Source organism: Rattus rattus, chromosome 17 (assembly GCF_011064425.1).
Source record: "Rattus rattus isolate New Zealand chromosome 17, Rrattus_CSIRO_v1, whole genome shotgun sequence".
NCBI lineage: Eukaryota > Metazoa > Chordata > Mammalia > Rodentia > Muridae > Rattus > Rattus rattus.
In genome coordinates, this window is record NC_046170.1 from 33,300,758 (window position 1) to 33,589,115 (window position 288,358).

Consider the following 288,358-nt stretch of genomic DNA (forward strand, 5'->3'; position numbering starts at 1 on the left):
GGATCCAAGACCAAGGACCAGCCATCCAGCCTCCTATCAGCTTTGCCTCAGGCTGAGGCCCCATCAAGCACTTGTGAGCACTGGAAAACAGCAGCTTCAGACAGCAGTCCCACTGGAGAACCTCAGAGGAGCTCTGAGGGTCAAGGAGAAGACCCCAGTGATGGAGACCCCAATGATGGGGACCCCAGTGATGGGGATCCCAATGATGGGGACCCCAGTGATGGGGACCCCAATGATGGGGATCCCAATGATGGGGACCCCAATGACGAGGACTGGCGCAGCCAACGGAAGCACGTGTTCGTGCTGAGTGAGGCGGGCAAGCCCATCTACTCACGGTATGGTAGCGTGGAGGCACTGTCGGCCACCATGGGTGTGATGACAGCCCTGGTGTCCTTCGTGCAGAGTGCAGGAGATGCCATCCGTGCCATCTATGCTGGTGAGTGAAGAGGACGGGTCAGAGTGGCAGGCTGCTGGTGGGGATATGGCTGGTTGTTAGAGGTCTGTATAACTAGCCATGGGTACACCTGCCTCCCCACCAGAAGTGAGTCAGTGGGTCAGGGTAACTGTCCGGAGGTCCATCTCTTTGGTTGGCAGCATGTGCTCTGGTCATTTGGGAGTGAAGAGGTGTACTGTGTGACCTGGCTGTCTTAATCCTTGTTCATCTCACCATCCCACGACCTGACTCCATGAAGTCTGTCTAGATTTCTTGTTACCTCCACAGCCAACATATCCTCACAAATGCCCCCATCACCCTAGTTTGTCCTCGCCCTAATTTTGGTGCTGGCAGAGTAAGAGCACAGGCTCAGTCAGGCCAGGCGCTGTGTGTATTGGAGAGTGTTTGGGAAAGGTGTGCTTTCCGACCCCTTGGCTCATTCCTGGTCTGTGTCCACCCTACCCACTCTTCCTTCCCCTAGAGGACCACAAGCTGGTGTTCCTGCAGCAGGGACCTCTCCTGCTGGTGGCTGTTTCCCGGACTCCACAGTCTGCAGCACAACTACGAGGTGAGCTGCTTGCAGTACATGCACAAATTGTGAGCACACTAACGCGTGCAAGCGTGGCCCGCATCTTCGCACATAAGCAGAACTATGACCTACGTCGCCTGCTGGCTGGCTCAGAGCGTACACTGGATCGGCTCCTGGACAGTGTGGAGCAAGACCCAGGCGCCCTGCTCCTGGGTGCCGTGCGCTGTGTGCCTCTGGCCCGTCCACTGCGGGATGCCCTGGGCACACTACTGCGGCGCTGTACAGCCCCAGGCCTGGCCTTGTCAGTGCTGGCTGTTGGCGGTCGACTGATAACAGCAGCCCAAGAGAGGAATGTGCTGGCCGAGTGCCGGCTGGACCCAGCGGATCTACAGTTGCTGCTTGACTGGGTGGGTGCACCAGCCTTCGCGGCAGGGGAGGCCTGGGCACCTGTGTGCCTGCCTCGCTTTAACCCAGATGGTTTCTTCTATGCCTATGTGGCTCGCCTGGATTCCATGCCCGTCTGCCTGCTGCTGCTTGGTACCAACCGTGAAGCCTTCCATGCCATGGCCGCCTGCCGGCGCTTAGTAGAAGATGGGATGCACAACCTTGGTGCCCTGCGCACTCTTGGGGAGGCTGCCAGCTTCTCCAATGGCCCGGCAGCCAATGCCCCTGCCTACAGTGTGCAGGCTGTGGGAGCGCCTGGCCTCCGACATTTTCTCTATAAGCCACTGGACATCCCTGAACAGCACCGGCAGCTGCCACAGTTTACCAGGTGGGCCCAGACCCCAAGTCAGTTGGAGACTTGTCTGACCAAGACGGTCAGCATCTTGTACACAGGGGTTAGGAGAGAGAGCCAGCCATGCTCTAGAAATGGGGAGCCGACGGTTCTCTGATGGCAGAGGCTTGAGCACCAACCTAAAGGAGTCCCTCTGTTGTAGTGGGAGAAAGGCTCTCTTTCCTAATTTAATGGAGGCAGCTTGGCTCACAACTACTAGAAACCCTCAAGTCTAATGGGAGAGGCTGAGCCCGTAACCTAATTATAGTCCCTAGCCTGAGAGGGGAGGCAGGCTCTGACTTACATGCCGCTGCCTCCCTCTATTGCAGTCCTGAGCTAGAGGCCCCGTACAGCAGAGAGGAGGAGCGACAGCGACTGTCCGACCTGTATCACCGCCTGCATGCTCGCCTCCATAGCACCTCCCGGCCCCTGCGCCTCATTTACCACGTGGCTGAGAAGGAGACGCTGCTGGCTTGGGTGAGTTGATGAGCTTGTCAGTAAATCAGTTCCCTCTGCAAGCCTGCTTTCCCTGTCATGATCCCTTCTAACTAGCACCCTCCACGCGCTCACCGGAATGCGCACAGGTTTTGCCTTTATCCACATCACTGACCCTATGGGCACATGTGTCTTTAATTACAGAAGAATTTCTCACTGTCTTCAGCTCAACCTTAGCCCTGCCATGCTGTCACCAGGACAGGGTGTTTGATTTTCAAGGATCCCATCTCCAGCTATCTCTGTGCTTGCCAGTTTCCTTTCGAGCAGTGTAGAGGCCCCAGGTCTCCTTAACCATTGCAGGCTGAGGACCACTCTGTGCCCTCTACCTACAGTGACTGCCCTGTGAGTCTGTTAAAGATCAGCTTCCGAGGGAGGCTGGTGGCCAGGCAGGCAGACCCATAGGAAGTGAGACCTCCCCCAATAGGTTTGTTAAGTACTAGGGTATATTAATATGGATCCAGCATTGTCCTAGGCTAGGGTGATTGTTTTAATTGTCAAGTAATCTTGGATCTGGAAGTGGCACAGCCGGTATAAAGAGTCACCACTAAGAGGCCTTTCACTCAGGCACTCATGTACCCTGGTCTCATTTGTTCTGGAATGGTTCCACAGACTTTGTTGACTTGTAGCCCTGGCACTTTCCAAGGACATCAATCCGTAAACTTGCTTGTAGAGTGCCCCGACTCAGCTCTCTAGTGCTCCAGCATGGTCACAGGAAGGGACCATGCCGTAAGTGCACTCTTTGACGGGTCTGTGGCGCCAGCTCGGCTCTCAGGGACAGTGGAGAGGGCCACACTTGTACGATAGTGTTTGTGGCTAGCACGCACCTGAGGCTCCCGTGGCCTATGTGGCTGTGGGTTTTAGAAGTGCACTCCCTCATTCATTTTATCCTGCTTCTACGACTTGAGCTGACAGCAGTTACCAGGTATTGGCTTGCTGATACCAGGCTTTTCTTACCATGCCGCCTTTTACGTTTATAGTTGTACTCTACATAAGAACAGACCTCTTCTTGGATTCCTTTAATTTAGAGGTTACATTTATTTATTACTTATTTGGTGTGTATGCATGCACATGTGTGTTGAGTGTAGCAGTCAATGGATAGCTTATAAGAACTCCTACTTTCCTGCTGGATCGTCAGGCTTGGCTGGCAAGCTCCCCTTGTCCACTGAGCCATCTCACTGGCCCAGAAGTCTCTATTTTATATAAATATGGCCTCTTGAGATTGTTCTTGATTTCAGTAATGTAAAATATTTTTCTAGAATTTTCTGCAGTTATTTTGGACTTAGCCAGTGAACTCCCTGATTTAGGCAGCTTGGGTCCTGTCTCCCATTGGCACATCGCAGTCACATACAAGTACAGCTTACTTGGCATTCTACATCCTTCCTGGACTCAGCCATTTTGCCAAGGAAAATGGAGTTCTAAGGAACTCCAGGGTTTTAGATCAAGTGGTTGGGAGAAGGCTTGCTGAAAAGATGGCTTCCCCGTGGAGAGGACATGGTGAGCTAGAGGAGGAACAGCCTGTGCACAGGGGAAAGACTGAGATGTGAGGCAAGGCTGAGCTGGCTGTACTGGAGGAACAGCAAAAGAAAGGCCAAAGCTGCTGGAGCAGAAAGGACCCTGGGCTGAGCGGTGGGAAGTGGCACAGAGAAGTTCCCCGAGACCTCAGGGCTGGGCCTCAGGTTGGTGTGAGGACCCCATTGACTCTTACACTCTTCAAGGCTGAGATAATGCCATGGGGCAAAGACAGCCATGGATGTAATGATTGCTCGGTCAATATTGAGTATTGCTGTTCCGTTATCTCTAATCTGCACATACACAAACAGAAGCACAGTCAGAATCACCCTGTGGAACGCTCTGAGCCGCTGGCCTCTCGTCTGCCCTCGATAGGATGAGTACCAGATGGCCCAGCAAGCATATCCAGTTGCTCATGTCTCCCAGGCTTCAGAAGCACACAGGGTTGGGTTTGGGAACTCAGACTCGCTCGTTCATGCCCAGCTCCAGCCCAGCTGACTCTCTCCTCCCTTCCCCAGGTCACCTCCAAGTTTGAGCTCTACACTTGCCTCAGCCCCCTGGTGACCAAGGCTGCTGCCATCTTAGTAGTGACGAAGCTCTTGCGCTGGGTAAGGAAGGAAGAGGACCGGCTTTTCATCCGTTACCCACCCAAATACTCCACACCCCCTTCCACCTCCGCGGACCAGGCCCCCAACAATGGCCTGTTCACAGGACTCTGAATGACTGCGGGAGTGACCACATTTGGCTTCTACATTCTGTGTCTACTCTGGAAATGTGGGTAGAGGCCTGTGTGGGGCTGGTCCCCATCTCCCTGGGCAGGTTGGCAGGATGTCAGGGTTTGCCCACAGATGGGAGAAGGGTGACAGCAGCCAGGGGCACAGGTTGCTCTTTGAACCCCCTCGTGCACCTCCACATCTAGGGAAGCGGGACTTTTCCTCTGTCCTCTGCCTCACCTCCCTAACTCGCCTGAATGCCTGTCACCAGCTGTCTCCGCCAAGCCTCTCTAAGCAGCACAGGTTGCTACCACATCCATCTTCCAAACAGACCTGAGGCTGGGCTGAGGCTGTCCTCAGGGTAGAGGTGGGTAACCCACAAGGGCTCTAGAATTTGGAATGCAGGGCTAGCCTGTGCTTGAAACCAGCCTATGGGTGTTTAAAAACAGACAAAACAAGACAAAAACTGTACAGAAAGGGCCTAAAGCTGAATCCCTCAAGACATCCCTCTGTCCTTCATGCCCCCCCCCCCCATCATTTTTCCTTCCCCTACTTTAAAGCAAACAAAAAACCTCCAATAGATCCAAGCCCCACCATGTTGGACTGTTTCTTACTCGCATAAGAAGGTGGCATCCAGCACCCAACTGTGTAAAACACCGCCTGACTTATCTATGGGCCAGGATGCAGCTTTGTGAAGATGCTCTTAGCCGCTAAAGCGATTACTCACGAAAGGATTTCACTTTCTTCTACACCTTTTAGTGGACATCTATAAACGGACAGGGGTTGGGAATGCGTTGTGCTGCTGCCCAGCACGAACACGTTTGTCAGGATATTGGCCGCTTGCAGTAACGACCTAAAGAAGAGCCCTTGAAGAGCTCGTGCTCACAACCCACCTCAACTGCTCACTACCTGTTCCAGCCTTTTTTAGAGACAGAGCCGTGTGGTTGCGCGCGCATGCGTGAAAACACAACCTAGCAGTTGCGTTTGCAGCTGTTCTGCGCTTGCTCCAAGCAGATCCCTGTGTCACCCTAACCCCTGGTTTCCTACAATGTCTGCAGTGGCTCGCGCTGCCGTTCCCTGCTGTTTCTTTTCCGAGGCACATGCGCAGATACCTCACGCTGGGAAATGGCTGCGGAACTGGAGCCTTTGAAGGCGGAGTGGCTGGGAGCTGAGAAAGCTGAAGACACCGGAGGTAGTGAGGGCGGACAGGGTAGATGGGACGGAGGCTTCGGCTCATGATAATAATTGAGAATTTTTTAGAAAAAAAAAGTTTTTAGCCTATTGAAACTTGTAACTTCCACAAAGTGGAAATAAAGAACATGCGTGTTCTCATCACCTAAGTTAACTTGCCAACTTTATTGACCATATTAAACATCTCAAGCCAGTAGTTCATCTCAGGACCCGTGACTAAGCAAGTCCGGAAGGGATAGTGCTGTTTTCCCAAAACTTCTCTGTTGCTACACAGCTGAGGGACGGAACTCCTCTCACTTCACAGTTAGCCTAGATCACTACATGGGCTTTTCAAGGCTCTCGAGCATGGTTTCCCCCACTTTTGTCAAATTTGGTTTGACTTCAATAATGACAGTTTCTCTTCCTCATTGGGGACAAGGGGATGAAGTCCAGCCTAGAAATTACTGGAAATTGCAGTTCCTTCAAGAGAAAATATCTCTCATGGTAAATTCACTATAAGAACATTCTTGTTTTATTTATCAATTTAAAAAAAAAAATTCTGAAGTAGAGAAAATAGTGTGACCATGCCCCAATGGGTGTTCAATCTGTGTCCTTGTATCTGTCATCACCTTCCCTTCATGCACACCCAGTCTGTCACTACATGACCAAACATGGGAGGTGGCTTCTTGCCAGACCTGTTCATTCGGATTCCAAAACAGTGAATGTGACTTTCAAGAGCAAGACCTGCAGTGTCCCCGGGCACCTGAAACACCTGCTTGGTGCTTGGGACTCAGCGACCTTTTTTTTTTTTTAATGGGTGAATATGAAATCATTTTAACAGAATTTGCCTTAAATTGAAGCCACATGTTGGGTGTCAGTTTTCAAAGAAGAAGAGAAATCAGACAAGCCACACTTTATTAGCACATGCTACAGGGCCACAGGGATTTAAACATTTATCATCAACCTTTCAGATTCTCAGAGTTTAATAAAGGACTTCGTCAGCACTGGAGGTAGTTAGAGGCATATCAGGTCCCGTTTCTTAGCCGTTGGCTGGCCATAGGGGATAACATGCAGCTCCACTGGCCTTCTGGTAGAGGCTTAGTCCTCAGCAGATGCTATCCCACATCTGCAGTCTCCATGCTAGCTAATGACAGGCTGCAGACTGCACAAGTGTGGACCGAGGGCAGCCAGTGGTGAGTTACTAACGGGCAGAGATAGAAGACACGATCCAAACCTGACCACACCTAGGTTTATCCATGCAGATTGTAGATTTAAAAAAGAAAAAGGTGGAGAAACATAAAATTCAATTGATAACATTGTTTATAGAAACTGTTCAAAGAAGGTAGGCCCCAGAAGTTTTATTTTTATTATGAAATAGTTGGGATTGAAACAAGAAAGGAGGGGGGTATACCCATCCAGGACAGCTCCTTGAAAAGTGTCTGAGGTAAGCACACTGATAATTGTGGAGAGGGGCCTTGGATTTGAGGGAGGCCTTTGTGATGTATTCTTTTATTTATCTCCTAGAAAACAGGTAGTAAAATGTAATCTACAACATGATAGGGCAAGTGAAAGCTGAGCGGCCCCTGGGGATTCTGTGTTAACGTGGGACCAGATGTTAAGTTGTGCAGGTACCGGGAGAGCCTCCATATAGGGAATTGCACTGGAGTACTAGGACTAGAGGGCCGTACTATCTGCAGCTTACAGATGACAAACACTCAAACACACAGAGTACCGATAGAATACCACAGCCTATTTCTATGACTTTTGTGTACATCTGAAATGATTTCAAAATAAAACGTTATATGGGGACTTATCCTCGGGCTCTTTTCTTTTGTAACATGGAAGGCTTTTTGTTACTGTTTGGTTTTAAGTTCACAGAGAATACTAGGTTCCAAATTTTTTTTAAATTAGAAATTAAAATTTCTTATAGCTTGGGGGCCTGAGAGATGGCTCAGTGGTTAAGAGCACTGGCTGCCCTTGCAGAGGATCAGGTTTGATACCCAGCACTCACTCACAGTGTCTCACAGATGCCTGTAAATCCTGTTCTGCGGGATCTGACCCCCTCCACAGGGACCAGGCATACATGGTGGACAGAAACACCTACAAGGCAGAACATTCAGACACTAAAAGATAAAGCTAATTTTTTTCTTGTTACTTACTCTGGGTCTTGTGACAAGCTGTAAAAGGGCAGAGAGAGGAAAACCATGACCAGATCCTTTGTAGAAGTCTCGAAGACCAGCTGGAGACCAGGGCTAGTCAGGGAACACGACACGTGGTCTGAATATTGGAGATTCTCCATGGCGATTGTTAACTATACTGGGTATAATTAAAGACAAGCAAATCTGGGTGATGTTCGCCGTCGTAGCACCAAGGCCATGAGAACTAGGGTTCATCATGGCCTCTTCATACCATGTTTGAAAGGTTTCATAAAATGTTAGAAAAACAAACATCTTTCTCTACTGGGAGCTTTTCTTTCTTGGCAAAATATTAAAATCATTTTAAATAATGGAAATGTCTCAGGAGGAGATGTACTAGCTTAGAGATGATTATATCATGGCAGTGAGATTCAGAAAAGGAAAAACTTCATTTCTTAAAAGAGTTTCAGAATGTTACTGGGTATGAATTTATTTAAATGACACATGAAATATTTTTTTTTCTAAAAGGTGAAGTCACTGAGCTTCTGATAGTGGTAAATTCTGTAGCTTAGCTAGTGAAGTCCTGGTCTAGTGTATATAAGGCTCTGAGTTTGATTTACTGCATCACAAAAAGCAATTAATCAATATAAAAGTGTGGTCTTCCCCCTTCCCCAGCTTGGGTCCATCAGAGCCTCACAGTATAATACATTGTACACATGTATGAAATTGCTACAGAATTAAAAAATCAATAAATGCGAAACAGTGGCCTTACTTGAAACCAGAAGGCTCTGGTTTCATTGTGTCTGTGACTGTGATAAACTACTCTGGTAAAAAGCAATATAGGAGAGGAGCAGTTTACTTGGCTAACAATTCCAAGTTACAGTCCGTCATTTTAGGGAAGTCAAGGCAGGAACTCACTCAAGCAGCTAGTCACAGGACACATGCCCAGCCAAGAGCAGAGAGGAACACGTGTAGCCATGCTGCCTGCTTACTCCCTGCTCTCAGCCAGCTGTTTTCTCTCTTCTCAGAACCCCCAAGTTGGGGAATAGTACCCATAATGCCTGGGTCACCCTCCATTAATTAACAATAAACATACCCCTTAACCCCAAGACACACCCATAGGCCAACCTGATCTAGACAATCTTCAATTGAAGGCTTCACTGAGACTTTCTTCTCCAATGATTCAAGGTTATGACAAGTTGATAGTTAAATACTAACCAGCAGGACAAGAAAGAGGGCTCATTGGTTACGAGCTTTTCCACATGGCCCAGATTTGATACCCAGTACCCACATAGTACCTCACAAAGTCCTCTGACTCTAGTTGGGGCCTCTGGTTCCTCTTCTGACCTCTGAGCACCAGATTTGTGCACAGACATACATGCAAGCATTTATCTGTACACATCCAAACAAAATACAAACTAACCAGCCTATGGGATCTTTGCAGATCTAACTACTTAGGATGAGGCCATACTGGCTCAGGATAATTCCGAGGTAAATAACCTTACAAGAGAAAGGAACTATGGGACACAGTGACACACAGAAGAGCATGTGATGGCAAACAGAAGGAAGACCTACTTCCTGTCAGCAGCTGAGAAATGGAAACAGCATAGCATTGTTTACAGCTGTGAAAAAGACAGTCCAAGGGCAACAGTAGGAGACTGCTCCTAAATTATGGTATATGTGTAGTGGAAAGACACACAGCCACCAAAAAGAATGAGCTGATCACCAGTAAACCTTGTTAGGTGAGAAGAAGACCTACCACATCCTATATGACATGACGTCCTGTGTGTGGAGAAAGGGTACGTCTCTGGATGTGAATCAAGAGTTTATATCACCGAATGACTTTAAGGACAGGGACTGAGGAACTTGGGGTGTGAGGGTAAGGGATTTTCTCTACGATGGAGAAGCACTTCTGCGTTCACTTTCTGGCTGCGGTCTGTGTTTTTGAGCAGTATTTCTTTTCCATCCGGGTTCTTAGGGAGAGGAGTAGGTCACTGAGGTTTGAGCTTTTATCATTGCTTTCAAGAATTTAGGGCACATTTTTCTAGGGTTGTTTGCTTGAATTTTTAAAGTAATATGGGGTCATGCAAAACATCTAGAGAAGTGTGCATCATGAAGAAAATGCATTTGCTTGAACTGGGAGTCAAATAAGATCAATCCATTGTAGTTCATTGGTGTGGGTTACAGCTCATTCTTTCTCTTTCTTATTTCTTCTGCACTGAAACTCATATTTGAAGATATTTACAATAGTAACTGAACTCAGTCGTAGAGTTTGTGTTTTTATATTTCAGTATTGGGTATAAAAAGGACACTTGATGTAACTATGTTTAAAATTATTCAGCCCCACGCTTACAAATGTAAACTCATAGGAGTTTGACATAAAGTTGAATGTTACATTCTCTCTTCTCACCCTGAGTTTGACTAAGGGGAGTTCAGGAAGGTCTTTTGTCCCCTTATAGCAAAGCTGATTCATCCAGGATACACCATGATCCTCAAAAATGAGAACAGGTTCCCCAGGCGCCCTGCTGTGGCTGGAGACCTGGCCCTCAGCCCAGCCTTGGCCATAGCTGAGGAGTGTCTAAAGAGAGCTCGCTGCTTTTCTAGCTGGTTCTGCGTCTTTCCCAGGTTTACCCATACTCCTGCTGGGTCCTGTAATTCTGGTTTTCATCTCTACAGGGCAGACCACCTCTCTGAATACGACGGAAGACTTGCTGGAGACAGTAAAAAAGCTACAGAAAGGTCAGGTGTCCCGTGTCTGACTCACAGCTTTTGAGTGAGGCAAACAGAATTAGACCCTAAAAGCCTCAACTCACAACTTTAGGAAATCATCCTGTCATTCTGATTCGATTCCTATTCTTTGAGCCAAAACAATGAGGTCACGGCTAAAAATTCAAAATCCTTAAGAGGACGGAAAATCTTTTTTCACTTATAGACAGATGCGCATGCGCACAAGCACAAACGCACGCACACACACACACACACACACACACACACACACACACACAAGCACACATACACACACATACCACATGCTCCATTCATCTTTCCATCCATCAGTCTATTTTTCTATCATGTATCTGTTTATTCATTTTCAAGACCCACAGGCAATCAGCAGCTATTTTTTGTTTTGTTTTGTTTTGTTTATTAGCGCTGCAGCTTGAATCCAGGACCACTGAGCTACTCCCCAACAAGAGCAGTTTTTAAATGGTCAAGTGCCATCCAGAGTCTTTTAAAATAAACAACATTCGCAGATGTATATTTCTTGTCCCTTTAAACCCCACAAATTGCGAAGGACAACACAGAGTATTTTGCCCTTGGCATTTTTGTTGCGAGGGAACCTGGGAGCCAGCTTATACTGAGTAGGACCCATTTTTTTAAGTGCTGGAGCAACTACTGAGTCTGAAGTAAGACTTCCCCACCCCACCAGACTATTCTCAGCTTCAATTGCTGTAGCCACTGATTTGCTTCAGATGAAATGGAACCTCTCCTCTCATATCACCTGCTCTAGTTCCCACACTTCATTACGGCTGTGGTCTGGACTAACACTTTGTATTTATATAAAAACTTTGTATTTTATAGTCCTGGAAACTGCAGGACTATAAATGAGAAGTGACCTACCCTGACCATCTGCAGTGAAATAAAGTCCCTGGGCTACAGGGGTTTCTGCCAGTTGCTATCAGCACCTCAGAGGACACTGACTCTTCTAGAAGTGTCTAGAAAGGGAATCCGTCATCTTAAAAAGCCCAGGGCTAAGCTAATGACCCTCCAGCTTGCTTTAGGTGTTACCAGTGAGACTCAGCAAATGTCAAGTAGCCTCATATCCCGATGCCTGTGACTCGCCTTTGATCTAGAACACGATGAGGCAGGAGGAAGGCTTCTCCCTAAAGAGCTGTAAAATGGGCTATGAACGAGGTCAGAAGTGACTAAGGAGACATTGAGAACTCGCAAGGTGGCACTTGCCACTGGAAAGCCTTGCTGCTTTCATGACAGCTAGAGACCAGAGAGGCAGGAATAACAGCCTGTTCTGCCTGCTTTGAAGACAGTGGGGCCCATGGAAGGGCACCACCAGGTTCCACCACACTCAAGTTGCAGCTGTAAGCATCCATTGTGGTCCTGTAGGACCTCCCCTCCAGGGCCGTCTGCTCCTCCCCGCCTAGCTTACCCATCCCCTGTGACTTTGCCTGTGGGCCTTACCCACTCCCACTGCAAGAGTTTCATACTTGTCCCCTCTCCTGGGAATAGCTCCCACTCCACACAGCCCTCCCCACAGTGTACAGGGTCTGTTTCTTTCCCTTCACATGGGGGCTTTCCATAGCTCAAAAAGCACTGATACCCATCTGTTCTTTACCACCCACCCTGTGTCATCTTTGTAACTGGCACTGCCACCAGATTGAGTCACAGTCATCTCCCTACCCAGAGTGCAAGCCCTGCAAGGACCTATAACAGATCCAAGCTCAGAGCAGGTACTCCATAATAGTCTGTGGGTGACTAGCGATAGAAACCCAGCCCCCATTGCAGTCCTCCCCCGCTCGCGGCCTGGGACAGACAAGCACCTGTCCTTTCTGGCTCAGTCTGCCTTCTGTCTTCAGAGGGAAGCCTGGAACCCCAGATTGAGGACCTGATCCATCGAATTAATGAGCTGCAGCAAGGTAAATTTGGGACCCTAGACTGGCCAGTCGATACCAGCAGCAAGGCAGCCCTCACACAATGCCTTCTTCCCCTCTTTGGTCCAGCAGAGAAGAGATCCAGTGAGGAGCTGGGAGAGGCTCAAGCACTCCAGGAAGCCATGCATCAGGAACTAGATTCCTGTGAGTGGGGACATGGGGTCCTCTTTTTAGCCCATACAATTCAGATTAGCCACTCTAGGATGCCATCTTTTAGTTCCTCTTTTTTTTTTTTTTTAATTTACCTGATATGGTATTGGCTTCTTCAATGGTTCATTCTTCCTTCCGACACGAATCTGTACTTTCTTCAGAGTGGTCACTCCTTTTACTCTGTTGGCACTTACGTGGAACACAGATGTGGGGTAGGGGAGAAAGGAACAAGATGGCCCCCATGGGACATGGTCATAAGTGCAGGAGGAAGCTACCTCACTTCTCCCCCGTCTTCTGTGTGATTCTGCCTATTGGATGAAGCCGCAGTGGGCATAAGGGATGTAGCTTCCAGGGCCTGAAAGTGTCATCGTGTCTTGCAGTGAATGAAGAGAAAGTCCACCTAGAGGAGGTCCTGTGCAAAAAGCAAGGTATTCATCATTCTCCTTATTCTTCCGAAGCCCACCCTCCCGAGCAGCCTCAGGATGCTTTGCTCCACTCCCCTCCCCAAACCCAGCTACTTGTGCGAAGGACACACCCAAGTCCTTCAGGTTCCCACCAATGTCCTAGGTGATGTGGAGGCCCTGGACTCTGCCTAACTTTGTTCCCTCGAGGTCTCTCCCTCATCAGCTGTCGTGTTTGCTTTCTCCACAGATGCTCTGTCAATTCTCCAGAAACATCCCCAAGAGAGAGAAAGTGAGACTACATGGTAAGAGTCCCTTCCACCTCCTCCCCAGCTTGAGGAGGAGAAAGCAAGGGCTAGTTTGAGAAGCCATGGATGCACTGTTGAGTTACCCAGGCCGATGTTCTGCATTCCTGAATGAAAGATACACACACAGCCTTTACATATACATATATATATATATATGTATATATATATGTGTATGTATGTATATGTAGAGGTATATATGTATATATAGAGGTGATTAAGGCATATATATATATATACATATATATATATGTATATATATGCCTTAATCACCTCTATGTCTGGGCCGCTTCCTAACCTCCATGTGGTTAATCCACCTCCTATTAATAATCCCAGGTTATTGATTATTAAATTCTATATTCTACCTGGCTGCTCTGGACCTGGAGGGCTGCCCAACTGGGCTATACTCTCCCTGCTCCTTCACATGCTGGCTATGCCTCCCTGTCCTCCACTTTTCTCAGGCATGGAGTCTCTCCCCTCCTTCTCTTGGGAGGGTTGATCTCTCTCTTCTCTTTGGGTCCCAAGCCTGGGAATCCCAAAAGTCCCACCTCTGTCTGCCCTGCCCAGCTTTTGGCTGTCAGCATTTTTATTTACCAATCAGAACCAATTGGAGTCCCTCAGCGTCTTACTTATGGACGTTCGGACTCTCTCCTGCAAACAATTTTGGGGACCCAAAATACAAGCAGCATTAGGCCAAACCCATTACAATACATACTCTTTGTTTCCCTTCTATAAAATAGGGCATGGAGACAGGATATTTTTGTGATCATTAAGTGGTGGTAATAGAATAAATTAGACAGGGTAACCTACTGCACCTTTATACATAGTTTTCTTGTGAAGACACATTTGTAAGGACAACGGTATGGACAGTGTTGTGGTCCCCCAGAGGGATATATGGATCACATGTAAAGAGAGAGAGAGAAGCATTCTCAGAGAGAGTAGGGCCTCAGGCAGAGTCCAGCTGCAAATGATCTGTCTCCTCCCAGGAAGCATACAGTCCAGTTGTCAGGAATCCGACCAAAGAAGCTGGGGTTATTTCTAAGTTGTGGTCTGGTGGGCAGCTAAGTTGTGGGAGTGGGGCCTGCATAGTGAAGAGAGGAGGCATTGACAGACCCATGAAGGAGAGCACTGGGCAGGACCTGAAGGGTGCATGGGACCTGGTGAGGACGAGATACCCCTGACCTGACTGTGTTGAGTGTGGGTCCTGGCCACACAACTTTTCACCTCTGGGTGTCTCCATAGCTTGGATGCTAAACAAATGGAAGAGAAGCTGGAGGATCTGGCAAGTCAACACAAGGACCTCTGGGAGTTCCATGTAAGCTCCTCCCCAGGCTGGGCTTCAGTGTCTGTGATTGGTCACTCTCTACCCCAGCTCAGGTCCGGTGCCCTGGGATAGACTGTGGCTCTTCTCTTCCTGTCCCCCTTGACCTTACAACTGGCCAGTTTTCACCACCCCTCACGCCCACACCCAGCACCTCTGCTGGCTGTTATCATAGCTTTTGTGGACTTCGTGTTTGCCTCAAAGAGGCCCACGGGACCCTCCAGAAAACCTTCATTCAGCTGCAGAAGGGAGCATCAGGCAGCATCCCAGACAGGACGAGGCAGTGGTGCACCAAAGGGTTCTACCTCAGGTTTCTTAGGGGTAGGGAAACACATACCCAGAGCACAGCCAAGAATGCAAAGGAGACAGGTCCAGTAACCCTGGGCTACCACTCTGACTTGTTGGCGTCTGACCACATATGTTGAGCACATGAGTGAGGACAATATGCATTCTTCAGAAGGGTTGGACTCCTGGAACATTTGAAGAACAACAAGTTTAGAGGGGAAGTTGGAAAAGTTGTGAAAAATGGATTCTGAGCAATAAGGAGACGTGGGAAACATCGGGTAGAGCGAACCACAGAAACTGCCGAGTTAAAACACAAGTCAATGACTGAATCTAGGAAAGGATTTTGTCAAAGGTCCAAAGTAGGGTGGGATGGAGGTGCAGTCAGGAGAGAGGAACAGAGAGACCCGCCTCCGTTCTCACAGGTCCTGCAGCAGCGACTGGCCCAGGAGATCAGCACAATGGAGCACAGGAAAGAGCAGCTGCTGATGGAGAGTGAGACTTGGGTAGTGATGGGTGGTAGGGCCCATGACTTCAGAGGCCCACCTTGATGTCCTGCCACCGCCTGCAGGGACTTTGCTGCAAGCCAGGCTGAAGGAGGTGGAGCAGAAGCTACAGGAGGCCAGGGAGGCCCAGGATAGCCCAGAGAATTGTGGGTAAGAGAAGGAGCATGCCCCTCAGCCTGGGTCTCAGATCTCAGGCTTCTCTGTCTCCACTTTTCCTCCCTGGTGCCCTGAGCCACTGCTTGCTCTCTTTTCTCTGCTTTTTCTCATAGTCTGAAGACAGAGCTGGAGGAATTTGGGGAGCAGTCCCAGAACATCCCAGAAGCTCAGAATGACAGAGGGGAGGTAGGCACCTGGTGAACAGAAGTAGAGACCAGAGAGAAATGAGGCTGGGGTGGGGATGGGGCTCAGAGGTCGCCTGAGTACAGGGATCAGAGGATTCCAAGCCGCTTGGACACACTGAGGGAGCCAGCAGGAGCCAGCAGACGCAGACAAGAGTGTGTAGGTGACAGTGTCCGAGGTTCTGGCCCTGCATCCTACTCCCACTAACCTTAGGCTGGCCAAGAGGAGCAGCATCATGTGGAGCCATCCGATGAGTTGCCAAGGACAGGAACGCCCTGCTAAGCCCGAGGACTCGCCAGTGCTCACATTCCCAAAGGACTACCAAGAAATAAAGATGATTCCAAGGCTCTCCTGAGTCTGTGCATATCGAGTCACTGGAAGTAAGAGGCCCCAGCCATGAGGTGGGGAGGTGTCCAGGGCATCTCTGGGTGGAGCATCCGCTGGACTTCACTCATCAGCCGAACCACAGACGTACATCAGATGCTCAACAGCCAGATGCCTGCTCCTGGCTGAGTGTCAGATGAGAAGGGTTCTGGCCATACCCAGGTGTGGAAAAGCATCCATCAGTAGAGACCCAGGCAGGCACTCCTGTGGTCCAGAGAAGTCCTAGCCTCCCCTGTAGGGTCCTTGACATTTCAGGCCTGCCCCCTCTCCTCTCTGGTGCTCACAGAGACCTTCCCTTGCCGTCCAGACCTCCAGGCCAACACTCTGTCAGAGCTAGGTTTCATCTGGAGTGCCCATGGCACTGGGTCTCCTGGCGGCTTTGGCGGCTACCACAGGACTGTTAATATATATTATAACTGAGGTAGAAAGAACGCAACTGTGAAAGATAGGACAGGACTCAGAGGAGGGCAGATGGGGAAGTGTTGAGAACACAGCCTGAGCAGCCACTGGACAGGATGAGGCCTGGAGAGTGGGCTTCCTTAGAAGCAGAGCAGGGATATATTAGTTATTTTTTGTTCCTGTGATAAGACACCATGACTAAGGCACTGTGGTGGTTTGAATATGGCCCATATCCCTAATAGTAGCACTATTAGGAGGTGTGGCCTTGTTGGGGTGGAGGAAGTGCATCACTGTGGGCGTGGGCTTTGAGACCCTCCTCCTGGTCACAAGGGAGATAGTTTTCTTTTTGCCTTTGGAACAAGACGTAGAACTCTCAGCTCCTCCGGCACCATGCCTACCTGGATACTGCCATGTTTCCTGCCATGATGATAATGGGTTGAACCTCAGCACCTGTAAGTCAGCCCCAATTAAATGCTGTCCTTTATAGGAGTTGCCTTGGTCACGGTGTCTCTTCACAGCAATGGAAACCCTAGCAAAACAGGCACCATATAGGAGAAACGGATTATTTGGGCTGACCGTTGCAGAGGTCTGGAATTGTAATGGCAGAGACAGAGCAGCGTCAGGTGGCTTGAGCAGGAAGCTGAGATATCATGTTTCCACTCACGTACAGGAAGCAAAGAATGAACCGGAAGTGTGGCCCAGGCCGTGCCCTTGCAAAGCTAACCATCAGTGATGTGCATCCTTCAGCAGGGCTGTAGTACCTACAAGTCCCATAACCTTCCCAAACTGTGCCACTAGCTAGGGACCAAGTGCCAAATAGAGGACCCGTTGGGGGAGGGGCATTCTCATTCAAGCCACCACAGAGGACAGTGTGTCCCTCTCAGAAACTGGTCACCTTGGTGGAAAGAACCCAGGGCTGGACTGTCTCCCTTGCATCCCCACCTCTGCGATGTACAAGCTCTCTGACTTCGAGTGAACCAATCCCCTCGGCCTCAGCTTCCTCCTCTGCAAAACACCTACTGTGTGGAGGACCCAGACCAGCAATTCTCACTGTTTGGGTCAGGATCCCTTTGGAGGTTGCAGGTCAGATATTACATTATGATTCATAACAACAAAATTATGGTTATGAAGTAGCAACAAAAATAGTTGTATGGTTGAGGGAGGGGTGTGGTTTCCACAACGTGAGGAACTGTATTTAAAGGGTCTCAGTACTAGGAAGGTTGAGAACCACTGAACCAGACTGAGAACACACGGGAAGTGCTTATAAAAATTCTCAGAGAACTGTAAGGATGGAGGAAGTGGTGACCACCATTCTTATGACATACAGAGCCAACACCTCAGTCTCCCTATACGACAACTGACCTGTGAATTAAACCAAATCCACAGGAGAACACAGATTTGCACTGTCAGCCCAAGTCATCCTGAGTTCATGCATCTCACCCTTACTCCTCCCCACCCCTCTAAGCCCCATCTCCTTGGTTAATATAAGGACCCATTTTTGTCTTTATAAAGACACAGGTTTATTCAGTTCATGGTCCTGGAAGTACAAGGTTGAGAAGCCATGTCTGGTGATGACTTTCTTTCTGAAAAGTCCCAAGTGATAAGATTTCAGGTAACTGGAGACACAAAGTATATCAGTGTGTCACTTCTGGTCTCTTCCTGTTCTTATAAACTATCAGAGTTTAAACATGAGAGCCCCACCCTAACAATCAGTGAATCTCAGTTATTTCCAAAGGCTGGGTCTCTGAGCACCTTAGTCCTATGAGGCGTCCATCCTCTTTCTCCTTCATGATGGTGATTAAATTTCATATAGTAAGTAAATGAAGCTTCTTTATTTGGTATCGCCTGCATCATCACGACACTGAGAACTGGGTCTAGGCCTGCAATATTTAAGCAGCAACACATACCCGGGTCATTCGTGTTAAAAGAATGCCATCCAGACTTTACTGAGATCTCCTTATATACCAGAAGCAAAAGCCATGGAAAAACAACAAAGCAGGCTGGGGAACCAGGAAAACAGGAGAACAGGAAAAATCTGTGTCATGGAAAGTCCCAGCCCCAAAACAGGGGCATAAACAGTTTCTTAATAACAACAAGCTGAAAGTCTCGGTGAGGGGGAAGGGTGCCATGGAAAGTCCTGGGCCCAAATCAGGGCCGAGAGCAGCTGCCAAGGCTGTAAACAACTTCTCGGTATAGCAGGCTGAAGGCTCAGTGAGGGGGAAGGGAAACGCCCTAAGACAGGGCCCAACAATCAATGGATTTGAACCTACAGTCGTGAGTGTGCCAGGTAAGCATGCCACTCCCGAGCCGTATCCCCAATAGGGACCAATTTTGCCTCATAAGAACTCGAGGAACTCTCCAACCATAACAGGATCAGTGAAGTATCCCAACTCTAACAGTCCAACCTGCTTTGACCACTCCCCACACTCTGGCACTTTGCTAGTTCCCAAGAAAATTAGAGAAAATGTTGCGCCCACAGGTTTTGCCACCGTAGACCTTAGCGTCTCAGCTGGAAGAAATGTGCTTAGTACTCTGAGGGTGTCAGTGGGGAAGTATCTTGTCAGTATCTTGTCATGAGGACACTTCCCTCATGACTCAGTTCTGTATGACCTTGTCAAGGAAAAAATGAACCCAAAACCCTCTGCCAACCCAGGAGACTTCCTCACAAAATGTGACCAAGAAGACAGTTTCCTCAATACATAGTTTTTAAGTCAGTGTGTGGGGCCACAGCCCAAGCAGCCCACTAAAGAGATCACAAAGACAGAAATGTCGCCCTTTGATGACCAGGCAGATCCAGTCTGTGAGCAGCGAGTAGTCTTCAAGCAAGGGCACGCACGGTTCATTTTATCTCACAGTCCATACCGAGTATCGATTTGATTTGCCCTACACAAGTAATAATTGCAGCTGGCAGTTTAGGGAGGGGGCACTTGCAGAAGTTCCTTCTACCCCACCTTAGGGACCAGGTCATATGGTCCTTAAAAGGGCCTTCCTGGCTCCTTAAGACAGCCAACAGCTCTTTACATTGGAAAAGATTTGAATGAAAAGACAGGGAGGATGTCCAGCCGGGTGTGGAAACCCACATCTATAATCCCAGTGCTGGGGAGGCAGATTTCTATCTAAGGAAGGCATAGGCTGCATAGCAGACTCTGTAGATGACTTTAAAAGGAAGGGCATGGGAGAATTAGGTATAGTATTTTCAGTTGTCATTTTGTCCTTACAACTGTGAGCAAGTCACTTCCTTCTAGCACCCCTCCCCTCCCGCTTCCTGTGTATAAAGAGACAAGATGTGCCTAGAGTGCTCACTATCATCAGGTACCCAATTTTAGGCCTGACCAAGGCTGTCTGGCCTCATTCCCCCTCCTCCTGCAGCTCAGCTGACTCGTTAACTCTGGCCTCATTCCCCCTCCTCCTGTGGGTGTGATGGGAAGCCCACATGTTCTTCATTGCACTGATCCCGAACCCAGCATACCCACAGCCGGGGCCCATAGTAACCCCAAATGACTGACACTAGAGTCAAAGGAATAAACTCCCTGCTTTTCTGGTGTCGTCTTCGAATTATCCACTCCAAAGTCTCCGGAGAAAGCAGAGGAGGGTAAAGCCCAGGACCATGTTAAGACCAATGTAAGTTTTTTTTTTTTTTTCCCAGAGCTGGGGACTGAACCCAGGGCCTTGCGCTTCCTAGGTAAGTGCTCTACCACTGAGCTAAATCCCCAACCCGACCAATGTAAGTCTTAACAGACCCTCCATCTTCTGTTCTCCCCCTGCTGCTTCTGTTCTCCAAACCTCCCACCACAACTTGTAACCTCTCTGGGACCTTACACTCCAGCAGAGAAATATCTTTAAAGGTATCCCATAAACATCTGCAAAGAGTCCCCATGCCCAGGAAGGGGTGGGAATGATGTTCACTCTGCAAAGAGCCCCTAAAACCAAACAAAGGAACCGTAGCGTTATCCATCCATAGAAAGTCTGAGCAAGATCCCAGCCACCCGGAGCACATTTGTGTTCGTGGGTGTCCTACAAGCCACCAGTGTTCTAATCGGGCCTCAGGCCGAGGTCAGCAGCAGCTCTGCCAGGACAGGGATGCCCAGCACCATCTTCAAAAGGTCTGATTCTGTCCCTTTAGGCTATCCCAGCTATGGCTGGATCTACTTTAAAAATTTCCAGTAGATGACGTGCACTTTGGCCTTGCAGCGCACTTACCCAGAAATGAGGAACAGTATCGATCAAGGTCAAGCTCCAGGAAAAGTGATTTCCAAACTCCTTGCATCAGCAGCACCCGGGGACTGGCTAGGAAATCAGGAAGCTGGCTCCTGTCCCAGACCTACTGAGAGGAGCACTCCAGGTGGGCACGGTGATCGATCTGAGTGCCACAAGCCCACCTGGTGGCGTTAAAGTCCACATTTGTGATCTGAACCGTGCCGGAAAAGAGAGCTTCTGGTTTTCCCTGTCCATTTGTATCCTTGTGGTACAGCCAGACATTTCTGACTCAAGCCAGGGGCCCTTTTATTGAAGCGTGCAATTCAAGAGAGAGTAGTCGTGTAGGTGTGCATGTAGCACCATCTCTTGGAAAGCTGAGGCAGGAGATTGAAAGACGGAGTCCGTGCTGAACTACATAGGGACAGGTTTCTGGTGAGAGGAAGAACTGGTTACTTGTCAGATGAGATCTTAGGCCAAGGGCCAGTACAGAACTGTTCTGAAACGCATTTCATAAACGTGTCTCACAAAACAAAGTGCGATCCAAGAAATCTTCACCTCAACTGAAAACCGGAGACTAAAAATGGTAGTTTCAGTAGAGTTATGTAAAATGCCAGTCTCCTTTGCCTCTTTTGAAAAGTCTTATTTAATGAGCACTGCATATATATATATATATATATATATATATATATATGTGTGTGTGTGTGTGTGTGTGTGTGTGTGTGTGTGTGTGTGTGTGTGTTTTACTTACTTATTCCATTTAGCACTGCTAATCTGTACATGTGTCCTTATGTGGAAACATCCCTGGAGGAGAGTTTCTCTTTCTCTCGGCAGCGATTGGCCACCTATGGGTGGGACCATGTGGAATTTCCCCTGTGCACATCAGTATGTCAGCTGGTGCTGTCAGCGTGCAGGTCTTGTTTATGCAAGCACACTGTGAAGGCTTTGCGGATGCATCTTGGTGAAATGCAGAGACTAGAGGGCTGTGGGGGTACCCAACCCCAACTGCTACATCTGCAATGCAGCCTTTCTCCCCATAAAGGACTTAAAAAGCACATGCGTTGGTGGGAATCGTAGGCGTATCTATGTTCAACCTAATCCCAGTTGTAAACGTATCCATCTGTCTAATAGGATTCCTTTTTTAGATAAGGTGCTCGCTATACATCCCCTGTCTTAGAACTTGCAGTGTGTACCACTCTGGCCTCGAGTTCATAGAGAGATAGTGGCTTCTGCATGATGTGTGTGGGGATTAAAGGATTGGGTGTTTCACCATGCCCCAGCAATATAGTCTCTATATGTGTAACTTAGATCAGTGTGGACAGATGTCAAAATGCTCGATGTGGGCTGGGTGATACCTAAATCACCCAGGTAGGGTGTTAATCTCCTTTCAAAATGGTAAGAAATAAACCCATATTTTTGGGTTAAGGTGCCTGAAACACAAACTTTAATCTTTGAATATCGCCTTTTAAATAAAGTCTTGGGTAAGCAGCTATTTTTTTAAGAATACAATTTATTTGATTTATTTCCCTCCTCCTCCTCCTTCCTCTTCTCCTCCTTCTCCTTCTCCTCTTCCTCCTCCTCTTCCTCCTCCTCTTCCTCCTCCTCCTCCTCCTCCTCCTCTTCCCTCCTCCTCCTCCTCCTCCTCCTCTTTCTTCTTCTTCTTCTTCTTCTTCTTCTTCTTCTTCTTCTTATTATTATTATTATTATTATTATTATTATTATTATTAGTGCTCTGCTGCCAAAGACAATTCACTTTAGGTATCCATATTTAGCAATAACATTCCTTTTAATGAATTATTTTAAAAATGAATTTCTAGAGTAATATTTAAAATAAAATGGGTGGGTTCAACATGTGGCTGACAAGGGCTGACGTGAAAGTCAGTATTTCCTGTACTGAGGAAGGCCGGATAGAAGCCATGGCCTTGGGTGGTCAGAGTCATGCAGAAGTGAGGATGAGTCTATGGGAACTGAGAACATGGGTCAGAACTGACCCTACCATGGGGTAAACGTGAGTAACCCATACAAGTCTTAAAGATGCGCTGTGCGTGATGAAAGCTTGGGCATTTCTGTGAAGGAGATACAATGCTTAAATGACATCAGACATTCATTTATCTGTGTATATGTGTGTGTTCCTTCCTGTGCACGTATGTAGGCAGGTGCATGGCTTGGGGAAGTCAGACGTCAACCTCGATGCTGTTTCTTAGATGTTGGTCTTTGAAACAAGATCTCATCCTGGGACCTGAGGCTCACCCATTAGGCTGGGCTAACTGACCAGCAGGCACCAGGGCTCCTCTTGGCTTTGACTTCCTAGCATTAAGATCACCAGCGTCTGCCATCCTACCTAACTTTTGACAGGTTATGGGTATTAAACCTGGGTGTTTGTGCTTGTGTAGCAAGCCTACTGCCCGATCCATCTCCCTAGCTTTCCTTTATAACCATATTTAACCATCTTTGTATATACTGTGTGTTGGTTTGAGTATGTATGGCCCCCGTAGATTCTTGTGTTTGAATGCTTGGCCCATAGGGAGTAGCACTATTAGGAAGTATGGCCTTGTTGGAGTAGGTATGGCCTTGGAAGTGTGTCAAGTGGGGGTGGGGTTTGAGGTCTCCTCTGCTCAAGCTACACCCAGTGTGCACACAGTCTCCTTCTGCCTGTGGATTAAGGAGTAGAACTCTCAGCTCCCCAACCCCATGTCTACCCGCATGCTGACATATTTTCCCCCATGACAGTAATGAACTAAACCTCTGAAGTGTAAACAATCCCCAGGTAAATGTTTTTCTTTATAAGAGTTGCTATGGTCATGGTGTCTCATCACAGCAATTAAACCCTAACTAAGACACGCTGATAGAATTCTAATATTCAGGATGAAGGTCCTGTATACTGCTGTGTGTCTCTGCTCGGGCATTTTAAGGGATACGGATTAACGCACTCTGAGTTGACAATTCACAAAATGGGCTCTCTTTTCCCATGAAGAAACTGAGACGTTAAGGTCTGAGAAGGCTAGATAGTTCCAGAAGTTCCACAGGTGAGATGCCATGAAGACCTAGATCTCTTGATCCCCATCGTTGTGTATTCTGAACCTCGTTTCCTTCCAGCTCTGAGTTCCCATTTCTTCATGAGTTATGAACTCGGCAGAAGCCACTACGGTACCTTCCGTCCAGGTGTGCATGCTCCATGCGGCTTCTGGTTGAAGTCACCAGCGGCTCGCATGCGAGAGAGTCCAAGGCCACTACTAGTGCCCCCCAACACTCCACAGAGACGATTCGCTGAGCCACCCACACATTCCTTCCACATATCCAGCAGGTACTAAGCTGGTCTAAAATCGTGCGATTCTCCTGGGGCGGCCCACATCCGGTGGGTGTGGCTCCTATCTTTGCAATATAAATGGACCCTTGTCATGGGACGTAGACCCCTGGCCTCGGCTGTTTGGAGCAGTTTAAGGAGAACTCCCACCTTTAAAACTGTCTATGAGGTGGACTGCTGCTGCCTTCATCGAAGCCCCTCCCGCCATTCTACTTCCTTCTCTTCCAGGGTTGTTTATCCCGATATGACATCCTTATGAAGGCCAATCTCAACTGCGAACTTGAGGGCAGGTTTTACAATTGTCATGGTAACGAGTCTCTGGGTGCATCTGTGGAGGATTATCTAGATTAATTAAAGTAGGAAGACTCTCCCCAAGTGTTTGCGGGTTCCCTGGTGGCATAAATAGACTGCCGCTGAGTACCGGTGAAGGGGTAGTAGGCTGTTCTGGGCAGTCTCTGCTTTCTTATATTCTAATACAACGTAGCCTCTAATTGGGGGAGGAGGGAATCCAGTCTTCCTCTGGCAATGAGCTTTTTTATGTTCATCTCGATACCGCCTGCCACAGTAGTGACAACTCCTCCTTCCCTCTTCTTTCTTCTTGATAAATGAGAAAACTGAATCCTGGGGAGATTTTATCATTTATCTAACACCAGTAACAGAGCAGAGAAACCCAGCTCGTTCCACCTGGGTCTAAAAGCCATGCAGCCCCTAGCATCCCACGGGAGTCTGCTGTAGAGGGTTAACCGATTTTAGTTGTTTATAAACCTCTAGGGGCTCTGGATGACTGCTTTGGATCAGAGCAAAATTGAGAAAGTTATCGGAACAGGCCAGTGCTAGCCACACTGTCAAACTAGCCAGGAGATGGAGTGTGGCTATTTCAATCTTTTTTTTTTTCTGGAGCTGAGGACCAAACCAGGGCCTTGCGCTTGCTAGGCAAGCGCTCTACCACTGAGCTAAATCCCCAACCCCTGGCTATTTCAATTTTTAAGATGGGCTGCTGTCTTTACCTTTGTGACATGAATGGCTTTTAAAACACCGAAGGCTGTTTTCCAGAAGGTCCCACAAACGACTGGGTTTCTGTCAGCCTTCCTACTTGGCTGGTTATTTTACAGATGTAGAGGTACATTAGAGTGAATTCCTGGGAGCTAGGCCTTTCAAGAGGTCTCCTGCCTGCCTTTCTGTCACCTTCTCTTGCTTTCCATCACAAAGACAGGAACTTACATTTTAATTAAAATTCACATTTTAGTTGGTCACGTGATCATCCCCCTCCTACGTGCTGAGTGAACTCCTCACACCCACCTTCTTCTCACCACCTTCCTCTTAGTGTCACCATCCTCCCTGACGGTCCTTGCCACTTGCCTGGCTTCTCTAAGTCTCTGCCTTCTCACTCTGACTCTAGTCTCATCAAATGTCCACTCATCAACCACAATGTGGTCAGAAATGATTAGCTTATACCACTTTATCACAGTGGTGATTTCCTGTGAACTACAAGGTTAAGCCCCAAGTCCTTGTTGCAGACAACCAGGCCTCCCCACTGGTCTTATGCAAGCATGCCTTTGTAGTACTGCCTCACACACACCCCACACCCCCACCCAACCCCCACTGCTCACCTGGATCCCTGCCCGTCCACCTCCAAACCCCCCCAAGGTGGAAACTGGTTTTTATTGGTGCTTACTTTGGATAAGGTACCCTGGACATCTTACAATTTCTTATTTGTTTGTTTGATTTGAGACAAGTTCTTTTCTCTGTACCCCTGCCAACCCAGGTGTGCGTTTCTTCTTGGGATATCCAGGCACCATTGAACACTGGGCTGGACTGGGAGGAATGAAGCTTAGCCGAGTGGGTTGGTGGGTAGGTGGGTAGGTTAGGCAGGATCTTGGTTGGTGTGAGTTTGAGGGATGGGGGTTGGGTGGCAGTGGGTGGCCTTCTTTGGAGAGAGCCTTCAGTGAAACCGTTCTATTTTGGGGGGATGAGCAAGGGCTATATAAACCCTGGAGAGTGGGTGGGGGTTTTCAGGGTGAGTGTACATTATTGGTTGGTGCTGGGTGCTGGGTGCTGCAAATGCTTCCTTTGCATGAAGTGGAATTCCAGGTGCTTGCCCGGCATGTCCTTGTCGGGAGAGAGGACATTTAACCTGTAACCTGGCCACCAGGCTACGTGACTACCTGAAGGGTGGTGGAGGTAGAGGTCCTGAGGCTACAATGGACCGGAACATGCAGGCCCAGAGAAAGGAGGGAAACGGTCCTACTCCTGCTGGTCTCAGGATGAGACTGCTGGGGTTTGGATGATTTTCCACCCCTATTTAGCCCTAGCTAGTCTGCCATGTGTTATTTAGTGCAAGCTGGCTTTGGATTTATAGCAGTCCCCCCCTACTTCGGTCCCTGGAGTGCTGAGATTAGGTGTACCCCTTCCTTCCTGGCCTCTTAAAATTTTTTAAATCGACACATAAAACTTATAAAATGGTGGAGTGTCATGCCACATAGTGTTTGGATGCCCAGATACACTGTAGGATGTTTACAAGTGTATCTGTCTGTGTCCCCAGTCAGTTCTTCACAGGGGGAAAAAAAAAACCCAAACCCTTTCAGTTCAGCAAATGCCCCTACCAGATTGTTCTGTGGTCAAGCCTGTGGAGCAATTTCATAATTAATGACTGGTATGGGAGAGTCCAGTTCATTGTATGTGGTGGCCTTGAGTTGTAGAAGAAGGGCAAACTTAGCAAGCTATAAAAAGCAAGCCAGCAAGCAGCATTCCCGCACAGCTTCTGCGTTAGCTCCCCCCACCCCCACCCCAAGTTCCTGCCTTGAGCACTTGCCCTGGTTTCTCTCCATAACAGAATGTGCCCTAGGAGTTGAAGAGGAAATAAACTCTTTCCTCCACAAGTTGCTTTAGGTCATGGTGGTTCATGCTACCAATAGAAACTCGAACTAACATGGTAATTTACTCTAAAATACACGGCCATTTGCCTTTTCTTTTTCCCCCATTTAAAATTTTAATGAAAGCATAATTATATTATTTCCCTTTTTCTCAACCCCCCTCATTCCCTGCCATATCTGTCTTCTCCCTCCCAAATTCAAGGCCTCTTCTTCTTCAATTGTTGTTACATACATGTAAATATACATATTTATATATATACACACACATATATATATATATATAATTTGTTTTAATGTGTAGATAACATGTAAAAAAAATTAGTTTCAGGTAAAAATGCCCTCTTACCCTTTCTACAATGACATCATCCATAACACTGATCCTTCAGAAAGCCATGTGCCTCAGAAAGTTGTTTCAAAGATCAGAGGGCTGTGAGCAGGAAGGTTAGTTTGGTATGTGGGTGGCAATGTTGTGTGACTTTCCCTGGGAGATATGGACAAACATCTCCTCATCCAGGATACAGCACTGTCAATAGACCAAAGATTGCACCTGGACCCACGCGCGTGAAGTAGTGCATTTACTAGGCTCACTTACAACAGCGGGGGTGCCTTAAGGCAGCTTCATCATTGAAAAGCCTGCCCTAGCAGGAGTGAAGCTGCTCCCTAGAGCTGCACAGCGCTCAGGTAGAGTCTCTCCTCACCCCTGCAGCTGTTACTGCTTCTGTGACCATGAGAGGGACTTTGTGACTCATTTCCTGAGGAAAGAGCTGTTCGCTAGGCTGGACGGAACTTTTGTGGCCATGAGAAGCTCACCTTCCAGACTGGTTTGGAGATAGGAATCACATAGACGGGGAGGTTTCTAGCCTGCAACATCACCCTGGATGTTGCTAAGCGCTGCTGTACCCAGGAGGTGGCAGCATTTGCCCAGAGACACACCAACTCCCTCTAAATAACTCAGGATGCGGCGCACTATGCCGAGGGAACAGCAGAGGGCGCCAAGGCTCCACTTTTGGGTGCGGAAGAGCTGGTTTCACTTTTTTTTTTTTTTCATTTTTTTATTGGATATTTTATGTATTTACTTTAAAATGTTTTCCCCTTTCCCAGTTCCCCCTGCCATCCCCCCCCTGCTTCTATGAGGATGCTTCCCCTTCCACCCACCCACTCCAGCCTCACCACCCTGGCATTTCCCCTGGGGAAAGGAGCCTTCACAGGACCAAGGGCTTCTCCTCCCATTGATGCCAATACCATCCTCTGCTACGTATGTGGCTGGAGTCATGGGTCCCTCCACGTGTACTCTTTGATTGTTGGTTTAGTTCCTGGGAGCTCTGGGGGTTCTGGTTGGTTGATATTGTTATTCTTCTTATGAGGTTACAAACCCCTTCAGCTCCTTCAGTCCTTCCTCTAACTCCTCCACTGGGGTCCTGTGCTCAGTCCGATGGTTACCTGCGAGCATCCTCATCTGTATCAGTAAGGCTCTGGCAGAGCCTCTGGTGGTTCTTTCTCGCAGGAACATTCTTGTGTTTGTGGCTTTCTACACCAGCCTTACTGTTCCACATGTGCCTGCTACAAAGTTGCTGAGAGGTGGGGGTGGGCAGCAGAGAAACAGATGCAGAGACAGGGAGAGAGACAGACACTGTACATATGTTTGCTTTTGCATCACAGCAGTTACACAGAGATAGCTTCCTCATTAAATACTTGTTTCTACCTCAAGTTGGTTTTACTTTGAGTTGTGTGCGGTCTATGCTTGCGTATGTGCACATAAGTGCAGATGCCTGTGGAGGGCAGAAGGGAACATTAGATACCTAAAACTGGAGCTATAGACATTTACAAACTTCCCGCCATGGCTGCTGGGACTCTAACTTGGGTCTTCTGAAGGAATAGCATACCCCCTTGTCAAGCAACACACCTCCCCAATCCTCCAATCCTGTTTCAGTGCCGGGGGTTTATTAGAAGCCGTGAGCACTGAGAGGAGAAGTCGAGCAGGAGTTGTCTCCACAGGAACTAAGAAACAGAGAACTAGGACCAATCCCATGTGGCCTGCCGCCATGGCCCCTGATACTGTATCAAATGAACTTGTATTGTCTCACATCAATGTATAAACTGACACCACAAGCAATGTATCTTCACTTCCTTACACTTTGATAAGTTGAGTTTTGATGTTTCCTCTTAGGCACTTTGGTTTGCTGCTTGGTTTGTTTTAAATAAGACTATACACAGGACAGACAAAACAGATTCAGTCCTAGAGCTGGGGCCCTGGTGGGTTTGCTTAGCAGGTGTGAGGCCCTGGGTTGGATCCCCAACATCATAAAACATCAAAAAAAATGAATCTCCCATTTGCCTGGTACCCAAGCCCGTATTTGTTCTATAACTCTGGCTTCCCTTACAACATGAGAGAATGTTCAGTTATCTGAAAGGAATTTAGAGTCGCTTGTAATTTGTTTTTCTTTTCTAAATAGAACGCCCTTGAGTCAAAAAAACCTTTCCCAAGTGCTGAACAAAAAATTTTATGCTAAAGGCAAGTTCTAGTAAAGTCGAATGAAATGTGGAATTCTGGCCCGATAAAATTCTCAGGAGCCTTGCATAGCACATTTTTTTTTGTTTAGTTTTTTTTTAAAATAACACTATATGAAAGGCTCAAATATTTACATTTTAAAACACGGTGAAATAAGTTGGCCACAGTTGTTGCTTACAGTGTTAACACATCCTCGGGTTGAGGTGAGATGGCAGGGAATGTAACTCTCTTCATCCAGGCAGGCTGTTGCTGGCGGCAAGGCCAGCGTAAATCAGCAAAATGAGGCTACCTAGTAAGTCAGCGTGAGTTCCACATGGCCTTAATAAAGGCATCGTGTTCTAAGCTGCAGATGCAATCCGTTGTTTCTGCCCCGCCCGTGGTCAGACCACTGTTAGTGCTAAGCTTTGGTTGCAGTCTTTTGGAAATTTGTTTTGGCAACTGGAAATGTGTCAGAAGAGCGGCAGGCTGAGACCCTGGGGCCTCCCGAGCTGATGGAACATAAGATTACAGCTGTTCCCTACAGTGTAGGCTGGCGAGAGGTGATTGCTGGAGGGCGAGCATCTTGCACCCCTACTCCAATACGCTGGGGAGCGTTTGATCAGATACAGACCTGTGCAGAAGGTAAACACAGGGGCAGAGCGGATCTCTCATATCAGGGTTTCTCGACCCGTGAGATCATGACCCCCATGAGAATCGCACATCAGATACCTGCGTATCAGGTATCTTCATTACGATCCGTAACAGTAGCAAAATCACAGTTACACATTAGCAACGGAATCATTTTACGGTTGGGGGGTCATCACAGCCCAGGGAACTGTATTAAAGGGTCAAGTATTAGTAAGGTTGAGGACCACCACCACCTTACATCCATAGCAGGAACCCATCATCAAATTGGCATCCTGACAGGAGAGTTGATGGAACCTTGGTCGGGGCTGATGACCTACATCAGCCTAACAGGGAAGCTTCTACACAACTGGCCTGCACTGAGCTGCATGCTGGGAATACAGTAATGGTCAAGATAGACACCGGCCTTGCTTTGCCACACATTCTGTCTAGTGAGGAGAACTGACAGTACAGCCTCCAGGTGGGAGACTTGTGGCACATGACAGAGGAACAGGGGCGGGGAGATGTCTCCGAAGGTAAAAGAACTGGCTCTCAAGCTTGTCTACCTGATCTGGATCCCCACGACCCACAGGCCGGAGGGGATACAGACACCTGTAAGTTGTCCTCTGAACTTCACAAGCGCATGTATTTTATTGCCCAGACAGACAGACTCATATGCTAAGACAGAGAAAGACAGATGCAGAGAAAAACACATAAATAACTGTGATAATAGTGTTAAAAACACAGGGAGGGGCCGTGAGAAAGCACTTTCACCGTGGTGAGGGGTGGGAGTGGGGGTCGAGGAGTTGGGGGGTGATGAGGGTGGAGGAGTGGGGGTTGAGAGGTGGGGGGCAAGAGAGCCAGAGACAATTCCCAGAGGAACGGTGTCCAATTTGAGACCCAAATGGTGTTAAGAAGGGAAAATTCCTCAGACCAATTAAATTTAGTGGAGCTTATTTGAACAAAACAAAACAGAGTAATTCACGAAATATGCGGCTCCTGGAACCAAAAGACAGCACTGAGAATTCCCACCAAACACGGTCTGACGGCCTTTATCTAAAGGGTCGAGTGCGACCCGGAGACCTGAACTGGCTTAATTAAGTAAGTGGTTTCAGAGCAGCTTGCAATTAACCAAAGTTTAGCTACTGTCATTAAAGTGTGCCTTGCTTTGGTCTGGTAAGGACAACGGAGGAGCCTTGTCCACTCCAATGGCTGCCTGTAAATTCTAACAGTAGTCAGTGGGAATTAGTAGGACTAGGAACACAGGGTGGGAAAGGATTTTCCTATGGGAACCATTTGCCTTCTCAAGCACAAAAGTACCTGAGAATGGTCATACATTTGTAAACTTTACAGCACTCACAGGAAAACCCTACCTAAGAGGCTAGGGATGCTGCTGGGAGCCATGATGGCGTTAGCTCAAGATCCCTAGCCTGGAATGCGCTCAGCCAGGTGTCTCTCCTCTTGAACTGTCTAATATCATCTAAGAAGTAGCTATCCTGTGTGTGGGGGGTCCGGGTGGCCTCAAGTTTCTGGTAGCTGGTGCAGGAATCCTTTGGCACCCCAGATACTTCCTACCCAGGTTCTCAGCCTTAAAATGGGGCAGGCAGAACTTCTTTATACTGTGGTCTCACTCTGGCAGTTCAAGAGGCCAAAGTAGGGGTGCTCGAAGACATTTGGAGAGCCTGGTTCTAGAAACAGTTTCCAGTGTTCAAGGCAAGTCTGACCCTAGCCCAGGACTGAACAATGATAAAATAAACTCCAACTTGCAGTGATAGGTGCCGTAACATCTTGTGGCCATTTCATTTAAATTACTACCTTTTTTTCTTTTTGGGGAAAACAAAACAAAACAACAACAAAAACCAAGCAAGCAAGCATGTGTGCACACACATCCATTATAGTCAAGTCAGAGTGACTTCAAGAAGTGAAGTTTTGAGGGCTAATAGGTTGAAAGGGCCATAGTATCTAAGAGAGAAGAAGTGGGAGAAAGTCACTATCTACTCAGAGATGATCTGAGAATCATGTGGTATCAGAGATTCAAGGAAGGAATCATGGGAGAAGGCCTATCAGGGAAGGCATGTCATGTCATTCTCAGAGCTGTACCACTGTGCCCGCCGGTGCACTTGGCTGTCTCAGAGGTGAGAACCAACCTTATAGACACGATCATGAAGGCCCTTGCACATTGTAGATTCGAGTTGAGCATGCAAATAGTCACGGCAAGCGGTTTAGATGGAGGGTTTGACTTTGTACATCTGGAGCAGCCTTTCCTAGATCCCCTAGGGAGTAAATGCAGACTTTCTCCATTCCCACAAACTTGGTCACCAGCATGATTGTTGTACTTACTGGGTCCTGGGTCCTAGCATCTCTGAATCCTGGTTCCTAGAGTGTTCCTTGGGAGTAAAGGGAAGATTCTGCTTGTAAACTGACTGTCTGCCAAGAGCGTATTTGGCTCCGTTGTAAGCACTGCAAGGATCGTTATGATGGATCTGAGTGCTCGACTCATGGCATGGACTTGAACATGTGAAGGTGGAAACTTTTTAAAGTTCTCATGCTGTCACTGCTGGTTTGGTGGCCTCTCTCCTATTTATCTCCAACAATTAGGCAAAGGATGTTTTACTTCTGAAGAAGGGAGAAAGGGAAGGAGGGAAGGAGGGAGGGAGGGAGGAAAAGAGGGAGGGAGGGAGACCACCATTTTGGAAAAGACAAGGATGGAGGTCATTCGGCTGGCCCAAGGTCATTTGATAGCCAAATGATGTAAGCGGTTGGGATGGGACAGCAAGTGCTTACTGTTTTGGTTGCTCTATGGTCAGGAACAAAACAGGGTTTGAAGAGGAAGGAGAGGAAGGTACAGACTCCCTCAAGCAAACCCTTCTTTCTGTCTTCTTCCTTTCCTCCTTTCTTTTTTTCTTTTTCTGAAGCTGGCAAGCCCCTAGCCTTATGCTCAGTCTCTTTAGAAAGTCAAGTCGAGGCACATCCCCTAGGCAAGGATACGTAAGCCAGCGCCTCCTGCTTCCTAAGAACACCCCTTTGTTTTAGGCTTCCCACCCCCACACTGCCCCAAAACTGAGGAAGCAACAGCAGAACACAGATCAAGAATTCAGCAGTTCTTAAAAGCTCTCAAGATGGGGAGTTTATGTCATCTGCTCAACCTTAATGCTAGCACAAGGTACTCTTTTGTTTAGCTTTGAGGAAAAGTGCCGGCTCTCAGAGGTGGGTAGGAGTAAGGACTTGTTGACTCAAAGCATTTCTGCTAGATTAGCCTAGACTCTGCCGAATGACATAGCCCTCAGCCTCAGGTTGCCTGTGTTTTGGTAAGATAGGAAGGGGATCCCCTCTGGGACAGACAGGCCTGGGGCTAATTATACCACAGGGTGAACTCATCACTAAATCTTTCACGAAACAAAGACAAATTACCTCATACCTTTTACAAGACCCTAAAAAATTAGGTGAGTGAATCTGCCGTCCAGCCAGCACATGAACCCAGACAGCAGATGGCACTCCTCCAAGACGACTCCTTCCTTGAAGCCGCTTTGCATAGACCAAGATGAAACGGGCAACTGTTATCATCTCCTAGCTTATGGGATCTTTCACAGACCACAGTCTTCTTTGATCTTCACTGCACTCAGTTTTGAGAGCAGCATTGTTCTTACCTGTATTCATGAACAAGGAGACCACGGCCTGGATGGAGCCCCACATGAGAGCCAAAATAGTTTGGGTTTAGGGGACAAACAGGTCTTAGTTCTAGATTCATGTCAGCCACTCCTTTGTGGTATAAGATCTCTTGGGTATTGAATGTGAAATTCCATCCCTTCATCTTATAGGGATGCTAATCCTCAACTAAGGGCCTCCTGACAGCGAAGGAGAACTCTCTCACACGTAAGTGCATGGATGCATCATGCCACCCCTAAAGTGCTGAGATTCCTTGCAGTCAACTCCTATCTGCTTAAGTTAATAGATGAAAGATCTAGGTTAGTCTTAACCGGGTCATGTTTTCTTCTCGATAAAATATTGACAATCAGAACAACGGCCCCAAATGATAATATGTCATCGACATAGCTGATGACGATTGAAGCCTGCCACAAGCACAGCCACGGTGGCGTTGATGTTAGTGATGCCGATGCTGCCGATGCTAACACCTAGACTCTCGGGACATGTGCAGCTAAAGCCCAACGCCCTGTCCCCGCATGCTAACTCGCAAGGGTTTTTCTATTGTGAGACAGGAAGGAGAACTAAGACCAAGGATGGTAAGCAATTCGAAATCCCAAGAGATGGGGTCTCTGTGATGTCAGGACAGACATTTTAAAGACAATGGAAGTGTGGGAGGGCTAAGCTAATGCCTTCCAAATGGCTGGGATGGGCTCTCCTAAGCTTTGAAGGGAAGGCTCTAGGAGAGGCTGGCTTTACTAATGCCTGCCCAGTGTGGCTGTGGGAGCTGTACCTGAGGTGTGAATGGAGGTCTTACCTTCAACTCCAGTTTGACAGGAATGGCTCTGCAGCTTGGGCAAGGAAGCCACATTGCATCTTTTGCCATCATAGCCTCTTTTTTCTTTTTTTGGAGAAGCATAAGGACTAGCTAGCTAGCTCAGCAGAAGAAAGAAGAACTCCCATGTGGTTTCACTACTCCACTTGCCCCTTTTGCTTTGGTGTTTAGGGTTTGTCTGTTTTACTGTTGCGGCCCTAGTTTAGGTTTCGAGACAGGGTCTTGCTATGTAGTCCCGAGTGGGCTGACACTTTTTCATAACCCAGGCTAGCTGTAGAAAATGGCAATCCATCGGCCTTAAATTTTTTTCTTCAAAGATTTGTGTGTGTGTGTGTGTGTGTGTGTGTGTGTGTGTGTGTGTGTGTGAATAAGTGTAGATATGTGTGTAGGTGTCCACAGAGGCCAGGCAGAGGTATCAGATACCCTGGGAGAAGTACTTGCATACATTTGTGAGCCTTCAGACGCGAGTCTTGACATCGGAACTTTGGTCCTCTGATAGAGCGGTGAGGTTTCTTAATGGCTGAGGCAGCCCTGCAGCTCTTTCCTTTTTCTTTTTTTTTTAAATCCTTGTTCTTTATCTATCCCTAGACCAAGGAGCAACTCCATTAAGACCTCACTTTAAAAAAATTATATTTTATAGAATATATATTATTATAAACATACATTTATATTTTAAATATATATCTCCATATCATCTATCTATCTATCCATCTATCTATCTACATATCTGTCTATATATGCTGTAGCTGTCTTCAGACACACCAGACGAGGGCATCAGATCTCATTACAGATGGTTGTGAGCCACCATGTGGTTGCTGGGATTTGAACTCAGGACCTCTGCAAGACCAGTCAGTGCTCTTAACCACTGAGCCACCTCCCCAGCTCCAAAACCTCACGTCTTTACAGACATGCAGAAGAGCGTATTCTTGGGGCTTTGACTAAGACCCCATTAGACAGTTAGCGGCCTTTAGTACCAGCCTCACTACTTTTTGGCAAGTCCAGTAGAGACACAGCTTTAGGAATCTGACAGCAAGAGAGGGGAAGGGATCTGGTTCCATGGTTACCATCTGAAAGTTTGAGTCTCACTTCCATCCCTGATGAGTTCTATGACCCAGGAGATGTCACACCTCTGACCATTATTTTTGTTTTTTTTCCATGATTTTGGAAATGACCAATATTTAAATGTTATGTTCTAAGAAGTTTTAGAGGATCTTGCCTATTGAATGAGAAAGGACCCAGTCTTGGAAGATCTGTATCTTTTCTTTTCTCCCGGAACCCCTTAATGTATGTTACAACTATGGCAGTCACGCCTCTGAGATGTCTTGCCTCAGGGTCCTTTTACATTTGGGTTACACCAGACTCATCCATTTCACCTTCAGTTCTCTTTCCTTCCACAGCAGGGACTTGCCTTCCATGAGTTGTTCCTTCAGAACAAGCTGATCTCCTGAGGGCCTTTTCCAACTGCAGTGTCTTTCTTTCTACTCCATCTAGCGTTTCCTTCGTTAACTCTAGCATCGGTTTGAGGAAAAGAGATGGCTGTCGACAGCTGCTGCCTCAGAAGCACGAACAAGACCCGACCCAAGGTTACCCAGATCCAGTTGGGGAAGACATGCACGGTTCAGTGTGTGTGCAGGGATGGCCTTAGTGTGAAATCCAAAGCTATGCTTTCCACATTAATTACCGGGCCCAGCGCTGTTCCCACCCCCAGCCCCCTGGGCGGCCTGTTCATTAGAATCCTATCCCGTTTTTCTCACCCAAATGGAAATAAAAACTTGGAACCAGAAGCTTTTCGCTGCCTCCGAGTAGCTGGGCCAAACAAGAGCAGTGGCCTGGAAACCAGAGAGTCTGGCCTCAAATTCTGCCTGTGCCGTGAACTTGACTTTGATTTGCTGAGAATCACCTGTCCAATCAAACCGTGCACATTCCTGTCTTCATCTAGAGAGTAAAGGAGTTGGGGCCCCGTGGCCTTCTGTGTTCTCACCCAGCACGGCATGTGGCTTCGTTCTACATAAATGGCATGCAAACCTTGCTTTGACTCCAAAGCAGTCCCACAGTTTGTCACCAACTCCCCTGTAGTAGCTGTCTGGGTCCTATATGGTTTGTATTAAGGACTTTGCCCCAGCAAATACCAGCAGGGCATGAGAACAGCTCACATCCATCTGGCTCTGTAAATGGGGCTGGATCTCAGCCATGAGTGGCATTGCCCACAATGATGTCACCCTCACTTTTTTGGGGGTGGGGATTGGGGTGGGGATACTCTCTCCAACTATTGGGAGAGCCCGTGGCCACTAGATCAGTGGCTTGGATTGTAGGGACTTGGCCGTTTTCTGTCTTTCTTTCTTCTATTCTATAATAAAAGAAATGTCATTGACACAAACCCTAATTCAAGTTATGTGAGGGATTTTATTTAAATCCACAAAGTCAATGAGAACCAGACCTGAGCCTGCAAATAAGGCCAGACACGGCAGCTTAGATTAGGGTACCAGGATCAGCCTCAGTTCTGAGGTTAAAGATTGTTCTTGCTTTTGTGGCTCTGTCAGACCCTTAACATCACTTAAGCCTAATTGATTCGGGAGAATTGAAGTCTGTGAATGTGTACACTGGCTGCTGTTTCTCTGAGAGTGTGTCACATTCCTTAAACTGGGGAGCCCAGAGAGTCCCTCAGAAAAGCCCCAAAGCACTGAAGTTTCAGGTATTGCCTGTACTCCCCCCCCCCTGCTCCCAAGGGATGGACTCTAATTAAGACCTGGGTCATTTCAGACCTGTTCAGGTTAAGCTTCATCGCCTTCAGGTAGAAGAGACTCAAAGATGGGGGCGTACCTCAACGATTTTACCGTCTTATTACTTTAGGCCAGACTTCCTAGCACTCTGGGCCTTGCTAAGTGTTTTCCCCCCACTCTGTAAAATGGGACAAAGTCCCCCAGGATGACCTCCTCCCTGCCCCCGCCTGCTCTACTGGGGTGCAACCCTGTGTTCTCCAGGTTGCCAGAGAATGTGTACGGATGGTTTTGACTTCGTCTGATTTCTCCATGTTCTTTGGCATCTTTGGCCTCTTCCCCATCTTCTCCCAGATAGTGTCTGACTAAGCCAGAATAGCTTGAACCCATGACTCTCCTGCCTCAGATGTCTGAGTCCTGGGGTTGCAGGTGTGTCGCCCCCATACCTGACGACTTTCTTCTTCGGCTTGATGTCTTGCTGTAGTCAATTCCTTCAGACCCCAGCAGGCTTTTTCTCCTCAGGCAGTGTCTCTTGACATTCCAGGTTAGATGCTATCTTCAAAGATCAAGTGTTTACATTTTTTTAAAATAAAAGAATAGGCAGAGTCTCTGCCCTCAGGATGTTCACAGACACATTTATGACTGTGTGTTTCTAGTTTTCCTCACCCATATGGTATCAGTATCAAAGTTAGTGAAAACCCATGAAAATATATCTGATTTCAGTCTACCAGTAGTAAAAAAGAAAAAAAGAGAAACTCCTGCCAATGAAGTCACAGGAAAAGAGGGGGTGTGGGGGAGGAGGGGAAGGAGAGGAGGGAGGGGAAGAGGGAGAGGGAGAGAGATATCAAGATAGCAAGAAGCTGCTGATAGTGGTGATGGTGGTGGTGATGGTGGTGATGGTGGTGATGATGGTAGTGGTGGTGGTGATGGTGGTGAAGGTGGTGATGGAGAGGAGAAAGGAGAAGAGGGAGAGGGAGGAGATATCAAGATAGCAAGAAGCTGCTGATGGTGGTGATGGTGGTGGTGGTGGTGGTGGTGGTGGTGATGGTGATGATGTGGTGGTGGTGGTGATGGTGGTGATGGTGGTGATGGAGAGGAGAAAGGGGAAGAGGGAGAGGGAGAGAGATATCAAGATAGCAAGAAGCTGCTGATGGTAGTGGTGATGGTGGTGATGATGATGGTGGTAGTGATGGTGATTGTGGTAGTGATGGTGGTGGTGATGGTGGTGGTGGTGATGATGATGGTGGTGGTGGTGGTGATGGTGGTGGTGGTGGTGGTGATGGTGGTGGTGGTGGTGCTGGTGGTGGTGGTGGTGGTGGTGATGATGGTGGTGGTGGTAGTGGTGGTGGTGGTAGTGGTGATGGTGGTGATGATGGGGGACAATCTCTAATATGAGCCAGTTCACTTTAGATATTTTACCACATTTAACCTCTGCAGATGCGGATAATGTATATGGTAGCAATGTAATTTGAAAGGGGGTGAGGGACTGTAACTCAAAGTGTCTAAGTAAGCCACAGTGTCAGCTGGAACTTTTGGGAAAGCAAGCACTGGGATGGCTTTAGTAGTTGAGTATTGCACGGGTGAAAGGCTTCTGAAAGGAGATTTCCTGCAGGGAAATCCTTCGGGCTGCAGTGTGGGTCGGGAGTGGGCAGGGCAAACCGAAGGCTGTGATTCAGATCTGATAAGGTATTGCCTGTTTCTCCAGGGACACTGGGGGAAAGAGCGATGTATTACAGATGCCCCATGCTCGGTTAAAACCGCCCCATTCCAGTGTTCCTGTGACGTTCAGAAGCCCAAGTTCTGAAGGCACCAAATCTGAAACAATTTGAAATCTCAGGTACCCAGACTCCTTGCCAATTTTGACTTAAGCTATTTCCACAGAACCATGACTTGAAAATGGGTCGCTGTGACCATTTCTGGACCTTAAGGAGCCTGGTACACATTTTCAAATAAATCCAAAGATAAAAAGCATCACAAAGATCAGAATGATATCAATAAAGATAGGGCTTTAAATCTCAGTGTCATTTATACGACAAGATGTAGGGTGACTTTCTGGTTCACCGTCCTGCATCCATTCCTCTGTATTTCCTGTCTCAGAACTGTCTTGGCAGGACTTACGGAGATCGTATAATACACAAAATAATTAAAAGTTATTAAAACTCCCAAATGATTGAGTCCACTGATTAAGCAACTGTGTAGACATCCAAGTCACTGAACAGGCTGCCACGGTTGCCAAGTGTTGTAACCTTGGGCTGGAAAGGCGAGGGATTTATACAAACAGGATCGCTTCTCAGGCTTCCTCTACCAGGACTTGGCTTGTGCCAAGTTCTGATTAACTATGACTTCATTCTAGACATCCTGGGACCTCAGCCTTTAAGCCACATCCACTTGAGTGCCTTCAAGGAGATGGCATGGGATCCAATACAGTATGGACCCTGGGGGCTATTTAAACAACTGCAAAGAGATAAAAAGAAACCCTGCAACACCCACCCCCTATATATATATATATATATATATATATATATATATATATATATATATATATATGTATGTATGTGTGTGTGTGTGTGTGTATATATATATATAAAATCTCACTCTGTGTGTGTGTGTGTGTGTGTGTATCTGTGTGTAAATAATCCAACCATGATTTAGTGTTGTTCCTATGTATTTGAATTTGGGGATGACCTCTTGGAATTGGATAACCTATCAGAGGCTTGCGTTGCTGTGGTCTGTTTGGAGAGGGGTCTCTTGTTGCTTAGGTTGGCCTCAAACACTACAAAGATGAAAATGATCCCCATCCCGACACGGGAATACAAACTCGCACCCCCCACACGGCCGGGTGCAGTACTGGAGATCGTACACAAGGCTCTGTACACGCTGGGCACGCACTCCAGTGGCAAAGCTAAATTCTTAGGCCTCTCTAAATTCCCGTTAAAGGCTGCAAAGAGAAGCTCAAGTGTTGATGCTGAAACAAGTTCAGGTTTTCCTTCAGGGATTCTGATGCTCAAGTGTTTAAGTCTTAATCTGGAAACGATGATTTCCATCAATCCACTTCCTGGTTCCCAAGTAGAGTTAATAAGGATCTCTCCGCTTGGAGAGCTGAATGATTGACCACTGATGGGGTAGAGATAAGAATGCTATTCACTTGTCTCAAGAGAATAAGAAGACTGGTGACAGGGACAGAAGCCTATCTGCTTTCTAGTACTAAACCTTGCAGTCCCAGAGCTTGCTAGCTTGTTAGGAGTTCTCTAGACCTTCAGAGTGACAGGTTGATGGTTCACCTGGAGGGAAGCTCCTCATGCATGAAGACGCTCAAGCAGTGGCAGGAAGTCCTCCATCAAGTGAGTCCTGAAAAGAGAAGGGACGAGTTCTTTGATGACTCCAGAAGTCAGCTTTGAATATAGATGGGTATAGCCAATGCCATAGGAGATAACTCCCTACAACTGGAGACTGTAACACATCTGCTGGCACCCTTCATCCTGCTTTTGGGTCTACACACATGCTTTCTGACTTGAAAATACAATTGCATCACTAAATTGTCGAAGGCTTCACTAATCCTCTTTGTTCTCAGTGACCTGACTGCTGTGCCTTTCTAATCTGATCTTCACATTCCCCTTTAGATTCTGTTCCTCTCAGCTCATCCCCTTATCCAATGGCATGATTTACATGTGGGTGTTACCTAAACTACCTATTACTGTAAAACAAACAAACTCGAGATTTGGCTTTCATATTAAGTATTTGTTGACTCATAGTCTTCCAGGTGTGGCTAGTTCTGGGACTCTAGCCTGGGACTTTCATGGATCAGGGTTGCAATTCCCTGACTCTATGGATGATCTGAGAACTATGTTTTAAGGTGACTCTCTTCTACAGCCCAGTTGCTGTTGGGAAGTATTAGTGAAATACTTGAGTATACGATGGTGACTGATCAGGCTGCCATGTGGGAACATCTGTGGAGGATCGGTTTGATTGTGGGCGGTACCATTCCCTAGGCTGGGCCCTGAAATGTATAAGAATGAAGAATGCTAGCAAGAGAACAAGCAAGGGGGGGTGTCCTTTGGTTTCTCTTGCTTCTTGCTTGTGAATATGATGTGATTAGTTGCTTGAGTTACTCCTTTGCCTTCTCCTCAATGATGGACTGTAACCTGAAATTGTAAGTCAGATAAACCCCTTCTTCCTCTCACTTGCTTTTTTTGTCAAGATATTTTTATTATAGAAACAGAAATCAAACTAGAAGGGTGACCTGAGCCATCCTAGGAAACCATACACTATCAATTTGGCAATATTTTGTAGGTGGCTCGAATTAGCCATCCCGTAGAGGGAAATACATAAAGGTATGGATGTCAGTAAGTAGAGATAGCAGGAGGGCCATTTTGGAGACCAGTTACCATGCCTGTAAGTTCAACATGATGTCTTGCATGATATTCTATTTGCCTTGACTAACTCTGTCTTTCCTCTACCTAGCCACCTCCTATCTACATTCCCAAAACTATCTTAGATTCTATCTTGGCTAGAACCAAAGAAACATTGGGAGAAAAGGGTTATTTCATCTTATAATTCCAAGTAACAGTAAATCACCAAGGTAAATCAGGGTCAGAACTCAAGCAAGGCAAGACTAAAGCTTTAGAAGCCAGGAAGAGGGCTGCTTACTGACTTGCTCCCTGTGTCTTGTTCTACCTGCTTTCTCATGCAACCCAGGGGCACCTGCCTCAGTGGTGGCACCATACACAGAGAAGTAGGCCCTTTCACATCGATCCTTCTTAGTCAAGGAAAGTTCTCACAGACTTGCTTACAGGCCAGTTTTATGAGGGCATTTTCTTAATCGAAGTTCCTTTTTCTAAGATGACTCTTGGTTTGTATCACATTGACAACACCAACCAACACAGATGCTGTCAGCTTTTCTTGGATCTTGGCTGAAAGCACATAATAGAACTGATTTCCTTCTCTCTTTTATCAAAGCACTTTGCACATGCTATTTTATAAGACTTTGCCCCTCATTATAAGTATTAACAGCAGCCTCTATCAAGAGATGTGGGAGAAGCAAGGGCTACTACGTCCCTTCCAGTGCTTCCAAGACTAAGTTAAACATTGGTAAATAGCAGGTACGAGTGGGACCCATCAATGAATTAACTTTATCTCCTTCCTTCTCATCATCGTTAGCTTTCTTTTGGGGGGTGGGTCAAAATTAATACTAATGTAAAGAAAAAGAAGAGGAGATGATGACCAAATGTTTTTTTATTTTTAGTGTTTTCATTAAAAAAAAAAAACCCTGCCATTACATATAACTTTTAATGGAAAACATCTTTCTGGGGGATGGAGGGATGGCTCAGAAGTTAAGAGCACTGGCTGCTCCTCCAGAGGGCCTGGATACTCATGGAAGCTCACAAACAACCTGTAACTCTATTCTAGGAGACCTAATGCCTTCTTCTGGTCTCAACATGCACCAGGTACACGTGTGCTACACAGACATACATGCTGGCAAAGCCCTTGCACACATAAAAGAAAAACAAATGAGTCTTAAGGAAGAAGGTCTTTCCAGGGGAAAATTAAGGTAAAATAAACATTAGCAATCAAAGAGAAAAAAAAAGATGTGGAGATTACGCTGCCCATACGTGTCCTTGGGCAAATGAGAAATACAGAAGTCTTATTTTTAAACACACTGTTTCATACTACAAGCTACATGAGTGTTAATTTACTCCTTTAAAGGGAGATAACACCTCGAGTGGAATTTGCTTCCATCCCCCGCCCCTTTTGGAGCGGCAATCTCAAAGTCTCTGATCTCATTGTCTTAAACTTCCACAGGAGAACAACAGCTTCTGTGCTGCTTTATACCAACCTGATACCAGCTAAAGTCGTTTGGGAAGAGCCTCCATAAGATCAGGCTGTAGGCAAGCCTGGAAGGCATTTCCTTACTTAGTGATTGACGCGGGAGGGCCCAGCCCACTGTGGGTGGGGCCATCCCTGGGTTGGTGGTCTTGAGTTCCATAAGAAAGCAGGCTGAGCAACGCATGAGGAGCAAGCCAGTAAGCAGCACTCCTCCATGGACTCCGCATCAGCTCCTGCCTCCAGGTTCCTGCCCTGTTCGAGTTCCTGTCCTGACTTCCTTCAATAACGAACCACGATGTGGAAAATGTCAGCCAAACAAACCCTGTCCTTCCTCCCCAACTTGGTTTTTGTTCATGGCGTTTCATCACAGCAATAGTAACCCTAAGACAACCATCGGATAAAGGTAATAAGGGAGGCAGGGTGTCAACTTCAAAATGGCTCCATGAAAGAGCCTTGAGCCTGTGGCATCTCCCAAGCATAGGCTTTGTTAAACACAGAGGGTCAAATTCAATGATGAAGCGGCATCCTTTGAAAACAGGAGGTGGGGGCTGGTGAGATGGCTCAGGTGGTAAAGACATTTGGTGCCAAGCCTGACAACCTGAGTTCAATACCCGGGACCCATACCATGAAAAGCGAGTACCGATTCATGCAAGTTCCTGTCTGGTTTACACACATGCATGATGGCACATGCATACCCCCACACAAAACCACTCCTACAGTAATGCAAATAAATAAGAAAAAATTTAAGGAGCGAAGAGAATTAGGAGGCCTCTTGCTTAAGTTCAGTGGTGAATATAATAATTTCTCCCATTTGGGTGAGGGTTTACTTAAGGATACTGTTTGTATCTCCTTGTGATCTCTGTCATCCCAAATTAGTTCAAGTAAGTCACATTGCCAACATATACAGCAAGACCAATGTGAATTTTTAGATGCTCCTTGGAGAGGTGGAGAGGAAAATTAGGCTGTCTATGTATTGTATATTAGAAAACCTTTTCCTTCCTTCCTTCCTTCCTCCATCTCCTCCCTCCCTCCCACCCTTTCTTCCTTCTTTTCTTTCTTTCTTCCTTTCTTTCTTTTCTTTTCTTCTCTTTCTCTCTCTCTCTCTCTCTCTCTCTCTCTCTCTCTCTCTCTCTCTCTTTCTCTCTCTCTCTCTCTTTTGTATACAACTTGCCACTAAGGTAGCCAGGGCATTTGCACAGGGACAGTGGCATATGCCTGGTGGTTTGAGTGTGTGACAAGAAGTTCCATTCACCCCAATCTTCACTCTGTCCCTTGTCACCCTGATGACTAAGACTCTGCACAGATGTTTTCAATCTTTGCTTGTTAAATCTACCCGAGGCTGATAAATAACTGGCTTTAGCCCCTTACACAACAGGCTGAAGTCATTCTTAGGTTTTTCATCGAGAGTGGAAATAATCGTAAAATAAAACAGGGCTTGGACTCAGCTACAATGTTGTTGGGACAGAACACAAAGGTTTCGGTCCTGCTGAATTTCAGAATATGGACTGTGCTGCTCTATCCCAAATCAATGGCCTCAAAAGAGTTTCTGCAACTGGGACACGGGCACAGATTTATGTGCATCTGTGTGCATTCAGGGTTGAGAGTCACAAAATCTAATGCTATCCAGGGCTCTAAGAGGATATGAGAATAAATCAAATTTGGGAAGAAGATGAGTGCAAAGCCTGAGTCTAGAGTTCCCCGGGCTTCCATTAAAGTCATCCTTCTGATTCACCGTGAAAATGTACTGGGCAATTAATATTCCTGGTTATATCTCTCTAATTAATTCTGGGAGTATAGATAATAAGTCTTCAGAAGTCTTTATAGCAATAGTGACCTTTGGGCCTTCCAGATCCTCAGCCACCGGAACGCTGGGCTCCAGTGTGCATTTTCAAGAACTGGAGTAGAACTAAAAACTGGTGGGAGGCAGCCGAACCCGCGAAGAGCTCGTGGGAGTGGATGTTGTATAAAACCATGTCCTAGCACCAGATTTGCTTTGCCTTAGACTAGCCTAACAAATTAACCTTGGAGGACATTCAATCTAGGGCCGCTGTTCTCTATCCAACGGCACCCCAAATCACCTTTGTGAGTTTAGAGAATCTAGAAGGTTCTCAGATAGTATAGAACACTCCCGTGCTAGGAGTTGGAGAGATGACTCAGTGGTCAAGAGCAGGGACTGGCTTTTGCAGAGGACCCTGTTTCCAGCACCATCATCAGGTGGCTCATGACTGCCTGTATCTCAGGCTCCAGAGGATCTGAAAACTTCTCCTGGCCTCTTTGGGCACTGGGCGTGCACATGTCCACCCATTCAAACACACATGTACACAGATAATTACAGATAAAGTAGAAACAGAAAAAGAGAATCTCTGTTCTAGTTATCACTAAGTACCGCTACCAACTCCCACTTGCTTCTGCTATACTAAATAAAGTATGTCTACAGCTGGTGTATCTTATACTTCTTAAACTTTCCTTATAAAATGTCTTCCTTGGACTGTGGCTTGTGTACCCTACAACATGCTCACTTAAAGTTTTCAGATATTATATTTGAGCTCTTCAAAGACATTGGAAAGACACATGTACATTTTATGAACCTATAGATTTCCTTTATCTGGATACTGCTGATGAACGGAACCGTCTGTTGTGACTGGATTCTTTCATTTTGAATGTTTTCAAAAGTCGTCTGTATCCTACGAAATGTCAATACTTCATGTTATTTTCGCTTTCGTTATGAATTGAACCATTGCAAATGGCATGTACTTAATGGATATAAAGTCATGCGATTGTTATTAACAGTTTTCTAGTGGATGCTTCAGGGACACACACACACACACACACACACACACACAATGTCAAAAAATACACATGATTACTTCTTTTCTTCCCTCCTTGTATTCCATTTATTTTATTCCTCTGACTTACTGGCTTGGACAGTCTATGTTATGTTGAATAGAAGTGGTGAGAGCGAGCCTCCTAGTACCCTGAACAGGAGGAGAAACCTTCAACTTTTCACCGGAGAGTATATGTTACAAGTGGAGTTACTGTGGCTTTCTGTATAGTGAGATATCTTTCTCATATACCTACTTTGTTGATTTCATTTTTCAGCACCACAGTTAAATGTGGAAGCTTGTAAAATGCTTTCTTGGAGAGATGGTATGGATTTGGGGGTTGTTTGGTTGTTTGTTCTGTGTGTGTGTTTTTTTCCCTTTTTATTCTGTGATTGCTACACTTATTGATGTGTGGTTATTGGACCATCCTTAAACTCCAAGAATAAACCATTGTAAATGAACCCTTTACATACTGTTTAATGTTTATTTTGTTGTTGTTGGTGGTGGTGTTTTTTGTTTGTTTGTTTGTTTGTGTGTGTGTGTGTGTGTGTGTGTGTGTGTGTGTGTGTGTGTGTGTGTGTGATTTCTATGTCTAAGTTAGCCAGGGATCTTGGCCTATAATCTTATTTTCTTGCGACATCCTTGAATGGTCTTGCTATCAAAGTAATGCCAGGCTTGTAAAATCAGATCAGAAGCATTCTCTCATACTATTTTTTTTCTTTTTTGGCAAAGAGTTTGAGAAGGACCAGTGTGAGTTTTTAAAATATTTGGCAGGATGCACCCATGAAAACGTTGAGTCCTTGGATTTTCTTTGAGAGATTTTTTTATTATTATTATTGATTTAAGGTACTTAGTCATAATCAGTCTGTTCAGATTTTCTGTGTCTCCATAATCCAGTCTTGGCAGGTCGTATGTGTTTAGGAATTTATCCTCACTTTAATGGTTGACTGATGCTGGTTAGCATGGAATCGTCATAACATTTCTGTCCTCTAGTATTTCCTCATATATATATATATATATATATATATATATATATATATGTGTGTGTGTGTGTGTGTGTGTGTGTGTGTGTGTGTGTGTGTTTTCATTGGCTTATATTCATTGTAAATAGTACTGGGTTATACTTTTATACACGTATATAAAACATATATCCAGCATATTTCTTGGGGATTTTTTTGTATAAATATGTAAATTATTTCCCTCTCTCCCCACCCTGTTTTCTTATTCCCTTTCTCTCTCCCACAACCCCACCTACTCCCCTAAATAATTCCGTGGCTCCTTTCATGCAATATATACATACATAACTCTGTGGATCTATATAAATTCTAGGAAGCACAGATAAGAGCAAACACGTAGTCTTTGCCTTTCCAAGACAAATTTGAGACTTAATTTGCTTAGTATGATTATCTCCGGTTGAATCTATGTCCTGCATACAACATACATTTATTCTCCGCTATAGCTGAAAGCCATCCCAGTGTTTATTTGTTTATTGTGTGGAACACATTTTCTGTATCAATTCTTCCTTTGATGAACACCTGGGTTGCTTCTGTAACTTGGCTATTGTGAATAGTGCTGTAATAAAGTATCTATGTGCAGGTGTTAACTCGTAGGAGGTCGGGTAAACAGCAAGGAGTGGTATAGCCGGGCCATATGCTAGAGTTGTGTTTAGTTTCTCAAAAGAAGCAGACTGAATTCTACTTTGTTTCCTTTACATTTCTACCAGCATTGCACGGCTTCCCTGCTGTCCACACATCTGCCAGAAGGCCAGAATTTCTTAGTACTTTTTTTTCTTAATGACTAATATTCTAACTGAGGCAATCTCAATGTAGTAAACAAAAATAATATTTTTAAAAAGGCTTGTTTTTTTGTGCATATAAATGTTTGTCTATATCAATGTATGTGCACCCTATGTAAACAGAGGCTGTGGAAGGCAGAAGAGGGAGTTTGAACCTCTGGAACTGGAGTTACAAGACACCGTGAGCCACGTGACCTGACTGCTGGGAATAGAACTCAGGTCCTCTTGCTCTTAACTGGGAAGCCTTCTCTGCAGCCCCCTACAATGTAGTTTTTGCTTTTCGCTGAAGGCTGTGGAGGATGAATATTTTTTTCATGTTGGCCATCTGTAGTTTACCTTTTGAGAACTGTGTATATTTTCATTGACATTTTTATCACTTGGGTTATGTGATTATTTCTTTAGTTTTTATAGTCTAAATTGATCCTCTATCAGATATACAGACAGCATAATTCCCCCTAATCTTAGAGCTTGTCTGTTAACTTGCTTGCTCCCTTTGCTGTGAAGCTTTTGAATTTCACAAGGTCTCGTTGTTTCCTGAGCAACTGAAGTCCTATTCAGGAAACGCTTCCCTGCACCTAGTTTTTTAAGTCTTTTCTCCTCTAATAGGTGGAGAGTTTCAGGTCGCCCATTAAGGTCTTTGATCCATTGAGAGTTGGCTTGTTACAGAATGAGCGGCAGCAATCTAATCTCACCCATCTGCTTGTGGACATCCAGTTTACCTTGCACCATTTGTTGAAAACTATGGCTTTCTCTTCTATGATTGGCATCTTTATCAGAATTCAGTTGTCATATTCTGTGAGTATACATTCTGGCCCTCTATTTTTGTCCATAGATCTATGCATGTTTTGTGACAGTGCCACACTGTTTTTCTTACTATGGCTCTAGAATATAACTTGAAATCAAGTAGGGCAGGTTTTTATTATTATTATTTTTTTATTTCATCCAAATGTTGCTTCGCTCCCCAGACTCCTCTCTCAGAGTTCTTTCCCTCTCCCCCTCCTCTTTGCCTCTGAGAGGGTCCCCACAAGGTAACAGCCACCCTGGGGCATCACATATCTACAGGATTAGGCACATCCTCACCCACTGAGGTCAGACAAGGCAGCCCTCTGCTACGTAAGTGCCTGTAGCCTCAGGCCAGCCTATGTATGCTTTGTGGATGGTTACTTAGTCTCTGGGAGCTCCCAGGGTTCCAGACAGTGTTGGGCTTCCTACAGGGTTGCTATAGCAATATTTTTAAGAATTATTCTTGCGTTGGATTACTGTATCTCTCTGGGGTCTCTGTGCTTCCTTATGGGTTTTAATATCTCTTCTATTTCTATGAATAATAGGATTGGAATTTTGATAGAGTGCATTGAACATGTATATTTATTTTGACGGTACATTCATGGTTACACTATTAATTCTTTCAGTGGACCAAGGACTTCCCATCTTCTACTGCTTTCTTGAATTTCCTGCATCAATCTGAGGAGGTGGTTTTCTTTATCAGCTTAATAAAAATCGAGAGATATGTCGCAGCTGAGGAATTTTCCCCATTCGATTGGCTTGTGGGCAAGTCTGCAGGGTATTTCCTTGATTAATGTGGGACAGCCAACCTACTATGGGCAGTGTCGCTTCTGCCCTCCCTAGTGGTTCTGGGTGTATAAAAATGCAGGCTGAGCAAGCCATGGAGAGCAGGCCAGTGAGGAGCACCCCTCATGGCCTCTGCTTCAGTTTCTGCCTCCAGGATCTCACCCTGATGTTTCTGGTCTGACTTCCCTTTCTGATGGACTGAAGTTGAGACAAACTCTTTCCTTTCCATGTTTTTTAGTCTTTTTAAAATTACTGCTATAGTATTAATTACATTTATAGCCTTAATCAAGGGTTTATATAAATAAAACACACATTATAATTGCAAAGTTATATGTGACAAGACAGAGGAGATTGCTTGATATAAATATGATAACTATACTATCTAATGTAATCAAAATATGTCATTCTCATTGTGGCATTTGGTAGAAATATTTATATGAATTTAATTAATTTTTAAAAAGTTTTTCATAGTTTCCCCTCCCTTCTTTCCTCCCAGTTCCTCCCCCCACCTTTTACCCCCATCCGCTCCTCCTCAGTTTCTCTTCAGAAAAGGGCAGGCCTCCCAGGGAGATCAACCAAACGGCCTATCAAGTTGCAAAAAGACTAAGTGCCTCCCCTCCTGTAAAGTCTGGGTGAGTCACCTCAGCAGGAGGAAAAGGGTCCCAGAGCAGGCAGAATCATGAGAGACATCCCGGCTCCCACTGTTAGGAGTCCTGCAGGCTGGACAACCATTACATACGTGCAGGGGGCTTAGGTCAGACCCAGGCAGGCTCTGTGACTGTTGGTTCAGTCTCTGAACTCCTATGAGCTCAGGTCAGCTGACTCTGTGGGTTTTCTTGTGGTGTTCTTGTTGGCCATGGCTTTTTAATCGCAGTAATAGAAAACCAACTTTCTAGAAGTTTTTATCGTAGAGGCTTCTCACTTCCTTGTCTGTTGAGAGACATTTATTTCAGAGGCAGCTATGCGTGGTGGGTCTTCCTGATTTCTTTCCAGGGGAGTTTGTAATTTGGAGATGGGGAGGCTACTGGTATTTGTGTATTAGGTTTGTAATCCCGCCAGTTCCTGAATGTGTTCATCAGCTCTAAGAGTTTCCAGTGGAATGACTTTAGGGTCTCACCCTCAAGATTATTTCATCTGCAAATAAGGATTCTTTGCTAAGCATTTCTTTTAAAAACTCTTCAGTGAATGGCGAGTTTTGTCAACTTTTGTTGTACGACTGCAGGGGTTTTCTCCTTCATATTTAAAGATCTTTTTATTATGTTTGTTTATTCGTCTTGTGTGAGGACACATCTAGAGTCGTGTAGAGTGTCTAGCTGTGGATATCTTCAGATTTGTGCTGTTTAAGGTTCCTGGAGAGCCTTGCATGTGTAGACTAGTTTTGAAATCAAAGTCAGGAAGTTCCAGCTAATTGATCATATAGACTCTTACAATCGGAATGTGGCCTGCAGGATGCTTCCACCACCCAATGACTGGTGAATGACACGGGGTGTCTTGAGTGTATTTTATCATTGGCCTGACTTAAACAGCCTGTCAGCTCCTTAAGTAGAAATATTTTGTCTTAGCTGAGCTCAGTTGCAGAGACACAAACTATTTAAGAGGGTAAGGCAGGAAGGTGGTGGGTTCAAGGATTTTCAAGGCTGCAGAAGGTGTTCAAGGCCAATCTGGGCGACTTAGGGACTAGGAAGATGGCTCAGCTCTTAAGAACAAATGCTGTACTTGCAGAAGACCCAGATCTGGTTCCCAGCACCTAAGTTAGGCAGCTTATAACCTAGTAGAATTCTAGCTCTGGAGAATCTTCTGGTCTCTTCAGGAACTGCATTCCTATGCCCACCCCCACCCCCCATACAGACAGGTGCAATACACTTAAAGATTGAAGTCCCATAATTAAAGCCATGAGACATAGGAATAAGGCTTCATAGTACAGGGCTTGCCCAGGATGTGCAGGGTCCTTTGTTTACTACAGTACCACCAAAATGAAATAAAACAAAACAAAACAAAGCAAAACAGAAAAAACAACAACTCAAACCCCCAAACAAAAAAATAACCACAAGGGCAAAAAACCCCAAGGCAGACCCAAAATCTTAAACCCACTTAGAGCTCTTATTATATTTTCAGTTGTGTGATCTTAAATACATATTTAACTTCGATGCACCTTAGTTCCCCTCCCCTGACAGAGAAGAAAGGACAATAAGAGATTTCATATGAAAATTAGAAAACGTGCCGATAAACATCCCCGACCCCTATTTGGTAAGGGGTCTGAGGCTTAATAAACCTCAGTTCGCTTTTCTCGTAAGATGGCCATTGAACTGCATTTTAGGGGGAGCTCCACTAAGAGGCAGTTAAGCCAAACCTGAATGATCTGGGTTGATAAGATTATCTAGATTACCGCTAAATCTTCCTGCCACTTTGTCGCAGCGACAGTGAGACACCCTACCCTTAAACCAGAGTCCTCGGGGAAAGCAGTAGTTTCCAAGGTGCCTCTGAAAGGCGCTTTGTGTTCGCAGACAATCCCGGGAGTGTGCCTTCCAGATAGACAGTACAGCACGGCAGCACATTAATCTTGCCTCAAATCCTGTTTCGTCTCTTCCGGACTTTGTAGAGGGGCGGTAGGCGGGAACAATTGATCTATTGAGAATTGCAGGCCGATCTCCCTCTGAGACCTCTACCTGGGTGACTACATTTGGACAGAAAACAAGCGCTCTGGCCCCTGCCAAAGGGGGTTTCCTGTTCCCTTACTGAGGCTGGCTGCAGTTCAGTCGGGAAGTGTGCTCGCATGACTGTGACCCTGGAGAAGACATTGAAAGTGCCCACCCCATCAGGGCGTAATAAATTGTCATACAGGAACCAACTTCCTCCCGCTTCGGAGCGAGGAGGAGGCTGGCAGCTGGGGACTCTTAGGCTGCCAGCTTAGCCCTTGTGGAACCAGACGAGCACCTGAGCCAGAAAGCAGGCAGCGGGGAGCAGATGACCTGGGGCTGCAGCCTCCTGAAATCTAGACCATGAATGAACCTGCTTATCGCCCCTCTCCTGAGGAGCTTTAAAACTGTAAAATGCTTTTTTTTTAAACCTTTTCAGCTCAACTAAGGTAATACTGACAATTAGGAATCGTATGCATTTAATGCATACAGCGGGATGATGAGTATTTTGTTAAATGAGCATTGTGACCAGGTTAGAGTATTTATCACCTTATAAGCTACCCTGCCCTTGACTTCCTCCTGTGATGTGGAAATACTTTCCCTCTTCGCATGTTTTAAGCAAGTGGTAACAGTCGTGTGCACACTCGAGCGTGTGTGTGTGTGTGTGTGTGTGTGTATGTGTGTGTGTCTGTCCCATTCACATCGCTAAATGAGTTGTTTCTATAGTAATTGCCCTATGAACGATGCTTCAGTGAACACACTGGCTAAACTCCCCTTGGATGTGCCCCTGGATTGAGCATGGCTGATCATCTATCTAGTAGTTCTAGCTTTTAATTCCTCAAGAGATTTACATGCTGTTTTCCACAGTGACCGCATCCGTTCACATCTCCTCTGACAGCAAGGGCTCCTTACTCCACACAGTCCCAAACACTTGCTGCCCTTTGCCCTTCGTGAATGGCTATTCTGACAGGTGTAAGACAGTGTCTCAATGAAGTCTTAGCTCGAATTCCCCTGACGGATCCTTCACATTGAACGTCTTTTCATTTCTCGGTTACCATTTGTTCATCCTCCACAGAGAGACATCTCTGCCCTTTGCTCATTTGCAACCCATATTTTTCTTTTTTGCTATTAAGTTGTATGAATTCCTTATATAAATTCTGAGTATTAACCCCTCAGCACACAAATGGTCTAAAGTTCTGCCGATTAGCGCTTTATTCTGTCGATTTTTTTTCCTTTGCTGCATACACAACTTCACTGTAATGGGATCTTGAATGGAGAACAGAACGGGGAGGCTTTTCCCCCCAGAAGGCAGCTTTACCTGTGCCCTGACTCAGCAGATTCAGAGCTAAAAAACAAGCCCTGACCATGGTAGGGCTTGAATGTCTTTACATTTTTGTCCTTAGTCCCTCCAATATGGCAGCATAGATTGTCACTGGAGATGTAATGGCTATAAGGTTATGGTACTAATGCTACATGAATGTGATGGGGTTGTCACGACACTGCGACATTGAGCCTGCTGAAATGCAATAGGATGATACGTCAGAGAGGACACAGACACAAAATAAGGCTGTACATGTGTAAGCCAATATCTACTTCTAGAACATTCTCTCTAACCTACCCTATTGAAAGATAGCATGCATATTCTTAGTCTACCTGCTTAAGGTATCCAGTTAAGTAGTTTTGACATGTTCATAGTTTGGAAGCATTGGGCATTGCCCTTAACTCATGGCTCTGGGGCAAGCAATAGATAAGGTCCCTGACATACTAGACCTTTATAAGAGAATGGCTGAATTGCTGTTCTTACAAGGTTATCCTTAGAATGTGTGTGTGTGTGTGTGTGTGTGTGTGTGTGTGTGTGTGTGTGTGTGTGTGTGTGTGTGTGTGTGTGTGTGTGTGTGTGTGTGGTAACAGTCTTTTTGGAGGTAGACTTGACTTAATCAGTCCTACGTGTTAAGTGAGTTCAGGAGTGTTTCTTACTGGATTTCTGTTTGACTCCCACACCTTATTAAGTTGTCCTTGATGTTAATAAGGGTTACCCTGCCAAGTAAACATTGAAAAAAAACTCTTCAGCATACAATCAAATGCGACTGAAAAAAAAATCACTCCATCTGATTTAGCCTCATTAGTTTACTGGATGATTTTAGGAAAGGCTTTGAAAAGTTTGTCTCTTGGTTTCTAGGTCCGTGAAATGGGAGGACAGCTCCCTAAAACACCTTTCGCTTTCTATACTGCTCTAGTTTTGTGGCTTTGTTATCTTTGGGCGAGGTGGAAAATATTCATATTTTTAATATGAGTTTGCATAGTCAGATGTGCATGTTTCCTGAGAGCGACAGGTTAAACATACGCACAAGATCCTGCTTGGTAGGACGAATCTTAAAGTAAGGACATTATTAAATGAGTTTATGACCTTGCGAGAATGCCTATGACCTTGGGACAATGTATATCATCTTGAAACAACATCTGTGACCTCGAAACGGCGTCGTTTTGCATAGACCAGACACTCTGTGTCTCTCCCGGCCTCCATACTTTCTGGCACTAGAACGATAGGCTTATTTGTCTCTACCACTGAGCCATGGTCCCAGTCCTTTTAAATATTTCTATTTTAAAGTTTGTAAAGGGTGGCCATTTCTAAATCCCCAAACTTTCCCAGTTATCCTTGAACCCATAGTTCCCAGCTTCAATCTCCGGGTAGCTGGGATGACAGGACTTTTCATGACCAGACCAGCTGTATTCCATACGTTCAAGTCCCTCCGGGTTAGACACGAGATCTTTTTTTTTTTTTTTTCTGGTTGGATCTCACATTGTGGTTGTTGTTCATGGGTCTCCAATAAATCCTCCTGTTGAAAGAACACATGTATGCTAGTTAGCGGACATGTGGGAAAAATAATGTTAGTTGAGGCAGAGCGGACTAAGAAAGACCGAGCCTTACTGTGCATGTCAGAGGGGCTTTGAATTGAAAAAAAAAAAAAAAAACCAAACAAACAACAGCTCCAAGAACATGTGAAATGTCTTTCCCCTCGGCAGGCCAGGCCGCAAGTAATAAAATCTGTGGACAATAAGGGCGTCATAACAAAGGAGCAGGGCCGTTGAACACAGAAACACTCCCCTCTTTTCGAGGTTTGGACTTAGCAGATGTGTAAAGAGGCGACCTGTTAATTTTTAAGTATCTGGAACCGATCTGCTTTTACAAAACATGAAAGCTGTAAATTAATGAATGTAGCCATAAAACAGAGTCCCCGTCCCAGAGCAGCTCAGACCAGGAACTTGTTATGTTTTACTCCGTCCCGAGTCCTGTCCCAGCTTCTCCCTGCCATTAGGTTGTCTCCCTTCCTTTCTTCTCTTCCTCCTTCCCTCTGTCCTTCTTTCTCTCCTCTCCTGCTCCCCCTGCAGCTCCCTCCCTCTCAGAGCAAACATGGTTCCTGGCACTACGTCACCGAGGTGAGCGTTGGTACTATTCACAAAAATGGCTCACTCATTCCTTGGCACAAAATGACAGGCAGCAGGCGGGACCCTCGTTCTATCTTGATCCCGAATCTCGGGGCTTCAGACTGCAGCGCTGTGGGTGAACATACACCTGAGGCTGTGTGAAGAGTTTGCCAAGGCCCTGTTTCCATGGTTACTCTTCACTGGGCTCTCTCTCCTGCGCCTTGGGTGCCTGAACTGGCATAAATGGCCGATTGTCCTCCACACTGTTGGTTTTCATCCGGCTAACCTGGAGTGTCTCTTGGAAGTGAGGGAAAAACAAATGACCCAGGATGTTGGTTCTGCTCTCCGCTGGTCAATCTTTCCCTTGTCCAGTTGAGTGCCGGTGAAATCCACTTGGAGGAGATGAGAGCAGGCAACGGGCCACTGTATTATTAGGCGAATTTGGCTTAACCACTGTGGAGCTGTACCATGTGGCCTGGTTCCAAGGAGGCTCCTTTGTCTAACTGGGAGGACAGTCCCTTTTTATTATCCTAGATCTGTGGTTCCAAAACCAATTTTTCTTAGAGAAACTTGAAAGCCTTTTAAACTATAAATTCTCGGGCCCATCTGCAGAATTAACACATCCAATTTCTTGAAAGGGACTGGGAAATTTAAATGCCCTTAGGTGATGGGGATGGATCCAGTTGGTTAGGAAGCTCCATTCTGAGGCTCTATGTCCAATGTGCTTTTTAAACAGCATGGGGACAGGAACGAGAGGATTTTTTTCAGAAAAAGAACACACTGGACCCGTAAGGCCCAGAGTAACAGTGTTCTAGAAGCCTCCCCTAGAAACTCGCTAGGGACCGTTAACATGGGCAATGGTTTTCTGTACTCTAGCTGTGTGAAAAGGTAAGGAGAGTTAGGAGACTCATATCTGGGTCCTTCCTTATCCGAAATAACCCCTGAGCCTGGATAGCCCTTAGAGCATCTCCCCGGGCCATCTAGGTCCTTGTAGCATAGGCTCTACTCTTTGTGATTCTCACACTAGTTTAATTACCCAGGAACCATGCCGTCGAATGCATGCTTGAGGAGCACCATTGTCTACAGAGAGTTTCCAACATGGCGTAGGTGCTATGATGCAGTACTGGGCGAGGTCAAGTGATATTCTGGCTTATATAGCACAGAGGTGCCTCGATGGCAAGGCTGGCATATGAGAAGAAAGATAAGAATGGCATAGAAAGGGACATGGAGCAGAGTGACTCTCAGAGACGCTTGCTGGACAGTGGTATCCCCCTCCCCCACCTGCTCCCGACCCCATTAGGGTGTTAGAACAGCTATTTAATGCCATGTGTCTGTTACAACACCTGATATCCACATACAATGCTTTCATTTTTTTTTTTAAATTATGGGTGATTTGTCTGTATGCCTGTGTACCACACGCTCGCCTGGTGCCTGAAGAGGCCAAAAGAGGAAGTCACATGTCCTGGGACTGGAGTTACAATTACGAGCTGCCATGTGGGTGCTGGGAATCCAATCTAGGTCCTTTGCAAGAGCAGCCTGTGCTCTGAACCACGGAGCCGTCTCTCCAGTCCCGGCTTGCGGTACTTTTTAAATTAGTAAATAACGCGACTGTGAACTCAGCTATGCTCCTTACTTACCACAGAGCTGCCTAGCAGTGATAACTTTATGGTGTTCATGCAGGATGGTAGTAGGTGGAAGGGGAGAGGCAGCTCCCCGCTACTCTGTAGCAACTAACGAATCACTGGACACATTTGGAGCATGCCCCTGGGCACTTTCTCAGAACAAAGAAATTATTGGACAAAAATCACAACATGATTCTCCACATCTACAAAGGACGGTTAACATGGGTATCTTTTGCCCTTTCTCTGTACAGTGGAAATCAGCCTTCAGGGTTATCTCATCAATAGAATATTTCCTTTTTATTTGCTCTGATACAGATGCAGAACCTCACAAATTTGAATTATTAACATCTCAATCCTGAGAATATTTTTTCAGATAGTTATGTGTAAGCCAGTTATTTTTTAAACTAGACTGTGCGATATAAATGTTAATCAGGATTTTTTGTTTTGTTTTGTTTTGTTTTCTGGGCTGTGCACAGAACCTCAAACATGCTACGCAAATGCAATGTTCTGCCACCAAGCCACACCCCCAGCCCCACCCAGAATATATTTTTTTCTTAGCATTTGTGTGTGTGTGTGTGTGTGTGTGTGTGTGTGTGTGTGTGTGTGTGTGTGTGTAATGTTCAGGTGCCTACAAGAAGACAGAAGAGTGTATCTTAATCCCTGGAGCTCGAGTTACATTGTAATCCACTAGATATGGACTCTGGGAACTGAGCTCTGGTTCTCTAGAAGAACAAGTGCTCTCAACTATTGAGCCATCTCCCTAGCCACCAAGGTTATTTATTGACTAGCTATATTCTGTTTACACCATGTTTTCTATCTGTCTGTCTGTCTGTTTCCATTTGAAGGAGTTATAAAACATTTGCCTTTTAAAACACTTTCTTTAGAGAAAATAATTACTCTCCTGGATATGGGGGAAATAAGTAAGTAGATATTCAATGTTCTCGTGAGGAACTCAGGATGTTGCTTTTGAGTGACAGGCATGAGTCACGTGTCCAGAGCCTCTCCCGAAGAAGTGTCAATCACATGCCTACAAGGGTGATTGACATAAAGGAGCATCAGGGTTGCTATGGTTCAGATGTGTTCCTCTCAGGCTCAGGTTTGAATAGTTGGGTCTCCACCTGCTGGCCCTGTTCTGGGAAACTGTGGAACTTTCAGAAGGTGGGGGCCTAGCTGGAAGAAGTGGGTCATTGGAAAGAGCTTTGAGGTATACAGCCTGCTTCCGCTTCCTGACTCACTTCTGCTATTCTCTGGAGATGCAGAAAGCGTCCACCATGGAGCTGCTTGCTTCCGCACCTTCTCAACCCTGGTGGCCTGTGTCCCTCTCTCAAAGAAATCATCCCTTCCTCCCATAGGCTGCTTATTGACAGGCACTTGGTCACATCAATGAGGGAAACATCTACCAGTGTAGACCACCAAGGTTTTTGAAGAATTAAAATCTTAGGGAAAAGATATGGTAAAACAGACAGAGCATAGGATCCCTTCCTGTACTTTTAAAGAATGTCTGTCTGTCTGTCTGTCTGTCCGTCCGCCCATCCATCCATCCACCCACCCATCTACCCATCCATATCTGAGTACCCACTCACCCCACCCCCACCATCATCGTGCCATAGTCTTACTATACAAGTCTGGCCAACCTGGAACTCACTATGTAAACCAAGGTGGCCTCAAACTCGAAGAGATCTACCTCTTTTGGCTTCTGCCTTTTGAGCACTGCAGTTACTGGCATGGCCACCGTGCCTGGAATGTATTATACTGTTTTTTAATTTGTGTGTGTGTGTGTGTATGTGTGTGTGTGTACACTCTCAAGTGCAGGTACCTGCAAAACCCAGAGAGTGTCAGATCAGCTGGAGTTTGAAGTAGGGTTGGCTTTGAGCTGAACAACGTGGGTTAAAAACTGGAACTTGGATCCTTTGCAAGAGCATCTTATGCTCCTCACCATTGAGCAACCTGTCCATGTTTCTATGGTTTTCAAGATAAGGCCACAAAACCTGTAAAGAAAAGACCATTTCCCTATGACATGTGCAGCGACAGGCTCAAGGATCTGAACGCTATAATCCACTCTGACTATGACACTCACTGCGGTAGGAATGATTAGACCAGAGCCCATGCCAAGAGCAGCCCAGCAAGCCTTCTCTCCATCTTGATGATCCTGGGAGCCTGCAGGCTCCAGACACTCTGGTGCTATAGCTCAGGAAATACAATCATCCCAGAGAGAAGCTATTGTTAAGGAATAGAGTTTTTAAACTATGCAACAAGTCTTCAAGTATCCTCTGTTGAAAAGAGGGGCTTAGCAGGAATTTATTACCTTCCACCCCGATTCCCAACCTTAAATTCCCAGCTCTGCCCATAATTCATCATCATTAAAGTCATTTATCACTAAAACTTTATTCATATGTATCTTAGGGACCATGATTCCAAGGCTTATATGTTCCCTGCTTTCTTGACGTCTCCCAAGATTGTGACAGAAGAGCTCCAAGGGGTCTGAATTCGAGTCTTGACCCCATCGCAAGCTGGCCATTTGCCTCAGGGTCAAATATGTGATCTCTCAGAATCCCAGATGCTTCCTCTCAAAGACGGTGAAGAGTAGCCCTTCATCGAGCAGTTGTGTAATTAAATGAGACAACATATATGAAAGTGTTGTGCATAGGACTTGGCAGTCATGAAACACATACGAGTCTCTCCTAACCATACTTTATTACTCCAAAATACAAAGATAGCTTTATCTTTTGTTTTCACTTTCTATTCTTAATCCTTGTTTTATTTCATTCCATATTAATAATTCATACTGTAAGACTCTTAAATATGTTTTAGAGCTGTGTCTGGTGTGTGGTCATAAATGCAAAGAAATACTGGAGATTCTGATCATTTGGACTTACATCATCCAGGGAGTCCTTAGTCTTCCTGGGTCTGACGATTGACGTTTGCGAAGCCTGAATGTGCACGCTGTTTAACGTGTTCTTTTTTCCCTCTCTTCCTGTCCCATCCTATAAATACTCTCCTTTCTCCCCGCCCCTTTCATTTCGACACACTTTCCCAGAATGCCTTTCAAAGAGGAAGTAGCTTTAATGGCTTTATCTCCCCTGATTTCTGTAGGTAAATGTTCATCTGTTCTACGCAGCGGAACGTGTCAGAATATCATGTCTTGAGATGCTCACGTCTTGTTTCACGTTTTACCATCCACGTTTGTGGGGCTGCACACATGCATGTGTCAAAGCAAGCATATTTGTGGAGGTAAGGGGGTCAGTTCTCTCCTTCCACGGTGTGTGTTCCAGGGATTGAACTCAGGTCATCGGGTTGACGTCAAGGGCTTTTATTGGTGGAGCCATCTGATTGGCCCCAAATGTATCAGTATCGGGCAGTTATTTCCTCCTGCACAAAGGTACCGAATCCTTCTTAGAGCTCTCCCCTCCCCAGTTAGTGAAGTTGCTAAGGTTCCCTAGCAACAGTTAGACAATTAACTCGGAAGCCACCCACTTCTCACTAATCCCTTCAAGAATTTAACAAGTTTCAGAGACGAAGAAACAGAATACTTTATTATAAAACTTATAAAATAATTAAATATTACACATATATTTTGACTTTTTCTCTATAATCCATGTTTTTTTTTTAAAAAAAAAATTCAACATTTCCCCTCAGAATATCATTTACTCAGAGAAGACAGGTGAGAACACGTAAGAATAGGCTATTAATAAATTAATTCTTTCCCATAAAATAATAAAGTGATAATTATATAAAGTCAAATAACTTCCCACTTTTCATAGAGCAAGGGAGTAGTGGTAGTGTGGTTTCTGTTTTGTTTTGTTTTTCTCCTCATATCAAAATGGCTACTGAAAGGCCAAGCCAAGAAGGTCAAGTTGTTACTCTTTGCCCATGGCATGCAAGAGCTCATGGTTCCCAATGGGACGGGAACAAAGAATGCTGTTAAGTTTAACAGACCACTGTCTCACTAGTTCTGCTGAGCTGGCAAACCCCTGTTTGAACCAAGACTCCAAGAAGCAGTAAAAATGAGTGTACATTCATCAAAGAAGTTTCGGGGGGATAGAGTAGTATCGTATAAACAAGCCCTGTAGAGCCACTTCTCAAAGAATTACAGGGGGGAAACAGTCTTTTAAGTTACTCTGGTTTTGGCAAAACAGCGTGGTACTTTTCCAATTGAGAACAATTTTAAGCTTGTTAATGCCCATCAGCAGCTGGCTCCCGGCGATCAAAACTCTCATCTGAGACATGGCGAAATGCTGTTACTCATGGAAAGATCTTGGTGAGTTGTAATTTATTAATGTAGCAAGAAGACAGATGGATTTTTTCCTCTAGCCACTGCGTCTTATTTTATTTTTCCTTGTTGACCAAGTCCTGGGGCAAATTGAAACTTGTCAGTTGGAAGGAGAAAAACCACAAGCAGCCTTTAATTTTGTAAGCATTCTGATAATATGTATGGAGCGTTATACATGGAGGGCTTTTCCCTCCTTCGAGCATGCTATTTTACCAGTCAGCGCCTATTTTTTTTTTACCAAAAGTGAACATGCCACCAATTCTTGTCCTCAGAGAGCAGGGAACATTCCCTGCCTCCCATGTTCCCATTCAATAAGCACCAGACGTTACGAGGTTGATTTCACGTGGAAGGGCATCAGGGTTTGACATTTCTTTTCCCCTTCAGGTGTGAGTTTTAATTCCTGGAGAACTTAAATAGTCCATGCGGCCCTGCTTCCAGAATGTTACTGGGAACATGTTTCGAGTAGTTAATTTCCGTCTTGGAGACTCACTATAGGCAGAATATACTTGAAACCAAATGAAAACAACACCACACAAAATAAAACATAAGATGAAACTTGCCAGCCCAGCGGCAAGCACCCATTGAGCACCATTTGGTGTCAAGAGTTTGACACAATAGATACTAAACAACTGTTACGAAGAGTCCCATCCAAGGATTCGATGGCTCTGAGTCTCAGTCCTTGACCTGAAACCTTAAAGACTCCTTTAAAAGTCTTTGCTGTTGAATCCTTTGATGTCCAAGCGTATGTGTGTGTGTGTGTGGGGGGGGCGAAGAGACCCATCCCAAAGTCAACAAGATTCCCACTTTGTCAAAATGAAAACTTGATTCATCTCAGTACGACCCACCTCTCATCTTCCGAATCACAGTGCAAATCAAAGGTTTTTTTTTTTCCTTTTAAGTTAGATTTGTCATCGCTTCTCATTGTCAAATGCTGGAGAGTACCATGTGTTTCCAGGGCTCGACTAAGGAGGCCGGTGGCTATCTGTCCAGTTTTTTAAACCCTGTGGCAATTCCTCTGTGGTTTGTAGTCTTGATATGAAGACCTGGAGATGGACGGGTCAGGTCCTGGTCTGAGGGGGATGAGGAGACCCTGAGATCAGCTCTTCCTCGAGCATGATCGACAGCACTGTTTTCCATAAAATTTGTGGTTGCAGACCCCGTGCTGAGGGACCAGGCGACACCAGCTGAAGAAATCCACACATGACGGATCATCTGAAAGGACAAAAAGCATTTAGCACATCGGCTAAGGCTTCTGACCTTCCTATTAAGATGAGGGCCTGTGGAACAGAGACCTAGGCCCACCCACTGCCTTGTTCTTCCATGTGTTCTGTCCATGATACACACGGACTTTGTTAGGGCAGGGTTCAGATGCCAAAAGGGACTGTGTCTGTTGGCAAAATTTAAACGAGGGGCTTTGTTAGAAGAAAAGAAGCCATACCTACTAAGAGGTCAGTACTTGTCTGCATGTGGCCCAGCAGTTAGCACAGACATGGGGGTCCCAGGGCAGTACCTTCCACAGGAGCATTTCTTAGTTGCTCTCCTGACTCCTTTTGTAAGGTCCCCAGCTTGGATTCGCTCCGTGACTCACATCTGCCTACAGTTCCTTAAATTCTGGGTTCTTGTCCCCTTCCATGCCCTTCCCCATTCAGAGTCATTCCCATGAATCCGTTTCAGACACAAACTAGTCCTGTCAAACACTTTCCCATCCCTAAATAGTCCAAGGTGTGGTGACTGCTGTGGAGGCTGATGCTGTAGTATTCGAAGCCGGTTCCCTGACTCCATGTAGGCCCTTTGCTGATGGGCGATGCTCAGGGAGCTCCTAACTACCGCTGTCTCCTTTACTGCTGGGTAGACGGTCCCTAAAGCTCCAGGTTAGTTCCTTCTTCTTGTCTCTGCCCACGCAACAGACCAGTGTACTGCTGTCCTTGCAGCTTGGGTCCTCATTCTCTTCCTTGCCTTTCTACACTCAGTTTACCCACACTCAACACCATGGGGTTACTAACGCTGTCTTCTAGAAGGCAAAGGCTTTGTGACCAGGGTCTTGGTCTTGATTCTTCATTGGTTTCTTCCCCATACCTACAGTAGTACCCATCACAGAGTAGTTTCTAGATCAACATTTTTTCTTAAAGTATTTTAGTCTTTACACTAAATGATTTTTTAGTCTTAGAACACTATTGTCACTTTGCATTGGCTTGACCATCATACTCCTCCTCACAGGTTTCAAAGCTCATACTGAATAATGAGCTCTGGGTAGCAGAAAGATTTAGTTTTGCACTTGTTAAAGTCCTGCCCATCAGCTCAACAGAAATATAAGTGCTGTCTAAATTAGTTTGGTTTTTGGAAAAATTAACCACAGTGGCTAAAATAATCAAATTAAAGCATATGGTGTAGGAACTTAGGTTTAAAAATGTGGTGGTTTTTTTTTTTTTCTTTCCAATGACTTCTGGAGACACACACACACACACACGTACGTCAGTGTTAACTTTTACCTGCTGCTAAATGATATGAGAGAAATGACAATAATAATAATATTTTTTAAATCAGTATAAGACTTGGTGCTAAGCTTTTGCCTCTGCCCCCTGAGTGTTTTGATTATAGGCATGTACTACCGTTTCTTGACTAACCTCACTATGGTATCAACTTTCACCTCTCTTTAAAAACTTGAAAAAATTATGTGTGTGAGTGCTCTTTCTACATGTGTTTATGCACCACATGCATACAATGCCAATGGAGGCCAGGGGTATCATCGGCTTCCCTGAAACTGCAGTTCTACATGGTTCTGAACAGTCCTGTGGGTGCTGGGTATTGAATCTGATCCTTTGGAAGAGCAGCCAGTGCTTTTAGCCATGAAGCTATCTCTCTTATGAACAGAATGGAATTTTAAGACAAGCATATATCTGAGGCCATGGGCGAGGAGGCAGAGCAGGAAAGGTCAGCATGCTATGTGTATATGGTACCTTACTTGCTTTGGGGATGTTTGATGATAAGAACAGTTATGAATGGCTGGGTATCTGAGACATGAAACAGGCTTACATTGTAGAGGCTAACGTATGAGCCCTCTCTCTTTGCCTCCCTCCAAGCCAGAAGGCATCAAGCATCATTGGCTAAGTCTTCAAAATCCTCCTTCCTTATTACCTTCCTATAAAGAGAAACTCCCCCGTCTCTCCTTGGACAGCGGCAGCCACTGCTCCATGAGATCCTCTTCTCATACTACTCCAGGTGACCCATGGTCATGACCTTACAGACCCCATGGTTTTCCACCTCAGCTGGCTAAATCTGATATCTCTGTGAGGACTGATAAGACTCCTATACCATTGTTGATTTGTACTTCTATAGTCTTCAACTGTGCTCCTACTCCAAGTATTTTTCTGTTCCTTGTTTTTGCCCTTTCCTCTGCTAAGCACAAGCAAGATCCACCTTTCTTACTTCCTGGAGCCCCTCTGTGAAAGTTGCTTTCAATTCTGGCATCTAACTCGACCACTCTGTCAAGTCGGTTTCCCCACCTCTTTCTCAAGGTCCGTATTTGCTGCGGGGTCTCCCACAAGGCTTTCTGTTTAGCATAGCTTTAGAATAGGACCCTGCTTGCCATATTCTTTTATATAATGGGAGTCCAGGAGATACTTGGTAAGTTCTTAGCGACCTCGATATGAACAGACTAAAGGCCATCACTACGCCATACATACCACCGTTCTTTTACTGCAAACTTAGTGGCTATCTCAAGCCAGGTAAGTATGAGATAGAAAAACAACACTGACATGATTTTCTCTCTCATGTGCCTATCTGAGAGGTGCTCCCAGGACTAACCAGAATACTAAGGGATCACATTTCCTTCTGGGGTGGTCTGACTACAGAGATAGACGGGGTGAAGGTGAGGTCTGGCAGAATGGTGCCCCCATCACTCTAAGTACTAAATCTCCTCCATATCCTCCGAGTAGAATCCCAGTGTTGATTACATTTGGTCCTGTTTCAGCAGCCCCAACATCACACACTCGCACAGGCTCATGTAGGAAAGGAGAGAGAACACTGAGGTCCCGAGCCTCCTGCCAATCAACTGCAGCTGAGACAGGAAGTGACGCAGGAGGACTGGCAGGGCTGAGGGAGGGGCTAACTGACAGCACCACAAATTAGAAAAGTGGGCTGGGAGATTCGGCAGGCTTGGAAAACCTGTGATCGGTGAAACAAGAAAGAGATCCCAGCAGCCATGTGCCACAGAAAGTCTGATCCCACTGAGAGACATGTCCCGGTGTTTGTGAGATTACTGTAAAATGACTTGGATTTCTAAGCATGACTCATCAGCTCCCACTGGCCTGCACTTGAACTAAGAACGCCGTCATTTTAAGTGGGTTGTATGTCCACTGTCTCGCCAATCAAAATGTGAGCTCCTCTGGGGGAAATATTATTTACCTTTATATTTCTACTAGTTAGCAAGAATTGCATTTTTGAGGGAAGGCCTCATGTAGCCCAGGCTGGCCTCAGACTTACTATGTAGCCAAGGATGGCTCCAATCCTCCCGACTTCACCCTGTAAAAGCTAGAACTACGGGTGTGCACAGTGATGCATACTTTTCTGTCTTGCAGGAATCGAACACTGGGATTTGTGCATGCCAGGCACCAGCCGAGCTACATGTCACACCCCCAGATATTGTGTCTTAAAGAGGAAGAGCGAGTGACCTGACCTGAGACTGGATCGCTGAAAATCCTCATTGAATGAAAAGAAATGTTGCCTTCAGATCACGCAAACAATATGGCATGGACAGGAGCTGCCCCAGATCCATATCGGGGCTTGTACAAGTGTAAGCATGCAGTCCCATGGGTGCTGCAGAGTTGTGCAAAGTCCAAGCTGCCCAACCAACTCTAAAACTAAGGGAAACTGTGGGAAAGCTTTCTCACAACTGGTGAAGTTGATGGGGCAAAGGACTCTTTACCTCTCTTTTCAGGAGCTGGACAGAAGTTGGTATTACAGGCTCTTAGCACCGGAGGCTTCTGATGGAGCAGACAACTTGAGGAAGGCCGGCCTTGCTGCATGCAGTGGACAGATCGGGTCTGGACCCCTCCCCCACAGGTTACAGTGCACTGCCAAGGAGGGAGAGAGAAGGGAGTTTCATACCTGTTCATCTGGACAGCATCCTCTCTGAGGTCAGTGGCATCAAATAGAAGGAAGCCCAATATGTGTGACCCACGATGCCTGCAGATGATGGCAGTCTACCGCCAGGCCTAAGCATACAGTCCAAGTCTAGTCAGCCCCGTGTGAGCTGTGAGGTCTATCAGAAACGTTTCGGGCAAAGGCTGCTGCACCACCTGAGAGAATGTCCCCAGTAAAGGGGTTCCTAAGGAGGAAGGCTCCAGAAGGTACCTTCAAAGCTCAGGAACAAATCCAGACGCAGCCAGGGATGGAGGTCAAGAAACCCAGGCAATCTCAGCCACATGCCAGAATGGATGGGGTTAGTCTGAAACAGGGACCGTAAAGGACATACCAACCAGAGACACTGTGGGATGGCACTTAGCCAGGTTTTGAGGTACCTAAGAGCCAGGGATTTTGCTGTCCAATTAAAAAGAATCTCAGGCTCTGAGTTTCGTTTTGTCCCCAATGGCTACGGGAAAAGTTGATGGATCTTTAACAGAAGAACAAACAAGGAAATTTTGTAGTGGGGGGGGACAATGCTGTCAATAGATCATTGTTGGTTTACGTTAGAATGGGCTGCAGGCAGCAAGAACATCATTTCATACAAATACTGCTCTGTGGCCTGGTGTTTGGGAGGACAGAGGACATGTTTAGGAATTATCCCAACATTCAAATACAGACGACATGTGATTTCCATCAAATTATCTGATTCCGATATTTGCCTTTTTTTTTTTTAATATACAATAAGCGTTTAGGTCTAAGGTCAGCCTTTATATAGAGGAACAGGTGTCTGAGGAGGAAAACATCTGGCTTCCCGGCATTTGCTGGCTGACTTCTGACTACCTTTACTCATTCTGATAAAAGTCTATGATTTCCCCCACGTAAAAATGTCTTTATATTCATTGCACATAGTAATGGGGTTTCACAAACCATAAAAAAGAATTTGTAATTGTTAAATAAAATCACAAAACTTAAGAAGCCCATAGCTGTGTGTGTGTGTGTGTGTGTGTGTGTGTGTTTTTACCATGCCTAGTCTATTAGAAATATTCACTTCCCTTTCATTGGTGATTTACTCTCAGGTCCCCCTCTGTATCTATGTTACACACAGGTACCACCAGGCCCCGTGTTTAAGTTAAGGGTGTGGTCAGCAGCTTTGGTCACATTAGTGAGCTCTGCGGGATCGACGTCTCAAGGACGTCAACATAGCTTCCGGTTCTTATGGAACCCAACTAGTGTTCCCAAGGAAATATGTCACCATCAGCTGACGGCTGAACATTCCTACCCTTATCTTCCTTGTCCACTGGGACACTAATGGCTAACACAAGAAGTAATGCAAAGAAAGAATGAGAAAGTACGTGTAGGTCATGAACAGGGAGCACAGGCAGGGGTTGAAAAAATTGTCTGTGTGTGTGTGTGTGTGTGTGTCCTTTGGAAAAATGTTGTCCTAGCAAACAGGAAGGGGTAGAAAGCAGCATCCCTGAACTGACAGTTTCAAGTGGCAGCAGTCAACATGAACATAAAGTCACAGGCTTTCTAGTCAATACTTTACTTACTTTTTCCAATTCTTTAGGTCTAAAAACCTATGGTCGTCAGACTGGTATCTACCAAGGCTCATATAGAGGGTGGGATAGGTCAAATGATGCACAACCATCCCAAACTCTATACAGGGGACAACAGTTGATCGGCTGAGGACAACACTCCTTTGCTCCATCTCACTTGACCATCTGCTTCCTAAATTGCACGCACCAACCTGTTGCCACGGGGACGAATACCAGCCTGCCGCCATGCTGTATACTGGGCAAGCCCGTCGGTTGCAGGTTTCTTCCAGTTCCAGGTTAGGCTTCTTAATGTTGCGACATCTCCGCTCTGGGAACGTCATCAGCTTTCCCTGCAGGGTCTTCTCCATGCACTTGAATTCTCTCTTCCTCACACCCAAGCCACAGGTTGCAGAACACTGGGAGACAAGAAAGGAGGTGTGAGAGCGCACAGAGAGCTGCACAGTCAAAGCCGCTGAGCCGTCCGTTCACACAAAGTCAGTGCCGCGATACGGCAGCCTTGGGTTACAGAGGAGGACATTGAAGGACGGAGCACTGACGTGATCTTCTCTGAGTTACAAAGAGAGATCCCTGTTCATCCAGATTGAGGAGGTGACCGCCACACGAATGGGTGAGGCTGAGGTCACTGAATTACTCACTTTGTCGAAGCCCCAAACATTATCTTGTAATAATTTAAAATACTCTTGATTTTGCCTCAGCCTCCATCCTTAGAGCTGGGGCTGTACTGGAGTGACCCAGAATACCTGGGACCTCCCTGAGAAGTGGAGAGTTTGAGCCACGGAATGAGAATGATCAAGACAGAATCATTTTATATCGAATACTGCCTGTTGTTAGTTTTACCTGTGTCCTTCTGGGTTAGATGTAGCCTAGTGTTTCTCCACGCATGCCCCAATTCCTGAATAATGACTCAAGGCTTATTATTTTATGAATAAATATGTAGGCCATAAGCTTTGGGTCATACCCTGGCTAGCTCATAACTTACATAATTTGTTTAAATTATTCTATGTCTATCCCAAGGCTAGTTACTGCTCCATGGTTTCATGGGTTCAACTTCCTCAGAGTCCGGGTGAATCTTCTGCCTCTATCTCCCAGAGTTCCTACTTTCTACTGGAATTCTCGTCTTTTATTTCCTGCCATTTGCTAATAGGTTATCCCCTTTTTATTGATAGGTGATGCCTCTATACCGTGAGGGATGATAATAATAATAATAAAAATAAAAATAATAATAATAATAATAAACCAACAGCTTGATCTATTCTAACAGTGTGTTATGATGCCAGGGAAGGGAAGGGAAGTGAGAAATCTGAAAGAGGACTGGTTGTTTTAAACTATTAGGCAACGTACGGGGTCTTGATGAAGTGAACTTATCAAGGCATCAGCATAAATATTGCCATCTATGGAGGTGACATGTTGGCGCTGTGATAAAGGGGAAGGAACAGGGGCTAGCTCAATGCTACCTGCATGGTGCATACTGGAGGCTGATAGCCAAGAGGGTACACTTTTCATTTGGCTATTTTACTGCAATGCCTCTATAAGATGATGGAGAGAAGACAGGGATACTGTAGGATTTTACTGTAGGGCTCATCACCTAGAACAGACGTGCATCGCAGGGACAGATGTGTGGCCACCAAGCTCCTTACAGTAGGTGATGCTCGCCGTCAGGTTTCCTAGATTTAAAACAACCTGGGAACCATAGCCCTGGAGTTTCCAGAGAGGTTGAAATGAAGTGGGAAGATCCATAGTAAATGAGGGTGCTGTCACCACGGGGGTTGGGCTCCTGGACTGGGCAACCATCGCTTTCTGTTTTGTTGCCATGGGAACAAACAAGAAGCAGTAAGTAGGCACCTGGCACATGGATGCACAGAAAGGAGCCCGTGTAGGTGCAGTTGATGGGGAGGGAGGGAGCAATTACAAAAATACTCCCCGCCCCCAGTCCTGTGCCTAAATTCATACCTCACTCCAGGCAGAGGCAATCCACTGCAGTCTGTTGTTCTTGGGGCACCGTCCCAGCACACAGCCTTCCTGTGCCTCGGGTTTGGGGCTGCTGGAACACAGGCTCTCGGGGAGTGTCTCGGCTGCAGGGCTTTTACAGAGGACCTCACGTCTCCTCACTCCCCGGCCACAGGTCTTGGAACACTAGAAGAAGGAGGAGGAGGGAGGAGGAGGGAGGAGGAGGGAGAAGAAACACTACTCGTACCCATTTCCGGGGGTTTCAGTTGGGTACACACTGATGAGATATTTAGCTTCCGCTTGAAGCACCTGAACGCCTGTGGCTGCTTTGTCCCCCAGTCTGAGGATGAGCCAAGCTCAACACTGCAAAGGTTTTTGTGAGGCACAGAATGTGTTGTACCAGAACTGGTCTTCCTCTGTCTGCCATGAGAATTCGTCTAAGGACTATGACTGTGCCAACACAAAAAGCACAGAAATATAGAAGCACAGAAATATAGAAGCACAGAAATATAGAAGCACAGAAATATAGAAGCACAGAAATATAGAAGCACAGAAATATAGAAGCACAGAAATATAGAAGCACAGAAATATAGAAGCACAGAAATATAGAAGCACAGAAATATAGAAGCACAGAAATATGCACACACACTCGGGATGTGAACAACGGTATCCAGGAGCGAAATTCTTACCCCTAAGAAGTTGCCCTCGGGCGTGGTGCTTACTACCAGACAGAGGATACATGCGCTTACCAAACCTTTCTGAAGAAATTTGCACGCACAATCCAAATCTCTACCCTGGGAAGTTTACTTATTTTCTCTAAGACCTTTCTTCTTGGGCCTTCCTGAGAATTCTATAAACCACATAAGGTGGCAAAGAACTGTCCCCGGAGCAGCTAAAAACATGTCAAGATCTCATAGAAGACAGGCTCCACATAGGCACTGTCTTGGGGAGGCTCTATCGCTGCGTTGATCTTTGTGGTCATCTTTTTCTCTCAGAAAGACCAAATGAGATGTGATCTCTGGTACCTAAAGGATAGGCTAGGGCAGAGTCCTACATGGACTTAGGGGGCCCACTGTAAATTCTCACACATCTCATGACTAGCGTGTGTGAGGGCTGGAACTTTGCAACCTATGCGGCCTGATTTTTGGGTTGCGAATTGGACCGTATATCACACAGCTGTCCATCAACTTTTTGAGTTCATTGCTGTCATCATCTTCAAAAGAAAACCCTGAGAACTGAAGCCCAGGTAGTCGAGCTGCTAAGAAACAGACAGGAGCTGGTGAGTTGGAAAACTGAACCATGGAGCCTACTACCGCTCTCTCATGTATAATTCCTGTGTGGTTGACAAACAATTTTGCTTGCAAATTTTTTCAGAGCAGCAAGCAGTAAACATTGGTTGTAGAAGGGTTGTTGCTGTGACCCATGTCTGAGAGCTGAACAGCTGTGGAAATGGACTCTGCCTCCTTTTCATCCTGAAACTACTCAAGACAAGTCTGATGTTTACGATTCAACCTTACAAAGAGAAAGACAGTCAAAATGTTTCCATGTGAAAGTTTGAGTACTTTAAGATGTGCTGGACACTCTGTAGCACTCATTTATATTGGTCCAGGCCCATCATAGACATGTGACTCCACCATCCCTCCGTTTGCAATTCTCAGTTGAAAGGAAATATTGATCCCACTCCACACCATATCCTACTCAGATTTACTCCCTATTATAAGGAAGTGTTTGCCTGGTTTTTTTTTGGGGGGGGGGCATGGATCCATTCTTGTGCTCAATGTATTCCTATTTACTCTTGGATCCTTATTCCCTATAAAGTACAGCCTTACTTTGATTAAAAATATTCCCCTCATCTCTCCTTCAGAATTTGTTGCTGCATTGTTAAACTTGGTAAGAAATAGACTTCCTTTGGAAGAGAATAGAATCTTAGGGACAGCACAGCAGACGTGGGGCTGTTGACCACTAACTAGCATCATAGCTTATACCCTCCACCCACACAGACTAAGATGAGGTGCTGACAGTAGGGAAATCCTGGAACTTATCCTGTGTTTTGGGGAGCTCTTTGTGCCCCAGAGGATGTTTGCCTCTGTGCTCTAGACGCCAGTAGGGCCCATTCACTTCCAAGATGTCTCTGAGATGAACATGTCCCAGAAGAGGACATCTGCTTTACAGGATATTTATGAGGTATGCAGAGCAGGTCATTCCTACTCTATGCATCGTCTTCTGACCCCATGATGCTATGCCTTGTGACAACTGCAAAATGGGAAACCAGGTGCTATTTCTTATGTATTCTTTTAGCTCCACATCTTTGCCACTGAAGCAAAAATTAAATCTTCTTCCTTGATCTTGTTCTTTGGGTCCCCCCTTCATTCACTCATCCATCCATCCATCCATCCATTCTGTATGCAGAGAGGTCAGCAGATAATTTACAGGAATTATGTGGGTACTGGGGCTTGTCTCAGGTGGTTGGGCATGGTCAAGTGCCTTTATCAATGGATCCATTATCTATAGTAGCCAGGACTAAGTGCCAATCCCCTTCTATCTGTATTCATAGACTGCCCCAAGAGTCTCCTTGCTAATTTCTGGACCACTAAGGAAGAGTCTAAGCTCTGGTATAAGAGGTCTAAGACTTCCAGCCAGATAAGAACCAGTAGCTGAGATCAGCTGAAATGAAGATTCCCAGGCACCACCTTCTTAATTCCCCATGAAGATGCACAGAGCTCAGCACCCCACAGGCTACAAAGTCACCTGTATGTCCACCATCTTGGTTTTCCATGCAGACCAAAGCCAGTGCTTCCAAGTCGGTGCTAGTTACCTGAGACCAGGGCCCGGGGCTCCACTCTGGAGGGCAGGCATGGCTGTTGCAGACTTGAACCTGGGTAGGCGTGCTCACTGGACAGAGAGAATGCAGCACAGCCTCCTCTTTCTGGAAGGGCTTCTTCTGCACACACCGGATCTTGCGGCTCTGCTGGCCCCCAGCACAGGACTTGCTGCATGTACTCCACTCACCTGGCAACCAACTTTCAGAGAGACCCAAAATTACTTCCTGTGAAGTAATGGCTTGACAGTACTATTCAAGCAGCTATTGGACAAGACTTAACCACCTGGGAAAAGCCTCTGACCCATTTTATAACCAATCGGGGCCACACCCACTAACTTCTTGTATGGCTGTTGAATCAGACACCCATTGGGATAGCAGGCATGCTGTAAGGAGACACATTTAATCACCACAATGTTCTGGAAAACAAAATATACATTCTAGCCTTCTACATGGAAAGAAACACATTCTACTCATCCAGGCACATTTATTGAACTTTTAACAATGTGTCAGGGACCTAGGCACAGGGGTTGGAAAGATGAATGAAGTCACAGTCTTCCCATTAGGGAGCCTACTAGATATTGAAACCATGGATATGTGTATCAAGACAAGGCCTGCTGGTCAGCACCGTGAGCCACAAGGCTAGACAAAGTGTAGGCAAAAGGAGAGTGTCTATGTGGGAGAGGGAACACCTCAGAGGAGGAGAGTCTGGGAAGCTCTTCCTAAGTGAGCAGCTCCTCACATTCCTTTTCTGGTTGGTCTGGAACTTACTGATGGGTCAGAGATCTCACCACATAGGAATCATTTATAGATGGCCAGATAAGGTTTGCCAGAACTATGTAAGTCGTGATGCATGAATGCCCTTCTATAGCAACGATGATTCCTTTTCAAGACTTCCTTCTGACTGACTGAAATGGCATGTTTTACAGACATTAAAAAGAAAAGAGCCAAGAGACATGGCTGCTACACATCTGACTTGAAGTGGTGATGTCTACAAGTTACCTTGGATACGAATATGCTAAGTACTGATTATTTTTAGAAATTAAGATCAAATCAGTAGCTAACTGTGCTTTGTTTAGACCTCAACAATTTCATTACCTTTGCTTATCTTATTTCTTCCCTCTCTCTGCTTTCCACCTGTGGTGGTTTGAATATGCTTGACCCAGGGAGGGGTACTATTTGGAGGTATGGCTGTTGGAGGAAGTGTGTCACTGTGGGCGTAGGCTTTAAGACCCTTGTCCTAGCTGCCTGGAAGCCAGTCTTCTCCTGATTGCCTTCGAACAAGATGTAGAACTCTCAGCTCCTCCTGCACCATGCCTGCCTGGATGCTGCCATGCTCCTGCCTTGATGATAATGGACTGAACCTCTGAACCTGTAAGCCAGCCCCGATTAAATGTTGTCCTTATGAGAGTTGCCTTGGTCATGGTGTCTATTCACAGGAGTAAAACCCTAAGATACCACATCATGTCTGTGTGTGAAATTAAAGCCCTTCAGTCTACAGAATCACACACAAAATCCACACCAGCCTATTTTAAGTCAATGACAATGTATCTAATAAAATATTTCCTCATATTTACATAATTTTTGTACCTTACAATATCTTTTAAAAAATAGTATGAAATTGCTAGTTTTGCCATTTGCCTACACAAATGGTATTTTTCTGTTAAATCCAAGTTGCTTTCCTTTTGTGACAAATAGGATGGGTTGTACATGCTCTGGAAAGAGCGTCACATGGGCACGTTTGGGTGGTGCGTCTGGCCTTCCATGTTTGACTCCCAGGCTACATTTTCAACTGTTATGTTCGCCCCGGGCACGGACTCCAGGTTGTCCATTTCATCCCTTACTGCCTAGCATTTTCTAGCACAGGACTGTGCATCTCAGTCCTTCTGTGCTTATCCATCATTTCTGTCCACCATGGAAAGTTGTTGCTGATGATTGGGACCATATCCTGTTACCCCCACACCACACTGCTCATCTCAGAGCCTGACGTACAGTGAGTCCCCATGATATGCTTGATGTAGAAAAAGTAACAGAGTCTGATCAGGTGGTTCCTTTGTCCCCACGCTTCTCAGAGTCCAGACCCTTCTTTCTAATCTATGCTTGGGGAAGAGCAGTTCTCCTAATTGAATATATTGACACTGAGTAAGGGCAGAGAACAAAGAGAGAGGGTAGAGGAGGCCACCCATGACATCAGCTTCCCTCTGCAGTCTATGCAAGGGGTTGCTCTGATTCTGGGTAACAAGCTTGTTTTTCACGGAACCTCACAGGTTTCAGGAGAGTCTAGAAGTTCTAGATGACCTCAGCATGCTCCTTACAAAGACTTATGTATCAAGAGTCCCTTTCTTTTGCTAGGCGGTCTAACTGGCACTAGGAGGAAGTCCTGAAATCAGAAGCTATCATCTTGCCAATCAGTGTCATGACTCTGTATGTAAACGTTAGTACACAGGCTATATCTACTTCCCCTAAAACCCAGACAAACCCAGGATAGTCAAGAACATTTTCTGTTAAATGTATCCTAGGGCCACCAAGGGACTGTTTTATGTTTTGGAAAATCCACAGAAGCCCCCTTCCCCAGGCCCTCTTCTCTTTGTAGTCATGGTTAGCTTCAGAATCTGAGAGAACGTGGGCATGCAGGATTGGTGGGTACCTGAAACCCCAGACAATTATGAGAAAATGAAATATTCGTTTTTGCACATAAATATATATTAGTGTGCATGTGTACACATGCGTGAGCATGCAGACACACAAGACAGTGTCACTTATTGAAATCATGTGTCACCCCTGGTGACTTCACTCCTGCTTTATATGAGAATATTTGGCTTAAGATAAACCACCTAAGAAGGGGTTCCACTTGGCCAGGAAGCTTACTTAGATTCATCTTCCAACACTGGCATGGCTAAAATGAGTGTGAGAACAATCCCCCTGAATGCTTCTGAGGCACAGCCATTTCTGGAGGAATCCCCACTTGGCCGTCACCCCTCCAGCTTGCCTCTTACTACTGTGCGATTTGCATTTTTTGGTTTCATGGGCTGCATTAGTGTCATTATTCTGCGTTGTTGGATGACCTATGTAAAAGTTAAGCAATGCTCACACTGAACTAATATAAGATTGTGTGTCAGTTAAATGGCTGCTTCGTTCCATTCTGGAAAGAGGGTGGTCAATCACAAGTTAAAAAGGGGGGTTGGGTGGGCTGCGGCTATGGCTCAGTTATCTTGCTTGGTAAGCATGAGACCCTAGGTCCAATTCTTACTACTGACAGGAGGGGAAGAAAAACCACCTTTTTTCTACCAAGCTTCCATAACAAAACATAAGTGAATGAGACATTCACAGATTCATATTCCTAGGTCTCATGATTCAACTTCAACCATATTTTCTTTTCCAGATTCTTATATTAAATATTGTGCTTCTTTCTGAATCCCTTCCAAACAGGAGTACGGCCAGTGCTTTGCATTACGTCTTGCCGGTAGCCGAGTTGTGGGAGAACGCATACAAGGAGGCATTTGCAGATGACTTACTAGGCTGGGCAGGAGAAAGCGTTGCATAGCTTGGGTTCCGTTGCTGGCTTGGTTCTTACACTGCAGAATGAGGAATTGACTTGGGTGTTTTGATCTCGTAAGCAAATGGCCTTGATGCTTATGTAACCTGGAGTAAAATGCCAGAAGTTAACACGGGGAGAAACGCAGACGATCCATTCTGTCTAGCTTCCCGGCTTGCTTTGGGGTCAATCAGTGTTCTGGTAACCTATTTAAGACACGGGATCCACGTGCTTTGTGAAAATGACTCCCTTGGATACAATTTCAGCCCACTGGAATTCCATTTATCCTCAAGATAATCGACTGTATACTTTAGTAATTCTAATACATGCTTTTAATCTTCAAGTGGATTCTAGAGCCATCAAGTGAATAAATAGTATTGGAAACAGAGTGACCATAAAATGAAACGTCCTAGGAAGCCTTGACATAAATTTTAAAGGTCTAAATGGAAAATATTTATATCAATAAAACACCAGTGAGATGGCTGGAGAGATGGCTTAAACCTTGCCTCTTGCCTCTAGAGGGCCAGGGTTTGATTCCCAGCATCCATGGCCATCTGCAATGCCAGTTCCAGGGAGTTCTGATGTCCTCTCCTGCCCTCTGTGGGCGCTGCCCACATGTAGTACACATACGCACAGATAGGTGAAACACTCCCACCCAGAATAATCAAGCCACTAGTAAGTGATATGTGAAAACCCTAATATCTTGCTTCACCATGAGGTGATGCAAATATACCTAAAAAGTTAAACTCTGGATATCCATTCACAGTGACCAGTTCATGACTGGATTACAAGAATATTTGTTTCAGGGGAACCATACAGCCTGATTCCCGGGAGTCAAAATCTCTCACCAGGGCCTCACATTTCTTTGTAAATACTCAGGTTTAGCTCCTCAGATAGGGAGCACCGCTTGGCTTTGAATCGTTCCTTGGTTTTCATTTTTTTCCCCTTGAAACAGTATCCGAGACATGATTCAAATGCCTCTCCCTTTATGACTGACAGTCAGCTGCATCCCTCAGCTAAAACAGTTTGTTTCCTAGAGACCTGGATTTAAACTGCCCGATGTTTCCCGAGAGTCCCTGGTGTCCTTCCGTAGACTGGATGACACCTGTAGGCAGAGATCATCCGGGAAGCAGAGTTAGGAAGCCAGTTACCTCCGCCGCAGGTGACCGAGCAGTCAGACTGCACTGTACGCCAGGTGTGGTGGTGTCTCTTGGCCGCTGGCTGAGTTACATTCACGACCTTGGGAAGTGCGTACTTCCAAGTGATCCCCGGGTTCTTGCCTTGGGTCAGAATCTGCGGGAGGTGAGATAAAACTTAAGAGATCAGCATACCAGCCAGACCCAGGATCTGTAGAGATTCCATTGGCCATTTTGGCCTTAAAATCAGGCCATTTCTTGTTCCCAAGAATGTTACATGTTAATTTATATAAAGGCTCTCCATGACACTTTAAACCATTAACCTTCCTAGGATCAAAACCGGATGCTGAAAAACCCAATTTGATGCTTTCTGTAATCACGTGAAAGTAAAGATATCAATATCAAGAAAGCCAAGGAGCCTTTAAAATGGAGACAAGTAGGTCAGCAGGTCAGCAGGTCAGCAGGATGGCTCAGCGGCTACAGGCACCATCCTGGGGGGGGGGGCTAAATGCATTCTGGGAGATGTACGATGGTAAAGGGAGAGAACAGAATCCGACAAAGTTATTCTTGGACTTGCACCACTCACATCCATGTGAGAATGCATGTATACACACACACACACACACACACACACACACACACACACACACAAATAAAGAAATGTCATATCATTGGATCTCAACCTTAAACAAAACACACACACTAGTGTTCCATGGCTAATACTTAGTATCGGTGAGAGTGTCTCTAAACTGATTGTAAACTGACTCATAAATTTTTATGATTGAAGCTCAGCGGAGAATAAGTATGCCTCCAAGTTATAGCATATCCCAGTCAGAGTGGCTAGCCCCTACTATACAGTCCAAGTAGGGTTCCAACAGACTTTTCGAAAGTAGTTTGCAAAGAGAAACTATCTACACACTATATCTAAATGGAGCAATCACAGGGACTGGAGAGAATGCTCAGTGGTTAGAAACATATGCACCAGACCCTGACTTAGTCCCCAGCATCCTTGCTGGGTGGCCCACAACTGCTTGTAACTAACTGTAGCTTCAAGGGAACCAACACACACTTCTGGCTTGCTTAGACACCTGGATTCATGTGCGTGCACACAAAAATGCACAGGCGAAGACACAGACATGCACACAAACATACGCACATGGAAACATATACACAAGAGCACACAGTCACACACACAATCACAAACATATTCACACATATCATCTTAATTTAAAATAAATCCTAAAAGAGTCAATATATGGATGTGGTATAAGGGATTTAACCTAAAAAAGGGCTAGGACCCAGGTCTGATGTGACCTCACACATAAGCTGTGATTCCTGGTGAGCTGTGGCCCGTGGGTCTCCTTGGTTATCAGGTCCTTGCCAGTGTTTTCTCTACATTATCTCAGAACATTCCTCCAAACAGCCCTACAATGAATGTGTATAAGATCATGCAAATGTCTATATTTAAATAAAATCTGCAAAAAAAAAAAAAAGAAAGAAAGAAACCATGCTTTTCCAATGCTGTCCATAACCTCCTTTTTGATGTGGGCAAACACTCTCTGGGTGTCCTCTCTTTTAAGCCATTCCTTTCTCTCTCTCTCTCTCTCAAGCTCAATTCATGAATATAAATAACTGGTTTGCTCCTACCCCATGAGTCTTGTGGAAAATTCTTTACCACCAGAACTGGGCACCCACACTCCAGAAGCAAAGGCTGCAGACAGTTAAAAATAGGAACCCCTGGTGTCTGTCTGTTGGGATCCCACCTCAATTAAAGTTGGCTGGGTGGTACTGGACCACTGGACCACACTGCTCTTTAGGGTGCTGCCACATGGGTTTCATATTGCTGTTAGCTTAAATGCCCCCAGAAGTGTTGTCTACCACTGAAGGGAGCATGGCGTGAACACCACGTGGTACTATAACCAACCAATCATGGAGTCTTCTAGGCAGAGTCACGTTAGCAGATGGATCTGGGTTACCCCCATTGCCATATTTTATTAGAAACGAAACTAATACACAACACAACAGGAAGAAACATTAGCATGAACAAACATCATATTCTCACCAGTTACCAATGAAAAAGTTCTGCTCCCCTTGTTTACCCTTTTTGCTGTGTTTCTGCTAATTTTCTGGTGTCAGATTAAATAAATTCAGACAAGTCACAGTCAAATTGGAAGAGCACCGAAGAATTGGAAGAACAGATCTAGACTCTGAAACTGTGATGGTTATGTTTTGTGTACTCAGCACAACCCAGAAACACCTGTAAAGAGGTTCTAGTTTTAGTGAGGGACTGTCTGGACCAGGTTGGCCTGTGTGCATGTCTGTCTGTCTGTCTGTCTATTTGTGTATATATATATATGTTTGTATATATATATATATATGTTTGTATATTTGTATTATGTAAATGTGTAGATATGTATGTATATGTATATATGTATGTATATGTGTGTATATATGTGCGGGGTATGTCTATGTATATGTATGTGTATGTATGTGTGTATATGTGTGTTTTTGTGTATATGTAAATGTGTGGATATATACGTGTATGTATATATATGTGTGTGGGGTATGTTTGTGTGTATGTGTATGTATGTGTATGTATATATGTGTGTTTATGTATATGTGTGTGTTTGTGTATATGTATGTGTATATGTGTGTGTGGGCGTATGTGTATATATGTATATATGTGTGTGTATGTGTGTATGCATGTGTATTTGTGTATATGTAAATGTATATATATATGTGTGTGTATGTATGTATGTAAATGTGCGGATATGTATGTGTATGTGTGGGGAGCATATGTGTATATATGTATATATGTGTGTATGTGTGTGTATGCATGTATATTTGTGTGTATGTAAGTTTATATATGTATGTGTGTGTATGAGAGAGAGAGAGACAGAGAGAGAGAGAGAGAGAGTGTGTGAGTGTGTGTGTGTGTGTGTGTGTGTGTGTATTTGGATAGGGGGCTTTATTTTGAGTGTGCTAACTGATATAGAAAAAGACCCAGCTTAAAAGTAGAGAGCTCCATTGGCTGGCGTGGGGTCCTTGACTGTATAAGAATAGACAATGTTAGCTAAGCTCTAGGCAGGATGCATTCATTCTTTCTCTGCTCTTGACTGTGGATATGACATCGCTTCAGCTTCCTGTCTTGATTTTTAACCCAAGGAAGGGCTGCAATCTTGACCTGTGACTTAGAACAAACTCTCCTCCCTAAGTTACTTTTTCACAGTGTGTTTATCCCAGCAACAGGAATGAAGCTAGCTCAGGAGGTGATGTTGCTCTTCAGGGACATTTCATCCCACCTGCTCCTCAGCTAAAGCAGGGTGACAACGTCTTAACACTCTTGGTTGCCACTGTCTCTGAGCAACAGGGGACCTGTGAGAGGCAGAAGAGCTATGGCAAGCCGAGGAAGGCCTCGGCAGGGTGATGCCATGGTACGGTGGAGTCAGACTCAGCTGCACATAGCAGGGGCCCACGCCTGTGTGCTCTAGAGAAAAAAATGTGCTGACTTTTCTCCACTTTCAAGGACTGCCTATACCTTTATCCAAACTAACTGCTGAGTTTTACTGCTCGGTGAATGGACTTCTATGAAAATACAAAGAAAAGACCCAGCTTAAAATAGGGACACAAAATAATGTTAGTTCTTGCCTTTCTCTTTTATTTAAACTGCGAGGGTGAACACTTTGGTGACTTGGGGGTTAACAAGGGTTTGGACTTTAGATCCCTGGTGTGGTAGAGAGCTTTACAAGTACAAACCTCTGTGTTCCCCTGCAGCAGTGGGAAAGTAAGCAAGCAAGCAAACGAGGCTAGGGCTGCAGAACAATGGAAGAGCCTTTGTCTAGCATCCATAAAACCCTGGGTTCAAGCCCAGGACCACAGTAACAAGGCCCATGCAATACCAGCACTTGGGAGGTGAAAGTAGGACGCTCAGGAAGTTCATGGTCGTCCTTGGCTACAGAGTTTGAGACCATCCTGCCTGCCCTTCCCCCCAACTCAATCTAAAGGGGGAACACGGTTTAACAAGTTTCCATTGAGCATACAACGTATCTGTTACTTTCACTTTTTAGATACACTTCCGGAGCTCACGTAAACACATGGTTTCCCAGCAACACTGAAAGGTTACGACTGAAAAGAAAAGCTTCCTCTACACGAAGCACCAACCAACCAAGATGCCCACATTTTCCAGGCTGCCATCTCAGCCAATCATTCAACCTAACCAACACTGCTCGCAGGAAGAAACTTATTCCATGTCCCTCAGAAGTCTGTTTCTGTCTCTGGAGCCCACTTCTCCCCGACATCTCTGTGCTGTTCTGCCTGGCCCCTGTCTCAGACCTCTCCCCCATCACATTCCAGTTTGCCTTTCTGTTGCTGTGATCAACATCACGACCAAAAGCAACTTGGTTTTCCAAGCAGTTTGCCTTACACGTCCATGCGTCCATCATTGAGAGGGTCAGAGCAGGAGCTTAAGAAGGAACTGAAGTAGAAACCATGGCGGAACATTGCTGTGGCTTAATCACTGGTTTGCTCCGGAAGCTTTTGAACATGGCCCAGGTCATTAGTAACTTCACACTTAAGTCGGGCCAATTCCAACCTATCCTGAGTGACGAGTGGTAGCCATTCCCTATGAAATCCCGAATCACTGGCCTCCACATTTGGCCTCCACACTGTTCATTCAGCCTCTGAATCTGAGTATTTGGGAGGTTCGTTCAAGTTCAACATTAGATACAACCTCTTTTCCTGTATGCATAAAGGCTACTCTTCACTTGGCCCTTCTCCTCCTCATGAGATATCAGCCCATCCTTTTAAGTTTGTAAGACAACACGGGATCATGGAGCCACCATAGACTCTTGACTCTTCCAACTCCCACGTATTTACTTATTTAGTTATTGAACAATACTTTCAAGTCATTTGCCTTGGCATTGAGCTCACTGAGGCTGGCCTAGAACCTCTGATCCTCCTGAATCTGGTTCCCCAGGGCTGCACATGTTTTGTTTTTAAGAACTAGAACCGGAACTACATAGCAGAGCCTTCCCAAATTCATGATCCTCCTGCTTCTGCCTCTGCCTCTTGAATGCCAGGTGTATACCGTGAAGCCCAGACTTAATTATCAAACTACCCTGCTGAGGACTTGAGCTCTGTCAAAATGAACAGAAGGGGGCTTAAACTTTTCTGAGGCTTTAGAGTCCCCGTGAAGAGACAAAGAAAACATTTCCCATCTCCCCTTCTTTCTCACTTAATGGAAAATATGGAAAGGTCCTTAGAAAAAGTAAAATATTTCAGCCAAGAGAACTCTGAATAGGACATTTAAAAGCTGTAAAGAACACTTAACGCACAGGATCCAAACAAGCACGAAAGGGAAAAAGAAAGAAAGATTAAAAAGGCACAATGTATTGAAGAATTTCACAGAAAACATGCAACCTTAAATCAGTAAGTCAAAAACCCCTATAATGACCCACTGTATACATTCTATTAGTTTTATAGACACTAACACAGAAGACACATTCTTTGTATTTATTTGTGGAACACGTGAGTGTGTTTTTACAAAGGCATTAAGTGAATTAAAAGCACCCCAAGTTTAAAAACCTAAGGCTCGACCTTGCTGTCTACGTAGCTATAAATCCACATGCTGTTATATGAGCAGTCATGTATGTTAAAAGCAAATACATAAACCAGAGGAGAGCATGCTGGATACTTCAACGTGAGCTCTTAAAAGCCTTCTGAGAGAAGAAATGACTTCTACAGGGAGCAGGGCAGACCACATAAACTCCAAGCACACAATGAATGACCTTAAGGCACTGCCTGCCCTTTTCTTTATTCTACATGGAGGAGGCGGATGGCAGAAAATGGAACACGTGGAGGAAGGAAACTCCCTTCTTACATTTGTGGCTTCAAAATGTACTCTGGAAACAGACAGTGAACTTGGTCTAAGGTAATCTCTATAGGCTCTTCCTATTTCCAAAAACCTAAGTTTGGTGAAGAACTCAATTTCACTTTTGAGAATCTGTGATCCCAGAGCAAAAGAAAAATCCAAGGTCCCTGGATTTAGTAAGAGCTCAGCACTCCATCAAACCAAATGCAGGGCTCCTTTTGAGCTCACAAGGTTTTCCGCTACCATTTAGGTCCCATGGCTGTGAAGGCAGCTCAGACCAAACTTAATTAATTGAAAGAAACAACTTGAAAACTTTAAAACCCACAATGATCATTTGATTAACAATTTCTTTCCTCATCGAGGGAGACCACAGCCCTCAGCTTGGTGACCTTGTCATTGATACCCAAGGGTTTCAATGTGACCGTGACAATCCCGTTAAGGGCACCTAGGCTCTGTGAATCTCTTGGAGAGATTTTCAAGGGCCCACTTCTTCTTTGAATGCTGGGGGTATTGAACCTCAGACAACAGACCTCCTGAAAATGATACTGACAGTCATTCACAGCTATTTAAAGACCTTCTCCATGACTGTCAACAATGAATTGCTTTTCTTAGCCTGGGATTGGGGTGGCTGACACTGCCACTCTCCTGATCCCATAGGTTTTGCATCCGTGCCTTGATGGCAGCTCAGCACATTAAGGCAATGCCACTTCTGAACCGCCAGCGTTGCCTGGCGGGCTGAACGACCTGGCTGTTTAATGTGCAAATTTGGAAAGACCGCCAGTGATTCAGTCTACTTAACTGGACTTAGTCCAGAGAACTTTCCAGCCAACTGGGATTGAGTCTCTAATTTACAGCTGGCAAGCCACTCCGTTAAATACTTCCAGGTCCTTAATAGTAACTGCTTAATGTCTACCTTTAACACAAGAGCCACCTGCCTTCAGACACAGCGCTCTGCAGTTCTGACCGCAGAGTGCATGGTTATAAAATTCGCAGCTTCTTAAGCTAGAAAACCACAGAGGAGACTGGAACCTACCAACTGCCCTCTGAAGCAGGGGGGTCAGCGTCTGCCAAGGGCACCCAATATAATCATATAATCTTAGGTAGATAACTGGCTTTTTTTTAGCTTCTGTTTTTTTTTTTTTTTTTGTTTTGTTTTTTTTTTTTTTTTTTTTTTTTTTATTAACTTGAGTATTTCTTATTACATTTGGAGTGTTATTCTCTTTCCTGGTTTCCGGGCAAACATCCCCCCCCTCCTCCCTTCTTTATGGGTGTTCCTCCCCACCTTCCCCCATTGCCCTCCCCCCAACAGTCTAGTTCACTGGGGGTTCAGTCTTAGCAGGACCCAGGGCTTCCCCTTCCACTGGTGCTCTTACTAGGATATTCATTGCTACCTATGAGGTCAGAGTCCAGGGTCAGTCCATGTATATAGTCTTTGGGTAGTGGCTTAGTCCCTGGAAGCTCTGGTTGCTTGGCATTGTTGTACATATGGGGTCTCGATCCCCTTCATAGCTTCTGTTTTTTTACTTTCTGTTAAAATTTACACACTTCTTCTACGAGGTTTATATTGGTTTCATTATTGAAAACCTATTTTTTTTTTAAATGAGTGTGTGAGTTTTCTAAGTTGTCTCATGAAAATCCAACTTCACCGATAGGTTTTAAAGACTGGCTTTTACTGTATGTGAGGAATCATGTTCCTTGTCTTCCATTGTGTATTTGATTTTTGTTTGTTTCTAAGTGTGCAGGTTTGGGAAAGCGCCCATAGAGGCCGGAATTAAACCTTGTGGGTTGCTCCCTGGGTATTCTCAACCTTGATCCTTAGGACCCTGCGGTCCTCTCGTTGGTCTGGAGCTCCTAGTTTATCAATGAGGATAAACAGGCTGGCCAGTGAACTCCAGTGTCCCCCATCACACCCACCCTGGTGCTGCTACCACAGCTGGCTTTTCTATGTGAATTCTGGGGACCAAATTTGGGTCATCACCTATACGCAGCAAGCATTTTATCAATGGAGCTAGCCCCCTAACCCCATAATGAGCTTGGTTGCTTTAAACACGGTGAGAGCAATGTCTCCGGGATATATCTTGTACCCTACCCAAGCAAGGGTTTCCAAATGTTTTCTTTCATTTAAAGTTGATGTTAATATTATACAAAGATGTTATCAGCCCTCAGATTGTAGGAGGATATTCTAATGTCAGCTGGCAAAGGATGGACTATATCCTCTTGTCTAGTTAGTTGTAACCCTCAATATGGTCTCTCGGAACATTGCTTCTCATGCACGGAAACAATGTCTAGGATTCCGATGTAAAGTTTTAGCTTGTATAAGTGACACGGGCCTATAATCCCAGACACTCTGTAGCTGAATCAGATGAATTTTAAGTTCAAGGCCATCCTGGGCAACTTATTGGAATCCTGTCCCCAACTAAACAAACAAACTTACAAAAAGAATATATGCAGGTCTTGTTCAGGTAAACACAACTATAGTGAGTTCACTAGTGCAAGAACCAAAAGAGATCATCACTGCTTCAAGTGCTGAGAATAGCTTATTTTAACAGGCTATTGAATCTTAACAGTGTGTGTGTGTGTGTGTGTGTGTGTGTGTGTGTGTGTGTGTGTGTGTGTATGTGTGTGTGTGTGTGTGTTTTACTGAGTATTAAACACATGTATTCTAGAGCATGCCCAGTAGACTATCATTGAACTATAGCTTCAGACTTTTAGGTAACTATTTAAAGATTTTTTTAAAATATAAGTTTATGTGGTTTCTGCAACCCCACTGTATGTTAAAATGTATCCAGTTTTCCTCACCTTCTGTGTAGAGAATTGAGTCTAGACAAGCGACAGTAATACAATGCGGGAAGTCATCTGAAGAACAGCTTCAAAGGTGTGGGCTAAGTCACTGTATCTCTGGGAAGGTTTTAAGTCATTCCTGGGTCTAACAAAGAGAAACAGTGCTTACTGATCTACCACACAAGTGTGGGCCATGAATTAACCTGAGGCTCCAGTTTCAAACAGGATATGGCGTCTCAAACAAATCATCAGTTAATGCTCAAGCTCCTTGGGAATGGTTGTCTCTCACTTGAGGGCTACATCAGCTATTCTGAACCCCTTGCGTTGTCTGTTTTCACTGAATGCATGCTTCTTGGCTACTGTCCTATGGTCTATGCTGACTCATCTCACAGAGCACTTTTACCCATTACATTACAGCTATCATACATAGGGGAGGACTGAGGCAGAATTATCGCAAGGGCAGGAGCTAGGGGAAAAGCACAGGGCTTATTGGCGGTGCTTGTACATGGTCACCTCGCTAATCAATGTACCCATCTGCTTGGACCCTTGTCCCATAGCATCTCCCTTTGTCAGAAAGTACAGGGTAAGTTATTTGTTATAGTAATTCTTTCTCATTTATATTCTCTCTTTGTGTGTCCCAATATTCTCTCTGTCTCTCTCTGTCTCCATCTCTCTGTCTGTGTCTGTGTCTCCTCTCTCTCCCTCCCTCCTCCCTCCCTCCTCCTCCCTCCTCCTCCCTCCTCCCTCCTCCCTCCCTCCCTCTCTCCCTCTCAGGCCTTTGGGGCCTGAAAGCACTGTGCAGGCCCAGGCTGGCCCCTGAACTCACAGAGATCAGCTTGCCTTCTGCTTCCCAAGTGCTGTGATTAAAGGTATGCACCACCACATTCAGCTCATGGTAATTTTGTAGAGATATTTTTTTTCCAGCCTTGCACATTAACCTGAGGTCAGCCTACGTCTCCCTTCCCATTGCTAACTCCCAAGGCTGCTGTGTGTTTAGCTTTAGGGTTCCTTTGCTGTGCTATCAAATACCACTGGGCTTGCAGGGAGTTAAACCTGCCTGTCGGCAGCCTGACACTGCTGAGGGGGAGGGGAAATGTTTAAAACTAAAGGTAAAGCCGTTTATATTTTAAGTTCTTCTAAAAGAGGAATGCTGTGAAGGATCTGGGAGATCGGATTTCAGGTAAAGACTAGCAGCCTTGCTGCCCTGCCTTCTGGGATCACTCTGTTCTGGAGATAAGGATGATGTCATGCTGCTCCTGAAGAATCCCCTTTCATTCGCAGGACAGCTTGCTGGAGGACGGCTGTTTCACCGCCGCCTTGTGCCAGACACACAGAGACAGACAGCCCGAGGGACAGAAAAGAATGAATGAGAGGCACAAAGCAGCAAGAACTTTCTCCTCAGCCAGACACACCTTGGGCTGGGGATGCAGCTCAGCAGTAGGGAGGTGGCCTAAAGCACAAAGCCCCAGGATGGGTCCCCAGCACCACAAGCAGTTAATCAGCAAAGGAAAAGAATCTGAGTTTTACACCACCAACGTCTCCTAACACTGTTTAGTAAGCAAGCCTTTCCCACAGTACTCAAAGAAAGATCTTAGCCATTGATCTTGGCTGATCTCTATAGCAATCTTTAAATGGGAGGACATTAACTTTTCATCCTCAGCCCAAAACTCAGCAGTGGTGGTTAATACAAAGGCTTCCAACTGTGTTCAGCCCTAAGTGGGAGCCCATGTCAACGGCTCCAAGGCTCAGGGACATTACAGAAAAGGAAGCTGAGAGAACGTAAGGGTGGAGCATGGGGCGGCGCAATGCTGTCTTCTGGACACACCCTGACTCCTGCTCATAACCCCACAGCAGCCATGGTTACTTACATGTAATAATCATATACATGTAAACTTACACCAGTTTGAGCCTATCACAGTTCCACCATGGAGGGGCTCCCAGAGGAGCCTTTGGCTTTTAGTGGTTGCTTGGGAAGTTGATGGAGCCACTCTTCCAGTAAATGACCCCATACCCATGCTCAGGAAAGTAATTGTAATTAAACTCAATCACACATCACATCACATGCACCATGAGTGCAGCGTGTGTGTGTGTGTGTGTGTGTGTGTGTGTGTGTGTGTGTGTGTGTGTACATACATAAATAAAATAGTAGGAAGAGGGGGATATGTTGGGAAGAAGAAGAGACTTAATGGTGAGGGAGGAGATAAGGGAGGGTAATGAGGTGGTGGGTAGGACCATCCAAATATACCATGCACCGTCAAAGGACAAAAAGAAAGAAAGAGAAAGACAAAGCCCAGCATATACACATCTGTCTACTTCAGATGAAACCAGTGGTTTTTTTTTTTTCCCCAAAGAAGCTATGTGTAAGTTTTAACCCTAGCTGTCAACTGTTTTTCATTTCTATCACTTGACTATATCATTCTTATGTCCCCAGGCACACACACTGAAGTATTTGGGGATACAGAATTAAGACAGGCAAATCCAATCATCGAACACAACCAACCGCACACAATACCCTCAACACTATTGAAACATAAGCTCGCCCTAAGTCCTCCAGATAACCAACAAGTTCATAAGTTTAATGAGAGATTTTTCAGTCCTCCTGCCAGACTTTTGCTGCTGAGAGTGAGTCGAAGAGATGGAAACTGTCTGGTTTCATAAAACCTGTATCTGCTGTGATCTCAGAAAGCAGACCACTGCCAAGTCTGTGCTGATTTCTTTGGGGGCTAGGACTTGAGCGTGCACATGACTGGCCTTTGCTCTGAGCGGTGCAGAAATGTAGGTTGTTTGCCTGTGGCCTGAGTCTGCGTGTCAGGGCAGGAACGTGACGGATGAATTTAAATCATGCGTAAAATTACTCAAGGCTTGAGATGGTCCTAAAACCCCAGCATCAGCCCCAGGAATGCCCCTTGGCCAATGAGGAGCCCTGTGACAGGGTGACAACCACCTGTTGGAAATGGAGAATCCAGATAGCACCAAGGATGCAGAGAGAGGGGACATGTGTAACACAGCAATTTCGAAACAGGACTGGCTCATGACTTCGTGATAAAGGGAAAGTCTGTTTTCCATTTAGATTAAACTCTTGAGTTGCCTATGAAGACATCCTATAAAACCTTGACATATAAAAATAACCAGAAGCAGAAGGTGCTTTTATTTGGTGTGAGGCCATGTACTTGTTTCTCGGGGTTAACTGACAGCAGTCAATTACTCCGGGGATTGTATGATTCTCCTTTGATTACAAAACACGCAGGGATATAGAGAAAGATCTGGGACCCCACATGCTGGGGGAGCAAAAATCACCTCCCTCTGTCTGGTGAGCTCCTGAGATGGTGTCTGAGTATCTTATATGTAAATCACTCATGCCCACAGCAGGTAAGAGGCACACAAGGGTCCCAGAGAGTGTTTCAGGACTCAAAATGGGTGACTGGGGTGATGGCTCAGCATTTAGGAGTGCCTGTTCGCCATCTGGGCTCGGCGGTGCTTGCCTTTTAACCACAGCACTCTAGGGGCAGAGGTAAGTGGATTTCTGTGAGGTGAGGCCAGACTGATCTACCTTGTAAGTACCAGACCAGCCAGAGCTACAAAGCAAGCTAGCATTCTATTTGCAGCACCGACATTGGTCATCCTTAATAATCTGTAACTCCAGCTTCAGAGGGTCTGACGCCCTGTTCTGGCCTTCTCAGGTACCTATACATACATGCACATACTGACACACAGTTACACATACATAAATAAAAAAAAATTAAAGAGGTGTATGGATTCAAATGTTAGTCACCGTAGTTAACTTTACTCTATATGGTCCTAAGAGATAATTAATTAATTAATCATGAGAATAACATATACTGAGAATTGAAGGAGAGGGGGAAAGGTGTATGTGATGGTTTGGAGGGAGGGAAGGGATTAAAGTCATAATCAAATTATAATCTCTGAAACAAAAGAACACACAAGCTTTATCCTGTGATGGTGTTTGCTCCACACTTTAAAATTTTCCTCCTAGTATTCTAGAATGTTCTACATACTATGTCAGTGGTGGAAGGCTACAAAGAGAAATAAGTTATCATATGATAAAGTCGGGATTCAGGTATTACAAGAACACCCTTGACAAACTGAGACCCAGGAAATCTGAGCGATCCATTTAATGTCACACAGGAGCCATTCAGCCTGATCACCAACAGCCATTTTCTGTCTTACCTTGAAGCTTTCCCCAGGTAGAGGCAAAGACCTGTTCCTTATACGTTTTAGCAACTGATGGTTGCTAAGGGAGAGAGTCAGTCAGCTTTTGGTATGAGCTTACTGGCAGATCACCCGCATCCTAGTGGATGGTCCCACATCCATTGCACATATGAGCATCATTAATTGGACTCAGAGTTATGAATAGCAGAAAAAAGCAAGATATGGAGTTGTGGTGAAGACAAGATGGGGTCCAGGGGCAAGCTGGAGGGGATGTATATAATGACGGGTAGATATGATGGAATTGTATTATAGAGAGCTGTGGGGTTTTCAAAGAATAGACACAAAGTATTGCTTTTAAAAGACAAATCCATAATGGGTTATAACACATTGAAAAAAAAGGGAGCAGAGTCCAGGGGTAGTAGGAGGGAACATTTGAGGTGAAGAAGGATAGAATCAAGATACGTCATACATGTGTCAGCAACTGTCAAAGAATAAATAAAATATTCAAAAAGACTCCAACCATAAAGGTTGGGCAACACAGTTTGCATTTTAACCCCTGGTGCAAGTTCAGTATCTAAGATAGACCTGGGCATTGAATAGGTGCCAATGGGTTTTTAGTGTTTTTAAAATTAAATTCTGTTGTCTAAGGATATAATGTAAAATGTTAGACATCAAGCGGGACATAAAGAGGAACAGGTCTCTTTGATGATAGTTATGGGAACCAATGCATCCCAAGGAGGTTGAAAATGGGACATCGGTAAAACCTTGCCAGGTTATGACATAATGCACATGAGTGGGAAAGAAAGAGGGGCATCGTCCTTACAGGGCTGCCCTTGAGTGTCTGGCAGACACAGCTTTCTGCTGAATTTCACATTGTAACCAGAACCGAGACACAGGCAAGGCCATGAGAGGCGTGCTGTCCGGAGACTTGTTTCTGAGACTGGAACAGCATTTTTCTTTTCGCTGTGTTCCCACATTCTGATTTCAGCATCCCACAGGATTGTAAAACATATTCAACATTTTTATATTGGAGTGAACATATTTTTGGCTCCCAAAGTATCCATTTTGGTTCAACTCATTGTCTTTGTATGAAAGGGAAAATGAACTTTATTTAACTCCCTTTAAAGAACAATGCCATGGATCACTTGGACATTAAGATTAAGTCTACTTTAGGGAAATATAATTTATTACTTATTACAATTTCTCTGTCACTGTCTTTCTCTGACGTTGTTTCTCTCTGTCTCCCTCCCTTTCTTTCTCTTTTCTTCTCTCTCTCTCTCTCTCTCTCTCTCTCTCTCTCTCTCTCTCTCACACACACACACACACACACACACACACATACACAATTAAGAAATACTTTTAAGAATATGATACATACTCAATTGAACATACAGCACATATCTATAGGACTTTATTCAAAATTTTCCTAATAGGTGGTTGTTACTGTTTAAGGAATTTGTGTGTAGGAACATACCGATGGAGGAATCTGACCAGTTTTAGGGAACTGCATCCTTATTTCTTGAAAATCACTTTGGAAAGACTGGAGGCATGGTTCAGCCTTTAAGAGCACCAGCTACACTTGCAAAGGACATGGGTTTGTTAACCAAGATAAAACCCCACAGATGTGCCCACCTGATGGGGTGGACACAATTTCTCAATGGAGGTATGCCAATTCACATAGATAAAATCTAACTGTGACAGCTTGCAATTTTATTTTCCCCTTTAATAAGTGATAAAATGATTTATGTAGCAAAGTTGTTTTAAGATAATGATTTATCGTCTGTCAATGTGTGACTGACAAGTCTATTTTATACACCCATGTATTTAAGGTTGCTTAAAATTTTCCTCAGGTGAAACAGGATCAAAAGTACAAAAAGTTTAAGAACCCCTGGTGTAGGAAATGGCTGGAGGTGAGCTCATGACCAAGGTCTATGGCCAAGCTTGGCAAACTCAGATATCCACTAATGTCAGAAGTTTCTAGAAACAGATTTTTCAGTTCACATCTTTACAAGAAGTTACACTGTCCCATTAGAATTTATTGTTATGTGGTCTGGGAGATGGGGCTGGCCTTTGGCCACCAGTTTGCTCACCATGATGTGAGGTTTAAGGTTAGTTTCTTAAAATGTGTGTGCCATATATGCAAAGGGAAAAAGATATGATACGGGCAGCAAAACTTATCTTAAATCATTCTCACAAGAGCCACCATAGCAAGTGTGATTTGCCCAGACCACAGATGTGGACGTTAAAAGGCAGAGAAAGCAGGAAGTTTCCCCTGGTTACATTAGCTAGTTAAGTCTGAGATTTTTTTTTTTTTTTTCTTTTTTTTGTGAGCAAAGGGAAAAAAGATATGGGGACCTTAAATCCCAGGGCCTTGTGATTTGCCCAGACCACAGATGTGGACGTTAAAAGGCAGAGAAAGCAGGAAGTTTCCCCTGGTTACATTAGCTAGTTAAGTCTGGATTTCTAACACCTTCAGATCTCAAGTTGTAGATGGTTAGTTTGGGTCAGTGATCTTCATTGTTCATCAGTAAATGTTTAAACTATCACACAGCATATTCCATATGGCACGATGGCTAATATTGACTCTCAACTCATAGGATCTAGAGTTAGTATTGACTCTCAACTTACACAGTCTAGAGTTACCTGGGAAGGGAGTCTCAACATGGGACAGTCTAGATAAGGTTTTCCCATGGGCCTACTTATGATAGAGTCTTCTTAATGAAGTCATTGGAGTGAGAAGATCCAATCCACTGTGGGAAGTACCATTCTGTAAGCATTGGTCCCAGATTGTTTAAAGAGTAGAAAAAGTGAGTTGGGTATTCTGTTCTTAATTTTCTTCTCTATTCTCTTGCTGTTTTTGCATCATGACATTATAAAAGCCAAATAAACCCTCCTTCCCCAAGACTTTGTCAAGGTGTTTTGTCACGGTGACAGAAATGTGACTAGGACACATGGAGAGTGCCCCTTTATTCTATACCATCATGGTTCAAAAGGTCCTCAGAACAGACTGACAGACAGACTCCCACACTGTAGGAAATGCTGTGATTCTGAAATCCAAACAGATTGCATGGCCTTGACTCTGTGACACTGACATGTATGTGGCAAGCAGTGTTCTCTGGTAGCCTGCAGAGACCGAGAGAGTATTTGGGAAGGATATTCTACTCCAAAATGAATGTGGAAAGATTTTGAGTACGGGATTCATGCACAGATTTTAAATATCTTAGGATCCAGAAGAAAGCATGCCAACTTGGAGTTAGCAGAGAAAGAACAGCTAGGGTGTCATCCCTACTTTCACTAAGGAGATCTCTCCTCTCCTGTCCGGGCAGTTTCAGAGTGAAAGCACAGGACAGAATTCCAGGGTAGCAACAGAAGAGCATTTATATACAAAGTCCCATGGCAATGTTGAGTTGAGGTCCAGGTGGACATATGCCCTTTGTGCCAGCTCACCAGTGCTGTCAATTGTAGTTCAACAGTGTCTTTGTGAGACATAGTCTTGATAAGGCAATGATTTGGCTATCCCCAAGAGGCAGCCCATCAGTTAAAACTGGGACCGGGACCCTATGGTTTATTAATTTCCATTTAGGTATCACATCCAGGGTTTTCATGATTTGATACACACTCATTCCACTGCTGCTTTGGGTACTTTAATGCATACCCCTCTGACTTTCCATTTCTGCATCAGTACTGAAGATGCATCTTAAATAACAGGGGGCTAAAATGGAAGAATTCCTCCATCCGTAGCCCCACTACAAGGTACCATCAAGATCGCTACAGTAGTAAAAACACCCACCAAAGGCTCAAGGGAAGAAGCCAATGTTCATTCTCAATATTGTCTTCTCCCTAAGATTCCATATCCCGGGTACCTCTAGAACTTTCCTTCTTGCTGTCTATCTAAATTTGTACCGCAAGCAAGTCCACACCCTTCATGTTTACACCCTCAGTGTCAAGTTTTTAGCACTTCTCACCTGAAATTAAAGATGAATGTTTCCGGTCTCTCGGCCCACTTTGTGTCCCTCAAACCACGTTTCCACCCAGCAGCTGGAGTGAGTTTTTAACACACCCACCTCAGTAGGATCTGGACACTGCCTCAGCATGAACGTCATGCTCCTCCCCGTGGGTTAGAATGTCGCCGTGCTCTGCAGCTCTACTACGCCCACCCACGCCTCAGGACAACCTCTCAGTCTGATGCATTGATTTTATCCTTAACTATTTTCTGTCTTGAAAACCCCGCACACATCACTTGGCTGGTCCTTTAATTATCACATTAGACGACACTTCCTCTAACAACCCCTAAATCCAGAGACACTCTCTGTTTTCTTCGCCTGGATTTATTTTCCTTTGGGGAGCTTGCCAAAAATCTGTGTTCATTGATGTTGTAGTACATCACTACTCTAGACTTTCCAGTGTGCTAAGTTTCACAGTAGCAGGGAGGATTGCTAGGTTGTTTTCTCTTTTCTCTTCTCTTTTCTCCTTTCCTAGTTTATCCTCAGCTATTATATACCTGTATCCATCTGCAGTTAGGTGAGGAGCCAAGAAGATGCTCAGGATGTGGAATGCAGGAAACCGCCATAGCGGCTTTAAACAGTGCTACTTTCCATTTCCAACTATCTATGGTTCTGGTAAATCCAGGAATTTATTCAGGAACTTGTGGGACAGAGAAAGACTCTGGTTCCCAGTTGAGGAGGTTTGAAACCCCGGTGACCCTGACTCCCAGGAAACCGGGCCCTTTACTAGCCACAGCCCTCCATAGGTTTGTGACCATCAGTCATGTAAGAGCAATGCCCCAAGCCCCTTCACAGGTAGAGGATGTGACCACAGGTATCTAAAGGCCAAGAGGTTTAGCCAATCACCTTTCCTTCCCAGACACTCCTCCCTGCAAAAGGTATTTAAGCTCAGGCCCACTCTGAGAAGTGGGGTACGGTTTTACTCGTCCACTTTCTGCTGTGACAATAAGCGCCTTGAAACCATGAACTGACTGCCTCTTTTAACGGGATCTGTGGTGGAGAGCCACAGAGAAGGCCTTCACCTACAGAGCAGCTATCTAATCTCCAGAAGAAAGTCTCCCTTTGCTCCCTGTGGCACCCATCACTAAGCTCAAGCCTTCCACAGCCAAGCCAAGGACTACTCCCAGCAGGACCAGCTAAGGCATCCCCCCTCCTTCCCTCTGCCCCTCAGCCCCTGGTTAGATCCCACCCTGCTGGCCCTCACTCTGTTCTCAGGTTCTCAGCTCTTCTGTGGCATCCCAGCCGTGCCTGGATGCCCAAGAGCCTGAGAATCCCTGGCCTCCTTGCAGGTCCTGGGACTTAAAAGCCAGCTCTGGCTGTGTCCCTACTCCTGGAGCAGTGTCCTGGTGTCCCGAGGCTTCTCATAGCCTGACACCCACCCGACAGCGGTGTGGGGTAAGCTTGGTCAAACTCCCCATGTCCTGCCTCCCTAAGCGACCCGAGTCCTGTGGCGGAACAGACATAGGACCCTACCATTAATCCTATAGGAACCATCAAAACGTCATGTAAATTCACCCAGAATAGCTCATCACACATGACCTCCAAACTCCCACCGAGGGCACAAGAAATCTCTTTTCACTGCTTTCTCCACAGATCCACCAGAGGCTGCACATGGTCACCACCCACTTTGCAGCAGTTGGATCTAGTATAGCTGAGCGAGGAAGCAGGAAAATGGACAGGAAGCTTCAGGACGGATCTGCCTCTGGAAAGAGCTCTGTCGATCGTAAATTCAGCCAAAGTCTCCCAAGAGGATGGGGACATGGTATTCTGAAGGAGCGAGCACAGAGACCCTTCCTGAGCCCAGAGATGCTTCCTGAGCATGCCAAGGACAAAGTAAATGCAAATAGATTAACTATACACTAGAATGGTGTGGAGAGAATGAAATAGTCTTAGGCAAAAGTCATCAGCCATGCTCCTGGCACCAGTCTTAATATTCGACGTTCATAGTGACCTTCTCATTGTCACTGGTTTCTTCTGTTGGGTATATTCCAATGATCTTGTTGGATCAAGACAAAGGACTGTGGCTGAAGTACATAGGTAAAGTCCACGCCTGGCCTATACAAGGCCCAATTCTTAGCACCAACAGAATGTTTTAAAAATAATTTGAGTAGCAACGGTCCCTGGGCTGCCCAGCTCGCTGTTCCCAGAGCTTCCCACCCTTGCAGAGCTTCTGCACCTTCTAGGTCAAGTTTTGCCTTAAGAAAGCCTTACCACACGAGAGGCTTGGCTTTTCTTAGCATCTTGGACATGAGGTAACATCATGTGCAGCAGAGATAGAAAGACCAGAGTTTTGATCTCGGGTCTGTGTTACATAAGCTCTGGGAGGCTCTATGTTCTTCTCTGTGAAAGGGAAACCTTCTCACTCCATGAGGTGCTGTGGACAGTCAAGAAACCAGAGCACGAAGGGCTGTGGAGATGGCTCAGCTGGTAAAGTGTCTGCCAGGCCAGCATGGAGACATGAGTTCAATTCCCGGAACCTATATAAATAAATCTGGGCATGGCAGACTTGTGACTCCTAGCTGGGGGAGGCAGACCCATGGATCCTTGGAGCCTGTTGGTTATCCAGCTTAACCTAACTAACAGATTTCAGGCCTTGTCTCCAAAACAATATGGATGAGATTCTAGGAGCCTGATCTCTGGCTGATTCATGTATGTGCTCACATGTGTCATGTGCGGATACCCATATTAATATGCATGCCCCCCACAATACACATTCCTCTCCAGAAGACACAAGGGAAACCAAGGCATGGGACTGATTAGCACGGTGCCTAGAAACGGGAAGACTGAGTCCGGGAAAAACCTTAACAACAAAGGTGCTAGGAGTCACTCCACCAAATGTCTGCTTCCTCTGAACAGAGATGGGCAGTGGAACTGGACCATGGCAGAGTTCATGCTCCTGAGTGGAGAAGCTGTGGACTTCCAGTCTGCCTCTGCTTCCGCCTAGCTTTGTGGGTTGTGAAAGCTCTTAATGTTCTTCATGCTCAACCCCCTATATTTAGGTCAAGTCAAAGAGAGAAGGTGCTATGTGGCCCAGGAGGAGGCTTTTTAGTAGAGAGAGGTCAGAAGGTTCCTAACCTGTGACATTGCCACGTGGTGTGTATGCACGTAAAACTTTTAAGTGGTAGATCACAGTCAGAAGATGTCAAGACACTGGGGGAGAAGAATCTTTGGTGGGATTTCCTGACCCTGATCCCTCTTCTTTCTACTTCCTGGCCGCCATTTTCTCCCCTCTCACCAACCTCCAATACTCCTGATGATGCCTTGGACACAGCAAGAGCAACAGGCTAAACAGCATAGCCCGAAGCTTTCGAACCTCAGAGTCGAAACAGACCTTTCTTCTGCATAAGTTGATTACTTCGGGTATTTTGCGATAGTAACAGAAATCTGAGTATCAGGAAGCTTTCTACTCTAACTGTGCAGGTAAAAAAACTCAAGTGCAAAATGCCTAGCAAGAATACCTGGTTATGTCAGCACTTGTTAAATAATAGACATTGTCACTTATATACATCCTGAGATAAACCACAGTCCTGCTTGAGCAGACCATCAGCCCCACTTTGCAAATGGGAAGAGAGCATACCCAGAGGACTCAGGGATATGCTGATGGTAGCGACCTTGCATACTTATTGAGAGAAGCACTGGCTGTGTTCATGGCTTCTACTGTCCACTCATGTGTTTTTCTTTCTTTCTTTTTTTAACCTCGGGGGAAGCTACAACCTACAAAATCATGACTAAACGCCTGCTGACACCCAGGTCAGCATTTTCTCTACCAAAAAAGCCTCCTCCTGGGCCAGCTGACAATGTTAGAATTAGCTACAGTGGGCTCTCTGAATGGCGATCAGAACACAGAATCATCTAATGAGTGTTACCTTTCCATTCCTGGGTTCTCCTTTGCAGGTGAAGTAGAAGCAGACCGCTGTTCAAACATGAAAACCTTCAAAATGGAGTTGCTAACTAGCCCTCCCCTCCTTGCACTCTGAAAGGCTGTCTACTAGGAAATGAGCTGAGTGGGAGTCCTCTGAGGTCGCTCAAGCTGTCACCATGTCCCAGGATGCACTAGCATCAGAATCAAACTTACTTCAAAGACCAGCGTCTCATTTGTGGGTCCTGGCGCATAGAGTCGTTCAGGGCGGTTAAAGGGACGCTGGTATTCAAACGTGGTGCCGGCGAAGGTGAAGTCTCCAGGCCAGTCGATGTTCCAGCCCCCTGTGAGGTAATACTTTTGACTGAGGCTTCGAACAGCGAGATAGCTGGAAGAAAGCTCCAACTCCTGAATTTCAATGCTTCGGGCCCCAGCGGGGATAGTGACCACAGGATAATACTCTAAAGGGACAGAGGAGAACATTCCGTGTTTAACGTTGTAGATTGGGGAGTGGTAACTGGACATACAGTGACCCCCAATCCATGTCCAACTTGGGTTCTGGGGTTCAAACTCATGTTGTTAGCCTTGGTGGCAGCTACCTTTCTCTGATGGGCCATTTTGAGCCCCTTACTCAATAGACTGCCGAGGTACAATGCATAGATGAAACTGCTCATGCAAAGGTCCTAAGAACCTTACCACGTGACCAAAGCTACCACTCATGTCAGGTGAGCTAGGGTTCCATTAGCACAGTCCACTCCCCGTTCAGAGGCAGAAGTGGGACACTGCCAAGTGCATCAAGGGAAAGGCAGTAGCTCTTACCGTTGGCTTTGTGCTGACTGAGGTACAGGCCTTTATAAAACTTGCAAGTCGAGTTATCGCCTTTGCAAACACCACATGCATCCGACACTGCCTTAGAGCCAAGTTCATGGTCACATCCCACAGGCTGTGAGGAGCAGAAGCAGGGTAGAATCAAAGATGAGCAGACCCAGTGGTGAAGACTAACAGAGGTGGGGGATGGGAGGCTCTGCTAAGGTGAAAGCCAGAGCCTTAAGTCACAACTGGGGTTCAAAGACGTCTTCTGGAACTCTAAATAATACTTTTACTCATTCTTCAAAAAATTTCATTCATGCATATAATGTATGTTGATCATACATAGCCCCCTCCACCTCCAAGTCTCCTGGAAATCTCCCATAAATCTCCCTGCAACTTCACATCTTCTTTCTTTTGTATATTATTGTTGTTTTAACCCGCTGGTTCTAATGAGTGCTGATTGTATGCACACAGAAGTGTGGAGTCAACCACTGGGACACGGGCAATCTACTGGTGGTCAACTTCTCCCTAAGGAAAGGGACTCTTCCTCTGCAAGCAAATTGCATGATTGATTTGAGGGCTTAGATTCCAGCTCTTGGAAACCAGAATGAAGAATCATGGGCTATTACCAGATCTCCAGGCCAACTGTATGAATGAAGCATAAAATGATGAGCCGTACACATTCAGACTCCCTCTGCATGTACATATATGTACACACATGTATACATACATGCACACAAGCATAAACAGGCATGTACTCATACATGTCTATACATATATAAAACACATACATGAAAAACTACCCATATGCACAAAAATAAGCATAGGTGCTTAAGTACACACAAACATACATGAAGACATTTGAATGCATACACACACACACACACACACACACACCCTGGAAAAGGATGAAATGCTCTTATTAAAGTTTAGGTGCAAGGGAAGGTGAGTCCCCAAAGACATGACCTAAAAAGAGAGGACATCTCTATTCCCGTTGTACATCCGAGGTTCTATATGTAGTGAACATGCTTAGTAGACAGGCACTGAGACATTACAGTCATTTCTGTCTTTAATTTTTAGAGCAATGCAAAAGTGGCTGTTAACACACGCACATTCTCTATGCCCAGAAGTGGCTGAAACAGAAAATGAAGGGGTCTTGCAAAAATTAGAGAGAGACTCAAAGGTTCACAGCTCAGGGGGATGCTTCACCCATCCTCCCTAGGTGTATCGTAGGGACTCTCTGAACCATCCTCACACACAAGGAGACGTAAGCCTAATTGCACACCCTGGAGCAGAAAGGCCATCTTACTTCACAAATCCCGTCGATGCAGACGTCATTTCTGTGTGGGGAGCAAGGCGTCCCGTCTTTCACCTTGCCAGACATGGCGAAAAAAAACTCGAAGTTCTCAGCTTTGCAGTAGAGTTTACATCGATCTTCCTCTAGAGGCAGAGAGATAAAAGGACAGGATCAAGACTAGCTTGGGGGCAGAACAGTGTGGCCACTCGAGAGAGCAATGACATCTACTTGGATAGCAACTGTGAGCAAAGTAGCATTCTATTATATAGAATGTATATATATATATATATATATAATTATATAGCATTCTATATTATTTAATTTGTGAGCATTACTGTGTGTGCATGCAGAATACCGCATATCTTGCAAAAGACAGATCCCATTTGAGAGCCCACCCAAAACCAGTTAAATATTGACACCAAAGAATGGTGGGTTATTTTGTTTTGTTTGAAAGAGAGACTCATTATGCAGCCATGGCTAACCTGGAAGTGCCTATGTAGATCAGGCTGGTCCCAAACTCACAGGCATCAACCTGCCTCTACTCTCAAGCACTGAGATTAAAAGCGTGTGTCACCATACCTGGCTTGGTACCTATGAATTTTATATTCATAATCAATAGGAATCATAACCACGTACAGGGTTGCTGGGTTGTGCAGACAGTCTCCCTGGACTGTAAATATTCCAGACTTTGTGGTCCCTATAGTTGATGGATGGCAGCAGATAGGTAAAGGGGTATCTTTGTGTCTCAATTAAATTTTGTTTTTTTTTTTTTTGTTTTGTTTTTCCCCAAACAGTTCAGATTACAGTCTAATGATTTGGTTTGGGAATAGATCTCCTCAGAAGCTTAGACAGCCTATAAAAAAGGTAAAGACTGACATACTTGGAAAACAAAACCATGTGATCAACACTGTTTATGAAATATATCAAATTGAAATTTTATGGACAGAAGGAGCAAGGAGGCTAATTCTAAAGGCAAAAACAGGACTTTTCGTTGACCATTGAGCCCCTGGGAAATTTCTAATATCACAGGAAAAAGGAAAAAAAGTATAGTTACAGAGCTCTTGTTATCTGGAAGGAGAGCAAGCCAATGCCTGTGATAGAGAGAGCTGTCCTTGGCCAGCAACTCCAGATGACGTTTCTCACATGGGACCTTCCGTAGGCGACACGGAGCAATATCCCTAACAACAGTTTCACACAGATGTGTAAACAGTTCACAAACAGTCCTGCTGCACAAAACCCCTTCAGTAGAAGGCAAACTTAAAAAACTCACATGCGAGACAAAATATATTCCTGTGGTCAAAATACGTAGATGTGTGGGTGGATAAAATGGTTTCCTCTCAATACAATGCCTTTAGTTTTCAAATAGCAACTTTATTTAATACATTCTAAGTTCTAAAAATGAGATTAAGGAGGAGTTGGATGGGGTGTGTGTGTGTGTGTGTGTGTGTGTGTGTGTGTGTGTGTGTGTGTGTCTTCTATGTTAGTTTCAGGAATTGAAAAGCTCTAGTAAAAGCTTATTATTTGCTTTGCCTTCTGTCTTTTATTTGTTCCCCCCTTTTTTTTTTCTAGTATAGATCCCCAGGCACAAGCTTTACATTTTAAAAAAAAATAAAAAAAGTTTTTTTAAAAAGTTTACCTCTGGGCTGGAGAGATGGCTCAGAGGTTAAGAGCATTGGCTGCTTGGGGTTGGGGATTTAGCTCAGTGGTAGAGCACTTGCCTAGGGAAGCGTAAGGCCCTGGGTTCGGGTCCCCAGCTCCAAAAAAAAAAAAAAAAAAAAAAAAGCATTGGCTGCTCTTCCAGAGGTTCTGAGTTCAATTCCCAGCAACCACATGGTGGCTCAGAACCATCTGTAACAGCATCTAATGACCTCTTCTGGAGTGTCTGAAGATAGCAACAATGTACTCATATACATAAAATAAATAAATTAATTTTAAAAAGATTTATGGCACATGGAAAGATCTTCATTCATGACAAAGCCTTGCCCTGTTCTTTTGGTTTGGCTTTGTTTTTGAGATAGTCCCACTGTGTAGCCTAAGCTGGCTTCTGATCTCTGGTTTATTTTACTTACCTTTTTAGCATGATTTCACACAACCTAGAGTTCCCCTGGAAGGAGGAAACCTCAACTTAAGAGTTGCTCAAATCATATTGGCCCATGGTCGTGTCTTTAAGAGAGTGTCTTGATTGATGAATGATATGGGAGCCCACTGTGGGCAGCACCATTCCCCAGGCAAGGAGATCTAGGTAATATAAGAAAGCTAGCTGAGCATGAACTAGAGAGAGTCAGTAAGAAGTGTTCCTCTGTGGCTTCTGCTTGAGTTCCTGCCCTGATTTCCCTGGAGTATGGACTGGGATCTGGAAGTATAAGATGAAGTGAATCCTCCTCTCCTCTGGGTTTCTTTTGCTAGGGTGTTTATCCCAGTAATGAAAAGCAAATGAGGCCCTATCTGCCTCATCTTGCCAAGGACCAAAATTACTAGTGTGTGCGATTCCATCTGGCCTTCTGTTCTTAAATGGTAGGAATGAGCCAGATTTTCAAAATGGTGGTCACTGTCCTCTGATCCCAAGTGTTACATGCAGAAGAAAGTGAGAACGAAAAGGCTCAACTGTGCTATCTCATGCTATGGAGACGTTAGAGCCCGAGGCAGCCAATTCTCACAGAACGAGTGACTCAAACTGCACACTCCCGTGTTAGCAAAGTCTGCCATGCAACAGGGAAGATACACCGAAGCCCACAGCATTTCCCAGCTCCAGACTTTTCTAGCCTCTGTTTACCAGTCAACGGTCACAGGAGGGCAGACTGCGTTAGTGCTGCATATGGTGAAACAAATCACATGTGGAGGTCGAAGAACACACAAGAAGTCAAAGGACAGACAGCAAAGAGAGGGACACGGGGTTTCAGGGAAAGAACTACTTATGAAAGACATGGGGTTGTAGGAGTGTGTGTGTGTGTGTGTGTGTGTGTGTAGGAGAAAATACAGTTTTAGGTGCTGGAATAGAATTTGACCTATCCCATCTGCTGAGCTGCTGGAGGCTGCTATGTGTCATCTTTCTCTGATCAGTGCTCAACCCCTAACTGAATGCCTATAGCGAAAGAGAACTTGTTACTTACACAGGGATCAGGTGCACCCTTTGGACAGCTAATTTCATTCATTCATTCATTCATTCATTCATTCATTCATTCACTTCAAACACTATAGCTATTAAAGTCAGGTATGATAACACACATCTGTCATCCCAGGATAAAGGCTAAAGCAGGAAGACTAGGAGTTCCAGGCTAGCCTGGGCTACAGAGTGATGCCCTGTATCCCAAAACAAGTCAACAACAAATCCGTCAAACTAGCCTTGAAGTATGGACTATGTAGCTTTCCTGGCCGCTGTGGATATAAACCATGTGCACGATGCACCAAGATTTCCTCCCTGCGAACCCTAAGTTCTTATGAAAATGATACAGAAATGAATAAATGGAGAAACAAACCGATAAAGGAAACTTGAGACTGGAAAGATGGCTTAGTGGTTAAGGGTGGTAACTGCAAATGGCCAGAGTTCTCCACATCCATACACGGTGGCTCACGGTCGTCTGTAAATCTAGTTCCAAGGGATGTGTATGCAGACATATGTGTAGGTGACATATCCATTTATGTGATTAAAAAAATTTAAAAGTAAACTCATGCTAAATTATGAATAAAGCAGGAAAGGCTTCAAAGAATAAAAAAAAAAGTCAAAAAAAATAATGGTTAGCTTTCTCTGAAAAGCTGAGATCTTAGCACATTCTGAGCGCTTACGTTGACGTGCTCTTTGGAACAGGTTCAAGTAAGCCTAAAACACCTTAGTTTTTATTTTTTTAACTTAGATCCCTGTTTTTAATAGTAAGCATTCACGGGCCTCCCACTATTGTCTCTAAAGGTAGAGCTTTTGAACTATTTCACATTTGCCTCTGTTCGTGACAGTCTTCAGGGATGTGTCGACACTTCTTGACCAGCCAAAGTGGTACGGTTTAAAGCTGTGCTACCCATTCTTAATATCAGATGGGCCTGTTCCCTATAGCTCTTTAGGTACAGGAGCTTTCCTGATGCCAACCAACAACATAGGGTTGGTTTTTTTTCTTTAGAACAGGGACTGCCTTCAATAGTCAAAAATGTCACACCTGTCCCCCTTCTGCATGTATGCAACCCAGGGTCCCGCAAATCCTTCCCCAAGAAGTAAGGATGAGCTCTGATAAGTAAGGACAGTACAAAGATGTCAAGAAGCAGATGGAGTAGTGACAATTTACCCAGCATGGGTAACAGGAAGGATAGCAATGTTTCCATGGCAACCAAAACAAATGTTTTGCTAATTTTAGAAAGTCAAATGCATCTAGGCATGGCGGCTCACACATATAATCTTAGCACTCAAGAGGCTGAGGCAGGAGGATTGCCAAGAGTTCAAGGTCAATCTGGGTTACATAATATTGAATTCTAGGTTGGTGTCAGCTAAAGAATGATACATCATCTCAAAACACCTCCCTCGTATCTCTTGAAGTCAAAACCAAGCTATAACTTTCAGTTATAATATATATGAAAAGGTTCTATATAACTTTTTATTCATTCTCCGTGTGTACAGACATACATCCTTTTCACAAAAATTTTTTCCTGTTATTTCAATAATCTAACATGTCCTTTCCTAAATATGCTGTCAGTGGGGTGTCTATGGTTTCATGAGTCTGGACAATTCATACCAATTTCAGTTAACATCCCTACGAGACAAAAATCACCAAGCTGTCAACAGTACATTTAGAAATGTAAGTCTATTCCAGACAAACAGATCCTTTTGCTCACAGACAAGAGGTGTCTTCTGGAGGAAAAAAAAAAGACTGTGCAAAAATAAAGAACGACTATGAAAGTTGATAAAATACTGAGTCAGGACAAGCCTCAGGAATAGAAAATAAACATGGAACTGTGTAGTGAATTTACATACTATCTACAGTGAGACACTGGAGTGCCACGGTGACCGAGTTACCTTCGACTTTTGTATAGGGTCTCCAACGGTACAACCATCCCCGGAAGGGCTTGTTGTTATACTCTGCACACTGCTGGGCACGGAAATCCAAGCTATTCTCATGACAAGGGTTAATGTTGCACAGCTTGTAGATGCGGCTAGATCCTGGACAGTACTTCCCACCATACTGAGGCCTAAAAACAAAATTCAAGGATTTCAGCACTAAGCACTCCACTCTTGGCCACGTGCAATAATACAGGAAGGGACGACTGAGGGGAGCGTCATTGTGCTATGGGCAGTTATGTCTAGTATATTACACAATTGGAAACATATGCCCCATGTCTGGTTTCTTCCTGCTACCATGCAGACATAACTAATCAACCACAGAGCTCCTTTTTGTTTTCACAGAGACTTGATACAGCCTCATGATTGCAATATCATTTTCCTCATACTGGAAGGCAGCTGCTGCTGTGTTTAATTGTAACTAGCACATAAAACCCAACTCATTTCCTATCTCTGACCCAATTTTTATATTCCAGAACTTTAACAACTGATGACAAAACTATCCTTGATACTTCATGAGCCAGGGATTCTGGGGTCACGGATTTTCTCTGCAATGGGTTTTTGTAACCACATACATACACTGTCTGCACTGGCATCAAAAGCTTCAAGTACAGATCCACCCTGTATCTCCAGGCTCCCTATCCTGATTTTCATTATATCCTAAACATCTTGGCGTTCTTATGCACCTGCTGCTATGACAATCACGGCATGTGATCTTGGTGTGGAAGAGAAGATCTCATTTGCTATGGTCTCCAGCCTTGAGCTATCACACTCTGGTTATTTTCTTACACTGGGCTTTTTAGTTCCACTCTGAAAGGGGAGACATGGCCTGGTGGTCACCGGCATAATCACTTTTTAAATTTGGTAGCCTGCGGCTTTCCTGCCAACAAAGAGAAGGGGAGCATGATTCCCAGAGCTAAGCTCTTAACATCTTAGTGAGCAAAATCAGATTGGCAAAGGCCAGGAGGAAAAATGAAGAAAAGGGGCAACCGTACCATAAATTAGTACCGGTCCCACCAAACGCTAACCACTCAGTGAGCCTACCCTGACCAAAGTACTTGCTTTTGCTCTCCCAACCTACGGCTTTCTCCAGAGCTAATGCTCAACCATGGACTGCTTCATAGAAAATCTACCACCCAGCAGGAAACATAAAAGGAGACTCAAGGTTAATAAATTGATGTGATTAAAATTCTTTGTCCCTGTGCGGACAGACTTGCTACAGAATATTGCTGGGTTCTACACCACAGCATCTTCCAGTTAAGTCCTCCTGAGATTCCGTGGATGAATTTCACAGACACAGAGAGAGTCTCCTGGCCAGAAGGACATTTTTATGCTGTTTCGAATCATTCTGGAACAAACGGCTAAACGTGCAGCCCCCTAGGCGCTCCATCAGATCTCCCCGGCCTTCTCAAATGCTCATTTAGAAGACCTTAGGTTGTGTTATCACAGCCTTCTTTACAAGGAATATTAAGGCGAATTCTCAGCTTAAGGCTTTCCCCCTGAGGTTTTAAATGTTGGCTGTACTTGGCCCGCCCACAGTAGGTTTGAATGACCATCCCAGCGTGTAACTTCTCCAATCTGCAGAGCTGCAGTTTGGAGAAGAGGCCTCCGACTCCCAGCTTTCTACTCATCAGACAGACGGAGTGAAGGCTGGGCAGGTGGACTACCCTTGGCATGTCAATGAAGGTTTCACGGTTCAGTGGGACAGCGGGGCCGAACCCCAGACCTCTGGACTCTGTCCCAGACTCTCTTTCTTGTCACCTAGTATCGCATTTATCTGAGCAAGGCGGGCATGTGGGAAACGGAGGCAAGCCACAGGGGAACTGAAAGATTCGGTGAGCAGAGTGGTTAGGGAGCCAGTCTTACACTTAATTTCATGCAGTTTCAGAAACTGGCTTAATGTTCTGGAGACTTCATAGGATAAGTTAAACTATAAATATTTTAAAAAGCTCATTCTCTCAAATTACAAGCCACCCTATGCTCTCTCCGTGACCGGAATGCTTGGATTTTATTTTTCATTATGGGATAGAGTCTGAGTCGTCAAGGTGATGGCTGCCAAGAAGTTCAGATTTCCTATCAAATGTTCCAACCCAAGCACGTTCTCCTGCAGACCTTTACTGTCTATTTGAGACCCGCTCTCGAAAGGCAGCACAAGCTAGATTTGAACCCAGAACCTCCCTGCTTATGGCTTCTGAACGATGGGATTGAGGGCCTGCTCTGCTACACCTGGATTTCTGTAGTGTTAGCATGAGGGTGTGGAAAGGCCTAACATCCTGCAGAGTGGTAAGTTCTCTGTGATTACAAACCAGAATAGAGGCAGAAAACAGCCTCAGCACATGACATTGCTTTATAAAGTAGAGCTGTATTTGTTTTTGCACCAGTGAATGCGACCAGAGATGCTTATAGTATTAGTTGGTTATATGGTTATTAGCACCACTGGGGGATATTGTTAATGCACACATGAGCACACATATAAGTGGTAGGGGTCCCTCTATACTTTCATTTACAATCTGTCATATCCATATTCTCTCTCTTCTCTTTTCTCCCTCTCTCCCTCCATCTCTCTCTCTCAGACAAGGCCTCACATATCTCAAGCTTGCTACACAGCCAAGGATGGAGTTCAGCTGCAGAGCTTCCTAAATCTACCTCCCCAGGGATGCGATTCCAGTGGGTGCCACCGAGCCTGGCTTGGGCAGTGAGTGTTAGGTGGGAACCAAAGACAGAGGTTTTCATACACGATGTGCTATAGGGTGTGTTTTCCAAAGAAACTGGTGTGCCTTTTAGGGGACCCTGCTGATGTTGATAATTGAACCTGGAAAATACTGTTTAGAAAAATAGACCCCAGAGCCAATCTGAGGACTATTGGGAAGCCCCGGCTTCCTCCCAAAGTCCCCTGGTGTGGTGGCACTAAGTGAATGGTCTATAATTCTTTGCTGAGTAGACCTGTGTTTTAGAGGAAAGTCCTAGAGTATCTTGGCATGTTGCTGTTAATCTTTTTGAATGGCATTTATAGGAACATCCCTAGGCTCTGTTACAGCATGATGGTTTGGTAGATAAAGAAGCAAGAGAAATGTCAAAGGGTTAAGAGAAATGTTGGGCCTTAATTCGACTCTGCCATTGTCAGTGTGATACCCAAGCAGGTGCTGGTGCTCTGAGTGGAGTCTGTTGTCTCCATTGGTGGCCCATCTGGGAAATAAAGGGACAAGGTAAGGTTTGAAATGATGTGTCTGGGTCTGGAGAAGTATTTTGAAAGGCTCCTGAGGTGTAGTGGAATGCCACAGAAAACGGGGTGTGGAAGAAATAAAAACACCTGCTACAGACAGACAGAGCAGTCTAACTTCCAGTTTGACGTTGGCTGTTGTAGGATCAGATGGTCTTTAAACCATTATAAAGCTAAAAGCCCTGGTGAGTCTACACATTAGCCTTCTACACTTCATTCCTTTATGAAACAAAACCCATCCTTGGAGGAACCTTGGTAGATGAAGTAGGAAACATCTACTGCTTCTCTGTGGGGGAGAAAGTGGAATGGGTCAAGGTGAGAGCTGCAGACAGAACCAGAAGGTAGAATTTAGCTGGAAGAGAAAAATAAGTAACTTCAAACTGAAAGAGTGCAAAGAAAATCAGCTTGGCTCTAATAAGTAGAATTAAGAGCTGGGGTAGAACAACTCAGTCAACCATCCTTGGATGGGCTGATATCCATTTGGCTTATTTGTGGCTTCACCCTGAGGAAGAGTAGAGTGTGTTCCAAGTATCTTTGCTCTCACTGAACATGACAAAACCCCACTGAGTGGAAATAGTCTAGTGATTAATTCTTTCATTAGGAATCTCTAAAACCGAGATAGACTATTTCCACAAGCGGTGATCTATCATAAGGAGAATTCTCCATCCCATAGATATGAGAAAGGTTTTCATTTAAATCCCAGGGGCCTCTTTCCTGCACTCTGCTGGCAGGGCTATTAGTTAGGGAATCTCTTTTTTGCTTAGGAAAATATTGAGATTATAAAATGTGGCCATGTACGAAAACCAGACCCAGGAAATATGTTACAAAACCCCAGAGTAACAGAGTACATCTGAACAGGGATTTTTAGGACTTTGGCTGTAGATAAAGTATCAGAAAGTGTTTTTCTATAATGTGGTGTGAATCATGAATGGGGCCCAAGCCTTGTTCCCATTATATTCAGGTACTGAGTCTTAGGAGTCCTGTAAGAGATACATTTTGCTCCTTTTAGGACTGGTGACAATGCCTAAAGACATTCCTGCTTGTTACAACTTGGGGAATAAAGAGATAGAAAGCAATAACACTAAACGGAAAGATGCTGTGGAGGCTGAAGATCCCACGAGGTACAAAAGAAGCCCTGGAGGTGGGGAGTCCTCCCCCTGAGGCCTGAGGAGTTCCACCCCCAGCACTCACACCCGGCAGCTCACAGCCTCCTGTAACTGCAGCTTCAGGGGATCAGATGCCTTCATATAGCTTCCGCAGGCACCTGTACACATATGTATCTACACGTACACGCATGTACAACCCCTCCCCCATACACACACTAGACAGAAAATAGCAAAATAAATCTTAAGCGATCAACTCACAGAGAACTTTGTCTTTTTTTTTTTTTTTTAAATATCAATAATCCCAGGTCTCAAAAGCTCTGGGTTTACTGGGACTACGGCATTGCCTTAGGCTTGTAATCTGATCTATTTTAGAGGCTGAGGGAATCAGACTGCAAATTCAAGGCCAGCCTTGGGTAGGTAAAGAGTTCTCAGTAAGCCAGGGCCTCATCTATAAATACAAAGTTAAAGAGGGTCTGAAAAGGGAGCTAGCTTAGGACTGTGATACTTTATTACTGTGTGTAAGCCCCCTTTGACCCCCCATCAATCCTCAGTCAGGAGGGGAGGGGAGAGAGGAAGGCAGGCTGGCTTGCTCTAGAGTAGTTTAAGATATCCCAAGATGCACCACAGGTAACAATTAGAATCTATCTCCAACCCGAACCTTGGATTTGGGGAAAAAGAAACAGAAAAGTTTCTTATCACATTGATTGCTGACTCAGACGAAGGGCCGTTTGTCTCTTGACAAAGTTTCCTTTTCTCTCTGATTTCATTACGTGTCTTGATTCTCAGCTCACACAACATTTCTGCTGTGCTTAAGGCCTGCCAGCCCTCTTGCAGAGCTCTTAATAGCCCTCCACTGGGCTGGTGTTTGTGCTGTCTTGACCCCATGTTCATATTCAAGGACTCTGGGCAAAGGGAGAGCAAGTTTGCTGGTGGCTTCACAGCCAGCATCGTAAGGTTGGGGTGTGGGGCCAGGGTGCTGGGCTCCACAGCTCGTGTTCTAAACGTCTGTGGCTGCTGTCCCTCAAACTGGGTGGTAAAAATTAACACTCCTCAGGGCATCGTACTCTCTCCAGGGCGATGTCAGGGGTGCCTCTGCAGCTGCCACCTCCTCTATGGGGTGGTTACATGTGACCCTGTCATCCTAGGGAGGTTGAGGGGAGGACTGTGGGCACCATATGGGCCTCGGAATCTTTTTTTGCCTATTGGGTGTTTCTTGTCTTTCAGATCAGTTAGTGTCTGCCTGTCTGTCTCTGTGTTTATATCCATCTGTATGCACTCTCAATATAACAGCTCACTTTGTCTCTATGTCTGTTGCTGTCTCTCTTTTTCTCAGTCTTTCTGCCTGTCTCTCTCTCTCTCATTATAAGATAGCACTATGTCTCTCTGTCTCCCTGTCTCTGTCTGTCTGTCTTCTCTCAATCTAAGAGCTCACTATGCTATGTCCCCCACCTCAGTATAATGTTTTACTGTGCTGCCCAGATTAGCCTTAATCCTCCTGGTTCAGCCTCCTGCGTGCTGAGATTATAGGCATACGCCACCATCCCAGGCATTAGAGGGAATTTATAGACACTATTCCTGATTCCTCCAAATCTGAGATAGACCTAATATCTCATTTTGTACATAACACAAGCTTAGAGTTCTGTGACTCTCCCAAAGTCGCATAGCTAGAAAAGGACCAATGACATTTCTGGGGTCTTTGTACCTCTAGAGCCTCAAACCTTTCTACCAGGACAAAGAGAAGTCTTCTTCTCACATGTGAGTCAGAGTCCCTCCAAGTTACTAAAGTGTTCTTGTGTCTTCCCAGGCTCAGGCCCCATAATGAACAAACCACAGTGTTCCTAAAGATGACCACAGGCCAATTTTACCACATGACTGCATGCTCTAATTAGTTCTCACAGTGGCTTTTTGTTTTACTTTTAAATAAAATTAAAAATTGTCATCAATATTTGGAAATCTCACATGTACGAACGTGTGTTTTGTTTCTGGTATCTTTTGAGAAGTCAGACAAGGTCTACTGACGGGAATTAGAGCTTACTCTGCAAGGTCAAAATCATAACACTTTCCGAGTTCATCTGTCGGAGAAACACCCATTCTACCCACCAAGCTGCCAGCTGTACAATAACTCAGGTATTCGATTCCAGGACTGCAGGGTCTTGGCTCAAATTAAGAAAAGAAGCTCAACGAGCGATTGGAGTCTTCGATCGTCTTATTCACACACAGAGAGACTCCGCTGCTAATGTATTCTGAATACATCACACCCCTCGCCTCTTCCCACCCCACTTCCCAGTGCACACAGCCTTCATTCATACACAGTAAAACCTTGGCTGTTCGCTTTGAACTGGAAGGAAGGAAAAAAGTCCCACTCAAAAGCCAAATCTTTCTGGAGCCTTACTTGGGGTTACTACAGTGTCTCTCCTGGTACTTGACTCCTCCACCGCATGTTCGAGAACATTCTGACCACTTCGACCAGGCAGACCACTGGCCGTGGATGGGCCGGGGCCCGAGATCTCCAAGCCTTACACATTGGCCTTGCCGACACCACTGCAAAAGAACACGCAACACGGTTCCCGTCAGAGGCTACCTGGGAAAGTCCGGGAGAAGCAAATAGCTACACAATCCAAAAGGGATATGGGGTCTGGGAAGGCAGGAGGGACAGACAGTGTGTGATGCTGTGACATAGCCCTTTGCTGTGTTTTATGGACGCTCAGTGACTCATGGCTGTTTGCAGCATTTTCAAAGCTTCCGCTAGAGCGGTGGTTCTCAACCTGTGGGTCGCGACCCCCACAGGGATCACAATTCAGACACCCTGTATGTCAGATATTCTTACTATGATTCACTGAAGTGATAAAGTAGCAATGAAATAATGTTATGGCAGGGGGTCACCACAACACGAGGAACTGCTTTAAAGGGGCCATAGCATTAGAAAAGTTGAAAGAACCACCGTTTTTAGAGAAAAGTGGCATTCCCCATCCTCATGCAGAAAGGAACTGTCTACGTAGAGAAAACATACAGATAAGATTCTATACAGTGGTCCAAGTACTCGGACCCCTTTGTCGCTTGGAGACAGTGCTACTTATGGAACAACTGTAATACATCCAAGACTTGATCACTGTGATGATTCCACTATCAAAGCTGAGACGAGACACAGCTAACGTGTGCATTTACCCTATTCCAACTGCTGCACACTCATCTCATGAAATTAGCGACTTTCTGTCCAAACAAATTGCATTCTCAGAAGGTGCCCATTTCAGACCCTCTGATAACTGGCGATCGTCAGCGTCCTAGATAGATTTTTTTTCTGAGGCTTTTGTTTGGCTGTGAGCCACACAGGCAGGCTAAGGATTCGGTTCTCCTAGCCTCCAATGCTACTTGTGCCTTTGCAGGAAATTCTGGTTTCGCTACTGTCACCTCCTTCTTCCTCTCTCTCTCTGCTCCTCCTCTAGGGCTTGCGTTTGTCTCTGGTGGTATTGCTTTATTTTTCCTTGATGTGTTTTCACTTGGAGCTAAGTCCTGGGGGACTTAGCATAACTGCACACATTCCTGAGAGACCTTTGCACTTCTATCCAAAGAGCTGGGATTTAGGGATTGTCCAGTTTTGCTGAGTAGTGGGGTTCAGTGGCAGAATTAAAGGGAGCCTGTTTAACTTCTGGTTCTCCCCTTTTCCCTGCATGACTGTCCACTGTGTGGCTTTGTTGACAGTGAGTTTTGTCTTGGTTCTATTTTTTTTTCCTTTCTTAAAATTCTTGTCATGGGCAGAATTTTTGTTGTAAGCTTTTTCTTTTGTCTGGGTTAACTGCCATTTCAGAGTCTGGGATTACATAATACTCTGGGGAACCCGTCGCTCATCTGAGGGTTTTGGCTACTGTCATCACACATCTGTCTCGCTGGGAGTCACGGGACCTTTACTGGGCTGGCATTGGGCAAGAAGCAGTGGCCCATGGTTCCATTAGCATCAGCAGCCACCACAGAAAACCAAGTTGCTCTGGTATCCTAAGGACAGTAAGGGACCGGTACACACCAAGCCTTCTGGAACCCTTCCAAGCATTGAGGAATTAAAGCTACTTTGCATATGGGAAGTTAGTAGGCAAATGCTGACTTGCTCAGTCACACAGGGACACGAATATAACACACATCACAGAGTCTAGATTTCATACCTACATAGGACTCGTTCTGCTTCTTATAACCAAAAAAATTACCAGCCAATGGCCCTCAATTTTAATCTAATTTCTCAGTTGGAAATGTGTTCCTTTATTTCCATGTCAATCAATGAATGAGCTGTGCTGCCATGGTCTCAGTATTCACCTGGTCCCAGGTCAAGCTGCTGGCAGACTGCCTTCCTATGTGTTTGCAATCTGTGCAATAAATGGGAATTTACAGGAATCTATGTATGGATGCAAATAACATGCATGCATACATAAAATTCTACCTACAAGATGTAAATATTAAATAGGTACCCATGTAATCCTATCACACACATATCCCTAGTGTTTCTTAAATATTCGATAATACTGAGTAGCTAAAGTTTGCACTGTACCTTTTAAAATGAATTATGAACTTGCTACATAACCTAGGCTGACCTCAAACTCATGGAGATTCTTTTGTCTCAGTGTTTTGAATGCTGGGATTACAGAATGAGCGCCAGTGACCTGTCTGAATATCTTAAGAGTATAACAACTTTCCTCTTTCGTCTTCCTCTTCCTCTTCTTTTCTTCTCCTCTTCCTCCTCATCCTCCTTGATAAAACCTTTCAAATGATTTATTTATTTTATTTTATGTGCACTGGTGTTCAGCCTGCTTTTTGTGGTGTGTGTGTGTGTGTGTGTGTGTGTGTGTGTGTGTGTGTGTGTGTGTGTTATATTCCATGGAACTAGAGAAACAGACAGTTATAAGCTGCCATGTGGGCGATGGGAATTGAATCTGAGTCCCTTGGAAGAGCAGCCAGTGCTCTTAACCGCTGAGCCATCGCTCCATCCTCAAGACCTTCCTCTTTCTTGCATACACAACTTGAGATGGAAGCACCTGGCTTTCCCCCATTTTAGTTTTATGTGTCTGTGCTCTGCCTCCATTTCTGTACCCTCTCAAAGGCCTCTCCAATTTAAACTCCAGTGTCCACTTTGGTGCATGGACTGATTACGGTTCACTTGACATCCATTCTGAATTCTAGGCAGCGTTCACTGAGTGGTAGCAGCTAATGCCTGAGGAGGAGAAGTCTGAAGGACAGAAACAGCTGATGGCTTCTGATGCGGGTTCTTGGAAGAATAGGGCTGACTTCTCAGTGTGTCTCATTTCTACACCTTCAGAGCCTTATCCTGATCCTCGGTACTCAATAGTTACCATTGAAATCACTTTAAATTACCAATTCTGTTTTTAGAAAAGTGAACGACAGAGATCAGCAAATGTTAACCTCATTGCAAATGTGCAACCTCAGCACATGTTAAACTTCTAGTACGGTCTTTCAAATGGACTTGCTAAATCTGCTTCAAGTATTTCTACGTCAAGGGCACCTTTCCTGCCATACCCTCCTAGGAAAAGGAAGCCAATAGAAATAAGTATGAAAGGTTGCATAGACAGTCATTTCTGTTACTCATGGGAGCACCTGTCCTCTGGGGCCCTCTCATAGGATATGGAGTTTAGCCCCCAAATAGAATACAGTGAAGCCTACCAGTTGGGTGACATAGAGATACTTAAGATGCAAGGCCCCATCTAAAAAGGAGAAACACAAATAAAAATATCTACAGAAAAGAGAGTGAGTGGCTTAGATTGGAATTCCATTTTATAGTCCTCTCTTGGTGATGCTGGTTACTTTAAAGGGAAGCTAGAAGGGGAAAAAAAAAAGAATAAAAGCAGTCAAGAAAACGTGTCATGCTATGGCTATAGTTTTATGACCTCATCCCCATGCCAGAGCTGCAGACCAACTAGTGCACAGTTACCATGCTCAAGCCACAGATGGTCCCCTCGGCTGCAGGCATGAACTTGGTTTCACATCTGTGGCCCACGCGGTGGCACCAGAGTGACTTGCAAATGTCCTGAAAGGAAGAGAAATAAAATAAGTGCGGGTGAGACCAACAACGCCCACGAGAGGGGCAGACAGTCAAAGCTTTGGGGAACAGTATTTTATTAGGAGATGAAAGTGATCAAACAAACTCCTCAGGAAGCACAGGCAGGGTAAGTTGGTGACAGTAAAGCAATTTGTTGCAGTAGGTAGATGACATATCTGGGGAACCTGTATGTTCATGTATGTTTGGTGATTGGGGTTTGGACTAAGAGATGGGTGATATATGTGTGTGTGTGTGTGTGTGTGTGTGTGTGTGTGTGTGTGTGTGTTGTATACATGCATGCTCATATGTGCATACACATGTGGAGGTCAGAGCACAGCTTGCAAGCATCAGTTCTCTCCTTCTACTATGTGAGTCCTGGCCACCAAATCCAGGTCATTGGGCTTAGTGGCAGCATCTTTAACCTCCCAGCCATCTCACTGGGCCTGAGGTCTGTTTTCTGATGACAGTGACAACATCCTGGGCAGCAGAACACAGGGGAGGAATGAAGCTTATCTGACTCGGGCCATGTCCCCGGTATGTTTTAGAATTGCCACCAGCCACAGGTCCACTTTTCTCTAGCTGTCCGTCTAAAAGTTATCAAACTATCACCAGATTCCCACAGAGGTGTTCTTATGGACAAATGAGACACCACTCCATAGTCAGGGACCATTCTGCTTGGCACACACGGCTCCTAATGTATTGGCTATTACTGTCACCATCATCGCCACGTTTTTAACCTTGTGACTTTCCAGTATCACTGCGATCTAATTCTGACACGAGACCTAGGAGATAATTTAAAGGGTTTTGAGGCAGCCTCTCGACAAAAGGAATCAGGGTTTCCATCCGCATGGGCTTCTATAGCAAGGTACTCTCAAGTTGAAGGCAGTTTTTGAGCAAGAGATGTGAGGAGTCTAGTTTGAACTGGAGGAGTCTCCATGGAAACAGTTCCAGTCAGTCCTATAGACCTGGGCTAGAAGCATCCATCCGTGTAGACCAAAGGTCATTTTGCCAGTGAGCTTCTTCAAACCTAGTGTCAGTCCAAGCCATAACATTGAAGACTAAATAGGTTACAGCCAATGGAGAGCCGTGCCCATACCTGTATAGCAGTCATCAAAATGATCCCAGCACAGAGCGAAAAAAGGAAGAAAGGGAAGGGGGCAAAGGGGGAGGGTGGTCTAGACACCACAGCCAAAGCCAAGCCACAGGGCTGAGACAAAGGGCAGCTGGAGAAGAGCAGGCAAAACACGGGGATTCCAGAGTGAAAGGAGACAGGCTGTATGGACATGTTATTTCCCCTGTGGTGAAGTGCAGAAGTCGAACGTAATTATAGCCGACGACATGCTTTAACGACCGCAAAAACCCTCTGAGAAAACTCCCTTTCAAAGTAAACAAGAAATGGGAGCTTGCACTTTTTTTTTCCCCTGCTGGTACCTCCCCGTCTCTCCCCCTCCAGCCTCTCCAGTATATTCTATTTTGTCTTATCTATAATTACCTGGACTTAAGTCATAATTTAAGAGAAAGAGAAATAACCACAGAGACCCTAAGGTTTCATGTTGCCTGGATATGATCCCCCCCACCTCAACAAGACCGCATACTTAAGCCGTGCTGGCAGTACTGGGTCCCGTCATTTGCTGACCCGTGTTCTCTGGTTATATTCCTCAGGACAAGTTCCTTCTAGTAAACTATGACACGCTGAGAATGTTTCAAAGCTTCTGAAAACTCAAGTTCTATAGGTTGTATAGACATCCAGATGTTCACCAGTCCCTCTTAAGCTGAGTGATCATGGTGACTGTCCCTTCAAAATACCTCCTGAATCCAAACAATTGTTCCCACACCCGGTGCTGCTACCCTGTCCCCCGTCACTTTGTATGTGTCTTTACGCCACACCTTTCATCAGACGGCCAGTTGTTCTGTTTGCCTCCACTCCTACCCAGTGGATTCTCAACAAGGCACTACCCGACACAATGGCCCACAGACAGCTGTATATGAGTTTTGCCCTAGTCACATCTCATGCTTTTGAGAGTCAGATATGATATGTGGGTATCACACTCAATAACAGAGAACAGTTCCATCAATATAGGAAGTTAGACTGGCCAGCATTATGAGCTAGAGGGACCCTTCCATGTAAGTCAGCCAGTTCATGTTACTTCTTTGTTCAAATCCCATGATGCTCTCTCGATACACTCAGTGTGAATCCAGAGACCTTGTCCCCTTCCACACCAGACATGGAATTGTCTTTATCCCTCTGATCTCATATCTTACAGGTTAACTCTTGCTGTCATGGTTACATTCCCTTCACTGTGATAAAAACCTCCACCTAAAAACAGCTTCTAGGGGGAAAGACGAGTTGTTTAATAACAATTCCAGATTACAGGTCACCGTAGCAGAGAAGTCGCAGTATCAGGACCTTGAAGCAGCTAGCCCGCAATCAAATCAGAGAAAGAACCAATGTACCAATGCTTTCTTGATCTCAGCTAACTTTCTCCTTTCTTATATGCTTCAGGGCTCCCTGACTAGGGAATGGTGCTTCCCACAGTGGACTGAGTCTTCATACATCAATTAATAATCAAGTAACCACCATTCCAATATCTATCAGATATCACATATCTAACCTTCAATTTCAGATTATAGAATTGTACCAAACGGACTCATGGCCTTCTTTTTCAACACGTAGTTCTTAGCTCTCTATGTTTCTGTGTATGGTTACTTTTTTAAATAAAATAAACAAATGTACCAGTCTGTTTTCAGTCACTGTCCTAAAGACAATTGAAGGTTGCTTTCTAGTCTTTGACTCTTGTCAAGTGAGCAGTAGCTAAGAACACTACTGACTAAATCACTTTTGTTCTAAGTATCTACTATGATTTCTCTCAGACAAAACATTTGGAGGGGATTTTTCTGGATCCAAGGGTAAATAAAGATATGTGTATATATCTATTCCTACATAAATCAATGGTTACTTTCCTCGTTGTTCAGAAAGTTCATTCAAATGTATATAATTAAGAATTCAATCTAGGTTGACTCAGAAGCCAGAGTGTCACTGTTTTCTTTTTTATTGGTGATCTTCTACCTGTGATCTTAGATTAGTTCACTTCAATGGCCTTACTGTTGAGTTCAAGGGGACCAATTATAATGCCATAGATTTTCTAGCAGTATATTAATGAAACACTGGATTCAGACAAGGAGAGAGCTAGAAAGACAAACAAACAATTACAGACTAAGAAGAATTAGAGTACGGCTGCAATCTGTGGCCAGCTGGTCTGCAACACAATCTAGTGTTAAACTGACTCTACCTCCTCTTTTTGCAGATTAGAGGAGCAAGCCAAACTCTCTGTTGGAGGTGAGGTATCTTTAGAAGATTGTTAGGAAAGAAACGTGTGTAGGGGGATGCCAGGGTGTTGAGGTGGGAGCGGGTGGGTGGGAGTGGGAGCATCTTCATAGAAGTAGTGGGATGGGGAAATGGGGGATGGGAGAAGGAGGAAAGGGGATAACATTTGAAATATAAATACGTAAAATATCAACTAAATAAAAAGAAAGAAAAAAAAGAAATATGGCTTCTTTAGCCAGGTGGCACAGACAAGTGATGCTGGGAATGTTTCGCAGTGTGCATTTCCAGATGCCATGCTCATGTGACTCTGGTACACATAAGAGTGTGTGCATGTTTGAACGTGGAGGGGCACTTGTTTGCATATGCGTTTAGAGTCCAGAGGTCAATGTGGGTATCTTCCTCAACTACATATATTTTGTTTCGTTGTTTTGTTTTCAGATTGAGACTGGGTCTCCTACTGAAGCTGAATCTCACCAATTCTGCCGGCTTAGCCCAAAGATCCCCATTTGCCCTCTGAGCCTTGGGCTCACAGGCTAACCGCCATGCTCAGCAACCTGAATTTTAAACGGGTGCCAAGGATCCAACTCTGGTTCTCACACCTTGTCTACTGAGCCACTCCCCCAGCCTGAAACACCTCTTCTGTCACATAAATCACCCTGAAGGAGGAGAGAGATAAGGGGAGCAAATTCTACTTTATGAAAATGGAGCATCAAAAACAGTGAACCTCCACCATTGTTTGTTACCAGACCAATTATATAGAACTTCCTGTCATGTCAGACAAATAGTGAGTAGGTTTTACACCAACTCAGGCAGGTATATATGATTACAATATAGAACCCCAAGTTCATAATGGTCTATATATAGGATGGAACCCAGAGGAAATGGTGCTTAAATGATCTTGGGGAGAAAGAAAGGAATATCTTAGACCATATCTTTAGCAGTACAAAATGGTTACATGTTTGTCATATGGAAGGCAGTGCAGTATTCTAGAATGAGAAATCCACAGACAAGGGCTATACATATATTATATATAAGTACACTTTAGCTGTCTTCAGATACACCAGAAGAGGGCATCGGATCTCTTTACAGATGGTTGTGAGCCACCATGTGGTTGCTGGGAATTGAACTCAGGTCCTCTGGAAGAGTAGTCGGGTGCTCTTAACCGCTGAGCCATCTCTCCAGCCCAAGGGCTATACATATAAGAAAGGAAATATTAAATAGAATTTTTAAAGTTGCATAAGGGCATTGATGTAACTTGGACGTAAGTTTGTGGGGGAAAGGTAGTATACATTGATGATGTGGTGTATTACAGAGCACTTGGGAGAAGTTTCTAGAAACTTTCCATTTATTCTTTCTTCTTTAAGCACAATGTCAAATTCTTAGAGGCAATACACCCATATCCTAACGTCTTCTAGGAGAAACACTCTCTGAAATGACGGGCACTCAAACATTCACTAGTATTCAAATGCCTTCCCCACAATTTATATTTAGCTCCGAATCCTCTCAGTGGATCAATCAGTATGGATGCTTGAGCCCCAGTTACAGGATGGTAATGGGGGCTACTAAGCAAGGATCAATTCTGGGGAGCTCCCTTTGTTCCACTTATGTTCAGTGCAGGGAAATTAACAGCATGCAAACATTGATAGACTCCTGTGAGATGCTTTAGTGCAGGGAAATCACCAGCATGTAACCATTGACTGGTTCCTGTGCCATGCTTTAGACCTCTCAGCTAGCATCAGTAGTTCAGCTTGATGAGCCAGCATCCACTTATTTTTAAGTGTATAACATCGGGTGGGTATTCTTCCCATCAGTTGCCAGGCAGGTAACCCTCTTCAGGTTTGTTTAAATGGCATGGACCACTGGGTCATGTTAACTCTTTTTCATGAACACTGCTTTCCCCTGGCTATAGTTTGAACCCCTAGCGCCCACATGTTGGGAGCTTACTCTCCAGTGTATCAATGTTGGGAGGTAGAGACTTTATCAAACAGGGTCTAGAGGGAAGATATCAGATGAGTGGAGACGTGCCCTTGACAGGGGTTATTGGGCGGCTGTTTCCTTTTAATTGAAACATTTCCTCCTGAAGAGAGGTTCTTAGGAGTCAGGAAATGCCAGTAACTTACGCGTCTCTGAAAGCTCCTTTTATTTTTAAGATCCACAGGTCCATTCCCAAGTTAGACTGACAATAACCGATTGCTGAGAATAGATTCTTCTACAGCACAAGCTACCACCAAATTGTGCAGAGAGCTCTAGGGATGGGATGCAGCTTGTCCAAATGACAACTTATGCTAGGTGGGCAGTTGTGTGGTCCTTCTGTCTCTGAGACATCCATGTACCTATAAGGAATCCCAGGAAGCAACGTGGTTCACTAAGCTAGGCTTGGGTGGATCTATTTGCTTGTTGCTAGTGTCCTACCTGAGGGAGCAGGGACAGAAATAGCTTTAACTCTCCAGGGAATTTCACACAACAGAAACCAAGGCATTTCACCTATGACCTAAGTTAGTTCTCATGCTCGTGGGAGCACTGTAATACCCTGGGCCTGGTTCCACTGTCTCCCTGTCTGGCTTAACATTTGCAGTGGGGTTATTTCCTTTTATATATGCTCTGGCTACAGACATCACACTGTGACCCAGTTAGGAAAACCCTCATTAGAGTTGACCAACATCAGTGCAGCACCGTGAACTACCCTGTTAGCTGTCATGTAAAGCAACCTCTTTTTCTCCGTATGCAGCTATGGCTCAGGAGTTTTGTTTAACAGCTGCCAAACTGAAATGCTGTGGGAAAAAGCAGAGATCGGTGTGGTTTGCTATACAAAGAAAACGTGAAGCTGGGAGAAGAAGGAGAGTGGGCACAAGCGAAGAACAGTCTTGGATGCCTCTGTCTTTATGAAAAGGTCAAGCATGCCGGTGGCAGCCATGTTGAACATGGAAGGAAGAGATGGAGAGGAAACACCCTTATGTAAAAGGATACAACGAGATCTGCAAGACAATCTCACAAAGTAGCCAGAGAACTATTACCTTCTCCTCACAGATGTGGATGGGCAGGTCAAGGGAGGCTGAACTGTTTGTCCACGATTCTAGGCAAAGTTGAAATTAGATGCTACTCCAGGTCTGCCTTAATTCCCAAGGGTGGAGTCTGTGCACATGGGCGAGCAAGCTTTTTAATAAAAGAATTATTTTATTTTTAAATTCCTTCTCTCCTCTCTCTGTCCCCCTCTCCCCCTCCCACCCTAGCTTGTGTGTGTGTGTGTGCGCGTGCGCTCGCATGCACACATAAGTAGAGGTGCTCCAAGAAGCCAAAAGAGGTCATCAGATCCCTTGGCACTAGAGTACAGGAAGTTATAAGGAGCCCAGTGTAGGTGTGGGAATTGTACTCAGGTTCTCTGGAAGAACAAGAAGCACTAATCACTGTGCACCCCTCTACCTCTGTATACATGCTTATAACTACCATGTAACCCTGCCCTTCTAGGAGAAATGGTGAAGTTCATGAAGATTGAAGGGGAAAGGTGGAAAAAGAAAATAATGACGGCACAATGAAGGCCTTGAAGATAAATGCTAGATATTCCAATGGGATTTTACTGTGTTGAAAAATCTCTCTCTCTCTCTCTCTCTCTCTCTCTCTCTCTCTCTCTCTCTGTCTGTGTGTGTGTGTGTGTGTGTGTGTGTTTTAGAGCACAGCAGGGCACTGTGTATGACCATTAGAAGTGTGGCCATGAGTCAGGTTATCGGCAAGATGAGTGAAATACCAAAGGCTAGTTCACGGGGAGAACAAACCCACACTCAGGAGCCATCCATCAATCTCACCTTCCCCCTCCGTTGACTCCATCTCTGTTAACCCAGACTCCCAGCTCCCTTCCAGACAACCAGGCATCTCTGAGCTGGCCGTCATTTAGTTCTTTCATTTAGAATTTTCGTTTCCATCCACTACGCTTTCCAGGGTCAACGAAGGCTGAGATACCATCTTTTAAAAATATGATGTGGCACCAGAAAATGATTAACATGAGGTACCGACACCCTACTCACTACCTGACACAGAACAGGCGTGACCCCGGTGGAATGCGACTCATTCGGGAGCTCCCCTGTATGTCTAAGGGAACCATACTTATTACTAACTCTGTACTTAAAACGTGTGCAGATTCAATGACTGAGAAAGCTGGTGAATCTCAGGATAAAGTACCCGAAGTACGCACTCAGGAGACAAAGTCTACCGTGAGTGGGTTACTCCCAGCTAACGTTGTGATTTAACAGGCGAATTGAAGCATCTTTAAACTCGTTTTTTAAACATAAACACTTGCCAACACAAAGCCCACGTGTCATGAAGGATATGCCCCAAAGACGCAGCCGTGGATTCGTTTTTAATAGTAGTGCTTTTAAAAATTACATTAACTTAGATAGCTCTCCATGTCAAACCTGCGGCTGGATAGATACTGTTCCTCAAGAATGGACTTCTGTTCAATAGGGGAGTTCTCTTACTGAAAAGCATAAAGCCACAGAGATAACATACAAGTCACAACGGCGGCTGCTGAACTGTCAGAGGCAGGAAAGCTGGTATCCAGCGAAGGAGAAGAGGAGGCTTAGCTTCCACATAGGTGATTTGTTTTGTTTAGATTTCGTCATTTAAAAGTCCTTCGGGCTTTGGGCAAGCTGGATACCTTCTCTGGGATGTAGGTGAAAGGGGAACAATAACTTTTACTTCAAAGTGGTTTTGAAGATGGAGGTCAGGTGTAATAAATCTTTTGGTGGAATGCCTTTTGTAGGATGGGTTGGGGGGAGGCTCACGCTGGAATGACCCTGGTGGCAGCGATGGCTAGCATGACCGTGTGGCGGCTGCTGATGTGTGTTGCTGTGATGATGGAGAAGGAGCAATGGGGGAGGAGGAGGAAGAGGAGGAGGAGAAAGGAAGGAAGTAGTGGGGGAAAAGGAGGGGCTACCGACCTCCCTATTCCCCAGGCTTCATAGCTTCCACCAGACACCGGAAATAAACGAACTTTAATACCATAGCACATTTTATTGATATTTGTGGTCAGGAATGACAGAGCGCAACATGGTCTCTCTCACATCTACATGGTGGGATTTTGTCTTTTCTCACTTAACTCTGCTGCGATCTTGCTTCCCAAGAGTCAATGTGAAAATCATGCTGAGACTATGAAAGGGGCAGTCAACTTCAGGCATCAGAGACAGTTGTCTGCTGTATTAGTTTTCTTACACTGCGAAGGACACAGGTTTAGTGGACAAAATGGTGATTGGGAAGCACACCACTTTAAACGCGCATAGAGACAACAAAGGCCTTGGTTAGCAGGAGCCATCATTCTTGGCTTTCCCGTGAGGGATACAACCTGTAAGTAAGAAGGGGAACATTTTCTCCCAAGGTCGCAGACAACTGGTATTTAACCCAGGCATGCATGGTCTGTGGGGGATAAGCCTGGATAATTCATTGACAGGAAAATTACCACTTAATTATCATGCCAAACAAATGACATTTTAGAGATAACCCAGACGCTAACCTTTGGCCTCGGCAAACCAAATGTTTATCCTTTTGGTAGGTACCGGCTCATGGCACATCCTTAATGCACGTTAGAAATCACAAGGAAACGTACCTTCATAACCCCAAGGCTGCACAGCTTGGCTTTGGCTCCAAATTGCCACTTACACTGTGTGTCGGCATCATAAATCTGTCCTGGGAGTTTGTCCGGATATTTATACTGTCCCGTTTGCTTGGGCGCATCCACCAGACAGCCAGCCTGTGGTGTACTGCATTGATAACACATCCTTATTAACGGCTCTGTTCATCTGTGACCTTTTCCATTTAAAACTGCACCTCTGCGAGGGCAGTCGTGCAAAGAAACACAGAGTGTGCTTAGAGACACAGGCATGTGTTTAAAGTTTAAAAAAAAAAAAAGAAAGAAAAGAAAAAGGTATGTTTTATTGCAAAGAGTGAGTCCCGTCTAAAAGGCTGGAGTGCATACAGTCATAAAGGGTTTTATAGGGGGCTGGAACGAATGTGCACTAGGATTGGGTAAGAGAAGGACGTATACAATATAAGTAAAATCTCCCTTCCACACTCTCATCCCGATAACACTGGGCATTTTTTCACTGAGATCCTACTGTAGGGTTAGTGTTAGCTTAAGAAGTTAACGTACAAAATAGGTCAGACACAAGGGGTATCTGTCTTCGTGGGTTTTAAGTGATGGTCTACTTCTTAAAGAGAAGGCTAAGAAGAGATAAGGATGTACTTTGTCCCAAATAAGCTTTACAAACAAAACCAAACAAAGTCAGATCCAAAGAACCGGGAGGTTCTGGTTGTGCTGTTGTAGGCGCGGAATCCTAGCATTCGGGAAGTAGAAGCAGGGAGATCAGCAGTCCATAACCACCCTTTACTACGGGAGATGGGCTAAGCCACCCTAGGCGTGTATAAGAGACCTTGTGTGAAATATAAGGGCACCCCGTGAAATAAACTTTAGAATCGGGGCAGAAGGCAGAAAGCTTCCCGGAGGGGTCTTGACAATGCGGTAAGGATGTTTTTTTACTTTTTTTTTTTTTTTTTATTTTTTTTTTTCGGAGCCGGGGCCTTGTGCTTGCTATGCAAGCACTCTACCACTGAACTAAATCCCCAACCCCTGCGGTAAGGATGTTTTTAAAAAATAATCTTATTCCCAATCTATTTATGTAATCTAACTGTGCCATGGCTAAGAGGTTGATGAGTATGTGATATTAAATGCAAATGTGGAGTCAGATACAGGGGGGTACTATCAGCCAGGCATCCACAATGACTTTATATGATTCTTATAAACCTCCTTGATGACTGTGACTCCCACAAGGGCTGTTTGTAATGCGCTTAACCCAGCAGCGATGGTGATGCCAATTGCTGGTGGAGCTAGCGTTACTCCGCAAAGCCCAGAACTGCAGCAGTGTCATCATGGTGATGGTAATTTAATCCACGCGGAGGTACTCTTGGTGTGTGAGATTTGCTGAGCCCATCCCCACGTGACGCAGGGAAGACTATGTCAATCCCCAAACAATGAACCTAAGATTAACATGAGAATGTATGGGGGCCACGGGTCGAGATGAATCAGCAAATGTTTGCCCATTTTTACTGAGCTTCGGCCATCAGTCAGCCATACAGGCTCGCACTGAGTCTGCCTTGTTGATGCAGCTTTTCTGTGAACGTTCCCAGCGAATACACAGCAGTACAGGTGTGGACACACCAGGAACATCAATGTGTCATGAAACTTCCCCAGTATCTGGTCAAAGGGAGCCAATAGAATCCATGCGTCTACGTGTGACGTCAGATCTGTGCAAATCAACATAGACTAAAGATGATGGAGAGTCATTCATGCCAACGTGCATTGGGTCATTTCTTTTAAGGCTCACTCTTATGCTTTACGTAAGTGTATGGGTCCCCGTGTGTAAGCATTTGGCCGAAGTCAGAAAAGGACATCCCTACAGCTGGGACCATGGGCCACCAAACATGGAACCGTGGGCCACCCAACGTGGGTGTTCAGAACAAAACTCGGACCCTCTGCAAGAGCATCAGGCACTCTTAATTGTCGAGCCATCTCTCCAGCCATGGCTTCATTTTTAAAATGTAAACCAAGCGCTAGGCTCTACAAGCTGGTGCGTTAGATCAAAATAATTAGTAAAAAGGCTACGTGTCTAGGAGTCCTAAAAAGAAAGAAGAGAGAGAGAGAGAGAGAGAGAGAGAGAGAGAGAGAGAGAGAGAGAGAGAGAGATTGATTGATTATGAATTTTAGAGTTTAGGGTCAGAATGGATCTAAGTGTGAGTCTTGACCCGCCAGCTGACATATATTAAGCAGTTTATCCGTGTGTGCCTGTGTGTATGTGTTTGCACATATACAAGCTCCTGAACACCACAACCCAAGCATGCAGGTCAAAGGACAATTGGCAGAAGTCAGTTCTCTCCCAACCATGGCACTCCCCAGTATGGAATTCAAGTAGTCAGGCTTGAGAGCAGGTGCGCTAACTACTGGGCCATCTTGTCCCCCAGTAAAGGAATACATGGAGGGAATCTAGCATAATGATAGGACTTCAGTATGCCTTCAACAACCGGATCGTTGTAACTATCAGTGTCGCCATAATAGAAATTTTTAGTCTTTCTTTTCACTGAGAAACCAAAAGATATTTTCATGGAGTATTTGCCATTTAGTTCATTTCTTTTTGGGTCCTAGAGGTTAAGCCTGGTGCTCCACATACGTGAGGCAAGCACTCTACTGATGTGCTCTATCTGTATGCCTCCCTTTTACCCTTTACTCTTCAGGCTAGCCCTGAACATACACTCTAACCCAGGCTAGACCATTACCTTTCGATCATTCTGCCTCAGCCTCCCAAGCAGTCACAATGACCAGCCCGTCCACCAGGCCTGGCTGGAATACTTGCTTTTCATACCCACTGAATACTGATGGCTACAGAACTGGGCACAGACCCCAGGATCTTATCCATTTTACCTGAGGAATTTCTTTAGATACTGACGGCTGCAGGAAGACCATGAAAACACCCCATTGTTTCCGGTCAGCGTGGGTGACATGATGTTGCCTTCCGCCTTCCTGCAGGGGTTGCCTTCGCCATCATGAACCATGCCAAAGCTGAAACAGAAAGGGAAGCTGCCTTCCATGAACCCATGTTACCACCAGAAAAATGGGGGAAAAAATTACACCAAGACTCAGCAGACCCAAGGTGGGAGACAGGAATCGTGACAAAATTAGTTACAATGAACTGCTGTATAATTTCTGTAGAAAAATTTGAAGATTGTTAAAGACTTCATTATTTACTGGCCACAAAACTGAAGAATGGTTTATCTGCTATGTATGTAAAGGCTAGAATGTCTTGGTCAAGATTTCTTAGGTTAGACCAGTAAGATGGCTCATCCCTTAAAGACATTTGGGGCCAAACTTGACAGGTGGAGTTCAATCCCTGTAACACGCAGGATGTAAGGAAAGAACAGACCCCTACAAATCACACACACACACACACACACACACACACACACACACACACACACACACGTGTGTGTGTGTACACATGGACATGCATGTACACTCATTCATGCACACATGCATGCATTCATGCATTCACATAAATGAGTAAAATATTAAATGTTAAAATGGTTTAACTGTCTTAAAGCTTAGATGGCTATATTTCTAAAAACTGGAAATAGCCAATTTCTCCTGTCACCAATCCTTGAGCTATGGTACAGAAGTTCAGAGTAAGGAGGGTGTAGGCACAAGAGAAGGTAATTATAAACCCTTTGTGGATATTCGCTCATAAAGCTAACACCATATAAATCTTCCCTCAAAAGATGGTCAACTGATTAGCTAGACTCTCTAATTCGAATTATAATGAACCCCCTCATAGAAATAAAGATCTGTACAAAGTAACAGATGAAAATCACTCAAAACCTATGAGAGGAAACCAAACTTCCCAGAGCTCAGTCTGTTAGAGAGCCTGTTAGCACCATAAATGATTTCTGAATACCATCCTCTCTATGACATTAGAACAATGAATTCCATTGCAGAAAATAAGTATTACGATCTCATTTAAATGCATTATGTGGTGGGCTGGGGGATGGCTCAGTGTTTAGGAGAGCTTGCTCTTCTTCATGAGGCCTCAGGGAGGTTCTCAGCACCCATGAGGTCAGGTGGCTCACAAATGCCCATGGCTCCGAAACCCTCTTTGAGATTCCCTCAAGATCACACATACTGTTCCCAATCGGTTTCTGGTCTCCTTGAGTGCAGAGCAAATGCATTGTCTCTTATCGTCTTAAGTAATGCTACAAAATGCTCGTGCAGCCATCTTTGGAAAATATTCACGAAACAAAGCGAATTTTGTGATGTTTCTTTCAAGAGGGGTAAACCACAGAGAGATGTTTATATGACTTTCTTGTGAATTTAAATTATTCTTAATCCGATCATTTAAAGAAATAAAATCAGCCTCTTAAGAATACATTTGTATAAGCAGTTATAATTCCTGTGGGGAAAATGTAATATTATTATATAGCTACCTATGTTCATAGGACTTTGCAATGAGGTATGCCTACAATCTAGACATTTCCTTGCTAGTGTTCTTTCCAGTTTAACAAGCAAGTGGAGGGTGGCTCTATACTGGATGGTTATCAATGAACTCCCTGGGACTTAGAGGTAACCATTCCCAAAAGCAGATTTACTAATCTCAAAAGACATAAGGCAAGTGCACTTTTGCGTTCTTAGCTTTGTTAAACTCACTTCTTTATGCTTAAGCAGGATGCCGAGGGGATTTGTTTGAGAGACAACTCTTCCTAAATACATCAAAGCCTATGAGTAAAGAACAAAAGTTCCAGAAGGAGCGATGAGCAGCGGGGAGATTATAGCCATTGCTCGGGGAGGGAAAGCTGCTTAATTAGGGCCTCACTAGAAATTTTTTGGGCAAAAGAAAACCCAATTTGAATTCAGTTTTGAGTTTCAAAAATTTTGCATTGCCAAAAGCACTTTAATTCAGTAGTCTTTTGGAAGATACTTTTTTCCCTGCTCCTTTCACAAGTCCTCCTCAGACCTCAGCAACTATCTGCTTCCCCAACTTCCTACCAGAAAGGCCACATGCCAAGATCCGATCTTGAAAGTGTATTTCACGTCCGCTCATTCTGTGCGCTCATATGTGCACACACATACTTGTACGCACAGAAGCTCAGCTGAGGTATGGCTCCTCAGGTCCTCTCCACCTTTGCTTGTCAGGAGGCATCTCTCATTAGCCTAGAACTCACAAACGAGCCCCTGTTGAGAAGCCACTGAGTCTTGGACATCTTCTAACTCCTGCTTCTGCTTCCCTCAGGCCTGACATTACCAGCACGAATTCCCACACCTGGGGGTAGAACGCAGATCCCAAAGCTTGCATAGGAAAAGCCCTACTAATCGAACTCCCACCCCAATGTCCATTCCTCTCTCACCTCTAACAGCTCTCTTTCATGCGACCTGAAGACTATGGCGTGTTTTCCTTAACTAGTGTATTAGATTTGGGGTTCAGGTAACTGTTACCCATAAGCCAGTACTTTGAAAACTGAATTCAGTATATCATTGCACTAGTAGGGGGAGCATTTACATGTTAGCATGATTAGTTTGTTTTATACAAAGGATGAGCTGCTTTAGGGATGGGGTGGCTTAGGCGCAATACTTGGAAGGCTAAGGCAGGAGGGTCACAAGTTCAAGGCCAGCCAGGGAAATGCACTGAGAGATTGCTGCCACATAATACAAGTTAAAAACTGAAGGGACGTTTAAGACTCAGCAGCAGCAAATGCTTACTACACAAAGGGAAAAATGCAGACTGGGTTTTAAATGTCTTCACCAAAACAAAACCTTAATGAAAATAAATAACCTAGAAGATGAGGGAATCAGTTAAGTGATGTGTGTTTCATTTGCAAACCTAAAAGCCTTAAATGATGTAACTAACATATGATGTAAAAAAAGCCGACATCAGTGACTGGTCTTTACTGAATATGTGTGTGTGTGTGTGTGCATGTGTGTGTGTATGTGTGGGTATGTGTATATGTGTATGTGTGGGTATGTGTATGTGTGTATGTGTGTATATATGTGTGTGTATGTGTGTGTGCATATGTGTGTACGTGTATATGTGTGTGTATGTGTATATGAGTGTGTGTATGTGTGTATATATGTGCGTATGTGTGTATGTGTATGTGTGTGTGATGTGTATCTGTGTGTATGTGTGTATGTGTATGTGTGTGTGTGTGATGTGTAGCTGTGTGTGGGTGTGGTGTGTGTTTTTGTGTTTGTGGGATGGTGTTGTGTGTGTGTTTGTGTGTTGTGTGTGTGTCTCTGTGTGTCTCTCTGTCTTTGGGTGTGTGTCTCTGTGTGTGTGTGTGTGTGTGTCTCTGTGTGTGTCTGTGTTTGTGTATGTGTGTGTGTATGTGTGTATGTGTGTGTGTATGTGTGTTTGTGTATGTGTGTGTGTATGTGTATATGTGTGTGTGTATGTGTGTGTGTATGTGTGTGGTGTGTATGTGTGTATGTGTGTATGTGTGTGTATGTGTATGCGTGTATGTGTATGTGAGTGGTGTATATGTGTGTGTATGTGTATGTGCGTGTGTGTATGTGTGTGTATGTGTGCATGTGTGTATGTGTATGTGTGTGTGTGTGTGTGTATGTGTGCACATGAGCATATGCATATGTCAGAGGTCAGGGGATAGCCTTGGGTACCAGGTACTTTTTTTCCTTTTAGTTTGAGGCATTGTCTCTCATTGCCCTAGAATTTGTCAAGTAGTCTAAGATGTGAAGACAGTGATTAAGGCTCCTTCCATATTGCTGGATGCAGTGGTTTGAATGAGCCGGGTCCCCATTCATATATTTGAATGGTCCCCAGTTGTGGGAACTAACTGGGAAGGACTACGAGGCGCAAACTTATTGGAAGAGGTGTCCTCCCGGGCTTTGAAGTCTCAAAAGGCCAGGCCAGGTCCAACCTTTTCCTCTCTGTGGTTTCTGACTACCAATCAGAATCTCAGCTTTCAGTTACTGCTCCTGGGCCATGCCTGCCTGCTGCCATGCTCCCTGTTGTGCTAATCATGGCCTACTCCATTGAAATGCCTTTGTCTGTAAGCTGCGCTGGTCATGGTATTCTCTGAAAGAATAGGACAGAAACTAAGACACTTGGATTCCAAGCATGCATCACCAGAGTTGGCTGGTATTTACGTCTGCTCTTTGGATCAAACTTACATCCTCATACGTGTGTGGCAAATAGTTTAGCAACTGACTCTTCTGTCAACCTCTATGCCCTTTTGGAGTCCACCGTTTGAAGCTTTATGAAAGATGAATCCCATGTCATTGATTAGATCAATATTAGTCATTAGAGGAAGGCCAAAGGGTTACTTGGCCGGTTTCCATAGAAGTAGTGAATTAAGAAGCCACTCACTTGTGCCCTGACTCATGTGCAATGGTGAAGGCAAGGCCAAGTCCTGTGTCTTCATTGATGGTACAGCTTCGGTATTTACTGCACATCCCACTGATAGGTGCAAATCCTATTGAAAGATCAATTTCAGATATTAACACTGATTGGGTATATACATACAGAGTTTAGTGGATTAGTACATTTAATCTCTTCTTTTGCAGAAGAGTAACGAATACCTTTATTGTCCCAAAATGTATATGACTTACCTAAGTTTATTATTAGAGCAAGAAAAAGTGATATAATGACACATACCCAGGTATAGTGTTAGCTTAAGAGAGTGTCCACTGCCTAAGGGTAGGATATACTTTCTAGTTCTTTCCTGATCGTTCTCTGATGCAGAAAACATAAACATGCCCAGATAACATGTACAGATCAAATTTACTTTTCTCCCACTCACAATCTGGTAAGGGGCCTTCATTCTCCCTGAGAGAACAAGTATACAATCATTCCCATTATTCCTTGCTTCTCTCTTGATCAACCGTAGAACATAAGGACATCTTTCTTTCCAGCTATGTCCACTAGAACATGGCTTGGTGGCCATGTGTGGTTAGATACATACTTCTGAAATGGATGTATCTATCTCAATACGAAACCATGAGATCATCCAGGAAGTCTAGTATGCAGGTGCACATGTGTGTCATGGGTGACATCATCACTTAACTAATATGCTACTTATGCCACATGACAAAGGTAAGGAAGGACTATAGATTAGGTGACAGAGGTCACAGAGATGCTAGACAAGGAAAGGGGGCTTGGTTAATGTGTGCCTCACAGCGAAGCTCACTTGGTGTCTAGCTGGCTGTTTCTGGTCTTGTGTCCAGGTCCTACCTATTTATGGCCTGGATATGTAAAAGTCCTGTGTTCCCTAATATATGGTGTTTCTAATATATGTTCAGAAAACACTATATGTTTTACTGTACATGAAATGTGCATGTCTAAATTTCAAATTAGAACCCGAGACTCGGGCAGTTGAATCGATTTGCTTTGGGTAGCACAGTCCTAGGCCTGGATATTTACAATGCATATGTGAAGGTTTAAGCCCGCATGACATGCTCTTAAAGAGAGTGACCTGTAGGGCAGATCAGGGATTGATTCCCAGTGGCATGCTTGCTGTGTTCAAGACTCTGTTTATACATTTGTCTGCGGCTGTCTCCTCAGCGTAACTTCATTAGAGAAAGCTTCACTCACTGGTTTATGCACCGTCTGCATCTGGTTTCTCGCTAACATATCTGATGTGAGTAGTTGCCACTTTGTGGAACAGGGCATATTTACTGTAGCTCCGTCTACAGCAAAAGTCTGCAGACCTTGATGTGAATAACCCAATTTGTCCAAAACCCAAGAGTTCAATTCCTACTAGAGGCAATACTATGGAAACACAGCATGCAAGTAAAAGAGACTGTTCTTAAGCTGGATGTCCTGTGAATAAAAAAATGGGAGGAGGGCATGGAGTGCTTCAGAGAAGACACTGATGACCAGTGACACAGTGAGGTGTGACATCAGCCAACATTTCTTCTTCAGCTTCCAGTTATGTGGTCATGGTGCTTATGGAATGACCTAAGCCACATTTAGTCAAATGACGGTCCTCACTTCACTGATCATCAGCTAGGGCGATACAGAAAAATACCAATGGACCAATGCTCCCTACTGCAATGGAGCCAGTAAAATAGAACATGCTCACCGTGGAACGAGGAAGCTATTCCACAATTCAAAGACTTAGATACAGTGAAGCAGCACATAATGACCTCAGGCAACAGCGGGGCGTTTATACAAAGGTGGTCCTGTGGGAAACTAGTGTCTAGGGATGTCACGACCTTCTCAGATTCCGTGAGTACACTCTGAGATGGCCGCACAGAAGTGTTACCTGGTGACGCAGTTCTCAGAGTGTGTGGTGGATGGTAAGTGATACATGAGTCTATCAGTTCCCTTTGATGGGACTCAACAGGGTCACACATCCATCAGAAGGTTGTCATCCTGTCCTCTTGGCTAGTAGGTGTGTGTGAGAGATCTGGGCATACTGTACCTAGGGTGTCACACGGTTCGTTCTTCCAGGAACAAATGTCAAATCCTGTGAGGAGGATGGCGTGGTCGTGTCTCTTGCCGTTCTTTCCCACAAGGGCTGACTGCCACTGACAGAAGCTATTTAGAGACTGGTCTGCATGGTGATTGATCAGCAATCCTCCCTATGGGAAAGGTGCAGAGATTAAAGAGTGATGATTCTGACAGAAGAGGGAAGGTGAAATCAGTGTCACTGTGGAGGCCAATGCAGAAGTATCAAGTTTCTAGGGGAAGTTACCAGTAGGAAAAAAAAGCCACTGAACCAAGATCTACCAAGAAAACCTAGTTTAGGTTAGTATAAGTTTTAAAGTAAACTTCAATTTTCAGTATGTACTTTCTAGCTGTATTGTTACAATAAAGTTGTTAATTGTTTATATATTTATTCATATTGAAGTTTCATAGTTTCTTCAATAAGGTGTGACAGAGACAGTATCCACAGTTTACTTCTCTGTGAGGTTTGGTACTCAAGAGGTTACAAGCAATCAATAACACAATGTAAGTTTACCCAATGGCAAACCATTTACTAGCTCTCAAGAGTATGGGGTTAGGGTTAAAAAGACAATGGCTCAGAGGTTCAGAGCACTGGCTTCTTTTCTGGAGGGCCTATGTACAATTCTTAGCATAACATGACAACTCACAATTGTCTATAACTCCAATTCTCCAAGACCCAACACACTCTCCTTGCTTCTGTGGTTACTAGGCACACCCATGATGTACATATACACATGTAGGCACACACACACACACACACACACACACACACACACACACACACACACACACACACACAAGCAGAAAAGACAGAAACTATCCTAAAACAATAATTTTTTTTCAAAATCTTTGATTAGGCTAAAGCAATGAGTTGGGTCAAGTTAAATGTTTTAGAAAATAATTTTGTCAGTGAATCAGGGTGCTGCTGGCTTCAGTATCTTTGAGCAGTTTGTGACTGGCACACCAAAACCCAAGTGTTACACACACACACACACACACACACACACACACACACACAAAAACCTTTCTAAAATTCCAGGATAACTTCGCAAAGCGCAAACCCCTGTACCTCTCCACACATGGGCAATTAGGTCCCCTTTCTTTTTCTTCTCTCTGACTCCCTGAGTTTCACCTTCTTTACTGGGGTTGGAGTTGAAGAGGACAAGCGACATGGGCTTTGGAAACTCGTCTGCCTGATTGGTGAGGTCATAGGGAAAGATCCAGCCTACAGATCAAAACACTGCAGAGCCGGGAGTGCTGTGCAGTCTAACACATTATTATAGGTTCTGGGTTTGCAATTTGCCCAATTCCTGTGCCGTGCACCTCACCATAATCAATTTAAGACAGTTTAAAGGCTCCTTGTTTATTCTTTGTCATTCCTAAATTGGTGCTTGGGAGACCATAGACTTACTGCAAGAATTTTATGTTGGATTCCTTCTGGTAAATTCTCAAAACATGCTTATGTACTTACCTTGGTGTTGGTTGGTATATCTGAGCTGTAAAGCTCAGCCAACCCTAAAATCTATGACCAAATTAACCTTTATCACAAGATTATATAAGAGTATTTACATTTTGCATGTCAACAATATTATATTTAATATTTACATACAACTATTGATATATCTATGAATATATTAATTACAGATTAATATATAAAGGGTTGTTTTGTGATGACTTAGCTCAATGCCTGGATTGATGAGTTCCTTTTAGATTGCACTTTCCCTAGTGAGATGGTTGTTGTACTTTCAAAAATGAGATTCAAATGACCATTTCGTGCATTGGTATACAGTAGGTATTCAATAAATGCATCCTCAACCGCAGAACGAATGAAGGAATAAATTAAGTTTGCCACTTACAGGTTCTTCTTCCAACAGAATTAGGCTCACAACCACAATGTTTATGTCACTTCCAATGGTCCCATCTTTGAACAGGCTAGAAACCTGTTGGGGGCAATTAAAACCACATAAAAGCTTTTAGCAACACAATTGTACATGGGGAGAATCCATCAGACGTATGGATATGGGTGTAGGTTTCAATCTTACCAGATATAAAAGTGTCTGTCTCATGATGCAAATTTTTTTTTCTTTTCTATTTTTCGGAGCTGGGGACCGAACCCAGGGCCTTGCGCTTGCTAGGCAAGCGCTCTACCACTGAGCTAAATCCCCAACCCCGATGCAAATTTTTTCAATTAAAAAAATGTGACTAAGCGTGAGCCACTCTTAGGGGTATCAAGAGGGTTCCTGACAGTGCCCCTTACCATGTTCATGACTGTGAGGATGTACGTAGTGACGTCATCCTTGCCGTGCTTCTCCACCATCTTTGCATCTGCCACCACGAGGGTCTCCACGTTGAGACCCTTTTGTGACTTTCCGGCTGATCGTCTGGGCCGTCCTGCGCCTCCATATTCATCGAAGCGTAGATAGGCATCTTCTGCAGGAGGCTTGGGGGCATCTGTGGGGGACAGAAGAGCATCCGGAAGGAAGATCAGCAGAAGAAATCTGGGTGAGGTAGGCTGAGAGAGATGGGAAAACGGGGAGGTGACACTGGGTGTAACTGTTGTCACCTGCCCTCGGACTTTGCACCCGAGAATCACTCGATGCTTTCTTAGATGCATGGAATGATGGTGGGCTGATGGACAGGTGGACAGATTGGTGGGTTCAGAAATGTTAAAAATGCTCAGAGGGAAGTAACTGAAAACAAGCTACAATTTCAGTCAGCAGACAAGGCAGGTCAGCAAACATCAATGAAGGAAGGAGAAAAGTCTCCTTTTTATCCCTTAATGGGATACACTGACTCTGTAATACCAAAGGAAATGGCACAATCGCTATCTTGTCTAACCAACTGTGCCAGCTCCTGTTTGTGTGGGGAGCCCTCATCTGTCTGTGCTGAGCAGTGTGGGACCTGGTTGCCATCTGTGGCTACCAAGTTAGCAGAATGTGGCTGCTGACCATAAGGATTGGATTCTTTATCACATAACAAATTATTTAACTTGGTCCCTGAAAGTTCAAATGTCCCTGAAGCAATGGAGTATCTAAACTCTACCTTCCTGCCATTAAATCTTAGGAAATCTACATACAATTAAAATACTTCCACTGGAAATTTTGTTACTGGAATTGACACTGAGTTGAAAGAGTAAATTTATTACCTTTTCAGAATATAACAGGAAAGAGAAAATCCAATCCCATGGCAGCAGTTTGTTACATAATTTATAATTGAAGATGTTTTACATGTTAGAGTTAGATCGAATGTTACTGTAAGTAATTTGTCTTAAAATTTTTGTTATTTTGTTAACAGATGTTATGGCTGTGGTGTGTGTGTGCCTGTGTGTGTGTGTGTGTGTGTGTGTGCGCATGCGTGTGTGGAAGTCAGAGGTTGACAATGGGTATATCTTTCTCCATCAGTCTCAATCTTACACATGGAAGCAGGGTTCTCAATTCAGTTGAGCTTGTCAATTCAGTTTGTCTAGTTGCATTTTTCTTAATAGATCCTATTTCTACTTTCCTCCTGTGCAGAGATCACAGAGTATTTGAGGGGAGGGGAACCTGGCGTTTACGTGGATGCTGGGAATCTGAGCTCTGGCTCTCATCCTGTGTAGCAAGTGCTTTGTTACACAGAGTCATCTCCTCAGCTCTTGCTTTTGACATTTCTTTGAATGGCAGAATCTCATTTTTAATGGCAGCCTGGACTTGAGTCTCCTACATAGCCAAAATGGCTCCAAATTCCTGATTCTTGCCTTCAGCTCCAGAGTCCTTGGATTTCGAGTAAACATCACAATGTCTACCTTAAAGTGGTTTTGAACATAGTTGGAAAATGAGAACTTACACTTGGCTCTTATCTATTGGACCTTGCTGGTCTAGAACACAGACTGGAAATACTGTTGTCTGGTTCAGAGCTCTACTGAGCCTATGTAAGGCCCTGGGCTTGATTCCAGCCATGGGGAAGATGGGAGAGCACATTTTTTTTTTTTTTTTTTTTTTGTTCAAACAGGACCTCATTATATAGGTTAGGCTGGCCTTGATCTCATAATTCTCCTGGTTTACCCTTCCAAGCACTGGTATTATAGGTCTCCAGTACTGGCTTATAGGACGTGCCTAAGAGTTCCTCTGCTCACTGCCGACTCCCTGTCAAGAGCCAATACTCCTGAGAGGTTGCCTGAGAAGTCTCTTCTTTGGGTCTCTAGAAGGAACACTCAGATCACAGAAACTAAAATAAGATTAAACTAAAATAAGCCCCCCCCCAAAAAAAAAGAAAGAAAAAAGGACCCGTATCTTTCCTAGTAGAAGCTAGGAGAGCCACTACTCCTTTAGCACGGGGTCCACCAGTCCCTCTGCTAGGCAGCATCCGAGAACAAACTCTGCGCAGCCTCACTGACCTGCCACGTCAGCGAACCTGGCTGCCCCCACGACTACCCGTTGAAGCCCTCTTCAGAACAGGACAAGGAAAGTCTCCTTACATACATTTCTTGCGTCGTCCACAAAAATGCTGCTTTTGCCACCTTCGATGGCGGTACTCTGTCTCTTGGCTCTGGGAGGCAGGGGGGGTGTGACTTGGGGAGTGACCAGGATATGTCCGCTGGGAGGCAGGGTAGTCTTGGTACCGCCTGACCCTCTTCTCTGCTGTCCTTTTGTACAGGACGTGAGGATGGTGGCCTGCAGGCGAGCTGTAGTTGTGTTGCTGGGCCAGCAGCTGAGGTAGCGGTGAGATGAGGAATTCATTGTCTCGTGTCCTTATCAGACCTGACTAGAAAACGCAAACACAAAGAGCACACTCATGACTCCATGCGTTGCCTTTTCCTGGGTTGATTCTTGGTATCTTTGCATTGATTACGTTCTGGGAAGAGGCACTGGGCATAATGCTTGCTCTCTGTTTGTCTTTAAAAAATTACGTGTGTGTGTGTGTGTGTGTGTGTGTGTGTGTGTGTGTGTGTGTGTGTGCGCGTGCGCATGCGCGCGCGCGCACACACACATGCGTTTTAGCGCATTCGTGTATATGGAGGTCAGAGGACAGTTTATAATAGTTCTCTCCTCCTGTCCCGGACTGAGCTCATGTCATCAGGCGTGGTGCCAAGCACATGTACTAGGCTAAGGCGTCTTACTGGCCCTGCTCTTCCATGTTTTCTCCGCACTATTACATGCTGCTGTTATAACTTCACTTTTATGAAGGAGACAACAAAAGACTAAGTGGGCTGGTACTCTATCTCCTAAATCTATGGAGAACCCATCATGGGAAACCCATCATCTGTATTTTTTCAAATGTATTTTATGGCAGCAGAGGGTTCAAATCCAGGGCCTTACACATGCTGAATGTGCCATGTATCCTTAGGCTACCTGGCTAGGCTGCCAACATTTGTTTTTATTGATTTATTAGTCTACATATATATAGTATGTGTACATGTGGTTGTGTACTTGTGCCTGTGTGTATGCATGTGTGTGTGCTTATGCATGTGTGTGCACTTGTGTGTGTGGTTGTGCTTGTGTGTGTGGATATACTTGTGCCTGTGGGTGTGTGGGTGGGTGTGGGTGTGTGTATTTATGCATGTATATGTGCTTGTGCATGTGTGTGTATATGTGTATGTGTGCATGTGTATGTGCTGTATGCATGCATGTGCAAGCCAATGGAGGAGGATGTTAGGTACTGTTCTGTATCTCTCTGCCTTCTTCCTTTGAGATAGGGTCTCTAACCAAGACCTGGAACAAGGCTTCCAGTAAGCCCCAGAAATTTTCCTATCTCCATACCCACAGTGCTAGATTACAAGTACACAAAGCTATATCTAGGTTGTTATAGGACTGTTGGAATTTGAACTCGGGTCCTGGTGCTTCTAGAGCAAGCATTCTTACCCATTGATCCATCTCTCCAGCCCCTAGAGCAGTCGTTCTCAACTGTCCTACCGCTATGATCCTTTAATACAGTTCATGTTCTGATGACCCTAAACCATAAATTATTTTCATTGCTACTTTATAGTTGTAATTTTGCTACTGTTATGAATCATAATTTAAACAATACCTGTGTTTTCTGATGGTCTTAGGCAACCCCAAAATGGCTTGCTACCCACGAGGAGCCACTGCCCTAAACTGATAAGTGTTTTTGAAGGGCCAAGCTAAGGGATATCCCTGCCTGAATGGCTTTGACTGGTAGACACCAATGAGACTTGGACGGAGTGGTGAATGTAAAAACAGCTCCTGGCTTATGCAGTAAGAACGAGGCCTCCTGCATTGATCTCCTAAGTCCTACGATGGTGAGAATACTTACAAGAATGGCTGCAAGAGGAGCCTCCAAATGGCTCTAAGTGGAGGCTGTGCCATGTCAATAAGGCTTCACTCAGGAACTCATCCCCTGGGTACGCAGCCTCTCAAGGCTCCCTTGGCTCCCCAGGAGCATGCCCACTGAGGTTTCGAGAGCTGACTGAGGCCTGCAGAGGTGCTGCCCCTTAGCACCAGCAGGAATCTCAGACATGGGGACATTATAGCACCGGCCCTTCTGCTCTTTGCTTTATTCAGTTTATGAATCTATGTATAAAGCCGCCTTATCATCACGTGCAATGAGGGATTGGCCTTGACCACCTTGCAAGACAAGGCAAAAAAAAAAAAAAAGTATGAAATACTTGTGTTGCTTAGGCTGGAGCACTTCTGCAATGCTGACTCAAAGAACTCACGCATGCTCATACAACAGGTGGGACACACCATGCAACAGCTCAAGGGAATTGCAATGCATGGGGTTGGCTGGCTGGGTAAGTGGGGGTGTTGGGGCAAGGGCAGCTTGTACGGAAATACACAGTCAGCATCTCTGCCAGGCTTTAGGATGTGTGTGTGTGAGGGGGGCGTAGAGTGGACAACTGATGTCAGAGTTTAGTTCTCTGTCAGAGCTCAACTTTGCTTTCCTAAAAGAAGCCCCAGAATACATAATTTCATCTTTTTTTTTCTGCCTTGTCAAAAGTTTGCTTATTTCTGAAAGGTTACATCATGGATATTGATATATCTAGGGCCTGGGGACAAAAACAGATGCCTCCATTCTCCAGGTACACAACTGGGCACCTAAGTCCTCATCCTTTCAAGGCACTGGCATTTATAAAAGGAACACATAGTCAATAGAAAATCCTCCTGGAGTTTATGGAAGAGGAGAATGAATAGTATTAAAAAATGGTACTTGGGCTGGGGAGATAATTCAGTCATTAAAGTGGACCTGAGTCTGAGCCCCAGAATACCAATTACGACACCAGCAGGCATAGCAGCACACCCTGGTCATCCCAGCAGAGACTGAGGATCCCTCGGGCCCATTGGTCAGACTGCCTAATGAGTTCCACCAGTGACATAACCTGCCTCAAGTAACCTGGTGACGTCTTCTGAGGAAGGACAGCTGAGATGGTCCTCTGGCCTCACATACGTGTAACCTCTCACACATGAACGCACAAATACACAAAGCCTGAAATAAGCAAAATCCCACCATTCCAGAAACACTCTATCATATCCCTCAGACAGAGTCCTCGGATAGACACACATTTGCTGTGTTCTTCCCTCCTGCACCTAGCTCAAGCAATGCTACCAGAAGCATCCATTTTTAATCTTGACCCTTGCTACCAGTCCCTGATACCACCTGGAAATCTCATCAAAGATAAATCACATATATAGTGCTTTCTACCATCCATACAACACCCCCCCCTTTTTTTTCACTTCGAACATCTTTCTGACAAATTGGCTGCTTCATAAGTTATTTTCTTCCTTTGCGATTTATTTTCCAGTAACTTCTTTGATAACCACCAGTAGGTATCTCAGACCCACGCACATTATGCTAGAGCTTCCTCGGACTCTTTACTTTAGCCTTCCAGGTGGTTAGTGGAATGTTAGGCATGGGTGCCTCAGCTGCTATGCTACATCCTCAGAGAAGCTCTGGCATCCCTTGAGAGAAGGGGACGACCTGTTCCCTTTCCAAAGAATCACAAGCCACACCTTCTATTGTCTCCCTATCTCTCTCCAATGAAAGAAATAGAATCCAAGTCTTTTCGCATCTAATATATCTGTGATAATACATACTACACAGGAAATCCCAGGATACTTCGCATGCTAACAGACAACAAATATTTTCTTCTTAGTCAACAAACGTGTGTCAGAGTGGAGAGTAGGCTGAGAGCAGGCCATCAGGAGAAAGGAAGGAAACCAGGTTTGGAAGTGAAGAGAAATCCTAGCTCCAAGAGTAGGTGGAATCCTGGCTCTCCACTTCCTGTGAAGAGTACTCTCCTCCAAGCCACGCTGGCCCCTCCTCTAAACTTCATGTAGACAAAAGACACCATTTACAGCCGCCCCCAGACAGAGACATTACTGAAGGAAAAAAAAAATGTCTCAAAAGCCCTCCACTTTGCCTGACTTCCCTACTTGGTTTAGCTAATATCCTTCAAGTCACTTACGTGTCTGGGCTGGACTGACCGGTTTGGAGAGTTTCTTTTCTCTCTAATTCATGAAGAGTCTAGGCTGCTCAAAGACAGAGGGGGCATTTCCATGTTGAGACATCGATAAACTGGTCATCAAGAGGGAGGAGAGAAAGATGTGGGCAACTAACTGGACAAGGGAGGGAGAGGAGCGCCTCTCCCTAGAGTCTGGTTGAAGCCTCTTGCTAGATGAGAGGCAGGGATCGCAGCACAATGGACATCCGTGGGTGTGAAACAATGTTGCTTTTATAGAGAGATGTTGTAAATTTGGGGGTTAAAATAGCAACATTGCCCATGAAGGTCTCTGTCCTTCCCTGGCTTCAATTTTCCAGGAGTCTCAAAAACCCTTTCACACTAAAAGCAACACATGATGCCCCCCTAAGGGCAGTGGCTTTATCTTATCAAGATTTAATCCCATCAAAGGCACCCCCCGGAGCCCTCCTTTAATCTCAGTTATCAAGAAAGAGGCAGGGAAGGGTAGGAGGTTCTTAGCAACTCTTTGAGATGTAACTTAAAAGACACCCAAATTGAGTTTGTGGGTACTGTTCAGACACTCAAGTGGAACTTGCTTTTAAAAAGCCCACACCCACGGGAGTGGGCTGTACCCCTCCCCCCAATACTTCTCTTTATATAATCCCTGTACTTCAATCTATGTTAAAACATTCTCCTAATAAATGCCAACTGTACTTTCTATTGGGTCTAAAGTGCTTTTCTACACCCAAGTCTAGACTCCAGCTTCTCCTGAGTGGACATCTCTACAAAGGATCCTTCTGGCGCCTTTAGGAGGGAGTGTGAATCTGTCTCCTGCTGCCTGCCCACTTCAGCTGAAGGGCCTGTATTGGGACAAACACACGGGACCTATACACGTCAGTTCAGTGTAAAGTGTCTAAATAAAAATATTAGAATTGCACTGTGCTAGATAATTAAGAGAAAATTCTTTCCCTGGGGTCTGATGAAAAGCAATGTAATCTGGGCAAAGACACGAACTATAGTTTAAAGATACAGGTCCAGTGCATCTAAATGGAATCATCTGTGTGTTGAAAGTGTGAAGTCTTTTATACTTATCTAAGTCAATGCAACCTTCTGCCTAAATATGGTGAATAAGGTGGATTGTGGTCCCCTGTGGCTTCTAGTTCAACAGAAAAAAAAAAAAACCCACAGAGGAAGCTAGTAAATATTACAAATGAAAATAAAATATTCACTAGTGTGCAGGATACAGTATTTCTTGGAGGGGAAGACTATTGGAAATAACAGAAAGTGTGTGTGTGTGTGTAAGTGTGTGTGTGTGTGTGTGTGTGTGTGTGTGTGTGTGTGTATACAACAAGCTTTTCTGAGGACAGTGAAGTTCGCTGAGACCAGAAGATATTTCTTGATCTAGGCAGTTAAACACTGGATGGAATGCATGCATGGCCTTACAGAACTAAGAAATGAAAAAGTGGGGGCAAGCAGGAAGGCCGGGACCCAGGGGACCTGCAAAGTCAATAAGACAGTCTAGTTATCCCTAGATGGAGAGGACAGGAGAGGGTCATAAACTATGGAAGATGAAGAATTTGTCAGAATAACAAAGAGATAAGCAAAGCAAAATGGAATTAATCAGGGAAAAGAAAGATCAATACTCAACTGTCTCTTCCCTACCCTGAGAAAACAGAGATGGTAGCAGGAGTGGCGCCCCTTACTGGATTCTGCAGAAAGACCAGCATGCAAGAATTGATCTAGTACTGTTTCCTCTGTCTCAATTAAACACTCAGATTAAACCACTAAATTTAAAAATAAAGTTATACTAACCATAGGCCAATATCTTATTGTGATACTATACTCTTTTTTACTTTAGACAATGAATATAAGCCAATAAACTTTTTTGAAAACTTTGAGTACTAAGTCAAAATAAATATAAAACAGTTCTTCAGTCCAAAAAAAATTAAAAAGAAGCAAAATTAATAAAAACCAATATATTTGTTGTTAAGTTAATAAATTTGTGATGAAAATAATATAACATATTAGTAGCTCTTTAAAAGATGCTCATGTTCAATAAAGCTAGCTGTCTATATATGTATGCATATGCATGTATATTATATATTACATATGTTTCACATGCATAGTTTATATATTATATTTATATTTATAAATGTATAATACATATGTAAAATCTTCAGGGAAAATACATACGTGCTTTCTCCAAAGATCAGATTTCAGTTCTCTTAGCAGCTTTAAAGATAAGAAACGGAAGACTCCTTATAAAATTAGTGGTGATGAGAGTTTAATTCATTTTTGATAGTTCAGCATGAACAGCTTTAGAGAGCAATGAAAGTTAGGAAGCTATAAGCTCCTTTTTAGACTCATATCCCTGGGCCTTTAAATACCCACCCTGCCCCCACCCCAAACCTAAGAACACAGCCTCTTAATGAACTAAGGATGTGCTACAACCGTGCAGAGCTACAGGTCAGTGACTGAGTAGACCTTAAGCAAATCTCTTGAATGGTCATAACGACACTAGCAGAATCATTCCACTTTAGTGTTTACTGACGTGTGATTGACAGGTACAACCAAATGGCTCCCAGAAGGCCAGCTGGAAAATATTGGTAAAGGCCTATCAATCATTCACCTCCGTAGTCATCATCGAGTTCATTTTCACTTTTTAATTTTATTCTAGCCATAATAACTTTTAAAATGTGGTTTCGTCAACCGAGCTTGTCATTCATTTAACTTTTTAAGATTTGGTTTTGTATGTAGGGGTGTCTTGCCCGCATGCACACCATGTGCATGTAAGATCCCTGTGGAGAGCAGAAGAGGGCATCAGATCTCTTAGATTACAGTTACAGATGGTTGTACGTTACCATGTGGGCGCTGGGTACTGCAGCTGGATCCTCTGCCTGAATAATGGGTGCTTTTAGCCCCTGAGCCAACTCTCCAGCACCTTATATGGTCATTCCCTTTAAAGATATATCATTTAATCCAAACCATCGCTAGTAAAGTATAGATAACTCATTTACTGCCCAACATGTCTAGTGTCATGCAAAAGACAATTTCCTAGGTTGGATTAAATGAAAAGCTTAAGAAAAAGTAATCAGCATTAAAACAAAAATCTGTGATTTGGAGGCAGGGGACAAGGAAAAAGAAGGAGAGAAACGCAGGACTGCAGAGCGAAAGTTGCAGCAGTCTTCCGTGGAGGACAGCCTGTAGGATGAGGATGTTTATGGCTTTCTGTCCAGAGGCAGGAAGATTTACTGAAGGATTTGGGTGGAATGACACAGACATAAACAGTTAAGGGAGATTATCAAGAGAATAGCAGGGTTGGAAGGTGACGTGTAAGTGTTGTTGCTCCCAAGATGGGCTCCAAAGCTCTAAGTGAATGCTGCTGTTTTTATGGTTTTCATGTCAACAGTACCAGAACGCAGAGCTTCCCTGGGTGGAATAAGTTGGTCCTTAGCCACAGTGTGTTACGCCATCAACTTTTCAGTAAAATCAGTCTCTCTCTCTCTCTCTCTCTCTTTCTCTCTCTCTCTCTCTCTCTCCCTCACACACACACACACACACACACACACACATACATATACATGTATATATATATATGTATGTATGGACAAAGCTCCATAAAACACATACACACACACACACACACACACACACACACACACACACACACACACACACACACAGAGACATGGAGATAGTCACTCTGAAGAAAAAAAAAACCAAGGAGATGAGGAACTGTGATGAATTGATTCATCATAAACTGTTTACTAAATCCCAGGAAAGAACAAGTGGGTTCATCTGGACCACTGCTGGGGCCAAGACGAGGACACCTGCTGATGTTATGCCTAAGATGACCAACGTGGGTAGCTTACTCCATTTTCTACACAAGTCCATTAATTCTAGGACATCTAAACAGAAACATGTCATCCACATATGGGGAGGTGGTGGGATGGGTGACCTGACAGGCTGACAGGTGTACACATGTATTCCAAAAGAGGTGAGATATCCAACATTCCCTGTTGTTGTCAAATGGGAAAAATATCTCCTGTACGTTTGTGGGGAAGGCAGGGGAAATGTATATTTTAATGAAATGCTAGCATTTCCCATCCATCCTTTTACCTCAACATGGATGGAATGGACTCACAATGCTATTTAGGTGGAGATTAACAATCTCCAGATTTGGGTGCTGGGGCAGCAAGTATTTTACTCATGAAGAGTTCTCCTACAACCTACACCCAGCAGGTGTGGTAGTAGTCATGTGCTGCAATCCCAGGACCCCATAGCAAAGACTCCAGAATCCCAGAGGGTAACAGGCCAGCTAGCCCATGCTGTGGCCAACAAGGGACCATGACCCAAACTGGGTGGAAGGTGAAGGCTGATGCAGGAGGCTATCCTCATGAACACACACACACACACACACACACACACACACACACACACACACACACACACACACATTTCCAGGTTGGTATACTGCTGCGTGACCTCTTGCTAATGTGAGTTCATTGAGGTTAATTTATAAGATCATGGTTGATACCCTGGGGGCTATAGCACCAGAAGGACCCAACATCCATTTGTCTTGCCACTGGCTGTAAATGGTGGCATCCCAAGACTGTGTCCATCCAGGGAAGGAGGAAGAAGACTAGACTCTCTGGTGAGACTCTCAGGCCAGTCTCTCCACCTTCATACTAAAATGGGTATGTCAACAGCTTCCTCTCCAGCCCCTTTGTCTGCCATATTGCTCCACACCATGACTGGGGACCAAGTTACTCCAAGGTTTACCACAGTAGCTCTACAATAGAAAGAGCTAATATATATCCTTTCCCTTACTCCATAGGGGTGTTCCCGGACCTCTCTGAACTCAAGTCCCTGGTCTGTAAGACAGGATTGACAATAGCCCTTCCCTTAGAGACTTAAATGCATTAAGACTTGTAAAGTATTAAGAGATGGCAGTGGGAGATGGGGTGGGGCTGGTACTGCATGTCCAGTATTCCTATAATTACTATATTTGATAGCTTGAGAACAGACCAGAGAATCCAAGCCAGACTTTCTTTATTCTTTTCTTATGGTGGTTCTGTGTGATTTCCCTTCTCTGTGTAGCCCAATCTAGCCTCAAATTTAGGGTGCTCCTCCTGCCTCTGCCCCCACTCCGTGCACCCCATCTTGCTGCTCACTGGCAGCACAGGACTGATGCATCACACCTGCTAGCCTGGCCTTTTCCCAGCTAGGTTACTCTTAGGGTTTTCCTCTCCAGTTAGACCTGGACTTGTGGAGAACAGTGTGAGTATTCTGTGTATTGAGAGAGAGAACCCAGGAACCTGAAAAGAAAAGGATCAATGGAAATCTTCCAGATGTAACAGGAGATTCTTAAAGATGGAGAAGTCATGACTATTTCCACTTTGGAGAGTTTAAGTCAGAGTGGAGGTTTTAGGGTTCACGGCCTGGCTGATTGGTTTGACTGGGAATAGGACAGCAGTGGGTTGGAAGGGGTTGGCTTGGTTTCTCGTCTTGTATGACCAGTTATGGACATTAACTTCACATCCACAGTATTCTGGGGATCAGATGCTTAGATGGAGCCTTGATGTATCATGAAGACCAGATCTCTTATCCTCCTTCTCAACGGGAAGGAGGTGGCATGGCCCCATTTGGTTTGACTGGCATCATGGAGACTCATTAGACTCATTAGAGCACTATGAAGCACATGGCAGCACATCTCGACTATAGACAAGAGCCCCTGAGTCACCTCCTGGCCATCTCTGCAGATGAAGCAGCCAAAGGCCTGCCCCTTCCACAGAATACCTGGCAAGCTGGGCTATCCCACACCTGCTCGTGGAGCGCTCTGTCTGTTGTTTGCTCAGATGCAACCCCAGATGAAACTGACCTCTCTATGTAACCCCTGACCTCGGCAGGGTAGGTCACCTTGTCCTACTGACAATGACAAGGGAAAGAAGGAAAATAAGTCACCAGGTCCTTCTGTGTTTCTCCCGAAGGTTTCCCTTTCTGCTCTCCCCTCACCTGAATAAAAGAATGCTCTATCCTTCTGCCGTACTTCATTCTAGCCCAAGTCAGTGCCCAATCATAATGACCAGCGTAGTAGCTTTGATCACATGGAACACTCATGTCCTGACATAAAGGTGAGCATGTTCCCGCCCTCTCCTTAAAGCTGTAGGATCATAGCTATCTGACTGGTGAAGATTCAGTCATTGTAGAGCCCTTAATGCATGCTTGTCAATGCACTGTTTTAACTAATTATTTATTTCTACTGGGATGAGGAATTCATATCTGCAGCAGCTCAAGTCCCAAGTCATATCCAGAGCTGAGAGACTACACACCCTTCCCCCACTCCCTTTCTTTCCTTGAGACAGATGTAGCGATGTATGACCCTAGATGCCTGGAACTCCTTTTATAGACCAGGCTGGCCTCGAACCCAAAGATCCACCTGCCTCTGCCTCCCAGCTGCTGGGATTAAAGGCATGCACCCCAATGCCCAGCTTTAAACATGTGTCCTATTACAATTCTGGAGGATATGACTCTGGGGAAGAGACAGCCATTGAAGTGTCAGACTTTTAAAAAAAGTAAACTGTCTGGTCTGTGCATCGTATAGCCCAGAGTCCTAATTATCGGGTTCTTGTTACTTCAAACAAATCAGGAAGATTTAAAGGCAAGTAAGTGCAGGTCTGTATTAGAAATGAAGCATGAGGTCAAGAGATGTTAAAACCTGAGGGTTACCCTTCTCTCTCTTCTTGATATTTTCACACCAAAAAGTATGAGGAAAGAGCAGCAGAGGGTTGAAGTAACGCTAAGGCTCTCCAGAGAGTGGGCTCACTAGTTCTCCAGAATACAGTCTGGACTGCTCTATTTGGTGACAGCCACATCATATCCTCCAAGTCCCTCTTGAAAGAATTAAGCACAGAGAACAGTAAGGAGGAAAAGCCATACCTGCCCAACCCCTAAGCTAGCCAAGTGTCCTCGTCAACTTCAACTGTCCACTTGACACAATCTAGAGTCCTCTGAGAAGGGTGTCCCATTGAGGGATTGTATAAATCAGATTGGCCTGTGGGAATGACGGTGGGAGACCATCTTGACTGTCAATTGATTATGAGGGCCCAACCCACTGTGGGTGTCACCATTCTCTAGGTAAGTGGCCCAGGGCTGCAAAAAGAGTAGAGAAGTCAAGCTAAGTGCAAGACTGGGAGTGACGTGTGGATGTGACGTCATGGTTGCTGTGCCTTCATAGGTTATAGGAGCTGAACTAAATCCCTCATAACCCTCTTTGTTGCTTTTCGTCAGAGTATTTGTCGCGGCAGCAGAAATGCAACTAGGACAAGAGGAATAAAAATAAAGATATTGATATCTACATTTAGGGAGTGGTGCTTCTCTGGGAGACGAACATGAGCACTCAGTCAGAAGCACCCACTTTCCGGTTCAGCTTCCTGACTTACAGATTCCTTCCACAGGCCATCCAGTCACCCTGGATGAGGGGAGGGGGTTACTATTTCTCTGTTTTCTTCCCAATCCTTGTAATGGAAATCCCTGGCAAGATTTTGGGCCTTAGCATTTGACGGAATCTGTTGGCATGTTGCTCAAATTTTGCTGAATGGATGATGGCATCTATAGAATCCTGTGGGCATATGCAGTTAGGGCAGATGCCCTCTAAGGGTCTGAATTCTTGTCCAATGGGGACCAGCAAGAAGCTTTGAAATGCTGCAAGAACCAAGTTATGCTATAGATAGATGCCAGATAAACCCTGGCATGGAATCCACATTGCTGGGATCCTCTGACACCCCCAGAACATTGAAGGACATAACCACCAGCCACTATCATGAAAGTGACAGAAGCTTACATAATGAGCACACATTGCCCACCATCCAGTTTGCCAGGTCTCGCTATAATGCCATCCACACACATCAGGTTTTCTTCTTTAAATCCTAAACATTGCAAACATGGTGCTTGACTATTGAAGCTTAAAATTGTCCCTCTCACATTCATTCAGATGAACACTCATACTTCAGACTGGCAGCCATGGATATATTGAAACTATAACCCCTCGTCATTCGATACTAAGCGATTGACTGTTGGTATCATTGCTTTTTCAATTGCACTCACTTAGCATCTAAGTTTGGACAGCACAGAAATTCCCATGGTTGGCAGTCTGAGCTGCCTGAAAACAGTTACTTTTTCAAGAAGGAAAGAGTTGATACACACTATCCATCTCAGCTGGAACTTTGTAAATAGCATCTGCTATGTTTGCAAGATACTGGAGAATCGTTTTAGGAACCAATGATGCTCCCTGTTCCCAAGGCAGCTGCCTGCTGATGCACGACTGGGAAGACATATGTTTTCACTTGTTTCTGTAGTGGTGATGGGTTATGTCAAGCTCTCCGCCCCGCCCTGCCCTGCTTCCCTTGGAACTGACAGCATTCATTTGTTAAACAGACAGCTAGAGCTGGAAACCTCGCCAGTAACCAGCTGTTAGACATGGGAGGAAGTCTACTACGTGGCGTCAACTCACTGGGTAGCTGCACCGACAGGCTATGTGATTGACTGGACTCCCAAGTGCTCCCACGGGTGGTATGGGAGCACCTGAGATGATCACCGTGTTGGAGATAGCTGGTCTTAATTTTCATCGGTTATTTATCTTCTGTCCCTCTGTGTCTCCCGCCTTAAGGTGAATCCAAGGAAAATAATCGTAGGCTTAAAGGACATTTGTGATAGTGTAGTCCATTTCCCTGATTTCTCAGAGGCAGGAAATGGGATACAGAAAGAATAAAGAATGACCCAACAGGTCAAAACTGATTGGCAATAGAATAGAACCTTGTTGTCTACAACTCTATTTTCTTGTCAACTTAGTAGAAAGGTTGGACGTGATTGAATGGCCCACCTCTGGCTTAAATTCAAGCAATTTCATAATTCAGGAGCATAAGCAGGTGACAGGAAGATGTAAAGTAAACCTTATGAATAAAGTAGGGCGCTCTCCATTCACAGTGCCCTCCCCCACCCTCTTCGGAACCCGCAGACTGTCTAACTCTATGACCTTTGTCCTCATTCAACCCTGTACCGAATCTCTTATATTTAATACATGCCTTGCTTGCCCAGTCAAGGCGGAGGCATTTCCTCTTCTGTCTCTGGCATCGGCCAGACCACGTGGCAGAAAGCTAACACCCTGGGTATGTTACATATAAATGTAATCCCTCAAACACCTTGGCATGCGTACAAGGAATGGATACTAAGCAAAGGAAAAGGAGCTGAGATTTTGAGCCTGGACCTAGATTCAGATTTTGACTCGGCTCTGGCACTCCTCGCTGTTTGCCTAAGCTGCTCCTTTTAATATTCCTTGGGTATTTACGTGCGACTCTCCAAAGGCAGGCTGCTCCGTAATGGGCCTGAGTTATGTAATCAACGAATGGTCACCGTAAACAGGAGCCAGCAGATAAACAGAGCTTTCTAGAAAGCTGAAATAGAAGCAGGGGTTTATTTAACCTTGTGGAGTCTGTGTGTTTGCAAATACTAGGGGCTTTCATGCAGAAACAAACTGCAGCAGCCTCTAAGCAGTCTGTTCAGTGACTTAGGCTCATTCGTGGATCATCAGAGCTGTTGCCCCCGGCAGAGGTTGGGAGGGAGGGGCCTGGCTGGCAGGGCCACCTGCACTACATTAAACCAGGATGCTCTATCCCACTTTAGGTTTAGAAAGAAGTCGAGGTATGTTCCAGAAACTCAAACTGAAGCCACAAATGAACTGAGGAACAGCTGACTGTGGACAGGGATTTCCAGGCGTCTCCTGAGCCTTGCTAACAAAGACATTGTTACTTAGTTGCCAGGCAAATTCTCTTCAGGTTACAAGCACAAAGTAGCGGGAGAGGAGGGAAAGGGGCTTTACTGCTAAGCTTTGGTTCATGTCTGTCTCCTATCCTATCGTTACATATCAGGCTGTTATGAATCAGCTTCCATGACTTTCCTTGTTCCCTGACCCCAAATATTAAATGATTCAGGTCACCCTGGCAATGAGATAAATTGTATCTTAACACACCCTGCCTATATATAGGCTTCTAGATTACTAAAGAATATGGGCAGCCAGACTCTTGGAAGAAATCCCAAAACACATTTTATGTGAGAGTATCGACATGGGGGCAGGGTGTGAGTATGCATGTGGATGTGTGGCCGCATATGCATCTAGAATCTAGAGCAGGATGCCGGGTCTCTTCTCCTATGGCTTCCCCTCTTACTTTGTGAGGAGGGTCTCCCTGGACCTGGAACTCACTCTTCCTGCAAGACTAGCTGGCCAGCAAGGCCAAGAGACTCTCCGGTCTCTGTTTCCTTTGTGCTGGGGATATAGGCACACATTGTCATACCTAGCCATATGACAAGCACCTTACAAACCAAGCCACCTCCTCGAAACCCCTATCCTCATTCCTTGATGTAAAATGTCATGAGGGGATTGCTTCTGCTGCCTTACCATTCATTTAGGGGGAATTATAAGCCATATATCAATGGCTTACTATGGTCGTCCTAAGAAAATCAGCACCCCCAGTAGGTGGTGACACATGCCTTTAGTTCCAGCAATGGGGAAGCAGAGGCAGGCAGATCTCTCTGAATTGGCATCCAGCCTGGTCTACAGAATGACTTCTAGGAGGCAGAGAAACCCTGTCTCAAAAAGACCAATTCAGAAAAAGAAAAAGAAAAAAAGAATGAATCAGTATGAGGGTACCAAGTTCTCTATCTGCCATAAACAAGGTTTTATTAGATTCTCTAGCCATAGTTAAGATAGCTCATGACCTAACATGACTACATGCTACATGCTAACATGACTGCCAATACCTCACTTGTCCATCAACAGGCAGGGTGTGAACCAAGCTGGCCCCTGTCTACCCAGTAGTGTTTATTTAGCCAGTGATGACCACTCTCCTTTCAACATCTATACAGCTTGAGTGGAGAAGGACCAGATGCCTGCTTTCCTCGTTTGCCCATCCTCAGCTGTACCCACCCCTTCCTTTTACTACGGTCCAGGCAGCCAGCTGGCCTTTCTGGAGTTCTTTCCTAGACCAGTGTGTCTCTGGCCTTCTCCAACAGGAGAACAGCAAGGCTGGGTTCACCTGTGTGAAGAGCTCCTCCCTCCTCAGCTAATTGAGAGCAAGCATGTTTCACTTCAGACTGCACTTCGGCCATGCCAAATGCCTGGGAGTCAAAATTTAATTGTACTGCTTTGAAGAATTGTGAGCCCAGGAGTTACTGACTGCTCCTGCCTCAGTTTCTTCAACACGCAATCATGCCAAGCGAAGGACACCAGCTTGTTCTAGACATCGAGGAGTAAGAGTTAAATGTCTAAGGCACAGAGACAAGCATCTTCTGCACAGTCAGGGTCTGTCCTCTGTAGTGCTCTCTTGTCTGAAAACACAGCTGTATTCATTTCTCTCTCTGTCTCTCCTTTCCCTCAAGGCTATGGATAAAGCCTGAGGCCTCTCTGACGATAGCCATGCCCTCTACTATCCAGTTACACTCCCAGCCTCCTTTTTCCCAGTTGATTTTGAGATGAAGTCTCACAAAAACACTGGTGCTGGTTTTGAACGTGAATTCCTCCTGCCTCAGGCTCCCCAGTAGCTCAGCGGACTGTCCTGTACCAGGAAAAAAAATGGCAGTATTGTGATTCTGTGTGTGTGTGTATGTGTGTGTGTGTGTGTGTGTGTGTGTGTGTCTATGTGTGCACGTGTGCAATACAAATGATAAATTATATTTCTAAAGTAAATAGATATCAATAGTCAACTGGAATACAAAACTAGCCACCAGCCCCTAGGCTGAGAGAGAAATGGATGACCACAGGGCATTCATCAGGAAGGGCATGTGGCATGTGTACAACACACATATCCACATGGCTTCATGACTAGTGCAGAGGGTAACAGGGACATGTGTTTGATGGCCTGCAGGAAGGGGGGACCCAGTGGGTATTGGGGCAGGGGCTTAGATGGAAGGGCTCTGGTCTTCTGCAGCAGAACCACTAGCCAAGTATTGGGATTCTTGATTGATTAATTGATTGATTGGAAAGCAGAGATGAGGTCACCCTGTAAATTCTAGCCCTGTGTTCTCAAGGACAACTCCCCAGCACCAATGACTCTGATGAATAATCAATTCTGAATAAGTAGGTGCTAATTGAATTCACGGTAGCCAGACAGTGCTTCTGATCAGCTTCTAATAAAGTCGTTATCCGCCAACAAAGTATAATTACCCTTAGGCACCAAGTTGGGGATGAAATTTAACAGTGAGTATGAAGGAGCCTAAACTCGGTGTTGATTATCACTTATACTGGTTTGGTTTTTAACCTTGCCTTGTTCTTGTTTTCATTCTTTGCATAGGAGCTGCAGTCAGAAATCTCCCCTCCTGCCAGTGTGCGATTGTCAGATTCAGTTGTGGAACAAATACGGAGTGTTTGTAGTGGATTAGGCACTGAGTGAGGCACTGGGTTGAAGGGCTGGGGCTGGCCACTGCCCTCAGGCTGTGGGGATTCAGACCAGGGAGACCAATGGTTAAAAAGAAATTCCTCAGCAGCCCCCTTCTGCCCACCCCACACCACCCAGAAGCTTGTAAGACCAATGAAGGGACACTAACAAATTCTTGAGAGGGTTTCGTACAAAGAGGGTGTGTGTGTCCAAACAGCCTTTAATGAGGCTAGGGTTGGCCAGGTGAACCAGAAGAGCAAAGGGGTAAGAGGAGCGCCAGGTGAGGGGGCAGAGGTGAAAGGCAGAGGGGCTCAGTTCCCTGCAGCAATCTGACCTCTCAAGCGTAGAAAGGGGTATGTGCACTGGCGTGCGTCTGCTATTGGGAGTAGAAAAAAAAAAAGAGAGACGAATTTTCTAGAAGCACTAACCCTTTATAAAAGCATCATGTGTATTCATGTGTAACTCAAATTAGAAAATAGCATTGTTCGCAAACCCTCGCATTCAGCTGACACAGAAGTAGGCAGAATTCTGTAACTGGTGGCGAAGCTCCCAAAACTGCGAGATTTGTTAGGCTTCAAAAAGCACTGAGGTTCAGTGTGAGAACAGTAGAGACACAGGGGGTGGGGATTTTAAAGTGTGGCTCTTGGACTGAAGAGATCATAGGGGAGTTAACAATTCTTGCTGCTCTCATAGAGGATCTGGATTCAGGTCCCAGCATAAAAATAGGAAAGTTCATTACTGCTATCTTCTGGCTTCCACAAGTACTTGTGCACATACTCACTCTGTCTGTCTGTCTGTCTGTCTCTCTCACAAACACACACACACACACACACACACACACACACACACACACACCTTTAAAAAGAGTGACTGTAGTTTCAAGCCGAGGGAAGATGCAAAACAACAGGAACTGAAACCGAGAAACCCATCAGAAATGGTTGTTTGGGTTTCTGCAAGAGACAGCAACAATAAAAAAAAAGCCATCAGCAACTGTCAAGACAAAGTGAACTCAACGAGAGAGAAAGACTCACCAGGGCTTAGCTGTGTATGATGGGTAGGGGTGGGAAATGAAAGAGGGCATATAGACCCAAACCTCCAGTCCAGGCTTCCACTACCTGGAAAGAGCCACAAAGCCTGGTGGTGTCCTGTAGGCAGTCCCCTGCCGCAGCAGTCAGCAGCTACAGGCAGATACTTACATTCGATTAGCTGGGCTGGGGACCTACCTCAGAGGTAGAATGGTTAGCATGCACGAACCCCTGAGGCTGTCCCCTAGAACCATGGGAAATGTTGTATGGTGATGCACGCCTGTAATCTTAGTCCTTGGCTGTCCGCAAGCCATGCTTAGCTACACAGTGAGTCTGAGGTCAGCCTGGGCGACATCATCTCACAAGGAGACTGAGTCATTGACATGACCTTAATAAAGATCATTGGTGGCTTCTGTCACACACTTCAAGGGAGCTATGGCCTTATCTGGATGGCGCAGATGATTCTGTTGGGTAGAACTCTGTTACATTGCCACTAATTACTCCCATGACACCACTACGTGTCACAGTACATCCTTTCATCGGTTCTGCCAAAGAACTGCTTACTGGCCTCGTTATTCAATTTCCCTTCCCTTTTTTTCTAATCTAAAAGGCATCTCACCATTTCTAGAAATCAGAATTTCTATCTGCCCAGAAAGATAACTTACATGTAAGTCTCAGGTGTCCCTCAGTAGTAGAGAGCTTACCTAGCATGTGGAAGGTTCTGGGGATGGCCCCTAGTCCTGAACATTAATAAGGTAAGTGTGTATAGGCTTTGAATAAAAATATGGCATATTTACACACCAAATCCTCATAATGGCTCAATCTTAGACTAAAAGAGGGACTGCAGTATAGGTCAGTAGCTAGAATGCTTGCCCGATGTTCTTGAGATACTGGGTTCCCTGGTATTGTAGGCCTGGTCAAGGCCATGAGTGCCTGCAAACCCAACACTTGAGAGATGAAGTTAAGATCATCCTTGGCTATCCGGTGAGTTTGAGGCCAGCCTGGACTATAAGAGACCTAGTCTTAGCGTTGGGGGTGGGGACACAGAAGCAGCTGTGCAAACAAACTGGGACCTTGTACTAGTTGCAAGTAATTAGTGTTTGCTGCTGACATAGCCCTGGCAGCCGGGGGGATCAAGGAGTCAGCAATAGCCAAGCATCTCCCTTTTATGACTGCTGGGGGCTCTACAGACAGCCTTGGTCGTCTGCTGGGGCTGGAAGTAATGAGATTAAGACTCTGGGGACAGCAGCTGACTTGACTCTGGTCTGAAGAGAAAGGAGAGACATGGTTTTCATTCTGTAAGGGGTGGGCCAGGAGTCCTCAGAATTGCAATAGGGATCAAAGTGGGACCTGACTCTTCACGTTCCTCCCTTTCTAAAGAGCGCCATGGGACAGCCCTCTCCACCACAGGAAGGAGGTGACGGCAGGCAAATTAGAAAGAGGCATCCTGACCTCGATAAAGGTCATTTACTGCTAATTTTACCTAAGAAATTTGCACCTAAGAAATTTACCTAAGAAATGTGCACCCTCTGGAATATTTTCTCCACAAATGCTAATAGCAGTTCGGTGCCCTGCTGTCCTATTAGAGGAAGCGATTGCTTCATTGAGGGATCCCATGGAACAACGCAGGCAAAGGGGACACCCACTGTGAAGGGGCGTCACTCCCTCCTCTCTCAGGACCCCTGAGTGATTCCTATGGAACTGAAGCTTTCACTGTGGCCAGCATGAGGATGTCATGTGAGTTTCATGATTATTACACATTACATACACCCTCTGCTCTAGATGCCATCTCTCAGGGTTCATGGGGCATCAGCTGTACCAGTCTGAGGGCTAATCCTGAAACACCAGAATTGACACACCCTGCCATTGTGAATGCTTGATTCTTCTGCACAGAACACTTTTCCCTCTGTCCACTCAGAATCCTTACCCTCTTCCTAAGAATTTTCCAGAACATCCAACATGCAATTCCTACCCTGCTTCTCCGTGCTTAACACTTCTCCCTTGCACAAAATCCCAGTACCTATGTCTTATTCCCTTACCCTATACCATGAGCTCGAGGCAGGCCGGCAGGCAGTCAGTGAGTCAGGCAGGCAAGCAGGCAGGCAAGAGTTCATCCTACCTTGTGGAATCCCTAACTTCAGGTCTATAGTAAGTACCATGACTGCTGATATATTGAGTGAGTGCCTCTGACCTGATGGAGTTTATATTCCAGATAGCAGATGCCTGGACAGAAAGTATTCTCGTCAAATACCCGTTTGCTATAATAAGAATGTATTGCATTTCCGATTGAGTTTAATTGGAAGACACCAAGACATCCAACATGTGTGGGCTGGCAGATGGAATTTTTGGCCAGGATGGAAGATCCGAGTGGTGGTTTGGGGATGTAGCACCTTTGGGAAGGTGGTTAAGTCAGGAAGGCACAGGAAGAATTTGTGCCCGTTTATGGGGGGAGGATCTGCCAGAGCTCATTCTCCCTGACCCAGAAGGAAACCACAGTTTGAAACCCAGAGAGGGTCCTCTCCAGAAATCTCCAGATCTCTGACTCCCAGCCTCCATAATGGAAAACAAAGTTCTGTTGTTGATAAGCTACCCAGTCATCTGACATACCTCATGGACCTATCATAATCAAGTCACCTCTTCCATTGACTCTTCCGTCTCTTCAAACATCCTCTGACAGGGGTTGGAGATGGCTCAGCAGTCAAGACCACTTGCCCGTCATACAGAGAACCTGGGTTCATTTCCCAGCGTCCACACGGCAGCTCACAACCAGCTATAACCCCAGCTGCAGAGCATTCCATCCCCTTTTCTGGCAGTTGCAGGCACCAGACACGTATGTGGTGAGCATGTGGACCTGTAGATAAAATACTCATACACATGAAAACAAGAGTAGCCTCAGATCTCCCTCGACATCTGTCAGAGGAGTGGAGTCATCATCATCACCCAACCAGATTCACTCAGTCTTTTCTTGCCCTGCTTTTGTTTGTCCCTGAGCATGCACCATCATGTGGTTAGTAGAATTATTGCTGCTGAGAATTTAGATTCAGGTTGCCTGGACTTCACATGATTAATGACCACGCTTGGTTTTTTTTAGAGACCTGAGAACTTATTTATAAAGATTTATCTGCCAGAATCTATTGAACTTGATGTCATAGCACATAAAACTATTCACCTGCTGTTTGGTAGAAGTAAATGGGTAATGGTTCCCCAAACAAGGACTTCTTCTTAGCATGTTTGGGACCTTCCCAGCCTTGAGTTGCAATAGTTTGTAGACTATACTGCTTTGTCTAGAGGGAAGAAATAGATGAGGTACAATAGGTAAGGGATACATCGCTCTCTTAAATCTAGACACTGCCTAGGGGGCAACTCTGAGGTTGCTTACTCTCTCTACACCTCAATGGTTTCATCTAAAATATTATACAAAAAGACCAACTTGGGGCAGGGAAATAGATCAGTCTGTTAGGTTCTTGCCTTGCAGGCATGAGGAGCTGAGCTTGATTCCTAGATCTCGCAGTTTAAAAGCTAGAGACAGGTGGTGCACGCTTTTATTTCCCCTACTGCAAAATAGTCAGGCAGACTTCTGGGCCTCCCTAATCTAGCAATTCCATCGTAATGAAAGATCCTCAGAGCTCCACATAACTTTCTGTACAAGCATGCTCTCTCTCTCTCTCTCTCTCTCTCTCTCTCTCTCTCTCTCTCTCACACACACACACACACACACACACACACACACACACACACACACACACACACACAAAACAACTTTATTTGGGGATTGCTATGAGTAGGTATTTGTTTGGTAAAAGTATACAAGTATCACTCATTAGTGTCACTAGACAAGAAAAATAGGGGGAAGATAAAATATAATGTTGGCACTAGAAATTTGTACCAATAGAAATTTTGTGGAGGAAAACAGAAAAAGAAAGAAAGCCTGTCACAGAGTTATTTAAACCACACTGAAAATTGCCCCAATGCATAACAATAAAATAACAATTTCCTTCCAAAGTGTGATTTGTTCAAGGCCATTTTAAAAGAAAATTCCTAGCATTTAAAAAAAAAAAAAGATAGCAGGAAATTTTGATTATTGGAATGATAAGATCTGAAAATAAAAACTACAATTAACATTAACACCGAATTGTTATCTTCCTAAAAAATAATCGTTGCAAGTTACATTGTCAATCAATGCCATAAATAAGATACCAGGACATTTCGTCATCAGACAGGTAAGAAAGAACAGAGCCTCTACACCCACATGATTCCTATGCGTTTGTATATACATACATGCAGACACATCCATTCAAGAATGAAATACATGCTTACCATTCTCCTTTCAGAGAACACCTCTGACTATTAAGATCTGGGGTGCCCTCTAGCATCATTTCCACAGGTATATAGGGCTGGCAGCTAAACGCTAAGACAATACGATCAACTGTACTCACAGGTTACAAATTCCCATCCGATTCACTACTTCTATCTGTGGGGAACCAGAGTACCAGAAGAGACCCAGGGTGGGAGGACCAGAGGGTCTTTCAGAGTCACCAGTTTGAGATGGGGCTGAAGGTGGGTAGAGAATCTATGGGGAGGCAATATTCTCTGGAGGGACAATACAGCATGGCCCTTGAAGTCTCTTAGCCCTGTGGGTTCCCCCAAGGACCATAGCTCCATCCTTGGCTGTGTCATTTTTCTTGGAGCCAGCCTATCGGGCATCTGTATTAGCCATTGTTTCCACCTTAGGTGTTTTTGAGGTCCTCTCTTTAGCTGATTAAGGTGTCTTCCCCAACTTCTCGGTTGAGCCATCCTCAGAGCTGCCCCTCCTCTCTCCACAAAACGTGGCTTCATAGCACTCTACACCTTTCTTGTTCCAGTCCATGCACCAGGTTCAAGTGCGCAGTTCCAAAATCCTTTAATGCCACGCCCACAAGGTTAGAAGTTATACACTCCAGCAAGGCGGGGATCCCCCCTTTCTAACAGCCAAGCAACCGCAGCACCTACTTAAATCCCTGTCACTGAATGGGGGGGAGGATAATCAAAGGACAGAATTGATGCTGTCAACAGGATCGTAGAGCCCCTTGGATTGGAGAGAACTTTTGGCACTCCACCAGGATGCGGAAAGGCCACAGGTATGTTGTTGCTATGGCTACCACTACAACAAGAAGCCATGATGGTGACGGGTGGTTCACATTTACAGTGTGCCGGCAATCCTGAGGTGGGCAGGGTGCCAGGGTACTCAATCTTGCTTAGTTCTCCTAATAGCACCCCAGGGGTGGAGAGTGTCAGTATCAGGGAGACTTGGTAGATGAGAAACCGTGCAGAGAGGAGAAGGGGAAGGGAGAGGAAGAACGACGGGGAGAAAAGAAAAATTTCAGTAACACACCCACGGCCACCCAGCTCGCAGGACAGAATTTTCACTAGCCATTGACTACTAAATTCTAGCCTGGAACCGCGATAATTTATAGCTCTCTACCATGTTCTCATTTTTCCCCTGGAATTAAAGGCTGACTCATCTACTGACATTCCATTTGGGTAAATAAAGCCGTTGGCACTCCATGGTAAGGGAAGCCAAGAGGTTAATCAACAGACTGTGTTAGCCCTAAAAGGGAAATGTTGATTATCAGCAGGAAAAAAAAAAAAAAGAGTCAATATGGCTTCAAACTGTTGTAAATTAAAAACAGATCACGGCCTCCCTACAAAAATATGACTGTGCTTCAGCATAAAGTCATTTAAAAATAACTACTTCCAGACGCCACATAGGTTATGAACCAGCTCCACATGATCGGTCTGAATTTTAAAGAAAGTTGTTATCAGAAATACAAGGTTGACAAAAAAAAAAAATCGTTTTAGACCAAAACCACAGGAAAATTTCGAAGGTTAAGAAAAAATAATAATAACTTAATCAAAAAACAAACGTTGAAGGAAAAAAACAAATGGGTTCAGGACCAAACTGCAGAGGAAGTTCTCAATTCCGGCACACAAGGGAAATCAAGAGCCCGAGAGTGCATTCGAGAAATGGGGACCGGTTTATTTTGTAAACTAAAGTCAGAAACCAGGTGGATGCCAAAACCATTATTGTTTTCGTAGACTGGTGTGTTATGAACTCTGCCGGCTCTGTTCGCCAAACGTGTGCCAATCTGCACGGCTTTTAAAGAGACTCAGACTCTACGTTTAATGCTGTTATTGAACTACACAGAGAAGAGGTATGAAAAAATAGTTTCGGAGTCTGGTTTAGAAATCTAAAGAGGGAAAACCAGCTGTGGGCAGAGAGAAGACCCTGGGTGTTCACTCGCGCCTATCGATGGGGAATGTGTTCACGAGAAGCGCTCAGAGCCCTCCATTTCTAACTGTCCTAAGAGCACGTTCTAAGCGGACTTCAGGCTTCCCACGTGCAGTGCTGGTAAATTAACACGGAAGCCCTCTTCTGTGGTTTCCTCCTTGCCAGCTTCCAGAAGCGCTTCCCCAGAGAACGATTAATGACATTCTAAGAACAGTATTCTTTTCTGCAGCAACCTTGATGGATTCCTATTGACTGGAGATGTAGAGGCTGTATAATTTGAATTCATTAGCATAGCAATGGCTCTCTTCTGTGACACTGGAGCACACCAGTCTGCTGCCCCACCTGGGGATCCATCCCCTACACAGACACCAAACCCAGAGAAGTACATGCCAACAGGAGCCTGATATAGCTGTCTCCCGAGAGGCTCTGCTAGAGCCTGACAAATACAGAGGCAGATGCTCACAGCCAACGATTGAACTGAGAGTAGGATCCCCAATGGAGGAGTTAGAGAAAGAACTGAAGGAGCTGAAGGGGGTTGCAACCCCATAAGAGCAACAATATCAACTACCAGACCCCCCCAGAACTCCCAGGGACTGAACCATCATCCCAAGAGTACACAGGGATAGACCTATGGCTCCAGATTCATATGTAGCAGAGGATGGCCTTATTGGGCATCCATGGGAGGAAAGGCCCTTGGTCCTGTGAAGGCTCCATGTCTCAATGTAGGGGAATGTCAGGACAGGGAGGCAGGAGGGAGTGGGTGGGTGGGGGACCATCCTCATAGAAGCAAGGGGAGTGGGGATGGGATGGGGGTTTCCAGAGGGGAAACCAGGAAAGGGGATAACATTTGAAATGTAAATAAATAATATATCCAATAAAAGAAAAGAAAAAAAAACAAAAACAAACAAAAAAAAGGAATGAAGTCAGCAAATACTGAGCGGTTTAAGGTAGAAATGGCTGCAAAATGGCAGAGGTGGGTTTTTTCAAATCTGGAAAACAACATTCAAGCAAGTTACTCACCCTAATCATGGTATGGCGGTACAGGATACCCAGTTGTATGTCTGTCTGGTCTAAAGATCTCAAACTGTCTAACCTACGCCCTGCTGAGCCATACGTGGTGGAATACCTTTATGTTCTCTGCTCTTGGGAAGTGGATGAAACAGAATTTAGGAGGTAGAAGTCAGTCTCTGATGCACGGTAAGCTCAGGGCCAGACTGGGTCCACGAGAACTCACCTCAAAAGCAGCAGCAGCAGCAACAACAACAACAAACAAACAAACAAACAAACAATAATAAATCTAAACCTTTCCCCTGAGGAATGGCTTCCCATGAATGGCTTCCTCCAGAGGCAGAAAGAAAACTGCCTCTCTATTCCAACGGGTTGTTCTGAACCCTCCGGTACACAGCTAGATGGTCTTATTTTTATATCTTGCCAGCTCTTAGGATTTGAAACAGGAGGAAACTCTGAGGGTAGCTAGAACCCAGGCGTCCACACTCCAGGGAGTCTGAGAACCTCCAGAAGGTGGGAACCAAGAGTGAGTCCGTGTGAAAGGTCAGACGGTCAAGCAGGCTGGGAGCAGCCTGCTAGCTGTGCACCTGTCGGGAGGCCCTAACCTTGGTTAACAGCCTCTGGTAATGAGCAGTGAGCTGGGTGTCAGACAGTTCCATCGCCTGTACTCCCACAGGTCTTTGCTGTAAGGGCTGTGAGGAAACCACAGAAGTTTAACCTGTACCCAGTAGAGACTGTGCTCAGCTCACACCGCATCCAGAATCCACCTGGAAATGGAAGCCATCATGCCCTGGTTTAGGGGTCCTGGACTTTAAGGAGAGAAAGTTAATTGAGTACGAAGCAGTAATGCGTTCACTGCTCTCTGTTCTCAACTGTGGACATGATGTGGCTGGCTGCTTCGAGCTCCTGCCACTGTGATTTCCGGATGTGATGGGCTCTAAGTGGGAACTGTAAGTGAAAATAAGTCCTTGCTCCTCTGAGCTGGTTTTTGTCTTGGGATGCTTTGTCACAGCGGCGGAAATTAAACCAGGATGGGTGCTTAATCCCGATTACCACTTATTTCAACCATGAGATAGAGGAGAAGAAAATACCACGCACACAAAATGCCACCTGGAACTACAGTAGAACCATGCTCAGGTAACAGGTACAGTGTCTGGGTTTGAGTAAGCCTTCAACACACACTCGTGGGTACCACTTAGTCTTCAAATGGTCACCGGGGCTTCTAGCAACAAAAACAATAAGCACTACAACTACAACTACAACTGCAGTGTCCCTCGCTAATTGTCCCCTATCTTCCCATACAGATTTGCTCTCTGCAGTCTAGAATTCTATATGGATCTACCTTAAATATCAGAGTGACTTCTCTCAACACCTAGCCAGGGTCCTCTCCATTTAAAATAAGCAAAAACATTTCTAGTGCAGAAAAGAACATGGGGCAATACTAGCTAGCATGGCCCGATGTCCACAGCCAGAACCTCCCAAATGGTTAAGATTAAAGACTGGAATCTCAGTCCCTGCACACTTGACATTCTAGCCCCTGACCCAGGGAGCATTTTGGATGTCAGTGGGTCTAAATCAGTGGTTCTCCTTCCTCATGCCCAGGCCCTTTCATAGAGTTCCTTGTATTGTGGTGGCCCCCAACTGTAAAATCATTTCACTGCTATTTTGTAACTGTACTTTTGCTACTGTTATAGACTATGATGCAGATATCTAATATGCAGGATATCTAAAATATGTGCTGCCTGTAAAAAAAAAAAGCTCACTAACACACAGCCCCCCAGTAGTCTTGACACAGGGGTCAAGAAGCACTGCTCTAAAGCCTTAGTCACTGTGATGTTCTGTCCTTGTTTTCCTAAGTGGAAAATCCCCACCTCTTGGATAGTGGATTGTGCACGCTCTTGGCAGGTAGGGCTGTCCACAGAGCTGTCAGATCACTGCTGCTGGGTGTGACTGACAGAGCGTTTCTGGAGGGGTTAGCATGTGGGTCAGTAGACAGAGTAAAGAAGGCCGATCCTCCACTTTCTCAGTAGGCACCACTGATCCACAGTGGGCCCAGACAGAAGAAAGAGGTAGAGGAAGGAGGTGAATTCTTCTCTCCTCCCTGGAGTTGGGACAGCCATCGTCTGCCCTCAGACATCAGGGTTCCAGATTCTCAGACCTCTGGAGCCTGAAGCTGACAGCAGCAGCATCCCAATTTCTCAGACCTTCAGGCTTGACCTAGAGGACACCACCTGCTTCCTTGTGGATAGGTCTTCAGGGTCACAGTGAATTGTGTCAGCATTCCTGGTTCTCCAGTTTGCTGTGTAATGTTGGACGAGCACTCCGCCTCCATAATTATACAACCGGGTCCCCATCATAAGCTATCATCTACCTACCTCAATACCCATCCATTCACATATCTATTATCTTCCTTCTTTCCATCATCTATTTCCATCACCTGACTGCCTATCTCTCATCTTTGTATATTGCCTACCATCTATCTACCCATTCACTTATCTATTACCAATCTTCTTTCTGTTATCTAGTTACTTATACATATTATCTATCTATCTATCTATCGATCTATCTATCTTTCTATCTATCTCTATCTATCATCTACCCATCTTTCTATCATCGTTTGTTATTTATTTACTATCTATCATGTATCTGCAATCTATCATCTATTACCTATCTACCCATCTTTTATCCACCTTGTTTTTATTTACTGTCTATCACTTATCTATCATCTATTATCCATATATATATGTATCTATGTGTCTATGTATCTATGTATGTATGTATCTACCTACCTACCCACCTATTATAGTAAACATTGACATTCTACTTGATTACACTGATACATACCTGGGAACTAGTAAACTCTCTCCTATGTGTCTATAAGGGTATTTTCAGAAAAGCCAAGAGAGAATGACCTGCCCTAAGTATGAGTAACACAATTTATGCTCAGTTAAATGAGATAGAAAAAAAGGGAAGAGCCTACAGTGGTGACATTGTCTTCCTGTTTCGTTCTCTCTCCTTTGCACATGCACCTCCTATGCACCTTCCAGCATAACCCTCTTCCTGACATGTTATCACCACTGTGGTGTTCTGCTGAAACACAAAAACCAAGTGGCCACCAATGAAAATCTCTGAAACTGGAGACAAAATAAAGATGCCTTTCTTTAAGACATTCACACCAGGTAACATTCTATCAGTCTCTCTCTGCCTACCAACCTGTTATTTGTTTCTGTTTGTCTGGAGAGCCCTGACTAACATGCTTTGTCTCCCTCTTCAACCCTTGTGAAGACTAGTAAGACTTTAGCTATGTAGTGAGGCTTTCGGGGTTGTTTAGTTTCTCCTTTCAAAATCCCACCCACCACCCGCTTCCTCCCCAAAGGAAGGACAGCTCACTGGTTTGTGCTCATCCCCTCTTCCTCTGATTCCTCTGCTTCTCCCTGTACCAATATTCTGGCAGTCCAGTGAGTGCACTCTTTGCACAGATATTCGAACACAAATCTGAATGTGGCCAGGACCTCTAGAGATTGGGAGAATGGGAGGCAGAGCCCACTTTCCAGAGAGGGCTGAGGACTGGTGAGAAGACAATTCTGAGAGCAAAGTTCAAGGTCTAGAACACAGCATGACACAAATAACTTTAAAAACCAGCTTTATATGGGAGATTCTTTATATATAAAGTTTCCTTCTCCCCGAATAGAATATTTGATCAACTTGAATAATTAACCTAAAGGCTAACAGTTGGTAATATCCTTTTGGAAAACAAACCAGGGTATGGATAGGTTAGAACTGTTTGTTAGTTCCCCTGACCCCAGCCCCATTTTAGCCTTCTAATCCTTTTCCTTAGTCCTCTGCAGTTTTAGGATCTTGATGCCTCGAGACTACAAACTCTAGCTGTAATGATGTGCTGCTGGTTTTCTGTCAACTCAACCACAAGCTTGAGTCATCTTGGAAGAAGAACATTAATGAAGGAAACTCCCTCTTCTCTCAGGTTGACCTGAACACAAGTGTGTGGGGCATTTTCTTGATTAATGACTAACATGGGAGGGTCCAGCTCATTGTGGATAATGCTACTCCCAGGCAGGTGGTTGTGAGGAAAAGGCTGAGCAAGCAGTGGGAAACGAGCCAGTAAGCATCCCTCATTCGTGCTCTCTGTCTCAGCTCCCACCCCCAGGTGCCTGAGTTCCCTTCCCTTCATGACGGGCTGTGATCCGGACACGTACGCTGAAATCACCCCTTTGCTCCCCGAGTTGCTTTTGTCATGGTGGGGTCTGATTGCAGTGACAGATACGCTAAGATGTGTGGGGTCACATCTGCCACCTGGTTCCTCATGAGAAATGCCCCACAACGTAGATGTCAATCGAAGGCACAGGAAGCAAGTCCTGGGGCAACCATCACGTGGTATGCTTTTAACAAGGATCCTCATCATGATTATCCTAAGTTCTCACAAAAAGCAACTTTTATATGAAAGTCTGATGATGTGCCAGACATGGTTTAACTTTTAAATGCAGAATTCCAATTCCATAGCCACTGCGACTCTGAGAGAGATCAGAATACTGCTAGTTTCATAGTTAGGGCAAGCAATGCCCAAAGAAATCAATCTGTTTATCTAAGGGCATATGGATCATGGTGGGAAGAACACAATCTTCTAATTCAGAGTGTCTTAACAGGGCTGGAGAGATGGCCTGGCAGTTGAGAACAATTGCTGTTCTTGCAGTTGGAGTTTTATCTTCCAGCACCCAATATGGTGGCTCACAACTGTGTATAACTCCAGTTCCTGGAGAGCCTGTGTCCTCTTCTGACTTCTGTGGAAAATGTACACACACACACATGTTGCACATACATCTATGCTAGCAAACACACACATAAAACTTTTTAAAATCCGAGAAAAGGGGCATTGGCCCATGAGGAGGTGGATTTATAAATCTAAGTCACGAGATACTTGCTAAGTCCCCGAGGTAGTTACTGTTGTTGTTAACAACCAGCAGTGAAGCAGCACCATTTGAGCGACCTCATTTAACATGCACATTCAGTTATGGGCCCTATGACGGGTTAAGCACGTTTTCTTGGGGTTGGGAAGGGGCTCAATGGTTAAAGAATCTGGCTATTAAGCCTTGAAGGAGGAGACCGGGGATCTCTGGAGGAAAGCGGCTGGCAAGATGAGAAATAGTGGTGAGTACTGTGAGAGACCTTGCTTCAATGAGTAAGGTAGAAGGATGAATGAGAATGAATCCTAACATCAATCTTGGGTTGCCAGACGGATGCCGGAGTATGTGTGCATGTGTGTGTGCACGCACATGCACACATACTCACATACATGGCCACTCACATACATATGCCCCCTTCAATCTTATATACATACATACATGCATATATATATATATATATATATATATATATTCCAAACACACACACACACACACACACACACACACACACACACACACACACACACACACACACCAGACACAAAAATGGGGAAAATGCCAATATTAAAATTCTATGAAGTGGCAGAGCCAAGGCTTAAAATACGACCGTCAGTCTTCAGACCCCTCGCTTCTGAGCCACGTCCTGACTCTGATGCAGGATAATGCATCTGGGAAAGGGAGATGCAAGGCTTAGGGCTATCTGGGTCCTTTTTCTTGGACTACAGCCCACTAGCATGTGAGTCAGAGCCTCTGAAACACATCCAGCTAGCCTGCATGCCTCAGCCAGTTTCTTGTCTATGAATGGAAACTGAGTCACCCCTCCCTCGATTTAGCGTGTGAGCAGGCCCTTGTATCCATCAGAGCTGCTGAGAGAAATCAGGTGCAGTCCGTACAGTCTAGGGGGAGAGGCTGAGAGTAACCAGAGGGTTCCACAGCTAAGTGTAAGGTAAGTACTTTGGCAGGAAGAATCTTGATGCTGTAAAAAGGAACTACGAAGGAACTTGAGGCTGGAGGGATGGCTCGCCCTCGAAGAGCACCTGCTCTATCCTTCAGAGGACCTGAGTTTGGATCCCAGAACTCGCATCTGGCTGTTCACAGCCACCTGTGGCTCTAGGGCATCTGAGGCTTTCTGCTGGCTTCTTCGGACATGCAATGTCTTAGGTTCTCTCCTCTCCCCTCCCCATCCTCCTCCCCCTCCACAGGGGGTATGTGTGCATCTTATGCACACACCTGCACATAAATAATTTTTTAAAAAAGAAAAACAAAGGTACTTGAATGGATTTAAGTTTGAGGATAAGGATCTATGGAAAAAGAAATTTCTATAAAAAGTGGCCTCAGAACCAGGGTCTCAGGATGATTGGTATTATATTTGGACAGAACTTTCTTGAGGGTTGGGTAGACTCTGAAAATTCCCTAGACACCAGTTCTTAGTTCTTGCTTTTTCTTCTGCTACAAAGCACTGCATAGCTCACTGAAGGCAGAGTCACTGGACAGCTGAGGCTGCTGTCCTGCCTCGACCTTCTGAGTGCTGGGATCACGAGAGTTCTTCCTGAGTCCTGGTTTTTGTGGTGCTAGGAAGGATCCTGAGGCTTCCTGCAAAGCAGCCATCGCTCGGCCAGTGGAGTCACAGTCACAAACCCAGACCTTGGTAACTTGTAATCCAAAGCCTTGGCTTGTAAAGATGAATTTGTTTCCCAAGAGGAAGAAAGGGAGGAGAATATTTGAGTGATTGAATCGAGAGTTCGAATGGACTTCTGCATTCCTGATAAAGCAATTCTAAAACTCCATGTGACAACAAATGCCTGTGCTCTCCCCGCCCCCCAAATGTGGACCTTCTCAGAGCACCAGGAAAATACAGCAGGGGCGGGGGAACGGGGGGGGTAACTTCTTGGGGCCATGAAAAATTTGGGTATGGGGAGAAATGTATTTTGAGCGTGACTCTCAGTTATATAACATTCTCTTATCACGTGGACCCAAGGTTCTTTTCCTACAAGTTAATAAATGGCAGACATATAATTCTAAGGAAAGATGAAATAAAATAGAAAACTCACTGTAAATTGTGTGACCAAATACTGTTTCAAACACAATATGGAGGAGTTGGAGGGATGGCTCAGCAGTTAAGAGCATTAGTGGCTCTTTCAGAGGATCCAAGTTTTGTTCCCAGCATCCATGTCTCCCAATGGTTCACAACTGCATTTAGGTCTAGCTCTCCGGGATCTACTTTCCTCTTCTGACCACACACACACACACACACACACACACACACACACACACACACACACACACACACACACACACTCATGCGTGAATGGCATGTATGCGCCAATAAAAACTTTTTAAAACATATCAAGTCCACGATGGTTGTGGAGTTGGTAAAGTAAGGTTGAAGACTTAGATTTATTTTCCTATTTATGTCATATGGGAGCCTCATACTTTCTAAAGGCCAACCGAGGCTGTCCTGTGTAGTTGCCCAGAAGCATTTTCCACAGGACATTTCACATCAGTGTGAAGGATCCATGTCAGTTTCTCCCGTAGGAGTTACCTGTCCGGTAGGGGAGAGAGCCGCAGGAGGCCTTCCCTCACTTTTGAAGTGGCAGAGAAGACATTAGCTTGGAAAAGAAAAAGGTATTTGAACAGTGTCTTCACGGGAGAAGACCAGAGGCTGGGGTTGCTGTCTTAGCACTGCCGTTAATTGCCTGAGCCACTGGTGAGGAAAAAAATTCGGAGTGATTTTAGGCAGATTAGGCTCTAAGAGTGACACTCGAATTCAGACAAAGGGTGGGTTTGTCTAGCAGCAGCGCTCGGCCACCCCTGTGTGAGGCTCTGAGAGCAAAGCTGGACTTCACAGTGGCTGACAGCTAAGGGGATTCAAATTCATGTTCAGACAAGAAACTCGTGGTCCGATGCATTCAAACTCTGCAGAAAAAAAAAAAAGAGAGAGAGAATGGAAGAGAGAGAGAGAAAGAAGAAGAAGAAGAAGAAGAAGAAGAAGAAGAAGAAGAGGAGGAGGAGGAGGCGGAGGGGGGGGGAAGAGGAAGAAGAGAAAGAGAAAGAGGAGGAGGAGGGGAGGGGAGGGAGGAGGAGGGAGGAGGAGGGAGGAGAGGAGAGAGGAGAGGAGAGGAGAGAGAGGAGAGAGAGAGAAGAGAAGAGAGAAGAGAGAGAGAAAAATCAAACAGAAACAATGGGATTCCTGCCAATGCCTCGAGCACCTCCCCCATTACTCTTGGCAGAGTGGCTCACACTAAGCCAGGGGCCAACATTGTGCTGACTTCCTGGGTCCAGCAGACCTGCTGCATGGCTCTGAATGAGCGCCCTGAAAGCACAGGCAAGGCTTCAACTCTATTTAGTGCTGAATACAGGCAGCATAGGAAATGATTGTTCCAGCTGTGTGTTCCCAAGCACAGCATTTTCATCAATAAGAGAATTTCACCTATCAAAGTCACACCTCCCTCTACTTCACTACATGAGAGAGCGTGAGTGCTTTACCTCTTGGGGTAGTTTGCCAGGGTTTCTGTGTCACAAAACTACAGACCGGGTGGCACAAGAAACAGAAGTGTTCACTCTCTGATTCAGGGGCCACAGGGCCAAACTCAGGGTAAGTGACCATTTAGGGAGTTCTTTTCTAACTGTCAGGTGGCTGGCCACCTTCTCACTGTGCCCTCACAGGGTGGAGGAAGTTATCCATGGTATCTTTCTTAAAGGGATACTTCTTACACACTAACCTAAGCTCTATTGCCTCTTTCTCTATTGTCCCTTCTTCCTAAAGCAAGGCCACATGAAGGCTCAGAAAACACAAGCATCCTCTGTTACAAGTCTTTTCTTCTTGCTCTCTTCAATAAAAACAGTACTGGTAAGAGAGTATCCATACAGTTGCTATAAGAGTTAAATAAGTAACAAAGGAACTAGTTTTCCAAAAAGATACTAAAACAGGGACCAGAGAGATGCCTCATCAAGTAAGAACCCTTGCTGCCTTTGCAGAGGGCCCAGGTACAATTCCCAGCACCGACTCAGTGACTTATAACTGCCTGTAACTCCAGTTGCAGGAGATCTGATGCCCTCTACTGGCATCTATGGGCACTGCACGCATATACCCATGGGCAAAATACTCTTACACACAAATATAAACAGATCTTTAAAAATCTTAAGATGTAGACTAAGAAGAAGATCTTTTTTAAACCACTACATGTATGTGGAAGGAATTATGACATAGAAATATGCTCTTTTGTCCCCTTACTAGGGATGCTGTTCTTACACAACCCTTTGTCGCTAATAAAATGATCAGTACGTGTTGTTCTAGTTAGCTTTTGCTGTTAACTTGGCACAGCCTAGAGAGTTATCTGAAAGGAAAGTCTCAATTGAGATATTGTGCTCCCCTGTCCCCACCCCCACCAGACTGGCTTGTGGGCGAGTCAATGAGTGAGTGCCATGATTGTTAATTGATATAGGAAGGGAGGGCTCGGCAACACCATTCCCTGAGCACGTGGGCCTGTGATGTATAAGAAATCTAGTGCCAAGAACCAGATGTAGATCTCTCCTGAGAGACACAGACAGAATACAGCAGATACATAGGCGAATGTCAGCAGCAAACCACTGAACTGAGAACAGGACCCCGGTTGAAGGAATCAGAGAAAGGACTGGAAGAGCTTGAAGGGGCTTGAGACCCCATATAAACAACAATGCCAACCAACCAGAGCTTCCAGGGACTAAGCCACTACCTAAAGACTATACATGGACTGACCCTGGACTCTGACCTCATAGGTAGCAATGAATAGCCTAGTAAGAGCACCGGTGGAAGGGGAAGCCCTTGGTCTTGCCAAGACTGAACCCCCAGTGAACATGATTGTTGGGGGGAGGGCGGTAATGGGGGGATGATGGGGAGGGGAAGCCCATATAGAAGGGGAAGGGAGGGGTTAGGGGGATGTTGGCCTGGAAACTGGGAAAGGGAATAACAATTGAAATGTAAATAAGGAATACCCAAGTTAATAAAGATGGAGAAAAAGAAAAAAGAAAGCTAGCCGAACATGAGCCAGTGTGGGGTGCAGCAAACACCCTGTGTTCCATGCTTTCCTTTCTGTTGCTGGACTGAAAGCAATTCAGGGGGGAAAGTATTTATTTGCCTTCCAGGGCATAGTCCATCCCTGAGGGAAATCAGGGCACCAATGCAAGAAGAGGCAAGAACCATGGAAAACAGGCTTCTACACTGACATGCTCAACAGCAGGAAGGAAACTATAAAACCTATAAAAATCCAGTTGCTTCCTACTCCTCTTTATCTATACCAGCATGGCAACTTTGCTCCTTGCAGTGCCAGACACGAAACGTTTGTGCAATGTAAATCTATGGTTGCTGCACCGCTCTCCAATTCTAATTATCTCTCTTCTCTATGGTGTCAGCCGTGATTCCATGGGTAATGCATACATATATTGGGACTGCCCTATAGCGCCTTACTCTTTGGACGGAAAATAACTAGATCATCGTTCTAAAAATCCCTCCCATCCTACCTCAGAAGCTTACAAAATAGCTTTCAAGGCATTCAGGACCAAAGGAAGAGAGTCCCACAGAATGAAAAACAGAGGGAATCAATACAAGTATTTTACATCATGTTCTCCTTAAGGCATCCAGTGATGAGGACTGAAAGATTCGGGTTAACATAAGTATACAGAGAAAGAAAACCAAGTGCTGAGTCAAGAAAACAATTTACTGCTGAGTCAAGAAACAAGGAAACTCGGGCCTCGTGTTTGGGGTTACCAAAGTCCCTGAGACCTGAAGATTCAACATCCCACAGAGAAGAACAAAGAGTGAGCTCAATGACCATGGAGGCTCGGCTTTGAAGAATTTTTTTTCATAAAGCACAGTGGCTCAGGAAGTTAGAATGAATGACCCAAAGTTTGAGAAAACTAGGCCGTAGTGTTGGCAGTCTTATAAGGAAGTAAAACAAAAAGCAAACTCTAAATATCAAGGAGGAGGAGGAGGAGGAGGAGGAGGAGGAGGAGGAGGAGGAGGAGGAGAGAAGAGGAGGAAGGAAGAGGTGGAAGAGGTGGAGGAAGAGAAGGAGAAAGAGGAAGAAGAGGTAGAAGAGGAGGAGGTAAAGGAGGAAGAGGAAGAGGAAGAAGAGAGGGAAGTAGAGGAGGAAGAAGAAGAAGAGGAGGTGGAGGAGGAGGAGAAGGGAGAGGTGAAGGGGGAAGAGGAAGAGGAGGAAGAAGAGAGGGAAATAGAGGAGGAAGAGGAGGAGGAGGAGGAAGAGGGAAAGGTGAAGGAGGAAGAGGAAGAGGAGGAGGGGGAGGAAGAGAGGGAAATAGAGGAGAAGGAAGAGAAGGAGGAAGAGGAGGAGGAAGAGGAGGAGGGGGAGAGGTGAAGGAGGGAGAGGAGGAGGAAGAGAGGGAAATAGAGGAGGAGGAAGAGGAGGAGGAAGAGGGAGAGGTGGAAGAGGAGGCAGAGGAGGAAGGGAGAAAGGCATGACTAGGTACACATAGATGCTTCTATGCATGGAAATGAGGCAAGGAAAACCCCAAACCCCAGCCAGGCTGCACAGTGACTCTCATAATAGAAGACTGGAATTTTGAAGGCTAAAATCAAGTATCATTTCACCATTGTTAAATTAAGCCAGGAATAGAAAATAAAAATATGACTGGATATTCAATATTCCCAGGTGTCTCAAAAATGAAGCGATTCCTTCTAACTAACCTGTGAGTTGAAAGGGTAAGCCAAAGGAAAACCATAAAATACTTTCTATGGCAACGGAGTTGACAGGTGAAGATGTGTGGCATGCTTCTGAAGCATGCGTTACAAAAGAAGAATGGGCTGGGGGGAAAAAAAGCAGTGATCTTAGAATCTTTTTGTTCTCAAAGAGACAGGAATGCGTAATTAAACACAAGGTAGGAAGCCTTGCATTTTCCAGATCAATCCATGAAGACAGCAACACGTCAGTGCCCAAGCATGAGGGTTCAGCAAGGGAAGCTTGTAAACAAACACTTCTCAAAGGGACACATGGGGAAGCCTAAACCATATTTACCAATCAGATCCAGAACAGACCAAAAGGGACTGTGTTGGATCTACTCCATAGATTCAAGGTCAGATTAATGCACATTTACAGAATAAAAGGTGGGGTTCCACAAACAGGTAAAAACCGTTCAAACAAAACCAAAAACAACCTTTGCTGAGTGTTTAGAGAGAGGGCTCAGCAGCTAAGAACACACACTGCTCTTACAGAGAGAGGACCCTAGGTTTGATTCCTGACGCCAGCATCAGGAAGCCCACAGCTGCCTGTAAGTCTAGCTGCAGGGGATCTGACAACCTCCTCTGGCCTCACATGTATATACCCATACACACATAGTTAAATGTAAAAATAAATCTTTAAAAAACACTAACCAAAAGTGACATCGATCTAATTGAAGGAATCTGCCTTTAAAAAGCGGGGACCGTGAGCAGTAAAGCCCCTCACTAATAGAGGTGGGAATCGCCCAGTGAATGGAGATCCTGAAGAGAGATATAAAGGTGGAGGCAGGGGAAATTTGCTCTCACTAAAGCTGAACCAACCGTCTTCTACTGTCCCTGGGTACTGTGGACACCTCTGCTTCTCAGGCCTTCAGGCCTGGCCTCGAATCTCCTCCATGCTTCCTCCTGTCCCAGATTTCAGATGACCAATTATAGCACGCTCTGGCTCGTGACGGACAGGAGTCAATTCCTCATGGCACCTATCTCTCTGCATGTCTGTTTCTCTGAAGAACCCAAGCACCGGGGTGAGGCACTGATGGCGGATGAGTGGAGCGTGTTGCACTCATAGGCAACTGAAAGCTGGGTAGCATTCATTGGTTGCGCCTCCTCTGCCTCCCAGCGTGTTTAGCATCCTGAACTCTTGGGATAGCTTACAGGATCCCACTAGGAGTTTTGATCACAGATAAGCAAACACAGACACAGCAAGAGTGAGACACCGGACTGTCCCTCGTGCCCACTTCCCACAAAATCCATAGCTAGTAAGGAGCGACGCCAGGAGCAGCAAATGAGTAGAACAGAGTTGGAGGAGGTTCATGACGCTTGGGAGGTAAATCAACTGTCTGAAAGTGGGAGCATGGAAGATTCTAGAAGGTCCCTTCACAGCTTTATTGATGGCGTAAACAACTGGTGGGGGAGGACACTCTAATCCGCTCCACGACAGAGACAAGATCCTGGGGCCTGCCAGCTGTGCAGAGGCTCTGGATTCTAGCTTTCGTGAGTCGTCACAAGTCCGGGTGGGTTTTCCCATGAGTCGTCACGTGTCCAGGTGGGTTTTCCCATGCTACAGCTGCTTTTGGTCATTCCTGCCTCTGTAACTAACTCTTATCCCTACTCCTGTTAGTAACCACAACAAAACCTCCTTGGCTCTGGAAAATCGACTTCAATACAATCTTCACCTTGATCGTTTGTGGATTTCCTTTCTGGGATGAATAGGTGCGTGTATGTTGGGTCTCCTCAGGAAAAGTCTGCCACACAATAGCCAATTTGGGTCACACTCTCCCCTCAAAGCTAATTATAGATAGACCAATTGTGAAGGTAGGTTTGATTTCTAGAATTTTGCATTAGAAAGTATTTTAGTGGCCCTTGATGTAGAAAGTTTTGCTATAAGAGGCCAGGTATTAGGAGATATTGAAATAACATTATCAAAAGAAGACATTTAAGTTGGGCCTGATGGTGCATGCCTTTGATCCCAGAACTAAGAAGGCAGAGGCAAGTGGATCTCTGTGAGTCTGAGGCCAACCTGGTCTACATGGTGTATGTTCCAGGCCAGCCAGGGCTACATAACAAAAACATTCAAGTGGTGGAGAGAAATGCCAGCAAATAGAACATATTTAACCCACAAATATCCCATGTCAAGATAATCCACTCAAAAAAAAAAAAAAAAAAAAGCAACAAACTCAGGTTTCTGAGAAAAGGCTCTCCAATGATCTAACAAACATTTGAGAACTGTTTGGCTTCCAAGAAACACACAGGCATGTGACACAAGAAGCCTGTTTCACGTGAGTCAAGATAAAAACAGACAATGATACATCAAGTACTGGCTATGGACTAAAGCAAAGTGTGCTGGTTTGAATGAACATAGTCCCCATATGCTCATAGGGAGTGAGACTATTTGAAAGGATTACAACATCATGTAGGCTTAATGAAGAAAGTGTGTCACTGGGGGTGGGCTGTGGAGTTTCAAATGTTCAAGCCAAGGCCAGTCTCTCTCTCTTCCTGCTGATCCAGGCAGAACTCTTTCTCTATCACCATGTTTGCCTGCATGCCACCATGCTTCCTGCTATGATGACAATGGACTGAATCTCTCAAACTGTAAGCCAGGCCCAATTAGATGTTTTCCTGTATAAGAGTGGTCATGATCATGGTATATGTTCACAGCAATAAGACGTTGATTATAACGCAAAGAAAACTCATACAGAGCTGGGGACGTATATACATATAAGCATGCGTGAAAACACACACACACACACACACACACACACACACAGAGAGAGAGAGAGAGAGAGAGAGAGAGAGAGAGAGAGAGAGAGAGAGAGAGAGAGCACCAACCAATTGTAAGGGAGCTTGGCATTTTCTGTAGAAGCTGGAACTCCAAACATACAAGCCAAAAATCCCACCTCAAAATACATCCAACTTAAAAGAGAATGTTCACCGGAATTGCCCCAAGTCAGAGGCACTCTGGATCTTCATTGGCAAGGGAATGGGAAGTAAATGCTTTCATTATTAAGTGGGATGCTTTGGACAAATGGGAGCAGGTGACTGAGAGCTTTACTATTAATGGATGGGTGTCACAAAGATATTGCCCAGAAAAGGGGAGAGGATCAAACAGTGGCCTCCTGTTGGTTATGTGAGTAGCAGGTTCAGGGACAGGCAAATCCGGTGCTCAGAGGTAAGAATCTGTAGGGGCTGTCTTTAAGTGAGAAAGTAGAGAGGAGCTCTAAGAAAATGTTCTGGAGGCTGGTGGCTGTCTATAGTCTCATCTGGCTTGGTACAGGAGCATGGCTCCTAATGAGGAGCAAAGTGGCATGCGGGACCTCAGGAGCACCTTACAAATGGAGTAGGACCTTTAGTCAGAGAAAGCTAAGGCTGAGAGTACATTGCCTGAAGCCTGTTCAACAGAAGCAGACAGTAATAAAAATAAAGATAAGAAGGTGCATTAGACAAACATAGCTCTTAATGGGGGCTGGGAGGTAGGGGAGGGGGTGACTTATTCTGCACAGCCACAAAAAAAAAAAAATCAAAACATTCTAAGCCGATAGGACAGGATAAACAGGATCTCAGACACTCCACTCTCAGTAGCTGACTCAACAGCCAGCGATGACAGATTTACAATGGAGAGCTGAATCGCAGATAGAAAACCATGTGCTCGTTTTGGGGCTTTGTTGACCTACAGGATACCCCCGAAACCCTTAAATCAACAGCTTCGAGGCGTTTATGGTGATGCCTTCTGAGAAGTCTGCTTTATACAACAAGCCTCGTCTTGAGTCTGAACTCAGCTAAAGGCTGGGCCATCAAGGCTGGGCCCCTTTGCTAACAGGGGAATGAAAATGCCCTACTTCTGTGAGAATAATGGAACTTTTTCTTCTGCCTCGGGGACTGATGGGGGGCGTGGCAGAGACATACAGAGAGGTTTGTAACCACTAAGACTCATCAATGCCAGGGCAGATTTATTTATTCAGTGACTCTATGCCCCTTGCTGTTCTTGTTACAGGGGTTTGGGACTTTTTCAGGTTCTATTTAAGTGGCTCACACAAGAGAACACTTTTAAAAGTTTATTTTTATTTATAGGTATGTGTGTGGCTGTGTATGTGTGTGCAGGTACCCATGATGTCCAGAAGGGGGTGTCAGAGCACCTGGAGCTCAGTTACGGGTCCTTGTAAGCCACCCTACCTAGATGGTGAGGACCTAATTCTCCTTTTCTTCAAGGAGAGTCCAGTTGCCTAACTGCTGAGCTACCTCTCCAGCCCACCGATGCTGTTTCCTGATACACAAAGGCTACTTTGTGTGTCCATAAAATGCGGATGCTTTATGATAATGTTTTTAAGACATCTTGAGTAAAAACCCAGGGCTTGTAAATTGAACACTGTCCTATTTCATAACACGGCTCCAAGGAAACATGCCCGGGTGTACTGCAAACTCTATGTTGCATTTACTCTCTCTAGTCTCAGAGGATTCGTTATTGGCTATATTTTGCATGGATGTGTTATGTGGTGCAGGTGCGTGTAGAAGGGGGATGTTCCACGCTGGGTGTCTTCCTCAGTTACTTCCCACCTTACCTTTTGAGACAGAGTCTCTCACTGAACCTGGAGCTCACTTGATGAGGCTAGACTGGCTGACCACTGAGTTCCAGAGGTTGGCCCTGCCTCAGCCTCCTCAGTACTAGGATCATGCCATCTTGCCTAGCTTTTGATTGATTTAATGTGTTCTGGGAGACTGTGCTGGCTAGTTTGTAGCCAACTTGACACAATATAAAGTCATCTGAGAGGAGCTCAATTAAGAAAACGCCTTCATTAAGACTGGGCTCGGGCTGGGGATTTAGCTCAGCGGTCATACCTAGGAAGCAAAGGCCCTGGGCGATCCAGCTCAAAAAAAAAAAAAAAAAAAAAAAAAAAAAAAAAAAGACTGGGCTCTGGGCAAGCCTGTGGTATTTTCTTATTTAATGATTGATGGGAGGCAGGGGGTAGGAGGGTCAGCTGTCTCAACCTGGTGGTCCTGGGTTCTTTAAGAAAACAGGCTGAGCAAACCACAATAAGCAAGCCAGTAAGCAGCACTCTCCTCCATGCCTTCTTCAGTTCCTGCCTCCAGGTCCCTGCTCTCTTTGAGTTCCTGTCTCCTGACTTTCTTCAGTGATGGACTATAATGTAGAAGTGTAAGCCAAATAAACCCTTTCCTCCCCCACTTCTCCTGTGGCCAGCACTCTCGGCAGAGCCCTCTCCCCTGCCCCTGGTCTTTGCCGTGCTCGTCTCTAACGTTTCATTTCTTCTTACTGTCAATCATAATGACTGACATTGATTCATCATCCACTAATTGCTTTGTAATCTTTAGTTGAAAATTTGCCTCTGAACAAAGTAGGTTTAGATAAGTGATGCAGGCACCTTTTTAAGGTCATTCATTTTCAAATTTTTCTGAGTCTAGGAGTCTTCTAGAGTACTTGGTGGCTTGCAGATTCCAGTAAGTTTATGCTTCTAGGAACTGTGATGGAATAGATCTGGAGAGGTATAGGGTGCTGATTGTTTTGTTTTGTTCTTTTGCGACAGGGTTTCTTTGTGTACCCCTGGCTGTCCTGAAGCAATGCTCTGCTGACCAGGCTGGCCTCAGGCTCATAGGCATCCCCCTGCCTCTCCTCCCAAGTGCTGGGATTAAGGTGCGCACACTGCCACTACCCAGCCCAGAAGAATGAATTTCTAACACGCATTTACATAATTGCTTATATCGGTACACTGAAGTGGACACTTTGAAAAATGTATCAGGGGGGCTGGAGAGATGGCTCAGTGGCTAGGAACACTGCCTGTTCTCCCAGAAGGCCCAGGAGCAGCTGCCAGCACCTACGATGGCAGCTCCCAGCCATCTGTAACTCAAGTTCCAGTTCCACTTATTATCAGGAAGGGAAACTGAAGAAGCGGGAGGTGAAACCGTTTGTGACAAGACCCATGGCCTTTAGCACAGAGGAATGAAGCTCTAGTCTGCAGGCTGATACGCCATCTTGCCAAGTCTCCAAAGGCCTTTCCTCTTATTTGATCCCCCGTTGAGGAAGGATGCTACCCAAACAATAAAGACAAGCGAGGGAAGGGAGGACAGGCCATTAACAGCATTGAGGATTTCTCCTTAGCAATAAGCATGGTCCAGAGCTAAGAACACCTGCTTCCTTCAGACAGAATGTCCACTAAACACATTCAGAACATGTTTTTAAAACTCTCTCGGCTCACCCAGCTTTACGGTGCAGCAGGCAACAGAATAGACAGGACTCTCAGAGATATCCATCCCATTGAGCAGTAATGCAGGTAGGCAGGACCCTGTGTAGCCCAAGTACTCCCATTTCAATCTGGTTCAGCCATTCCGGCGGCTCATTTGCCTGCGAAGACCCAACAGAGCGAGAGATAGGCACTGGCTGCTTGCCTTGGTTGGTGGACTAAGGAGAGAATGAGCTGCCGTGATTGATATGGGTAGTGGGTACTCGGTGAATGCTTGAAGCTTTGAGCTCCGAGGTCACATCTGTCATTCCACTCCCTGCCTCTTATCACTTCTTCAACGGAACCACAGCAGCAGCTCCCCAGCCTCTGCCTTCCATCACTACTCGAGTGTCTGTTCGCTAGTGAAATCACTTCGATAGGAAAGAGTGTGGCAGAGGCAGCCCTGCGCTGATGTGTCGTTAAGAGCGTCAATTGCCTCTGCTCCCTGGATACTTCTGGAGATGGAGTAGTCGGTGATACACAGCATACATATAACAAATAGGTACATTTATCTAGATAGTTTTACATCCAACATTGTATATTCTAGTTAGTTTTCGTCAGTTTGTCAAAGCCTGGTGTCACCTGGGAAGAGGGGTTGTCAATTGACGAGCTGTTGCCATCAGGTTGGCCTGTGGCATGTCTGTGGGGATGAATGGCAGATGTGGGAAGGACCAGCTCACTGGGTCAGTGTGTAGGGGTTGTGTAAGAGAGCTAGCTGAGTGAGACATGAGAACAAGCCAGTACACCACGTTTCTCCATGGTCTCTAATTTAGTTCCTGCCTTGGCATCCCTCTATAAAGTTTAAGGTGAGAAAAGTCTTCTGTCCCCTACATTGCTTTTGCTCATGGTTTTAGCACAACGACAAAGAAGCAGATAGAACAGACATCATTGCTGTGAAGCTCATCACCCCCCCCATGGCACTGGTGCAGGAGACAGACACTGGTGACAGGAGCTCGTTACTGAATGTTAATGCACAAGTCGAATCTATAAAGAAGAGAAGATATGGAAAGCTGACGTAGCCAACCGCCCCGGAATGGTTTATATATCTACTTCGTGGTGCTACAGAGTGCCCAGATACTTAAATGGTTATTCTAGCTGTGTCTTTAAAGGTGTTTCTGGGTGGGATTAACAGTGAGTTTATAACACAGATGAAATAAATGGCCATCTCCAATGTGGGTGGACCTAACATCAACCACGGAGGGCTGAGCGAGTCAGAAGTCACTGTATCCACTGCCTTTGAGCTGGCGCATCTGTCTTTCCCAGTCTTCTGAGTCAGAATGGAAGCCAACACATTGGATCTCTCCTGGGCCCACAAGTAACCAACAACAGATCTTGAGGCTCCTCAGCTTCCAAAATGAATGAGCTAATTCCTTATAATAAGACTTTTTATGCACACATATATATGATGAGAACTATAGGTTTAGTTTCTCTGGGGAGTCTTATTTAAAACAGGCCTATTTCATGCTCAACCTACAGCAAGACTAGAGGAGGCACAAGAAAAATCAACCCCTGCTGTCTATTTGACTTTTTTGAGTTGAAGGAGTTAGGACTCAACAAGTCGATATAACCTGAGAGATTATGTTGGTGCTGAGTCTCAAGCTATGGAAAAGGACACTTGGGGTCAGAACATAGGGACACTTGGGATCAGAACCTTCCAATGGATGGATTTAATCCTACCTGCTTCGGTTAGCTTTCTATATAGGCAGTAAGTCTGTGCAAATATTCACTGGAGTAGAAACAGAAGATAACTAAAATTTGTGATATAGTCAGTGTGATACCAACTCAGACTCAATAGATTGTATGAATGTAAAATGTTCCCAGGAGCTCTTAGGTTTGAACATTTGGTACTCTTGCTAGTGGCTTTTGGAAATGGAAGAAGTAGGTCACTGGAGGAAGTAGGTCACTGGAAGAAGTGGGTCGCTGGAAGAAGTAGGTCACTGGAAGAAGTAGGTTACTGGAGGAAGTAGGTCTGGAGGAAGTGGGTCACTGGAGGAAGTGGGTCACTGGAGGAAGTGGGTCACTGGAGGAAGTGGGTCACTGGAGGAAGTGGGGTCCTAATTCCTGTTCACTCTCTGCTTCCAGACTATCGATATAATTTTACTAGAGCTTCTCTTCCCCAAATTCTCCTGCCATGCTTTCTCTACCATGATCTACTGTAGCTCCTCCAACTGTAAAACCAAGACAACCCCTTTTTGGATGACTGGGGGGAAGAAGAGGATCAGTAGGAATAGAAGAAAGGTACAAGAAAGACTTGTAGGAGGTATGATTATCCAGGTGTGGTGGTGCACACCCTCAATTCCAGGACTTGGGGGCCAGAATCAGGTGGATCTCTGAGGAGTTTAAGGACATTTTACTCAACATACTGAGCTTCAAGAAAGCCAGGGCTGTATATCGAGACCAGCCTCTACGCAAAAAGGAAAAAAAAAAACAGGTGGGGGGGATATCAAAATACATTATGCATATGTATGCAAATGACATAACAAATGTAACCTATTATTATCTGTAGTTAATATACACTAATAGGAAACTAAAAGGTAAAAATAAATTCTTCCTTAAGTGCCTTCTTGTTAGGTATTTCTCACAACAATGAGAAAGCTAAGTAATACACTATGCATGTTTGGCAGCCTACTATACTCATGTATGTTTTGTTTTTGTTTTTGCTTTTCTTTCCCCACAGAGAACCCATAGTTTGGTTTTATTCAGAGTAATAGGGTGGGCGGGGGAAGGAAACTTCTGCTCATAGAAGAAACTCAGCCACAGGTCTGATCTGTACTGGAACTACACATGCAGTAAGGACAAGGCTGTTTGCCTACTGATCTCTAATATTAACAATTAGAAGCAGAGCAGTGCAAGTAGCATTTGGAACAACCCTTGCAGTGTTAGAGTGACAGGCACAGCAGTTCACTTCTCTTCACACCATTGGTTCTCTTTGCATACCTGGGCCTCTACCTCTACAGTGAAGTCATTTTTGATATTGAAAGTTCTATGAATCTCCTCAGGGGTTTTCCCCTTAATCTTATTGGCCACAGTCTTGCAGGTGATACCAAGGAAACCTTTGGTCTCTAAGTAGTTTGCAGCCAGAATAAGTTCAAAAAGTGTTCCTTGGTCAACTTTCAGGTATTCTTGGTCACAAACAGGAATATCATCTGTCCACTTTTCTGTTTTCCTCATCCTTAGGCGGGGGAGGGGGAGAGTCATCCTTGTCATTGGTGCACCACTGAATGACCTCTTTTTAAGAATTGCTGCATTAACATTTGGTAAAGGAACAGGGTCATCATCTCCCTCATCATCATCCATTCCCAAATCTTCCAGCATGGTCTTGATGGTCACAGATTGTTTGGCAATTTCTACATTAACTTCAAATACCTCTCCATCAGAACTCTGCAAATTTATCATAGGCATGGTGCTCGGTCTCAAGACCTCAGGCCTGAGGCTGACGGACAGAGTTCACAACTGAACAGAAGTATCCAGAACAAGGCCACATACTAAATTGTTTTTGTCATGTAACTTCTTTATTAGCAAAGAAATTTTATAATACTTTGACATTAGATTTTACTTTCCTGAGCAGGGATCTTTTTAAATCAAGATGTTTGCCTTTGCTCCCTAAATATGTTACTTAGTGTAACTAGGGAAGTCACTAAGGAAACAAACCATAAAGCTGAGACCTAATAAAGCATTTCCCATCTGGAGCAAACAAGAGCTAGAGTTAATTAAACTGCAAGTTTCAAACAAGTATAATTAGAAGAAGGTCTACATACAAATTCTGAAATTTTTCAAAAACATATTCTCTTTCATTTATCTTCAAGGGCATCCCTAATTCTGACTTTCATCAACAGGATTGGGCAATTTTCTATGTAATTGAATAATGACCAACTTCTTCCAAAACAAAACCATCAAACCATCCCACAGTGGAGCTGCTGAGGCCCTGAAAACGCTTTGTGGAAGAGAAGCAATTGGACAAATGGATGGATGAGAGGGGACTTTTTTGCCCCCTGGTTTCACTGTCTATGCTAATGAACTTCATAACCTGGACTTTACACCACAGAGGCCATTTCTGGGCTGTTCAGTTATAGCTGCTCTGAATTGAGTGTGCACACAGTATTAGGCTACCTTCCAGTCTTCCTCAACCACTGTTGATAAACTCAAAGCATCTCATTAATAGTTGATGATTGATTATATCTTGAAAAGATTATATTTGGGAATACATATTTGAAATATTTGAGGATAAAATATAATCAAAACGTAAATGTTATCCATTTTTTTAATGTACCATTTTGAGAGAACTGAAATCACACATTTTGGCTTCAAGTCTTCTCCCACAGAGACTGCACTCCTTGGAGCAAAGAAGAAGTATGGTTCTATGCAATGCAGAAAAAGGAAATAGGAGACTTCGTGGGTTCAGAAAAAATAGATGTCTACTGTCATAATTTAAAAATAAAAGACTACTACACACTAAAATTAGATTTTCTAAAATAAACATCTTCAAAGACACACATGAGCTGCAGATGAGTGCTGAGCAGTGTAATCCACCGATAAGCATTCTTGGTTTACAACATTACCCTCGTGTCATCATCCAGGCAAATTAAAGAACCCAATTAAAAGTCGTTACAGCCTGTGAAGTCATCCTCTAAGCCAACCATGGGGCCCCCATCTCCAACAGACTGCTCCATCCAGTCCCCACCTCCAGAAGACTGGGCCATGACTGACATATAATGCACCCACTTCTACTTCCTGCTTTAAAACCACATGTAGTTACTGTGGGCAGGCAGGGTGGGGTAGTGATCACACATCTGACATGGAAAGTAATGGATCAACAAGACCAACGATGGATCCAAGGCTGCACTGCCAGAAGCAAATATTAATAACAAGGCTGCCTACTCTCGTGTCCTGTGCTATGAGTGTTCCCATTGCCTTAAAAGCAGCTTTAGGCTCAATGAATTCGTTGCACTGCGCTTGTCTTGATCCTCTGTGAGGTCACAAGCTCTTTGCAGAAAATGCCCAAAGCCCTTTCATCAATATCACAGAGCCACAATAAAAAGATCAGCTTACAGCTAACACTGGAAAACAAAACAAAACAAACAAAGTAGTCTAACTTCAGGCATCGCTGGACATAAGGACTGGGATCAGCCTGTTATCAGATCGCAAGATGGCTGCCAGCAGTCATAGGTTTACTACTTAGGTCTCCTCTGAGCTACCTCTGGTGACTTGTAATTTCGTTTTCCATCTCGGATCCCATTTGGTGGGTGTCTTCAAACCAATCCCTATAGTTGAGGATATCTGACCTTCTGACAGGTCATTGTGGGAAACATGCCACCTCCATCCAATGGACTTAATGTAGAGAAGGGGAGGATAGGTCCCCTTGGGAAAGCCTCACTTTTATGAGAAGAGTGCAATGAGGGCCAACAAGAGGACTCTGAGAGATGGCTGAGTTACCAACCCAAGTGAGCTGGGCATGATTCCCCAGAACACGCACAGTAGAGGGAGAGGTTATCCTCAGACCTCTACATGCTTGCTGTAGCAAGTATCCACACATATATACATATGTATGAATAAATTAATATGATCATTTTTTTAAAACTGCAAATGGTTAGTAGGCAGGCAAAAATCCCATTTTTTTTTTCTTTTCTTTTTTTCCCCGGAGCTGGGGACCGAACCCTGGGCCTTGCGCTTGCTAGGCAAGCGCTCTACCACTGAGCTAAATCCCCAACCCCAAAAATCCCATTTCTGAAGTGCTACATAAAAAGATGCCCAACTGATCTTTTTTTCCCCCCAGTGAAAGGACAAGCTATATCAAATTCATGATGTACTCTAGACATGGAAATGACTTATTGGTTTCTAGTTATTAGGATGATAATTACGTGCAAATGTTTACTGGGTGCATCCTATGTTTCAGTGATCACCTGATACCCAGTAACAGCAATGATATGCAAAACAATAAATGATTCTGAACTGTACAGAAGCCAGGAAGGGGAGTTCGAGGAGTGAAGGCAGTGTTGGGAAGCACTTTCTGAGAGGATGACGTTTGCACAATGAACCAAGGGAAGCAAGGAACATTCTGATGTAAAGTCACTGAAGCAGGGACTCTTAGAATCCTGACAGGCAGCAGAGGCAATGTCGAGCCACACTGGGGAGCACAAGGATGAGGAAAATAGGAAGTTAGGTGAAGAGACCAGATCACATAAGGTCTTTCCATGTTCAGAAACTCAGACTATTTTCTCTTCTCAGTGGAAATGGTGAAGGGTTCTGAAGAGGAACGTGAAGTAACGGGGTTACTGCAACAGAGGAACTAAGAGGCAAAAGTGAGGCTTCAGGTAGGAGTACTGGGCTGGGTGACCACAGAGAGACACTTATGTCAGCAAGATTGGGAGTATTGTCATTGATCTGTTCGTGAATGATGAGCTCTAAATGGGCGGGGCTAAGATTTCCTGGTTTTCAAGATTTCCTGAGCAAAGGCATCTCTTAGACTACTTGGCCCCATTATTCTGTCACTTACATCCCTCCCTGTGGTTCTTTTAAACAGTTCTTAACTATGATGTTGATTTTATTACATTCAATTTGCGTGTGTGTGCGCGCGCGCGCACGTGTGTGTGTGTGTGTGTGTGTGTGTGTGTGTGTGTGTGTGTGTGTGTGACTATCACAGAAGAAGTATAGAGGTCAGAAGACTCCATTATCTCTTGCCCTGTGGGTCCCAGGAATTAAACTCAGGTCATCAGGCTTGACTGTAGATGCTTTTGCCTACTGGGCCATTTCATCTGCACTATTCTTTTTTATTACATTTATCTATTTTAATGGGGTTTTTTTGTACTCTCTGTTGCTGCGTTTAAATTCATGACATCAACACTCCACCCTCATCTTAAAATACTGTAGAATTTAGGAATGATATAATTCTATAACCTCATAGTCTAATACAAAGAGAAATATCAAAGATTACCTAATGCCTATTAAATACATAATGGCTAGAAATACATGGTTTTGGTTAGAGATGGATGGATGGATGGTGAGGTGGGTGGGTGGGTGGGTGGATGGATGGATGATGGATGGATGGATGGATGGATGGATGGAATAAAGGAAGTACTTAGGAGTGGGAGAAATGTCATCTACTGACAATCATTAATGAAAATACGAAGAGCCCTTGACTTTCCTTACCCCGAATAGTTATAAAGAATATTTCAGATGGGCTGTGAGCAAACTAAACATCACTGTGTCACCATTGGCAATGATGGGATGAGACAACTTTAAATATTAAGTCAACAGGAACATGGGTCCCATGGCTTCTACATTCTAACCATGGCAGAGCTCCAAGTCCCATCAAGTACCAGAGATGTTGCAAAGGAAGCGACAGTGCACAAGTCCCTCTTACATGAACAGATAGGGACTTCTCATTCAGCTTCCAATGATACCCACAAGAGCACACTCAAGAGAAAAAGAGTCCCGGGTCGTCCCCAGAACTGCCCACTGTTCCCATTCTTATTGGTCAAGAGAATACAGAGGGCACTTAATTTTATCCTGGGAAAATTACAAACACAGGAATAGAGCCCCCAGTTTCGATCTATAGTCATCTAGTTAGGCTGAAGGCAAGGATGACTTTTCTTATAAATATTCTACTCCGACTTTAAAAAGCGGATTGTTTCCAGGAGTCTGGGGTGACATGTGAGACTCACAAACAAACAAAACATCCCCAGATTTTTTTCTTCTGCCAACCAATCCACTAGCCCCAACGCCACTGCACTGTCTGCAGATTCTCAGCAGCTCCCCAGCCCCCTGTACTATCCCTGTGGCCTCGGCAGATCCCTGTGGCCTCGGCAGGGCCTCTGCATTATTTCTGCAGCATCAGCAAACACCCAACTCCCACCCCACTGCACTATCCATACAGCCTCGAGCAGCCATAGCCCTACAAGGCAGACGTGGTTTCATAATAAGTTTAAAGCTGGACGTCATGCTCAAAAATGTGCCAAGATTGGAAGGATTTGAGTTTGGGATTTGGAGGCTAGAAGTGCTTATCCAGTAAGCCTATGCAAATACTCCAAAATTAAAACAAAAACAAAAACAAAATGCCTACAAAATCTGAAACATTTCTAGTGTTGGGTATTTTGGGGAAGGCACTCTCAAGCTGCCTGAAAGCGGTAATCTCACTGAAACCAATAGCATGCATACTCTAAAAATCCATCGCGTGTGAATGTTTTTCTTAATGAAGCCATTGCATGTTAGGACTGTAGTAAAATGTGGCCCATTAGAGTCTATGAGACACTTTGGGCCAGCACAATTGGGGGATGCTAATGGTGCTTAATAGGCAAAGGCCTGGAATGCCACCAGATACCCTATGAAGCATAGATATTCCTTCTTAAAGAAAGCATAGTCATCCTAACACCAATAGTATTCCACTAAGAATCTACACTAATAGAACAATTTCCCAAGCAAGTATGTAAGGAAACTGGCTGCTTCTTCTCAGATCATTGTTATTAAGTAAAGTTCCCTAGGTTAACAAAACCTGAGAGAGAGAGAGAGAGAGAGAGAGAGAGAAGAGGAGAGAGAGAGAGAGAGAGAGAAGAGAGGAGAGAGAGAGAGGGGAGGGAGAGAGAGAGAGGGGGAGAGAGAGGGGAGAGAGAGGGGAGAGAGGGGAGAGGGGGAAAGGGATAGAGGGGGAAGAGGGGAGAGGGGGAAGAGGGAGAGAGGGGGGAGAGGGAAAGAGAGAAAGAGAGAGCGAGAGAGAGAGCATAAGATAAAATGGACCATTTGAGTAGCTTTTGGCATAGAGACAGTCCAGCAATGGCTATCTGCTGACTGGAGAAACACAACTCAGAACTTGTTCAATGAAGCTAGGGGTCTCGACAGTCCTGAGTCTGCACTGAAAACCAGGAAGGCCCCTAGGGGGTTACTGGTGCTATGTCCACATCCGAAGGCCGATCAAGCCATACTGCCTGCTACCAGTGGTGGATGGGGAGGACAGGCAGACACACAGATTTTCTTCCAGACTTTTTATTTCTGGGCCATCAGTGGATGATGCCACCCACTTTGATGGGGAGCCTTCCCCCCTTGGTTGATCCTGTTCTGGAAGCTCCCTCACATCACACCCAGAGGTGTCTCTCCCAGGTGATCTTAAATCTCAACGGGCTGACAATCCAGACCAATCATCGCACCCACTTACCTCACCTGCCACACAAGGTTGGTGGCAGATGGTCCAAGATTACCATGAGCCTAAACGGGGCGTGGCTTGCCCTTCGCCTGAAACGCCAGCCCTAGAATAAGCCTCAGAGGTTTGTATTTGAGTCAAGAAAAATTACAGCAAATAAGCAGCTTATTACAGTCCTTTGCCAGCTCACTGTTCCAGTCAGAAGTGCACGGTGCGCTGCCATAGTCTTTTGTTCTGTAAAGGAATCCACTTCCAGTCTCTTCAAACTGCAGTTAGAACTCCATTCCTTTGGAGAACTGAAATGAGCTGCCGTTTGCTTGCTGTGCATCTATTTGCTTCCTGTTTAACAGTCAAAGACTACTGTAGTCCCGGAAGGCTGACCTCGCCTTGCGACATGGCCCCTTCTGTATCCAGAACCCACAAGTGAGAGTCTCTTCCGTGCTAAGCCCTTCTTCCTCTGAGTCCAAGGGACATCTGCCCACAAACTAGACCCAGATTCAAAGAGCTTGCTTGATGAGGTTAGACCTTCCTAGAATGTCCCCCATGTAAAGGCCAACTGATTTGCAAGCATATTCTGTGAAATCACGTCCTTAAGTAGCAACTAGATCCAGTGAGTGACCTCCGAACCAGAAGAGGGAGCAAGTATATCAGAGCCAAGGAGTAATGGGAGGTCATCTTGGACGTTTGCTCTTTAATAGAATGGCCCTCTTTTCCTTGTAGTCTCCACTTTACAGACAAGTAAAGTATTGCCAGTTGGTCAGTTATTCCCCCACAGTACCTCTCTGTAGTATTCCTGCAAATTCCTATGAGCCTAAAATTGTTTTAAAATCAAATGCTGGGGCTGGGAGAGAAGTGGGTAAAGCATGAAGGTCTGAGTTCAGATTCCCCAGAACCAGCATAAGCTCGTGCAATGGCTTGTGTCTTTAATCCATTTTACTGCCAGATAGGAAGCGGAGACTGGGGGATCCCTGGAAATTTGAGGGACGGCTAGCCTGGTGTAGGCAGCAAAAACAACCATCCTGTTAGAGACAAGTAGCCTGGTGTAGACAGCAAGAAACAGCAAAAGATGCCACTTCAAGGTAGAAAATAAGGTCCAACACTTGAGGTGGTCTTCTATGGACAAGAAGATCTCCCATGTACCTCCTCCATGTTGAGGAGGTGTGGCCTTCTTCCTCAACATCTTTAACATGAAATATTAAATGTTATCCAAAAGAATTGTTTCCTCAAAATTGCATCACTAGTGGGGAGAGGGGCTGTTTCTAAAGCGCAAGCATTTTAACATGTCATTCTCTCATCTTAAACCATTACACAAGCTATTTCTGAGGTGCTGAGGTATCTAAAATCCATGGCATTTACCTACCTGAGAGACTCTCAAGCTTGACTTTGTTTCAGGACTACCTGGGGAATCTTTAAAAGATTGCTATGATTTTAAAAAATAATTTAAAAGGGTGCATGGATGTCTTGGCCTTATCACCAAACTTTCTGTTTCTGGGGTCTGGACTAGGATCTGAACAAGAGTATCCACAATCTTTCTGTTGTTCCACCACCCACTGTTGTAGGCTTCTCTGGTTACTCCTTGTGGTAGTGTTAAACATGTGGTATTGAGCACCAGTTCGTATACATCTTACATACAGAAGTAAGGCTTTGACAAGACAGGGAGGGCTTCATCCTATGCCAGTGAGTTTTACTGCAAAGGGAGGACTGCAGAACCCTGATCTACAAGGCTGCAGAGAAAGACACGAAAGCCATATTTAACTTCGGTCTTATCTTTGATAGGCATAAAACAGACCCACGGACTTACCCACAATACAAATGATTTGTGATCATATCTGCTCACGGAGAAATCAACATTGAGTTAGCCTGTACATGCCTCCTGGAAGCGGTAAAGTAAAACACGGAATGCAATGAGGGCTCACGGGATGACCTCAGGACACTAAAGCCTGCTCTGGTACAGAACCTGACAAGACGGCTGACATAAACCCCCCTACCGGCTTATCTCAACCTTTCAAGGGCTGCCCCTCAAAGGAGGGGGCGCACAGAGCTGACTCCTCATAAATCAATGACGGCCACATCTAATTTATAGTAGAAGGCATGTTCCTGTGACTGATGGGTAAAAAGGGCAGACTGTGTATTTCAAAGTTGAGTGGCATGAATAAGCCATCAAAAGAATCCTCCCGAAGTTAAAAGCCTTAGATATATCAAAGCCATCCCTCCAGGAGAGGTGACCACACTGTCGAGGCAGAATACTCAATAGACCTCTACTAGAGCATTCGAGTATACTCTGCTCTATAACTGGCAAAAACGAAACAAACAAACAAACAAACAACAACCACCACCCAAGCTGTGGGAACAGGCTTTTCCCAGGCTTTAACCAAAACTCCTGAGTTTGTAGACAGTGTTGTATATGAGCTGTGAACAAATATTTTTGGTCATGAAAGCCTTAGTGTGTAGCAGTATCATTAGGACTGTTTCTATTGGGACGTCCAAGATTTAATCAGCACCACTTTCTCTTGAATTGTTTATTGTGTATGGTGGGAAACCATGTGATTTTTTTTTTCTTTTCAGCTCATAGGTTCTGCTGGAGGGAGCTCTTTGAAGCCACTGCCTTGGGCCCTTGCAAAACCAGGAGGAAGTGAGTTCTTAGAAGCTTTGCAGATGGAACTATTAAGGTTATAACGACAATGGCACTTGGTGGCACATGCCAAGAAAAGCATGTTAACTCCCCACCCCCCAACCCCTGGCTATAGCTAATATCCTGTTATCTGATTGTCAGTGGTTTGTAAGGAAGGGGCTCTCTGCCCCACCTCCTATAAAATACAGTTCTGTATGCAACTGACAGCCTTGAAGATACATACTTATTTTCACAGCAACGGCAAAACCAAAACCAAAAGAGATATAAGTACACTGACCAAGTCTTGGGGATTATCTCCAAAGAGGAGAGGAGAAAGAGACAGAGGAATAAAATGATGTCTTCTGGGCACAGCAGGGCAGATACATATATGAGCTCACAGAAGTTGTGACAGCATGAGCCTGTCCTCTCTAAGCTCAAGCCAGACAAAACACCAAGTTGCAGTGGGGAGGTAAGCATGGACTCCAACCTCTGGCTGGGAAGCTATTAGCAACTGAGAGCTGCCGAGTGAGTTGGTTTTCTCTAAGTATGTGATCCTAGTAGGATGACCACACTCGAGGGGATGGCCCACACCTAAGAGTATTTAGGCGGCGTAAGTCGGACTGGACTTCTGTGTGTTTTAAGGGGACAGTAGATTGGGTGAGAAGGGAGTGGAGGTGGATCATTGAGGACTTGAGGGAGGGCCTGAAAATGACCAAAATTTTAAAAATGATACAATTCCAAAACCAGGCCTTTTTTTTTTTTTTAAATATCTCCATGCTACCACGACAAAGATACCTCAATACAAATATCAGTGAATACAATCCTTCACACTCCCACACTCATAATATACAACACATCCACGTACAAATAAATATTCCCCTCTGGGTCAACTCATCCATGAACATATAAAGCAAAAGAAGGATTTTGTGTTCTTCTTGTTCTGATGAGCACAGCCATCCATTCAACGAAGCCTCAGAGTCTTTTTGTAAAGGACCATAAATCCCAGACCACACATACCCGTTCTGACCTGTGACACATCTGTGGCTCTAGGGATGGGTAAGTCGGGTTGAGATGAATAAGTTGGGAAGCCAATGAGGCGTCTGAATCACCTGGAACTCAGGAGGCCCTGTTTGCAGAAGGAAGCCAAGAGGAGGAAGGGATAATGGAGGAGGGTAGCGAGTACACAGCTGGATGATCTGGATAGACCCAGCTTTGCTGAATGCTAGCATCCTAGTGGGAGACAAGGGAAGGCAGAGGGAGGTGGAAAGAGAGAGAAAGGGGTAGGAAGAGAGGAGGAAGGGAAGGAGGGAGGAAGAGAAAGCAAGTTGAGGGGGAAAGAGAATGGGAAATGGATGGATTGATAGGTAGATTAAATCCATGCCGGAAACATGTGTATTTATATACATAGGCATACATATACACATGCTTATACATAAATGTCATGTGTGCATATGTGTATGTGTGTGTGTGTGTGTGTGTGTGCGTGTGTGAGTGTGTGTTGTAGTTTGAATGAGATATCCCTCATAGTACTCAGGTACCTGACCAATCAGTGCCCAGTTGGTGGTATTGGTTGGGTAGGTTTAGGAGGTGTGGCCTCGTTGGGGGAAGCACCTCCCTGGAGGCGGCCTTTGAACTCTCAAAGCCTCAAGCCATTCGTTCCCAGTTCACTCCTCCCGATCTCTGCCTGCAGCTCAAGAGGTGAGCTCCTGGCTGCTCCAGCTGCCATATTTGCTGCCTGCTGCCATGGTTCCCTGTCAGGATGGACCCTTCTCTCTCAGGAACCATAAATCCAAATAAACCCTTCCTTGTATAAGTGATGTCGCTCATGGTATTTTTATCACAGTGGTAGAAAAGTAACCAATTCTATGTACATACATCATGCATTCACACAATTATACACACACACATACATATATATATATATACGTTTACATATATATATATATATAGAGAGAGAGAGACAGACAGACAGACAGAGAGACAGAGACAGAGATAGAGATAGAGACAGAGACAGAGACAGAGACAGAGAAATGAGATAAAATGGCCTAAACACTGCAGTCCCAAGTAGTTCAGGTAAGCTGTACGTCACTTGTTCTAGTAACCCTGAACAGTAATGATTATTGGTGCAAACATTCACTCACAAAAGCCCTTGAACCTGGGCTATTGGAAGGAAGACAGGGCAAGCAATAGGTTTTTATAATATTTAAGTGCCAGTCAACATTTTAGCATTTAAGATCTGAAGTGACAATCTTTTGTCTTTTCTCTTTTTTTGTTTCTGGTTTTTTGTTGTTTATTATTATTTTTTTTAACCAGGCACTTCCAAAAGACTTGGAAAAGTCAATACAAAGGTTCGAGTCCTACTTCTGAATAATCTGCCAACTCTGGGTAAAACTTGGGTGTTTGTGGTTTAATAAAGCAGACAGCCTCAGAAACGGCCCTGGTGGGTGCCTAACTGGTGACGTTCAACCTCTACTCTGTCCTGGTGCCATGCTAGCACTCAAGAACGCCTAGGCTCGTAACGAATCAGATTCTTACGTTAGGGAATTTGATCCTGCAGGGGACGCCATCTTGAGCATCCATCTTCCTTGCCACCTAACATACATGAGGTCATCAGCTGACAGTGGAGCTCAAGCTCACATGTATGAGGATGTGCCTGACTGTGCAGGGAGCCGCGGGAGGAGCCAGATCTTCTGAAGACACAAATCTGAACTGTGACCTATCCATTGATCCCTCCTCCTCCCCTCCTCCTCCCTCCTCCTCCTCCTCCCCCTCTCCTCCTCCTCCTCCCCCTCCTCCCCCTCCTCCCCCTTTCCCCTCCTCCTTCCCCCTCCTCCTCCTCCTCCCCCTCCTCTTCCTCCTTCTCCCCCTCCTCCTCCTCCTCTCCTCTTCACCCTTGATCAGCTTCCTTCTTTTTTATTCTGTCTTCCTTGATAAAATGTTTCCTTCCCCTGCAAGATTCCCAACTTTTACAGTAAGAGGGTTGCTAACACCAAAGAGATTCTTTTCCTGTTCTGACAGGCCTGCCTGGAGAGGCTTCAGGATTTGGTCGGGGGGGGTTGGGGGGAGAGTTCAAGGGCCATTTCCTGCCCAGACCACCTCGTAGTTCAAAGTCAACAATCCAGCAGAGCTGCTACTGTATGGCAAATTCAGCACTTTACCACCCTCTTCCTCACCCTCTGCCAGCCGCCATTTCTACTGAACAGATAAAGAAGCCCCGAGGCTTCAGGAAGCAAGCCCAGGATGCCCCACCGCCCAGCGCGCCCTGGAGTATAGCTGGCAGAGCCATCCAGAAGGAATGGTGCTTAATGGCTATATTATGACACAGGCAGCACAAAGGGAGGCTGGGCCCTTCTGACTCTCATGGGAGACCCCTCAGGCTTGTCTTAGCGACTCTAGAGTCCTACTCCCCCAAGCCCTGCAAAAACTTTAGTCTTTGGAGGGAAAAGAATTTTTTTTTTTTAAATTTGGTTTGGCCTTTTGCTCAGAGCGTTGATAAAAGCAAATAATTCTATTCACAAATCATGTCTTAGAAGAACCCAGAGGAGAAAAGCCAAGAAAATAAAAGGGTGTTTTTACCCTTGATGAATTGAATAATAGCCTAAGAAAACATCTTTGATTTGGGTCAGCCTGTATTAAAAAACACGCAACTACAACCCAGTCCTAATCTGTGATTTCACATGATCCTCTCAAGTGACCATGAAGTTCCAAGTGGGTAGATGTAATTCAACAACCCCTGCAAAGCTAGCAAGGCCCTGCAAAGCGGCAGAACCACGGGCTAGGGGCATTTAACACCAGCCCTTTCATGAATGGAAATCGGCTTTCTAAAGATAACTTGGCAGGTGGTGACCAGCAACAGACAACTCGGTGACAGCTTTCGGAGTTATAAAATACTTTCGAGAAGGAGACATCGAAGCTCCCTGCCGCCTATTCATATCCGATTGCTTCGAAAGCTCCTTGCAGGGACCCAGGTCCAACTGAGAACGGTCACTGTAGCCCTCACAGGCTGCAAAGGCCACCACTGAAGAAAAGACACAGGTGACTTCAGGGCAGCTGGCCATGGAGCAGACAAAGGAAGGAGAAAACTAAAAGAAAGCGAGTGACAAAGTTAGATGGTAAGCAGGGGATACAAATGGAAGGGACCCTTGAGGTAGCCTTGGTTGTTATAACTGCTCTTCTGGAGCCTGTAATACAGCTGGGAGTGGGGACCTGTATGCCAACACCAGACAGAAGATTCAGCAACAACAACAAAGCAGCCTTTCGTTGTGGTCAGCCAGTCTCTGTGGAGATTATCAAAAGTCAGCAGACCTTTGCATTATAGAGCTGAATGGACACACGAGGTCAGTGACCGTGTGTGTGTGTGTGTGTGTGTGTGTGTGTGTGTGTGTGTGTGTGTGTATGCTTTCACTTGATAGACATGTATAAAATGGAGCCTGGTCTAGACTGAGTTTATTAGGCAAAAATATATTATCTCCAATTAGAACAAACGCATGGTCATCAGAGATGTCAGATACAAAGTATCTTATGCCTGGCAATTATTCTCTTATGCTAAAACAGGAATCCTGGTCTAATATGTCAGTTAGAAGTACAATTCTAAAACAGGAACAGTACCAATTTCATCTTTTAGAGATTCAAAATGCATGTTAGTGTATTAAAAGTTATAGAATGGCCAGGGGCATAGCTTGGTTGATAGAATTCTTTTAGCTCACAGAGTCCTGGGTTCAGTCCCCAGTACTACAGAAAACCAGATGTGGTGGCACACCTCCAGAGGTGTAGACAGGAGGACCAGAATTTCAAGGTCAGCCTCAGTAACATAGGAAGTTTGTGCATTGCCTGGGCCACGTAAGACTCGCCATCTCTCTCTGTCACACAGGGGAAAAGGCTTGGGACGTAGCTGCTGTGGTAGAGTACCTGGCTAGCATTCACAGAGTCCCAAACTTAATCAGTAATACTACATAAAAACAGGCATGGTGATGTATTTCTGCTATTCCAGCACTCAAGAACTCAGGGGCAAAGGGATCAGAACTTCAAGATCTTCCTCTGCTACATGGGACATTTGCGGACAGCCTGGGTGCCTAACTTTCTTTAAGCTCGGTGAGCATGAAGCTCTTGCCTTAGAGGTTGTTTTCACACGTGGGACACAGTACAAAACTGGGGAAAAGCACTGTTTCCATGACTGTCTGGTCTCCAAGAAACTATGTAGAGATCTTCTTTAGAGGAAAAAAATACCCGTGACCCAACACGATGGAGAAAAGTCTAGGCTTAAACAGAATTAAGCATCTGTCAGTGATGCAGGACTCTCTGACTCACGGACATGCTGGTACACTCTGTGGTACTGAAGGGTGCCATCCGGTACCACCTCGCCCAGCCTCTCCCTTTTCTGAAGCTATAGCTTGTGGGCGCTTTGTTCCTGAGCTCTTATGAGCCACAGCTTAGTGCAGAGTAAGATGAGAATTTCTACATCTAAGAGCCCGTGGCCGTTTCTCCTGCAGGTGTGTCTAATCCACAGTCCATGGGCTATGTGTAGCCAAGCAGAGCTATGAATTCTAAACTTGCTTAAAAAAATCAGGTTGTGGGTGTGTGTGTGTGTGTGTGTGTGTGTGTGTGTGTGTGTGTGTAAAACTGGAGTACATGGCAAAGCATGGGCTTTGTAGATGGACAGTGTCCCATTACAGTCTCAAAACATTAGACACTAGCCTGGAGAGATGGTTTAGCAACGCACACCTGTTAAGTATACTTGTGACTATTGCCGAAGACCTGGCTTTGGGGTCCCGCACCCATGTGGTAACTCATGCCTGCCTGGGACTCCTGTTCTAGGAATCACATCTAACATGTTCCACTGGCCATTTTGGACAGTGTATGCACACAGTGCCCATTTGTGTATGCCGGTACTAACTCAATACACAGAGAGTCAAAACACATCTTGCTTTCCAATAAAAGGTTAGGCACTTCTGTCAGGGCAGGTTAATGGCGGTTGTGTCCTCCTCATTCACGGCTTTACCCACTGTACTCAGAAAATGTCTGCCAGGACAGAAGTGATAAGCAGCCACTGGATGATGGAACCAATTTGGTTTCCCCACACATTCCCAAACACAAGGGCTCACAGTTAACTTGTTCTCAAATACTAAAACACAGCAGAGTCGCTCAGGAAAACTATGATTCTGGGTTCAAGTTCCAGTGTTGTGGAAAGGAGCCCTTTAGCACCTCAGGCAAAGCTAATCCAGTGGGTCATACTCTGTAGTCACTTTTTTTTTTCACAGAAGGATCCTGAAAGTAGAGGGTTTTAAAACATTAAAATCTTCAAAGAAAGACAAAGTCTGACAGAAAAGAGAACTAAGGATCGTAGGTGAGATTCCAGAGTTGATTAGTTTGACAGGAAGGTGAGGTCTCCTTCCAGGGGCCTGGGTTGGCTGATGGTCATGACCCTCCTCGTCACTGTAGAGGGCGGATGGAGGAGGTTTCATAGAGGAGAAAGAACAGCTATGGCAGGCAGCTGTAGACTGGCTTACGATGTGACCCCAGGGTTCCATGACAAAGGCTGCAATCCCAATACACTTGCCAAGTTTAAGGTCACCAGGGGAATGGGCAGTGGTGACCCAGAACAGTCATTTGGTATTAAGAACCAAGAGTGCCGTGCAAACCTAATGGATTGTAAGATTCCTTTGCTCCTAGTTCTACAAATGATTGCAGGTAAGGAACAACCCCCTGAACTCTTTAAAGCGAATTCTGTCAGCTTGGTATGGTAAGTGTACATTCCAAAAAAAGAAAAAAAAAGCATCAGAAATATTTTAAACACTGGGTAATTTTGAACCGTTCAGGGAAATCCCCTGCTAGAAACATTCCAGCTGGAGTGTGCACGCCTACCTTCCTCCTGCCTACAAGAAAAATACATGTATTTCACTACTGTGATTTTACTACCCTTCAGCTTGTCTTCTGAGGCTTCCCTAGCAGGCTAGGTGGGAGCAGGCTGTTCCATTGGCATTTTGCCAGATCATTTAAGGGTGACAGATTACTTCCCTAATATGTTCTGCGACTCGCTGGGAGATGGCGATCACATGTAAAGTGACCGTGAAGCCAATGGTCTGGCCCCACTCTTAAGAACGCCCAGGCTTTACCTGAAGGTATCTCGTCTCACAGTACCATCCACGTCCTGTCGGTGTCTGCATGAGTGGATGAAGAATGGCATGGCTCTTGCGGCATGCTAACATTTTGACGAGTCACTCCAACAAGTGACATCAGGCTGTCTGCTGAACTTTTGGAACATCTACAGTGTTCTCAATCCATCGCCACATCTGTCAATTAACCTTAGGAGAGTTAAGAGCCTCCCTCTTGGCCAGCAATGCTTACCAGTATCTATAGGTAGCTAGAAGAGGGAAAACAGGGCTGTTCTCTGTGCTTATCCAGTGGTTCTCACGTGACTTGCTTTTTCAAAACAAAATAGATGATGTCAGAGTTTGACAGTCACAGTAGGAAGACGTTACTATCAAGGTGTTCTGTTTAGAATTGTTTCTATTCACTGAGAAAGGAGCACACACCATTATTTAAGTTGGAAAGATGTATTCTGTATCTTGTCTATGTATAGTAAAGATTATTTTAAAAACACATAAATGGCCAATAAGCTTTAAGGTGGCACTTCACCCCATTAGCCATCAGAAAGACATAGGCTACAGTGTGGTACCCAATTTACACCTGTAAAATGAGTGAGACGGGAGAGGCAGATAGTATCAAGTGCTGGCGAGACTAGGAAGTGTCCAGAATGTTCTCACATACTATTGGTTGAAGTGTACATTGGCACAACCATTTTGGATAACTGATTCACAGCACCTGCTAAAGCTTCACCTATGCCTACCCTGGGAGCGCAGAAACTTTACTCTTAGGCATGTACCCTACAGAATGAGAACACAACAACAGACAACAAACAAATAAACAAACAAACAAAACCATCATGGGGTCCTCATACCAGGAAGTACATTATGATTCTATGTAACAATTTTCAATAAGCATAAATAAACCACGAATTTCTTTAGGGCAGTGGTAGACAGGAACAACTGAGTTCCCTTCTCCAGGCACTAAAAATGTCCTGTTTGATCTAGGCTCACATATATGGGTGTAAACTTTGTACACATTAGTCAAGTTATCCCATGACCTTTTCGTTTACATCTTCTGTATGTGCACTTTAACATTTCTATGCAGACACCACCCTTCAACACACGGTTATGAAATTAATGTGGATCAGGGTCACCACTTGCTAGTGAGAGTTCCATCCTCTCTCACTTTGGTTCTAAGTGGTCTGCTGGATTCCATAGGTGTTTTATGGGGGGGGGGTGGTAGCAAACTCAAGGACAAATATATTTGGTTGTTCCCCTGCCTCTTAATAAATAGGTTCTACCAGGGTGACCAAATTAGATTGTTGGAGTCAAATGCCTGGAAATTATAAAAATCTTAGAGATCATCTCACACCACTCATGAGAACAAACCAGGACCCAGTGATGTCAAGATAACTAAGTCCAGACACCTCTTGCAGAGTAGGGACAACCTGCGCCTTCCACAGGGCAGACCCCCGTTGTCAGTTATTTCTTTCATACTTGTGGAAACTAGAGAGTTTTAACCTATTTCATTCTTCAGCCTTAGATGGTAATTTGTTCCCAGTTCAAAAGTGAACCTCTTCCCCAGAAAAGATAACTTGATGTCTATCCTGGAGCTAGCAATTCAGACTTCCTGCCCCTCCCAAAGAGCAGAATTTCTGAGTGCTAAATGTGGAGAGGCTGCATTCTGTAAGAAGGAGCAGACATTGAGACTAAAGGAGCACATCACACATAAATCATTTCCTGCCTATAAGCCTGGGGTGACATTTCCGCAGTCACTTCTATTTCTATAACATTTAACACCTTTATCTATTTTGTATACGTAGTGTACGTGTGTGGGTGTGGGCTTGCAACAGCATGCGTGCAGAGGTCAGAGTCCGTCATGTGCGTCCCAGGGGATTGAGCCCAGGTCACAGGGCTCGACAGCAGCCATCTTTACCTATTGAGCCAACTCATCAGCTGTAGTCCTGGATCTAGAGATGAGGAAACTAAGGTACCAGGAGAACCCTACTATTCAGTGCTGGTTTGATAATGAGAACTGGGTCCACAGCTGTTAATTGTGAGCCCTTGGAATGAGATGGTTTAAGGCTTTGTGGTGGAGGGAGCGACCCTGGAAGACTTTTGGAAATTGGAATAGGCAGAGAGTGGGAAACACAAGGAGAATGCCAAAACCCAGTAGAAGACTAAACACACACACACACACACACACACACACACACACACACACACACCCCAAAGGATGAAAACTAAGATGTGCCCATGCATGTGTGTGCAAACGTGTGTGTAACCTTGTCATAACACCCAGGGAGTCTCTGAGACAGTGATCATTCAAATGAATCCAGATTAGCTGGGTATTGCTAACTCGTTTTATTTTGGAATTTAAATACACTGAAGAATACGATGGCTGTGGTTATGGTTTTGGCTGGATTTCAGGGTAGCATGTGGGGAGAAAAAAAACCTTGAAACTAAAAAAAAAAAAATCTTAACCCTTGAGAATATGGGAGCCCTCGTTCACCCCAGCCCACTCCCAAAGCCACGCCTCTTGCTTGGCCAAGCTGTATCCCACATGTATAGCATCAACTAACTCCCAACTAGGCTTTCTCAGATTTTCCTTCTTCCGGCCATGCCACGGCATGATCACCACGTGTCTTCAATACCAACTCTGCTGTCAGTCTGAGACACTGTTCCGTGGCAACAGGAAACGAAAGCCTACGGTGTCATTTACTGCCTTGTACACTTGATTGCATTCTCAATACAGTTTACATGGATACTCTTGGCCCAGTGTTTGACACAGAAAGAGTATACAGAAAGGAAATCAGGCTTGTCCCAAGGGCTTTTAAACGTCTTGCCTCCCTGAGTGCCATGCGTTATCTTGCCAGTCCCACACACTCCTCCTCTGTTCTAAGAGGACACCCTCTGTAACTAACACACCACCAACAGAATTCCAGAAGGAAAACAAAGGACCCCCCACCCCCACCCTGATCTCAGCATGTTGAAGGTAGGGTAACTCAAGCTGCTGAATACAATTTTAGATCAAAATGCAGTTTCCCCCCTTTCAAAGCAATGGAGACGCATGTAGCCGGTTAGATTTATAGAATGCCTGGTCTCCCAAGACGTTCCAAAGCGAATGGCATCCATCAAATTAATTTCCTTGGGGATCGCCTCAAACATGGAGAATGAAAGGGCCCAGGCCATTAAACATCAAAAGAATGTTCTAAATGCTCATTAAAGTTCTATTATATTTTCTTTTTTTTTCTCCCAGAGACCAGATTAGATTAATTCAATTAATCTAATGTATAATTATCCGTACTATTATACGTATCAAAGCTGACAGTGTCAATGTGTAGCATTGGCTAGAGGGAGCTTAATGCGTCGGACATCTGTTCATTCAAGTTATACAAAACACGAAAGGACGAGCTCCGTTAGAACGGCGCAGACTTACCAAGCCGGCACACGTAGACACAGCAACAGAGGACAGGCTGTCATTTCTGATAAATCCCTGATACAAACACTGCTGTACCGCAGGCTCCCGAGTCTCTGAAGCACCATCCTTTCCAAGTACCTGGACTATAAAGTGACTGCTCAAAAGCGCCGAGGGCTTAAGCTCTAAGTGTAGATCCTGTCCAAATGCTGAAAAGCGGTAGTGCACGGAGCTGCTGGCACCGTGTGCCGATCGCCTTTTCCTGTTGTGCACAATGTCGTGCGAAATATACGACCCGCCCGAGTCCACTTCTACTGGCACGACAAAGACGTAATCTGGAACGGAAAAAGTTAGCTGTCAGCACCCAGAGCCCAGGATGCCAAAGGGCCACTTTCCAGCGGCCTGCCCCAAAGCTCACAAAAAATCCTCGCTCCGTGCACCTAACAGTGAAGAGAATTCAGAGAGCCTCACCTGCGCTGCATTAAACTACAGAGGCTACAGCTGGGGCCAACCCTTGCCTAGCATTAAAAACAACAACAAAAACAAATCCTACAAAAACTAAAAGCTAAGTGCAGTTTTGATAAATTTCAAAGATATTTGGGTGAAAGGTCAATACTCAGTCTGAAAAGAAACACAGGGACCCTTCATATATTAGCCATGGAGCATTGTATGTAATTGTTTATTATTATTATTATTATTATTGTTGTTGTTGTTGTTGTTGACACAAATCAATATAAAGGGCGAATTTGATTGATAGTCTTGTTTAAGTTGAATCTGGAAACTTCCCTAGTGGAGTTTAACGTGTGAATGACACAAAATATGTTGTTCCTGACGGTTCCCTTGATGCATTAACAAGGGGCAGGCAGCTCCCTCTTGCAGTGCATGAGGCTGGCTACTCCTGCCAGGATTTGGGTCTCCCTTGGTATTTCAAACACCTTCCACCCGGGACTCTTCTGTTTCACCCGAGGCCTAAAGTACAAGCTCCGCAGAAAGCATGCCTCCAAGCCCTCAGAAGCATCCCAGGTAGAGGCTGACGATTTGAACTGCTCAGACTTGTTGGAGGGGGTGTGGCGGATCGGGGACACCTGGAAAGGCATGTTTAAAAATGCCTTCCCCCTGGCTCCCCTGAGCAGCACTAATTGCTGTGTGATCTGGGGGTGTGTAGGGGGAGGTGGGCAGTGAGGAAACAATTTGCTGTGGGAAAGAGCAAAGTCAGTACACTGTTTTCTTTCACAAAACATTGGAAATGAAAAGCATCGTCCCAGAAGATGTGGAGCATGCCCAGTGTGAATTTAAAAAAAAAAAAAAAAGAGAGAGAGAGACAGAGAGAAAAAGAAAAAACAACCCTTCTGGGTTTCCACTTTCTAGGCACAGAATGGGAAACTAATTTGGAAAGTGTTTAGAAAGATTCCGGACAACTAAGAGGCATGTTTGAGTCACTTGGGTCCTTGGCTTGCAGAAGAGAAAGGGGGTGGGGGTGGGGGGAATTCCCTTTCTTGAACAGACAACAACAACAATGAAACTAAAACAAAAGATGCTAAGGGGTCAGTCAGGGAGCCTTACAGTGTGTAGGGATCAATTCTCGACAGTCTAAAAGTATTCTGATTGGGCTTAATTAGCAAAGACATCCAACAGGACAAGAACACGCCCCTGCCCTGTTTCTTTCTGGACCATTTGTGACTTTTAAGGCGTGGTCAACTCTTTCATGGTTCTCTCATTTTCTCCCTCTCTCCTTTAAACTAGAAACACCCTATCGTTGACATATTTTCAGAAAATAAAAGAAAAAAAATGCATTTCCCTTCTCTTTCCCTTAAAACTGAGCTGCACGAGTTTTAGTTCTCAAAAATTCCTGATATGTTTGCTCTGCAGGTAGGTATGTAGCTTTTGATTAAAGCCAGCCTTTCTCTCTCTTTTTTTTTTTATTAAAGGGGAAACCCATTTCTTTCCCTATCTACCAATCATACCTAACAACATAATAACCTTTTCCGACATATGTTCCAGACAGTTTCTACAGTGTGTGTTTCTTACCTCCTTGTGCACGACCATCTGAAACTCCACCTGCTCTTCCTTGGAAGATCACGTGGGGTGTCTGCCAAATCATCCAGACCCCTCCCCCCACCTACCCCAGACACCTTCTACAAGTTTGTTTCCAAGAGAGGAACAAACAGGCTGTTGGTTTCATTCAGTCCTGTCTTGGAAAGGGGTTGCTGAGAGGTCCTCTGTAATAAAATGATGTGCTGTGCTAGCTACTGATGGTCCTTTCAGAGGCTGGGAAATGTAACTCAGTAGGCAGAGTTCTTGTCAGACATGGGCTCGCTCTTCAACGATACATGAACCAGGTGTGTTGGGCAAGCCTGTGAAACCAGCATTAAGGAGTTGGGGATAGGAGGATCTTAAGGTCAAAGTCATCTTCCCTGTAGCTAGATTACATGAGCCTCTGTCTCCAAAAACAAAATAAAGAAGTCCTTACAGGCCATGCCTGGGACAGAAGGGTTCCCTGGCCATTACATCCTGGTGGGATAGGAGGGAAGTTTTAGAAACTTAAGGCTCTGACAGAGCATCTCTGGGTCTCTTGTCCTCGGAACACCCATTCTCTGGAAGCTTTTGCCCATAATTCTAGCAGCTTTCAATCCCAGAATGAGCCCTTGTGTCAGGGCAAGTGGACTCAACTCTAGAAAGATGAAAAATTTAGAATCCCAAGAAATGTATGTTGCCTGTAATAAAGTCTTGCTAAAGAGCCCTGGGCAATCATCAATTGTCTTCCTGCAGACAGTGGGAAACCCTGAGAACAAGGGTTTCCCTCTCAGGGAGTTCTGTGGAGTTAATAAATGAGAAAACCGAAGCCTGCGATGGATCTTTAAAGTTGGGGGACTTTAGAGGCAGGGGAAAGAAGGACTTAAAGTATCTTGTGCTAGGGCTTTTCATCTTTGGGCATCCAAGTCCAGTCAGTGAAGAGAGTGGGAAACCGGTAGTAGGGGAAACGGGGCAGAGGTGGTGGTGGTGGTGGGGTAGCGGGGAGGGGAGGGGGGACGCTCACCTCTCTCGACCTGAATCTGTGGCTTTCCCAGAGGAGGAAGGAAAGGAAGGAGCCTTTTATCAATTTCCCACCCGGTACCCACTTCCTTTCTAATTTCTTACTTAAGTTCGGATTATTTTTCTTAACAAGCCATCTGTGAAAGAGGGAAATTATTTTCTCATCTATGTGACTTGCAGCTCGAGGCACTGATTTTCTGATAAGCTCACAGACCTTGCCATGTTTCCCCTCTCCAACCAGGGAGCCTTTCGCTCAGACAGACACACCTGCCAGGTTAGGAAGTGCTCTTTTCTCTAACACAAAGGGGACCAGATGCTAGCGGGGAGCCCTTGCGGGATGGTGGAGTACCCATAGAGATCAAATACGAACCATCATTTAATCCGCTGCCACCGCTGCTGCCGCTGTCACTGGCTAAGGCGACGGCCACCGAAGCACAGCAGAGGCAGCACAGCTGGAGCGCCTGCAAGAAAGAAAAGGGTGACACCGCCGCGTGAGCAGCGCCGCGGGGCGGGCGCCTCCCTCGTCCCGGCTGTGCGGCGCGCCCCTCGGTGGTGGCACCTGCCTTGGCCAGACGCGCCAGTCCCGCGGGCCCCCACGGCGGCCCAGGACCCGCGGCCCGGAGGGCGCACAAGCACAGGAGGGCGCACTCCATGGTCAGGTGCGGACGCGGCGACTGCGGAAGGCGCGCATTGTCCCCCGAGGGCAGCGGAGCCCCAGGTGTGGCGCCAGGTGCGAGTCACCAAGGTCGCTCACATGGCAGCACTGGAGCCTGCCTGCCTCCTCCCTGCTCTGGCCACGCGGGCCTGCGGCGCTTCGGGGTGCAGAGGGGCTCCCAGAGCCGAATCTGCAGCACCCGTGGCTAGGGAGCTCTGACGGTGATGCTCGCGGATCTGGGCGCGTGTCGGTATCAGAGTGATTGTGTGCGGCTCGCGCAGAGCAGCGCCAGCTGGCTCCCCCAGCGCGCCGGAGCCGAGCGCCCGCCTCTCCTCCGCGCCGTGATTGGCGACCCGAGGCTTCCCCGGGTTCGTCCGAGCTCCTGTGCGGCAAAGGGCGTGGGATTTCTGGGACTGGGCTCCGAGGGAGGGGACAGAGGGGGCGGGGAGGCCGGGTGGGAGTCAGGGGGAGGGAGGGACGGACGCACCGCCAGGAGAGGGAGGGCTGCCCTCTGGGTCCGCCTTGGGATCCTAACTCAGGCGCACTGAGAGATGAGCTGAGACGCTGGAGGCTCAGGTAAGAGGCGAGAAACGTCTTCTGGTGATGGTGAACAGACCCAGGGTTTATAGGAAACTTTCTGCAGTTTTCTCTCTGTGTCATATCCCTGGCCCTTCCCCGACCAGGTGGAAATCCTGAACCTTTGATGAAGAAATGGACCTGAAACTGGATGCACTCGAGGTCGCCCAGCTGCCTAGAATCCTGCCAGTAACTAGTCCATCTAGAGCAGCTTGAAGAATGGACATTGTGCAGCGAATAACTAGTCACGGTCCCCAGTGTGCGAACCCTCCCCGCACACCCCTGCTCTGAGATGGCCTTTTCCACACTTTCTTTTTTCACAAGTTGAATCTTGTCCCGAGACACCCAAACCCCTTTGTATTACTCCTAAGAAACAGCTCGTGGTGGCCATGCGGTACCTCCTATTCTGTAGGGCTAGCCAGTCCCTCGATGCATTTGATTCTTTTGATCTCTACAGTTTGTAGTGAGGAATGAAATACTTTTTCATAGGCCAGAGGGAAAAGACCTTCATTGGGTAGCTGAGTTATAGTAAAACAGTAAGAGACACATGTGGTCGCAAGTATCATTAAGGAGCACAAACAGGCTCTTAAGCCAGAGAGGATGCAGTGGTGAGAGGAGGGAGAAGACTTGTCAGACATGAGACATCTCTTAGAGATGCCACTGGAGGGGAGAAAAGCCCCAAATAGTAGGTCTGTTTACAAGAAAGAGGGCTCTAGGGTCCACCAACTAAGAGAGGGGACACAGCATTCACGAAGAGCTTGAAGTAGGAAGGGGTTTTTTTTGCTATGCTGGAAGTCTTAAGCAGGTCAGACACAAATCCATCTGGTGGTTAAATGAGAAGGGCCCTGGAGTGTTGGCAGGAGACGTACAAAGCCTGCAGGTATATTGGGTGTAAGAAACCATCAGACTTTGCTGAATGTGGTGAATGTGTGCTATGTGCAGATAGGGAATATCAGCTCCCCAAATCAGCCAATGGGAAGCCTGGTGAGCACGTAGACAGATCAGAGGTCCTGAGGCAAGTCAGAGAGGAGAAAGTTGGGTTACTATTGCCAGCATCAGGGTGTGCCAGGATAGAGATCTTAGACCAAGGGTGGTAACAAGAGACAGCCCTGCTCAGTTCCCTGAATGCCAGTTAAAAAGAGGTCCGTGCCAATCGTAGACATGATAGGTTAATAGGCACGATCCAGTTCACTGACTGCAACAGTGACAATGGTAAACATGGGCTGTGGAGACAGAATGTGGGGAATAGGTGCTGGAAGGATGAGGGTGTGGCTTCAGAGTGAGACACATCAGGGTTCTGTAATCACTGGGGTTTCCTGAGGGCCCCTGTCTTATAACATGGGATCATAATGATCTGTCTAAAGATTATCTTAAGAACTAAGTATATTTTTCTATGCATTTCATAAGTAGTCTTTAAAGGTAAGAGTGGAAGATAGTTCCATTACTTTGTGCACTATGTCAAGTAAAACACATTCTATGTTAAGTTACATATGCATCAAACTTGCCTCCCGCTCTGAGCCAAGAGACACTGGGTGGAGGACCCGGAGATGAGCCTCCAGCAGATTATGACATGGGGTGACAGTGCCTTAGGTGACTTCGTGGAAGAACCAGATACTAAAGGAAATTAGACATCAAAGACATACAGTAAAAAAAAATTCACCTCACCATGTCACTAGCCAACAGGCTGAACAAGAAAGAAGGACTGGGGTCAATGGTACTGTAAGTCACCGTACCAAGTAAACTCAAAAGGAAACTGGAGGGACAAATGGTCTACCCACAATCAGTTCATAATAATTGTGTCCCTGGCTAATGTTGTTCCTGGGACTAAGATGAGTTTGTAAAAAAAAAAAAAAAAAAAAATGTCCACATCACTTCAGGCCCCCTCTTTTTGTGACCAAGTTCAAGGTTAGACTCTGAGGAAACAGCTCTAAGTTACACATTCTTTGTTACGTCTTAGTCTAAGGGCTACTATGTTTGGACATGGGCATTATAAATGTCCAGTGTTGAGAACAGGACCCCGTTGAAGGAATCAGAGAAAGGACTGAAGAGCTTGAAGGGGCTTGAGACCCCATATGAACAACAATGCCAACCAACCAGAGCTTCCAGGACTAAGCCACTACCCAAAGACTATACATGGACTGACCCTGGGCTCCAACCTCATAGGTAGCAATGAATAGCCTAGTAAGAGCACCAGTGGAAGGGGAAACCCTGGGTCCTGCTAAGACTGAACCCCCAGTGAACTAGATTGTTGGGGGGAGGGCGACAAGGGGGTGAGGAAGGGGAAGGGAACACCCATAAAAAAGGGGAGGGAGAAGGGGGGAAAGGGAAACCGGGAAAGGGAATAACATTCGAAATGTAAATAAGAAATACTCAAGTTAATAAAAAAAAATAAATAAAATAAAGAAATAAAAAAATAAATGTCCAGTGTTAAGCAGTCTCCCTCTGTCCTCTAACTATGAACCAGTACCACTCCGAATCAGCTGCTTTTCTTAGGACTGTGACAAAGTACAAAGTACCAGACAAAGAGGGAGGGTTTGTGTTAGCTCATAGTTAGCAGGGATACAGTTCATGACATCAGGAGAGATGGGCAGCTGATTACATTGTGTCCAAGGATAGGAAGCAGAGAGAAGAATACCTGTATTGAGCTTACTATCTCCTTTTTAGTCAATCTAAGATTCAACCCCCCTGGGGCCTGATGCCAACCACAGAGTGAGGATTTCACCTCAACTATTAGCCCAATCTTCTAGATTACTAACAGCCACATAGCCATGCCTAGAGGCTCACCTTTAAGTGATTCTAGATCCTGCCAAACTGTCGGTCAATATTAACCACCCCATATACACAGTTAGGACAGGGGTCTAGATGTTCCCAGGGTGGAGGTGAGGAAGGTCTTGCCAAGGTGATGACATGAATACAAAGTGTAGTTCTTAATCTTAATCTCTTCTCGATCAACATGGAGTCATTGAGTGCCCGTCCAATGAGGTCCTCAACCTCCTTATGAACCTAACGTAGGTGGTTCATCCACTTTGGTGTCTTTCCGGTTCTTATAACTCAACGGATCTCAGTCTGAGACTCATTTCTTGTAACACTATAAATATAGCAATCAAAATTCCGATTGTTTTCATGTACAGGTGAAAGTGTCCAATCTCTCCTGCAGAACAGATACACAAACATTTGCAAAGCCCCAACTTCCGGGATGACGTTTGACCTTGAGTTTCCTTAAGTACTGGGCCTGCAATATGTTTGCACTACCTCTAGATGGTGACAGAGAGTCATCAGCATGGCGTCCAGCCTTGAAGACCAGGATTTTGTAGTATTTCTAAGTCATTTGGAAATACTTTGAAATGTTTAGCTGATTTTAAAACTATAATCTAAAACACTGTAATAACCATTGAAGTTCATAAGAAGTCAATAAATATTTTCCAATTTAGTCCAGAACATGGCATGCAGATGTCATTCAATTGTGGAAGAAGAAACGGAGGAAGAGCTAAAGGCAAAGAAATCAGAAACAGAAACATTGGACATAGAGGAAAAAATGTAATATTTTCTCTTATTACCCTTGCTTTCAAATCAATGGTAAAGTCTAGATGTTGGTTTTATATTTAGTGACATAAACTTAACCTTCTTATTTTGCAAAGCAATACGTCTTTGGTAATATATCTCATCCTGTCCAGGTCAAGAAATATGAGCTAAACCCAATTTGCTATTTATACTGCCTATTGTCCCTGATCCATAAAGGTGCACATATCCTTCTCATAGAGCGAACCATTTCCCAGTTCACCATCGTTAGCTTTCTGAGGTAGCCACCTCTTGATTTTCACCCCTCACTGCTCAGCCTCTCAAAAGCTGTATCAAATAGCTTGCTGAGTTTTATTGAGCCAGTGTGTACCTCACAGTTCCTAGACATTCATATCTTGAGGAAATTCCCACCATCTTCAAGCGATGAAAAAGAGAAACCAAGAAGTCAGACTTATTTCAGCCCAGCAGCCAAAGGAAAATGAAAGCCCAGACAAGCAGGACTAGGTAGATGTTTAGTAAAGCACGTAAGTGGGGGTCTGATTTCAGAGCCTCAGAAACTGTAAAAAGCTGGGTGAAGTAATGCAGACCTTGTAATCCATGTGATTGTGCGCTCTAAGACCGGAGCTGGAGACAAGAGGATCTCTCAAAGCACACTAGACAGCTATCCTGGGAGACAGGCCATCGAGAGACCCTGTCCCAAACAGAAGGTAGGAAGACTGGAAAGCTCTGAAGGACATCCGAGGTTGTCCTCTCACTTCTACATGTGTGTGCTGTACACACATGCACCCATACCCACGAACATATCACCACGTGTGAGTATAAACACAACAATTCTTCCTTCCCCTATGGGAATCCTACCCTGATATGGATGTACCTCCTTGGAGACCTGAAAATAGGAACACTTCCTGTTCCTACTTTCTGTATCTCAGAAAAGAGACCTAGGTAGCAAAGTTGTCCTTAAAATCAGTGGGGAGGGAAGAGAGTTCCTGACCCTGCCTCCTTTATAATCAAATGACTCTGATAGATGAGGAACACCAAGGAGGAAGTTCAAACCAAAGAGAGTAGCCGTTTACAACAAGTTAGTAGCAATAGAGCAGACAGAAACCCTGGAGTTTAACATCTAATTTTCTAACTAGAGGTCATCCAAAACAATTTAGCAAGCCAGCCCTGGGCGGAGAGGCCTGTAATCCTAGCTACTTGGGAGGCTGACTTGGGGAATTGTAAGTTCAAGGCCAGTCTAGGCAATTTAGTGAGATTTGATCTCAAAATAAATAGTAAAAAGAGAGCAGAGGGTGTGGCTTGGCAGTAAAATACTTGCCTTCCATGTGCGTGATGCTATGACGTCCATCTCTTCCCGTGTCCCACTCTCCAGTTAACTTGTGACTGGGGGGCTCCCCGTGGATCTTTCTCACCTTTGATTTGGCATCACTTTTTATTTTCTTATTCTATAGACACCGAACCAGGACTCTCTGGTCACCTGTATTGGAAGGTCTCCTCTGTTTCCCACTGAGGATCTTACACTGCGTGTGGTAGGCTTGCTTCCCTATTTCTATTTTTAGCCCTTTCCCAAGCTCTACTATTAAAAATCCCTTGCTTGCCAGGGGCTAAAGAATTAGTATTAAAACGAGGCTACTTATTTCCACAAACAAATTCAAGGCCAAGTTCGGAGCTTGTGGAAGAGTAGAATACGTACTTTTCAAAAGCTCTGGAAAATATCAAGCCTCCTAGGAAGGACAAATACCTTTTGTGTGCAGGCACCATTCTCTCCTCCTTTACCCATCATGCACCAGGGGGAGTTTAGACACCAGCTCCCCCTGAGCCTCGGGCCTGGAGCAGTGGGGACTGGTAACCACCATTAATCAGAATCACCTGGAACAATGTTGTAACTATACATTCTTGGCATCACTGTGAATAGTCCAATTAAGTGTGTCTGGGTTTTCGGATGTAACTAAATATATTACAAAACAGTAATTGGGACCCACTGTACTTCCGCTTCTGTTTGGATGCCAGCGCCACTTCCTACTGAATAGGATTCAACGCTTCCGGATTCATCCTTTTCACTGTTTATACTCGTAGAGGAAGCCTAGCATGAAGCGATGACTGGGAAGGACTGATGCCTCTTGTTTGTTTGACTGGATTTGGGGATTGGAGAGGGGGATTCATTCTCTCAAATGTATCACTTCCTTTCTACTGTTTTAATCTATGTTGGGGGGCATGGCTAAATCTATAGGACATGAAAATCGTATTTTAGGGAGAAAATTAAACATCACACATATTGTCTCATACATAGAAGTTTTATACACACACAAACACACATAACATGGGATGCTTAAGTGGGATTTCCATCCAGGGGATGAACAAGGGGAAGCAAGAGAGGCCAAGTGGATCAGTGAATTTATATAAAAATGTCATAATGAAACCTATTGTTTTACACACACACACACACACACACACACACACACACACACACACACACACGCACCTGGTAACGCTTTCATGTTGAAGAAAATTGTTGGCCCAAGAAATGAACTCAAAGAAGACCAGCTATATTCTATCACTGGTACTGATCTACCAATTTTATCCTCATTCATTTACTGTGTGGTGGTGGTGTGGCTGCTGGACATGCATGTGGAGATCAGAGGACAGCTTGTAGGAATCTGCCCCCTCTCATCACCATGTGCATCCTGGAGATTGAACTCAGGTCATCAGACTGGGCAACAATCCCCTCAACTCACTGAACCATCTCGGCGGCTCACCAGCATCTTTTTCAGGTGCACCCTCTACCCCAGGGCTCACTGGGAAAGCTGGGTAGGAAAGGTCGGCAAGACCTTTCGCTCCTCACTGACCTGCAATGAGTCCCTACCTATAGTCACAGTCCCTGCCAATAAAAAGTGCAATAAACCTTATAAATTAATGAAGAAGTACAGGGAAATAGGACGTGTTCAAATACCACCATTAAAAATCCTAGACAGATGGAGACTATCGGAACTGGGAGAGTGAGCCAGCCAGCCGCTGGCACAGTTCGTCTTCAAAGAGGAGTCGTGTTTGAATGGGCTGGAGACGGCTCAGTACTTAACAACCCTTCTTCCTTCAGAGGACCCTGGTTACATTTTCACCAACTGTGGTGGGCAGCTTTCAACCTACAATCCCAGTTCCAGATTCCAAAGGCCCTTCTGCCCTCTTCCCTCTACACTCACAGGTGTGTGCACACACACGTGCATGCACACACATGCACCCCACATATAAAGTGAAACAATTAAAACGAGGTGTAGCGTTTGAAACTAAAAGGCTGCCAACTCCCCCGAAAAGCCTTCCAACCTCCACCGCCCCATCCACTGTCCTCTTTTGATTGGATTCGATCTGGTTTTTGGTCACATTTAATTTGTATTCACCAGTTCTCCACTTTTATGTCTTTGAAACATCGATGACCATGGATTTGTGTCTTTCTCGATTCTCTTTCTTCATAAGCTCCACCTGGAGTACCAGTCGGACCCCTGGGACCTGCTATTACCATCTTCAGGCACTCCCTGGGTCTGATTGCCAAAGATTACACAGATGGATTTTTTTTTTTGACTGTTGGCTCTCTCTCTCTCTCATGGGAACCTCACCTGAGTTTCCAGCCATTTGCTGGATCCCATATCCAAACCTGATATGTGCCATCTGCACATGGCTTCTGTCTTGGGGAAGAGTCTAGAGGATATAGGTGAGGAAGGACCCAGAGAGGAGGTTCTATCTACGTGGCCATGGAAAAGCCATCATCCCTGCTGGGTGCAGAGCTTCCAGTGTGTCTGCTCCTGCCTGCGACCTCTCACCCACTGCTCTGTAAACCCAATACTCTCATCGGTTCCCACAGTGAACTTGGATGGAATGCATCTCAGGTTGTCACTGGGACCTGGGGGCTCTGGGGGGAGGGGGTGTGCTTTAAGTCTCTCTCAGAGAAGGAATTTTTGGCAACATCACGAGCTGGTAACTCCCAGACTCGTTATCCCAGATCAGATTTCTCCTGTGCCCTAGACACATATTTCCAAAGATTTAGAGGACTTTTTTTTTTTGTTATTGCTGATGTATCTGAAGGGCAGGGAACTGCACAGGCACAGAGAACACATCAGCAAACGCACTCCATCTATGTCCCAATTTCCGAGGAGCTCAGACTCCTGGGTAAAGGCAGTTAAAAAGGAGAGAGAGAGAGAGAGAGAGAGAGAGAGAGAGAGAGAGAGAGAGAGAGAGAGAGAGAGAGAGAGAATATGAATCAATTAATCCCAAATCTGCCTTTTAAGTAATTCAGGTTTCCTCCTTCTCCATCCAATCTCAGCTGTCTTATTCCTGGTCACCGGTATCTGTATTCTGTAGGACTGAACAATAGAAACGCCTCGTCTAGGCAGAATTCCCTGACTGCTCCAACGAGACTAGGCTGCATGAAACCCATGTTCGAAGGAACCCACAGTTGGCTCCTCCCTGGCCTCATGCCAGGTGACCAAGACAATGCATGAGAAGCCATAGGCTCCATCCAACTCTGCTGCCAGCTTTGTAAAACAGGTGTCTCTCCTCCCAGTACCAAGAGCAGGGCAACTGTGGGCATGCCTTGATAATAAATACACTGTGTGGAAACCAGAAGGGAAAACCACCCCAGCCCACTGAATCCAGCACAAAAATCAATCAACCTAGTGTTACAGGCAGCTGCAGCCACAATTTGACACAACCCAGAATCACCTGGAAAGAGGGAGCCTCCATTAAGGAATTGCTTCTATCGTGTTGGCCTGCGGTCATACCGTGAGGCATTTTCTTAATTGCTAATAGACGAAAGAGGGTCCAACCCACTGTAGGCCGTACTATCTGTACGTGGGTGGGCCTGAGCTACCTAAGAAGGGGCAGGAGGCAGGTCAGAGGGGGAGAGGATAACAAGCCAGTAATCAGCATTCATCCATGGTCTCTGCTTTAATTCCTGCCTCTAAGTTCCTGCTTGAGCAGGTTCCTGCCTCGGTCCCCCATGATAGAGTTAAGCTGTAAGAGGAAATAAACCCGTTCTTCCCTAAATTGCTTTTGGCAATGGTTATCAGAGCAACAGAAAGCACATCAGAACACCAGCTATGGCTCCCTTAAAACGAGCGATTTCCATAGCTCCAGAGGCGCCACGTGCCTGTAAGCCATAGCCAACCGTTTCGTTTGTTTTAACCCCCTATTTTATCCCCCAAATTTTCCTCATTTTTTGTTCCCTCCCTTACATTCTAAGACACACTGGTCTTTATTTCCTTCCCTCCCTAGGTCAACTGTGTGCTATCAGGAATACCTAGAGACTGTGACTTTCTTGAGCTCCCCCCACAGTTGATGTTTATATCCAAGAGTACCCTGGCCAAGTGCCTCTCCCAGAGGTCTGTGTTAATGGTTAGGAATACACAGTAGGATTATTTTTATAGATCCCTGGCTTCAGGTGAACCTAAAGAGTACCCAGGTGATAACCAATCATGCCCCAGCACCTCCCTGGTCAGAATATGGTCCTGATGGCAGCAGCATTTGCATCCCTTTGGTATAAGAAGGACACGAAGAGCCCCAGGCCCCGCCCACCCTGCTGCTGCATTGACTCTAGAGTTCCAGTGAATGGATGACCATTACAGGTCAGATTGAGTTATTCTACAGCCGTGGTTCTCAGCCTTCCTCACGTCGAGACCCTCATATGTTCCTCACGTTGTGGTGTGGTGACCCCATTATAAAGTTCTTTTCAATGCTACTTCATAACTGTAAATTGGCCGCTGTTATGAATCCTAATGTAAATATCTGGTGTGCAGGATGTCTGATCTACAACCTCCGTGAAAGGGTCATTCAACCCCACCAAGGGGTCTTGACCCACAGGTTGAGAAGCACATTGTTCCTAGAGTCAACCAGAGGAGACTTTGACTGTAGTTGGGGGTATAAAAGGGAGGTCTGTCCTCAATAAGTGTCCCTGTCCATGTCCACGAGATGGTGAAAACAACAAAAAGTATTGTCTCAAACAAAGGAAAGAGCAAAAGAAGATCAGCGTGTGTGGCGTTTAACTCAACTGACAGCCTAAACTCTGATTAATACAACCACAACCGTCAAGTTGGTTGTCCGGTTAGCTTGCTAAGTGGTGGTCTTGTTACCGTCTTCTCTCCTCCGTCATTCCTCGTCCCACTGTGCTGGTGCTGTGAGGCAGGGAGCTGTTATTCCCACAATGCTGTATTTGGATGCTGAGAGGCATAGAGAAAACGGGGAGGCTTCTAGACACCCGGCCGCTCCTATCCAAATCAGACACTTGCAATGTTAAGTGTGCAGAAGATAAAGGTTCCGTTTACTCATCTGCATCACCCTGTCTCCCCCAGTGATCTGGCCTCTTTGATAAGCTGTTCACAGAGCTACTCAAGCCCCATCTTGCTGAACATGTTGTATGGGGACTGTCCTCCAAATCACCCCCGGTGGCTACTCCATGGGGCTGAATGGCCAGTTTCAAGGACCAGATATTTAGAACCAATGACTAGAACTCATGGGGTTTGTATGAGGAATTGGTTGAAGAAATCCAAGGTTCCAGAGGAGCGAGATGTGGGTAAGGGTGCATTTCTTATTTTTAAAGCGGTCTGGGATCTATCTGGAGATGTCCAGGCAGCAAACACTTAACATGGCTCTCTCTCTGGTACCAGACCCTTCTCCTTCTGCAATTGGTTGGAGCGCCTCATTTTTGAGATTATCAAGGAAAAGTCTAGAAAGCTAACCTTGGACCGTGACAGGAAGGCCTGGGAGATTTTATGTATATGACACGAAGAGCTTCCATCTTTCTGGACAAAGGAGGGGAAGCATTTCCTCGGTGGGTGGCCCCAATTAAACCTCAGGCCTAGTGAGTTTCCTCTTAGGCTGGCTGGAAGTCAGCCAGGGCTGATTAGAGAGCAGGTACGTCAAATGGCCCAGCCTTGCCATAATGAAAAAGCCCTGGAAACCTACTAAAGGACACAGAGGAAAATCATTACAATCAAAGTGCCTGCCCCCATTTAGAAAATACACACACTTCTTCAGACCCGCATAAATATCTCTCTGCTCACTGCCTTAACTACATGGTAAACAGCAGCTCCCTTACCAACGTACAACCTAGAGCACGCTGCTTTAATTATGAAACAGTTAACTTGGTTAGAAAGCATATGAGGAAGACAAAATACACACACACACACACACACACACACACACACACACACACACACACACACACTCCTTACAATCAAGTCAGTAAAGTCAGTATCCTGAGACAGGCAGGATATTATAGAGGGAGACTTTGGTAATTATCTAACTTAAATATTTTTGTTTGTTTTTACGATGATAGAGCCAAAAGAGGTCTTCTCTTAACCTTTGGGATATATATATATATATATATATATATATATATATATATATATATATATATATATATATATATATATATTTGTATATATATATATATATTTGTATATATATGTATATATATTTCAAAGGGGATGAGAGTGATTCTGTGCAATGCTGAGTTCTGATTGTCAACTGGACATGTACAGTCACTAGGAAAGGAGTCTTTGTGAGGGTTTATCTAAGGTTAGATAGGTCAGAGGAACATCCCTGCAGGGGACTGTCTTTATTAACTATTTTTAAGTGGAGATACGTTATCACATGAACTCTCAAAGGCTGTCCCCGTTGATGTGGCTCGACAAGGCTTTATCACCTCCCCAGACAGCATCACCAGCTGTGGACCAAGTGTTGAAATACTTGAGCCTGTGGTGGGAGTGGGGGATGAGGGTGGGGCATTTCTCATTCAAACCACCACACACTGAAACCTGGAGTCAAGAGCTAAATAAACCTTCTGTCCCTTAAGCTGCTTTCATCAGGGTACTTTGTCTCAACAAGAGAAACTGAGATATTCAACCCACAGCGCTTAAAGGATGACCACAGTTCACATGATCTGCAAAAGGTGGTGCTGATTTAGGAGGCAAACTTTGGGAGGTGGGGCCTAGCTGGAGGAAGTGGTGCCAGGAAGGAAGCCTCGAGGCCCCACTTCCTGTCCTTTCTCTGTTTCCTGTTCCACCCAGTTGTGAGCAGGAGCTCCCACTGCTGCGTCCAGAAACCACTCCTACCATCATGCCTCCTCCACTGTGATGTATGGCACCCTCAAACAGGAAGCAAAACAAGCCTACTTTACAGAAGGCAGAGGGGTAACACAAAGCAAACACCTGCATGAGGAGGTGATAGAGAGAGTCTCCCTCAGACTGTTATGTAGAGCAGAGAACCTCATCTGATTGTCTCACATACTCCTACATTAGCCAGATCACAGCCGAGCTCATATTGTTCCTTCAGATCCCTGTACAACACAAGCCCTAAGTCCCACATACCTATAAAGTAGGTCCAATATCCTTGCCAGGACCGATGACTTCCTAGGGTTTATTCCCTTGCTTCCCTTGGCTTCTGAGCCTTTAACAGTACCTGTTCTCTGACTGCACCAACCCAGATAGGCAACGGAGCCAGCTTTCTATGCTCCAAACGATTCAAGGGAGGCATGTATATGGGTAGAAGTTGTTACAAAATTTGGGAGGCTCCAATTGATTTTATGTGATTGTGCTAAAACACACAACCCATAAAACTTGCCATTCCGACCATTTGAGAGCATCCAGTTTGGTGGCGTTAAGTGCATTCAGGAGGCCACATACAGCCATCTCTGCCACGGAATGAGTTTTATATCACACAGGTGGGAAGCGATTTAGAGGGAATATCAGATATCCTTTCAAGTCTCTGGCCACCCACCATGTGGCTTAAGGTTTCCAAGCCCCACAAGACTACTCCCTCCCCTCTCCTCTCTTCCATTTTATGCAGAACAATTTAGCCCCACTTCTGTTCTGTCTGAGGCCTGTCTGAGTAAATCAAGTGGCTTGTTAAACTGCTCAGAGGGTCTGAAAGATAGTTCCTTCCTAGTCTCCTTCCTCGCAGAGCAGAAGAATCAACCGAGGGGGTCTCAATTTCCTTTCTGCTTACTCAGCTTCTGCCAGGGCAGGCCATCTACAAGAGGTGATCAACCTCATGGAAAGCAAAACTCATGTCAGTTTAGGCTCAAAACACACCTAGGCGTTGTCCGTTTGGAATGGCTTCTTTTTCATCCATGGAGCTGGGAGGAGCCAAGCCTCAGTTTCTCACCTCTGGTTCTGGGTGACCTCTTGGGTCCATTTTACAGAAGTTTGTAGAGGTCAGTGATTGGGGGAGAGCCTCAGTTGGCATTGGTATGAGTTCAGACTTCTCCACGGGAACATTTTCAAACCGTGGACTGACAACCTTTCTCTGTCATAACAATAGATAACTGAACATAGACAAAAAATAAAGATAAAAGTGGGGCTGGGCGTGGCTTAGCCATTAAGGGTGAGATCTGTTCAAATGCCTTACATTGGATTCTCAGCATCCATGTCTGGTGGCCCAGCTCCAGGGGGTCTAATGACATCTTCTGACTTCCATAGGTCTCTTTGCCTATATACACACATTCACATACACACAGACATAAGCCTAGTTTAAAATAAAACAATCTTTTGGAAACCAAAACCAGTAAAACAGGAATGTTGCCTCGCTGGATTTGAGACCTGGAGATCCAGGGCTGTGTCTACTTCATTTTTAACTGGGGTTCTTAACCGGATGCCTTTCCCAAGTGAGGGAAACGGGACAACGAACAGGATGTCAATGATCACGCGGGGCTTGGAGCTAATATAGCATCAGTGTGTAGAGGTCAGTTTGCTGCTCATCGTCCCACACTGCACAGGGCAAAAGCCCAAGACTGGGAGGCGTTCGGTTCCATTAAACGTTTCTCATTTACTGGGGTTCCTGTCTGGTTACAGGAAGTGGCCTCTTCAGGCTCCAAATCCCCAATATAGTGAGTCACAGCTAAGGTCACTCCCATTGATTCTTAGGCACCTTCTTATCCCTGGTCTCTGTCCTGTCCAGGAGATACCCCCTGTCAGTTTCCATTCATTTTCATGGCCATCTCTCCTGTCCTTTCCCATATCTGATCCTAGGTGCTTTCTGTGTGTGTTTTACCTTATTGCTGAGAGTTGAAACCGCACCTCCCCTTACCAGGATCTTTGGGCTAATAAAAGTAGGGATAAACGGTGAAGAGTTTCCTCCTTCACACATATAACATTATTACTAAGATATTTATAGTAGTGCTGTGACAGAATTATCTTCTCTTCTTCACCTTTCCCTTTTTAAACATAGGATAGAAGGGACATTCAAAAGGGTCAGGTAGCCTTCCCAAGGCAACACCGCATCTGATTTAATGGTTCTGATTCTAATGCACAGTGGTCCTCAAGCTAAAAAAAAAACACAATCGGTAATCTCACCATCTGAGCAAAAGATTGCTGAAAAGACTGCCAAGCTTTTGTTTTCTTTGCACTGAATGCTTCCTCCAAGATAGTAGGCCACCAGCTCCTCTGTAGGCAACAGTTTTAGAGACAGGAGGCCGTCCCTTGAGATGGGAGAGAACCAGGAAGCCTACTGAGGCCATGAGGTCAGGAATCATGGATGCCAAGTGATTCCAGAGGAATGGTGGCTTCCTAGAAATATTCAGCAGAAGAGGAAGTTGAGAGGGAGGAGGATGCAGAGAGGAAGGAGAAAGAAGAAGGGAAGAGGAGAGGGAGGACTGAGACTTCAATAGATAGGAAAGAGAATTCTGATGGCTTTTACAACACATTGAATGAGCAATTGAAGATAATGGCTCATTCTGGCCATCCACCTCTTTTCTATCAGTGTCTCTGTACCTGCACACAGGAATGCTTCAAGTTTTATCAGGATCCCTATAAGCAAGACTAAATCCCAGAGGACCTCATAAGGGAGCTCCCTGAAAGAAAAATGGGAAGAAAAAAACCCCAAACCATTAGATTGTGATGTAAGTTAACTCCAAGAAAGAAGGAAAGGGGATTGTTGAATAGACCTACAGACTAAGATTCAATTTAGTCCTCTCTATAGTCAAAAGAAAGTTCTGGAAACCACTGAAGAAGCTGCCATCCAACAGCAGCCATTAGAGATCTTTGCATCCCTGAGAAAGAAGCCCCCTCAATATCTTGGCTAGACTTACTGTATGGGTGTGGTCAGTCTGCTAAGGTTCGGCCTGGCCATGGATGTAGGAGGGAACTCAGTTTATAACTGGTCAATTGCCTTTCTTCTAATTGAATGCCTGGGCCCCACTTTAGGCACCTTTAAACATATAAGACAATAAGGAGCTGGAGAGATGTCTCAGCAGTTAAGAGCACTGACTGCTCCTCCAGAGGTCCTGAGTTCAATTCCCAGCAACCACATGGTGGCTCACAATCATCTGTAATGGGATCCGATGCCCTCTTTGGCTTTGTCTGAGGATAGCTACAGGGTACTCATTTATTAAATTTTTAAAAAGAAGACAAAAATAAGAAAACAAAACAAACCCTAGCAAGGGTGTATGGGGGGAGGGAATGCCCATATACCGCTGGCAGAAATAGAAATTTCATCTAATCACTGTGGAAATCTGAATGGAGGTTCCTCAAGAAACAAGTAGAAGGTACACTCATGACTCAGCTCTACCTTTGGTGACATCTGACCTCCACATGTGTGCTGTGGAATACACACACACACACACACACACACACACAAATGAAATAAACATAAAGATATGTACATGTTTCCTAAGACAAGCACAACCCTCTGCTTTTGATTGAACTCAAACACTAAGCCCATTCTCTGAGTTATACCTGAGCATCACACTGTGGTGGTTCTCTAACGTTGCTAAGTCAACGAAACACAGAGTCACCTGCTCTTCCTGTGGCACTGTTCGCAATAGCCAAGCTGTGTCCAGGACACAGCCTAGGTGTCCATCAGCAGATGAATGGACGAAGACGATGTGATATAAAGCACACAGTGGAGTCTTAGCCAAAATGAAGGACAAAAATCATGCTGTTGCGGGAAAAGTGAATGTGGTTGGAGATCATCCTTGCTAAGCAAAATGAGTGAGACTCAGAAGGGCAAATACCACGTTTTCTCTCATGTGTGGACTGAAAGCAGAGGCAGGACAGTTGGGAGGAGAAGGGGCTGAGAGTGAGAGGAAAAAGAGGGGAAACGAGGCAGAATGGGAAGATAACGATGATATGTTTGAAAGAAAATGTCACTATGAAACCTGTTGCAGTGGACAACAAATGGCATAATACACACAGGTTATAAGAAGACATTTGACTGAGACTAAAGGGATGATGGGTGCTTGCTGCCAAGCCTGAAGATCTGGGTTCAATCCTAGCTGCACACATGGTAGAAAGAGACAACGGAATCCTGCATGCTGCCCTCTGACCTTCATGCGTGTGCTATGCCATACACATGCAAACAGAATAAATGCAAGAGTGTTTGCATGTTTCCTAAGACAAGCACAACCCCTCTGCTTTGCATTTATCTCAAACACTAAGCAGCGACCGCCTACCCACTCCCCGAGCTACATTTGAGCATCGCATTGCAGTGCTGTTTTAAAGCCACAGAACTCCTCTGCTCCCAGGGACATGCTGCAGATGCCTCTCACTGCACGGCGGCTCTTCTCCCACTCCACCCTGCCTCCATTTTGCCCTTTAAAAAAAAAAATCACATTAGCATCTCGACTTTGCTGCTCTGGCCCTCTTCTTTCTGTGGCCATAGATCCCAGCTTCTATAAAGTGGTAGTCACAGGTCAGAGGCACCTCTTTCTAAGGGGAGCCTAAGCCAAGGAGTCTGTGAAATAGACCTCATTCACCCCCTCGTACTCCCCTATCCTCAGAACAGCCCAGAGGATAATAGGAAGGTTGATCCACAGATGCTGGACTGTGGCCAGCCAGCTGGGAGTCCTTAGGTGGGACCTGAAATAGGAATCAAGCAAGCAGGGTAGACAGAGGTGATGGGCTTTAGGATCTTACCTGAGTGCTCTGTAGGTGGCCACAGGGCAATTGACTCAGATCCAAGAGAGGCACCTGGCTCCAGGCTGGCACAGGGCCAGTTTCGGAGGGTAAGCTTGCCCTGAATGACGGTGTCTGGGCTCATTTTATGCTTTATTGTTGTGTGACTCCTTAAAATTAATTCCTCACTGAAAGACGTTTGAAACCTAAGCCTTCAGAGCCTCCCTCCTCATCTTATTTCCAGTTGCAGGCACTTGTCCATGTTATAACTGAGGAGAGTCTCGCTAGTCAGCCAATCACTTAGGGAAACTAAATCCCCAAGCAATGCCCGGCACTGAAATACAGAACCTTTCACAGGTCTTTCAGGAAAAGAACAAAACTGTTCATGTCTGTCTTAGTTAGGATTGCTATTGCTACAAAGAGACACCATGGCCACTGCAACTCTTAGAAAGGAAAACCTTTAATTGGGGCTGGCTCACGGTTTCCAAGATTTAGTCTATTATTGTCATAGCTAAAATCATGGAGGCACCCAAGTGGGTGTGGTGCTGGAGAAGGGGCTGCGAGTTCTACATCTTTATCCATAGGCAGCAGAAGGAGACCCTGGCCGGCACTGGGCATACCTTGGTAGCTTGAACATAGGAGACCTCAAAGCCCATCCCCACAGCAACCCACTTCCTCCAACAGGACCACACCCTATGCCAAGGCTGCATCTCCTAATAGTGCCACTCCCTGTGAGCCGAGCATTCAAATACATGAGTCTATGGGGGCTCATTCCTATTCAAATCACCACAATGTCCCACGGCATCCAATGCCAGACCTTGCGGTAGGGCAGAAAGGAATAATTTCTCAAAAATGCTGGGAACACAGACCTAGGAACTGTCTTCCAAATGCACAGATGGGCTGGTACAATAGCTCTTAACGTGTGGTCTGCCCCAGCCGAAGCAGCACTACAGGAAATCCACCATCAGAAATGCTGAGTTTTGATAAGCCACCTACCAAGGCAGAGGTCACGGTGGTGGCTCCAGTATGACTTAAAGAAGCTGAAAGAGTAGTTCCAGCTACAACCACCATTTTTACCTGTTATAGAGACAAAGATTAGGTTGGATGAGCACAGGTAACTAGAATACAAGTGGGTTTCCATATGAAATGATCCTATAGTGCCTTGTTATGGTATATTCATTCAAATATTCAGTGAATGATTCCTACAGAGTAGGCTGTACAGTAAGCATAGGAAATCATCGTAGCAAATAGAAAGAGAGCTCGCCCTCTAGTAAAACAAAACACAAAACAAAACTGATATTATTTTAACCACTGAATGGTTAGGTGCATAAGCATTGAAAAAAGTAAAGTGCTTTGAACCTTACTAGGTTCTTACACAAAAGCAAAACGGAAAAGAAGGTGTTGTGAAGTAGACGATCTCTGAGTTGGGACATAAGTTAGTGGAGGAGTTATGATGAAGAGCTTTTTGGACAGAGACTTTTTATGCAAAGAAAGAGAGCATGCCTTAGGTCCCTGCCACTGGCTTGACTTGGTCCATTCAAGGAAAATGACTGGGGTGGCCAGATGCAAGGATTAAAGGTGAGTGACCTAAGAGAGAGGTTAAACAAGGGACACTTAGAGTTGGGTTTAAAAGGCTGATTTTTGTAGCAAGACCTTCCGGTATTCACTGAAGGGTGTTCAAAAAAAGGGTGGGGACAAGGTGAGGAGACTAGCACTTGACTAAACCCCACAATGAGTACAGAGTGAAGAGAGAATAAAAAAGCAGGGCAGATAAAGAACCACGGAGAATCCCAGGTGTCCGGGCTGGAGGCACCTAGTTCAAGGGGACCAAGATGGCTAAGGGTGGAGATGGAGAGATTAAGAAGGGATTGGGAAGGTTTGACAAGAGTCCAGAGGATGGAGACAAAGGTGTGGAGAATGAGCTCAGAGCCTAGCACAGGACTAGTGGGACTGGATGCTGTCCAATGAGGCGAGGTCTCTAAGAAAGCCTGGGAGTTGGGACAGGGTAGGTGGTTAAGCTCCAAGAACTAATCTTTTCAAAAGTTGACCACTGACCTCCCCAGAGACTTGGGATATAAACCTAGAGGGAGCTCTCTGACCCAAACTCCAGACCGAGGACACTAAAACATACCCGTCGCAGGCCAGTAAGTCAAAGAGATAAATGTTCCAAAGGGAAGGGAGAGAGGGACCATGTTGGTTTCTCAGCACCAGGGAGGGCTCCATCCTGTGTGACTCAGGGACAGCAGGAGCTTGGGTAAAGTAAAGGAGGAAGATAAACAGAAGAAAGAGGAGAACAGACTATTGGGTGCACAATATGGCTCTGCCTTCTGAACCTACTTTACACCCTTCCCAGCCATAGCTGTCCCATCCATAAACGATCCCCATCTTCCTGCATTGACTTTGAACCGTCTCCTCAGAGCCACCCAGATGCTCCCACACTTACATATTCAATATCAGGTACTAGGGGAGTTGCGGCCAACTAAATCAACCAATTGAATCCATGAGATCAAATTGCATATTGATATATTTTTTTTTCTTCCTGAAATTCAGTTTTCCTCAACGGCATCAGAAGTGGAGGGGAGGTGGTGTCTTTGATTTCTGCCTCACGGGAAGACGATTTGCATTAAACTTTTGCATTTGTGTTGAGCTGGCTCGATGAGGGAGTGGAGGATAGTGAGGTAAGGTTTAAACACAGCACATGCTTTGGAAGGACAGAGTAGATGATCTTTGTTGTTTTTATATTCTCAAGGAAACGGGCAAGTAACCCTATATGACCCAAATACTACATGCATCAAGTATGCCAGTTACTCCATCTGGCCCTTCTTACCCTGTTTGACCTCATCAGTTTTAGAAGCCCACGGTCCCTTAGAAACCCCGCATCTCTCAGAACCAGCATCTCGTGGGCATGTTTTTATAATAAGCTTTAACGAAAAGCAGCAGCAGCAGCCGAGGTAAGAGGCAAAGAAATGGGTATTTCTCTAAAAGTTTGGGAGCAACCCCCCCCAAACTGGCTCATATGCAAAAAGAAACAGCGAAAGGTCACCTGGGAATGTGGGGTTCCCTTCTGTGCTCTTAATCTCATCAATAAAAGGATTTAAAGATGAACTCAGAAGGAAGAGAGGAAAGCCGTAAATGCCAGTCTGAAGAACAGAGCTAGCCCTGCCTCTTAGAGGCAGAGCCTGAGAAAGCTGGCTCCTTCAGAGCAAGGAGATCTGCAAGCAGCTGTGTTGTGGAAGGGGAGGGGGCTTCAAAGAAAGGGAGAAAGCTCCTAGTTTCAGAGCAGGTTTGGGCTTCTGGCCAATATCTGAAAGAGAGAAAAGGCAAGGGAAAAACGTGCTTAGGGCTGGTCTGCAGACCTGCGTTCAGCATCCATTCCAGGCTCCCATGTTCCAGGGCAAAATATGGCATAGAATTAGGGAAAACTTATTAAGAAAGGAAAAGCACTCCCCAAATTTAGGAGTGGGCTAGTGAGGGAAGAGCCTAAAAAGCTCCCACCAGGAGGTGTAAGACCTTGTCTAAGGCAGCAGTGGAACATACTCTTCTTTGACCAGGTGAGGGAGGACTTCCAGCCTTTCTCTGCCGACCGGCTTTTTCCTTTGTTAACCTCCATACAGGGCTCTCCACTCCTGCTATAGAAGAGACTGTTACTGGAGGGCGAGAAGGCCTCATTTGCATCAACACTGATTCAATTAGCAGGAAGAGCTGTGTGGATTAAAACATAACCAGTCATGGAAGTGACTTGAGAGTGGTTGCCGTTGTATCTTACTGGGTCTTCTGTCTACTTAATGGCTAAAAGTTCAACGATGAGGAAGCTGTGGTTGGCAAACAAGAGCAGCACAAGATCAAGTGAGCCAACACTCAGCATAACAGGCAACTTAGGGATTCCATCCCCCAAGGAAGGAGCTATTGGCCTTTGATGGCTACTGAGGAAAGGAGAGTTGTTTTCTTCAAAGGTTGATGCATGGTAGGTGGCCATGCTCCAGTGGTTGGTACCCTGTACCCATGGGCACACGGGAATCATTAATTAGACTCAGTGGGTTATTTTTAAAAGATATGAAAGACGTTAAGGCAGGCAGGGAATTGGGAAGAAGAAAAGCAGGAGGTAAGTTGGGGGTGGTTATAAACCTAGCATATTATATTTATGTATAAAATTACCAAAGAATGAAAAAAAATTAAAGGAAAGAGAAAGAGCTATATGAAAACAAACTTAAAAACAATTAATGTACTTACTGAATCTTGGGATAGAAATAAGTAAATTCTTAAGATTAATTCAAAGAATTCTGCTCTCCTTAGCCATCCAAGACCAGGGACAAAATTTGTCATAAAATTCATATCCTAAGGAATAACTAGAAGATTGACACCAAACTTGTCTGTCCCCACCCAATAACTAGGATGTAACTGGCGTTGCTACGTTGTGGGCTCTTCTTTCTTCCACCTTTCTCTACCTTTTTCCCCACCATCCTTTCAACCCCTTAATAACCAGACAAGAGAGAAAAAGGGTAGAGAGGAAAGGAAATCGATCCTTGAATAAAGTTGGGGATCAGAAAGTGGGCGATGTTACCATTAGAATACTTCCTGCTGATTAGGGGCTTTGAGTTCCTTGGGGAAATTTTAATCTTCATTATCAGGATATATAATTTCTTCTTGCTATTCTTTCTTCTTTGTACATAATTACTAAACAAACCAAAACCAACACCAACACACCTCCAATCAGGGCTCTAGCATTTATATAGCCCCTGAAAAGTTTCCAGAATTCCAAACACCACACAATCTCAAAACTATCTGCCACTGGCAAAATCATGCCCCTGCTAGAATATGAGGCAAATCATAGTCACCTGCTGTGGACAACCCAAAGCAACCCCATAGCCCACACCTGGGATTTTAACAAAAACATATTTTTAAAATATTTCTGTATTTTTAAAGCAACCAAAACCCCAAAATTGTCACTACACCAGGGTTGGGCTTGGGAAAACTCATAGAAACAATAGGTACCATTGTCTGTACTCTTAAATAACTAAGAATAGCCCAGAAACCTTGCTGTTGGGAGATCAAACACCATTGTTCTGAAACATGCTTCTCTTGATGTTTTATCCCTGTGAAATAGGAGGGGAACTGTGCAATTATTAACAACACCCTAGAAACAGGAGCAGAATATGTAAAAGCTCAACGTAAATGGGTGCTGGGAACTGTGTTTACATTTTGTGTTCTAGCCATGTGACTCTCACCGTGTTGTGCTGTTTTACAGAGAAATAAATTGAGGTATAGGGAGAAACCAGCTAACCCAAGACCACTTAGCCAAGTCCATGAGACTAGTGAAGGATGAAGCTAAGATTAACAGAAAGGTCTGTCTGGGGCTGGTGTAATTTAGGGGTAGAATGTTTGCCTGACATGTACAACTCCTCCACCCCACCCCCACACACAGAAAGTGTGTGTGTGTTGTATCTGATACTAGTGTGATCTCTTAACATAAATGAAAAACAGTTTTATAAATCTCACCCTAGCCAACAACTCCTCTTCTTTGTTTAAAAAAATAATTAAAAAAAATAGACACATAGATCCAAATTCCAAGGGAAACAAAGTGTTAGATATCATTATCCTTAGTGTGGTTAAGGAATAAGGTAAACAATGTAAACAGCAAAACCAGGATGAGAGGGCGGGTAGATGGTCCAAGGTGAGCATGCCAAGCTGAGCCTGCTTGTGTCTTTTAACAAACTTCGGGTGCACTTGAACTCTTTACTTATGTAACCCGATTCAGTCCATGACCTGAAATGTTGTTATTGTAAGAGACTGCCTTAATAGCTAAAACATTAAGCTGTTGAAGCCTTAAGAAGTTCTCTGTGCTCCCAAGAACCCTCTGGAATACTGACATGGAATCCATTTTTCTTCCCTAGCCGTCCTGGGCTAGAATAGTGGGGAACACAGAAAGAGAACAATGGCTGGGAAACAGGGTGCTCCAAGATGCACGCTTCTGTGTCTTCTTTCACCTTCCCAAGGAAGCCCCATGAGGCAGGACTCAGTTTCCTGGGAAGCTCTGGTCTGTATGGGATGACATGCTACCTGGTGTTATATGGGAAGGCTGCTGAGCCATGCCAAGGTCTTACTATGTCCTCCCAACCCTGCACATGGGCTATGATTTTTTTTTAAACACCCAAGCAGTTACTTATTAGGAAGAGAAGGATTCAGAAAATAATTGTGAATCCTACAATGGATTCAAGAACATATAATACATTGGTCTCCTGCACCCAAGGAACACTAAGAACAAATTATAGCATAGGCTAAGTGCTTACCTTCTCCCAAATGGAATATATATATTCAAGCCTATATCCCTATGATGGTGTCCTTTGGCATTTAATTAATCAAATCAGAAAAGATTTCCAACTGGTAGCTACTTGTTGAGCCTGGGGGTGGGAGAACTCTGATTCTTATTACATAGATAACCCCTAAAATAAGAGAATCAGCATGAGAAAAGATATCTTCCCCTAAGTTGCAGTATTTTGAACCCTTCCTATGATCTGATCCTAAGGAAAGATTAAACGCACTAGAAATTGAAGATTTATCAAATCAATCAATTCTAGACACAAAATATCAAAATGTGTAAATTGCCTCTTAAAAAATCTAGGAGTGTTACTTGCCTTGCCCTCCATGTTAAAGCAAATGGTGTGACTCATTCCTGAGTGGAATGGGTTATGTGCTTCCTGGCAGAGCTTAACGACATGTTCTCTCTACGGTGTAAGAGTTTGGAAAACTAGATACACACAATTTTGATCTCTTAGTCTTTTGCACAATTCCTTATATCGTAATTCAGACTAGCCCAAGCGGTCTCAAGGATGAGAGTCGACTGAGTTAATAGCTAGAGAGATGGCACACCACTTAAGGGCTCTTGTGGATCATGAAGAGGACCTGAATTTGGTCCCCAGCACCTGCATTGGATGCCTCACAATCCCATAGAACTCCAGTTCCAGGAGACCCAAGCTTCCCTTTTGTTACCACATGAATGAAGGCGAATGGTCATGCACAGAATATAAATTAAAACTAACTAAGTAGGATTAAAAAGAACAAACCTATTTAGACAGCAGGGTCCAAGTGACATCTGCTACTTACTCCCTACAGGTTACCTATCTGATCTCAGTATCTGGTCATGAAAATTAACAATGCCTGTCACAAGTGTTCAATACAGGAAAAAGTTAAACGCATGCTTCCCTATGGTTCTGAAAATTAAAGCATCATGAAGATTTACCTATGGCTTCGCAGTCCAGTTCTTTTATCTAAGAGGAGGAAAAGCATGTTGGGTTTTTATTTGGGGGAGGGGGACGTCAGTACTGGATGGGGAAGAAGGTCACTCAGTTTTCATGTTACATACTTCCAAACATGTTAGATATGATGGACTAAAATGATTATACTTCATGTTTCAGAATCAGGTCAATCAGAAGACTCCCCCGCCCCCTGCCAAAGTAAAAAGAAAATGGAATATTTGCTCCTTGATTTATATCCCGATTCAAGTGACATTAAGTAGAACTCAAACCTCTTGTCTTTTTGCTCTGGGGCTGCTGGACATTCTATTAGAGGATTCCTGTATTCTAGAGTAATTTGTGATTGGCAACAGCTCATAAGTCTTGGCCTGTCTGAGGCTCAGATTTCCTCAGTGAGCACAGCCTTATTTCCTGCTCAACACACTGAAAAATGGAAGAAAGGGGTGTTTCAGTTTACCGTAAGTATCACCATGATAGCATGTCTAATAGCCATTCTCGTTTATTGGAGTTTTGTTGTAGGCATGGAAGTGAGCGTAGTGTCCTCTCTGGGAGAGCTCCCTTTAATGCTTACACTGCCAGTCCATAAAGCACTCCTCCCATCCTCCACATTGCACACGGGACAGATGGTGCTGTCGAGGTCGGGTATCTGATCCAGGGAATCACAGAGTTAGCAAGTAGCAAAGCCAGAAATGGGATCCAGCAATCTGGAATGTGACACGGAGTTGAACAGCAGGACCCGGCCATGAGGAAGCTGCGAAGCTGGCAGCTTAGCGCTTTCTGAACGCACTTGAATTTCTTCTTGGCTTCATTAGTAGTCTCGGAGTTTTCACTGTGTCAGGGATGGCGCAGGTTTCTTAAGCTGAATCTTTTCCATGTACATGTGATAGACGGCCTTCTGTGCTGTTTTAGTTGCTCTAGAGGAAGGGAACCCATAAGGCATATAAGCAGACCTCTGCACGATGACCCATTACACACTTCTCTGTATGGCAGACAAGTAGGTTGCCCTAAAATATTGTGCCGAAGACCTTAGTTCTTATTTCTCAAGATGCACATAGTGAAATATTCCATAGGGTAGAAACATGGTGCTGGAAATACATGAAGTCCATCTGTGTCTCTATAATACATTTGGATGGCTTTCTATGAAAGAAGGGTGGATGTTGAGTTTAAGAACTTAAAAGTCCTACAGTCATTTGGGCCTGGTCTTGCCACTCAATTTGGGACAAGTTCCTTAAATGCTGAACCTTAGTCTTGTCATTTACAAATGAATGTATACAGTAGCCATGCCTTTGGGTTTACGATAACAAATACCGCTTCTAAGTATGGCTCCGTGCTAGGGAATACATAGAGATTTTCAGCTCTATTTATTTCTTTTATAACTTTCCTTTCTATTTTCCTTCTTTCTAAAAAAATTATACATGGCTACATAAGAACATCTTCATGTACATGTAAATAAATGCTGAGCACAATGCCCAAAAACCCCATAACTCTTACCCTCCCTAACTCCCATCAGTCTCTTGTGTTCCCCAAGCACCCTTGCTTCTGATTCTATACCATCAAGTACATATCTGGCATATATCTACAGTATATATCTACAGTTTATATGAGTATATATGTGAGGAGTTCCTCAGACATTTATGATTGTATCCAGTATATATGTATCCTAAAGGAGAGGGAATGTCATATTTGTCTTTTCTCAGGATGATTCAATAGTTTAATATTGGTTTTCTTTTCTTGAGGATTTTGTCAATCCTCCTTTGATTGCTCTCTGATGTTTTGGTGAATCTCTTTGAGATAAGGAGCTTGCATCTAGACATAATGCTCTAGATGTCTTTGCAGGCCAAGGGATACAAGACTGTCAGAACCTACAATATGTACTCTCTCATTTTTTAATTCAGTGTCTTCCTTCAACATCCCAAAAAGTGCATATTTATTCTGGAAATAGTGTTGTTTAAAAACTCAGATATTTGTTCTTGCTCTTAAAATGAGTCTCGTATCTCCCACATTACATTGATAGGAAGTAATTATTAGCAACTTCACTACCCCCAATACACAGGCTTACATGAGTACGTCGTGTGCACACACACACAAAAACATGCATATACAGTATAATCTACCTCTGTCTCTATGAAAGACAGATCTCTAGTTTTCAGTCCACTGCTCCTTCCTGCCTGTTTGTCTCATTGTGTCTTAGCTCTTGTCAGCTTTGCATCAACAAAACCCCTCCTCCGCTTTGTGGCCACTAAAGATGTGACACGCAGACTTTCAACCTAAGGAATTGATAAAAAATGACAAACAGACCAGGGGCCCAGGGAAAGATCCCCATGTCAATGGCTAGGGACCTCCCACCGAGTTGACAAGGCATCATTAATCAAGCCTGGCTGTGAGGAGTTCCTCAGACATTTATGATTGTATCCAGTCTTCCCACCATCTAGTTCCCATGTCATAATCCTGCTCATGTGGCCATCAGAGGAACATTATCAAGTGCTTCTCAGAAACCAAGAGGCATTTGGCCTCTGTTCTACCAGCCTCATGGCGACACCATCAATACAGGATGTGAAGCTATTTTGACACAAACCTCTTTAATACCAGCCCCCTTTCATACATAGTCCCCCATGTAATAAACACCCAGCTCGTCAGTGATAAGTTTCTAAAGAAAGAAGCTACTTGGGCGGCCCAAGTGACTTAACACAACACACTTTGCTTAGGATACAGAGTGTGGCTGAGCTAACAGGCTTCCATTCTCTTCTGTAGTAAGATTCAAAAGCTCTAGAAATCTTCTCTAATAAATCATCAGACCTCGAGCATTGTTTCCACAAGCACCTGAGGACTAGTTTGGCTTTGATGGATGTGATTGCCATCTTCCTCCCTTTCTAGAGTAGTGGTGTCTGCTCTTCAAAAGCCCATTTGATCTTCTCCCTGAGGCTTCAGTCAACACAGGCTTTAATCCAGATTAGACAAGGAAACAATGGACAGCGCCCTTGGGAGAGGGTGCTTTCTACCCTCCATTCCCCTTCCTTAGGTCATTTCTAACATATTTGTGATATTTTAAAGGGAATTTTACCTTCTCATGTTTGGATTTATACAAGCTTCATAAATCTCAGGGCTAAGGACAAATACGTATTGCTCAAAGACATTCTCCTTTTACCTACTTGAAATCATGCACATTTTTTACTTTTAAACTGGGATTGAAATATAACCTGGCCATGCTGTTTGTTTGTTTGTATGTATGTATGTAGATATGTATGTATGTATATTTTAGCACAAGGTTTAAGACAAGTATAATATATCACCTGCCTAAGCTTAGCACACTGAAAGTTTAACACTTCTATGGCTTTTAATTTTTGTAAAGAAAATTATAATTTTAATTTGGAAAGAAACGCTTGTTATCTATTTGAATTATTACCTTAGCACTTGTTTCTCTGAGTAGCAGACAGATTTGGAATAAAAGCGAATGTTTTCAGTCGTCTTCTTACTATATGTTCGAAATATTTATCATGTACATGTGTACAAATGTGTTCCTTAAACATTATACCTGCATTATGCATTATATACTAACATATATCTCCCAGGAAAGGCTTTTTAATCCCGCCAAGCCACCATTTATGACTTGTACATATTTATAGAATACTTAAGCTGTGACATTCGCTCTATTACCTTTCTCATCTAGATTTTAAAATTGTTCTATGAATTATCTTGTTCTTCTTATCCCCCCTGCTGAAATGGCGCGAGTCGGGTATGAGACTTGGAAATCCTCCTTTCCTGCTCTCTTTCCCTGGCATGTTCACCTAATCCATTTATCAAAGAATTGATTGCAACATTAATTTTATTCCGACACTATCCACATCTTCAAATTCCGTGAAAGCTCGCGCAGCAAGGGCCAGCTTCCAAAGCTCGCCACATATTTCTAGCACAAAATAACCGTTCACTTTCCAACCCGTGCCCAGCACCACGAACAATACCACAGAAATAAGGATATTCAAAGATGTATAAGCACTGGGGTGGAGGTGGGGGTATCACAGAATTTTAAACAAATGAAAACGAACAGCAAGGTCAGTCTGGCTGCAGAGTAAATTTCAGACCACTCTTGACAGCAGAATAAAGCCCTACCTCAATAGGGCGAGCGAACAATCTCCAGCAAAACAGGAGCCCGGTTATGGAAAACGCTCTCAGCACTGGCATTTACAGATTGAAGAAGGGGATAGATAACTTTTAACTCCTTCCTTGGGGCAAGAGGGAGGGATGAAGTTTAGAGAGAGACAAAGACTCATTAAGCAGGCAAGTAGGCATGTCGTGTGTACTGCTCAAATAAAGGCTAACTCCTAGGGAAGCAGACATGAGTTCTGCCCCACCCCCCCCCCACCCCCCCCCCCCCCCCCTCACCCCTCAGGAAAGATCTTCTCTACGGTTTGTTTGTTAGGAGCTGGGATTGTGCTGAGAATCTCAACAGCCTGGAGCTGTCCTGTGGGAGAATGCCTGGTGTTTGGGGTGTGTTTGCTTTTGGGTTATGTTTTCCCAAGAAGGAGAGTTTGGTCTGGGGTCCAGAAAGACTCTGGGAACTGGGCTTGGTTCCCCGTCGTCTCCCAAGCATGGAATGTGACTTCTACTCTGAGCCACCTTGCCATCTAGTCCTAGGGATCCCGAAAGATAATTTGTCATTCTGGTATTTATCAGGCAAGTCCCACTGAAGACTGAACATTGGCTTCTTCTTTCCTTTCCGCCACCCAGAAATCCCACTGCAACAGCCAGTCCTGGGACTGGGGAAAGGAATGTATGTTCTGCATTCCTTTCTAGAATAGCTGTTTGGGTGCCTGCTGCCTCACCCCTTGAGGGGACAGTGTTTATTGATCTTGTGTAACTCTGGGAGCCTACATTCCAGCGCAGCTTGTCAAAATAATGGACAAATTAATATGTCACTCGATTACCCCTCATGGTGGTCAAAGAGTCCATAACTTTGACACATATAAAATATAAATAATATGCCCTTCCCCTCTCCCCCTTCTCCATTTCCTCCCACTGGTGTTCAGCTATTTAGCCATCCCACATTGCTGATCAATTATGAAATACAAAAGGGGTAAAAGAGATGTGGGAGCGGAGAACATTGGTCCCACCAGTACTTGACCCCTGCTATCACTCAGTTGTCAGTGGAAATTGTAGCTTCTCAAGGGGGTTTTCTGAAGAAAGGCACCTTTTTCTTTACCTAGTAATTCTTTATCACACTATATTCTGAGACTTTGCTTTCCATAGTAGGCGTGGCCCTTCACTTGCTTCCTTTAACAAGAAGACTCCATCCACATGGACAAAACCTTGTTCTACATTGTTCTCTTCAGTGCCTGACACATTTGCAGCCAATACATACCTAATGCGTGTAAGTTTAAATGAGTAGGATTTAGAAAGAGGCTCTCGGGATATGACCCCAAGTGTCCAAGCTGTAATATCGTGAAATACTTCATCCGTATTCAAACTGTTCATACATCAAAAGATATTTTTCCAGGGACTTGACTGGTGGCTCAGCAGTTAAAAACATTTGTTGTTCTTGCAAAGGACCCAAGTTTGATTTACTGCACCCATGTGTCAGCTCAGAACCATCTCTAATACCAGTTCCAGGGGGTCTTGCAACCCAACACTCTCTTCTGGCTTCTTCCGGCGCTGGGTGCCTGGCCAGGCATATATGCAGGCAAAATACGCATATACATTAAGTAAAATAAGTAAATCTTTACAAAATAAAAAAAAAAGACATTTTCCAGAAAAAGAGAAGGCAATCAACAGAATGAGAAGAAATATTTCAAACAATATGCTTGGTAAGGACTTAATACCCGGAATATATAAAATATTGCAAGTCAATAACAAAAAGACAGATGATACAATTCAAACCTGGGTTATACAATGTGTAATATATTGAAAATGTCACAGCGAAGCCATGGCACTGTAAAATTAATATATGCTTAAAAATAAAAAATGAATAAAATTGATAATATCTAGATCTCCAGAATGGGTAAAAGATTTAAATAGATAGCTAAGAGCCACATAGATTAAAGTCACTAAGGAGATAAAAACCCAGCCATGGTGAGATGCCATCTTGCATGTCCTAGGATGGCTACATCTTGTTGGTGAGGGTATAGAGACCCTGAAACTCTTGTAGATCACTGGCTGGGATGTTGCTTGGTATGGCTGCTGTGGAAAATAGTCTAGACGTCCCCCCCTAAAGAATCTTATCATCCATCGTCAGCATTTCCACACCCAGAGAGATACACGAAAGATTTGCAAACAAGAGGTACCAGAGAAACCTAGACACCTCTTTTTGTAATGTAGTTCACAAGAGAGCAAAGCACCTGTTATCAGACACAGGGATAAACGAGGTGTGACAGCCTTAAAGTGCTACATTATTCAGCCAGACAACAGGAAGATAAAATATGTGCTATCACAAAATGAATCTTAAAACGTTGTTGCTAGATGACGTAAGTTAAACACACAAGGATGATACTGCCGGACTAACCCAGAATCTCCGCCAGCCACAGACAGAAGCATGGAGAATAACATTAAGAGATCCCAGAGAGGGGCTGGGGATTTAGCTCAGTGGTAGAGCGCTTACCTAGGAAGCGCAAGGCCTTGGGTTCTGGGTTCGGTCCCCAGCTCCGGAAAAAAAGAACCAAAAAAAAAAAAAAAAAGAGAGATCCCAGAGAGACTTCCATTGGTTAGAGTGTCTGGTTGGAGAAATTTATTTTAAAGTCTCAGAAATGGCAGTGGGCTATTGGGTAGCAACGCTGACTGCAAGCATGACACCAAGGTGGGGAGAGAAGTGACTTTTGAAAATTGACTTTCGACTCCTCCATCCTACCTACCTAAATAAATAAATGAATAAATGTAAAGTACGAGAAAATTAAGGAAGAAACAGAACTTGATGGTGGTTATGGTTATGCGTGTAATTAATGATACTGAATTGAATACTTTAAAAGCATAAAATGATAAAATGTATGCAATGATAAAATGTATGCTTTATGTGTATGTTTACTGCTGTCATTTCTTACATGGCATTTTAAATTATACAATATTTGCTACAAGAAGTACTACATCTAAGTAACTTTGTTTATCTGCTTGGATTTTATCTGTAACACGGGAAGGGATTTAAATATGAAATTGTTTTTTTGGAAGTACTAGGACTTGAACCCAGAGCCTCAGCTTGTATGCTGGTTGAGTGCCCTACCACTAGGCTATACCCCCAGCTCTCTTCACATTTTATTTTAACACAAGACCTCACAAGTTCCCCAGCTTTTAATTTACTCTGTACCCTAGACTGGACTTGAATTTGTGATCCCGATACCACAGGTTCCCAAGTACTTGTGTTTAGAGATCTGTGACACCAAGCCTGGTTCGATAAAATTCATATATAATGTTAGTGTTTAGGACTGAATGACGACAAGGCTAAGACATTAGCCAAGCCTGAGTGACATGGGTGGGGGGGCAGTAAGCATTCATCAGTTGCTATAGGCCAGAAGCAAAAAAAGATGCTAAGATGATTTAAGAGAATTTATTGCTCAAAATGTTTCCCTAGGGAAGGAAAACATAAATTCCTTAAGTAGCTGCTGGAAAAGATGTCTGTCTATCAGAAATGTCTGACTCTGTGCATCTTTGTCCTTGCCAGCATGCTTAAAAGTCACCATATCTAGGGATTTTTCTCTGAAACCCTCACTAGGTTAAGATCCCAGCAAAAGTGGTCACTGCAGCCCGTGTCTTCTGCATGATGTTAATTCCCACAGGTATCCCTAGCACAAGATGGGGCACGCAAAGTGGGTTCTCGGTCAAAGCAAGTCAGAGACACCAGGAGTGAATGAAGTTACAGCATCTGAGCTCCTCTACAACAGCACAACTGACAAGACCAATTTAGTTTCACGTAGAACAGGAAGCTGCCTAGGTAATCTGACAAATCAGAATATGCTTCTAATCTTTCCCATCTTCGAAAGGGGCTCTCATCAAATGTGAAGTGTGGAGAGATCAATATCGTTTGCAAAATAATATGGGGTTTTCTTTGAGTTACCACGGCAGGAGGGGATAATACTGAATGTCTACAATGTATTCAAGGCTCCATTTAGGAAACCCAGGAAGTGCATTTCTTCCAAATATACCTATTCCAAGTAGAGAGGAGGGGGAGGGGAGGGAAACACACACACACACACACACACACACACACACACACACACACAGAGAGAGAGAGAGAGAGAGAGACAGAGAGAGACAGAGAGAGACAGAGAGAGACAGAGACAGAGAGAGACAGAGAGAGACGGGGGAGGGGAGGGAAGAGGGAGGGAGAGGAGGAGGGGAAGGGGGAGGGATCTTTAGAAAGCATAGTTTTGCCAGTGATCATGATTCGGTTGGATGTTCCCTGGAACCAAGGCAGGTGATAAAGGAGAAGCAGCAGAGGCAGAGTTCTCTGAGGGTAAGCAGAAACCACAGATCCTGAAGGCCCAGAGGAGGAGGAAGAGCTGTCGGAGGCTAAGCTCACTGTCCTAGGAGGTGCTCGGCCTAGTCTAGTTAGTCATTTCCCTCTCCTTGAGCCTCAGAGTCCTGCTTGTACCAGCTCAGGTCATGTGCCCATTTGACCTGTGTCCTTTGATCACGGCAATGGTTAGAGGAAATGTCTCTCACAGTTTGGTGGATAATTAGGTAACTCCCGCCCCTCACCGGTTCCCCTATGATAAAGTGCTTGAAACAACCTAGATGGCAAGAGGATGAATCTCCCCTGTAATCAGGACCTTCAAACCTCTGTGTAGAACCCACGGATCTGAAGGATGACCCTGTGTAGCAACAGAAAAAGCAAGACCCATTCCCTAGGGCCAGCTGCCCATCACTGTTTTTAAGACAGGAATTTCCAGCTGGGTAACAGTTAACAGTCACCTGCCTCTCATTGGTGCCCACCAAACACTCAATATTAAACTCTTTGAAAAAAGAAAAACAAGAGATTTTCCTCCCAAGCCCTTGATCTTCCTGTGGTGCCTCATCTGGTGATAGCAGTCTCTGCTTTACTTTCTTCCCTTTGCCCCTTCTCGTCCCCTCCCAGGCCCCTTTTCTTCTCCCTCGGAGACTTGTTCGAGAATATTCTGTGTGGTCAGAACCAGCTTAATTTCTGTATGCACGGATGAAATGTGCACCTCGCCACTCCCTAACAAAGCTTGGGTTTGCCAACACAGTTGATAAGCCTAGACTAGGAACCCAGGTCTGTCACCCCGGCTCCATGGGTGTCTGAGGCAGAAGAATCTCAACTTGTAGACCAGCAGGGGCTACAGAGAGGACTCAAAGCCAGCCTAGCCATCTCGGCGAAATGTCTCAAACAGGCAAAACAGAACAGAGCACATGGTACAATGGTAGTGTGTTAATGTTTGCTCGGCATGTGCAAAGCTTATATAATGCTTCGGTCCCGCTTTCTTACATAGGTGTTTGTGTGCTCGAAGGTGCACATCTCAAGGCACAGGTGGAAGGCGGTCTTGTAGAAGCCAGAGGACAGCCTCAGGTGTTGCTCCTCAGGTCCCAGCCACTTGTTTCTGAGGCTGAGAGAGAGTCTCGCAATAGCCCGAAGCCAGCTGGGAACACTTGGCCGCTGAGTCAGCAAACCTGTCTCCACATCACCTGCGCTAGGATTCTGAAGACAAGCTACTTACCACACTAAGCCTTTTTTGATGCGGGTCCTAGGAGTTGAATGCAGGTCTTCGTGCTTATGAGGCAATTAGTCTACTAGGCTAGCTACCCAGATTCAGAGTCTTCTCTGTTTCTCCAGAGCTGCAGAGAGGGCCCCGCACAATGTTAGAGAATGGTTCATTTTCATGGAGAATGTGTATGAGAATCCCACCGAGGCAGTGACTGAAGTACAAGGTCCAGTCCCTTACCTGGAAATCTTTGCAATGTACAGACAGGCCTTGGCTTGTGCGACTGGCTGGGTAGGAGAGAGGAGAGAGACTGCTATTTCCTCATTCCTATTCAGGAAAGGAGGACAAAGTACCACCAGTGTGCTTTCTAGAGGCGCTTTTCCCTGCCCCAACAAAAGAACAATGCCACCCCAGGGATCGGACACAATTGAGAAGAGACTCACTTTCTCACTTGCTGATTGCATCAAGGGGAAGTCCGGTTTGAGCTTAGCCGGCCCCAGCCTGTCTTTCCCGTCTCTCTCTCTTAAAAGGGAGATTAGCAAGCCTTAGGGAAAGAACCGGCTTCAGGGAGAGAACCTTTGGCAGGGAAAACTATCTAATTAGACAGAGATTAAAAAAAGATAATAAAACGGCAAAAATAATATAGTATTTAGAAACTCTCATTGTGGCAAATGATATATAGAGATTTCTTTTATGCGTTTGCATCTGAGGTGGAGGGGTGGGGGTGGGGAACAGTGATCTGACTGGAAGAGGAAGGAACATCGAAGAGCTGCAGGTTCAACAGTTGGCTGGAGAGTGCTGGGGGAACCCTGCTGTCTGTGTTAATGGTTCTGTCCGTCCTTGGTGTCATTTTATTTTATATAACTTTTATTTCATTAGATGGGGTTCCACAAGGCAATTTCCCACAAATACACTAAAAGTCCCTTAGAGCATTATCCACGTATGTCCACACCCTCTCCCATTAGTCCTATCTGCTCCCCCGAATGCATTTACTTGTATTTTCATCACCTGCATGTGTACAACTGTGTGTCTCCATAGAACAGGACCTATGAGAGGAAGGGGGAGGGGCTTGTCTTCCACCGAAGTACTTGATAACTTAGTATGCTAATCTCTCACTGAATCCACTTGCCTGCGAATGACCTGACTTCATCCCGTAACCTCGTTTTCCTGCTTTTCCTTCCCAAAGTCAAGAAGGAGCTTGGGATGTCTCAGATCTATAAGACACAGAGCACTGGTCTCTCAGATGGCCTCTTCATCTTTGAAGCCGCACCTTATTTTATTCGACGATCCTTTAAGGTCTCTCTATAAGTTGTAGCGGCTATAGGAGGAGCTCAGAAAAGAGACGCTCTCCCCCAGTGCACAGGTCTTAGAAGCGGCACAGTTGGTAAGAAGATCCATTGCTCCCTGCCCTCCTACCCACTGCTAACTCTGCCCAAGCAGGTTGGAGGCCGTGTTCCCCAGTTCTAGCCACACTCTCATCCTGTAGGTGTTTGCCAAGTGGGACAAGAGAAGCCTCGGATTGCCAAGTCCAAGGCAGAGACCATCTGGTGTGTGAGAAGGACCTGTGTGACAATGACATCAGGAAGGAGATGATACTGGCCTCAAGCTGCTGGAGACCATGCAGTTCTGTCCTTCCAGAGAGCTGGACCACGGCCTCTTCCTCCCTATCACATAGGAGACTTCCCTGTGTTTACTCTTCCCACAGGCCAGACCCAGGGTGGGCCTTCTGTGAGTGCTTCCCAGACCCACCCTGTCTAAACACGCAGTCCCTACTAAGTTCCTACCCAAGGAACATTGCACTCAACCCTTCTGCTGGAAAAAAAAAAAAAAGCCACTGTACCAAAATGCCAGAAGTGTCTGTGTCATTTGTTTATTGGATCTGGTCCCACTGATAATTGAAGGTCTACTAACTTTTGAACAACAGCAAAAAAAAAAAAAAAAAAAAAAAAAAAAATCACCATAGGGAAATTACTTCACTTGTCCCAACAGGAATCTGTCCGGTAGGGTGGCATGCAGATGCAGTACCCATTCAGAGATCAAAGCTTGAGAGGCTCGCACTGTCCCAAACTCATACCCTTTGGGCTCCAGCACATTTTCTAATCATGGTAACTGGAATTTTGTCAAGTCGAGCTTGTTTCGAAAGGCACATGGATTTGGTTTATACTCAATGGTTTATACTCCCCTGATTCAGCAAGAGCTGTATATAAATGGCGCCTACTGTGCTGAAGAAAATCCCTCTGGCTTAGCTTAAGACCATTCCCCATCCGTGGGCAGCAGCTAAGGAGATGGCTCAGTGGATAAAGTTGTTTGCTGCAAAGGCACAAGGACTTGAGTTCAAATCTCCGGGACCCACGTTTAAAAAAAAATCAGTCACGTCTTGCACACGCTTATAACCTCAGTCAGTACAAGACATCGGAGACAGGCAGATCGAGAGGTTTCCGTGGGATCCAGTAAAGCCAGTTAGTGATCGCCAGGTTCAGGGAGAGACCTGGTGATTGAGGAAGACAGTCTCTGATCGCCACGTAAGCCCACACAATGCACACACGCTCTCATGGATCGCACACAAAAGAATGGCCCCCGTGCATCAGAGTTCACCTTTGGTGGCTTCAATTAACCGTCTGCTAATTAGAGCAAATGATGTAGGTTAAATAGAGAAATCATTTGAATAATTAAAAAAAAACCTTGGAAATCACACGTTTCTCTATCCTAAAATTAGACTTCCATCTGCCTTCCCTGTTAAGTGAGAAATATGAAGGAAAGCACACACGGTGTCGAGATCAGCTAGCTGAAGATCATCTAGAGGATAACTGGGGCACACGCAGAAGGGTGTGGATGTGCGAGCCCAGTGGGGTAGGGCACAGAAGCCAAGTGCATTGCCCCAAGTCAGGCTGCCGTCATCTGAGAATCCTAATTACAGTATAAACAAGCTCCGAGACTTCACCTGGGTTGTTCACCTTCTCCAAGCCTCCACGAAGGGCACTGGAGCTCACACCTGTAATCTCAGCACTCTGAAGGGAGGGGATTGTCACGCCTTTTAGGCCAGCCTGGGCCACGCAGTGAGTTCAAGGCAGATTTAGGCTGCACAGTGACTCCATTTTCCCCAAATAGAAGCAAAATTCAAAAAGAAAAAAGAAAGAAAAGTATTAAAATGCCTGATAATTCTCTTAAAAATTAAAGGGACAGATTGCGACAGTAGTCTCTTCACCTGGCACTATGCTCTGATGGTTTTGGTATGTGTGAAAATGATAATAGTTTGTGGTGAGTTTTGTGTAAATGGAGCAGTTGTTTCTCATATTTGAAACACTCTGCATAGAATCCCTGTCTTGGCTCCCCTACTAACTCGGGTCTTCACATCAGGCAACTTAAGTCCTCTGAGTTTACCAGGGCACTTCTGGTTGCAAGGGACACTACCTCAGATCACAGGCATTTAAACATAAGTCAAGATAAGTCAGGTGAAAGGTCCAGGTACTGGCTGCAGATTAAAAATGCAGTCTCAGGTCCGGAATTCTAGATGGCTACACTCTGATGACCATCTTCCTCTTGGGGGCCTTTATCCTTCTGTTCTTAATCTTGGCTGTGTTTCTACTCTGCTTTGACTCACTCTTCTCTATTGGCCAGAACTTTCTTTCCCATGGCTTTCAATACTTACAGATAATGTTGACTCGAGTCTTTTAATTCTGTGTCCACAACTACACAACCGTTTAATTTCAGCTCTACATGAATGAGGCCCTGAACAAGATTTTGTTGTTGTTGTTGTTTGTTTGTTTGTTTGTTTTTAAGACAGGTTTCTCTGTGTAGCCCTGGCTGTCCCTGAACTCACTTGTATACCAGGCTGGCCTTAAACTCAGAGCTGCCAACCTCTGCCTCTCCTGCGCTGGAATTAAAGGCATATGCCACCACTACCTAGTTCCTCAAGATCTTTAGATGACCTATCTTAGGACAAAGAATGCCTAACAAATTTTCTGATTGGGAAACCATGTTTCTATTAATTGTCAGGGTCTGCATTCCATACCCAACCAATTGTCCTACAATCAGTGGAGTGTGTCTACACAAGTATATGGGACATTAAGACTAAAGGAATAGTTCAGTGCTGTCAGAGAATGTATTTCTCTGTGTTGAAGAATTCAAGCTTACATATCAGTGTTCCTGTTCCCTGAATAGCAGGGGGGAACTGAGTATATCACTCTACAATCTCTTCTCTGTTTTGAACGTTGTGCTTTGTAACTCAAAATTTTGCATGTTCTTTCCACTGAACAGCTTGTGTTTGCTTGCTTGGTTTTGAGGCTGGCAGAGACACCAGAGCCTTAACGATGCTTCCAATTTGGCACAGTGATTGCTAAGAAGGAAAAAAAAATGAATGACTCTTACTGGTGTGGTCCCGATATCTGGAACATATGTTCATATTCCCACCCTTTCTTAATTTTTACATACCAAGGGAACTAGCTTGCAGTGGTTCCCAAGAGTGATTACTGGTCCTGTTTTCCACTCTAATCTCCCTCCATCTTCTACTGCCCCCAGAGCATATAAGTCAAGAAAATATGAAGCAGAGAAAGTCACACAGGCAAACTGACATTCCCATACTCCCTAGAGCTATGGAAGGTAGAATTTGGGCTCTACCACTACAAACTATGTGAGATAAGAGAACCACTCTTCTGATCTGAATCCTTCCTTCTTTCCTATAAAATAGAGAATGACTCACTATTGCAAAGACTATTAATGAGATTCAATAAGATATTAGGAAGGGAGAAAGACAAAAATAGATGTTTTGCAGACAAAATAGATGGACAAGACAGACAGGCGCACGCATACACACACACACACACACACACACACACACACACACACACACACACCCCATTTGAAAGAATTCAACAAATAGAATGAGATAAAATGTATGGGAAAGTGGTCTTGAAGATTTCGTACGTAAAATTCCGAGTGAAATGTTAGGAAGAAAACATCACTATATCCCAGTTTGCTTTTGTGGGTGAATTTGCAGTGTAAGGTGCTCAGAAACATTGGTGAAGTCTGGAGAACCGAATCAGAGCTGAGCATTCACATCTGAGGACCTCAGTGGCTGCAGCCCGCAGGGCAGAATGCCAGAGAGGAGAGAGCCGGGTATAGCGGGAGCTTCAAAGATCAGCACTTGGTCCAACCTTGTGGACTTAGTCATGCACACATGCACATAAGGAAGCTATCCCAGATAAGAGTGAGACCCGTTGGAAAGGATCAAAAAGAATGCTATCCATTATTCACACTGGGCCAGAGAAAGCTTCCCCCTGCCTCCCAGGTATAACTCATACTTCATAGGGTGCCTGGTAGCTCGTCCAGGGTACCTTGCCTCCATGGTAGGGGATAATTAACCCTAGTCTGAGAACTGTCTCAGATCTGCCTAAGAAATCATATAAACAAAGACACCCAGGGTGCTTGAAATGTTCTTCTCTGTGGTGTAGAGAAATCCTAAGAGCATTTGTAGGATGCATCCATTAATAAAAATAAACTCATGATTCATGACGAACAGCTATTCAGTGTCTGGTGAGGACCTGTGTTCTGGTGCTTAGAGCATCTTTGTTGGGGTTTCCACTACGTCCACTCACGGGAATTCAAACCGTTCTGATCTCTCAAAGGCCCCCACCTCCCAACACCACTGCACTGATCATTCAGGCTTGAAGAAGACACAGAGATCTAGCCAAAGCCACTCACAAGGTATTATCCCCCTCCATGAGATTTAAGTTGGCTTCTAGTCCATAGCATGTTTCCTATACCACACGTGACTTGGAAAGTACACGTGGCCTCAGCTCATACCCCATTGGCCAGAACAGGATGGAAAAGCAGAACCTCTGACCTCAGGGGCACTGCTACACTGCTAGATCTAAAGGACATTTGTAAGTAGATCAATTACCAATGTCTGCCACAGTGAGCTAGTGCAATGAATTCCCCATCCAATCTTCTCTTTATTTGACCAGTTAGAAACACACACACACACACACACACACACACACACTATTTGTTAATTTTTTCTCTACTATAGACACTCTAGGTCCTACTGTATTTCTTATTTTATAGCCGGGAACTTTCTAATTTCGCTCCCTTATTACACAGGGAGCCTTCATTTCTTTCTCTGAGCCCTGAGAGTCGATCTGCTAGAGACACAGTATTGGGAAACAAACTATTACCACCAACCTTCTCATCCGCCTGCCAACCTCTTCGTATCAGGCATTCGGGCTGTGCCGTCAGGTTTCCAAAAGGACATAAATATCTAGACCAGCTCTCCAGAGAACTAGACATCTTCACAGACAAGAATTTTTCAACTTCTTAAGCTATTTCCCAGCTTGCTGTCAGAGCTACCACACTGTCTCTGTGGAGGATAGCCTGAGTTTTCTTACCAGAAAAATCTTCAATCTAACCAGCACTGATGCCGGTTGTGGCTGAGGGAGCTTGAGGTTCCTGGTTCTTGGGGGATACTTGAGGGTCCTCGTAGGAGGTCCTCATAGTTGAGTGTGTTTGCTACAGAGTAAGGGGGAGGGGTGCAGCATCCCATCGGAGTCCATGTGCGTGAAGGTGCACATGCAGCTAGAGGCCAGAGGTCAACCTCTGGAGCTGTCCTTGGAGACATTCACCTTATTTCTTTGGTATAAAGTCTCTCGCTGTGATCTGGGCTCACCAAGTCAGCCGCACTAGCTAGTCAGTGAGCCCCCGGGGATTGGGGCTATACATATTGGGATTATGACCATAGAACCACCTTGCCTTTTTGCTGAAGGCCAAACTCAGCGTCCTCATGTTTATCTGTCTAGGCTACCTCCCAGCCCCAATGTGTCACATTTTAACCCTTCCCACTTCTTGTACCGAAAAGAAGACTTTAATTTTGTAACAACCTAACTCCTAGCTCCCATTCCCTTGCCCTCAGCCACAAAAGTTATCAGCACTTTCCCTTCCAGCAGATCAAGTTTTAAAAGGGAACAATTGCTTCTCTTTCCAGAGACCTTGTGGGAAGTCTGGAGGAAGCCATTGGGGGCTGGCAGGGATAGAGGCTCCCTCAGAGACTCCAGTGAATGGCAAGAGGATGAGACAGCCTGAGAGGAGGGCGGAGCAGCTTTGATGTTTTCAGTCAGGCCTGTGGAAGGCGGCCAGGGAAATTCAGATATACTCACCCAGTAATTGATTGTTCAGCTGGGTCTCAAAAAGACTGAGCTTGGCTGAGAGCGACAGCCATTGTTTCCTTTGCAGATCTTGGTGGAAGCCAAGGAAATGTAGGCCATAGAGGCAGCCGGGGGAGCCTGAGGTGAGAGATCACCTGGCCCAACTGTTTACAACGAACTTGCAAATCTTCTCCTTGCACCCAGTCTGAGATGGGTACAGGTACAAAAACCAGATCTGAGAAGAAGAAAAAGAGCGGTTGAGGTAAGGCGGGGAAGGAGGAAAAGGTGTAGACATCCTAGACAGAAGGAATGCTTGTGGGTTTGATGATTTTTCAAGTCGTTGTAGAGTAGATAACCTGAACATGCCAGAGTTCAGTGGGTGCAGGGGATCTTAAGGGAATAGATACCAATGCTGACCCACCATGCTTACTTTCCACGGACTGTCACTTACTGCTTATATAGACTATTGAAAGAGCTTATAAACCATTACATCACTGTCTTCAGGAAGTATATTTTCTTATTTTCTGACAGATGAACAAGATAACCATAATAGTGCTTGAGTGATGACTCCCACTGGTTGTTTCTACTCAACGTGGGGAGCTAAGGCTCAGGCAAAGAGAGAAAGCAGACGCTGTCTTGGGCGGGGGTTTTGACTTGCAGTGCACACATAACAGATAGGAAGATGTGTGTCCATTTCTCACGGGAAAGCTTATGAATATATTTACAATGATTAGAAACATCATCTTGCTACATAGGTTAAATGCCATCCAGTCAATCTCATCTGATTAGAAAATTCGTAAGATGGAGCCATTTCGGCTCATGTTAAAGGATTGTGGGTACCTCTACTCTCATTGCAGCAGATAGCGAATGCCCAGGGCGTTGTACACAGGTGACCCTGCTAGCGGAAACGGTCAGTGGACCTTCAATCTGAAACCAAGTATTCTACCCGCTCTCCTTGTTGTTTACCTACTCAGTGGCTACACGTCACATTCGTCTCCACTCTTAATTAAAGCAGGCTCTAGGTTTCTAGGAACTGAGCGGAATTTACCCTGTTTTTTTTTTTTTTTCTGTCTCAGGATCCCACCACTGTTGCAAACTGTTCCGGTGTGAACCGAGCTACTTCAGAAGCGAGCCACATGCGATTGTTAGGCTCCAGAGTGGGACCACTGACTGGGAGGAACACCAGTTCTGGGTGTGTATGATCTCCCAGTCATGCCCCTCGGGCTTGCCTGTGGATTCCGATCCTCACAGTTCCTCTCAGGCTAGGACGTCCGCCAAAGTAGATATGGTCCGAGGATGTGCTAAGCCACTGTCAGGAAAGAACACGAGTGAATTTTTAAAATAAGAATGTGAGTGTTCAGCCTTTGTTTTCTCGTGTCCGTCAGTCAGACAGCAAATAGCATCTGAAGACTGTTGCTTGAGTCCCCAGTTCCTGTAACAATGGGACCCAGGCTGGTGGTGAGACGGGAAACTGTACAGTCATGCACTTAATAAGAGACAAACACAGGACCTGACCTCGCATCTGACTCACGCAGATATTGTTCTCAGAGCCCAAAGCGATGACAAGTAACTAGGGAAAAAGGAATTAATTAAGTGGCAGAACATGGAGAGGGATAGGACCTACAAGCAAGGAACTATTTCCTAATACCATACCAAGCAGATCAGCCAAAATTAGAAGAGGCAGGCTGCTGAAGTCAGCACCATAGACTCTCTGTCCAACACTATTCCCTCCATGGCTTTACTAGGTTTTCATTTGGATGTACCATGGTGGGAGACAAAAGCCATTGTCCAAAAGAAGGACAATTCTATGTCACATCAGCTGCTCTTATGATGTCATTAGTGCGTATCACTATGTTTGTTACTTCCGGCAGATGTCTGGGATATAAAGGGTGTACAGACTTTTGAAAAGGATATTCCACTGCAGCGAGATTAAATATTGACTCACTAGAGAAGACTGCCTCAGGGTATGTTGGTGGGTAGTTGGGGCGGGATAACTAGGTTCATCCCAGATCTCTGATGTCTGGCTCTAATAACAATGGGGAGGAACCATTAGCCAGCTCACTTCCTTTAGCATCTCCTTTTCTCGCCATGCTCTTTTCTCCTTCTCTTCCCTTACCACACTTTTCTGCCATGTCTGAGGAATCTTCACTCAGCTTTGACAGAAAGGCCATTCTTTTGCTTAGAAACCCTCAGCAAGGAGCGAATGAGGATGTGCTCATGGGAGCACCTGTGCCTCTGGGGATGAATGCCCATTTGCCTCAGTATTTGACTGTCCCACCTTCTTCATTAAATTAGGAGATCCGATGTGAACTTTAAAGATGCCTGCCCCCTTTGCTTCTCAACCCCCACACCTACTTCGTCCAACAATGGATTCCCATCCCATGTGTACATCCTCTTGTTTTGATTGGGGTTTGTTTCTATTTTTCCCTATGTATGATCTTTAAGTGGTCCCGGGTGGTGCAGGGATGTGATTTCATATCATGAGAATGGTGTGGCCGTGGCCACGAGGCATGAGACTGGGTCATAAATCAACTGCAGTTCGAAGGGATGGAGACAAGGGTGATTTATAAGCTATCTCAGCACGGATTTCCATAGAGCTCTTCTCTGATTCACTCCTATCCCTTTGAGGGTTGAGAAAGTGCAGTGTGGGTGGTAGGATCCCTCCCTAGAAATCCACAGCAGTCACACTGTCCATATAGGAAAGCAGATATTTACGCGTTGCAATGGATGGATATGATCCATGGTAACTGGGAAAGTGTCCCAGACAGAAGAAGTGAATCAACCAAGGGCTGTTTTCCCTTGACCTGTGTAACACAAAACTACTTTTACATAATGGTCAGGAGCATTATAAAGCCATGAATAATTTATAGCCCAGAGCATCCCCATAACAAATCTCAGCTACCAAGATGTAAATTAAACAGATGCATGTTGGTACTCAAGTTCTGTTGACGTTCAGTGCAAGTAGAAGTCGTGATCAGTTTTACCAGTGTTCCTGGTTTTCTTTCTTTTAGACATAGGATTTTCAGCCTGTCTGTCTTAGCTAGGGCTGTGTATCTTCCATGTTGGGCTCTTCCTGAAAGCAACAGGGCTTTCAAGGACTAACTGACAGAGGACGTGCCTGGTGCGGTGATCTTTAACACGCATGGTGATCACTGGGCCTTGCCGGCTCCATTCCTGAATGTGTGAGGATTTACCCATCACTACAAGTGCCCACATAAGTCAGAGAGGCCTTGCATCTCCTGGAGCTGGAGTTACAGGGCCTTGTGAGCCACTCCACATGGGTTCTGGGAACTGAACTCAAGCCCTCTGCAAGAACAGTAGAGATCTTAAACATGGAGCCCTCTTTCCAGCCGGATGCTCTACCACTCTCTTGAGACAGCGTTTCTCAGAGAACCTGGAGCTTGGCTGGTGACCAGTGATCAAGCCTCAGACATTTCCATGTATCCATTTCCCACAGTCCCAGCATTTCACACGGCTACTGGGGATTTGAACTCAAATCCTCATGCTTGCCCAGCAAGTACTCAGACCCGTGAAGCCATCCCCCTAACCCTTATCATTAGCTTTTCCTGCTACCTCATGTTATGCTTCTCAAATACGATTTTTACCCAGAATCCTAACACATGAAGCAGACAGAAGCAGAACACACAGCTGGAAGAATCCTCAAAGCATTTGCAGGGTGTGTAAAACACAACTTCAGACCCTGCTGCATTACTTGGAGGCAGATTGAAACACTCTATATAAATCTTAATTAGAACGTTAAAATATTAGTTCAACATGATTTGCAGAAATAATCTCAATATGTTCTGGAAGTTCCAAAGTACATTAAGGAAGAAAATATTTAGTATCCACTCGGCCACGGTTTCCTTTAAGGCCAGATGCATGTGATACAGTGAGGAGAGCCCTTTGTGATGGCTCCCTTGGGCTAAGTGTCAGACACAAAACAGAACGGAAAGAAGAGGCCACTCGTGACTGCTTCATTTATCTTCTTTTTTTTTTTTCAGACCTCAAAACACATTTAGTGGAAAACAGAGGTTTTCCTTCACAAACTCTAATGATCCTCCTGAACATCTTGTCTCTGGCTTGCCAAGTCTTCGGTTGGCCAATGTGGACAGCAGTTGTTCTTTGAAATCCTCACTGGAACGTAAGTGGGACTCACAGAAGAGTCCATATGACATTTCTATTCAGGACTGTAAGGGTGGGAACAAAGATTTGGATTTGGTGCTGCCTTCTAGAAATTTCTTTCCCATGTTCCACAAAGCCTGAGTTGTCTGCAGCAAGTCTGTGCCAATAGCACAAGAGCACACTTCAAAATTGACCAGGCCTTATGCTCCAGGAAGCCCTTAGCCTGTCTCAACCACAATGGGGTTCCCCTCTTCATAATGCATATTAGTTCTCAACGGCTATATAACAAATGACCACACACGCTTACTGTCAGGGAGCCTCTATGGATCAGGAATCTGGGTCCAGGTGGACTGGACCTTTTGCTTCAGGGGCCCTCATAAGGCTGCAGTGAAGACAGAGGCTGGGATTGCATCTGAAATTTCCCCTGTGTCATGTGGTTGTTGGCAGAGTTGAGTTCCTGGAGTCAGAGGAAGCCTAAGTTCATTGTCTTTTGGCCACTGAAAGCACAGCAGGTGGGAAAGAGACGTTGCCAGATGGCCGTCCAGGTCCTTTATAGCATGATCCTGGGAATGGCATCTCCGCGCCTTTGCCATAAGCCTTTGGCAGGAAGCAGGTCACAGGCTATGCCCACACTCTGTGGTAGATTACACAAGGGTGTTGGTGTCCAGACGTAGAAACCGTGGACCTTGTCCAAGTTGACTTCCCACACCCACTGTTAGCTCTCAAGGATCTATTTGAAGCTGAGAAGTTATATGCAGTAAGTCCAATCAATGCGTTCATGTTCAAAGGACAAGGAGGGTATGTTCAGCAGAAAAAATAGCACACTCGGCGTGCAACATGTGAGCAATCACAGCACAGGACGCACCCAAACTTTCTTTTATGTGATTATATGGTATGAAGAAAGAGAGCTAAAGAGCTACCTGGAATGTGTGGCCTTTGTGCCTAGCTAAAGGTGGGGCTTCACCTTATGGTTAAAAATAAAAACAAGAGCATGAGCAGTGGAAATGGCCATGTAGTTTGGTCAGGAAAAAGCTTGCTTTATAAGCACGGGGGCCTGAGTTCAATCTCCAGGAGCCATGGTAGCCTGTGCTTATTACACACTACTAGGAGATCCCTTGGGCTCTCTGGACAACCGGTGGAGACTGGTTAATGACCTTCAGGCCAGCAAGAGAGAGTCTTATGGGAAGTGGATAGCCTTCTTAAGGGTGACACCTGAGGTTTTCCTCCAGCCTCTATTTACGTGTGCACATACACCTTCCTAAACACACATAAAAACTCTGATCTTTTATTACATATGGCTACCAACTACCTCTCCATTTATCGCTACTATCTATCTATCTATCTATCTATCTATCTATCTATCTATCTATCTATCTACCTATCTATCTACTACCATCTATCTATCTACCTACCTATTTATATATTATCTATCATTATATACGATCTATCAATTAATCTATCCATTGATCTATCATCTACCCATGATTTGTGTGTACCAAGTGGACCATAGCACAAGTGTGGAAGTCAGAGGACGGACTACAGAAATTTGTTCTCCCCATGTAAGTCCTGGAGATTTAACTCAGGATTTTAGGTTCAACAACAAATGCCTTTACCCTATAAACTATTTTGTCAACACAACCGTAACTTCATTTTTTAGCTCCTATCATGTGTGTGTGTGTGTGTGTGTGTGTGTGTGTGTGTGTGTGTGTGTCACAGTGCCTATGTGTCTATCCCCACCCTCTACCCCTCTCTGTGGCTCTTGAAATTTTTATAAAGAGTAGGTTAGAGTTCAATGGGCAAGGAGGGCAATTTCAGCAACAGAGCAACTGCCTGCCCCCAGTGCTTCTGTAACCATTCACTGCTTGAAGAGTCCATGCTATTGATAGTTGGAAATGGGACTCTTTCATTAAAACCTGAGCCATTTCATGGCTGACCACACCTTCTTCATCACCATCTCCCCAGGACACAGTTAGTATGACAGTTTCTCAGTATCATCTGTAGTATGTGTGAGCCAACGAAGCTCCCAGGAGCAAGGAGGCCCTTCCTGGGTTCTCCTGAGCTCCTCCTTCCACCTTGATATTTCCTTTCATCTCCTAGAAACGCAGCCTGAACTTAGGACTGCATGCCCCACAGCAGGCGTGTCCGTCGTCTTCAGGCATCTCACAGTGTGTGAGAAGCTCCGACACGCCCACCCAGGAATTAAAAACCTGGTCCCCTGACTCTTCAGAAGAGTTGGCATAGTCTTTGAACCCCAGTCTGAATTGGATACATCTGTTTTCAAAAGAACTTAAGCTCTAACATGACAGCGGGTGGTGTTGGGCATTGTCTTCACATGCAGAAGGCACACTTTTAAAAGGGTAGTCCATCTAGTCTAGACTGTCCTTCAGGCCACATTGCCAGTGTTCTCAGATGAACCACTGTATGGCAAGGTCTCTGTGGCCAATAAATCGCTACTTGCATAGAATCTTATTTTGCATACTACTTCAGTATTTTACTTTGGTGAAGACATATATATCCCGGAGCTGGTGACATAGGTTTGTGGGTAAAGGTGGATGATCTGAGTCCAACACCCAGAACCTAAAATGGCAGAAAGAGAACTGATCTCTTAAACTGTCCTGACGTCCACATGCATAGCATGGTGTGCACACACACTAGCCAAACACAAGATAGATAGATAGATAGATAGATAGATAGATAGATAGATAGATAGATAGATAGATAGACAGACAGACTGACCAGTTCTCAAAAGACATATCCTCCCAAGGCTTTAAATAAAATACACTGTTTTTGAGAGTCTTAGTTGATGATGATTTCTGTCCCAACACAATAATATGGGTGTCACCATTTGGGGCAAGAAGCTTACTCTCTGCTTTTGATACTGTCGTATGTTTCTTTCATTCTGTTCTTCTTCAAACTTTCTCGAATCGATAGTGTTGGTGTGTTCTGAAAATGGGAAAACTTGGCCTCAGAGGGCAAGAGAAAGTGGATTTAGGGAGTCAGCAAAGCCTTTCATTCCTAGTGGGTTGAAGACCACCCTTCCCACCTGTGCCCTCACATGCAACTCCTGGAAATGAAGCCATCCAATCCTCAGCGACTGATAAAATAAAGATGCCCACAGTTGCAGAATCAGTAATTCACACTTACCCTCAGCACAAGCACTAATAACTGTGTCTCTTTTGACAGGAGATTACAATTTTTAAAAGGGTACAGTAAACAGAATGGAGAATCAAAAGAAGAACTCAAGACTAAAGAAGAGGGAAGACACTCTCTCTCTCTCTCTCTCTCTCTCTCTCTCTCTCTCTCTCTCTCTCTGTGTGTGTGTGTGTGTGTGTGCAGATAAGCACTGGGATGGAATTGGAAAGCAGGCTCAGAGATCAAGATCACCTGATGCTTTCCCAAAAAGTTCCAAGCATCCATACTGAGCAGTTCACAATCACCAGTAACTTTAGCTCCAGGGAACCTAATGTACTCTTCTGGACTCTGTGACTATCTGCAGACATGTGTGTATGTGTGCACATGCACATGTGTGCGTGCCCGCGCGCGTGCACACACACACACACACACACACACACACACACATTAAAAAAGAAGCCACCCAGAGGATGATGTAGGTTGGGATGAAGATTGACCATAAACCAATTCTCCTTTATGCCAGATGTGGTAACTCACATCCAAAGCCTAGCACTTGAAAAGCTGAGAGAGAAGGATTGCTACAAGTTCAAGGTCAGCCGGGGCTACAGTGTAAGACATTAATTCTAAAGTATTTCTCTTTATTATCCATCATTTCACCTCTTGGTGGAACTGTCCTTAGAATGAGATAATGTGAACTGGCCAACCTAAACAAACATCCTTCAGCAACTTTAATGGAAGATTTCTAGAAATGTTTCATAGAATGACCGAAGCTTGTCGCTTCCATATCATTGGGTAAAGAAAATTAGATATTTGTTCTGTCAGTTGATAACAAAGAATGGGCACACGGAGTCATGTGACAGCTTTCAGAGCCTCAGGATGTCTCCCAGTATGACCTCTAACCTTCACACTCAGAGAGAGAGAGAGAGAGAGAGAGAGAGAGAGAGAGAGAGAGAGAGAGAGAGAGAGAGAGAGAGAGAGAGATGCTGCTATGGTTTAGATGAGACTTGAGTAGATCTTGCACTGTAAGTTGGGCCTCCAGTATGGTAGTTTTGGTAGTAGGACCATCAGAGGTTGGGTTTCATGGGAAGGGATTAGATGACAGAGCAAATTATTCTTGGTAAGGTAGGTTGTTTTAAAATGAGGCTATTCATGCACTTCTGCATGCTGATGGGTTAACCTATGCACTTCTGCATGCTGCTAGCTTTCTTTCCATTTCTCTTCCATATAAAATCACAATCAGGGGACCCTGTGCAGGACTCTGGCATTATAGTATTTTTAAATGTTATTTTACCCTCTCTCTCTTTATCTCTGTCTGTCTGTCATCTCTCTGTCTCTCTGTTTCTCTTCACATCTCTCTGTCCCTATTTTTGTCTCTCTTTGTCTCTGTCTCTGTCTCTCTATCTTTGTGTGTGTGTGCGGTGTGCCAGAACATGCAGGTAGAGGTGAGAGGCCAATGTGAAGGAGAAGGTTCTCTCCTTATTCCATGCGGATCCCAAGGATTAAACTCAAGTCATCAGGCGTGGCATCGGTGCATTTATTCCCTGAGCCTTGGTATCCTGTTCCTTGAGTTACAGAACTGTAAACTGTAGGATTCTCTTTTCTTTATAAAGTACAAAGCCTCAAATATTTTGTTGCAACATAAAATAGACTGACAGGACAAAGAAATGATAAATGGATAGAGAGATAAATGAATAGACAATGGATAGGTGGATGGACAGATACACAGTCAAGATAAATGATACTCAGTTTTGTTTGGGTGAAATAGCATGTTCTGTCTCCATCACTACCAGTCCTCAAAAGTCATCATAAAAGAAATACAACACCATATAATAGCCAAATATGAGCATAGGGAGTGCAACCCAAGGAGCTACATCATTTTTTCCAAAGCACAGCCATTGATCTGGATATTAATATGGGGTCTAAGGAAACAGATGTTATGCACGAGGGGTGGGTCACTCATCACAGCAGGTGGAATTGGATCCCTGGCTTACAGCCTTCCAGCTCCTTTTGACTTTGGACCCTTCCTGGAGCCAAGGTTAATAAAGTTCTCCCTCTCTGAGAACTTTAAAGCCATAGGAATAAACAAAGTAGGAGTGAGACCCAGGGGGAAGAATTCAGCTTGCTGTGTTCTGAATGTGAAGCCTGAACGAGTAAGTCTGTCCTTCTTCAAAGCTGGACAAGGCCCAGTGAGATGAAGGAGACAAGACGTGCTGGGAAAGACGGTAGAGGAGGTGCTGGCTATGAGGGATGGCTTCCCGTACCCAAAAGGCAGCAACTATGGAAGAAAACCTGACGCACAGACCCTGGAAAGTAAAGATGATGCAGAAAAGTGGACCAGGGAGGAGGAAGGAGGAGAATGGAAGGTGTTGCATAGTGGATTAATGAAGGGAAGCAGAAAGGGATATACACAGGCCATAAGGCACAAAGTCTATAGCCAAGTCAAAGAGATAGCCTTCCTCCAGCTCAGGGGGAATAGGCTTGCTCCTGGGCAGCCCACTAGGCTACCAGGAAACTGTCTTTCTTAGGGAAAACTGGAGGCAAAGCTTGGGAGAGCAAGGTCCTGACTGGGTGAAGTTGCTCAAAACCTGCCACTTGCTTTTACCATGACATGATCTCTGCAGAGATGTGGACTCAAAATGTATGTTGAAGAACCAACCTAGGCAAGAACACCAATCATATGGCAGTTATAAGCACAGACACAAGTCTTGAAACCAGTTGTATACTGTCATGGTTTGAATGTCAATGTATCCCATAGACTCACGTTGGAATGCTTGTCTGTACATGGTGGCATTCTTTGTGGAGGTTGTTGCACCCTTGGAGGTGAGATCTAGCAGAAGTAGACCCCTGGGAGTGAGATTTGAGTTATATCTGGGACTATTATGTCCAACCCAAGCTTTCTGTCTGTCCTTCCGAGTATGAACAAGTCCTGCAACAAGCTTTTGCTGTCATGGATGGTGCCACCCTTGACCATGTCATCCCTACTATATTCACTGAAGCTTGAACTATCATAACCCTCTTCTGCCTTAAGTTGTGTCTCATTAGATACTTGGCCACAGTGGGGAGAAAAATAACAGATACACACACCAAACTCATCGTCCCCCTCATGCTGTAAGTAGTCATATCCCTGTTTTATGAATAAGAAAGTTTATGCTCGGGGATAGGAAGCCATTTGCTCAGTGTTTCTACACAAATTCCAAGTAGGCCAAGGCTATGATACCAGACGTGTGAGCTAGACCAAGTTCCAAGGCTGGGTTCTGTCTACCAGACCCTTGCCTCTGAATTAAAAGCAGAAGAGAACTGAGAAAAGGGAGAAGAGAAAAAAGCAATACAGAATGCCTTCTAACCAACAACCGCTGCTTTAATTCTAACAAGAAACAGACATCGGTAGCTTTGTTGAGACAGCTTTCCAAGGGTCTTACACATTTCTGTGCATCTGGAGAGCACAGGCATGGGTTTCTTTTGTGCTGGGGTCTGTTTGTGAGCATGTATTACAAACAGACCTAGAAGGTAGACACAGCACCTTCCCAAAAGGACTGTCACGACACTGTTGGTGGCAGTGTAAATTAGCCCAGCCACTGGGAATAGTAGTGGGCAGGACTCTCAACAAGCAAAAATAAAAATCAACTCAAAACAGACCTACCACTCGATGCAGTGCCCAACCTCTGAGTGTATAGTCAGACTGAGAAACCTGCTTACCAAGGGGATCTGCGTGCTGATGTCTATGAGGTGCTGTTTGTGATACATAAGGCATCAAAATATAGGTGTTCATCACTGTGTGAACTGATTTAAAAAAACAGTACAACGTACATACAATGGGATTCTGTTCAGTGATTTAAAAACAAATGGAATCTTGTCATTGTTAACAAGGTGGGTGTAACTGGAGGAAATTATGTTTAGTGAAATTTGCCACCTACAGAAACACCGTTACTGTACATTGTCTTTTATGTGTGAAAGTTCGGAAATGTTGATCTGGCCAGGCCCAGTAGTGTATTCCTTCAATCCCAGTGCTCAGGAAGAGAGGAAGATGGATTCCTGTGAATTCGAAGCCAATCTGGCCTACATAGTGAGAGGGCTACATAGCGAGAGCCTATCACAATCAACCAATCAACCAATCAATTAATATTAAGAAATGTTGAGCTGAATATAGTGGGGAATAGAGATGGGTTTAAAAAAAAAACCTTGAATTTTATCCACTCTAAATGAATATACTGAAATATCATGCTAGATCTATCTATCTATCTATCTATCTATCTATCTATCTATCTATCTATCTATCATCTATCTATCTCTATCTATTATCTATCTACCTATCTATCTGCCTATCTGCCTATCTGCCTATCTATCTATCTATCTATCTATCTATCTATCTATCTATCTATCTATCTATTGTCTGTCTATCTATCTATCTATCTATCTATCATCTATCTATTATCTATCTATTATCTATCTATCTATCTATCTATCTATCTATCTATCTATCTATCTATCTATCTACCTACCTATCTATCTGACACATGTTAATGAGAGCTGACAAGATGGTTTGGTAAGGCCTGTCAATCTCAGTTCTATCCTGGAGACATACATGGCAAAGGAAGAACACTGACTCCCACAGGTGTCCTCTGACCTCCGCACATACATACATCCTCTACCACACAGATAATTGTGATGGTAACGAGCATTAAATCCAAGGTAATAAATATGCAAATAATGTGATTTAGAAAAAAGAAAGTGGTCTTTCTCTCTGGAGCATTGGGTAGGCATGCCTACTGCTCACTGTAAATGTGTCCCATCTCTTAAGCCTGTATTCCTTATCTATGACAGACTCACCACTTCTTGTCATCCTGAGTGACAAGGCAAGGGGAGCAGATACAACATGAGCTCATGTTAACTTCCTGTGCCAAGAGCTATCAAGCCCTTTGTTGCTCTTCTGACATTTGCGAAGCCTTAGGAGACAACTTTTAGCTTGTAAGCTGAGTCAAACCTCATCCCCCAGCATAGGAGGCTTCTTGTGTAAGTCTGGGATGAAATGAGAGACACAAAATATCTTCCTCTCTGTCTTCTGGCATTCACACATGATGGTGTGCTAAGCTTGATCAGACTCCTGGTGTTTTTGGGGGGCTGTGCTACCTGGGAACTCTCTTGAACAGCTATCAAGCCGATCTCACCAGCATGCACACCATCAACCTTCAGGATGTGGCTTAGTTTTAAATGTTTCCCTACTGGTTTATTGGTTTGAACACTTGGTCCCCAGCTGGCGCCCTATTTTTGCAGTTGGTGGGGTCTAGCTGGTAGCACGAGTCACTCAGAAGAGGCCTTTGAGGGTTAGAGCCCAGCCCCATTCTCTCTGCTTTCCAGTTGTCCAAGGTATGAAGAAGCTACACATCAAGCTCCCACCACCAGGGACAAAGCAGTTCCAACTACCAGACATTTCCCACCATGATGGATACACCCTTAAAACCCCATGAGCCCGAGTCAACTTGTCCTCCAGAGGAGAAGCAACTAACCCATAGGAGGCACTAAACTTGAGGGGCTTCAGAACAGTGGATTCTTCTGAGAACCTTACCCACCTTACTGAAAGCTGACAGCAGTTCTGTGACTGAGGAATCCATGCTCTCGGGAAAGTAACACACTCTGCACGTCACAGAACTGGGGTCCAAGTGGTTCTGAATCCATGTACATCACAGTTGGTCACCTGACACCAGAAAATCCATCCCTAGTCTCAAAACACATCCCCTTTCCCTTCCTTAAGCAGAGAATTTTGTGTTAGTAAGAAGAGGCAATTGCCACTCAGAGGGAAAAGGGGGGGAAATACCCTTGTTTAGTTAACGAGGAACACTTGTTCAAGCAATGAAGTATGTGGGGGCAAAGGAAACTGGGTTTTTTCCCCCTTAATTATCTGAATTCCATGCTGGAGTAATCTAAATCTCCCCACAGAGAGGATGAATGGAGTCTTAGGGAATCCATTTTCCCTTGGGACCCTGGACTGATCGAGGTCAGTTGTTTCTCTTCAACGAAGGGAGATGTGGTACCGGCAAGCCTGGGTAGTAGGGATACTTAGCACTGTCAGGCGATCTTATAGATTCCTCCTTTCGTTCCTTCAGGATCCCGTCACTGAATCATTGAGGCAGAGTTCTGTGATTCGGTCCTGCTCAGAACACCACTTGTGAATGCTGCTGAATTGGGAATGAAGCCTTCATTCACCATGTGAGCTTTTGAAGGAGAGCTAGTCCTTATACCTAACCCACAATAGGCCTGGTGGTAATTTTTCTTCAAAGTGGAATGATCACAAAGCATGTCTCCTGAAGGAACGAAAGGAGGAATCTATTAGATCGCCTGACAGGATATATCTTGTCTCATCCCTTCATCCTCCTTATCCCCCAGCCCTGCTTTCTAGATGCCGTGAGGTAAATCAAACAGCCTCTGTCACACACCCTTACTTTACCATAGGCTCCCGGCAATGGATATACACAGAGACCTCTGTATTCATGAGCCAAAGTGAATCTTTGGTCCTGGTTTTTTCCCTCTCAGGGACCTGTCAGAGCAACAAAAAAGCTAACACAAAAACCTGCAGAGAGACTAGATCGTGACCAGCATTTGATGTATATCACAAATGGAGAGAGTTGAATTATCAGAGTTGCTTCTGGGGACCTGCCCTAACACCTTACAAAAGAGTGGGTGACTAAAAACAAATGGAAACTCTTACCATCCTGAAGGTTAGAAACCTAAAATTAGATGTTGACAGAACCTTCCCAGCTTTTTGCCTGCTCCATCATAACCCAGTCCCGTCTGCTTGTGTCTTCACATGGTCTCTTCACCCCAATCCATCCTTATGACCTCTCCTCTTCTTTTTGTAGCTCCAATCATATTGGACTAAGAGTCCATCCTAGACCTCTGTGTGTTGAGGGTGTTCAGGGATAAAATCCAAATGATACAGCATGGAGCCCATGACAAAATTATCATGCGACTACTGTAGTAAAACAGGAATTAAAGCCAGACGCAACACATGTGGAGCCTTGGCCCCTGGGAAACCAAAGCAGGGACAATCACAGTAGGTCAGTGTGAGCTGCGTAGTGAGTTCCAGGTGAGGTGAAGCTACAGAGGGAGGCGGAGTCTCAAAACAGCAGCATCACATTCATCCGTATCCTTCCTTTATGCACAGCACTCAGACAGATGGCTTCCTTTCACTTCCTCAGAGTCAAATCTTTCTAGTTTCACAGCCTTTCGTTCCTTGCCCCACAGATGGCTTCTCCATATGGTAACACCTTTGTCCTTCAAGGCCTGTGCATAAATGAGTTTCTTTACCTCTTCTCTGAGGCCCTTCCATGTTCATTTGTCCTAGTAGCACCTATCGTGTGCATAGCGTAGTTCATCGCTTACATTCAACCTGTGTGTTAATGGTAAGAAGACAGTCTGGGTTTGCTATGCTTGTTCCAAGAAGCACAGGATCTGGGTCTACAGAAGTCTGATATGTACCTGGCAGCAAGTGAGACCATGCAGAGGACATTTTCAGGAGCCAAAAATGAGGTGCATTTCAAAACTCACATTTGGAGAATGGTTCCTGCCACCCTCACACCCTGCTTGGTCCATGTCATTCCAAGACACTGGGTATCCATCTTTGATCATGGTTAAGAATGTACACAGATCCAGGGAGCATTTCTCCACAGTTCCTTGTACCTTCACCTTATCTCTTAGCCTCTCTGACTCACCATATGATACAACTGTGCTATTTTGCTTCACAAAATTATTGAGTGGCTGTTCATGTACAAAACTTTGATGAATACTTTTGGAGGCTGTGGATTAAGGAGACACATAAAATTCTTAGCCAAGCTTTTGGCATGTAGAAGGTCCTTTGCTCCGTTAAATACCCAATATCTGCAAGAAGAATGAAGAGATGTAGGAGCCCAGAGAAGCCAAATGCACTCAGCGTCCTTTCTCTCACAGGGGTCCCACTCTACCACACCGAAACTCCAAATGTTTCTACTCCATAACTGGAGAAAAGATGGTGGGGAGGGCATATAGGAAAGAAACTGTAAGGGAGTGTTATCCAAGTGAAGCATCATCTGTCTCCATGCTAAGGCTCTCATTGTGAACTCCAGAAGCTCCCATTTCATCTGCTAAAGGGGAGTGGAAAGGGCTGGGTGGGTGGAGTTCAGGGACCCCAGAGTTTCTGTCCTTTGCAGGCAGAAAGCAAAGCGCATAGCCACATTCAAGAGAATTGTCTTTCACTGATGGTGTTGAATGCTCTTTATGTGCTGTGTCGTATAAACGAGCAACATATGAATGAGATAGGATTTCACATCCTCATTTCACAGATGCGGATAATGAAGCCTGGGAGGCCAATAACTTCTCCAGTGCAACCAGTTAGGACATGAAGCACGAAGCGGAAGCCTGTATTCCTTCTACTCCCAACTTTTAACATGCCTCCTACACCCAAGGTTCCTGGCTGTGGACCTGTACAACATGAGCAAGACAAAGTTCCAATTTGTTCAGTCAATGTGTAAATGTCTACAGGGCTAGCTAGTGCTATCCTGTCATTTTTGATATATATATATATATATATATATATATATATATATATATATATATATATATAGTGTGTGTGTGTCTGTGTTTACTAGCAATCTTAGGAGGAGGTGCAATGACTTGACTATAAAAGAGTCAACTAGTTGAACAGATTCAAATTCTTAGTCTGCAGTGTTGGTAGCCCTTGGATTAGCTCACAGTACTACAATGCTCCCCATGCATAGACTATGGGCAGTAATTGGTATCGTACAAGGTGGCTGTGAGATACAAGGTACAGTAAGTGGAAACTCATTTAAGTTTCCCACCTTTAAGGATCTTATTTTGTCTCCTTGTAGACCATAAGATAGACTGAAGTGAGTAGATAGCTGCTATTCACTTCATGTGAACAGGTCTTTAATATTTGTGAAAAGTGGCTATTTCTGACATCATTGATCCCTTCTTAGTCTGTATAGCTCTCAGACAAGTTGTCACCATCCCTGTTTCCAAAGCAAAAAGCCGATCTAGAGACGCTGAGTAACATACCTAAGTTCATGCAGCTATGAAGTCTAAACTCTGGAGCTACATGCATAGCATGATATTTTCTAGTGTCTTATCCAATAAGAAATTCCCAGAGTGCGCTTCTGAGGACAGAGTCCCATTCATGGAATTTACAAAGAAAAATAAGCAATTTCCCCCAAGTGTGTCCAATCAGTTTTTCACAGTGGTAGAAACAGTGTTAATGGAGCCTGGAGGAGGAATGTTCATCCCGTATGGAAGGCTCCAGAAGGCTTTTTTAAACCAAAAATGTACTGAGAAAATCATTAAGGACAAATTGGGGGAAGCTGGGGGATAATCCTGAAGAAGCAGGCAGCCAGATGAAGAAGTTAGCACAGGGCAGAGTCCTAGCACCTAGAAAGAACCCACTGGGAAGGTTCTAGTGGGTGGAGCTAAGAGCACGAAGAAGAGACATGAGGGATGACGGAAAGCAGGAAGGGTCCAGACAGCTAAAGATGTGACTTTGTGAGCCTCATGCCTTACGAGTACATCCTTTCCCACTATACTATTTATTTCCCTGGTCCTCTGTAAATCCAGCTGTTGTTTGTTTTGGTTTGTTTTTTGTTATTCTTTGTTTTTATTTTTGTTTTGTTTTGTTTTGTTTTCTTTGAAACAGGTTCTTTTGTAGCCCATGCTGGTCCATAACTCCCATAACTTACTGTCCTTCTGCCCCAGCTACTTCATTTCTGTGATCTCAGGTCTGTGTCATTGTTCCCTGTTCCAAGAGTAAGGTGTTCAAGTCACCACATAAATAGCAAATCGTGTCTTAGATAACTGCTTTGACACACCACCATGAGAAATCACGGGGATGAAGAGTGATGGAGAGCAGGGTAAGGGATGTAGGAGAATGATAATACAGCTTGGATGCTCTCCGGTGAACCAGAAGCTTGGACTGACACACCCTGACCATCAGGGATGGGGTGCTGAGATGATGGCAGAGTCACGAGTCTTTTGATTCTATTTGATTCTTCTATTTCACAAATAGTAGGTTTCAGTGACACAAAGGCTATACAAGCTCAGATTCTAAAGCAAGGACTGGTGATTCTCACAGCATTTCTCAGCCTCCCCCTAGCTAGGCCAAGATAAACATCTCAAATTATTCTGTATTTCCCTTTGGGAACTATTTAAGGCATCCTGCACCTCTTGATCCACAACTGCAATGATACTTGAGTGCTAATGATAGTAGTTTTATATTGAGTTTTAACTGAATCAGAGAATTAAGAAATACACATGCATCATATCCAAGAATTTATATTGTTCAGCATCAGTTCTCCTCACCAAGTTCTGAGACCAAAGACTTTGACTGACACATTGTACCTGAACCCACAAAGAAAACTAGATATATAGTATTGTTTTCACAAGATTACCCCTCTAACTTTAGTCCTTCTCTGGTAACTGTCATGACTAATTTCATCGTCCACTTGATTAGACAATGAAACACCCAAGAAGCAAGTCTCTGACTGTGTCCATTTCAGACATTTTTATAGTCATACACCAGGAGGACTTAGACCTAATTAATGCATTAATCCTTTGATGGCCAAAATCTCATAGCAATATTGGGAGGTGGCGAGGAGTATAACGTGGGGTATTTTGAGGATGTGGACCATTGGCAGTAAGTCCTTCAGACTATGCCTTGCCCTGATCCATTCTGTATATACTTCTCCCTGTCTACTGTCCACCAAGAAGCAAAACGTAAAGATTAACTGCAAGGATAGCTGGAACATCTCCAATACAGAATGCAGGAGCAGGTCTCTGCCAACTTCTACGGACTCTTCCTTCCCTGTTAATGAGTCAGGGACAGAACTGCATAAGGAGGTCATTGTGCTGGGCTAGTTTTATGTCTACTTAACACAAGCTATGTCATCGGTGGAGGGAACTTCAAATGACAAAATGTCTCCATAAGATCTGGCTGTAGGCAAGCCTGTAGGGCATTTTCTTGATTAGTGACTGATGTCGAAGGGCACAGCCAATTGTGGATAGGGACAACCCTGGGCTGGTGGCCCTGGGTTCTATAAGAAATCAAGCTGAGCAAGCCATGGGGAGCAAGTGATTAAGTAGCACCCCTCCATGGCCTTTGCATCAAGCATCTATTTCTAGGTTCCTGCCCTGTTTGAATGTCTGTGCTGACTTGCTTTGAGGATGAACAGATATGGAAGTATAAGCCCATTAAGTCCTTTCCTCCCCAAGTTGCTTTGGCCATGGTGTTTCATCACAGCAATGGTAACCCTAGGTCATCATGTTTAATCTTGGCTCTCAACTTGGCCATAGTTGAACCTAGGCGACTAGGCACATCTGCAAAGGGATTTTCTTGAGTAGGTTATCTGCACTGGGAAGACTTTCCCAAAGCATGGACAATGCCTTCCAGTGGCAGCCAGACAAAGGGAGGTTCAAGAAAGAACATTTGCTTTTGCCGACTGGAATTCATTCTTATTGGCAAGTTCATCTATGCCGCTGCTGACTCTGCTGTAGCAGCATCCTTTTGCTGATATGAGAGCCCGGCTTCTTTGGGTTTCAAATGTAGATTGAAGACAAGCAATTCTTGAAATCGTCTGAGCCTTCAGTGCTAGTCTGGTGATGTAGAGGCATCTAGGCTCTCTGTCTGCATAGCTACCAGCTTCATGGACTCTCCAGTGAAAAGATCACTATTGTTGAACTAACCCACCATTCTATGGGTTCTGTTCTTCTGAGGAACCCTAACTAATATAGAAAGGAAGGGAGAGGGGAATAAATAATCATTTGTGTGTGGTTAACACATCAACATCTTATTTCATTTCTCATAGAAAGTCATTTTGAATGGTGTAGAGACTTGCTCGTAAAAAGCCTGTGAATGATATCCAAATATATGACATCATACCAGAGCCATTGGCCCAGGTCTACCTAGGTCTAAACTCCATGTACTGTTCCAAGAGCCAGGCTGCTGCCACCAAGTTCTGCTGTGTGCCCTTTGCAAAGAGGCTTTTACATCTAAGAGCTAAGATGACCTGAGTCTAACACATGGCTCGAATTGATAAATGTTCAACTATACCCACAGGGCAAAGGATGACACTAATATCACATTCCAGGAAAAAGTCATTCCTCCATAAAAAAGGAAGACAAAAGTCCATGGCCACCCTTTTCCACTAAGCAGTAATTGTTTCCATGGTGCTGGAGATGGAACCTAGGGCCTCTTCTACATTAGGAAACCACTCTAAACCATGCGATGGCTCTCATCCTCTTATTTTAAGTCAGAGTCTTGCTAAGTTGCACAGACTCGCCTGGAACTTATTTTGTAGCTGTAGTGTTTTTAATAAAAATGGCCCCCATAGGCCTGTAGGGAGTGGCACTATTAGGAGATGTGGCCTTGTGGGAGGAGGTGTGTCACTAGGGGGTAGGCTTCGAGGTCTTAGAAGCTCAAGCCAGACCTGGTGTGTTTCTATCTCTTCCTGTTGCCTGCGGATCCAGATGTAGAACTCTCAGCACTATCTGCCTGCACACCGCCATAACAATAATGGGCTAACCCTTTGAGCTCTAAGCTAGCCCAATGAAATGTTTTCCCTTGTGAGAGTTATCATGGTCATCGTGCCTCCCTCTTCACAGCAATAAAACTCTAAGACAGTAGTCCAGGTAGTCCTTGACTTAGTGATCTTGCCTCAGACTCTGTGTATAGCAGGGCCTGAGAGGGCTGTATCACCAATCTATGAATCTTGACAGATATTAAAGATATCAAGGTGTCCATGCATTGAAAACACAGATGAATGGTATCCATAGACCCCAACAGGGAAGGATTTTTGAACTTTTAGTTCTATTCATCTTTAGTGAATCACTTGAGGAGAGAGTCCCCGTGGGGAAATGTCTACATTTGGTTGGTCTGTGGCATGTCTTTGGGAAAATGTCTTATTTAAGTGAATTGATATGGGAACACCCATTCTATTGTAAGTGGGCTTCCTTCCACAGGGGCTCTTGAGCTGTGTCTGACTGAAGAAATCAAATAGAACATACTCCATCAGGTGAGTGAACATTAATCCATTAACTTCTTAGACTGTGGATATGAAGAAGCTGTTTTAAGTTGTTGCCTTGACTTCCTAATGATGATGAATTTATAATTATGAGCTAAAACGAACTCCTTTCTCATCTAAGTGGCTTTTGAATTATATTTTATCACAGCAACAGGATTGTGTCTAGAACAGATTTCTGAAGCCTGTCTAGAACACCATCCCTTGACTAACTGTCCAAGCAGTTACCTTGTATTCCTCTAGTTACTAAAGAATAAAGTGGGAAATAGAATGAGAACATATTCCTGGTGTGAATCCATTCAAATGCCCACATATTTTCTGGTTAATTGGAGCCCCAAATAGAATTTTGACCTTACTAGGGGGACTTGAAACGTCTCCATTTATTCCAGAATGAGAACTCCTTTGAGGCTAGGTCATATCTCTCTTGACTGCTTCATTTCCAAACATCAAACTGTCCCAAGAATTTAAGGTTAACAGCTCCCTGCCACATAGTTCACAAGTGGTGTTATTACTCAAACCAGTGTCTGCTTCCCTCAGAAGGTGATGCTCTCTCCACCACTGCTGCCCAGCCTCCTGCAGCAACAAAGACTAAACATGGGGAAGAAGGCTTCAAATTCCACTCGTCTGATTAATCCTGAGTGCCTATCTGGAGATTTATGTCTGTTTTTCTACTAAATAAATGGTTATAACATTTCCCCAGCCAAGAATACATTGGGATAATTAATAACAGCTTCCTTTCAAAGTCTACCATATAGGAAAATTCTGTCCCCAGAGACCAATCCTTCACAAAGTCAAAGGACAGACCATCTCAAGAGTCCCTCACTAAGGGACCCCAGAGACTAGACACGTTGACATACAATGGCCATTTACATGTTAGCTATGACTAGCACTGGCAAATTGAAAAGGAGAGAGCAGCACAGAACTATCAAGTAGAAAATGGTATATAGGTGGGGTAGCAGATGAAAGAAAGAGGGAATGATGGAGGGAGGGCACAGATGAGGGGAGGAGAGAAACAATGAGAATGGTAGTATAGGTTAGGTATCCCATCAAAATATTTGGAATCAGAAAGGTTGAGGATTTGGGATTTTTTTTTTCCAGATTTGCAAAATAACTGCATAGATCTTTTAACCAGTTTCTGATTATTTCATCACTAACAGGAAACAAACAAACAGACAAACAAATAAACAAGCAGAAATCCTACAAAGTGATCCAAGTTCTGCAGTTCTTTGAGGGCTTGGATTATGTAGCCTGTGTTCTCTACAGCACAACTCTGAGCTCCTTACTCAGCATCCCCGTATTTTCCATGAATTCTCTCATGCAGCATCCTTCACACACAGTAAACGGCAGAGTTGGATGACCTCATCCGTGTTGTGAGGCATCTCTCTAGTCATTGTGTGCAGCTTTGTTTATTCTAAGTTTCCCTGACACTCTTACATTAAACTGTTAACCTTAGTCACTCTGGTACAGGTACCTGGATGCCCCCCATCACTATGGTCCATGTTCTTGGATGCCTCTCATCACTGTGGTCCATGTTCTTGGATGCCCCTTATCACTGCAGTCACTGTATCTTCATTTCCCCATCACTCTTCTTGGTTTATATACCTAGATACCCTTCATCACTGTGGTTCAAGTACCTGGATGACTGACTGTCATGATCCCACCTGATTCTTGCGCTGCTTGTACATGGTGAACTGTAATCCCTATAGGTGATGCTGCTGCCAGGTGGAAGTCAGATCGGATTCTGTTGTGACCCAATTCACAGTCACATCAAGTCAGACTTTTCCTGGGCTGTATTTCTTCATCTGTATGCAGTTCTCCCAAATACAGACAGAAATACGGATGGCCCTACTGGAGCAGACATTGATGTTTTTTCTATATGTTTGTTCTACATGGGCTCAGGCTTGGTGAGTACCCAATGTGTCACATGATCTTACAAGAGCTGAGCAGTGGTATTTTGACTATCACTTTTTCTACAGACATGATTGACAGACATAAGTATTGGTGTCCTCATTTAGATATTCTAATGGAAAACAAGGGCTACCTAAAACAGCCCTTTCTCCCAAAGTTTTCTTTTGTCCTGTGAAGCCTCTAGCTGGTCCAGCTATACCCAGCGATGCTTCCTCATGTCTTAAATATCTTAACTATCACCACTTTCTGTAGAAACATTTTAGAGATGTTTCCTTTCATGACAGCCACCTCTGAGAATTTCCAGCTCACCTCCTCTTTCCTGATCTCACCTCTGTGTGCTTCCTCTAGTTGTAAAATAATTTCACAGCCTCCAGCATGTATTAAGTACCTGCCATAGTCTGACTCTTTATGAGAACGATTTCATATAATCCCTAAATAAACCTGCAGGGCAGGCTTTTGGGTCCATAAATGGTGTTTTACAAAGGAAGAAAAGAGCCAGGGGCTCAGAGCGGTTGAATAGCTTCCCCCCAGTTCAGTATCTGAACCCCCTTCAGCCATTGCCTCACTGCAAATACTCCTCATCTTTCCCGTTTTGTGTAATGCAAGGTATTTAAAAACGAATTCCCTATTACAAATATGAGGTTTATTCTTACCTGTTTCCAATCATTTAGCGTGCTAGCCACTTGTCATTTTTAAGATGTTGCTTTTAATGCATTTACCCATTCCTGGCAAAAATTATGAAAGTACCCAGACTCTTCTACCAATAATACCCTGATGGACTCTCGCTACAATGAGGGGTTTTGTCTCACATGCAGGGACTATGAGGTCACCTCCTCCATGTTGCATTCATAAAATTATTCACCCTTACAGTTCAGCTCTCAGGCTCTCACCTTCAATTCATACACATGCCTTTATACCCCCTTGTTATAAAAGAATACATAGATTTAATGGAGACAGGCTCGGCCACCATGGGATAGCCAGACTCTGGTTTCTAGGAGGGGAATGATTCAGGACAGCTAACAGAAACCCAAGCACATTACCATCTCTGGCTTCTGACAATAAGCGTTGGGTCTTCAAAGGCTGAGCAAGTTTTCCAGTGATTTCCAACAATCACAGTTGTCATTTTCAAATGACGGGCCTTTTCAAACGCCAAGTGGAGTGAAGAAAAAGTGTATGCTGTTGCTGAGTCCACAGGAATATGACTTGCAACAGCCTATGTTACTCTCTTGTCTGCGAATTTTCTGCCCTGATTAATTACAAAGACTGCCAGAGCGTGTTGATGTTAGTTAAAAGCATTTGTTCTTTCCAGCCTGTCGTTATACCCGAATTAAGGATCTCTGTGTTGAGGGGAGGTCAGGAGAGTTCAGATCTGTTTTCCACTGATAAATCTTGCTGTCCTGTAAGGATTAAAGGAACTCAAGACTTTCATATGTAAAACTAATACCCAATCGCCTATGTGTGTCTGTCCCCATGATCAAAGGGCTCTTCGCCAAGTGAGAATGGCTCAAAGAGATAATAAGTAATTTGTTCTCTACAACATTATAATTATCTAAACCTCTACAAAGTCCTGGAAGTAAATTCTCTAATCAGAGTTAATTAGCATCCTGGTTGCTTTGAGTTTGCCTGACTAGTTCTCTTAAAGACACAGGAACATGAAAACGACAGGGTTCTTTGGCGCCAACTTCCTAAACTCCCTCCAAGTTACATGGCAATCTTTACACAGTTTTCACCCACTTACTTCAATGTGCTAAAATTACTCAGAGAAGAGGTCTATTTCTCATGGTTTTCTTCTGTAGACTCCCAGCTCTCTACCAACTGATTTTTTTGATGGTTTGCTACCCTCAAATTCAAAATAGGAAGAATTAAATGAATTGGTAAATGGAAAATTTGAGCTAATTTACCTTCAATTATTTTAACAGGACCTGACAGAGACGAAACTTGGGGTGAGAGTCTTGGTACTAAGTCGCGATTGTTTACCATCTCAAGTCCGACGCCTTTGCCTTTTTGTAAGCTGGAGAGTGATGGCGATCATTCTCATATAGTTTTGTTTTGTCCTTTTTTTAAGGGCTGGGCATTGAACTAAGGGAAGAGCTACACAGGTACAGCCCTTGCTTTGCAACAAAAAGACCTGACTTCAAAGCCCCAGTCTATAATCTCAGTGTTGGAGGTAGAGACAGGATAGCCTGGTTGAAGTGATGAGGTGAGAGACCCTGTTTCAAGGGAAGGTAGACAGAACAATAGGGGAAGGCCCTCCAGTGTCTCTGTCATGCTCAAGTGCATACTCTATACATGTACCAAAGCTGATCATTATGAGGGAAATCAAGCAAGTGAATTGGCAATGACTTTACCTATCGAGGGCAAACTAGAAGCCTAGATAGAGTGCTTCCTGGGGGCTCTCAGGTGGCATGCTAGATGCATTTTTCTAATACTGAGGGTTGGCATAGACCCTTTTAGCCTAATCGCTCACCTAAACACTTATAAAAGTCATATGTAGATCTCTGGAACTGAGTTTCCATATCCAGATTCAGTTTTATTTCTTCTTTCATTTGGAGGAAGGGTCCTACTATGCAGCCCATCTGGCTTGAAATGTACTAAAGCACCCAGGCTGACCTCAAAGTCACAATCCTCCTGCCTCATCCTCTGAACAATAGGGTTATAGGAGTGCCTGGCCAAGCCTGGTTTCACCAGTTTTCTCCTAAGTTTCAACATTGCCATGTGAGTTCAATCTTTATCAAGTCTTAGACATGCAGGTTACCGTGTTTATTTCTGAGCCAAAGAAACAAAACGGTTCATTTTGGCACATAAATAGTTTCTCTGTAGCCTCGCGAGAAATGTGGACACATAACGAGGAATGCTTTGTCATTATGCCTTGGACTGGGATGACCTAACTTTGTAATTCTAGACGAGAGACCATCAGGAAAATGCCTTAGAGTTTGTGTAGCCTTCCCAGGCAGTCTATTAGCCACCTGTGCAACAGACGATGAGCCAGGCATTATCAGAGATGTACTCACTATCCCTGGACTAAAGGAAAGGAGATAGTGTCCCTGAAAGGTCAGGAGAACTGTTCTCTTTTTTACAATTAAAATGTATAAAGGCACGGATTACTGCTTTCCACTTGCACAACACATGTATCCAAGTGGGCCACTGTGATGAGAAACCACAATGATTAGCAACAACTTCGCCCACCAAGGATGGAAAGACCACAGAATGCTTATTGGGAGCTCTTAGGACCAATGCACTTTTCAATTCTGAACTGCATTGCCAGAGAATGAGAACTCATTCATGCACTCTAAATATAAAACCTCTTCTTGCCAGCAATTGTGACAAATGGGGTTCTTAATAGCATCTCTGCTATCTTAAAATGGCAAGGAAACAAGAGATTAAAGCAGTGGTCCTCAGTCAAGGGTGACTCTGGAATTATGGGTATATGTGGGACTGTCTAAGGACATCTTGGTTATTATACTTCAGAGATGGATGCTACTGTCATATACTTAGTAGAGGCTGGGGATGCTGGTAGCCTGCTATAGGGCCCAGACGGTTCTTTATAACAAAAATTATCTCTTCCATAATGTCGATGGTATGAAGTTTGGAAAAATCCGGGCTAGAAAAGTTATTCCTGGTAGTTACTCTTTCCTAAAGGAAGAGAGAGAAGGAGAAATGTGTCTGCTATTCTCAGACATATAAGATGCCTGCTACGAAATGGCAGAGAAATGGTTTCTAATAGATTGTTAAGATATATTTTATATTTTGCAAAGGCAATGACTAGAAAAAAAATCACAGCATTCAGAAAGTCACTTTAAAGCTACTTTTTCTTTATTTGAGAACCTTGAATTCTCAGACTCTGGGCACATAGGAAACCCAAGTCTGGATGATTTGTCTCAGGACATCATGAAGAATTCAGGGAGCTAAACATAGCTTAATAGACGACAAGAAACACCGAAGGGGACTGTCCTCTAAACTGTTACATACACTACAGTGTCCGGCTATAAGATCAAAGTGCTCGTTGGGGTCTTTCTTTCTTATTACTGTCATATGAAAAGAAAATGCTCCAAAAAGACTCTTTATGTGTGGTCACTCTCTTTAAAACAGTTAAAGAGTTTCCAAAATATTTAAGATATTATCACTTTGACAAACTAATTGTATAATATAATATAATTGAATAATATAAACTAACGATAACATAATTGTGTATAAATAATTTGTATGTCTTGAAACTCAGAGCTAGATTAACTCTAAGCGGGTGATAGCTACAGGTCCCAGCCCTTTTCTTTACCCAGCATGCCCTTTTCTCCAGTACGCAATACTTAGACACATGGTAGGTAGGATGAGCAATCTGTTTCCACCACCAAGCTATAAATCCATCATCCGAGAGAAGACTGTAAATTTTTCATTCAGGACAAGATCCTCTAGTTTGCCTCTCTGGGGGGAATCCAAGTAGTGGGGAAAATGACATAACTTCTGAAGGCTGAGCTGAGCTCACACAGACACTGTCTTGCCAAAGAGGAAAAGTAGCCTAATGTTCACAACCCAACAACAATGTTGTAAACACGCTTCTAGGAGTAATGAAGAGGAGTTGGGGCTGGCAAACAGATTCCAGCATTTTCTTTTTGCTTTCCTAACCAAGGACACCTATAGATAACCTGATGCATGCGCCATCGTCATCATCATCATCATCATCATCATCATCATCATCATCAACAACAACAACAACAACAACAGTTTGGCACATGGAGTTAGTCTCAATCACTGTGGAAAGTATTGGGTGTTGCCTCTGTTTTCTGTCTTCCACACATGGTTCTTGGAAATAACTCATCTTTATATATGAAGGATCAAATGAATCATAAACAAAATGCTTTTTAAAAAAATAATCATTTGAGAGGTGATCAACCAAAGTTTTTTTCCCATGGGTTGTCTAGACAATGAACAAAACACCCAACAAAAAGGGATACAGGGATACAGGAATGGAGGTGAACCAACTTGTGGAGGCACGTGACTGCCACTTCGGCACTCTGGAGGCTGAGGCAGGAAGATCACAAGTGCAAGGACAGTTTGGATGAGACCTGGGTGGGAGAAGGAGAGGAAGAGAAGCAGAAGCATAGAAAATGGTAATGGGGGATGAAGAGAGGGAGAGAGAGAGAGAGAGAGGGAGAGAGAGAGAGAGAGAGAGAGAGAGAGAGATGAGAAAGAAGGAGTAATGGGGCAGAAGAAGAGGGAAAGTGGTTTGAATGAGAATAGTTGAGCGTTTGGTTTCCTGTTGTTTAGGAAGGATTAGAAAGTATGGCCTTGCTGGAAGAGGTGAGTCACTGGGGCCAGCCTCTCAGATGTAAAAAGCTCATGCCAGTCCTAGGCTTACCTTTTGCCATGAGGTTGGGGGTTAGATGAAAGCTCTCAGCTAGTGTTCCAAGCACTGACTACCAGGTTTTCCCGCTAAGATGATAATGATCTAACCCGTTGGAACGGGAAAGAAGCCCCAGGTAGATGCTTTCTTTTCTAATCTGCTTTGGTCTTCAAGTCAATAGAAAAGAAAGGAGGGGTTGGAGAAAGATGTCTCAGTGGTTTAAAGCATTGGCTGCTCTACCGGAGGTTCTGAGTTCAAATCCCAGCAACCACATGGTGGCTCACGATCATCTATAATGGATCTGATGCCCTCTTCTGTTGTGCTGGCATCCATGCAAACAGAGCACTCATTGGCTGGAATAAATGAATCTAAAAGGAAAGAACACACACAGAACAGGAGGGAGAGAGGAAGGGGAAGGGAGGGGAGAGGGATACAGGTTAGCCCTTCCTTTAGATTATGAGTCATTGGTCACAACTGATAAGGAATAGAATTACAGAATTTCTCCAACATGAAGGTATTAATACTCACTTCATAGGACAGTTGTAAGGCACTCTATGAAAAGAGCTGGACTATGGACATTGCTAGATCAAGATTTTAGAACCAACGTTTCTTAGTCTACTAAAGTTACAATGACAAAATGACGTGATCTAGATAGTTTATAAGCAAGAGAAATGTGTTCCTCACAGTTTAGAAGGCTAGGAAACCCCAAATAACTGATTTAGTATTCAGAGAGAACCATTTTCTGATACATAGGCGGAACCTTCTCCTTGTGTCCTCCTTACATGACGAAGAGGTAAGGCAGCTCGCTGAGGCCACTTTAGTCAGAATAATAATCACATCTACATGGGGTCTGCTTCATGGCACATCACCACTACAAAGGCCTCATCTCTTAATATCGTACCGAGGAGTAGGACTTTAGCATGTGAGTTTTGAGAGGACATGAAGATTCGGACCAGAGCCACGTTAGATCCAAGACAAGTACTTGTTGCCTATATTCCCAGAGCAGAGATTCACAGAAGTGAAAAATAGGAGTAGTTTGATGCGCACTGGGGAATGTAAGCTATAATTGAGAAACTAGACTTAGAAATCTAATCCTGTGTGGCCTTGGGTAAGCATGTTGATATCTTTAGTTTCCTTCTACAGACAGAAAATAAGAGGTACCTGCCCCCTTCCTCAGTTAGTGAGTAATTTGTACAAAGTAAAATGTTTAGACTAGGTCTGATAATGAGAAAGGACTCAGGGCAAGAGAGCCAGCTCAGTGGTTAGGAGCACTGGCCACTCTTGCAGCCCACCTGGATTCAGTTCCCAGCACCCACATAGTGTGGCTCGGAACCACATGAAGCTCCAGTTCTAGGAGATCCGACCTCCTCCTCCTGCCTCTGCAGGCTCCAGCCATACCACCATGAGGCACATAAACTCACACAAGCACACACACATTCATGTAAATAAAATAAATTACTTTTTCCCAAAGGGATTCAGATGTCACTTGTTTGGTTTTTTTGTGTGTTCATTTGTTTGTTTGTTTCTTGGTGTTGTAAGTATTACTACCTAGGACTAGCTAACACGCCTTTCATTTAAGATGTTTGGGGGAAACCGAGCTTTCATGATCGGCCATTTTTAACTGCAACTTGGTAAGTTGCCATTTAAGACCATGACTTGGTGAGAACCCTGCTGAGGCCCAAAGCCTCTCCTCTCACTCAGTGTCCCGGATAGACCACCCCCTTAACTGCTGAAATAGGAAGGACCTTCAGAAAGGTCCCTGCTTGGAATTACCAGCAGTGTTAAGTCATTTAATAGCATTTATGTCTCTGGTCTATTTTCTGAAGAGTGGGCCTTTCAGCATCCTACCCTCAGCATCCTACTTCAGCATCCCGCCCTCAGCATCCGGCCCTCAGCATCCCGCCCTCAGCATCCCGCCCTCAGCATCCCGCCCTCAGCATCCAGCAGCTCCTGGAGTCTCAGTAACATCCTCGCAGAGTTTCTGAGATAGCGCCTCCCAATAAAGTACAAGACGAATTGGAATCTGGGGGTGGGGGAGTGTCTCGTGTTCCGCTTGCATTCTTTTAACTGTTCCACCCATGATTTACAGCTCCGTGGAGGGGCAGGGCTATAACTCAGGAGTGAGGGAGCTGTGTGAGCATTGACACTGAGAAGGAAATGAGAAGCAAGCCCATCCCAGCTGCCCACACAGGAGACGCGGAGCTGTTTTATTTTTTGAGAAGCGGAAGCTAAGAGAAATCATGAGAATGGAACAGAGGAGCGGAGTGCTTACAGGTGCCGGAGCCCACACATCAGCAGCAGACGTGGGAAAACGATCACAAAAGCGTTCGGCTGCTTTCCCCCCATCAGCTCTAAAAGTATTTGGAAGACCATGTCGGGACTTCACACAAAATTCAGATTGCTCATCTGCGAAACTAATTCAAATGAATGAAAAGAAAATCCAGAAGCTATTTTCTGTGACTCTCTGCTATACCAATACCCTCAGGTTTCAAGTCTGTGTTTATTTTAAAAGCTTGAATCTCCCACATTGAAGCATTTGGGGATGAGGCTGAGGTTTCAATCTGTATAAGAAACATTTCTGTTGAGTGGCTTTTTTTTTTATTAAGTATTATTCTAAATGGTGTTGTGTACCTTTTAGCATTCTCTATAAAACAAATTTAATTTCAGCAAGAAAATTTAAGGATATAACCAAATCTTGGCTATAAAGTCTCTATTTAAAATTATTTTATTTTATGTGTATGGGTGTTTCGCCTGCGTGTATGTCCTGTGTACCTGCGTGCCTGGTATCCAATGATCAGAAGCTGCTATGTTAGTGCTGAGAATTGAACCTGGGCCTTCTAGAAGGTCAGCTAGTACTCTTAACCACTGAATCCACTCACCAGCACCAAACGAATGATGCTTTTTGCCTCTAGCAGGAAAGACAGGCATAACAGTGAAGGTTCTCAGCACTCCTCTTGGGGCTTGTATAGGCCTCACTTTCTACCCCAACACAGCTCGACCTGAAGTGAAAGCGGATGACAGACAACCCTCCAAAGTGTGGAGCTCCAAAAAGAGGAACTGGATCGCTCAACAGCCCATGTAGTCGTAGAAGTGCAACTGGGAAGAAAATTTAAATGATCCAGAAAAATCGTGCTATAGGCTGTGGGAAAGGAGAATCATGTGAGGGAACCATATGATGTATGAGATGGCCCACACCTTCTGCAGGAGGAGCTTGGATCAACTGAAGACAGTGCCAGTCATTTTCATCCTCTTTACCATAGTTCCTGTGCCAGCTGGAAGGTAGATTCTGAATGTGAACTAAATATCTGCCCTGTATAGTTTTCCACTGTTGTATATAGTATATATTTATCATATCATAACATATCATATCATATCATATCACCAAGCCAGCTAATATGAGGTTAATCAGTGATGGTGGGAAGAGGATACCAACTCTCTTCTTAAAGAAACAAAATAAAGAAACAAAACAGCGTGTTTTAAGCTGTCACTTCATTGACTTTCATTACTTAACATGGTTTGGCCTGGCCAGCAGGTAGCCACAGAATATGGTAGTGGTAAGAGCTTCCAGTGCAAATGGTTTCAAGGGGGCATCGCCTTCGTGATCTTTAGGGCAAGTGTGCAAGTCAAGGATTATTCAACATGATGGATCTGGCCTGCTGGGGTTCCGCGAGGTGAAGAGACTTAACCGAGAGAAAGCAGAGGCCCATACTTATCATACTTTGGAACTCTGTGGTCTTCCCATGTCAGAAAGGATTAATTGGGGGAGAAGTCTCTCCTTTCAGCTATCACTGGAGGCCCAGATAGAGGTCTAAAGGGGGAAGTTGTGCTCCATTGCTAGCCTTTGCCCTTTGATGTACGTGCCCCTTCCCTGTTGCTACCTCTGCAGCCCCCATTCTTATTGTTCTTTAGTTAAATGAGCATTAAGTATCCTGAGTCACACCGCCAACACCAATCTCAGAGCTCTCACTCAGTCCTTCTGCAAGGCATGCCTGAAGCCTGCCATTCTCCTCTACGAGCGATGGGAAGCATGAACAGGAATGTTCAAAAGAATGTATGGAGAAGGGTCATTTAAAGCTAAGCATGTTGACTTGGAAGGATGCTCAGTGGAGAAAGTTTGTGTGCAAACACGAGGGCTTGAGTTTCACGCCAACACCCACATAAAAGACAGTGTGGTAGCATGTGTCTGTAATTCCAGGGCTCTTACAGGAAGACGGGAAGTGAAGGCAACGAGATCCTCAGAGGCTTACAGGTCTGCTCTCCCTGTGCACACAGAAGGGAGAGAGAGAGAGAGAGAGAGAGAGAGAGAGAGAGAGAGAGAGAGAGAGAGAGAGAGAGAGACTCTCTTTCTTAACAAGACAGAAAGTAAGAATTGATATCAGACATTGTCCTCTGATCTCTGTATGCATGCCTGGTACCTGCTTATCTATATTCCCACATATATACATACATACACACCTATGCATATATGTACTCATACATATACATGTAAACATACCTGTAAGCACACACACATACTAAGCGGGGTTGTCAAGCAAACTGAAATTTAAATTTCAACTCTGTCTCTTGATAGTGGACAAATGAGTGACCATCCTCTGCCATGCCCCCTTTGCCTGTAAAATAAGCAAGCCCAATGACTTCCCCCTAATATTATTTTGGTAATAAACACTCCGAACACACGTAGTTTGCACACAACATAAGCAGCCAGCACCAATTCTAGGAGAGCAGTGGCAGCAATAGCAGAATTAGCATCAAAAGCCGTTGCCATGGTAGCAGTAACATTGGTGGTAGCAGACCACTACTGGAAGGAGCAGTTTTATAGCACTGTAGTGACAGTACCAGTAATAATTGTCATCATCCAGCATTAGAATCATAACATCGGCGGCACCTCCTGCTGATGTCAGCAGTAACAGCATCGCCACCACATTCCATATTATTCGCAGCAGTAGAAATATTCATCATCATGCTCATAGTCTATCCATAGGAATACCAATAGTATCATCACTAGTATTAGTAGTAAAAGTAATACTTGCTAACCCATTAACAACAGTAGTGCTAGGAGGTTCCTTTGATGACCTCTTAGTGACAGGAAAAGAAAAAGGAGGGTTGATTATCCATCAATAACTATATTTAAAGACTGCCAAAAGAATGCAGCTCCCTGGGTTCAATGTATTTGAAACTATCCTCAGAGCTACCTTATCAGAACAGATTTTAGTAGTAGAAATCGAAAGTCTTTTATCTCAGTCACATTCCCAGGGTTTAAAGAAACCAAGCAACATAATCCCCAGTGCGAAAGCTGGGGACAGCTTGCCTGGCTTTAGACCCGATGTTCTTTTCAGGGACCTGTGCTGTTTCCTGAAAACATGCAAAGTGTTCCGCCCCGTTATCATGCTTGGGGCCACTGTTACAGAACACCAGCGGGCTGTAAACAACGGAAATGTATGTACTTTCCACAGCATCAGAGGATGGAAGTGTGAGGTCAGGTAACTGGAGTAGTGGGGTTCCCGTGAGCACTCACTTCTGGGCTGTAGACAGCTGAATTCTCATTGTGCTCGCATGCGGTAGAAGGGATGAGTGAGCATCACTGGGCCACCGGACCTGTTCTATATGGGCACTGTGGTGCTTAGACTTGATCGCCAATCCAAGTGGAAAACATAACAGGAGATCAACATTCCAAGATGGACTTAGCTCTTCCTCCTCTAAATACCAATGAAAAAAAAATGACCAACAGAAACATTAACACCATTTATGAAGGTCCCAGCTCATGGTCTAGTAACTTCCTTAACACCAGCATGTTGCTGCTTAGGCTTCAACATGAGAACCCAAGGAAGAGGAGTCCCTAAATGTTCACACTCATGCACACACCTACGTCCATCTTGGTTTTGTGCTAAGCATTCAGACAAATGGTTCCCAACTCTAGGTCCTGGCTTCTTCAGTGATCATAAGTATCAGCCCAAGGGTCTTCTTTGCCTACTGAAGCCCTTTCCCTGCTTACCCCATGATGCAGTGGGCTAGAGAGCAAGAAAGTAGGTTCTCTCAGAAATGCTTCCAGCCAATCCCGGGCGAGCATGGCAGGGAAACATCCCAGCTGTTCTATCCCATGGGAGTCCCTCAGAGCAGTTTATTCTTCATGGCTTCATGAGTTCCCCACTGACACCAAGATGGGATGGTTCCGGGAGTTATTGGCCTGATAATGTCTTCATCAGTTTACTCTTCCTCTCTCCCCTGGCCACTTTCGCATTATTTTTTGTTTCTATACAGCTGTTTGTTGTTTGTTTGTTTTCATTTTGGATTTTTTGTTGTTTTGTCTTGTTTTTTGTTTTTGTTGTTGTTGTTGCTTTTTCTCTCATATTTCTGTCTGAGATCTACTCATGGAGTTCGAACCCAGACTTAAATCAGAGGAAAGTTGGTGGGTGTGAGATTTCTGTTCATAAATCCCAGCATCCAACTTCAGGACCACACCCAGTTTTCTAAACCCTTCTGTCTTTTCTTTTCTTCTATAGCTTCCTTTAAGATTCTGTATCTCCTTCTTTTCCTTATATATCTTCTATATCTTCCTTTTTCTTCTGTGTCTTCTTTTTTCTTCTTCTGTATCCTATTAATTAGCTAAAATCATGTCTAAGATGTTGGTGTGCACTGTTGAATATACCATGAAAATATGAACAGAATAAAGCAAAAAAAACTAAGATTATGCCCAAATCCTGAATAATTAACAATTCAAAAGTACAAAATCCAAACTCAGTAATAATTCATTAAAAAGCCAAACAATATCCTGCTACTTCAACTCTTTTGTCCACCTCAGCCCCTAGCACTGCACTGTTCCATGTGTCTTCCAGATGAAGATCATCAAGATAATCTATCCCAGAATTCCCTTGAGTCCTAAGACCATCAAACCAATATGAAAGCAACTACTTCTAATTCTCCCCTCAAAATTACCTCCTAATCTAACAATAGGTCCTTCCAAATACAGGGTGACAGTTAGCTTTAGTTGTCAATTTAATGTACCCTAGAATCATATGTGATGAAAGTCTCAATGAGGATTTATCTATATGGGGTTGTCTTTTGAGCATGTCTATGGGCGATTATGCTTACTAAGTTAAGATGGGAAAATACACTGCCCACTGTGGGCAGTACCATTCCCTAGACAGAGGATCTGTTATAAGAAGGGAGACATCGAGCTGAGCACAAGCAAGCAAGTAAATAAAGATGTATGTGTTCGTTTCTCTCTATTCTTAAATGCGAATGAGACATAACTAGCTGCATTCAGTTCTTGCCTTGACTTTGCTACAATGATAGACCATATTCTGGAATTGTAAGATGAAATATGCCTATTTCTCCCATATATTGGATTTTGTCAGGGTATTTTATCATAGCCACAGAAATGAAATAAGGATACCAAAAGAATTTCTTTTTGGATGGCAAGACAGTCATTCTAACTTGACAACTTGATGAGATCTACAACCACAGGAGAGATGCCTCTGGGCATGCTTGTTGGATGTTATCTTGATTGGGTTAACTGAGGTGGGAGTACTTGCCCACAGTGGGTTGCATCAGACCTGGGCTAGACTCCTCTTTTTAAAAAGGAGAAAGTTAGCTGAGCCCCAGCCAGTACTGCTCTTTCTCCTGACTACAGATACAATGTGACAGACTGCTTCAAGCTATTACCGCTTGACCTCACCAAGTTCGACTCCACCTTCAAACTGTGAGCTAAAATAAATACTTCCTTCCTTAAGATGCATATGTCTGGATAGTTTATTGTCCTAAGAAAAGTAACTAAGACTACCCAGTCTCCCTCATGAGCACCTTAGAAAACTGAACTTTGTATAAGATTGGTAGGTTTCTGGTGGTCTTGGAAGGGTAGTGAGAATTGGCATTTGGTAAAGATTTACTGAGTTAGACTCAAGAACTTGGTTTTCTCTGCATAGTCTGATATGAACGCCTATAAAAGATGAATGGGAAAGCAACTAGTGAAATGCAAGGAGAAAACACCAACATACAGATTCAAAACTCTAATTGCTAAGGTCATACCCAAAGCAGAGTGCATAAAACGTCTGAGTGCAGTTACACGTATTAATGAGAAATGAGGGAGGAGATACTTGCTAATCCTGATTCCCAACATGACTGCATTGAGAACTGCCAAGGAGATTCATAAAGCGTGCTGCTGGAAGTGCGGGTAAAGATGTTTCCTGGAAGGATTATCTAAGTGGGAGAGGTGTACTGCCATGGTGTTCTGCCTAAGGACCAAGGGACCCTAGGAATGGAGCCACCCAACCATGGGCTGACGCCTCTAAAACAATTTTTCTCAAATGAAACTTTCCTCCTTTTCAATTATTCTCTCAGATGTTAATCACAGCAGGAGCAACAGCAGCAAAGCAACACAGGGGACCTCGAGAAAAACAAATAACAAGCAGAGAAGACAGGAGGGTGGTCATTGAAGACTGTGAATTACTCTGAAAATGAGGGAGAGATCAGAGATCAGATAAAACCAGGAAGAGAAAAAGAGAGAGGAGAAAGAGAAAGCCAGTGCACAAGCTGGTTTTAACGATACCATAGTATACCTTGTACAGTAAAAACTCAATCCCATCCAAATCTTTGGAGTTTGGTGTAGAATGTATTGTCAACCCCAAACTGACCAATAGGAGGACATGGACAAGCTCCTTCACATTCGCCCCTCCTTTGGATGACCTAACCGTGGAGATATCAGTTTCCATGCTCACACACATCTCATCATTGCCTAGTGAATGGTGGAAAATGGAAAAAGGTGAAACTCATTTTTTGTGTGTTTGAGATGGTTCATTATCTGTGTCAAAGATGTTTACTGTCACAGAAATAGTAGCTATGAATTCAGCAAGTCCAAGAAGCCAAGAAAAAGGAACATCTGCTACGTGTGGTACAAGAATATTCAGCCCTAACATGTGCTGGGCCACCAGAGAAGGAGGGTGTTGGTTGGCATTCCAAAACTCCATGGAGTCTTGGGACTTGTAGATATCAGGTTTCATTAAGAAATGGAAAAGAGATGGAGATGTGAGAGATGTTGCTCACTTTGGTGGAGTGATGGTTGAACACGCATGAAGCCCTGGGTTTGGACCCTGGCACCCTGCAGAGTGAATGTGGTGCTGTACATCTGTAGTCCCAAAATATGGAGGGCAGAAGCAGAGAGTCAGAAGCTTAAAACCATCACCAGCTATGCTTCAAGTATGGGCCGCGTGATACAGCTTCAAAAATTAAGCCAAAAGATGCATAGAAAGTACAAGTATAGTATGGAAAGTGACATTTAAGGCTACATTCAGAGTGACATTAATTTGATAGCTACATTGAGACGCCATCTGTGCAATGTAGCAAAACTTACATTGTAGCCCTTCTCAGTACAATACCTAACCACCCATAAAAGGGAAGTTCGCCTTACCACAAATCCCACCCCAATGAACCCAACTCTAAATCCATATTAAATATTGACCATTTGATAGATGGAGAACCTGTATAAATTTCAGAGAAGAGAAACGGCATAAGAATTTACCCCAGAGGAAGTAGAGCTAATGCAGGGAAAAGGAAACAATATAGAAGGCAAATTCTTATTAATATTTTGGAAATGTTTGATCACATGCTATCTTTAAAAGTTACACAAGAAAGATTATAGAGAATAAGGAAATCCTTGAGACTATCTAGAAACCATGTCTTTAAAATAACAAATAAAGGGCCAACAAGGTACTGAGCAGGTGAAAGTGCTTGTTACTAAATCTGATGACCTGAATTTAATCTCAAGGACCCACAGGGTGGGATGAGAGAACCAATCTGTACAATTGTCCACCACCCTCCTCATGCATAATAATGTGTGCCACACATACACACACACACACACACACACACACACACACACACACACACACACACATATACATATATATATATATATATATATATATATATATATATACACACACACACATATACACACCTTGGGAAAAAACTCAGTATCTCGATTAAAAAAAAAAGAACAGCAAAACTCTAAACTTACAACACACATAAATAAACATTATTAAATAAAAAGTAAAGACTACATGTTAAATATCAAAGGTATTAACACAAGTATATGAACCTTAACCAGCAGTTTCTAGAAAATCAAATTTCCCAGTGAGACTCCTTCTTGTTTACCAAATGAACTAAGTTTTTCAAGGTTGAAGTGGCTCGTTTTGGCAAAGGAACACCACGCCAGACACTGTTGGTCTCAGAGAAGTGCACACTGGTGCAAATTATGTGGAAAAATGATTTCATAATATGCAGAGAGTTCTTGAAAAAAAAAACACCCCTGGCCTGGTTCTCCTAAGAAAACAAAACTTAGATCTCCTTCTATGTAATTTATAACAAAAATATTTATACAGATGAAAAAAGGAGTTAAAGAAACGCTCAGGCAGAAACTTACATAGAAAAAATGTTTACTACTCCGGTATAAACATAGGAAATAAACTAGACATCCAACAGATGAGCAAAGGCTTAGAAAATCATGATTCAACCATCCAACAGGGGTGTCTTTTTCCCCTTTAATGTGTGTACACGTGTTTTGGTGTTGGCGCACATGTGGATAGGTATGAGTACACATATGTACAGAAGCCAGACAACAACCTCCGGATGTTCCTCGGGCACCATACGCCTTGCTCTTTGACACACGTCTCTTACTGACTTGGAACTACTCCCTCAGTAAGAGAGGCTGGCTGTGCAGTTAGCCCTAGGGATCCACTATCTCTCTCTGCCTTCCCAGCTCTGGCAAGCACTTTGGAACTGAGCGCTCTCTCCCACCCTTCCAAAGGGGGTTTTATGAGACCATTTGGTGAAATGAAAAATTGTGATTGGTAAAATTTGTACTTAGAGGTAAAATTGGAGAAAATTTGTTCAATTAAAATGGCACAGCACACGTGCGTATAGGCTGTGGAGGAAGAAGTGAGAAGAAGGAAAGAGCGGAGGAGAGGGCAGGCAGATCGATTCCCCAACTTTCCTAAAGACTATTTCTGATGATTTAAACTCTGCTTAAGTTTTCATTTCTGTGGACCTTTTTGATATTTCCACAAACACTTACAATGAGCTGACACATGAAATAAAAATAAACATTTCCTAATTTTATTTTGTTCTACTGAAGAATTTTAAGTGGCCAACTATATAAATCCACAGACAAAAGCCATACATCTGTTTGACCAACAGCTCTGGCCAGGCTGAGGGAAGAGTGGAATCCAGGGAGACTTGGAAGCTGGGAGCGCTGTTTTTGAACACACGTGTCTAGGTAGGAAGAAAGGTATGCAAGACAGAGAGATGAGGAGTCCTTCAGTTCCCACCTCAGCCCAATTAAAATAAATTGGTACCAAGAGCTGCTGGAGGCTTCCACTGTGAGCTGTCTTCAACAACTCCTCCAGACACACGGTGACACTGGGAAAGTCAGTAGTAGCCTGCATATCCTAACTGCTCTCCTGCTTAAAGCCCTCAGAGCATGCGCAAACGTAAGACCATGTTCCTGGAGATAGGCTAAGCTTCAAGTTAATGTAGTTTGTGTGTGCGTGCGTGCGTGAGATGGGAATGTGCATGTTTGCAACCGCGTGTGTACATAGGTCAAAGGACAATTTTGCCTAGTCAGTTTTCTCCCTTACACCTTAATGTGCGTGCATCTGGGTTTTGGTCTCGCGTCCTCAGGTTTGCGTGGTCAGCACCTTTACTCACTACTGAGCTGTCTCACTAGCCAAGTTAAAAAATAATAAGAATAATGTTATCAGACCACCTGACCCACGTGACCTCATCAAGACTCTACCGTCTCCCAAAAACCTCCTCAAAATTCCCCACGATTATTTTAAATGATACCACGAAAACAATGACAGGATAGGAAGACAAAGAATGTGAGCTCTTCTAGCAGCTACAAAAGAAAATAGAAATGAGAACCGCCCCCTCCCCCAAAAAAATTAAGGTGAAAAATAAACTCTGTTCATCTTTAACAGAGGGAACATAATCAGTTCAACTTGTATGGGTACAGATACACCTTATGATGTCCTACAGTTTGGGGATAGACAGACTGTGCTAAGCATTGTCTGATGGTTGCTCCGAGAGCTGCTTTGGAGAGAGAAGAGGGAAGGGAGGGGAGGGAGGGGAGGGAGGGAGGGAGGGAGGGAGGGAGGGAGGGAGGGGAGGGAGGGAGGGGAAGGAGGAGGAGGAAAGACAAATTCCCAGAGCAGAAAACTAAAGAGAAAGACTCTACAACCCTGGGAAATAAGAGGGGGGCGGGGACAAGATTGGATTGTGTTATTATCTGTTCTCGATGAGATCCTGTGAGCCTTTTCCGGCTGTGAGCTGCTGCTGGGTGAGCGGGAATGTGTACAGGCGAGCCACAGTGGAAGAAAAGAGCGGAGACAACTCAGCTGTGTCAGCCTTGTTCCCTGCAGGACACTTAGCGGTGTCTGCGGACGGTTCGATCTGCTCAGGACTTGGGGGGCGGGTACTATTGGCATCTGATGGGTAAAGAGATAGGTAACCTGCAATGTCCCCATTCTGAACCTACCCCACCGCAAAAGATTAACCCAGACCCAAACAAACATCAATATTGCTTAATGCCGAGGGACACTGAACAAAGAGGGGACAGAGGCAAGCTCGCCGCTGTGGACAATGAGCGATGCTGAACATCTAGACTTGGTGTCCACCCTGAATCCCACTTATGAAGCCAGCACCTCCCTCCTGACAGCCGCATGTGAACAGCGGCTTTCACCGTCTTCCCTCCTCCCTGACACGGAGATCACATCACTGGCCATGCCCTGACCACTCACCGCACCAAACACGTTAGCACATGTTTCACGGCCCTGTCTACTAGGTCTAGGTTACGTCTCCTGGTAGACCTTCCCTGGGTAGACGATGAGAAACCCCGTGCCCCCATCTCCCACAACAACAGACTCAGGCTCTGCCTGGTTCGGTAAAGTACAGACGCTGGGGGAACTCAAGCAGATGATCCATGTTGTTAACACCCAGGAGGTTTCTACAGTTGAATAGAAGTTGGACTGCAGGCTCTCATATCATCTCCTAACTCCAGCATTCCAAACTCGGACAAAGTCAGCAGTTCTCAGGGTGCGGCTCAGCCCTCCTCTCCTGCTGAGATCGCCGGGTTCTTTCTTTGTCT

The 288,358-nt window shown here is 44.8% G+C and overlaps 3 protein-coding genes and 2 pseudogenes across 3 annotated transcripts in view; 2 read left to right on the forward strand and 3 right to left on the reverse strand.

The window, feature by feature from the left end:
* Positions 1 to 5,794, forward strand: part of Mon1b (MON1 homolog B, secretory trafficking associated) — a 7,819-nt gene extending 2,025 nt beyond the window's left edge. Inside the window, exons 3-6 of the mRNA XM_032887657.1 lie at positions 2 to 436; positions 915 to 1,734; positions 2,067 to 2,214; positions 4,260 to 5,794. Coding sequence (XP_032743548.1) covers positions 2 to 436; positions 915 to 1,734; positions 2,067 to 2,214; positions 4,260 to 4,460 — 1,604 coding nt within the window. The 3' untranslated portion in view covers positions 4,461 to 5,794. The remainder of the gene's footprint in view (position 1; positions 437 to 914; positions 1,735 to 2,066; positions 2,215 to 4,259) is intronic.
* Syce1l (synaptonemal complex central element protein 1 like) lies at positions 5,572 to 16,042 on the forward strand. The gene is made up of 11 exons (XM_032887658.1): positions 5,572 to 5,646; positions 10,436 to 10,498; positions 12,349 to 12,408; positions 12,493 to 12,567; positions 12,954 to 13,001; positions 13,225 to 13,279; positions 14,522 to 14,594; positions 15,308 to 15,377; positions 15,454 to 15,538; positions 15,658 to 15,730; positions 15,941 to 16,042. Exons 1-11 carry the CDS (start codon positions 5,580 to 5,582, stop codon positions 16,007 to 16,009), a joined length of 738 nt encoding a protein of 245 aa, XP_032743549.1. The 5' UTR covers positions 5,572 to 5,579; the 3' UTR covers positions 16,010 to 16,042.
* Positions 16,043 to 62,035: 45,993 nt separating this feature from the next.
* Adamts18 (ADAM metallopeptidase with thrombospondin type 1 motif 18) lies at positions 62,036 to 206,882 on the reverse strand. Its single transcript, XM_032887990.1, has 23 exons — positions 206,589 to 206,882; positions 206,396 to 206,486; positions 203,014 to 203,327; positions 138,224 to 138,506; positions 136,024 to 136,217; positions 135,623 to 135,706; positions 133,741 to 133,900; positions 131,685 to 131,790; positions 127,241 to 127,378; positions 124,376 to 124,529; positions 115,350 to 115,445; positions 111,813 to 111,961; positions 105,053 to 105,225; positions 100,069 to 100,199; positions 98,769 to 98,892; positions 98,166 to 98,410; positions 77,282 to 77,423; positions 76,111 to 76,237; positions 72,593 to 72,797; positions 69,781 to 69,963; positions 68,022 to 68,225; positions 66,075 to 66,222; positions 62,036 to 62,362 (listed from the first exon to the last, which is right to left on the reverse strand). Exons 1-23 carry the CDS (start codon positions 206,676 to 206,678, stop codon positions 62,247 to 62,249), a joined length of 3,657 nt encoding a protein of 1,218 aa, XP_032743881.1. The 5' UTR covers positions 206,679 to 206,882; the 3' UTR covers positions 62,036 to 62,246.
* LOC116886747 lies at positions 63,351 to 63,468 on the reverse strand (annotated as a pseudogene).
* On the reverse strand, positions 183,191 to 184,242 carry LOC116886487 (annotated as a pseudogene).
* Positions 206,883 to 288,358: the final 81,476 nt, after the last annotated feature.

Excerpts from the sequence above, each read along its gene's own strand:
- Syce1l (XM_032887658.1), top strand. The coding sequence starts at position 5,580 with ATGGCTGCGGAACTGGAGCCTTTGAAGGCGGAGTGGCTGGGAGCTGAG. Across the intron at positions 12,409-12,492 it reads AATTAATGAGCTGCAGCAAG|CAGAGAAGAGATCCAGTGAG; the intron begins GTAAATTTGGGA and ends TCTTTGGTCCAG. Across the intron at positions 15,731-15,940 it reads CTCAGAATGACAGAGGGGAG|GCTGGCCAAGAGGAGCAGCA; the intron begins GTAGGCACCTGG and ends CACTAACCTTAG.
- Adamts18 (XM_032887990.1), bottom strand. The coding sequence starts at position 206,678 with ATGGAGTGCGCCCTCCTGTGCTTGTGCGCCCTCCGGGCCGCGGGTCCT. Across the intron at positions 138,507-203,013 it reads TGTCTACGTGTGCCGGCTTG|TCAGGTCTGATAAGGACACG; the intron begins GTAAGTCTGCGC and ends TGCGTTTTCTAG. Across the intron at positions 124,530-127,240 it reads TATCTAAAGAAATTCCTCAG|TACACCACAGGCTGGCTGTC; the intron begins GTAAAATGGATA and ends TTATCAATGCAG.